Source organism: Chiloscyllium plagiosum, unplaced genomic scaffold (assembly GCF_037043375.1).
Source record: "Chiloscyllium plagiosum isolate Xiang-an unplaced genomic scaffold, Cpla_swu_hap1 HiC_scaffold_7, whole genome shotgun sequence".
In the NCBI taxonomy this organism is placed as follows: Eukaryota; Metazoa; Chordata; class Chondrichthyes; order Orectolobiformes; family Hemiscylliidae; genus Chiloscyllium; species Chiloscyllium plagiosum.
In genome coordinates, this window is record NW_028270145.1 from 109855027 (window position 1) to 110143384 (window position 288358).

General features: G+C 45.4%; 3 protein-coding genes across 4 annotated transcripts in view; 1 reads left to right on the top strand and 2 right to left on the bottom strand.

The window, feature by feature from the left end:
* Positions 1 to 10070: 10070 nt before the first annotated feature.
* Positions 10071 to 150532, top strand: slc23a3 (solute carrier family 23 member 3). The gene is made up of 13 exons (XM_087989351.1): positions 10071 to 10336; positions 13530 to 13690; positions 31103 to 31197; positions 38609 to 38694; positions 43336 to 43517; positions 63484 to 63607; positions 65042 to 65189; positions 69693 to 69946; positions 90075 to 90180; positions 95161 to 95328; positions 96846 to 96941; positions 113554 to 113786; positions 150164 to 150532. The coding sequence occupies exons 1-13, from the start codon at positions 10226 to 10228 to the stop codon at positions 150227 to 150229; spliced, it is 1830 nt and encodes a 609-aa protein (XP_087845477.1). The 5' UTR covers positions 10071 to 10225; the 3' UTR covers positions 150230 to 150532.
* Positions 119306 to 201173, bottom strand: LOC122551807 (indian hedgehog protein-like). The gene is made up of 3 exons (XM_043694286.2): positions 199611 to 201173; positions 132929 to 133190; positions 119306 to 124101 (listed from the first exon to the last, which is right to left on the bottom strand). The coding sequence occupies exons 1-3, from the start codon at positions 199917 to 199919 to the stop codon at positions 123440 to 123442; spliced, it is 1233 nt and encodes a 410-aa protein (XP_043550221.1). The 5' UTR covers positions 199920 to 201173; the 3' UTR covers positions 119306 to 123439.
* A 53319-nt stretch (positions 201174 to 254492) lies between these two features.
* The window catches only part of nhej1 (nonhomologous end-joining factor 1), a 300941-nt gene continuing 267075 nt past the window's right edge, over positions 254493 to 288358 (bottom strand). Inside the window, exons 6-8 of one of the 2 annotated variants that reach the window (XM_043694287.2) lie at positions 266985 to 267099; positions 259225 to 259346; positions 254493 to 256804 (exon numbers count right to left, since the gene is read on the bottom strand). In XM_043694287.2, coding sequence (XP_043550222.1) covers positions 256709 to 256804; positions 259225 to 259346; positions 266985 to 267099 — 333 coding nt within the window. In that variant the 3' untranslated portion in view covers positions 254493 to 256708. Of the gene's footprint in view, positions 256805 to 259224; positions 259347 to 266984; positions 267100 to 288358 lie in introns of those variants that run through there. The other variant, XM_087989352.1, reaches the window with a different exon arrangement.

Here is a 288358-nt window from a genome sequence, read left to right on the forward strand (position 1 = left end):
ATCCCTCTATTAATAAAGCCCAAGACACTGTATGCCTTCTTAACAACCCTGTCAATCTGGGTTGCAACATTCAGGGATCTGTGTACATGGACACCGAGATCTCTCTGCTCATCTGCACTCCCAAGAATCTTACCATTAGCCCAGTACTTTGCATTCCGATTACTCTGTCCAAAGTGTATCACCTCACACTTGTCCGCATTAAACTCCATTTGCCACCTCTCAGCCCAGCTCTGCATCCTATCTATGTCTCTCTGCAACCTACGACATCCTTTGTCACTATCCACAACTCCACCGACCTTCGTGTCATCCGCAAATTTACTAACCCACCCTTCTAAGCCCTCATCCAGGTCATTTATAAAAATGACGAACAGCAGTGGACTCAACACCGACCCTTGCGGTATGCCACTAGTATGGACACCAAGATGAACATGTTCCATCAACTACAACCCTCTGTTTTCTTTCAGCAAGCTAATTACTGATCCAAACTGCTATGTCTCCCACAATCCCATTCCTCCGCATTTTGTAGAATAGCCTACTGTGGGGAACCTTATTGAACATCTTGCTGAAATCCATATACACCACATCAACCAGCTTACTCTCATCTACCTGTTTGGTCACTTTGTCAAAAAACTCAGTAAGATTCGTTAGGCATCACCTACCCTTCACAAAACCGTGCTGACTGTCCCTGATCAGATTATTCTTTTCTAGATGGTTATAAATCCTATCTCTTATAACCTTTTTCAACACTTTACCAACAACTGAAGTGAGACTCACTGGTCTGTAACTACCATTTTTGAACAAGGGAACTACATTTGCTATCCTCCAGTCCTCAGGCACTATTCCTGTAGACAATGATGATTTGAAGATCAATGCCAAAGGCTCGGCAATCTCTTCCCTTGCTTCCCAGAGGATCCTAGGATAGATCCCATCTGGCCCAGGGGACTTGTCTATTTTCACACTCTGCAGTATTTCTAATATATCTTCCTTGTGAACCTCAATCTCTCCTAGTCTAGATGCAAGTATCTCTGTATCTTCCTCGCCAACATTTTCATTTTCTATAGTGAACACTGTCAAAAAATATTTATTTATTGCTTCCCCTATCTCCTCTGACTCCACACACAACTTCCCACTATTATCCTTGATTGGCCCTAATTTAACTCTCGTCATTCTTTTATTCCTGACATACCTATAGAAAGCCTTAGGGTTAACCCTGATCCTATCCGCCAACAACTTCTCATGTCTCCTCCTGGCTCTTTTGAGCTCTCTTTTTAGGTCTTTCCTGACTTCCTTGTAACCCTCAAGCGCCCTAACTGAGTTTTCACATTTTGTCCTCACATAAGCCGCCGCCTTCTTGACCAGGGGTTCCACTTCCTTAGTAAACCACGGCTCACGCGTTCTATATCTTCCTCCCTGCCTGACAGATACATACTTGTCTTGGACACACAGGAGCTTTTCCTTGAATAAGCTCCACATTTTTAATGTGCTCATCCCCTGCAGTTTCCTTCCCCATTCTACGCTTCCTAAATCTTTCCTAACTGCATCGTAATTTCCCTTCCCCCAGCTGTAACTCTTGCTCGGTGGAGTACACCTATCCCTTTCCATCACTAAACTAAACCTGACAGAATTGTGATCTCTGTCTCCAAAGTGCTCACCTACTTCCAAATCTAACACCTGGCCAGGCTCGTTACCCAGTACTAAATCTAAAGTGGCTTTGCCCCTTGTTGGCCTGTCTACATACTGTGTCAGGATGCCCTCCTGCACACACTGGACAAAAACTGACCCATCTATAGTACTCGTACTGTAGTGATCCCAGTCAATATTTGGATAGTTGAAGTCCCCCATGACAACTACCCTGCCACTCTCACCCCTATCGAGAATCATCTTTGCTATCCTTTCCTCGACATCTCTGGGACTATTTGGAGACCTATAGAAAACTCCCAGCATGGTGACTTCTCCTTTCCTGTTTCTAACCTCAGCCCATACTACCTCAGTTAATGAGTCCCCAAACATCCTTTCTACAACTGTAATATTGTCCCTGATCAACAATGCCACACCTCCTCCTCTTTTACCATCTTCTTTGTTCTTACTGAAACATCTGAATCCCAGAACCTGCAACAGCCATTCCTGTCCCTGCTCTATCCATGTCTCCTTAATGGCCACAACAATTAGGGGTATGGAGCACATTCTGCCTGTATTCCCAATGGCACAGTGGCTCATGGTTAGCCTCAGCATCTTGTATTCCAGCCCTCTTGAAACTATCATCAAACATACTACCAGGTGCCCGGGTTCAATTCTATCCTCAGGTGACTGTCAGTGTGGAGTTTGGACATTCTCCCCATGTCTGTGTGGGTTTCCTCCGGATGCTTCAGTTTCCTCCCACAGGTTAGGTGAACTGACTGTGCTAAATTGTCCAGAGTGTCCATGGATGTGTTGGCTAGGTGGGTTAGCCATGGGGAAGTGCAACGTTTAGGGGAAAGAGTGGGAGAGTATGTCTGGCTGGGATGCTCTTCGGAGAGTAAGTGCAGACACAATGGGCTGAATGCCCTGCACTCCATGGAATCTGTGAGTGTATTTTGAAATGCAGCAGCCAATTTTGCACACAGCAACAGCTTTGTTGATGGCGTTTGATGGACAGGTATTGATTGTGACACACCTCTCCTTTGCAATAGTGCGACGTTCATATTGACTGGGCAAGCAGGCTTGAAGGGCTCCTGCTGCATGTGCCCTTATTTCATATTTCTTGAGAAGGGAGATAGCATCTCTGAGAGTGAACGCAATCATGAATGAAGAGAGAGGCACACCAGGGATCCTTCAGCATCTCTTTGTGTCTGCAGTCAGGCTCCTGTAAGAGACAGTGGCTGAGTCAGCTTCTGCCTTTGGGAGATTTTGACTGAGGCCAGTGATCCATATGGCACACAGCCTGTGGAACAGATGTGCTGAGCAGTATCGCGGTGGTGGATTTTACAAGTTCAGCAGTGTTGCAAATTCCCCGTGTTTTTTGGCAGCTTATATTGAAAGATATTAATCTGCTTCACTCGACATCGGGGCTCTTGACCTCACTTAACCTTTTTTCCCTTTGACTGGCTACAGAAAGAGGCCATTCAGCCCCAACTGGTCCAGGCCAGTGGTAAGACATCACCGAGTGTCCAGCCTTTCATCCCTTAACCTTATTGACAGAACTGTCTAAGCTTTGCTCCCTCATGTGCACCTCCGTTCATTCCCTCAGTGTGAGTAGTTTCTGTCTGTTATTTCATGGGATGAGGGTATCACTGGCAAGGCCAGCATTTAGTGCCCATCCATAGAATCCCTACAGTGTGGAACCAGGCCGTTCGGCCCATCGCGTCCACACCAGTCCTGCAAAGAGTATCTGACCCAGACCCACACCCTACACCTGTAACCCTGCATTTCCCACGGCTAACCTACCTCTCTTGCACATCCTTGGACTCTACACTGCAATTTCCCATGGCCATTGCAGCTAACCTGCACAGTTTTGGACAGTGGGAGGAAACCGGAGCACCCAGAGGAAACCCATGCAGACACAGGGAGAATGTAAAGATCCCACACAGACAGTCGCCCAAGGTTGGAATTGAACCCAGGTCCCTGGAGCTGTGAGGCAACAACGCTAACCACTGAACCACCATCCATAATTGCCCTGAGGGCAGTTAAGAGTCAACCACATTGCTGTGGGTCTGAAGTCACATGTAGGCCAGACCAGGTAAGGTGTTTCCCTCCCTAAAGGATATCAGTGAATGAGATGGCTTTTTCCACGAATTGACAACAGACTCATTGTTATTACCAAACTCTTAATTCCTGATTCTTATTGAATTCAAATTCCAACAATAGGATTCAAACTCATGTACTCAGATCATTGCCTGGGTCTCTATAGATTAAGTCCAGCCATAATACTGGCTCTTCCGAGATGGCCGAGGGAGTCGGGCTCCTGACTGGAACTCATCCACTTTGACCATTTTTCCCTCTTCTTCTTCCACCTTTTCTCTTTTCTTTTTTGTTATTTCGCTTAGTCGTTTAGGTTCTTTTTACCTCCTCTACTCACCTTCTACATCTCGGAGAAGGTGAGGACTGCAGATGCTGGAGAACCAGAATCGAAAAGTGTGGTGCTGGAAAAGCACAGCTGGTCAGGCAGCATCCGAGGAGCAGGAGAGTCGACATTTTGAGCATAAGACCTTCATCAGGAATGTGGAGGGAGAAGGGAGATTAATAGGAGGGAGGTGGGACTGGGTGAAGATAGCTTGGAAGGCGATAGGTGGATGCAGTTGGGGTAATAGTGATAGGCAATTGTGCGGAGGGTGGAGTGGATAGTGGGAAGAAAGATGGACAGATAGGACAGGTCAAGAGGGTGGTGCCGAGTTGGAGGGTTGGATCTGGGATGAGGTGGGGAGAGGGGGGATGAGGAAACTAGTGAAGTCGATGTTGATGCTGTATGGGTGGAGGGTCCCAAGGCGGAAGATGAGGTTTTCTTCCTCCAGTTGGCAGTCACTCCCATTTATCTCTCATCCCCCTTCCCCCGCACCCCACTTTCCTAACAAAGGGCTTATGCCCAAAACGTCGATTTTACTGCTGCTGGGATGCTGCCTGACCTGCTGTGGTTTTCCAGCACCACACCTTGCAACTCACCCTCTGGATGTCCGGTATGGCACCAGAGTGGGGCTCTGCAGCTAACACAGCAACGGGGTGTGGCAGCGGCTGGGGCCCAGCGTGAGCCCGGACGACGGTCAGTGATGGAAGATAGCATCAGTGGCCATCGGGGCCATGGCCTGGCGTGCCCAATGGAAGTCAGCAGTGGTGGTCAGTGACGAAGGGGCCTGCTGAACACAGGTGGGTCTTACCTTAGCTCAGCACTGGGGGAGAGCGAGCCCTGGTGTGGAAAGCCCAGTTTAGATTGTCTGCAGGCCCATGGCTTCGTTTAAGTGGTTCACTTTGTTTTTTTATTTTTCCACTATCACACTGAGAAGACACGTGGTACTCAACTTTTTAACTTATTTCTTTAATTTTCGACTTCTTTACCTTAGTTTTGTACCTGGGTACTTTTTATCTAAGATGGTGCTGTGTGTGGCGACATTGTACACTTTTCACTGTGCTCTCGTACCCGTACAGGAGTACATGTGACAATAAACCCTAAATCTCACTGGGCCATCACCTTCTCTAAAGCAATTCTTATTTCATTCATTCACAGGATGAAGGCATCACTGGTTAGGCTAACATTTATTACCCAGAGGGCAGTTAAGAGTCAATCACATTGCTGTGGGTCTGGAGTCACATGTAGGCCAGACTAGGTAAGGATGGCAGTTTCTTTCTCTAAAGGACATTAGTGACCCAGAGGGGTTTTCCTCGACAACTAATTTATGGTCATCATTAGATTCTTAAGTCCAGATATTTATTGTATTCAAGTTCCACGAACTGCTATGGCAGGATTTGAACCCAGGCCCGCAGAACATTAGATGGGTCTTTGAATTAACAGTCCACTAGGCCATCATCTCACTATGGTAATAATGTCACTGGGGACAAATGATCTAGAGACCCTGGTTCGTGCCTTGGCGATGTGGCTGTAGATACAAATCCCACATTGGCTGCTGCTGGAATTTAATATTTTTTTCATATTCAGTCACAGGATGTGGGCATCGCTGGCCCAGCCAGCATTTATTGCCCATCCCTAATTACCCAGAGGGCAGTTAAGAGTCAACCAAGAGCCCAGGTGTCTCTGGAGAAGAAGCACGCAGTGTCCATGAACACCCTCGAGCTTTTCAGGGAGAGGTGGGCACCCCAGGGAGTGGAGTGTATTATTTCCCCCTCCAACTCTATTTTGATTTAATCCCTGCCCTTCCCTTCGTTGTTTGATCATGCAGCATTGCCCTTTGAGAAGGGCACTGCTTGTCACTGGCCACTTGGGTGTTTCCTTTCTTCCTGGTGGTGGAATATAAATAAAAATTTACACATTTGTTTCTCACTGTAAAAAACATTTGAAAAAAGAGTCAGCCATTTTGTTGTGGGTCTGGAGTAACGTGTAGGCCAGACCAGGTTTCAATTTCAAAACTGAAAGATAGTGATGGCCACCGTTGATTGTCAGAAAAACACATCAAGGTCACTAATGTCCTTTAGGGAAGGAACTGCCATCCTTACCTGGTCTGGCCGACATGGGACTTCAGACCCACAGCAATGTGGTTGAACTTTAACTGTTCTCTGGGATGCGTAATAAATGCTAACCTGGCCAGCAAGGGCCTAATCCTGTGAATGAATTAAGAAATACTTGCAAAAAGTTGGGATTAAGCTTTTTGTTCTTTATAACTCAATGTAAATGCAAAGGGCTGAATGGCGTCCTTCTATGTTGTTAATTCTTTGTAATTTTCCCAGATCCTGAAACTTGAGCTAATGTCAGTCGCAGTGGGGAATGAGGAGGTCAGTGTTCCGATATGGAAAGCTCACAATGGAAATACAGTAAGAGACATGCTTGCCGATGGTGTGAACATAAGGAATAGGGATGGCGTTTGATCTCATACTAAGGCCTGTATGGTGGCCGAATTAAAATCCCAAAATGTAGGGAACAACAAAAGGAACATCTTTCATCTATTATCAAAGTCTTGTAAGGCTCACGTCATGAACCATGATGAAAAAGCTCAACAAGAGTCAGTGAGTGTAGCGATGTTTCAGAATCACAACATCATCAAAGATAAAGCAACTATTTTAAGCTGTCCCACATAGTCCAGGCCTTTCACCACCCCATCTAGTTAGCTCAGTTAGCTGGACAGTTGGTTTGTGATTCATTCATATTTTATTCATTCAAGAGATTTGGGTGTTCTTGGCTAGGCCAGTTTTTATTGCCCATCCCTAGTTGCCCTGAGGGCAGTTAAGAGACAGCAACATTGCTGTGGGTGTGGAGTCACATGTAGGCGACCAGGTAAAGAGTTTCCCTCCCTAAAGAGCATTAGTGAACCAGATGGGTTTTTCTGACAATTGACAATGGATTCATGGTAAAGTCACCATAATCTTACCAGGCCATAGGACAGCTCTCTCACCAGAGATGACTGGAAGTAGTTTAATTCCAGATTTTTATTGAATTTAAATTCCACCATCTGCCACGATGGGATTGAAGTCCAGGTCCCCAGAACATTACCTGTGGTCTCTAGATTAACAGCCGAAGAGTGTGATGCAGGCAACATCTGAGGTGCAGGAGATTCGACATTTTGTGCATAAGCTCTTCATCAGGAATCTCTGGTTTAAGAGTCCAGTGATAATATCACTAGACCATCGGCTGTTGAGTGATACCAAAAGCATAGGTTCAAAACCCATATCAACTGAAGTCACCATGAACTTCTCTCTTTGTCTGTGGCATGGTGACCCTCAGATTAAATTATCATCTCTCTCTCTCTCTAATGAGAGAGCAGCCCTGTTGTCTGGGAAGACATTGTTACTGTGAATGCGGAAACTATATCCTATACAAGCCACTGCCATAACTCACCAAACCTTACCAATGCAGCCAACTAGAACAGAAAGACAGCACAATGTCCTTTTTTCAAAATCTATCCTTTCACAAAATCTAAGCGTCTCATTCCCCATCCCTTGAATTGAATGGCTTCAGAGACCACTTCTGAGGGAAATTAAGAGTCAATCATTTCGCTGCAGTGGTACAGTCACATCTATAAGGTGCACTGCAGCAAAGCTCCTCACAGAGCACTTTCCAAACCCACAGCCTCCAGCATCAAGAGGGACGAGGGCAGCAGATGCATGGGAACACCACCCCCTGCAAGTTCCCCTCCAAGCCACTCACCATCCTGACTTGGAAATATATCACCATTCCTTCAGTATTTCTGGGTCAAAAAGCTGAAATTCCCAGCCAATTCTTTGAATTGTTTTTTTTTAAATGTCGGTCAGTCCAGATAAGGATGGCAGATTTCCTTCCCTGAACCATATTAATGAACAAAATTATGTTTCAATAACACGTGATGTTAGCTACAACAGCTGTCAGTACTGAGACTAGTTTTACATTCCAGACTATCAAATTTAATTTAAATACCAGCCAGGATGATGGTGGGATCTGATCCCACATCCCCAGATTACTTAAATGGACAACCCTTTATTGGAAAGTGGGATAATGCTCTCCTTCAGCTAGCACAGGGAGAAGGATCTAACGGTCTCCTGTGCCATTGTTCCAAGTTTCAATGTTGTTTTTAATTACTCGTGGGACATGGGTGTTACTGACTGGGCAAGCATTTATTGCCCATCCCTAGTTGCCCCTTGAGAAGGTGGGGATGAGCTGCCTTCTTGAACTGCTGTGCTGTAGGTAGGAATGCCATTGGGAGGGAATTCCAGGATTTTAACCCAGCAACATTGAAGGAACATTGATAAATTTCCAAGTCAGGATGGTGAGTGGCTTGGAGTGGAACTTTGATATGGTAGTGTTCCCATGTATCTGTTGACCTTGTCCTTCGAGATAGAAATGGTCTTGGGTCTGGAAGGGGTCATCTGAGGATCTTTGGTGAATTTCTGCAGTGTTTCTTGTAGATAGTACACACTGCTGCTACTGAGTGTCAGTGGTGGAAGGAGTGGATATTTGTGGATGTGGTGCCAATCAAGCAGCTGCTTTGTCCTGGATGGTGTTGAGCTTCTTGAGTGTTGTTGGAGTTGACCCCATCCAGACAAGTGGGGAGTATTCCATCACACTCTTGACTTGTGCCTTATAGATAGTGGACAGGCTGTGGAGAGTCAGGAGGTGAGTTATTCACTGCAGGGTTCCTAACTTCTGATTTGCTCTTGTAGCCCCTGTATTTATATGGCAAGTTTAGTTTAGCTTCTTGGCAATGATAGCCTCCAAGATGTTGCTAGTGGGAGATTTAGTGATGGTAACACCATTAACTGTTAGGGGCAATGAATATATTATCTTTTATTGGAAATGGAAATTGCCTGGCATTTGTGTGGTGTGAATGTTCCTTGCCACTTGACAGCCCAAGCCTGGATATGTCTAGCTCTTGTTGCATTCAGATATGTCTTGCTTCAGTATCTGGGGAGTTATGAATGGTGCTGACATTTGTTACTCATTTCCCTTGGAGCTTCAGATGACCATGCAATGAAATGTTGTTACCCTCCCCCTTTCCCTCCCCCTCCACCACTGCCACCACACATCAGTAAGGCCCTCATTCCAAATCCATTATCAGCCAAGGAGGCTATATGGCCCCACCCAGTCAGTAGAAAGTGGCAGGAAAGTCACTCTGATCTCACCCAGTTCCAGTTTCAGTTTCCTAATTGCTCTTCTTGTTATTCAGCCCTCCCAGATCTCATATTCCACTTTGTTCAAAACCCATCGGCCTCACCTTTGTTACAACCAATGGCTCTGTATTCTTTGATTTCAAGCCTCTCCCTGGCCTCACCTCCTCAGCCTCTGCTCCCGCGCCTCTCTCTACCCCCAATAACCTTCTCCAAATCCTACATTTTAGAGATATCTAGCTTCCAGCCATCTTTGACTTACATCACTTCACCATTGGTGGCCATGTTTTCAATGGCGTCAATCCCAAACTCCAGCTTCCTCTTGGCCTCCCTCCCTCCTCTGCTTTAAGATGTTCCTTAAAGCATGCCTAATTGGACAAAAATTTCTCTGCCCTTTACAATACTTCCTCAGCCGTCTTGATTTCAAAATTGCTCTGGATACCTTTCTGTCTAGTACCTTTCTACCTTGTCAACAGGACAATGTAAATGGAAATCACTGTGTAGCTGAGAGGTCCAAAGCAGTGGCCAAAGTCTATAATCAGTTTACAGTTAAATGCTGTCCGATCCCCAAATTGCAGATAACTTTGGAAACTCTGATAAGGAAGATAGTTTGACAACAGAAGGCACAGTCATGGACAATGCCCTCTATTTGGTTGTAATTCTGATATAGTTAATCAGATAAAAAGTGCAAAGTAGGGATGCCTCTAATGACCATTAAAATAAGCAGAGGTTATCCAGTCGGATCACCTGGGTTAATATTAAATTTGTTCCTGACTGATCCTAACACTGAACAGTCAAAGGTCAAACAGACTTCATTAGGCTACTCTGGAGACCTGTCTCTCATTTCTGTCTGTCTCTCTCTCTCTCTCGCTCTCTGTCATTCTCTCTGCACCTCTCGTGCTCAGCCTCGTGTAGAACAGGAGCCAGCGATAAGCCCATGACCGTTGAACGAGCGATGTCAGGGTCCCACTGAGAAGTCAGGAGGTGGACGAATGTTTAGCCTGGACACATGGAAGACTATCGAAGCACAGAACAAGGCCCAAAGAAGGAGGCTGAGGTCGCAAGATTTCCCTTCCAGCGGCAACCTCCCTGGATCCTCAGCATTTTGTTTGCAGTGCAGGTAGGGAAGTGTGAACCCAGAACTGGCACGTGTACACCTCTGATTCCCGTCACTCCATCATTCGTTATTAAGTCTAGGGCTAAACTTTGTAAATTCCTCCCCCAAAACCTTGATGTCACCCTCCCTCTCTCATCCGCCCCTTCTGTCCATCCAAGCGTCACTTGCTGGACCTGCACGTGCTGCCCCATCCATAGCTGTCCCTGAGGAGGTGGTGATGAGCTGCTTTCATCAGCAGTTGGGATGTGTAGGGACAATTGCAGCACTGTTAGGGGGGACATTCCAAGACTTTGATCCAACAGCAGTGAAGGAATAGCGATATAGTTTCCAGTCGTGACTGTGAGGGAAACTGCAGGGCGGTGGTTGTTTTCCCAGTGGTCTGCTGCCCTTGGCCTATTGGATTGGGGGCGGCTGGAGGTTTGGAAGGTGTTTAAGAAGCCTTATGAATTTCTGCAGTTCATTTTGCAGATTTTACACACTGCTGCAACTGAATGTCACTGGTGGACAGTGTGATTGCTTATGTTAGTAGATGGGGTGTAACTTTAGGACCTTTCTTAAAATGCTCATTGCTCAATGCATGCAGAGTTTGGTCACCTGCCCTACTCCACAAATTGGCACATGACTTTGATTAGTAATACTGCTGTATTGTGTCTTGGGATGTTTTTGCATAGGCGCTATGCAAATACAAGTCATTGCAGTTGACTGTAAGGCTGTGGTTTCTTCTTTCATTGTCTTCATGGTGTATGTATTGCTCTGATGTTTTGTTTACTTACCAGGCTTGTAATAATTCACCCTGCGATTACTGAATGACATTAGACTTAATGCTTGGGTAGAGTTGCTCACATGACATTCCTGGGATCACTCCTGCGCAGCTGAAAAGATTTTATGAATGTTTAGGAGAAATTAGCTTCATGATCTTCAAGGTCAGCAGTCGTCAGGCCTGGAGCTTAGGTTGTGGGAAAATTCTGTGCACCCAAATAACGGTCAGGTTACCCATATCCTAAGAGTTTGTCCACTTAAATCACCTCACTCGCTGTGGAACATACAGATCAGGAACTGGAGAAGGCCATTCAGCCCTTTGAGCCTATTTTGCTGTTCAATACGATCACGGCAGGGCTGATTGTAAGGCTCAAAGTCATTCATACCACGTGGGCATTGTTAATTAGGTCAGCATTAATTGCCCTTGAGAAGGTGGTGGTGAGTTGCTTGTGTGAACGATTGGGCGTAGGAATACCACCCAGCCCAGTTCTGTTCGTGAGGGATTTCCAGGATTTTGTCCCAGTGACCCTGAATGAATGGCGATATATTTCCAAGTCAGTTGACATCTTTAGCAGTGGCAGTCAACCTGGTGTGGGTTGACCCACAATGCCCTTAGAGAGGGATTTCCAGGATTTTGACCCAGTGACACTGAAGGAACGGTGATATTTTCCAAGTTGAAGCTTTTCACTGTATTTAAGCTTGTCATTCATTGTAGAGTATAAGTGACAATAAATCATTCATTTAAGTCTGGATGGTGAGTGGCTTGGAGGGGAACTTACAGGGGCTGGTGTTCCTATGTACCTGCTCCCCTTGTCCTTCTAGATGGTAGTGATCATGAGTTTGGAAGATGCTGCTTGAGGAGCCCTAGTGAGTTGCTGCAGTATATCGTGTAGATTGTGTCAGAGTTCCCTCTAATTTTCTTTCACACTGCATGGGTTTCTGAGGTCCATGTGTGGCAGCGACATCCAGAATTGGAAGGTCAAGGCAGTGAGAGACGCACCAGCATTGATCGCCACCTGTGCATCCTTACAGCAGCAACGTGCACAGTTTAGATTGAGTTTCGATGGTACACACTGCTGCCACTGAGAATCAGTGATAGAGCTGAAATATTTGGACCCAGGACAGTATCCTGAGTAACTCCCACAGCTGAGATGATTAGCCTTTCTGCTAGGTCTGACTTCAAACAGCAGAGAGCTTTCCCCCTCTTATCCCCATTGTTTCCAGCTTTGCCTCTTTTATTCATTAATGGGATGAGGGTGTTTCTGGCTAGGCAACATTTATTGTCTGTCCGTAATTGCCCAGAGGGCAGTTAAGAGTTAACCACATTGATATAGGTCTGGAGTCACATGGTCGGCCAGACCAGGAAAAGACAGTGGTTAGCACTGCTGCCTCACAGCGCCAGAGACCCGGGTTCAATTCCCGCCTCAGGTGACTGACTGTCTGGAGTTTGCACATTCTCCCCGTGTCTGCGTGGGTTTTCTCCGGGTGCTCCGGTTTCCTCCCACAGTCCAAAAATGTGCAGGTCAGGTGAATTGGCCATGCTAAATTGCCCGTAGTGTTAGGTGCAGGGGTAAATGTAGGGGAATGGGTCTGGGTGGATTGCGCTTCGGCGGGTCGGTGTGGACTTGTTGGGCTGAAGGGCCTGTTTCCACACTGTAAAGTAATCAAATCTAATTTCTTTCCTGAAAGGATATTAGTGAACCAGATGGGTTTTTCTGACAATGGGTTCGTGGGCATTATTCAATTCTTAATTCCAGATACTTATTGAATTTAAATTATACCATCTACTTTGGCAGGTTTTGAACCCAGGTCCTCAGAACATTAGAATATTTTTAAAAATTAGAATTAGAATCCTTACAGCATAGAAACATGCCATTTGGCCCAACAAGTCAACACTGACCCTCTGAAGAATATCCCATTCTCCTACACCTATTACTCTACATTTGCCCCAAACCTACACATCCCTGAACACTATGAGCAATTCAGCATGGCCAATTCACCTGGCCTGCACATATTTGTGGGATTGTGGGAGGAAACCCACGCAGACACGGGGGAATGTGCAAACTCCACACAGACAGTCACCCAAAGCTGGAATCAAACCAGGGTCCCTGACGCTGTAAGGCAGCAGTGCTAACCACTGAGCCAGATCTGGGTCTCTGTAATAACAGTCCAGCAAAAATACCACTAGACCATTGCCTCGTGTTGTTAGGCTTGGATCATTAGGCTCATTGGAGAGAGCAGCATCTCCACGCCTGGAGGCTCTGTGTTTGTGACTGTTGTGTGACTCTATGACCTGCCCTAATGGTGCACAGCTGTGAGTCAACCTTTTTTCAAGTACATGGCTAAAACTGCCTTGGTGGGTTTTCCTGCATTAGAAGCTGCTATGAGGTGTTGGGCATTTTGTCTTAATAACTACCTTTTCTTTTTCTTTCCCCAGCATGTGTTGGTGCAGACGGCCCTCTTGCAGACTGTCCACTGCCTCCTCATCGATGCCCTCCCTTCGGATCAGACTGCTCGCCAACATGGCTACCAATTCATGGCCACCAGCCTCTTTGCCTCTGGCATCTCCACTTTGCTGCAAACCACGCTGGGCAGCAGGTAATTGAGTTTTCAAATGCTCATTGCTTCCATTTAGGAGCACCATGAGGTCCCACATTAGAGATTAGCAGGTAAAATTAATACATATGAAACTGGGGTAGTAGTCTACTGACATGGAGCAGCATTGTGGCTCAGTGGTTAGCACTGCTGCCTCACAGCCCAAGGGATTTGGTTTTGATTCTAACCTCGGGTGACTGCCTGAGTAGAGTTTGCATGTTCTCCCCATGTCTGATTGAGTTTCCTCTCAGATATGCAGACTGGGTGGATTAGCCATGGGAAATGAAGGGATAGGGTAGGGGATTGGGCCTGGGTTGGATAATCTTCATACAGTTGTTGCAGTCTCTTTCCGCACTGGAGGGATTCTATGATGGATAGAGAACTGGTTGTCAAACAGCCAACAAAGAGTAAGAATAAACAGAGACTGAAACAGAAGTTGCTGGAAAAGCTCAGCAGATCTGGTAGCATCTGTTGATAGAAATCAGAGTTAACGTTTTGGGTCGAGTGATCCTTCCTCAGCACTGATGGTAGCTAGGACAATGTTGGTTTATATGCAGAAGATAGGATATGGGGAGGGGGTAAGGAATCTACGATAGGTGGGGATAGAACCCAAAGAGAGAGAAGAGCAGTTGGACAGACAAAGGAGTGGGCAACGATCTGGCTGGGAGGGTGAATAGCTGTTAATGAGATTGTTAGTGGCTAACAATAGGTAGTGTGTAACGGCAAACTATGTGATAACAAGGCCTGGTGTGTAGGGTTGGGGGCTAGGACATGGGAGAGTTCAAACTCTAAAATTATTCAACTTGATATTGAGTCCTGAGGGCTGCAGGGTCCCCAAGCGGAATATGAGGTGCTGTTCTTCAAGCTTGCACTGAGCTTTGCTGGAGCACTACAGCAAACCTGAGACCGGGATGTTGGCCAGGGAACAGGGTGGGGTGTTAAAGTGACAGGCAACTGGAAGCTCACGGTCTCTGTTGCGAACAGAATGCAAGTGTTCTGTGAAATGGTCACCAAGTCTATGTTTCATTTCCCCAAGGCACAGGATCCACATTATAAGCAGCGAATGCTGTAGACTAGATTGAGTGAAGTGCAGGTAAAGTACTGCTGCACCTGGAAGGTGTGTTTGGGCCCTTGGATACTGAGGAGGGGGGAGGCAAATGGGCAGGTATTACACCATCAGCTGTTGCAGAGGAATGTGCCAAGGGGGGAGGGGGTGTTGGTGTGCTGGCAGTGTTGGAGGAGTGGACCAGGGTGTCCGAGACTGAATGGTCCCTGCGCAAGGCAGGCAAGGGAGGGAAGGGAAATTTGTGTCTGGTGGTGGCATCTCACTGGAGGTGGCGGAAATGGTGGCTGATGATCCTCTGGATGTGGATGCTGGTGGGATGACAGGTAAGGTCAAAGGGAACCGTATTGCTTTTGTAGGAGGGAAGTGAGGCGGTGAAAGCTGAAGTGTGGGAGATGGGTTTGTCTATACTGAGGGCTCTGTCAACAACGGTGCTGGGAAATCCTCAGTTGAGGAAGAAGACGGACACTTCTGAGGCTCCCTTGTTGAACTTGGCCTCATTGGAATAAATGCAACAGAGATGAAGGAACTGAGAGAATGGAATAGAGTCTTTACAGAAAGCAGGATGTGAGGGTGTGTAGTTCAGGTAGCTGTGGGAGTCAGTGGGTTTATAGTGGATATTAGTAGCCACTCTAACCCCAGAAATGTGAACAGAGATGTCAAGGAAGGAAAGAGTCAGAGATAGACCAGGTGAAAATGAGGGTAAGGTGGAATTTGGAAGCAAAATTAATAAAATTTTCCGATTCCAGACGAGAGAGGAAGGCAACACCAATGATATCATTGTTATACTGGAGTAAGAGTTGTGGGTGGTGGCTGGAATAGGAGCGGAACAAGGATTGTTCCATGTTCCCCACAAAGGGACAGGCATCACTGGGGCCCATGTGGGTAACCATGGCCACCCGTCTGAGCTGAAGAAAATGAGAGGAATTAAAGGAGATGTTGTTGAGGGTGAGGACAAGCTTGGCCAAATGGAGGAGGGTGGTGGGGGGTGGGGACGGTTCAGGCCTTGGCTCCAGGAAGAAGCGGAGAGCCCTGAGACCATCCTGGTGGGGGATGGGTGTGTAGAGGGATTGCACATCCATGGGAAAGAGGAGGCAGCTGGAATCTGCAAACTGGAAATTCCAAAACTGGTGTCAAGCCTCAGAGGAATAAATGCAGGGTGTTGCATTTTGGTCAAACAAACAAAGGCCGGACTTATACAATTAAGAGAGAGGCATTGGGTAGTGATGTAGAACAGAGGAACCTAGGGGTTAGAGTCAGAGATGTTTTCAGCACAGAAACAGGCCTTAACTCGTCCATACTGACCAGATATCCTAAATTAATCTAGTCCCATTTGCCAGCACCTGGCCAATGTCCCTCTAAACCCTTCCTATTCATATACCCATCCAGATGCCTTTTAAATGTTGTAATTGTACCAGCCTCCACCACATCCTCTGGCAGCTCTTTCCACAAACGTACCATCCTCTGTGTGAAAAGGTTGCCTTTTTAGGTCCCTTGCAAATCTCTCCCCTCACACCTTAAACCTTTGCCCTCTAGTTCTGGACTCACCCACCCCAGGGAAAAGACCTTATCTATTTACACTATCCATGCCCCTCGTGATTTTATAAATCTCTACAAGGTCACCCCTCAGCCTCCAATGGTCCAGGGAAAATACTCCCAGCCTATTCAGCCTCTCCCTATAGCTCAAACCCTTCAACCCTGGCAGCATCCTTGTAAATCTTTTCTGAACCCTTTCAAGTTTCACAACATCTTGAGGTGAGGGATGCCATCGACGTCCCTGCCGATTACACTTGCAGGAAGTGCACCCATCTCCAGCTCCTCCAAGACCGTGTTAGGGAACTGGAGCTGGAGTTGGATGAACTTCGGATCATTCGGGAGGCAGAGGGGGTCATAGATCAGAGTTATAGGGAAGTAGTAACTCCAAAGATGGCAGATAGATGGGTGACAGTGAGGGGGACTGGGAGGAAGCAGCCAGTGCAGGGACCCCCTGCGGCCATTCCCCTCAAGAACAAGTATACCGTTTTGGATACTTGTGGGGGGGATGACTTACCAGGGGTAAGTAACGGGGCTCAGGTCTCTGGCACGGAGCCTGTCCCCGTTACTCAGAAGGGAAGGGTGAAGAAGAGCAGAGCAGTAGTAATTGGGGACTCGATAGTTAGGGGCACAGATAGGCGGTTTTGTGGGAACGAGAGAGACTCACGATTGGTATGTTGCCTCCCAGGTGCAAGGGTACGTGATGTCTCTGATCGTGTTTTCCGGGTCCTGGAGGGGGAGGGGGAGCAGCCCGAAGTCGTGGTCCATATTGGCACCAACGACATAGGTAGGAGGAGTGCCGAGGATGTTAGACAGACTTTCAGGGAGCTAGGTTGGAAGCTCAGAGTTAGAACGAACAGAGTTGTTGTCTCTGGTTTGTTACCCGTGCCACGTGATAGAGATTCGAGGAATAGGGAAAGAGAACACTTAAATGTGTGGCTACAGGGATGGTGCAGGAGGGAGGGATTCCGGTTTTTGGATAACTGGGGTTCTTTCTGGGGACGGTGGGACCTCTATAAACAGGATGGTCTACACCTGAACCTGAGGGGCACCAGTATCCTTGGGGGGAGGTTTGCTAGTGCTCTTGGGGGGGGTTTAAACTAACTCTGCAGGGGCATGGGAACCCAGATTGTAGCTTCAGGGTGCAGGGCCTGGAGTGTAGGGAGGTTAGGAACATGGCATCAATTTCCAAGGAGGGTGTCTGTAAACAGGAAAGTGGCTTGAAGTGTGTATACTTCAATGCAAGAAGTATACGAAATAAGGTAGGTGAACTTGCAGCGTGGGTTGGTACCTGGGACTTCGATGTTGTGGCTATTACGGAGACATGGCTAGAACAGGGACAGGATTGGCTGTTGCAGGTTCCAGGATTTAAATGTTTTAGTAGGGTCAGAGGTGGGGGTAAAAGAGGGGGAGGTGTGGCATTGCTTGTCAAAGATAGTATTACAGTGGTGGAAAGGACGATGGATGAGGACTTGCCATCTGAGGTAGTTTGGGCTGAGGTTCGGAATAGGAAAGGTGAGGTCACCCTGTTAGGAGTCTTTTACAGGCCTCCCAATAGTCCTAGAAACGTAGAAGAAAGGATAGGGAAGGTGATTCAGGAGATGAGTGACAGTAATAGGGTGGTGGTTATGGGGGACTTTAACTTTCCTGATATTGATTGGGAAAGCTATAGCTCAAGTTCGTTAGATGGGTCAGTGTTTGTTCAATGTGTGCAGGAGAGTTTCCTGACACAATATGTAGACAGGCCAACAAGAGGTGAGGCCATACTGGATTTGGTTCTGGGTAACGAACCAGGCCAGGTGTTAGAATTAGAGGTAGGTGAGCACTTTGGGGATAGTGACCATAATTCGGTGATTTTTACTCTCGTGATGGAGAGGGATAAGTGTGTACTACAGGGCAAGAGTTATAGCTGGGGTCAGGGAAATTATGATGCGGTGAGGCATGACTTAGGATGTGTGGCTTGGAAAAGTAGACTCCAAGGCAAGAGTGTAAATGATATGTGGAGCTTGTTCAAGGAGCAACTATTGAGTGTCCTTGATAATTATGTACCTGCCAGGCAGGGAGGAAAGGGTCGTGCGAGGGAGCCGTGGTTTAATAAGGAATTGGAATCCCTTGTTAAATGGAAGAGGGCGGCCTATCTCAAGATGAGACGTGAAGGTTCAATTGGGGAGATTGAGAGTTATAGGGTAGCCAGGAAGGACCTGAAGAGAGAGCTAAGAGCAGCAAGGAGGGGACATGAAAGGTCCTTAGTCGGTAGGATTAGGGAAAACCCTAAGACTTTCCATAGGTATGTTAGGAATAAAAGAATGACTAGGGTAGGAATAGGTCCAGTCAAGGATAGTAGTGGGAAGTTGCGTGTGGAGGCGGAAGAGATTGGGGAGACACTGAATGAATACTTTTCTTCAGTATTTACTCATGAACAGGGCATTGTCGTCGATGTGAATACTGAGTCACAAATAAGTAGAATGGATGGCTTTGAGGTATGTAGAGAAGAGGTGTTGGAAATCCTGGAAAAGGTGAAAATAGATAAGTCCCCTGGGCCTGATGGTATTTATCCTAGGATTCTCTGGGAAGCAAGGGAGGAGATTGCAGAGCCATTGGCCTTGATTTTTATGTCCTCTTTGTCTACAGGAGTAGTGCCAGAAGACTGGAGGATAGCAAATGTGGTTCCCTTGTTCAAAAAGGGGAGTAGGGATAACCCTAGTAACTATAGGCCGGTGAGTCTCACTTCTGTTGTGGGCAAAGTCTTAGAGAGAATTGTAAGGGATAGGATTTATGCACATCTGGATAGGAATAATGTGATCAAGGATAGTCAGCATGGTTTTGTGAAGGGCAGGTCGTGCCTCACAAACCTTATTGAATTCTTTGAAAAGGTGACGAAGGAGGTTGATGAGGGGAAAGCGGTAGATGTGGTATATATGGATTTTAGTAAGGCGTTTGATAAGGTTCCCCATGGTAGGCTACTGCAGAAAATACGGAGATATGGCATTGAGGGTGAGTTGGAGGTTTGGATTAGGAATTGGCTGGATGGAAGAAGACAGAGGGTAGTAGTTGATGGCAAAGTTTCTTCATGGAGTGCCGTCACTAGCGGTGTTCCGCAAGGATCTGTTTTGGGACCATTGCTGTTTGTCATTTTTATAAATGACCTGGAAGAGGGGTTAGAAGGTTGGGTGAGCAAGTTTGCGGATGATACGAAAGTCGGAGGAGTTGTTGACAGTGAGGAAGGATGTGGCAGGTTACAGCAGGATATAGACAAGCTGCAGAGCTGGGCAGAAAGGTGGCAAATGGAATTCAATGTAGCTAAATGTGAGGTGATTCACTTTGGGAAGAATAACAAAAAGATGGGGTACTGGGCTAATGGTCGGATACTTGGTAGTGTGGATGAGCAGAGGGATCTTGGTGTCCATGTACACAGATCTCTGAAAGTTGCCACCCAGGTAAATAGTGCGGTGAGGAAGGCATATGGCGTACTGGCTTTTATTGGTAGAGGAATTGAGTTCCGGAGTCCTGAGGTCATGATGCAGTTGTATAAAACTCTGGTGCGGCCGCATCTGGAATATTGTGTGCAGTTTTGGTCGCCATACTATAGGAAGGATGTGGAGGCACTGGAACGGGTGCAGAGGAGGTTTACCAGGATGTTGCCTGGTATGGAAGGAAGATCGTATGAGGATAGACTGAGACACTTGGGGCTGTTTTCATTAGAGAAAAGAAGGTTTAGGGGTGACTTGATTGAGGTGTACAAGATGATTAGGGGGTTAGATAGGGTTGACAGTGTGAACCTTTTCCCGCGTATGGAGTCGGGTATTACAAGGGGGCATAGCTTTAAATTAAGGGGGGGTAGATATAGGACTGAAGTTAGGGGTAGGTTCTTCACTCAGCGAGTCGTAAGTTCATGGAATGCCCTGCCAGCAGCAGTGGTGGACTCTCCCTCTTTATGGGCATTTAAGCGGGCATTGGATAGGTATATGGAGGATAGTGGGTTAGTATAGGTTAGGTGGGCTTGGATCGGCGCAACATCGAGGGCCAAAGGGCCTGTACTGCGCTGTATTCTTCTATATTCTATATTCTATATTCTATATTCTATATTCTATCTATTCTATAATCATGTACATAATTCTTTGAAATTTGCATCACAGGTAGACAGGGTGGTTAAGATGGTGTTTAGCACACTTCACTTCATTGCTCAGGTTTTTGAGCGTAGGAGTTGGGATGTCATGTTGAGCTTGTACAGGATATTGGTGAGGCCTTTTCTGGAGTACTGTGTCCAGTTCTGGTCACCTCATTATAGGAAGGATATTATCAAGCTGCAGAGGAGTCATAAGAGATCTACCAGGATATTGCTGGGAGTGAAGGGTTTGAGTTATAAGGAGAGGGTGGGTAAGCCGGGGCTTTTTTGCACTGGAGCGTCGGAGGTTGAGGGTGGCCTTATATAGGTTTATAAAATTATGAGGGGTGTCGATAAGGTGAATGGCAGGAGTCTTTTCCCAAGGGTGGGGGAATTTCAAGACTGGGGGCATATTTTTAAGGTCAGAGGAGAAAGATTTCAAAAAGACATGGGGACAGCTTTTTTACAAAGAGAGTGGTTCATGTTTGGAATGAACTTCCAGAGGAAGTGGTGGATGTGGGCACAGTTGCAACATTTAAAAGACGTTTGTGTAAGTACATGAATAAGAAATGTTTGAGGCATGTGGGCCAAGCGCAGACAGGTGGGACTAGTTTAGTTTGGGATTATGGGTGGCACGGACTAGTTGGACCAAAGGGTCCATTTCCGCGCTGTGTGATTCTAATATTATGAAAGGGGGGGCAGATTCATAGAATCCCTACAATGAGGAATCAGGCCCTTCGGCCCAACAAGTCCACACTGGCCCTCCAAAGAGTAATCCACCCAGACCCATTCCCCTACTCTACCCTATATTAACCTCATGGCTAATGCACCTACACATCCCTGAACACTATGGGCGATTTAGTGTGGCCAATTCACCCTAACCTGCACCTCTTTGGACTGTGGGAGGAAACCAGAGCGCCCAGAGGAAACCCACGCAGACACGGGGAGAATGTGCAACTGAGACTGAAATCGAATCTGGGTCCCTGGTGCTGTGAGGCAGCAGTGCTAACCACTGAGCCACCGTGCTGCCTGCCCCCCCAGCGTGAGAATAGCGATTGCTCTGTTTCTGGATGGTCTCAAACCACCAACCTTTCTGTCAACAGCTGAACGCGCTGATCAATTGCACCACAGAGATTGGCAGTGGGAATAGAATTGGTGCAAGTACGATGGGCTGAATGGCCTCCTTATGGAGTATAACAATTCTGTGATTGTATGACACAGCGAGGGTGAGATCAGAATATCCTATTGGACAATAGCACAGCAAGGAAAGAAAGACCCAAAGAAAACACATTCAAAGAGGTTTGTCTGCAGCAAGTTCAGAAAGGGACTGATGGATGTCAATTAGATATGGCATCAGAACATCCCAAGATGATTCCCAAACAGCAGTTGTTTAGTGTTGTGGAGCTTTTTTTTGATGATGCAGTTAAAAAATTGCTGATTGTAACTGACCGCTCTCTTAGCCAATTGACTGAAGCTCCATGTCTGCACTGGAAACAGCAGGGGCTGCATTTACACTACCTGTTTGGCTTGCACACAAAGGGACTTTGGCTTCTCATCCGTGTCTGAAAGCGTAAATCAGTACTTCGGGTTAGAACGGACTCTGAATGGAAGCACTGACACTCTTTCCCCTCCTGCAGAGTCTCTCTGTTTCTCTTTGGTGCCAGTTTGGGCCCTTGTTCAACACGTTGGCTGCTTTTACACATTCACTGTTAGAAGTTATGATGTAAATGCACCTTGGATTTATTGCTGGTTGCGTTTTGATGTTCGCTGTACCGTGACAGTTTCTGGATTTTAATGTATCACACTGATTTCCACCTCCTGGGTACCTCACCAGCCAAATGCTATCACAGACTGTTCCGTGCCGAGATCCAATTCCTGCTCATTTTTAGGTCAAGCGCTGACAGTGAAATCACCGCACTAGCTGTTTCAGTGCTGAACGAGGCCATTCAGCCCATCGTACTCGTGCTCTCTTTGAAAGGGTTATTCAATTAGTCCTGCTTGTCACCATGGGGTGGTGGGGGGGTGGGGGAGCAGATTGGAATACCTTCCCTGTCATTTCCATCTCCCTTAACAGGAGCAAATGAATTTAAAGTTTGAAAATATGGAATCACCAATCTAGTGCGTTTGACAGTTTATGTCCTGGTTGTAAAGAGTCAGCCAGACAATTTACTCATGATTTTAACAAAGTGAGAGGTCACGTTTATTGTTACCATCCTGCAGAAAGATATTAAAAGGTTAGCAAGTTCCACAGAAATGCAATGCATTCACTGGAAATTCATGCACACTATTAGAAATTAAAAGTAGAGGGAAGGAAACTTGTAGGAGAAAGTGAGGACTGCAGATGCTGGAGATCAGAGCTGAAAATGTGTTGCTGGAAAAGCGCAGCAGGTCAGGCAGCATCCAAGGAGCAGGAGAATCAACATTTCGGGCATGAGCCCTTCTTCAGGAATGGCTTCTTCATTCTCTTGCTCCTTGGATGCTGCCTGACCTGCTGCGCTTTTCCAGCAACACATTTTCAACCCAGGATTAACCATGGGGAAATGCAGGCTTACAGAAAGGGGGTGAGATGCTCTTAGGAGGCATATTTCATACTCGATGGGTCGAATGCCTCTTTCTACAGTGATTCTGTACATTGGACAAAAGTAAGGCAAATCCACAGCAGTCAACACCGTTTATTACATAATAAGCTAAAAACGACAATCCATTATGTTGAGAGATATACCAGATTCTAATCTTGCTGTTACATTATTGAAAGTGTTATGATCCCATGGATGTTAGTACTGGACATGTCAGATCCAAGGATGATGGACCATGTTTTGGCCTTTTTTCTATTTAATGTGACAGTCTTTCACTGAAACTTAAGCACTTCAAGCCACAGATTTGGTTTAACAATAAAACGGAAGCTTACAATGCAAAATAAATAAGAACAAAATAAAAGAAACTACGCTATCTACATATAATATAATTTGAAAGATCTCAAACATGCAGTAAAATCCAATCTATTCCCCACACCCTCAGTTTCTATTCCCCACATGAACACCTTACAGTTGATCAAAATCCAGGGAAATTTTCCTTTCCTGTTCAGTCTACAGGTTTGATTTAGCTGACCTATGAGCTGTGACAAAAGCAATTGAGAGATTAGACTTTCTCAGCTTTGAATAAGCAGTGCAGATTTCTAGCCAAACATTCCTGGTATGGATGTTTTCTCAAACTGAAGGCTTACACTGAGGTAACTAATTACTAAAACAGATTGCTTTTTCTAAGAGTAACTATCCTTGTATCCAACTTTAGTCAGGTCTCTTCTGAACAGAATTTTTAAAAAACCCTTAGCTAATTAAAAAAAATTGTGCATCCTGGCTTCTGCTAAACTAATTGCTTATTTTTCTTTACTCCTGTCATAAACACCACAGTATAAACAAACTTCCAAAAATGTCCAGGAGGCCTTTAGTCATCTGCTCTCTGACACATTCTGATTTAAAATCATTGTTAGAAAAAGAGTGGTCTAGTTCATTATTAAATTCCCTTATACAAACAGACCAAACCCATATGCCACCAGCTTAAAATCCAAATCCTAGAAAATTATGTTAATATCTATACAATATAATATATCACAAAAGACTAATCCATACACATCAGCTCTTCATGTGTTTCTCTCTTCCTGTTTCTCTCCTAACTGCAGCTACACCATAAGACCATAAGATATAGGAGCATAATTAGGCCATTCAGCCCATCAAGTCTGCTTTGCTATTCGATAATGGCAGATATGTTTCTCAATGTCTCCCTGTAACCCTTGATCCCCTTACCATGCAAGAAGCTGTCTATCTCTGTCTTAAATACACTCAATGACTTGGCCTTCACAGTCTTCTGTAGCAATGAGTTCTATAGATTCACTACCCTCTGGCTGAGGAAATTCCTCCTCATCTCAGTTCTAAAGGATTGTTACTTCACTCCAAGGCTGTGCCCTTGGGGTCTAGTCTCTCCTTTAAGTGGAAATATTTTCTCCATGTCTAGTGTATCCAGGCCTCTCAGTGTTCTGTAAGTTTCAATCAGAACTCCCCTCATCTTTCTAATCTCCATTGAGTACAGACCCAAAGTCCTCAATCACTCCTCATATATAAGCCCTTCATCTCTGGGATCATTCTTGTAAATCTCCTCTGGCCGTCCCTCCAACACTAACACATCCTTCCTTAGGTATAGGGCCCAAAAGCTGCTCACAATATTCCAAATGCGATCTGACCAGAGTCTTATATAGCCTCAGCAATACATCTCTGCTCTCGTATTCTAGCCCTCTCGAAATGGACTGTAACATTCCATTTGCCTTCTTAACAGCCAACTGAACCAACTGAACCTGCATGTTAGCTTTAAGGGAATCCTGATCTAGGACTTCCAAATTCCTTTGTGCTTCAGATCTTCAAAATCTTTCCTCATTTCGAAAATAGGTTACGCCTCAATATATAGAATCCTTACAGTGTGGAAACCAGCATTTTGGCCCAACAAGTCCACACCGACCCTCCAAAGAGTAACCCATCCCCCTATCGTATAACTCTACATGTTACCCCTGACTAATGCACTTAACCTACACATCCCTGATCACTATGGGCAATTTAGCATGGCCAATTCACCTAACCTGCACATCTTTGGATTGTCGGAGGAAACTGGGACATCTGGAGGAAACCCACGCAGACATGGGGAGAACTTGCAAATTCCACTCAGACAGTCGCCCAAGGCTGGAATCAAACCCAGGTCTCTGGTGCTGTGAGGCAGCAGTGCTAACCACCCTCTCATCTTCTTCCATATTCTTCCTATCAAAGTGCATGACCTCACATTATCCACATTATTCTCCCTTTGCCACTTCTTTGCACACTCTCCCAGCCAGTCCAAGTCCTTTTGCAGTCTCCCTGCCTCCTCAGCACTACCTGTCCCTCCACTTATCTTTGTGTCATCCTCAAACTTAGCAACAATGTCCTCAGTCCAGATCATTAATGTATAATGTGAATAGTTGTGGTCCCAACACCGACCCCTGTAGAACTCCACTTGTCACTGGCTGCCAGCCTGAAAAAGACCCCTTTCGCCCCACTTTCTGTTTTTTGCCGGTCAGACAATCCTTTATCTCTGCCCGTATCTTGCCCCTAATGTCCCCTTGACAAGGCCGTGCTGACTCAGCCCTATTTTACCATGCACTTCCAAGTACACTACAAATTCAGCCTTAATAATGCACTCTAAAATCTTACCAATCTAACTAGCCTATAGTTTCCCATCTTCTGTCTTCCTCCCTTCTTAAATATGAATGTTACATTAGTCATTTTCCAGTCCTCCAAAACCCTTAAGCAATTCCTGAAAGATGACCATCAATGTCTCTATAATCTCCTCAGCTATCTCCTTCAGAACTCTGGAGTGTATATGGATTTAATCACCTTCAGACCTTTCAGCTTCCCCAACATCACCTCCTTACTGATGGACAAAGTTAAAAATCACACAACACCAGGTTACAGTCCAACAGGTTTAATTGGAAGCACTAGCTTTCGGAGCGCTGCTCCTTCGTCAGGTGATTGTGGAGGACACAATTCTAAGTCACAGAATTTATAGCAAAAATTTACAATGTGATGTAACTGAGATTATATATTGAAAAATACCTTGATTGTCTGTTGAGTCTTTCATCTGTTTGAATACCATGACAGTTTCACTTCTTCCATGTGTAAATCACAAAACCTTTTTTTTTAAAGTTACTGATGGATGCTACACTCACCTCTGCTCCTTGACTCTCCATTGGTACTGCTGAAACCTAATTTTCCAGCAGTCCAATGCCCACTCTTAGAGTCATAGAGATGTACACCACGGAAACAGACTCTTTGGTCCAACCCGTCCACGCCAACCAGATATCCTAACCTAATCTAGTCCCATTTGTCAGCACTTGGCCCATATCCCTCCAAACTCTTCCTATTCATCTACCTATTCAGAAGCCTGTTAAATGTTGCAATTGTACCAGCCTCCACCATTTCCTCTGGAAGCTCATTCCATATGCGTACCACCCTCTGTGTGGAAAAGTTGCCCCTTAAGTCTCTTTTATATCTTTCCCCTCTCACTCTAAACTTATGCCTTCTAGTTCTGGGCTCCCCAACCCCTGGGAAAATACCTTGTCTGTTTATCCTATCTCAGTTCCCCATGATTTTATAAACCTCAATAAAGTCACCCCTCAGCCTCTGATGCTCCAGGGAAAACAGCCCTAGCCTATTAAGCCTCTCCCTATAGCTCAATCCTTGCCTCTCTCTTGCCTTTTAGCCAGCTAAAAGCTCTTGCAATATTCTTTTATATTACTAGCTGGCTTACTCTCATTTTACATCTTCTCTTCCTCCCACCTTATTGCTTTTTCACTTATCCTCTGCTGGTTTTGAAAGGCTTCCCAGTCCTCTGGTTTCCCACTAATCTTCGCCACACTGTATGCTTTTTCTTATGTTTTCATGCTGTCGTTGATGAGTCAAATCAAAATTGGCTCATTCCCAGGATAATGCATGATGGGTAATTTTGCTAGTGGAAAGTGGTTTCCAATGGGGTTCCACAGGGCACAAATGGAGACCCTCTTGCTGTTTGTGGTATAGGTGAATGATTTATACTTGGATGATCAGGATATTAGCAGATGATACAAAAATTGCCCGTGTTGTTGATAGTGAGGAAGACGGCAGCTACAGGTTGCTCAGCAATAATGCGACAGTGGTGGTCCTCTGCAACCTCATGTTCTGGGAAACCACTACAGAAAATTACACGGTAGAAGGTCACTCATAGAAAATCGCTTTACCCATTCAGCAGAAAGTCCATGTTATCCAAACAGCATCCAGAATTCATCAATTGCATTATCACCAATTTGCGCTGACAAATTGTGTGTTTTAGCAGAACGACTTGTATTAACGGTTTGGTTGAGTGTTTGAAAAGGTGGTAAATTGAACTCAACCTGGAGAAGTACAAGGTCACAAGCTTATGTATCTGGGCAAGAAAGGAAAGGAATACCCAATAAACCAGAGGGTGTTGAGAGAGGTACAGGGAGTGAGAAACTTGGGAGTGCATGTCCATATGTCTCTGAAGGCAAAAGGACAGGTAGTTAAGGTGGTAAAGAAGATCAATGGGATGCTTGCCTTTAATTGATGAGGTACCAAATACAAGAGTCTTAACGTGGTGCTGGAAATATATAAAATGGCATTCAGACCAGAGCTGGAATTGTATACAGATCTTGATTACCACATTACAGGAAGGACATAAATACCCTAGAGACAGTCCAAGCACATAACCTCATCTTGAAAGTTGCAGTTAGGAGAAAAGTTTGGATAAGCTAAAGTTGTCATAAAACAGACGAGGCTAAAAGCTGGCTTAATTGAGATGTACAGAATAATGAAGTGTTTGGTTAGAGCAGGCAGGGAAGAACTGTCTCCCTGGTGGAGAGGTCAATTTCCTGGGACCACAGATTGAAAGTGGTTGGTAGAAGGATAAGAGGGGGCACAGGAAAGGTCGTATCACCAATCAGAAGGTGCTGAGTGTCGACAAGTTTCTACCTGGTTTGGTGGTGGAGACAGAAACCCTGTATTTATTTAAAAGATCTGCCCCTGAAGTTGTGGAACTTACAAAACAATGGACCAACTGCTGCGAGATGGATTAAATCAGATTCCCTACAGTGTAGAAATAGGCCATTTGGCCCAACAAATCCACACCGACCCTTTGAAGGGTAACCCACCCTGACCCATTTCCCTCTGACTAACGCACCTAACACTATGGGCAATTTCTCATGGCCAATTTACCTGACCTGCATATCTTTAGATTGTTGGAGGAAACCAGACCAAACCCACATAGACATGGGGAGAATATGCAAACTCCAAACAGACAGTCACCCGAGGTGGGAATCGAACCCAGGTCCCTGACACTGTGAGGCTAACCACTGAACCACCGTGCTGCCCTCATAGGACTCAAATGAATGGCTTTCTAAATGAATACCCTTTCTGTGCTATAGTGTTCTAGGTCTTACATTCCTGAAGAAGGGCTTATGCCCGGAACGTCGATTCTCCTGTTCCTTGGATGCTGCCTGACCTGCTGCGCTTTTCCAGCACCAGATTTTTTAGCTCTGATCTCCAGCATCTGCAGTCCTCACTTTCTCCTAGGTCTTACATATACCTATTTTCATATCATCATTAAATTAGATTACTTGTAGTGTGGAAACAGGTCCTTCAGCCCAACAACTCCACACCGACTGACCGAAGCGCAACCCACCCAAACCCACTCCACTACATTTACCCCATCACCTAACACTACAGGCAATTTAGCGTGGCCAGTTCACCTTTACTGCACAATTTTGGACTGTGGGAGGAAACCGGAGCACCCGGAGGAAACGCACACAGACACGGGGAGAATGTGCAAACTCCACACAGACAGTGGCCTGAGTCGGGAATTGAACCCAGGTCGCTGGTGCTGTGAGACAGCAGTGCTAACCACTGTGCCACTATGCTGCCCCAAATGCTAGCCAGCCAGTCTTCTATCCATGGCAATATTGCAGTCCCCTACAACTACAGCATTTATTTTCCACAACAACCTTTGATGTATCATCTTATCAAATATCTTGTGGAAGTTCAAATACACTTGGTCCACTGGTTCCCTTTTATCCACCGCACATGTCACTTCCTCAAAGAACTCCAATAACCGAATTAATTATGGTCAGAAGTCACACAATACCAGGAAATAGTCTAATGGGTTTATCTGATATTACAAGCTTTCAGACCACTGCGTCTTCGTCACTCTACTGAATGAATGGGGCATTGCTCCAAAAGCTCGTGATTTCGAATAAACCTGTGGGACTATAACCTGATGTCATGTGACTTCTGACTTTGGCCACCACAGTCCAACACCGGCACCTCCACATATCATTTTCCTTTCACAAAACCATGTTGACTCTGCCTGTTTGCCCTGAACTTTGCTAAAGTGCTCTGCTGAAATAGCTCTAACAGCTGTTTCTAATATGCTCTTATGACAAATGTAGGACATACTTGCCATTAGATATGCTTGTGAAATAAAGTTAATATTTTCCTTACCTCAGCAAACTTTGTAAATACTCTTCAGGTGACACAGTGAGACCAAGGCATCATGGTCTTCATGGGAACTTGCTGTACACAAATTGAGCTGCACCATTTCTGACATTACAATGGTGACCACACTTTAAAAGTATTTCAATAGTTGTAAATGCTTTGAGACATGAGGAAGTTATTTTGTTCACTTTGAAACATTGGGACCGTATAGACCAGACCAGACCCCTCAAAATAATTTAAGAAGGTAGCCTAGACCCTACCTTTTCCTTATTTTAAAGATAGATGTGAAGCGTGTTCCACACGTGATGTGATGTGACTGGTCAAACTACTTGATGTTAAGCAAAGCAATTTATTTAAATACTATAGTCAAAATATAAATAAACGAAAGAGGAATTTAGAATAACTCAACTATTGGAAAACTTAATCGAACAGTAGATACTGTAACCATGACTAATTAACTGTTGCAGAATAGTAATATCCCCTAAAGACATCCCTTGGCAAAAACACAAATTCAGACACACATTCTTACATGCAGTTCTCCAAACTAGAAGGAAGAAACATCAAAAGGAAGAAACATCAAGTGAAAATTCTGACAGAATAGCAGCCAAGAGATATTCACTGAAGCTTCCAACTCTTTTGAGGCACCTATAGCTTCTGATGTTATTGAAAGAAACCAAAACCCAGAAATGCTAATGGGTGTGGCCCAGAAGAGCTGGCCACACCCATTCAGGCTATTTCCATTGTTCCAACTTAAAAAAAACCAAGTCCTCACAAGTTGCTTATTTAAGCCGTCTTCAGTAGTCGGTTCAGTGCCCTTGCCTTACAATCTCTCTTCAAAAACATGGCTACATGGAGAGGAAAGGTTTAGAAGGATATGGGCCAAGTGCAGGGAAATGGGGTCAGCGGGGATGGACAATTTGGTTGGCATGGACCAGTTGGGCCAAAGGGCCTGTCTCCATGCTATAAGCCTCCATGACTCTCTCTAAACAAAAAAGGACAAAGTAACCTTTTAAAGTGACAGTATCGTCACACAACATCCAGTCATTCAAATTGGGAGACTATTCTAGCCTGCTCCAGCTTTCAAAAAGATTGTGTCTGATCTGATTGTGATCTAAACTCCACATTCCCCACTAACCCAATAACCCTCGACCCTCTTGTTAATCAAGAACGTATCTACCTCTGTCTTAAAAGTGATCAATGACCCGGCATCCCCTCCCAATCCCAGTGCCTCCTGAGGAAGGGAATCCCACAGAGTAACCTCCCTCTAGAGCGGACATTGTCCTAAGTAGAAGAGCCCCTTAGTAATAAATTGCAGCCCCTTCTTTCAGTATAGTGCGATAGGTAATTCTGCTATCACGAGTATTTCGTCAGCGCGAATTGGCTATAATGCAATTGACGAATTGTGGATGTTGCTTTGATAGCACAAACTTTCTACTGAATGATATAGTGATTTTTTCTTAGCAATTTTCTATAGCAGTTTCCCATCGTGCGATTTTCTATAGCATGATGTCACATTGTAGCAGAACCACCTGTGTCTGTTGGGAAGAGGGAAGCTCAGTGCAAACAATGAGAGTGTGGTGATGCATCAGTTAATTTTATCAACTGTTTTAATGAGAGTTCTTCCCTTCCCTTCATCTCTTTTATGTGCTGTCTAGATTACCACTGGTCCAAGCACCATCCTTCGAATATTTGATCCCTGCCATAACTCTCGTCTCATCACCCGCAGAGACCAATAGCAGCCATCATAACGGTATGGTGTTTCTCTCCTGTAACTCTTCATGTAAATCATACCTTTCAACAATATGGGATCTTTTCATAATCAGTAATGTTGGGATTGCCAGTTTGATTGGATGTATTTTCAGGACAGTTGGTCACGGGACTGGAGGCCTGTGACCAGTGGTGTGCCTCAAGAATCGGTGCTGGATTTATATAAATGATTTGGATGTGAACATAGTTAGTAAGTTTGCAGATGACACCAAAATTGGAGGCACTGCATTTTGGAAAGGCAAATCAGGACTTATACACTTATTGGTAAGGTCCTGGGGAGTGTTGCCAAACAAAGAAACCTTCACATGCAGGTTCACAGTTCCTTAAAAGTAGAGTCGCAGGCAGATAGGATAGTGAAGAAGACCTTTGGTATGCTTTCCTTTATTGGTCAGACCATTGAGTATAGGAGTTGGGAGGTCATTTTGTGGCTGTACAGGACATTGGTTAGGCCACTTTTGGAATAATCCATGCAATTCTGGTCTCCCTGCTGTAGAAAGGATGTTGTGAAAGGATTCAGAAAAGATTTACCAAGATATTGCCAGGTTGGAGGATTTGAGCTACAGGGAGAGGCTGAAAAGGATGTATGGAACAAGCTGCCAGAGGAAGTGATGGAAGCAGATAGCAATTACAACATTTAAAGGCATCTGGATGGGTTTATGAATAGGAAGGGTTTAGAAGGATATGGGCCAAATGCTGACAAATGGGACTGGGTCAGATTGGGATATCTGGTCAGCACAGAGGAGTTGTATCGAAGGGTTAGTTTCCGTGCTGTGTGACTCTGTTTGACCTCTGACCTCCAATTACCTGTCCACTCCCTGTAACCCCTCCTCCTTTGGTCACCTGACATGTCCATCCTCATGGCATTCCACCTTCCTGTGGCCAAGTGGATAGCGACAGACTTGCTGTTGACCAATTCGATATTCCGGATAGGCTGGAAATGTGTTGTTGGAAAAGCGCAGCAGGTCAGGCAGCATCCAGGGAACAGGAGAATCGACGTTTCGGGCATAAGCACTTCGGATACCTTTGTTCAATTCTAATCTACAGTGCCTCTGTAACTCTGTAACCATGGGCGGCACGGTGGCACAGTGGTTAGCACTGCTGCCTCACAGCGCCTGAGCCCCGGTTTCAATTCCTGCCTCAGGCGACTGACTGTGTGGAGTTTGCACATTCTCCCCGTGTCTGCGTGGGTTTCCTCCGGGTGCTCCGGTTTCCTCCCACAGTCCGAAGATGTGCAGGTCAGGTGAATTGGCCATGCTAAAATTGCCCGTAGTGTTAGGTAAGGGATAAATGTAGGGGCATGGGTGGGTTGCGCTTCGGCGGGTCGGTGTGGACTTGTTGGGCCGAAGGGCCTGTTTCCACGCTGTAATCTAATCTAAATCTAATCTAAAAAAGCAGAGACAGCAAATGAATAAAATTCAAGCTATTTAAAAGCCTGCAATTCTTTTCTTGTTGCATTGCTAGTAACAATGCTGTGTTGATTAACTGGTAATTCCTGATGATTCCGGAATACCGCTGGGGTCTTAATAATGCCATGTTGCGATGTCATGTGCATGCACCTTTAAGGGGACATAGCTCAACTTACTGTCAATCATTATCACCGAAGACAGGATATGGTATACCAGCTACATAGCTTGTTGTTAGTCTAGAAGCAGGAGTGGAGCTAAGACCATAGGAAATTGAACAGAAGTTGGCCATTCAGCCCTTTGAGCCTGTTCTGCCATTCAATAGGATCATGGCTGATCCAACGTTCCAACTAGATTATTATACTTAGACTTCAGTTCATTTGGTCATAATTTTATCTTCAAATAAAGAACCCAACTTATTATTTAACCAATCAACTTATTGTTTAACCAATCATTGGTACTTTTGCATCAAAGAGAAGATGACAACAGCACCCCATATGGGAGGATAAAGATTCAGCCCATCAGTTCTGTTTTACCATTCACCTGGATTCATAGGACTGCTACAGTGTGGAAACAGAACACTCAGCCCATGGAGTCCACACTGACTATCCAAAAAGCATCTTTCCAAGACCTAACCCCTACCCTATAACCCTGCATTTCCCCATGGGTAATTCCCCTTAGCCTACATATTCCTGCACACTATGAGCCATTTACCATGGCCAATCAACCCAAACCTGCACATCTTTGGACAATGGAAGGAAACTGGAGCACCCAGAGAAAACCCACACAGACTCAGTGAGAATGTGCTAACTCCACACAGGCAGTTACCTGAGGATGGAATTGAACCTGGGTCCCTGGCGCTGTGAGGCAGCACTGATGGTATCTTAACCCTATGTACTTGCCTTAGTACAGATACACATGCCAATATAAAAAATCCACTAATCTCAAAAATTTCAATTGATCCCTTTCCCAGCCTCAACAGTGTTTAGGGTGAGAGATTTCCAAATCTCCACACACTTTGTGTGAAAAACTGCTGACAGACATCACTCCTGAAAGCTCTCCGCCTCCATGTTCTGGACTCCCGCACCAGAGAGAGGTGTTTCTCTCTGTCAATTTACTTCTACTCAAAATCTATTTGGTCTCAATTCTCCCAACTCCTATCATTATCTTTAACACCTACATTTCAAACACTCCTTCGCCTCTGGACCCAAGGGAATTTCAGCCTAGCCTCGGCAACATGCCTCTTTATTGAACCCTTTCAGTTCCAGTGTTGGGAAGATAGGTTTTAGGGCCAATCAAGGATAGCAGTGGGAAGTTGTGCGTGGAGTCCGATGTGCTAAATGAATATCTTTTGTCAATATTCACACTGGAAAAAGACAATGTTGTCGGAGAGAATACTCAGACGCAGGCTACTAGACTAGATGGGATTGAGTTTCACAAGGATAGGATTTATCTGAGTATTCTCTGGGAAGCCAGAGAGGAGATTGCAGAGCCTTTGACTTTGATCTTTATATCGTCATTTACTACAGGAATAGTGCCAGAAGAGTGAAGGACGGCAAATGTTGTCTCCTTGTTCAAGAAGGGGAGTAGAGACAACCCTAGTAATTTTAGATTAGTGAGCCTTACTTTGGTTGTGAGTAAAGTGTTGGTAAAGCTTATAAGAGACAGGATTTATAATCATCTAGAGAAGAATAAGTTGATTAGGGATAGTCAACACAGTTTTATGAAGGATAGGCCATGCCTCACAAACCTTATTGAGTTTTTCGAGATAGTAACCAAACAGGTGGTTGGGGGTAAAGTGGTTGGTGTGGTGTATGTGGATTTCAGTAAGGCATTTCATAAGGTTCCCCACAAAGTTCAGAGGCATGGGATTGAGGGTGCAGTTTGATCAGAAATTGGCTAGTTGAAAGAAGGCAGAAGGCGGTGGTTGATGGGAAATGGTCATCCTGGAGTTCAGTTACCAGTGGTATACTGCAAGGATCTGTTTTGGGGCCACTGCTGTTTGTCATTTTTATAAATGAGCTAATTGTGGGTGTAGAAGGATGTGTTAGTAAATTTGCGGATGACACTAAGGTCAGTGGATTTGTTGATAGTGCTGAAGGATGTTGCAGGTTACAGAGGGACATAGATAAGCTGCAGAGCTGGGCTGAGGTGGCAAACGGAGTTTCATGCGGAAAAGTGTGAGATGATTCACTTTGGAAGGAACAACAGGAATAAAGAGAATTGGGCTAATGGTAAGAGTCTTGGTCATGTAGATGAGCAGAGACATCTCGGTGTCCATTTACATAGATCCCTGAAAGTTGCCACCCAGGTTGATAAGGTTGTTCAGATGCCATATGGTGTGTTAGCTTTTACTGATGGAAGGATTATGTTTCAGAGCCATGAAGTCATGCTGCAGCTGTTCAAAACTCTGGTGCGACCGCACTTGGAGTATTACATACAGTTCTGGTCACCGCATTATAGGAAGGATGTGGAAGCTTTGGAAAGGGTGCAAAGGAGATTTATCAGGATATTACCTGGTATGGAGGGAAGGTCTCATGAGGAAAGGCTGATTTCATTAAAGGGAAGACTTAGATTAGATTCCCTACAGTGTGGAAACAGGCCCTTTGGCCCAACCAGTCCACACTGACCCTCCAAAGAATAACCGACCCAGACCCATTTCTCTCTGACTAATGCACCTAACAGTATGGAAATTTAGCATGGTCAACTCACCTAACCTGCACATCTTTGGATTGTGGGAAGACACCAGTGCACCTGGAGGAAACCCATACAGACACAGGGAGAATGTGCAAACTCCACACCGACAGTCATCCGAGGCTGGAATCAAACCTGGGACCCTGGGGCTGTGAGGCAGCAGTGCTAACCACTGAGCCACTGTGCCACTCACTTAATTGTGACATTTAAGGTAATCAGAGGATTAGATAGGGTGGACAGGGAGAGCCTTTTTCCTCAAATGGTGATGGCTAGCATGAGGGGACATCACTTTAAATTGAGGGGTGATAGATATAGGACAGATGTCAGAGGTAGTTTCGTTACTCAGAGAGTAGTAGGGGCATGAAAGGCACTGCCTACAACAATAGTAGACTTGCCAACTTTAAGGGCATTTAAATGGTCATTGGATAAACATACGGATGAAATTGGAATAGTGTAGGTTAGATGGGCTTCAGATTGCTTCCACAGGTCGGCACCACATCGAGGGCTGAAGTGCCTGTACTGCGCTGTAATATTCTATGTTCTATGTTACTTGCTGTCTATGACTTTCCTACATGTTGAAACACCATAGAGCATAGACATGACAGAAAGAGAGAGAATGTTACAGCAAAGTCTCACTTTTTCAACCTTCTAACAAAGATCCCCACAAAACCTAATGAGAAGGGGGACCCTGACTTTCGGGAACTCTCACTGATCTCCCAATTGTAGATCAGTGTGCATCTGTCAGGTCAAAATCCTGTACCTTGCTTCCTAACAGCAAAGATACCTACAGCCTAAAGACTACAGCAGTTCAAGAAGGCAGCTCACCCCATCCTTCTCTGGGGCATCAGGGAATTGGCACAACACTCAAGAAGCTTGATACCATCCAGAACAAAGCACCCCAGTAGATTGATAGCACATCCACAAACATCCACTCCCTCTACCACCAACGCACAGTTGCGGCAGTGTGTACTAACTACAACATGCACTGCAGAAACTTGCCAAAGATCCAAATAGACAGCACCTTCCAAACTCATGACCACTTTCATCAAGAAGGACATGGGCAGTGGATACCTAGGAACACCATCAAGTTCCCCTCCAAGCAACGCACCATCCCAACTTGGAAATATATCGTCATTCCATCAGTGTCACTGGGTCAAAATCCTGGAATCCCCTCCCTAAGAGCAACCTACAGCACATGGACTGCACCAGTTCATGAAGGCAGCTCATCCCCATCTTCTCAAGGGGCAACTGAAGATGGGCAATAAATACTGGCCATAATCCATGAGCGAATATAAAACGCTGGCAGGTGCCATGACTAAATGAAATACGTTTGTGCACAATATGAGACCTAAGGGACTTGGGTAGAGTCAGTTGTATTCAGAATATGTATCAGCTTGACATATCATTCACTGACTCCGAGTTCTGGTACATTCTAAAAGCAGCTCATTTGTTCTACCAGCACAGGGGCCCTCAGATCACTAAAATATCGCCTGACTAACTGAAGAAAGTGTCATTCTGGAAATGGAAAAGTTGTCAGGCAATTTCTTAAAGTTCTCTGCTTTGTCTCTGAAAGGGGTTCGTGCAAGGCTTTGGTCTTCAAGATCGTTCAGCAGTCTGCCCTGTTCTTGACAGGCTGGTTTACTCTTAATTAAAATGCGGCTGAACTGCTTTTTGCACAGTTTTCTCACATTAATCTCTGTCCTCCCTGCTTCCTCTGTCTTCCATTTGGTGCCTGTTGTATCACGCGGGCCCCATTTGTCTCCCTGCCTTGGTTCCAGTCAGCTTGGATCATGGCCAAAGGGGCAGGAGCCTGAACACTAGCCTGAGTCAGAGCTCCTCTTGTTGGCTGTTCACTGCATCAGGAACTGAACCTCACACACCAGAAAGGAGCCACCTCCCATCCCTGGTCTCCGCTTCATGGGTAATCTCAGTTGAGTCAGGGAAACACCTTGGGTCAAGGACAATAGGCTCCAGGAGAGGAATACATGGGTGAGGCACAGAGCGGAGGGGAGTGCGGTTGATAAGTAGCGATTCTATCCCTCAGCACCATCGCCCTACTCGAAATGCAGACAAGACTAAATTAAACGCCTAGGCAATGCCTGCCACAGGTTACACTCGAAATAAAGCCACGTAGACGAAGAACAGAAGCAAATTTCAGAATCTTAAGGAGTAAAAGGGGTAAAACTAACTGTTCTGGAAAAGTTCCTTCATTCCGTCTTGACCGCCCCCCCACCCTTACAATGTGTGAGCTATAACTCAGAATTGACACTAGGTTAGGAGGTTGCTCTTCAGAACACATGGTTGTGGAGATCGGAAGTCAGTCATCACAGCTCCAGCACATCTCTGCAGGAGTTCCTCAGGGTAGTGTCCTAGGTTCAACCATCTTCAGCTGCTTCATCGATGGCCTTCCTTCCATCAGAAGATCAGAAGTGGGGATGTTCACTGGGCTGCTAGATTGGCATGTAACATTTGCCTCCCACAGTATCAGGCATTGATCCACCTCCAGTAAGAGGGAACCTAACCATCTCCTCCTGACACTTCAATGATATTGCCCTCACTGAATCCTCCACTATCAACATGATGAGGGTTACCATTGATCAGAAACTGAACTGGCCTAGCCATATAAATACAACAGCAGGTCAGCGGTTAGGAATCCTCCTGTGAGTAACTCACCTCCTGGCTCCCCAAAGCCAGTCGACCATCTACAAGCCACAAGTCAGGAATATTCCCCACTTGCCTGGATGGGTGCAGCCCCAACAACACTCAAGAAGTTTGGCACCATCCAAACAAAGCAGCCGGCTTCATTGGCAACCCATCAATTACTTTTAAGTTTCACCATCAATCTTATTTTGTCTATGCTAAGTCTCGGCCCTGCCCAATTCTCAATAGTAGAGAACAGACATTGAAACGGAAGTGGCACTTGTCCAAGGTAAGAAGGTAATTTACTGTCTGATAGCAAAAGGTACAGACTTCGTTATCAGTGAAGCATAACTACTAAGGACTCTAACATTATGTACAGAACGCATCTGTTCCCTTTGCATATTCATGTGGCCCTCAAAAGCTGTGTGACATGGTCAGGGTGGGTGGAACTCAGTAGTAGGTGAAACACACACTAACTGCTTGTGAACCATTACCTTATAAATGCATAACCATTTACCTTAGAAATTGCTTGCAGTGCTACAACAGTGATGACAATTCACATGCCTTTTGCTGGCTGGATTGGGCCATCTTGAGAAGGAGGAAGGTGTTAGAGAAATGCAAAACTCCTTCCATCTTTCTGTCGTTTGACCAATACAGGTTCGGATGTGGCCTTACTCTGTGAAGGAGCTCAGTGCCCAGAGACAGACCTCACACTGAGGAAGTGGAAAAGCACCTTGTGTGAAGTAAGATGTTTTCAAAATTGGCACATTGTAAGGTCTGGGGTCAGTCAAGGGGTACCACCTATCCTTCAACCTGCATGCTTCAGATGGAAGCTGCCCAGTGAGCATGCTCCATCAGGGTTGAATGGGATCCTCGGCTGAGGGTAATCTTAATGAAGTACTGGTTTGACTTTATTTGGAGTATGGCGCCTCCTCCTGGGCACTTTTGAAAGGATACAAAGGGATTGGAGAGGGTGCAGAGAAGATTCAGAAGGCTGGTCCCAGGGCTAAAGAGGGTGTGGAATCAGGAGCAGGCCATTAGCCCTTTAAAGAGGAGAAAGGGAGGACGGCAGATGCTGGAGATCAGAGTCGAAGGGTGTGGTGCTGGAACAGCACAGCAGGTCAGGCAGCATCCGAGGAGCAGGAGAATTGATGGTTCAGGCCTAAGACCTTCATCACACATTCTTGATGAAGGGCTTAGGCCTGAAACGTCAACTCGCCTGCTCCTCGGATTCTGCCTGACCTGCTGTGTTTTGCCAATGCCACACTTTTCAACATTAGGCTCTTTGAACCTCTTTCACAGTTCAGTAAGGTCATGGTTGATCTGGTATGGTCTCATCTCCACTTTCCCGTTTGTCCCCACGACCCTGTATTCTCTTATAAGATCATAAGATACAGGAACAGAATTAGGCCACTTGGCCCATCAAGTCTGTGTCACTATTTGATCATGGCTGATATTTTTTAACTCCATTCTTCTGCTTTCTCCCCATTACTTTTAATCTGCTTACTAATCAAGAATCTTTCTATCTCTGTCTTACATATACTCAGTGACGTGACCTCCACAGCCCTCTGTGGCCATGAGTTCCCACAGATTCACCACCCTCTGGCTGAAGAAATTCCTCCTTACCTCAGTTCTAAAGGTTACCCCTTCGCTCTGAGGTTGTGCCCTCAGGTCCTGGTCTCTCCTATTAGCGGAAACATCTTCTCCACATCCACTCTATCCAGGCCTCTCAGTATTCTGTAAGTTTCAAACGGACCCCGCCTCATCCTTCTGAACTCCATCGAGTAGAGACCCAGAGTTCTCAACCGCATCCAATGCCAGTACATCCTTAGGTACAAGGTCCAACACTGATCACAATATTCCAAATGTGGTCTGACCAGACCCTTATGCAGCCTCAGCAGTACATCTCTGCTTTTATAGAGTCACACAGACAGAAACAGACCCTTTAGTCCATGCTGACCATAATCCCAAACTAGTCTAGTCCCACCTGTCTGCATTTGGCCCACATCCTCCCAAACCTTTCCTATTCTGAACTTAACCAAATGTCTTTTAAATGTAGTATCCGGACCCACATCCACCACTTCCTCTGGAAGTTCATTCCACATCTGAATCACTCTCTGCGTAAACAAGTTCAAGTTTAAGAATAGCTTATTCCCTGCTTGTATTAGATTTCTGAATGAACCTCTCAAATTTCAAATCTAATGTCAATCTTGTTGTTTGCGCACCTTCTCTGCAGCCGTAACTTTATATTCCTCACTTTGCTCAATCACCTGATGATCGTTGGATGGCATGATCTGCCTGTCTCGCACACAAAACACAACGTTTCACTGTACTTAGGTACATGTGACAATAATAAATCAAATCAAATCAAAAGTTGCCCTACGTGTTCTTTTTAAAGCTTTCTCCTCTCACCTTAAAAATATGCCCCCTAGCCTTGAACCCCCACACCGTGGGGAAAAGACCTTTGCTATTCACCTTATCCATGCCCTTCATGATGTCACGATTTGGAGATGCCGGTGTTGGACTGGGGTGTACAAAGTTAAAAATCACACAGCACCAGGTTATATTAAACCTGGTGTTTTTTAACTTCATGATTTCATACACCTCAATAAAGTCACCCCTCAACTTCCTATGGTCCAGTGAAAAAAGTCGCAGCCTTTCCAGCCTATTTTTATAACTCAAACCCTCCATTCCCAGTAACATCCTGGTAAATCTTTTCTGAACCCTCTCCAATTTAATAATAAACTTCCTATAACAAGGTGACCAGAATTGCACATAATACTCCAGAAGAGGCCTCACCAACATCCTGTACAACCTCAACATGACATCCCAACTCCTGCACTCAATAGTCTGAGCAATGAAGGCAAGCAAGCTAAACACCTTCTTAACCACCCTATCTGTGATGCAAATTTCAAAGAATTATGTACCTGAACTCCTAGGTCTCTCTGTTCGACAACACTCCCCAGGGCCTGACCATTAATTGTATAGGTGCTGCTGTTGTTTGTTTTACTAAACTGCAAAATACCTTGCATTTATCCAAATTCAACTCCAACTGCCACTCTTCAGTCATCGACCTAATTGATTAAGATCTATTCTATCCCTTTTGAAATGAATGTTATCATTGCATTTGCCTTCCTAACTGCCACCTGAATCTACATGTTAATCTGAACTAGATCCTCAACTGTGACTCCTGAGTCTCTTTGTACTCAGATTTCTGAAGACTCTCCCTGTTTAGAAAATAGTCAATGCCTCTATTCTTCCTATCAAAGGGCATAACCTCACACTTTCCCACATTATATTCCATCTGCCACTTCTTTGTCCACTCTCTTAGCCTGCCCGAGTCTTTCTGCAGCCTTCCTGCTTGCTCAACACTACCTGTCCCTCCACCTATCTTTGTGTCATCTTAGCAAACTTAGCAACAATATCCTCAGTCCCTTTGTCCAGATCATTAATGAATCACGTGAATAGTTGTGGTCCCAACACTGACCCCTGTAGAGCTCCACCAGTCACTGGCTGCCATCCAGAAAAAGACCCCTTTATCCCCACTCTTTGCTTTCTGCCTGTCAGATAATCCTCTGTTCATGCCAGTACCTTGCCCCATAACACCATGGGCTCATCTTATTTAGCAGTTTCCTGTGCGGCATCTTGTCAAAGGCCTTCTGGAAATCCAAATAGATCACGTCCACTGGCTCTCCTTTGTCTAACTCACTCAAAGGATTCTAACAGATATGTCAGGTGTGACCTCCCCTTGACAAAGCCATGTTGACTGAGCCCTACATTACAAAGCATTTCCAAGTACTCCGCAATCTCCTCCTTAATAATGGACTTTAAAATCTTACAATGACTGAGGATACTCTAACTGGCCACTAGTTTCCTTTCTTCTGCCTCCTTCCCTTCTGAAACAGGGATGTTACATCAGCTATTTTCCAGTCCTCTGGGATCCTCCCTGTCTCCAGTGATTCCTGAAAGATCCCCACTAACACCTCCACAATCTCCTCAGCTATCTCTTTCTGAACTCTGGGGTGTGGTCCATCCAGTCCGGGTGATTTATCTAACTTCAGGCCATTCAGCTTTACCAGTACCTTCTCCTTAGTGGTAGCCCCTACACTCACCTCTGCCCCCAATTCTGTTGAAGTTCTGGTTTGCTGCCTTCCACTGTGAAAGTTGATGCAAAGTATCTATTCAGTACCTGCCTTATTTCTTTATTCCCCATTACTATTTCTCCAGACTTAGTTTCCACTGGCCCATTGTCCATTGTTTCCTCTTTCTTACCTTTTATAGATCTAAAAAAAGTCTCTGGCAATCTTCTCTTCTATTACTAGCTAGTTTACTTCATATTTCATCTTCTCCCCCTCTTATTGCTTTTAGATCCTCTGCTGGTTTTTAAAGACTTCCCAATCCTCTGGCTTCCCACTAATCTTCACCACATTGTATGCTTTTATTTTGCTTTCTGCTGTCCCTGGCTTCCCTTGCCAGCCACGGTTCCCTCATCCTCCCCTTAGTATGTTTCTTCTTCCTTGGGATGAATTTCTGCAGTGCTTTCCGGGTTACCCTCAGAAACTCCTGCCATTACTGCTCCACCATCTTCCCTGCTAGGCTCCCCTTCCAATCAGCCCTCACCAGCTCCTCCCTTATGTCTTTGTTGTTACCTTTACTCAATTGTAATACCGTTACATCTGATTCAATCTACTCCCTCTCAAACTGCAGGGTGTATTTGATCATATTATGGTCAATGCCCCTAGGGGTTCCTTCACCTTCAGCTCCCTAATCAAGCTCCCAAATCCAGAATTGCCTGTTTCCTACTGGACTCTATCACAAGCCGTTCCAACAAACCATCTTGGAGACATTCCACAAATACCTTTTCTTGGGATCCGCTACCAACCTGATTTTCCCAGTTTACTTGCACGTTGAAGTCTCCCATGTTTATTGTAAGAGTGCCTTGCTTACATTCCTTTCCTATCTCCTGACATACTTTCTGCCGCGCATCCTGACTACTGCTAGCAGGCCACTAGTTGCAGGGATAGGGTAGGGAAGTGGGTCTGGGTGGGAGACTCTTTGGAGTGCAATGGGCTGAATGGCCTGCTTCCACACTGTAGGGATTCTATGACTAGTAACATTTGTGAAGCAGATGGAGTTTCCCCCAACGGTTGACAATTGTTCCATCATTAGACTCCTATATCGAAATTTCTTTTAAAACATTTTAAAAATTGAATTCAAATCCCACCATTGTGGGATTCGATCCCAGGTCCCCAGAACATTACCTGCACCTCTGGATGAGTAGCCCAGTGACAATCCCACACGATTACACCCTTCCCTGGCTGGTGGGAAGAGACTAGGTGAGAGAGGGGGGAGCTAACAAATTCTTCTGTTTAACATGCTTCCAGGTACGTGGCGCCATCGTTGTTTCGGGAATTCTACAAGTGTTCCTGGGATTTTCGGGACTGCAGGGCCTGGTGTTCCGACATTGTGGTCCCATGGTGCTGGCTCCCATGCTGTCAATAATTGGCCTGTCCTGCTACAAAGAGGTGGCACATTTCAGCTCATTGCACTGGGGTGTGACTGCTCTGTGAGTACCACCCACTCAAATATATCAATGGATGTGACAAATATGAATTGCCTATCACACTGATTTATCGTTACAGACCAGACCCCCTCAAAATATTTCAAGAAAGTAGCCCAGACCCTCACTTTTCTCATTGTTTTAAGCGGGAGTAAAGTGGATATTCCAGAAGGGATGCAGCTGGCCCAACCACTCAGTTTTAAACAAATCAGAATTTATTTACACACCACCGAATGAAACACAAACCAAAGAGAGCAGAATATAGAATAACAATTATTTGAAAACCCGACTGACGCAATACTCTCCCCCCCCATGACACGAAGCTGTTCCAACTTCCTGCAGCATCCCATAAACACACCCCTTGGCCAAAAGGTAAATTCAAACCCAGGTTCTGACCAGGAGAGAGACATTGCAGAGAGGATCAGCCAGGGATCATTGGCTGAAACATGGAAGCTCTTCTTTTCCCAGCAGCTTCTCGGGATCCCCAGCTCAAACTAAACCAAACGAGAAAATTCCCTGGGAGAAAGTGAGGACTGCAGATGCTGGAGATCAGAGTCGAGAGTGCGGGTGCTGGAAAAACACAGCAGGTCAGGCAACGTCCGAGGAGCAGGAGAATCGATGCTTCGGTCATAGGTCCTTCATCAGGAATGAGGTTTGTGTGCCGGGGTGGGGGGGGGGGGGGGGGTGCTGAGAGATAAATGGGAGGGTGTGGGGCTGGGGGCAAGGTAGCTGAGAGTGTGATGGGTATGTAATTCCCAGCTACCTTCACCCCAGCCACACCCCCATCCCATTTATGTCTCAGCTCCACCAGGCCCATAAACCACATTCCTGATAAAGATCTTATGCCCAAAACATTGATTTCCCTGCTCCTTGGATGCTGCCTGACCTGCTGTACATTTCTAGCACCACACTCTCGAATAAAATCCCTCAACTGGGAGAACTGGCCACTCCCCTTTCTTTGTACAATTGTTTTAGAAAAACCTAAAAGCCCTTTTTCCTTGATTACTGCTTTGGACAGTATCTGTTAGCCATTAGCAAAGTGGCCCAAACCCAGACAAATCAGAACCTCTGCTTTTTACAACCCCTTTTGATTAAAAACAAGGACAACATGACCTTGTTAAAGGAGCAACATCAGCATGTTGGGATGCAAGGTACAGATTTGACCCTGTTTGTCCTCCACATTAATTGCCTCCCACCTCCTGTTCATCTCATCCCATCAAACTACCCTTTCCTTGTTTAATGAGGGCATCACTGGCCAGGCCAGCATTTATTGTCCACCCCTAATTGCCCAGAGGGCAAATTAAGTGTCAGCCACATTGCTGTGGGTCTGGAGTCACATGCAGGCTAGATTTCTTTCCAGTTATAGGAAGGAAATTATTAGGCTAGAGAAGGTTCAGAAGAGATTTACCAGGATATTGCTTCGTTCAGAAGGTCTGAGTTATAAAGAAAGACTGGGACTTTTTCACTGGAGCGTAGGAGGTTGATAGAAGTTTATAAAATAATGGGGGGTATAGATGGAGTTAATGGTAGTTGTCTTTGCCCTAGGATGAGGCATTTCAGGACTAGGTGTATATGTTTAAGGTGAGAGGAAAGAGATTTTTTAAAAAAACATGAGGGGCAATTTTTTTACACAGACAGTGTTTCGCGTTTGGGACCTGGGTTCAATTCCAACCTCAGGTGACTGTCTGTGTGGAGTTTGCACATTCTCTCCATGTCTGTGTGGGTTTCCTCCCACAATCCAATGATGTGCAGGTTAGGGCGAATTGGCCATGCTAAATTGCCCATAGTGTTCAGGGATGGATAGGTTCGGCAAGGGTAAATATAGGGTAGGGGAATGGGTCTGGGTGGGTTACTCTTTGGAGGGTTGGTGTGGACTTGTTGGGCCGAAGGGGCTGTTTCTACACTATAAGGATTCTATTCACACTTTGTGATTAATGAATGGACGTGCCTTTGCATAGCACCTTTTACAGTCTGATGTTCTTCAAGACTAACAAACAGCTCTTGTTCAATGCCCAGTCACTGGCACCCTGCCGTCCTACCCAGCAGGCAATCTGCACACAGCAAAGTCCTGCAAAGCGCAACATTATGCGACCAGTTTGATATCAGGTGAGAGTTGGCTGAGCTGGGAATATTTGGCCAGAGTACTTCTCGTGAGTTTTCTTGGCAATTGTCTTCCAAATGGAGCCCCCTCCGTGGCCCTTTGTTAGGCCTCCATTACCTCCAGGCACCCACCACTTTGATGTTCTCCTGTTCCCTTCCTGTTCTCCACAGTCAGTCCAGCTGTCACACGACCCCTCATTCCTGTTCCATACCAGGGCTAGATCACCCATCAGCCTTGTACCTGCTGGTCTTAGAGTGGCTCTTGATCCTCCTCCTGCTCTGGTTTAAATCCATCCAAGGACCCGATCCCTCTCTCTGTAAGCGACTCAAGTTCTTGAATCCTTCGACAGCTGTACAGCCCTCTTTGTTCATTCAGGTTTCCTCTCTTTGACTCTCATTGGCTGTGTTTTTCAGATCCACCTTTCCAAATCTCTCGTCACCAGCCTGCCTTTTTGAACACGTTTTATTTGTTATTTTTTATTTGTTCATGGGACATCAGTGTCACTGACAAGGCAAGCATTTATCACTGATCCCCACTCACCCTTGAACTGAGAGGATTGTGGAGACATTTTAACCAGCAGCTATGAGTCAACCACACTGCATAGGGTTTAGAGTAAGCCAGACCAGGTGAAAACGGCAGATTTCCTTCCTTAGAATAGAACCAGAGATTTTTTTTTAAAATAACAATGAATGATACTTTCTCGATGCTCCAATTAGCTTTCGATTCCACATTTTATTACATTTAAATGTCTCCCGATGGTGGAACTTAAACCTACACCCCTCCCAAACCATTTGATTGTTAAGCCCATTGGCATTATCATTATCTTTAGATCGGGCGTTTGTACCATTTCAGGGATGGGCAAAAAAATGCTGGGCCAGCCAGCAACACCCACGTGTGAATAAAAAAGTCACTATTTGACTGTGCGACCAATATTTTTCTTCAGCTAACTTCTCGAGATCCTGTGCGAGCAGGAAAGGAGTGGGAATAGTTCAGAGCAAGATAAGCCAAACTGCTTGGGAAGAACATAACACGTCTCTAACTCAGCAGCAGCTTCAGTGGTACCAAGGCTGGGTGCAGGTCACATGACCTGCAATTTCCACCTGTCAGGAGAAGTGTTTTGCTGAGCAAACTACTCAATGCCTTTTGATGTTTAAATGCCAATCCTAGAGGCTCAGTTACCTTACAGTATACAGTGTACCATCGTGTGTCCGTGTAACGGGCAGAGTACCAGGAAGAAAAATCACAAAACGGAGAAGAAATAATTAATCAAGAATCTAATCAATCTATTGCACTCATAGAATCCCTACAGTGTGGAAACAGGCCGTTCAGCCCATCAATGCCACACAAACTCTCTGAAGAGTTACCCATTCCCCCCTACCCTATTACTCTACATTTACCCCAGACTAATGCACCTAACCTACACATCCCTGAACACTATGAGCAATTTAGCATGGTCAATCCACCCTAACCTATACATCCCTGAACACTATGGGCAATTTTGCATGGCCAATCCACCCTAACCTACACATCCCTGAACACTATGGGCAATTTAGCACAGCCAATCCACCCTAACCTATACATCCCTGAACACTATGGGCAATTTAGCACGGCCAATCCACCCTAACCTACACATCCCTGAACACTATGGGCAATTTAGCATGGCCAATCCACCCTAACCTACACATCCCTGAACACTATGGGACAATTTAGCACAGCCAATCCACCCTAACCTACACATCCCTGAACACTATGGGCAATTTAGCACGGCCAATCCACCCTAACCTACACATCCCTGAACACTATGGGCAATTTAGCACGGCTAGTACACCCTAACCTACACATCCCTGAACACTATGGGACAATTTAGCACGGCCAGTTCATCCTAACCTACACATCCCTGAATACTATGGGCAATTTAGCATGGCCAGTTCACCTAGTCTGCACAACTTAAACAGGATGACCCAGAGGGAATCCACGCAGACACGGGGAGAATGTTCAAACTCCACATAGACAGTCACCCGAGGCTGGGATTGAACCCAGGTTCCTGGTGCTGTGAGGCAGTGGTGCTAACCACTGAGCCCCCATGCCACTCTTCATGCACAATCCCAAAGTGCCTACACCCAAAACATTATTTCCTCCAGATCTCTTGTGCTGCAGTGGTAATGTCTCTATTTTTGGAACAGGAGGGCTGGGTTCAAGTCTCACCTACTCCAATTGTGTGTAATGCCATCCCTGAGCAGGACACCCAGATGTAGCACAGTGGTAATGCTCCTAACCCTAAACTAGGTGATCCAAGGTTCAAATCGCCAGCTGTTCTAGAGGTTAGTAATAACATCTCCAAGTAGGTTGGATAGAAAATAGGTAAAAATGGCAAGTTTTTAAAAATGTTTATTAGTTGTTTCTTTTCAAATTTTTGAAAAGTGGGAAACAAAGCAACCATTTGGACATGGGAAAATGTTTGCTCCAATCCTGCTCAGGGTCAATGATCAATCCCCGCCCAACCTATTCCCCTCAAAAATACTTGGCATCAGCATTGATTAGAAACTGGACTGGGACAAGCCAAATAAACACTACCATAGGTAGAATTGCCCTGGCCAGTCATTAAAATATAAAGGTATTGAGTGTTATGTTCAGAGTCTTTGATTCTCTTTGTTTATCACTAATAAAACATACACAGTGACGACAAGAGCAGGTGAGAGGCTAGGAATACTGCAGTGAATAACTCACCCCCTGACTCCCCAAAGCCTGTCCACCATCTACAAGGCACAAGTCAGGAGTGTGATGGAAAGGCAAAAGTGCAGTGTAAGGAAAGGCAAAAGTGAGTATTGCAGATGCTGGAGATTAGCATCAAGAGTGTGGTGCTGGAAAAGCACAGCAGGTCAGGTAGCATCCGAGGAGCAGGAAAATCGATGTTTCAGGCAAAAGCCTTTCATCAGGAATGAGGCTGGGAGCCTCGGGGATGGAGACTCTCCATGGAATCATAGAGATGTACAGCATGGAAACAGACCCTTCGGTCCAACCCCTCCATGCCGACCAATATCCCAACCCAATCTAGTCACCTGCCAGCACGCAGCCCATATCCCCCCAAACCCTTTCTATTCATATACCCATCCAAGTGCCTTTTAAATGTTGCAATTGTATCAGCCTCGAGCACTTCCTCTGGCAGTTCATTCCATACATGTACCACCCTCTGCGTGAAAATGTTGCCCCGCTCACCCTAAACCTATGCCCTCTAGTTCTGGACTCCCCCACCCCAGGGAAAAGACTTTGCCTATTTATCCTAACCATGCCTCTCATAATTTTATAAACCTTTTTAAGGTCACCCCTCAGCCTATGACGCTCCAGGGAAAACAGACCCAGCCCGTTCAGCCTCTCCCTCTAGCTCAAATCCTCCAACCCTGGCAACATCCTTGTAAATCTTTTTGGAACCCTTTCAAGTTTCACAACATCTTTCCGGTAGGAAGGAGACCAGAATTACACACAATATTCCAACAGTGGCCTAACCAATGTCCTGTACAGCCGCAATATGACCTCCCAACTCCTGTACTCAATACTCTGACCAATAAAGGAAAGCATACCAAACGCCGTTTTCACTATCCTATCTACCTGCGGCTCCACTTTCAAGGAGCTATGAACCTGCACTCCAAGGTCTCTTTGTTCAGCAACACTCCCTAGGACCTTACCATTAAGTGTATAAGTCCTGCTAAGATTTGCTTTCCCAAAATGCACCAACTCGCACTTATCTGAATTAAACACCATCTGCCACTTCTCAGCCCATTGGCCATCTGGTCCAGATCCTGTTGTAATCTGAGGTAATCCTCTTTGCTCCAATTTTGTTGTCATCTGCAAACTTACTAACTGTACCTCTTGTGCTTGCATCCAAATCATTTATATAAATGATGAAAATTAGAGGACCCAGCACCGATCCTTGTGGCACTCCACTGGTCACAGGCCTCCAGACTAAAAAACAACCCTCCACCACCACTCTCTGTCTTCTACCTTGGAGCCAGTTCTGTATGGAAATGGCTGGTTCTCCCTGTGTTCCATGAGATCTAACCTTGCTAACCAGCCTCCCATGCCAAACGCCTTACTGTAATCCATATAGATCACATCTACTGCTCTTCCCTCATCAATCCTGTTTGTTACTTCTTCAGAAAACTCAATCAAGTTTGTGAGACATGATTTCTCACACACAAAGCCATGTTGACTATCCCTAATCAGTCCTGCCTTTCCAAATACATGTACATCCTGTCCCTCAGGACTCCCTTCAACAACTTGCCCACCACCAAGGTCAGGCTCACTGGTCTATAGTTCCCTGGCCAGTTCCCGAGTTCACCACATTAGCCAACCACCAGTCTTCCGGCACCTCACCTGTGGCTATCAATAATACAAATATCTCAGCAAGAGGACCAGCAATCACTTCTCTAGCTTCCTACAGAGTTCGAGGGTACACCTGATCAGGTTATGGGGATTTATGCACTTTTATGTGCTTCAAGACATCCAGTACTTCCTCCTCTGTAATATGGACATTTTTCAAGATATCACCATCTATTTCCCTACAGTCTATATCTTCCATATCCTTTTCTATGGTAAATACTGATGCAAAATACTCGTTTAGTATCTCCCCCATTTTCTGCGGCTCAACACAAAGGCCGCCTTGCTGATCTTTGAGCTGCCCTATTCTCTCCCTAGTTACCCTTTTGTCCTTAATATATTTGTAAAAACCCTTTGGATTCTCCTTAATTCTATTTGCCAAAGCTATCTCATGTCCCCTTTTTGCCCTCCTGATTTCCCTCTTAGGGAAGAATGGCCTCCTCCTGCTCCTATCTCCTATGTTTCTATGCCCCATCAAAAAGTAAAACAGAATACTGGCCAGTGTCAAAAGGGCGATCTCAATGGCCCTTCCTTGTGCTGTACTACACTGGGGAATAGCACCTCAGACTCACTGCTCATGTCTCTGCAGTGGGGACTCACGGGCTCCAAGGTGAGAACACTGCCAGCTGGAGCCAGGCTGACTCTGATTCCCAAACAACTAAAAGATCAAAAGGGGAAATGTAGATCTAGCTGAGGGTACAGCCCCGAAATGTGCTTCTGTGGAATGTTCCAATCCCTCTGACAAACACTATAGGTCAATCTGTGGAGCACACTGACACCTGGTGGTAAAATGGTGAAGTGGCAGAGCTCGGCCATTCTGGAAAGGGATGGTTGCAAAAAACAGTCAGAAATCTGGAACGAAATCTCACTGGAAACATCCAGCAAGAGTCATAGAGTCATAGAGATGAACAGCTTGGAAACAGACCTTTTTGGTCCAATTTGTCCATGCTGACCAGGTATCCTGAATTAATCCAATCCCATTTGCCAGCTTTTGGCCTGTATCTCTCAAAACCCTTCCTATTCAGGTACCCATCTAGATGCCTCTTAAATGTTGCAATTGTACCAGCCTCCACCACTTCCTCTGGCAGCTCATTCCATACACGTACCACCCTCTGCATGAAAAAGCTGTCTGTTAGGTCCCTTTTAAATCTTTCCCCTTTTATCTTAAACTTACACTCTCTAGTTTTGGACTCCCCTTACCCCAGGGAAAAGACAAAAAGAACAAAGAACAAAGAAAATTTACAGCCCAGGAACAGGCCCTTTGGCCCTTCAAGTCTGAACCGATCCAAATGTACTGTCTAAACCTGTAGGTCAATTCCTAAGCAGCTGTATCCCTCTGCTCCCACCTACTCATGCATCTGTCCAGATGCATCTTAAATGAATCTACCATGCCTACCTCTACCACCTCTGCTGGCAACACGTTCCAGACGCCCACCACCCTCTGTGTGAAGTACTTGCCGCATGTATCCCCCTTAAACTTTCCACCTCTCACCTTGAAAGCGTAACCTCTCATTATTGAATCCTTCACTTTGCCTATGTACCCTATCCATGCCCCTCATGATTTTGTAAACCTCTATAAGGTCACCCCTCAGCCTCCAATGCTCCAGAGAAAACAGCCCCAGGCTGTTTAGCCTCTCCCTATAGCTCAAACCCTCCAACCCTGGCAACATCCTTGTAAATCTTTTCTGAACCCTTTCAAGTTTCACTACATTTTTCTGATCAAAAGGAGACCAGAATTGCACGCAATATTCCCAAAGTGATCTGACCAATGTCCTGTACAGCCGGGACATGACCTCCCAACTCCTTTACTCAATACTCTGACCAATAAAGGAAAGCATACCAAATGCGTTTTTCATTACCCTGTCTACCTGGGACTCCACTTCAAGAACTATGAACCTGTACTCCAAGGTCTCGTTTTTGAGCAACACTCTCCAGGACCTTACCATTAAGTGTACCAGTCCTGCCCTGATTTGCCTTTCTAAAATGCAGCACCTCGCATTTATCTAAATTAAAACTCCATCTGCCACTTCTCAGCCCATTAGCCCAACTGGTCAGGATCTTATTGTGCTCTGAGGTAACCTTCTTCGCTGTCCACTAAAAATCCGACTTTGGTGTCATCTATAAACTTACTAACTATCCCTCCTATGTTCACATGGGAGGTATAGTTTTTATATAAATGATGAAAAGTAGTGGACCCAGCAAGACAGAAAGAAAGCACAGCCAAGCTCATTTCCATGTTCCCATTTTCTCTGCAGCTTCTCCTATCAGCCCTTCCTTTGACAATGATTTTTTTTAGATTAGTTTAGATTAGATTCCCTACAGTGTGGAAACAGGCCCTTCGATCCAACAAGTCCGCACCGACCCTCCGAAGAGTAACTCACCCAGACCTACTTCCCTCTGACCAATGCTCCCAACACTATGGGCAATTTAGCCAATTCACCTGACCTGCACATCTTTGGGTTGTGGGAGGAAACTGGAGCACCCGGAGGAATCCCACACATACACGGGGAGTGTTTTTGGAGGCACTGGTTCTCCAGCTGAAGATTTGGACTGTGTGAACAATTAAGGTCACTGTTACAAAGAGTAGCAAAGATATCTGCCTGAATTCCTGGCCCTTTCCAACATCTCTAGAAATCACACCACTGGTACTCGTCTGCTGTCCACCAAGTGACCGATGCAGTTTAACTACATTGCACTGAAAGCTTTTCAAAAATTCAGCTATAGTAATTCATTGGTTAGAAAGTGCTCTGGGAGGTTCTGAGGACCAGAGGGTTGCTATATAATTGCAAATTGTAACATTCTTGTGCCAGATTTGCATTAACACGGCACTTTTCATGACCACCATACATCTCAACAAAGTGTTTTACAACCAACAAAGTGCCTCCGAACATGTTTAGCCACTGGAGACAATGCAGCAGCCATTTTGTGCACGGAAAGATCCCAGAAGCAGCGAGGTAATAATGACCCTACACGGGGGTACAGTCCCTGGGTTGTGAATGGGTTCTGCTCTTGAGTCCGTTTATAAGTTGGTTTCCACACTGTAATGTAATCTAATCTAATTTTAAAGATCTCTGAACCTGAACACCCCCACCCCCCCCCCATCCCGTACCAGACATCCATTATATTTAATTTCATGCCGTCTAGAAAGTACCCTGATCTATCCTTTATTGGTCTAATATGGATAATCTCACACTTGCTTACATTGAAATCCACTTGTCACAATTTTACCCATTCACTCAGTCCATCAGTGTCCCTTTGAAATTTAATGCAATCGTTCACAGTGACCACAATGCCGGATAACTCTGCGTCTTCACAAATTTGAATTAATGACTTGCCAAGCCATTATCCAAGTCGTTAATAAATAATTTAAATAATTGAGTCTCTAACACAGATCCTTGTGGCACACCACTGGTCACATCTTACCCATATCTAAAAATGTGTGTTACTGGAAAAGCACAGCCAGTCAGGCAGCATCCGAGGAACAGGACCATCCATGTTTCCAGCATAAGGTCTTCATCAGGAATTCTGATATTCCCGAAACATTGACTCTCCTGTTCCTTGGATGCTGCCTGACCGGCTGTGCTTTTCCAGCACCACCCTTTTTGATGCTGATCCCCAGCATCTGCAGCCCTCACTTTCTCCTACTTACCCATTACAGAGGAACATCGACTATCCGAAGGACACAGGTGGTGAGTATGTCATTCGGTTAATTGAATACCGGATAATCGATGCCGGATAACATAGTTAGCCACGCATCGGGACCTTGCAATCTTGTTCGGATAATCTGAAATTCAGTTAATCGAATGCCGGATAATCGAGGTTCCTGTCTGTCAACTTCTCCCGGCTATGTCAGTAATTTGCCCACAATTCTATGAGTTTCTATCGTCATTAACTGCCCCTTGTGTGCTGTAATATCTCTGTGGTTCTGACTGTATACTATAGTCCAGCTGAGATCTCACAAGTTCAAACATCACCTCGCTGCTGTTGTAATCTCTGCTCCTATTCATAAAAGTAATTTCTGGTGCCATCTACTGTACAGTGTGAGACCTGCATGATCAATTCCTGCTTGAGGTCTCATTGTTAAACCGTAGAACCCCTGCAGTGTGAAAATCACACAACACCAGGTTATAGTCCAACAGGTTTAATTGGAAGCACTAGCTTTTGGAGCACTGCTCCTTTGTCACCTGTTGGACTGTAACCTGGTGTTGTGTGATTTTTAATTTTGTACACCCCAGTCCAACACTGGCATCTCCAAATCATGACGTGTGGAAACAGGCCATTTGGCCCAACAAGTCCACACTAACCCTCCAAAGAATATCCCACCCAGATCCATTCCCCCTACCCTATTATTCTACTAATGAGCCTAATCTACACATCACTGAGCACAACAGGCAATTTAGCATGGCCAATTCACCTAACCTGCACATCTTTGGACTGTGAGAGGAAACCAGAGCACCTGGAGGAGACCCACACAGACACGGGGAAAATGTGCAAACTCCACAGAGACAGTCACCTGAGGCTGGAATCGAACCCGGGTCCCTGGCCTGTGAGGCAGCAGTGCTAACCACTGAGCCACACCGACTCTCTGAGTATTTTAACTTAGTGTCAATCTCTTGCCTTTTCCCCCAACTTGGGCATCGGTATTATTCAACTGGTACCAACCTCTATAAGCAGTCCATTCCAAAACCTAACTGCTCTTATTTTGTTAACTCATTCAATGGGATGACTCTGAGTTAGAACGCTCAGTTTCAGGTCCCACTTCGGAACCGAGTTCTGTTCTGAAGTGAATTGAGACAATTTGTGGCCCACTGAAGCACATTGATTTGCCCTTTGACGTTTTGGGACATTCTGAGATCATTAGAGGTGCTACAGAAATGCAAGCCTTTGGACTGAACGTTTTCCATGTGCTGCAGGTAGAGAAAACTGTTTCTACTTGTGGGAAAACAAGGCAGGATGAAAATAACTGGAATTCTGAGGGTCGCTCAACCTGAAACATTAATCTCTGATTTCTCCCCACGGGTGCTGCCTGAACTGCTGAGCTTTTCCAGCAATTTCTGATTTTGTTTCTGATTTCCAGCGTCCGCAGTACTTTCAGTTTTTGTGGTCCAGTGAATTTGAAGAGACTTTCCTTAAATTGAGTATGGTGAGAATGGAAACCGTCACTGCCACAGGAATAATCTAACAAATTGATTTGTTTAGTTCAAGACTTGAACTAGTCTAGCCAGTGGTAACGGGGTTGGGGGGTGGTGGAGGGGAGGTTGGAAATTTGTGGGCTGGGGACGAAGAGAGTAGGAAGGTGGTGATGTGGGGACATTAACACTCTCCCAGAGCTGTCTCTATGCTGTAGGTTGTGTGGTGAGGATAGGTTAGCTCAGCTGGCTGGAATACTTGCTGATGCCAAAAATATGGGCTCAATTCCAGCATCAGCTGAACTTACCATGCACACCTGGAGTCATACAGCACAGAAACAGACCCTTCGGTCCAACCAGTCCACCCCGACCATAATCCCAACCATAGTCCCACCTGCCTGCTCCTGGCCCATATCCCTGCAAACCTTTCCTTTCATGTACCTATCCAAATGTATTTTAAACATAACTGTACCCATATCCATTACTTCCTCCAGAAGTTCATTCCACACACGAACCACTATCTGTGTAAAAATAATTGTCCCTCATGTCATAGAGTCATAGAGATGTACAGCACGGAAACAGACCCTTCAGTCCAACCCGTCCATGCCGACCAGATATGCCAACCCAATCTAGTCCCACCTGCCAGCACTCAGCCCATATCCCTCCAAGCCCTTCCTATTCATATACCCATCCAAATGCCTCTTAAATGTTGCAATTGTACCAGCCTCCACCACTTCCTCTGGCAGCTCATTCCACACACGTACCACCCTCTGCGTGAAAAGGTTGCCCCTTAAGTCTCTTTTATATCTTTCCCCTCTCACCCTAAACCTATGCCCTCTAGTCCTGGACCTTTTGAAATCTTTCTCCTCTCACCTTAAAAATATGATCCCTTGTCTTGAAATCCCCCACCCTAGGGAAAAGACACCTGCTATTCAACTTATCTCTATCCCTCATGATTTTATAAATCTCTGTAAGGTCACTCCTCAACCAGTGAAAGAAGTCTCAGCCTATCCTGCCTCTCCTTATAGCTCAAATTCTCCAGTCCCTGGTAAATCATTTCTGAATTCTCTCCAGCTTAATAATATCCTTCCTAAAACAGGGTCATCAGAACTTGTGACATGATTGAGGGATGTACAATCATGAAAGGTAAAGATAGAGTGGATAGGAGGAACCTGTTTCCCTTGGCAGACAGTTCAATCACCAAGGGTCATTGATGCAAGCCAAGTGGCAAAGGATTGGAGGGGGCATGAGGAAACATATTTTCACACAGAGGGTGGTGAGTGCCTGGAGTTCACTGCCTGAGCTAGTGGTGAATGCAGAAACCCTTAACTCTTTTCAAAAGTTAAAATCACACCATACCAGGTTATAATCCAACAGGTTTATTGAAAGTACAAGCTTTCACAGCGCTTTTGGAAGCTACCTGGCGAAGGAGCAGTGCTCCGATAGTTAGTGCTTCCAAATAAACCTGTTGGACTATAACCTGGTGTCATGTGATTTTTAACTTTGCCCACCCCAGTCCAACACCGGCTCCTCCTCATCTTTTACAAAGCACCTGGATCTGCATCTTAAGTGTTGTAGGCAGCAGGGTCATGGGGTGTGGTGACTGTCAGGTTAAACTGCCACCAACACTCAACCTCACTCTAAAGGAGAGTGTGGCAACTGTGTGTGAGAAAACAGTTCACCTGACGCCAAATCACCTGCCAACAGTTCCTCTGATTTCCACTAGGTGGGGCATTTGCCTCATTTTTGTTAATGGTAAATGCCTGGACTCCCTTGATAGCTTTTAACCACAGAAAATTGAATTGAATTTATTGTCACGTGTACCGAGGCACAGTGCGAGCAATACAGGCAGATCACAGAGTCAAGTAGCATAAATAAGTAAATAATAGGTATAAACAGCGACAAAAACAAAAACACAGGTACAGGTGAATGTTAAGAGTTTGTGAGTCCATTCAGTATTCTAACAACAGTAGGGTAGAAACTGTTTTGAAACCAGCTGGTGGGCGTGTTCAGGCTTCTGTACCTTCTCCCGGGTGGTAGAGGTTGTAGAAAAACATTGCCAGGGTGGGATGGATCTTTGAGAATGCTGGCGGCCTTTCCTTGACAGCGGGCCTGGTAGATGGATTCTATCGATGGGAGGTTGGCCTTTGTGATTGTCTGGGCCGAGTTCACCACTCTCTGTAACTGTCCCCGATCTGGAACGGTACAGGTGCCATACCAGGTACTGATACACCCAGACAGAATGCTCTCGATGGCGCACCTATAAAAGTTGGCAAGGGTATTTGCCATTATGCCAAATTTCCTCAGCTGCCCGAGGAAGAAGAGACGTTGTTGGGCCTTTGTAACCAGTGTGTCCACATGAAGAGTCCAAAAGCCATTCAGCCCATCATCAATTTGCCAGATCATTTAATAACGCAATTAGCCCCTCTCATCTTTCTCCACAACCCTTCACTATTTTCTGTCATGAATATAAACCATTCCCTTTTGAAAGTTCTGATTATATCCTTTCCCTATTGCATGTTTTACACAAAGTACTCCAGATCACTGCTTTTAAAAAAGAAACCTTATCTCCCCACCCTGATTCTTTTGCCAAGCAAGTTCAACCTGTGCACTTCAGTAACTGAATCTCTGGCCAGTGAGAACAGTATCTGCTTTCACAGACCCAATGTTGTGTATGGTGCCACTGAGTCAGAGGCTGTTTATAACACAAGCTCCAGTGTAGGGTCTTCTAATGGCACCCTGCTCAGGGCAGTACCGAGGGACTGGCATTAGGTGCGTTAAGCGAAGGCCCTGTCTAAGCAGTCATAGTCACACCATAGCCTAACAGGTTTAGACAATGCAACACAGCAAGGAAGTTCATAGAATCATAGAATCCCTACAGTGTGGAAACAGGCCATTCAGTCCAACAAGTCCACACTGATCCTCTGAAGAGTATTCCACCCAGACCCATTCCCCTACCCTATTACTCTACATCTCCCATGACTAATGCACCTAACCTACACACCCCTGAACACTATGGACAATTTAGTATGGCCAGTCCACCTAACCTGCACATCTTTGGACTGTGGGAGGAAACCAGAGCACCCGAAGGAAACCCACACAGACACGGGGAGAATATGCAAACTCCGCACAGACAGTCACCTGAGGTTGGAATCGAACCTGGGTCCCTGGTGCTGTGAGGCAGCAGTGCTAACCACTGAGCCACCGTGCTTCCCAAAGACTAGGGAGCCTTGAATCAGGAGATACAGTCCAACCATTGGACTGAGATCAGGAGAAGTGTCTTCAACAAGCGAGTGGGGAGGCTGTGGAAGTCTCTGCAGCTGAGGCCAAAGCATTGGATGTTTTCATGAAGGGATTAGGTATAGTTTTGGGGGTAAAAGGATCAAAAGGTAAGGGGAGAAAGCAGGAACAGGGTTAGATGATCAGCCATGATCATATTGAAGGGGGGAGCAGGCTTGTAGGACCGAATGGCCTACTCCTGCTCCTATTTTCAATTAAACCATATTCTCCACCTGTCCTGCCACCTTCATTAGAGTTAACAGTATGGAAACAGGCCCTTCTGCCCACTAGATCTATGCCGACCAACAAGGACCTAACTACACTTGATCTGTAGTCTACCATGTCCCGGTGTTTTGTGTCCTTATCCAGATGTTTCTTAAATGTTGTGAGAGGACCTGTCTCTGCCACCCTCTCAGGCGGTGCATTCCATATTTCCTCTGGATGATAAAGCTTTTTCCTCAGATCCCCTTGTTCCTCGCCCCTTAAACGTATACTCTCTGGTCTTCGACACGTCAGCCATGGGGAAACAATTCTCACAATCTACCCTGTCTGTGCCTTCCATAATGTTGTACACCTCAATCAGATCCCTCTCAGCCTTCTCGGCTCCAGGGAAAACACGCCCAGTCTATCCACTCCCTCCTCATAACCAAATCTTTTCACCCCAGGCAACATCCTGGTGAATCTCCTCTGCACCCTCTCCAGTGCGATCACATCCCTCCAATAGTGTGGCGCCTGGAACTGCACACAGTATTCCATTTGTGGCCTAACTAATGTTTTATAAAGTTGTAACAAGACTTCCTTGCTCCTATATTCTCGGGGTAAAAGTGAGGACTGCAGATACTGGAGATCAGAGTCTAGCTTAGAGTAGTGCTGGAAAAGCACAGCATCCGAGGAGCAGGAAAATCGATATTTCGGGCAAAAGCCCTGTATTCTATGCCCCGCCTAATGAAGGCAAGAATCCCTGAAGACTCCTTCACCATCCTACCTATCGGTGCTGACACCTTCAGGGACCTATGGACTGGTACACCAAGATCTCTGTTCCTCAGTGCTCCCTAGGGACCTGCCCTTCATTGTGTATATACTTCCCTTATTATACTTCCCAAAACGCATCACCACTCACTTATCAGGATTAAATTCCATCTGCCATTGCTCTGCAATCAATATCAGCCTGAGACCATCCTCCTTACTATCAACACAATTTTCATATCATCTGACAACTTGTAAACTAAACCTTCACATTCACATCCAAGTCACTAATGTGCATAACAAACAGCAAGGCTTCCAGTACTGATCCATGTAGTCTACCCCTGGGTCACAGGCTTCCAATCACAAAAACAACTCTCCAGCATCATCCTTCCCCTCCTACCTGGAAGCTAATTTTGGATCCAGTTTGCCAACTTGCCTTGGTTCCTACGGACTGTTACCTTTTGGACCAGCTCTCCGTGTGGGATCTTGTCAAAGGCCTGACTGAAGTCCATGTAAACCACAGCAACTGCACATGATGCCCACACACACACCTAAATGCACATATACACCCACATTACACACCCACATGCACATACACACCCAGATTACACACCCACATGCATGTATACACCCACATTACACACCCACATGCACATACACACTCACATTACACACCCACATGCACACACACCCAGATTACACACCCACATGCATGTATACACCCACATTACACACCCACATGCACATACACACTCACATTACACACCCACATGCACATACACACCCAGATTACACACCCACATGCATGTATACACCCACATTACACATCCACATGCACATACACACTCACATTACACACCCACATGCATGTATACACCCACATTACACACTCACATGCACATAAAAGTAATAAAAGAATGACTAGGGTAGGAATAGGTCCAGTCAAGGATAGTAGTGGGAAGTTGCGTGTGGAGGTTGAAGAGATTGGCCAGACACTGAATGAATACTTTTCGTCAGTATTCACTCAGGAACAGGACATTGTTGCCGATGTGAATACTGAGTCACAATTAAGTAGAATGAATGGCTTTGAGGTATGTAGGGAAGAGGTGTTGGAGATTCTGGAAAGGGTGAAAATAGATAAGTCCCCTGAGCCTGATGGCATTTATCCTAGGATTCTCTGGGAAGCAAGGGAGGAGATTGCAGAGCCATTGGCCTTGATTTTTATGTCCTAGTTGTCTACAGGAGTAGTGCCAGAAGACTGGAGGATAGCAAATGTGGTTCCCTTGTTCAAGAAGGGGAGTAGGGATAACCCTAGTAACTATAGGCTGGTGAGTCTCACTTCTGTTGTGGGCAAAGTCTTAGAGAGAATTGTAAGGGATGGGATTTATGAACATCTGGATAGGAATAATGTGATCAAGGATAGTCCGCATGGTTTTGTGAAGGACAGGTCGTGCCTCACAAACCTTATTGAATTCTTTGAGAAGGTGACTAAGGAGGTAGACGAGGGTAAAGCAGTAGATGTGGTGTATATGGATTTTAGTAAGGCATTTGATAAGGTTCCCCATGGTAGGCTACTGCAAAAAATACGGAGGTATGGCATTGAGGGTGAGTTGGAGGTTTGGATTAGGAATTGGCTGGCTGGAAGAAGACAGAGGGTAGTAGTTGATGGTAAAGGTTCACCTTGGAGTGCAGTTACTAGCGGTGTTCCGCAAGGATCTGTTTTGGGACCATTGCTGTTTGTCATTTTTATAAATGATCTGGACGAGGGGCTAGAAGGTTGGGTGAGCAAGTTTGCGGATGATACGAAAGTCGGTGGAGTTGTTGACAGTGAGGAAGGATGTGTCAGGTTACAGCAGGATATAGATAAGTTGCAGTGCTGGGCAAAAAGGTGGCAAATGGAGTTCAATGTAGGTAAGTGTGAGGTGATTCACTTTGGTAAGAGTAACAAAAAGACGGGGTACTGGGCTAATGGTCGGATACTTGGTAGTGTGGATGAGCAGAGGGATCTTGGTGTCCATGTACACAGATTTCTGAAAGTTGCCACCCAGGTAAATAGTGTGGTGAAGAAGGCATATGGCGTACTGGCTTTTATCGGTAGAGGAATTGAGTTCCGGAGCCCTGAGGTCATGTTGCAGTTGTATAAGACTCTGGTGCGGCCGCATCTGGAGTATTGTGTGCAGTTTTGGTCGCCATACTATAGGAAGGATGTGGAGGCACTGGAACGGGTGCAGGGGAGGTTTACCAGGATGTTGCCTGGTATGGTAGGAAGATCGTATGAGGAAAGGCTGAGGCACTTGGGGCTGTTTTCATTGGAGAAAAGAAGGTTTAGGGGTGACTTGATAGATGTGTACAATATGATTAGGGGTTTAGATAGGGTTGACCATGAGAACCTTTTTCCACGTATGGAGTCAGCTATTACGAGGGGGCATAGCTTTAAATTAAGGGGTGGTAGGTATAGGACAGATGTTAGGGGTAGATTCTTTTCTCAGCGAGTTGTGAGTTCATGGAATGCCCTGCCAGTAGCAGTGGTGGACTCTCCCTCTTTATGGGCATTTAAACGGGCATTGGATAGGCATATGGAGGATAGTGGGCTCGTGTAGGTTAGGTGGGCTTGGATCGGCGCAACATCGAGGGCCAAAGGGCCTGTACTGCGCTGTATTTTTCTATGTTCTATGTTCTATGTTCTATACACACCCACATTACACACCCACATGCATGTACACACCCACATTACACACCCACATGCACATACACACCCACATTACACACTCACATGCACATATACTCCCACAATACACACCAACATGCACATATACACCCACAATACACACCCAAATGCACATACACACCCACATTACACACCCACATGCACATACACACCCACATTACACACTCACATGCACATATACACCCACAATACACACCCAAATGCACATATACACCCACACTACACACCAACATGCACATATACACCCACAATACACACCCACATGCACTTATACACTCACATTACATACCCACATGCACATACACACCCACATTACACACCCACATGCACATATACAGCCACATTACCCACCCACATGCATGTATACACCCACAATACACACCCACATACACATATACATTCACGTTACACACCCACATGCATGTATACACCCACATGCACATATACACCCACATTACACACCCACATGCACATATACACCCACATTAACACTCACGTGCATGTATACACCCACATGCACATATACACTCACATTACACACCCACATGCATGTATACGCCCACATTACATACCCACATGCACATATACACTCACATTATACACCCACATGCACATATACACCCACATTACACACCCACATGCATGCATACACCCACATTACACACCCACATACATGTATACACCCACATGCACATACACACCCACATTACACACCCACATGCACATATACATCAACATCAAACACCAACATGCACATATACACCCACATTACACACTCACATGCACATATACACTCACATCACACACCCACATGCACATATACACCCACATTACACACCCACATGCACGTATACACAATTACACACCCACATGCACATATACACCCACATTACACATCCACATGCACATACACACCCATTACACACTCACATGCACATATCCATCCATTACACACTCACATGTACATCTACACCCATCACACGCCCATGTGCACGTATACATCCACATCACACATCCACATGCACATATACACCCACATTACACACCCACATGCACATATACACTCACATCACACACCCACATGCACATATACACCCTCAACTCAGTCCTAAACCTGCTCCCCATTATTTTGAGGCTATGCCCCCGGGTTCTAGTACTCTAGCGTGAGCCCCCGTTCCCTGGGTCCCACATCTACCCCACAACCAAGGCTTTGAAAAGGTTCACTTGCTTATTGTCATGGTGCTGTTAATGGGATCTTGCTGTGTGGCTGCTGCATCCACTATGACACTAAAACTGCAAGATGGAACGATTTAGCCGATGAGGGACTTGCTGAAGCTCTCTGGTCTTCCTGTGTCCATAATGATGACATTTATGTCTTATACCTTTCCTCTTTAGGCTGGTCCTCCAGGTGATGCTCCTGTCCCAACATCTATGCAGCTGCCACATTCCCATTTGCAGGTGGAAGAGATCCAAAGGCTTTGTTGTCGAGACCTACTTCCCGCTTTTCAGGATATTTTCGGTATGGATTGTGGATTTCCCTTCCGGGGCCATGGGTTTTAAAGGGGAAGGGTGTCCCCAACTATTACCAGGTGTCATGACTTTTCCGTATGGGAACAGACCTTGGAGACTCAAATCCTCAAACCTACTCCGCCATTCAATGAGATGCACGCGCTCTCCTCTCTTCATTATTTTCGGGATACGGGCATCACTGGCAAAGACCAGTATTTGTTGCCCATCCCTAATTGCCCCTCATCTGAGTCACTTCCTTGGCCATTTCAGAAGGGCAGTTAACCCTTATTGAATGGTCGGAATGGGTCAGGTGGCAGAATGGCCTCCTACTAGCCTTGATTCTAATGTTCATCAGAATGGTTTGGTCTTCCCAGGGGGGTTTAGAGGGGAGTTGAGGAAAATTCTTTCTCCCAGAGGGTGACCGGGGCTCTGGAATGCTCTGCCTGGGAAAGTAGTTAAGGCAGAAAACCTCAGAACCTTTAAAAAGTACTTGGGTGAACACTTAAAGTGTCATAATATTCAAGGCTAAGGGCTTCATGCTGGTAGTAGATCACACTTGGTAGTACTGACTTGACAGGCCAAAGGGCCTGTCCTACACTGTGTGATTCCATGATTGAGTTGGTCTTTGAATCATCCTTGGCTTTTGTTCTCCTACTTTCCTTTCACTCGTTCATGGGATGTGGGTGTCACAGGCTGGGTCAGCATTGATTACCCATCCCTTATTGTGGAGAGGACAGCCAAGAGTTAACCAAATTGCTGGGGGACTGGAGTCACATGTAGGCCAGACCCAGTAAGGATGGCAGTTTCCTTCCCTGAAGGACATTAGTGAATCAGATAGGGCTATTCCCAGCAACAGTGTCATAGTCATCATTCGACTATTAATTCCAGATAGTTAGAAATGAAATTCAAATTTCACCATCTGCTTTCATGTATCATATAACCCTACAGTGGGGAAGCAGGCCATTCAGCCCATCAAATCCACACCCACCCTCCAAAGAGTATCCCACCCAAACTCACCTCTGTAAAATCGCATTTCCCATGGATAACCCACCTAGCCTGCACACTATGGGCAATTTCCCATGGCCAATCCGCCTAGCTGGTACCTCATTGGTCTGTAGGAGGAAATTGGAGCACCAGAGGAAACCCACGCAGACATGGGGAGAATGTGCAAACTCCACACAGACAGTCACCTGAGGCTGGAATCGAACCCAGGTCACTGGCGCTGCGTGGCAGCAGTGCTAACCACTGATATTGATAATGCCACAAGGTCATCACATCCCAATGCCAGGAGACTTTTGGGGCACAAGAGTGATCGCGCGATATGGGGACTCAGCAGGAGGGGGCTAATGCATAGCATTGGCCATGATCTTATTAAACAAGACATACATGACCTCCTCCTGCTCCTGTTTCTGATGTGACTAAAGTCTTGCTTCTAATCCCCAAGCTCCTGCTGCCTATCTTAATCCTATGGACTTTGTGTGGGATCCTCCAGGAAGGAAATATCCTGAATCCCTACCCACCGGGAGGCTCTCGAGGGATTCTTCAAAGCAATGGCACAGGCCTGGTGCCCTGGTTCAATGTGCCAATCCCAGGTAAACAAAACAACCAATTGATAAAAGGGAAAGAACTGTGGATTCTCCAAATCAGAAACAAAAACAGAAGTTGCTGGAAAAGCTCAGCAGGTCTGGCAGCATCCATGGAGAGAAATCAGAGTTAACGTTCCGGGTCCGGTGACCCTTCCTCAGAACTGATGCTAGCGAGGAAAACATTGATTTTATACAGATGATAGGGTGAGGGGGGAGGATGGGTGGTGGGTGCAGGGATAAGGAGTAGACAATGGGTGGAGGTAGAGCCCAAAGAGAGAGAGAGAATAACACCGAGGGTGACTTATAGAGGTTGATAAAAGAAGGGCTTATGCCCGAAACGTCAATTCTCCTGTTCCTTGGATGCTGCCGGACCTGCTGCGCTTTTCCAGCAACACATTTTCAGAATGGATAACAGTCAGCCTAAGAGGGTGAGTAGCTGTTAGTGGGGACAGTTAGTGGCTAACAATGGGTTATATATAATTAGCAGACCATGTGATAACAAGGCCTGGTGTGTGGGGATAGGGGTGAGGACGTGGGAGAAGGTGTCTTAAGCCTTAAACAAACTTCAAACCGCATCGGGTCAGGCAGGGGAGGTGTGGGTTGGGGGTGGGGGGTGTCCTTTCTGCTATCTCCACTAGATTGACAAAACGTCATTCTCCAGGAAGGAAAGACAGTATAACTGAAGAGGTGGTGGCCGAGTGATCTATTAATCCAGAGATCCAGGTAATGTTCTGGTGGACCTGGGTTCAAATGCCATGACAGGAGATAGTGGAATTTGAGTTCAAACTCTGGAATAAAATGTCTAACAACCATGAATCCATTCCCAATTGTTGGGGGTTGGGAACCCATCTGGTTCACTAATGTCCTTTCAGAAAGGAAACTGCCTGGTCTTAGCTACATGTGACTGCAGACCCACAGCAATGTGGTTGACTCTTAACTGCCCTCTGGGCAATTAAGGATGGGCAATAAATGCGGGCCAAGCCAGTGATGCCCTCACCCTGTGAATGAATGAAATAAATGGTTTCTCTGTAGCTGTAACACTATATCCTGCACTCTGTTCTGTTACCCTGATGTAAGGTATGATTTGTTTAGTTAGTATGCAAACCAGTACTTTTCACTATGTCTTGGTAGGCGACAATAATAAATCAAATCATCAAAAAAAATCATCCACAAATATCTACTCCCTCTACCATCGACACTCAGTAGCAGCAATGTGTACTATCTACAAGATGTGTTGCAGAAATTCAGCAAAGATCTTTCAAACCCAGGACCACTTCCACGTAGAAGGACAAGGGCAGCAGATACATAGGAACACCACCCTCTTGCCAGTTCCTTTCCAAGCCACTCACCATTCTGACTTGGAAATATATCACCGTTCCTTCACTGTCGCTGGGTCAAAATCCTGGAATTCCCTCCCCAAGGGCATTGGGGGTCAACCCAAAGCACATGGACTGCAGCGGTTCAAGAAGGCAGCTCACCCCCACCTTCTCAAGGGGCAACTAGGGAGAGGTAATTAATGCTGGGCCCAGCCAGTGACACCCACATCCCCTGTACAAAATAAAGAAAAAAATTTAGATTTCCAACAGGTTCACCAGTTGTTTTATCTTAGTATCACAGCACATGAAATCTTTCCACATACACTGGGGCATTTTTTTGGAAGGACACTGCAATCTTAATTTGGTCCCCACAAGAGTTTTTTCACTGCATCTTGATCTGCACTGGAGACAGGAGAAAGTGAGAACTGCAGATGCTGGAGATCAGAGTCGAGATTGTGGTGCTGGCAAAGCACAGCAAGTCAGGCAGCTTCCGAGGAACAGGAGAATCGACGTTTCAGGCAAAAGCCCTTCATCAGGAATGAGGCTCATTCCTGATGATGGGCTTTTGCCCAAAACGCCGATTCTCCTGCTCCTCAGATGCTGCTTGACCTGCTGTGCTTTTCCAGCACCGCACTCTTGACTCTGCACTGGAGACACATCGACAGGGCCCTGATGTGGTCCAAACGTAGATTTCACTCGTGTCAGTTTCTGAATTCCATGCAGTGTGACCCCTGAACGACGAATGCGGATGGGATACTCTGTGTGTGAACCAAACAAACTGATATTCAGTTTTGGATCAGAGTGGTGCTGGAAAAGCACAGCAGGTCAGGCAGCATCCAAGGAGCAGGAAAATCAACGTTTCAGGCAAAAGCCCTTCATCTGGAATAGAGGCAGGGAGCCTGCAGGGTGGAGAGATAAATGAGGGGAGGGTGGGGGTGGGGAGAAAATAGCATAGAGTACAATAGGTGAGTGGGGGAGGGGATGGAGGTGATAGGTCAGGGAGGAGGTTGGAGTGGATAGGTGGAAAAGAAGATAGGAGTCATGGAGACAGTGCTGAGCTGGAAGGTTGGAACTGGGGTGAGATGGGGGGAGAGGAAATGAGGAAAGTGGTGAAATTCACATTGATGTTGATTTCTGTGGAGGGGGTTCTCCCGCCAGCAGAACTCGATTGTGATCATGTTGGAATATCACGTCATCGAATTTCCTTCTGCCTTCCCACTCAGGGAGTGCTGCTCGGTCAGGGTTGCAGTCTCTCAGATCGGAGCCACTTGGGTGAACATGGAAAGTCCCATGTTTCTGTTTGACGAAGGCCTGAGTAGAGGGGTGGGGGGGTGGGGGGGGGAAGGTCTCCTCATTGTCTGTGGGACATTAGCTATGCATGAGGCATACCCTAAACAAACAAAGTCAGATTGACTGGTCATTGTCACCTCTGGGACACCTGGACCAACCAGCCCAACCACCCCGTGGCTCAACACTTCAACTCCCCCTCCCACTCCACCAAGGACATGCAGGTCCTTGGACTCCTCCATCGCCAGACCATAGCAACACGACACTTGGAGGAAGAGCGCCTCATCTTCCGCCTAGGAACCCTCCAACCACAAGGGATGAACTCAGATTTCTCCAGTTTCCTCATTTCCTCTCCCCCCACCTTGTCTCAGTCAAATCCCTCGAACTCAGCACCGCCTTCCTAACCTGCAATCTTCTTCCTGACCTCTCCACCCCCACCCCCATTCCGGCCTATCACCCTCACCTTGACCTCTGTCCACTTCCATTTCCAACGCCCCTCCCCCAAGTCCCTCCTCCCTACCTTTTATCTTAGCCTGCTGGACACACTTTCCTCATTCCTGAAGAAGGGCTTATGCCCGAAACGTCGATTCTCCTGTTCCTTGGATGCTGCCTGACCTGCTGCGCTTTTCCAGCAACACATTTTCAGCTCTGATCTCCAGCATCTGCAGTCCTCACTTTCTCCTGATCATTGTCATAGACAGGATTTGGTATAAACAGCACTCTGCATGTCAGAAGAATGTGAAAAGACAAGAATTTGGAGCAGGAGTAGACCATCAGCCCTTTGAGCCTGCTCCACCATTCAATAGAGATTAAAAAAAAACACTGCAGATACTGGAATCCAAGATAGACAGACAGGAGGCTGGAAGAACACAGCATCAGGAGGTGGAGAAGTCAATGTTTCTGGTCTATTATACTTCTGCATCTCCTGATACAGCCTGGCTTGCTGTGTTCTTCCAGCCTCCTGTCTGTCCATTCTTCAATAAGCTCACCTCAGCTTCAAATCACTTTGCCGCTTGTCCTCTGTAACCCTTTAACTCAGTACTAACGTAAAGAAATCTATCTGGATCTAAATTACCATGGGGAGAAAGTGAGGTCTGCAGGTGCTGGAGATCAGAGCTGAAAATGTGTTGCTGGAAAAGCGCAGCAGGTCAGGCAGCATCCAGGGAACAGGAGAATCGACATTTCGGGCATAAGCCCTTCTTCAAGCCATTCCTGAAGAAGGACTTATGCCCGAAACGTCAATTCTCCTGTTCCCTGGATGCTGCCTGACCTGCTGCGCTTTTCCAGCAACACATTTTCAGCTCTAAATTACCGTGTCCCTGTGTCTCCTACACTATAAGGTAGAGGTTTAGATGGATAGGGGCCAAATGCAGGCAAATGGGACGAGTTCAGTTTAGGAAGCATTGTAGTGATTGTAATGGGGTCAGCCAGGGGGACCTCATAGCACATGAGTTCCCTGATTGGAGTTGTTAACCCACTCAATCAGGGAGCCCTCGCTGACAGATATAAACAGGTAAAAAAGAAAAAAAAGAAAAAAATAAATAAACAGGAGGGTTAGAGGTTCTGTTGTCTCTCAGAGCTGGCTCTGAGGGAGCTGGATCAGTGTCACGTACATGTAAATAAAGGGTGACTTGGTGATGGGATAGCGGCCTTTATTACTTCAACCTAATTAGTTTGGATGAGTCGGGCCAAAGTATCTGTTTTTGCGGTGTGTGACTCCATGGTTCCTTAAGAGGTATAATTTCTCCTCATCTCTCTCTTTTAAATCTGCTAGCCCTTATCCTGATCTCTGGTAACAGTGGCCACACCTCTAAGAAAGCCCTTTATTGGCTGTGGAGCAGATTAGGAGCTCTTGCCATTGTGAAAGCTGTTTTCAGGAAATGTTGACTTTCCGATTTTTCACCAGGCGAGTGGGGTGCCCCTACGATCAACGTCCGGTCAACCTACACCGGAGTCATCATGGCGCTGGGCACCAGTATCGGTTCGCTGGGGTGCTACGTGATGTGTGCGAAGGTAATGGGCTGTCTGCACCCCCCTCGAGATGCTGTTAACCGGGGGATTTTCCTGGAGGGACTGGGAAGCTGCGTTGGCGCATTCTTGGGAGGGATCACCGCAACGTCTTCCAGTGTGGCCAACGTCGGAGCGTTGGCACTCACCCAGGTAAGAGGGATGGCTGCATTTCTCTGTGAGACTGTAACCGTTGCCCCTCACGCACTACCCCACCCCTAAAGCCCTGTCATACTGCACAGGATTGACCCATCAATCCATTGAGTATGTGCTGATCCATTCACGCTAAACCCACTTTCCCAATGCTGGGATCGTGGGGGTAGGGTGGGGGATGTCCAGAATCGGGAATCACAGTCTAAGGTTATGGGGCAAATAGGTTGGGATGGAAATGAGGAGAAATTTCTTCACTCAGGGAGCGGTGAGTCTTTCGAGTTCGCTGTCTCCAAAATAGATGTATGATTTCAAGAAGGAGCTGGGGATAGTACTTGGGGCTAAAAGGATCAAAGGGTAGGGTGGAAAAGCAGGAATGGGGTTGTGATTGCACTGGAGGGGGGTCAGAGGAAATTCACCGCAATGTTACCTGGGATGGAGCATTGAAGAGACTGGATAAGCTCAGGTTGTTCTCTTTGGAGCAGAAAAGGTTCAGGGTGGGTGGTTCTTGACAGAAGGATATAAGGTCATCAGGGGAAAGGACAGGTGGATAGAAAGCCACTTTTCTCTTCAGGTGAAGGGTCAATAATGAGGAAGCGTAATTTTAAAGTCATGATTTGGAGGTGCCAGTGTCGGACTGGCGTGTACAACGTTAAAGATCACACAACACCAGGTTATAGTCCAACAGGTTTATTTGGAAGCACTAGCTTTTGGAGCGCTGCTCCTTCATCAGGTAGCTTTGGAAGAGGATCATAAGACACAGAATTTCTAGCAAAAAAGATTATAGTGTAATGCAACTGAAATTATATTTTGAACAATCCAGGTTCTATTGCTATAAATTCTGTGCCTTATTATACTGCTCCACAGCTACCTGATGAAGGCGCAGCACTCTGAAAGCTAGTGCTTCCAAATAAACTTGTTGGACAATAACCTGGTGTTGTGTAATTTTTAATTTTAAAGTGAAGGTTTATAGGGGATTTGAGGTAAAAGATAATCATCTGGAGGATGGGGATCTGGAATGCACCACCTGGGAGGGGGGGTTTGAGGCAGGAAACCTCACAAACCTTAAAACATAAGTGGATGAGCACTTGAAGTGCCATAACATTCAAGGCTTTGGGCCTAGTGCTGGAATGTGGGAATCGAATAGATTTAGTGTAGCTTTGACAGTACAGACTTGATGGGCCAAAGGGCCTCCACAGCACTGCATGATTCTATGACTCTCCTGAGATTCCATCATGCCACCCATCTTGCCCTCTTGCTTTCAGCTGTATGGTCCCTGACCTCTGACCTTCTGTCCTTAACCTCTCTATCTCTGCCACGGTGACTGTTGCTATTGGCTGAGGCAATGGGAAATGGGCGACAAGAGGATGTAAATACTTAGTTATTTTTTCCAAATTCATTCATGGGATGAGGGTGTGGCTGGCTGCACCATATTTATTGCCCAACCCTAATTGCGTAGTTAAGGGTTAGTCACATTGGTCTGGGTCTGGAATCACATGTAGGCCAGACCAGGTAAGGATGGCAGTTTTCTTCCCTAAAGGACATTAGTGAACCAGATGGGTTTATACAACAATCGACGTGGTCTCATTCGGACCAGCTTTTTTAATACCCCAGATTTTTAAACACCTTTTTTTAATTTGGGGAGGACAAAATGGATGTTAATTTTGGGAGGGTGTTGAGTTCCTTTCTTGTACCTTTGCGATCTTACTGAGGCCCTAAGCTGCGGAATTCTCTCCCTCAGCCGCTTCCCCATTCTCCATCCTTCTCACCCTCTTTAATACCTGCCTCTTCACCCTCTCTTCATGCCTCCTTAATGTTTAATCAGGGTCAAATTTTGTTCCACTACAGCCCTGTGCACAGCCTGAGTAGGTTTCTTGATGTGGTTTGGTTCAAGCCAGGTCAGTTGCTAAGGGGTAAACCCAATAAACACCTCAGAGAATTAATGCCACTGGTCACTGTCCTCCCCACACCAGCTGCAGGCCACTGTCCTCCCGTGCTCCAGTCACTGGTCACTGTCCTCCCGTGCTCCAGTCACTGGTCACTGTTCTCCCTGCTCCAGCCACTGGTCACTGTTCTCCCATGCTCCAGCCACTGGTCACTGTCCTCCCCACACCAGCCGCAGGCCACTGTCCTCCCGTGCTCCAGCCACTGGTCACTGTTCTTCCTGCTCTGGCCACTGGTCACTGTCCTCCCTGCTCCGGCCACTGGTCACTGTCCTCCCCACACCAGCCGCAGGCCACTGTCCTCCCGTGCTCCAGGCACTGGTCACTGTCCTCCCTGCTCCGGCCACTGGTCACTGTCCTCCCTGCCCCGGCCGCTGGTCACTGTCCTCCTGTTCTCCAGGCACTGGTCACTGTCCTCCTGTTCTCCAGGCACTGGTCACTGTCCTCCAATGCCTTGGCCACTGGTCACTGTCCTCCCTGCTCCGGCCACTGGTCACTGTCCTCCTGTGCTCCAGGCACTGGTCACTGTCCTCCCTGCTCCGGCCACTGGTCACTGTCCTCCAATGCCCCGGCCACTGGTCACTGTCTTCCCTGCCCCGGCCACTGGTCACTGTCCTCCAATGCCCCGGCCACTGGTCACTGTCCTCCTGTGCTCCAGGCACTGGTCACTGTCCTCCATGCTCCGGCCACTGGTCACTGTCCTCCCGTGCTCCAGCCACTGGTCACTGTCCTCCCGTGCTCCGGCCACTGGTCACTGTCCTCCCTGCTCCAGCCACTGGTCACTGTCCTCCCGTGCTCCGGCCACTGGTCACTGTCCTCCAATGCCTTGGCCACTGGTCACTGTCCTCCCTGCTCCGGCCACTGGTCACTGTCCTCCTGTGCTCCAGCCACTGGTCACTGTCCTCCCTGCTCCGGCCACTGGTCACTGTCCTCCAATGCCCCGGCCACTGGTCACTGTCCTCCCTGCCCCGGCCACTGGTCACTGTCCTCCAATGCCCCGGCCACTGGTCACTGTCCTCCTGTGCTCCAGGCACTGGTCACTGTCCTCCCTGCTCCGGCCACTGGTCACTGTCCTCCCTGCTCCAGCCACTGGTCACTGTCCTCCCGTGCTCCGGCCACTGGTCACTGTCCTCCCTGCTCCAGCCACTGGTCACTGTCCTCCCGTGCTCCGGCCACTGGTCACTGTCCTCCAATGCCCCGGCCACTGGTCACTGTCCTCCCGTGCTCCAGCCACTGGTCACTGTCCTCCAATGCCCCGGCCGCTGGTCACTGTCCTCCTGTTCTCCAGGCACTGGTCACTGTCCTCCCTGCTCCGGCCACTGGTCACTGTCCTCCAATGCTCCAGCCACTGGTCACTGTCCTCCCTGCTCTGGCAACTGGTCACTGTCCTCCTGTGCTCCAGGCACTGGTCACTGTCCTCCCTGCTCCGGCCACTGGTCACTGTCCTCCCCACACCAGCCGTAGGCCACTGTCCTCCCGTGCTCCAGCCACTGGTCACTGTCCTCCAATGCCTTGGCCACTGGTCACTGTCCGCCCTGCTCCGGCCACTGGTCACTGTCCTCCTGTGCTCCAGGCACTGGTCACTGTCCTCCAATGCCTTGGCCACTGGTCACTGTCCTCCCTGCTCCGGCCACTGGTCACTGTCCTCCCATGCTCCGGCCACTGGTCACTGTCCTCCCTGCCCCGGCCACTGGTCACTGTCCTCCAATGCTCCAGCCACTGGTCACTGTCCTCCCTGCTCCGGCAACTGGTCACTGTCCTCCTGTTCTCCAGGCACTGGTCACTGTCCTCCCTGCTCCGGCCACTGGTCACTGTCCTCCAATGCTCCAGCCACTGGTCACTGTCCTCCCTGCTCTGGCAACTGGTCACTGTCCTCCTGTGCTCCAGGCACTGGTCACTGTCCTCCCTGCTCCGGCCACTGGTCACTGTCCTCCCCACACCAGCCGTAGGCCACTGTCCTCCCGTGCTCCAGCCACTGGTCACTGTCCTCCAATGCCTTGGCCACTGGTCACTGTCCTCCCTGCTCCGGCCACTGGTCACTGTCCTCCTGTGCTCCAGGCACTGGTCACTGTCCTCCAATGCCTTGGCCACTGGTCACTGTCCTCCCTGCTCCGGCCACTGGTCACTGTCCTCCCATGCTCCGGCCACTGGTCACTGTCCTCCCTGCCCCGGCCACTGGTCACTGTCCTCCAATGCTCCAGCCACTGGTCACTGTCCTCCCTGCTCCGGCAACTGGTCACTGTCCTCCTGTGCTCCAGGCACTGGTCACTGTCCTCCCTGCTCTGGCCACTGGTCACTGTCCTCCCCACACCAGCCGCAGGCCACTGTCCTCCCGTGCTCCAGCCACTGGTCACTGTCCTCCAATGCCTTGGCCACTGGTCACTGTCCTTCCTGCTCCGGCCACTGGTCACTGTCCTCCCAGCCCCGGCCGCTGGTCACTGTCCTCCTGTGCTCCAGGCACTGGTCACTGTCCTCCAATGCTCCAGCCACTGGTCACTGTCCTCCCTGCTCCGGCCACTGGTCACTGTCCTCCCATGCTCCGGCCACTGGTCACTGTCCTCCCTGCCCTGGCCACTGGTCACTGTCCTCCAATGCCCCGGCCACTGGTCACTGTCCTCCCTGCTCCAGCCACTGGTCACTGTCCTCCAATGCCCCGGCCACTGGTCACTGTCCTCCTGTGCTCCGGCCACTGGTCACTGTCCTCCCGTGCTCCGGCCACTGGTCACTGTCCTCCAATGCCCCGGCCACTGGTCACTGTCCTCCTGTGCTCCAGGCACTGGTCACTGTCCTCCCTGCTCCGGCCACTGTTCACTGTCCTCCCTGCTCCAGCCACTGGTCACTGTCCTCCCGTGCTCCGGCCACTGGTCACAGTCCTCCCTGCTCCAGCCACTGGTCACTGTCCTCCCGTGCTCCGGCCACTGGTCACTGTCCTCCAATGCCCCGGCCACTGGTCACTGTCCTCCTGTGCTCCAGCCACTGGTCACTGTCCTCCTGTGCTCCAGCCACTGGTCACTGTCCTCCAATGCCCCGGCCGCTGGTCACTGTCCTCCTGTTCTCCAGGCACTGGTCACTGTCCTCCCTGCTCCGGCCACTGGTCACTGTCCTCCAATGCTCCAGCCACTGGTCACTGTCCTCCCTGCTCCGGCAACTGGTCACTGTCCTCCTGTGCTCCAGGCACTGGTCACTGTCCTCCCTGCTCCGGCCACTGGTCACTGTCCTCCAATGCTCCGGCCACTGGTCACTGTCCTCCCTGCTCCGGCAACTGGTCACTGTCCTCCTGTGCTCCAGGCACTGGTCACTGTCCTCCCTGCTCTGGCCACTGGTCACTGTCCTCCCCACACCAGCCGCAGGCCACTGTCCTCCCGTGCTCCAGCCACTGGTCACTGTCCTCCAATGCCTTGGCCACTGGTCACTGTCCTTCCTGCTCCGGCCACTGGTCACTGTCCTCCCAGCCCCGGCCGCTGGTCACTGTCCTCCTGTGCTCCAGGCACTGGTCACTGTCCTCCAATGCTCCAGCCACTGGTCACTGTCCTCCCTGCTCCGGCCACTGGTCACTGTCCTCCCATGCTCCGGCCACTGGTCACTGTCCTCCCTGCTCCGGCAACTGGTCACTGTCCTCCTGTGCTCCAGGCACTGGTCACTGTCCTCCCTGCTCTGGCCACTGGTCACTGTCCTCCCCACACCAGCCGCAGGCCACTGTCCTCCCGTGCTCCAGCCACTGGTCACTGTCCTCCAATGCCTTGGCCACTGGTCACTGTCCTTCCTGCTCCGGCCACTGGTCACTGTCCTCCCAGCCCCGGCCGCTGGTCACTGTCCTCCTGTGCTCCAGGCACTGGTCACTGTCCTCCAATGCTCCAGCCACTGGTCACTGTCCTCCCTGCTCCGGCCACTGGTCACTGTCCTCCCATGCTCCGGCCACTGGTCACTGTCCTCCCTGCCCTGGCCACTGGTCACTGTCCTCCAATGCCCCGGCCACTGGTCACTGTCCTCCCTGCTCCAGCCACTGGTCACTGTCCTCCAATGCCCCGGCCACTGGTCACTGTCCTCCTGTGCTCCGGCCACTGGTCACTGTCCTCCCGTGCTCCGGCCACTGGTCACTGTCCTCCAATGCCCCGGCCACTGGTCACTGTCCTCCTGTGCTCCAGGCACTGGTCACTGTCCTCCCTGCTCCGGCCACTGTTCACTGTCCTCCCTGCTCCAGCCACTGGTCACTGTCCTCCCGTGCTCCGGCCACTGGTCACAGTCCTCCCTGCTCCAGCCACTGGTCACTGTCCTCCCGTGCTCCGGCCACTGGTCACTGTCCTCCAATGCCCCGGCCACTGGTCACTGTCCTCCTGTGCTCCAGCCACTGGTCACTGTCCTCCAATGCCCCGGCCGCTGGTCACTGTCCTCCTGTTCTCCAGGCACTGGTCACTGTCCTCCCTGCTCCAGCCACTGGTCACTGTCCTCCAATGCTCCAGCCACTGGTCACTGTCCTCCCTGCTCCGGCAACTGGTCACTGTCCTCCTGTGCTCCAGGCACTGGTCACTGTCCTCCCTGCTCCGGCCACTGGTCACTGTCCTCCAATGCTCCGGCCACTGGTCACTGTCCTCCCTGCTCCAGCCACTGGTCACTGTCCTCCCGTGCTCCGGCCACTGGTCACTGTCCTCCCTGCTCCAGCCACTGGTCACTGTCCTCCCGTGCTCCGGCCACTGGTCACTGTCCTCCCTGCTCCAGCCACTGGTCACTGTCCTCCCATGCTCCGGCCACTGGTCACTATCCTCCCTGCTCCAGCCACTGGTCACTGTCCTCCCGTGATCCAGCCACTGGTCACTGTCCTCCCTGCCCCGGCCGCTGGTCACTGTCCTCCTGTTCCCCAGGCACTGGTCACTGTCCTCCCTGCTCCGGCCACTGGTCACTGTCCTCCTGTGCTCCAGCCACTGGTCACTGTCCTCCCTGCTCCGGCAACTGGTCACTGTCCTCCAATGCCCCGGCACTGGTCACTGTCCTCCTGTGCTCCAGCCACTGGTCACTGTCGTCACTGCTCTGGCCACTGGTCACTGTCTTCCCGTGCTCAGCCACTAGTCACTGTCCTCCCTGCTCTGGCCACTGGTCACTGTCTTCCCGTGCTCCAGCCACTAGTCACTGTCCTCCCTACTGCAGCCACTGGTCACTATCCTTCCTGCTCTGGCCACTGGTCACTGTCCTCCCGTGCCCCAGCCACTGGTCACTGTCCTCCCTGTTCTGGCCACTGGTCACTGTCCTTCCTGCTCTGGCCACTGGTCACTGTCCTCCCTGCTCTGGCCATTGGTCACTCTCCTCCCATGCTCCAGCCACTGGTCACTGTCCTCCCTGCTCTGGCCACTGGTCACTGTCGTCCCGTGCTCCAGCCACTGGTCACTGTCCTCCCTGCTCTGGCCACTGGTCACTGTCCTCCCTGCTCTGGCCACTGGTCACTGTCTTCCCGTGCTCCAGCCACTGGTCACTGTCCTCCCTGCTCTGGCCACTGGTCACTGTCTTCCCGTGCTCCGGCCACTGGTCCCTGTCCTCCCTGCTCCAGCCACTGGTCACTGTCCTCCCTGTTCTGGCCACTGGTCACTGTCTTTCCTGCTCTGGCCACTGGTCACTGTCCTCCCTGCACTGGCCACTGGTCACTCTCCTCCCATGCTCCAGCTACTGGTCACTGTCCTCCCTGTTCTGGCCACTGGTCATTGTCCTCCCTGTTCTGGCCACTGGTCACTGTCCTCCCTGCTCTGGCCACTGGTCACTCTCCTCCCATGATCCAGCCACTGGTCACTGTCCTCCCTGCTCCGGCCACTGGTCACTGTCCTCCAATGCTCCAGCCACTGGTCACTGTCCTCCCTGCTCCGGCAACTGGTCACTGTCCTCCTGTGCTCCAGGCACTGGTCACTGTCCTCCCTGCTCCGGCCACTGGTCACTGTCCTCCAATGCTCCGGCCACTGGTCACTGTCCTCCCTGCTCCGGCAACTGGTCACTGTCCTCCTGTGCTCCAGGCACTGGTCACTGTCCTCCCTGCTCTGGCCACTGGTCACTCTCCTCCCATGATCCAGCCACTGGTCACTGTCCTCCCTGCTCCGGCCACTGGTCACTGTCCTCCAATGCTCCAGCCACTGGTCACTGTCCTCCCTGCTCCGGCAACTGGTCACTGTCCTCCTGTGCTCCAGGCACTGGTCACTGTCCTCCCTGCTCCGGCCACTGGTCACTGTCCTCCAATGCTCCGGCCACTGGTCACTGTCCTCCCTGCTCCGGCAACTGGTCACTGTCCTCCTGTGCTCCAGGCACTGGTCACTGTCCTCCCTGCTCTGGCCACTGGTCACTGTCCTCCCCACACCAGCCGCAGGCCACTGTCCTCCCGTGCTCCAGCCACTGGTCACTGTCCTCCAATGCCTTGGCCACTGGTCACTGTCCTTCCTGCTCCGGCCACTGGTCACTGTCCTCCCAGCCCCGGCCGCTGGTCACTGTCCTCCTGTGCTCCAGGCACTGGTCACTGTCCTCCAATGCTCCAGCCACTGGTCACTGTCCTCCCTGCTCCGGCCACTGGTCACTGTCCTCCCATGCTCCGGCCACTGGTCACTGTCCTCCCTGCTCCGGCAACTGGTCACTGTCCTCCTGTGCTCCAGGCACTGGTCACTGTCCTCCCTGCTCTGGCCACTGGTCACTGTCCTCCCCACACCAGCCGCAGGCCACTGTCCTCCCGTGCTCCAGCCACTGGTCACTGTCCTCCAATGCCTTGGCCACTGGTCACTGTCCTTCCTGCTCCGGCCACTGGTCACTGTCCTCCCAGCCCCGGCCGCTGGTCACTGTCCTCCTGTGCTCCAGGCACTGGTCACTGTCCTCCAATGCTCCAGCCACTGGTCACTGTCCTCCCGTGCTCCGGCCACTGGTCACTGTCCTCCCATGCTCCGGCCACTGGTCACTGTCCTCCCTGCCCTGGCCACTGGTCACTGTCCTCCAATGCCCCGGCCACTGGTCACTGTCCTCCCTGCTCCAGCCACTGGTCACTGTCCTCCAATGCCCCGGCCACTGGTCACTGTCCTCCCGTGCTCCGGCCACTGGTCACTGTCCTCCCGTGCTCCGGCCACTGGTCACTGTCCTCCAATGCCCCGGCCACTGGTCACTGTCCTCCTGTGCTCCAGGCACTGGTCAATGTCCTCCCTGCTCCGGCCACTGTTCACTGTCCTCCCTGCTCCAGCCACTGGTCACTGTCCTCCCGTGCTCCGGCCACTGGTCACAGTCCTCCCTGCTCCAGCCACTGGTCACTGTCCTCCCGTGCTCCGGCCACTGGTCACTGTCCTCCAATGCCCCGGCCACTGGTCACTGTCCTCCTGTGCTCCAGCCACTGGTCACTGTCCTCCAATGCCCCGGCCGCTGGTCACTGTCCTCCTGTTCTCCAGGCACTGGTCACTGTCCTCCCTGCTCCAGCCACTGGTCACTGTCCTCCAATGCTCCAGCCACTGGTCACTGTCCTCCCTGCTCCGGCAACTGGTCACTGTCCTCCTGTGCTCCAGGCACTGGTCACTGTCCTCCCTGCTCCGGCCACTGGTCACTGTCCTCCAATGCTCCGGCCACTGGTCACTGTCCTCCCTGCTCCAGCCACTGGTCACTGTCCTCCCGTGCTCCGGCCACTGGTCACTGTCCTCCCTGCTCCAGCCACTGGTCACTGTCCTCCCGTGCTCCGGCCACTGGTCACTGTCCTCCCTGCTCCAGCCACTGGTCACTGTCCTCCCATGCTCCGGCCACTGGTCACTATCCTCCCTGCTCCAGCCACTGGTCACTGTCCTCCCGTGATCCAGCCACTGGTCACTGTCCTCCCTGCCCCGGCCGCTGGTCACTGTCCTCCTGTTCCCCAGGCACTGGTCACTGTCCTCCCTGCTCCGGCCACTGGTCACTGTCCTCCTGTACTCCAGCCACTGGTCACTGTCCTCCCTGCTCCGGCAACTGGTCACTGTCCTCCAATGCCCCGGCACTGGTCACTGTCCTCCTGTGCTCCAGCCACTGGTCACTGTCGTCACTGCTCTGGCCACTGGTCACTGTCCTCGCCTGCTCCAGCCACTGGTCACTGTCTTCCCGTGCTCAGCCACTAGTCACTGTCCTCCCTGCTCTGGCCACTGGTCACTGTCTTCCCGTGCTCCAGCCACTAGTCACTGTCCTCCCTACTGCAGCCACTGGTCACTATCCTTCCTGCTCTGGCCACTGGTCACTGTCCTCCCGTGCCCCAGCCACTGGTCACTGTCCTCCCTGTTCTGGCCACTGGTCACTGTCCTTCCTGCTCTGGCCACTGGTCACTGTCCTCCCTGCTCTGGCCATTGGTCACTCTCCTCCCATGCTCCAGCCACTGGTCACTGTCCTCCCTGCTCTGGCCACTGGTCACTGTCGTCCCGTGCTCCAGCCACTGGTCACTGTCCTCCCTGTTCTGGCCACTGGTCACTGTCCTCCCTGCTCTGGCCACTGGTCACTGTCTTCCCGTGCTCCAGCCACTGGTCACTGTCCTCCCTGCTCTGGCCACTGGTCACTGTCTTCCCGTGCTCCGGCCACTGGTCACTGTCCTCCCTGCTCCAGCCACTGGTCACTGTCCTCCCTGTTCTGGCCACTGGTCACTGTCTTTCCTGCTCTGGCCACTGGTCACTGTCCTCCCTGCACTGGCCACTGGTCACTCTCCTCCCATGCTCCAGCTACTGGTCACTGTCCTCCCTGTTCTGGCCACTGGTCATTGTCCTCCCTGTTCTGGCCACTGGTCACTGTCCTCCCTGCTCTGGCCACTGGTCACTCTCCTCCCATGATCCAGCCACTGGTCACTGTCCTCCCTGTTCTGGCCACTGGTCACTGTCCTCCCTGCTCCAGCCACTGGTCACTGTCCTCCCTGCTCCGGCCACTGGTCACTCTCCTCCCGTGCTCCAGTCACTGGTCACTGTCCTCCCTGCTCCGGCCACTGGTCACTGTCCTCCAATACTCGGGCCACTGGTCACTGTCCTCCCGTGCTCCGGCCACTGGTCACTGTCCTCCCGTGCTCCAGCCACTGGTCACTGTCCTCCCTGCTCCTGCCACTGGTCACTATCCTCCAATGCTCCGGCCACTGGTCACTGTCCTCCCGTGCTCCAGCCACTGGTCACTGTCCTCCAATGCCCCGGCCACTGGTCACTGTCCTCCCTGCTCCGGCCACTGGTCACTGTCCTCCCATGCTCCGGCCACTAGTCACTGTCCTCCAATGCCCCGGCCACTGGTCACAGTCCTCCTGTGCTCCAGGCACTGGTCATTGTCCTCCCTGCCCCGGCCGCTGGTCACTGTTCTCCCTGCTCCGGCCACTGGTCACTGTCCTCCTGTGCTCCGGCCACTGGTCACTGTCCTCCTGTGCTCCAGCCACTGGTCACTGTCCTCCCTACTCCGGCAACTGGTCACTGTCCTCCAATGCCCCGGCACTGGTCATTGTCCTCCTGTGCTCCAGCAACTGGTCACTGTCGTCCCTGCTCTGGCCACTGATCACTGTCCTCCTGCGCTCCAGACACTGGTCACTGTCCTCCCTGCTCTGGCCACTGGTCACTGTCCTCCCGTGCTCCAGCCACTGGTCACTGTCCTTCCTGCTCTGGCCACTGGTCACTGTCCTCCCGTGCTCCAGCCACTGGTCACTGTCCTCCTGCGCTCCAGCCACTGGTCACTGTCCTCCCATGCTCCAGCTACTGGTCACTGTCCTCCTGCGCTCCAGACACTGGTAACTGTCCTCCCTGCTCTGGCCACTGGTCACTGTCCTCCTGCGCTCCAGCCACTGGTCACTGTCCACCCTGCTCTGGCCACTGGTCACTCTCCTCCCGTGCTCCAGCCACTGGTCACTGTCCTCCCTGATCTGGCCACTGGTCACTGTCTTCCCATGCTCCAGCCACTGGTCACTGTCCTCCCGTGCTCCAGCCACTGGTCACGCTCCAGCTCCACAGCCTTGAAGCCCCTTGGCAATGTCACAACAATAAGGTAAGGGCCAGCCGCGGAAAAGCAGGACTAGTGCAGGTGGCAGTGTGTTTTTAGCATTACAGACTCAATGGGTTGAAGGGCGGATTCTGCACTGTATGATTTTATATGGGGTGGGGCTTAAGCAGGAGGTTTGATTGGAGGCGGGTGCAGATACAAAGAGGTGAGGTGGGGGCTGCTGGTTGCGGGGGTTGGGGTAAAGAATCGAGAGACATTAGAGGACAACTAGACAAAGCAGGAATGATATATTGGCAGAAGGCTGTTAGCGAAGGCGGAGGCATTGTTGCAATGTCACAGAATGACCAACCCAGAGTCCCCAGGCTAACGCTCTGGGGATCAATGGTCTGGTCCACTCCTGAAGAACAGTCAAAATAGTCACAAAAAACATTAACTCGATGTCTATCTTCACAATTGCTGCCAGACCTGCTGAGTTTCTCCAGCATCCCATTATTGCTCTGGAGGTATTGACTCATAAAATGGCAGATGGTGAAATCTGAATTCCACTGAGACAGAAAAAACTCAAATAGAAATCTAGCTTCATGGCAAACCATGTAACCATCTGTTCACTGATGTCCTTTAGGGAAGGAAATCTGCTGTTCTTACTCGGTCTGGCCTACATGTGACTCCAGACCCATAGCAATGGGGCTGACTCTGGGCACTTTCAGATGGGCAATAAATGCTGGCCCAATCAGAGACACCCGTGTCCTCCAAATGTGTAAAACAAAAACCTTGTGACACAAGAAGAATGGGAGGTTGGAAGCGGCAGGAGTGACTGTAATAACTTCCGGGGTTAAAATCAACTAGGTGAAAGTAAGGACTGCAGATGCTGGAGATCAGAGTCAAGATTAGCGTGGTGCTGGGAAAGCACGGCAGGTCAGGCAGCATCCAAGGAACAGGAAAATCAACGTTTCAGGATGAAGGGCTTTTCCCTGATACATCGATTTTCCTGCTCCTTGGATGCTGCCTGACCGGCTGTGCTTTTCCAGCATCACGCTAATCTTGACTCTGATCTCCAGCATCTGCAGTCCTTACTTTTGCCCTGTAGTAACTTCCATTCTGTAGCACCTACAGTGTGGCACTACAATGTCGCATGGCACTTTATAAGGAATGATCGACACTTAGAAACCGGGGCAAAAAGAAAAACGAAGACTTTAAGTGAGGCTTTTTCAAAGAGGTCAATTTTGAGGAGCTCCTGAGAGGCAGACAGACCAGGTGATTTAGGAATGAATATAGGAGGGAATGAGACAGCTGAAGTCACTACACACAGGGGTGAGAGAGAGGGAAGATATCAGAGTTAGAGAAATGCAGGGCAGGGTGATAGAGCTGGGGGAGATTAACAGAAATCGGGAAGATGAGGCAAGCAGGAATATTTATGTGATAGAACATAGAACATAGAACAATACAGCACAGAACAGGCCCTTCGGCCCACGATGTTGTGCCGAACATTTGTCCTAGCTTAAGCACCCATCCATGTACCTATCCAATTGCCGCTTAAAGGTCACTAATGATTCTGACTCTACCACTCCCACAGGCAACGCATTCCATGCCCCCACCACTCTCTGGGTAAAGAACCTACCCCTGACATCTCCCCTATACCTTCCACCCTTCACCTTAAATTTATGTCCCCTTGTAACACTCTGTTGCACCCGGGGAAAAAGTTTCTGACTGTCTACTCTATCTATTCCTCTGATCATCTTATAAACCTCTATCAAGTCACCCCTCATCCTTCGCCATTCCAACGAGAAAAGGCCTAGCACTCTCAACCTATCCTCGTACGACCTATTCTCCATTCCAGGCAACATCCTGGTAAATCTTCTCTGCACGCTCTCCAAAGCTTCCACATCTTTCCTAAAGTGAGGCGACCAGAACTGCACACAGTACTCCAAGTGTGGCCTAACCAAAGTCCTGTACAGCTGCAACATCACTTCACGACTCTTGAATTCAATCCCTCTGCTAATGAACGCTAATACACCATAGGCCTTCTTACAAGCTCTATCCACCTGAGTGGCAATTTTCAAAGATCTATGAACATAGACCCCAAGATCCCTCTGTTCTTCCACCTTACTAAGAACCCTACCGTTAACCCTGTATTCCACATTCTTATTTGTCTTTCCAAAATGGACAACCTCACACTTGGCAGGGTTGAACTCCATCTGCCACTCCTCAGCTCAGCTCTGCATCATATCTAAGTCCCTTTGCAGCCGACAACAGCCCTCCTCACTATCCACAACTCCACCAATCTTCGTCTCGTCTGCAAATTTACTGACCCACTCTTCGACTCCCTCATCCAAGTCATTAATAAAAATTACAAACAGCAGAGGACCCAGAACTGATCCCTGCGGAACTCCACTTGTAACTGGGCTCCAGGCTGAATATTTACCATCTACCACCACTCTCTGACTTCAACCGGTTAGCCAGTTTTCTATCCAATTGGCCAAATTTCCCTCTATCCCATGCCTCCTGACTTTCCGCATAAGCCTACCAGTGATAATGAGGCACTTCCGAAGAACTGAGTAGTATGAATAGATAATAACTTATTTTCACTAAATTATTAATTGAGAGACCCAGGAAATGCTCTGGGGACCTGGGTTCAACTCCCACCACAGTAGGTATTGGAATTTGAAGTTTTAAAAAAATCTGTAAAGAATAGTTTAATGATGACCATGAATCCATTGTCAATTGTTGCAAAAACCCATCTAGTTTACTAATGACCTTTAGGGAAGGAAATCTGCCATCCTTACCTGGCCTGGCCTACATGTGACTGAGTTGAGAGTGTGGTGCTGGAAAGGCACAGCAGGTCAGGCAGCATCCGAGGAGCAGGAGAGTCAATGTTTTGGGCAAGAGTCCTTCATCAGGAATGAGGCTGTGACTCCAGACATGTGACATAGGACTACATGTGACTCCAGACCCATAGCAATGTGGTTGACCCTTAACTGCTCTCTGGGCAATAGGGATGGGCATGGTCTAGCCAGTAATACCCAGATCCTATGAATTAATTTTAAAAAAAACTTCCATCTCACATCCTTATGACTACCACATGACAAGAGGTGGAAAACCAGGAGCGTGAGGCTAACATGAAGACAGGTATCAGGGAGCAGCTAAATAAGTAACAGACAGCCAAAATTAACTGCAAAGGGGAGACCGAAATCATGATAAAGGAATGGTCGAGAAAGAGCGACCATGTTTGCAGGAGTCACAAGACAACGAGAACCATATTGCTCAGAATCATTTACCTAATCTCGGGCCAATAATCTATCACACACTCAGGTAGTGAAGCCAAGTGTCAAAGGTGTGCGGAGTCAATTCCACACTGCCTCACTCAGGAATGTTAATTGACAGTAATAATTGTTTTCATTGGGACCTCGTCAAGTAATTGAGGAAAACCCGTGACAGTAAATTGACAAGAGCCTTGGAAGAAAGCCACAGGACACTGAGTACAATGACAATAGAAACTCTCAGGTATGTGTGCGGGCACATTATCACTGTATCTCACCTGGAGTCTCGCACAGGTTATGAAGATTTCAGGGCAGAATTCCACCTAGGCGGCTCTCTGGTGCCTATCTTTACTGTTCATGAATATTGAAATCTGCCATGGCAGGATTTGAATCCAGGTCCCCAGAATATTATCTGGGTCTCTGGATTAACAGTCCAGCGATAATATCACTGGGCCATCGCCTCCCCTCGAGTGTAATCTCAATAGGCCGAGTGACTTCTTTCCACGCTGTAACGTTCTGTGACATGCCGTCCTCTTGAGGAAAGGGGTCAGAAGGAAATTTTGCAGCAGTATTGGGTCACAGACATTAGTCCGTTTGGAAGAAATATAGTCACTGTTTTAATACTAGACACAAAATATCCAATCTGTGCTCAGCAAGCTCCCACAACAGCAATAAATGACTGGATTTGTGCCTCGTTTAGCAATTATTTGTTGAGTATAAATATTGCTCGGGAGCACTCACTTATTCATCTTCAAACCTTTTAAGAAAAGATATCATTTCATCTGAGGCAGTTCAGGGAAAGTTCACTCGGATGATTCTTGGTATGGAGGGACTGTCTCATGAGCAAAGGTTAAATAGGGTTGGGATCCTACTCACTGGAGTTTAGAAGATTGAGAGGTGATTTCATTGAAACATATTAGATTCTGAAGGGGCTTGACAGGGTAAAAGCTGAGAGGATGTTTCCCCTCATGAGAGAGTCTAGGACCAGAGGGCATAGTCTCAGAATAAAGGGGTGGCAATGAGATGAGGAGGAATTTCTTCTCTCAGAGAGTTGGGAGTCTTTGGAAGTCCTTGATCCAAACAGGTGTGGATGCTGAATCCTTGTGTATATTTAAGGCTGAGCTAAATAGATTCTTGATCAGTTGGGGAATCAAGAGTTGTGGAGAAAGGGCAGGAAAGTGAATGTGGGGAATGTCAAATCAGCCATGTTCCTGTTGAATGACAGAGTAGACCTGAGGGGCTGAATGGTCTACCCCTGTTTGTATTTCTTATGGTCTTATAGAGCCCAGGATCCTTTCCACTCACCTGTGGGAACGGTCAGGACCTCAGTTCAAGGCTTTATCTGGAAAATAGAATCTGTGACAGGATGAATGTTGAAAAAAGCTTACCCATCTCATATGACAACATGGGGACACCATTTATAAACAAGGTGTCTCCCATTTAGATAGAGAACGATTTCCTCTCAGAGGGTCAGGAGTGTATGGAGCTCTCTTTCCACAAAGAATGTAGAGGGTGGGAGAGTCATCAAATATTATTAAGATGGAGGTAGATGGATTCTTCAACAAAATCAGAAATTGTTGGAGAAACTCAGCAGGTCTGGCAGCACCTGTGGTTGAGCTGATGTTTCAATAAGGGCCACTGGACTCAAAATGTTAACCGTGCTTTCTCACCACAGATGCTGCCAGACTTGCTGAGTTTCTCCAGCAATTTCTGTTTCTGCTTCAGATTTCCAGCACCCAGAGTTCTTAGTTTTATTTTATTGTAGATGGATTATGACTGACAGGGGTATTTCAAAAGAGATTGAGGTCGACAGGAAGGTGGAGTTAAGGCCAATATCAAATTAGCTATGATCATATTAAATGGTGGGGCAGGCTGGAGGTGCAGAATGGCCTACTCATGCTGTTAAACCTTACATTTCTATGAGTATTCACACTCCCTTGGTGTTGCACTGTGAGTGTCAGGAATGGGACTTGATCCTAAACATTTCTGGATCAATGGGGTGGATGCTACTATACTTGGAATATTGCATACAGTTCTGGTCACCACACTACCAGAAGGATGTGGATGCGTTGTAGAGGGTACAGAGAAGGTTTACCAGGATGTTGCCTACTATTGGGGACTTTAGCAATGAAGAAAGATTGGATAGACTGGGTTTGTTTTCACTGGAACGCAGGAAGTTGACCTGATAGAGGTTTATAAGATAGTGAATGACGTGGATAGAGTGGACAATATGAGGCTTTTTCCTAGGGTGGAGGGGTCAATTACTCAGGGACACAGGTTCAAGGTGCAGGAGGGGGGATGTTTAAAAGAGATGTGCAAGGCAAGCTTTTCACACAAAGGGTGGTGAGTGCCTGGAACACACTGCCAGAGGAGGGGGTGGAAGCAGACACAGCATTCAAGAAACACCTGGACGGATATAGGGATAGGAAGGGAATAGAGGGATTCGGATCCTGTAAGAGAAGACAGGGCAAAATGTGTCAGTGCAGCTTGGAGGGCCGAAGGGCCTGTTCCTGAGCTGTATTGTTCTTTGATCTTTGCTACCTTGAACCATGACTGTGGCCTAACAAGGAAGGCAGGAGATTGTTCTTTGATAAAGAGGATCAGAAAGACAGTTTCAGAATGAAAGCAGGAAATTTACAGTGAAAACAGCAATACTTCCTGGACAAACTGCAGGAGCTATCTCTAAGCTGGGAAGACATAACAAGATGAGACTGAATGCATCTCTGCAACATTTTCCTTTGCAATTTTGCTACTGTTCCCTCTCTCCTGAAATCTGTCAGCTGTGGTTCAGCTGTAGTACTCCTCCTCTCTCGGGCTGAGTCTACATGTTATGAGTTCCCTTGTGAACATACTCTAGGCCAGTGATTCTCAGCTGGTTATACCCCCTTAGGAGGTCTTCTCAGGTTCCAGGGTCCCTCGTTCAAACATGGATAAGTACTCCACTGAATTCTGCCAAAGCCTTCTGTGTCAAGGAACTCATGGGTAGAATTATTTCTGAAAATAATCAAACAAATAATCATGAGGCACCTCTTACAAGGAAAATAATGAATAAATGAACTAGGATAAAGATGGCCTAGCGAGACACGTTGATCTTTGGATAATGAAGTATGGTGATAATGGAAGCGAGAATCCTTGATTGAATCCGTTGACCCAGTGCAGTCTGATTCGTGACTGACTCTGAATTGAGGCTGTATGGGAGGAGCTTAAGCAATTAAATTACCACGTGCGCCAAACTCTAACAGTGTGTTGGGAAGATATTATAAAATAGGAGGGAAACTATTGACACCAATGAAGATTGTCGCTTGGGTATTTCAGTGGTTCGGTTACCAGGGCCCCCCATAAACTCTTGGGGCTCTCCTTTTCACAGTTTTCAGTCTGTGGCCCCCATCAAATGTGCCAGGATCCCAAAGGGGGCCATATAGTACCCGTTGAGAATGGCTGCTCTAGGCTGACAGCTCCAATACAATGCTGGTGAAGTGCTACACTGTCACACATGCATGAAGCTTTAAATCAAGGCTGTCTCTAACTTCTAGACTGTGAAAGATCCCATGGCTCTATTCCAAGAAGGAGTAAAGGAGTTCTCTCTGATGTCCAACAGTCAACCCTCAACTAGCGCCACTGAAAACAATCAATATCTGCTCATGAAATGTAGAGTCACTATAATCCCAGAGAGCTGCTTTCTCATCAAGAGAAATGTGGTTGAAATTGAGGGTCACCACACCTCAAGTGCAAGAAGAGGTTGAGAAGGAGAGACCTTCATGGTAACCTCAGCCAGTGCAGGAATTGTACTTATGCTGTTGAATCACACTTCATCATAACCCAATGAGCTACCCAACTGAACTAACCAACATTTTATCCCAGTACCAGAAAATGTCTCTAGGTTTTTGATGCTCGCACTTACCAGCATTATCACAATTTCCATACCTCACTAAAAAAAAACTCATTGATTGTAAAGTGCTTTGGGATGTTCTGAGGTCATGAAATGTGCTATATAAATGTAAGTTCTTTCTCTCTCTATACACATGTATATAATCTAATACACTGTTTTCGAATCACATGAGCAAGTAGTTCAGTATGGGACAGCGCCCTGTGACAAATGAGGAATCATTTTACCCTAATTAACTGGGATTCTATTTCCAAAAAACAAATTCAACATCTACTCAAGTTGGTCTAGTCAGAGAGGTCTCCTAAGATTTTAAAATTCTCAATCATTATTTTCAACTCTCTCCATGCCTCTCTCTCCCTCTACCTCTGTCAAGACAGGTCCATGGTTGGGATAGATGTATATGGATACAGTCCAAACACTGGCAAACAGGACTAGTGTAATTGTGAAAACTGGGTGACGTGGACAAATTGGGCTGAAGAGCCTGTATATGGCACTATGACACTATGACCTTTTCTAGCCACACTAGTTCTGGTCTATTGCCCTACCACTGACAGCTATGCCTTCAGAGACCTGCGCCATGAGCTCTGGATCCTCTCATCCTCCTCTGGATGGTGGTCTCAACTTCTTACAGACCCTGCTGATGATATACCCACTTTTGGCCAAACCCGGGGTCAGTTACCCTCACATCTCTGAATGCGACTCAGTGTCAAACGGTGTCTGGGAAATGTTCCTCTCAAAATGCCTCAGGTTTTACCTCAAAGTTGTGGATAATTTCCAGAACCAGGAGTCAGACTCTAAGGATGCTGGGTAGGCCATCTAGGACAGAGATGAGGAGAAATGTCTTCACCCAGAGAGTGGGTGGAATTCTCTATTGCAGCCAGCTTTTGAGGCCAAAATATTAAATTTTCTCAAGAAGTATTTGGATATAGTTCTTATGGATAAAGGGATCAAAAGGTGTGGGGAGAAAGAGGGAACAAGGGATTGAGTTGGGTGATCAGCCATGACCATACTGAATGGCAGAGCAGGCTCAAAGGGCAGAGTGTATAATCCTGCTCCTATTTCTGATGTTTCTGAATTTTTGGGACCAGCACCCATGTTGACTCCGTTACCATTCCCTTCTCATTCTGCAGGCTGAATCCCGGCATTCTGTTCAGATTGCAGCCGTGCTCTGTATCCTGCTCGGAATGTCAGCCAAGTTGACATACGTTCTAACAACCATCCCAGCTGCCGTTCATGGTGAGTTCAGTTCTTGCCTTTCGGAGATAGCGTTGTGACTGGTGTTGGGCTGTGGGGCAATGGGACTGAGGGCTTGTACAGAACAAATACTTTCCAGTGTTGAGTTGCCAAAATTCCCATTGACCAGGCATTGAACCCCCTGGTGACGGTGATGAAACTATCAACAACTCCAGGAGGAGAAAGTGAGGACTGCAGGTGCTGGAGATCAGAGTCGAGAGTGTAGTGCTAGAAAAACACAGCAGGTCAGGCAGCATCCAAGGAGCAGCAGTGTCGACGTTTCAAGCATAAGCTCTTCATCATCTTCTGCCTTGGGATCCTCCAACCCCATGACATCAATGTTGATTACACCAGTTTCCTCATTTCCCCTCCCCCCACCTTATCCCACAACCAACCCTCTAACTTAGCACTGCCCTTTTGAACTGTCCTACCTGTCTATCTTCCTTCCCACCTATCTGCTCCAACCTCCCATCCGACCTATCACCATCACCCCCCACCTTTATCTACCTATCGCATTCCCAGCTACCTTCGCCCGGCCCTGCCCCCTCCCATTTATCTCTCTACCCCATTGGGTCCCACACCCCCACACCCCAACTGCCTCCATTCCTAATGAATAGCTTTTGCACAAAATGTTGATTCTCCTGCTCCTCAGATGCTTCCTGACTAGCTGTGCTCTTCCAGCACCACACTTTTTGACTAACAATAACACCAGCCAATGCTGACCAGTAACAATAAAGACACGGAAATCAGAAGTAATATCCAGTTAAGGGTGGGGTAATGTTTGTAATGGAGTGTGATGTGGAGGGGCATATTGAAGTGGTGTGTTATCCAGTGTCACAAAGTTGGTCTCTTTTTTTGTTTCTCAGAACTGTTCCTTTTCTCAAGGATACTGTGTTCTTGGTTTTTTCAGAGGGGTCATAAACAGCTACTGGTTCTGATTAGATGGGTTTGGTACAGAGATTAAAAGGCGTTCAAAGGCCTTTTTGTTTATATGTAAACAGATGAGACTTCAGGCCAAAGTGGTCATGCTTTAGAAGTGACCTGTATAATGAAAGGGAAGTGGTCAGCTCTCTAGATAAGCATGGAGAGATAAGCTAGAGGAGGGTGGGGGTGGGGAGAAAGTAGCATGGGTGAGTGTGGGGAGTGGATGAAGGTGATAGGTCAGGGAGGAGAGGGTGGAGTGGATAGGTGGAAAAGGAGATAGGCAGGTAGGACACGTCCAGACAAGTCATGGGGACAGTGCACAACCCACCCTCCCATCCTGGCACTTTCCCCTACCACCGCAGGAACTGTAAAACCTGCGCCCACACCTTCTCCCTCACCTCTATCCAAGGCCCTAAAGGAGCCTTCCACATCCATCAAAGTTTTACTTGCACATCCACTAATATCATTTATTGTATCCGTTGCTCCCGATGCGGTCTCCTCTACATTGGGGAGACTGGGCGCCTCCTAGCAGAGCAGTTTAGGGAACATCTCCGGGACACACGCACCAATCAACCACACCGCCCCGTGGCCCAACATTTCAACTCCACCTCCCACTCTGCCGAGGACATGGAGGTCCTGGGCCTCCTTCACCGCCGCTGCCTCACCACCAGACGCTTGGAGGAAGAACGCCTCATCTTCCACCTTGGAACGCTTCAACCCAAGGGCATCAATGTGGACTTCAACAGTTTCCTCATTTCCCCTTCCCCCACCTCATCCTAGTTCTAAACTTCCAGCTCAGCACTATCCCCATGACTTGTCTGGACTTGTCTTCCCTGCCTATCTCCTTTTCCACCTATCCACTCCACCCTCTCCTCCCTGACCTATCACCTTCATCCCCTCCCCCACTCACCCATTGTACTCTATGCTACTTTCTCCCCACCCCCACCCTCCTCTAGCTTATCTCTCCACGCTCCAGGCTCACTGCCTTTATTCCTGATGAAGGGCTTTTGCCCAAAACGTCGATTTCGAAGCTCCTTGGATGCTGCCTGAATTGCTGAGCTCTTCCAACACCACTCATCCAGAATCTGGTTTCCAGCATCTGCAGTCATTGTTTTTACCTTTTTATCTCTAGCTAAGCAGTTCAGTCCAGAACTAGTTGGGAGCTCAGCTGTGTGGAAACAGGTTGTGAAACTCTCTCTCTCCTTCAGCCCTTCTAACTTCAACCTGTAACCATTTGTTCCATCTGTACTGTTTTTTTTAAAGGGGTTTGCTTATTGGGACTGTTGTGATTATTCGGAACAGCATAATTAAGTCTAGTTTGGATAGACTGTGTTCTGCAGGGGCTCTTTTTCTTTTCTTTGTGTTTCATTATGTAATTTTCTAAATAAAGTTTTGTCTGTTTTAAAACCTGGTAGTCAGCCGAGCTGACTTACTCTGGGTAATTTTTCACTGTGCACTTACTGAAACAAATAGCAAAGATATGATCTGGGGCTGCCTGCTTAAGAATGTTTTGAGTGGTCTGGCCTAGTCCACAACACTAGGAGCAAATGTGTGATCTTGGGATATTGACTTAGGAGTGAGGATTTGGGGATATGTGACTTGGGAATTTATTTAATGTTCATTCATGGGACTTGGGCATCACTGGCTATACCAGTAATTATTGTCCATCTCTAATTGCCCGTTGAGAAGGTGCTGGCGAGCTACCTTCTTGAACCACTGCAGTCCATGTGCTGTAGATTGACCCATAACGATGTTAGAGAGACAGTTCTGGGATTTGATCCAGCGACAGTGAAGGAATGGCAGTATGTTTCCAAGTCAGGCTTAGAGGAGAACTTGCAGGTAGTGGTGTTCCCATTTTCCTGCTACCCTTGTCCTTCAAGTTTGAAGTGTTGGTGAGTTTTGGAAGGTGGTGTTGAAGGAGCCATAATGAATGTCTGCAGTGCATTTGTAGATAGCACACACTGCTGCTATTGAGCGTTGGTGATAGAGGGAATGGATGTTTGTGGATGTGGTGCCAATCAAGTGGATTGCTTTGTCCTGGATGGTGTCAATCGTTTTGGGTGTTGTTGGGATTGTACCCTTCCAGGCAAGTAGGGATTTTCCATCACACTCCTGACACCACACACCACCTTGTAGATGGTGGATAGGCTTTGACAATACAAGATTTCTAACCTCTGAATTGCTCTTTTAGCCACAGAGGTTATATGACTGGCCTAGTTCTGTTTCTGATCGATGGTAACCACCAGATTGTTGTCGTTGTTGTTTCAGCGATGGTAACACCATTGAATGTCAAGGAGCGTTGGTTACATTGTCACTTGTTGGTGGTGGTTATTAGACTGCCACTTAACAGCCCAGCCTGGATGTTGTCACGGTCTGGCTGTATATGAACACAGATTATTTCAGCATCTAAGGTGTTGTGAATTCTGCTGGACATTGTGTAATCATCAGCGAACATCCTCATCTCCAACCTTATGTTGGAGGGAAGGTCATTGATGAAGCAGCTGAAGATGGTTGAGCCTAGGACACTACCCTGAGGAACTCCTGCAGAGATGTCCTGGAACTGAGACGACTGACCTCCAACAACCACAACCATCTTCCGACATGTTAGGCATGATTACAAGCAGCAGAGAATTATCCCCCAAATTCCATTGGCTCCAGTTTTGCCAGGGCTCCTCAATGCCACATGCTGTGGTGAAGGACATCATAAAGGGCAATCAGTTCAATCTCATCTCTAGAGGTTAGCTTTTTTAGTTGTGTTTGGACCCAATGCTATGATGAGGTAGCAGCTGAGTGTCCCTGGATTAAAACCCAAATTGAAGGTGAATGGACTGTTTTTCATTCTTGCACTGGCAACTACTGGCATTTATTATTGTTTCCTAATTGCCCATGAACTGAATGGTCTGCCAGTTCATTTCACAGGACAGTTAAGAGTCAACCACTAGATTCTTACATAGGATGCCAGATGGGTTTTTACAACAATGTTTATAAGGTCATCATTTGACCAGATTTTAATTCTTTTCTTTATGTATTAAAACTGCATTATCTGCCGTGGTGGGATTTGAACCTATGTTTCTTGAACCTTAGCGCAGGACCTCTGGATTACCCATCCAGTGACATTGCCACAGTGACAACATCCCCCCCATTTTTAAGCAAATGCCTCTTGATAACACTGTTGACCACCTTTTCCATCACTTCAATGCTGCTCGAGTGTAGACTGATGGGACAGTAATTGGCCAGGGTGGACTTGATGTTATATCGGGGGAGATGTTATATTTGGGGGAGTGTTATATTGGGGGAGTGTTATTTTAGGGAAGTGTTATATCACGGGAGATGTTATATTTGGGGGAGTGTTATATTGGGGGAGTGTTATTTTAGGGAAGTGTTATATCACGGGAGATGTTATATTTGGGGGAGTGTTATATTGGGGGAGTGTTATATTGGGGTGTTATATTGGGGTGTACATGAAGGTGTACTGGTGTTGTATTAACAGTGTGCTGTTTGGAGGATGTTAAATTGGGGGTGTTATATTAACAGTTTGGGAGGAGTTATTTGTGGGCAGTGTGTTATATGACAATATGTTCTATTGGAAATGTGTTATATTGGGGAAGGTGTTATATTAGTCCTAATGAAGGGTTATGCCTTAAAGGTTGACTCTCCTGCTCCTCAGATGTTGCCTGACCTGCTGAGCTTTTCCATTGCCACATCTTATCAACTCTGACTCTCTACAGTCCTCACCATCTACAGTCCTCACCATCTCGAAGGTGTTATATTGGGAATGTGTTATCTTGGGGAAGGTGTTATGTTGGCAGTGTGTGGGTTTGGACAATACTGTGTAATGCAGTGTGTAATATTGAGGATGTTTTATATTAGGGTGTGTTATTGAGGGAGTGGTATATTGAGGGTGTTGCGCATGGGATGAGTTACGTAGAGGGGTCATGTTATACTGTGAGCCTGTTATATTGAATTGATGGTGTAATATTAAGTGGGATTTTATGGGACCCAGCCTGATTTGGAGCTGTGTTTGAATCCCTAAGTAAATAACCTGTTTACGTTCTACAGGTGGGGTCCTCAGTGTTACTTACACGATGGCGGTGTCTGTCGGAATCTCATATTTCCAGTACACAAACATCGACTCTGGTCGGAATATCTTCATCATTGGATTTACTATGTTCATGGCACTACTCACCCCTCACTGGTTCATCCGCAACCCAGATTACATTGTAACAGGTAAAAAAATGGCTTGTTAAAGTCATGTGTACACAATGTTGTGAGGTTAAACTGATATGGGCCTCATTATGCTCACAGTTAGAGTCACTCTCAAGGTCAAAGCTGCATTTACAAACTAACCAGGATTTCTGCTGGTGTTATTGTCATTGACTGAAATATTTCTCAACATCACAAAGCCTTCAATCCACTCATAAATACATTAAGTAAATGCTCAAAAACCCATTTCTGTCCTTGGGGTGTTTAATGGAACAGTGGAGAAGCAGCTTTACTCTGTATTTAACCCCATGTTGTCCCTGTTCTGAGAGGTCCTTGTTTGGGACAGTATCTTTACTTTCAGTTTAAAAGAGTATTTGAAACTTTACAGCCAGATGAAAGGGGAGAGAAGTTTTATGCTGTTTCTAAACCCATGCTGTACTCATTCTGGGAGTGGTTGATGGGAATGCTATCTTTACTTTTAGTTTTAAGCAGTAGAAAGAGTTTTACTTTGTATTTAACCTCACACTGTATATGTCCTCAGGATTTTTGATGAGTATAAAGTACAGAAAGCTATACTTCCATTTGAAAAGATCAGAGACGTCTTACTTTTCAGTTTATGCCAATAGAGGGATCTTTACTTTCAGTTAAAAAGAGGAAAGGGAATTGTTGCTTTGCGAACAGACCCTATGTTGTCCCTGTCCGGAATGTTTGATGGGGAACAGTATAGAGGAAGCTGTACACTGAATCCAACCCCGTGCTGTCCCTGCCCTGGGAGTGTTTGATGCGGGACAGTGTAAAAGAAGCTGTACTCTGTATCTAACCCCGTGCTGTCCCTGTCCCTGGGAGTGTTTGATGCGAGACAGTGTAAAAGAAGCTGTACTCTGTATCTAACCCCGTGCTGTCCCTGTCCTGGGAGTGTTTGATGGGGAACAGTGTCGAGGAAGCTGTACTCTGTATCTAACCCCGTGCTGTCCCTGTCCCTGGGAGTGTTTGATGGGGAACAGTGTAGAGGAAGCTGTACTCTGAATCTAACCCTGTGCTGTCCCTGCCCTGGGAGTGTTTGATGCGGGAGAGTGTAGAGGAAGCTGTACTCTGTATCTAACCCCATGCTGTCCCTGCCCTGGGAGTGTTTGATGCAGGACTGTGTAGAGGAAGCTTTACTCTGTATCTACCTCTGAACTGTGCCTGTCCTGGAAATGTTGCTTTTGAAAGAGTTTGAGGATTTCTGCCTGAACCACCAAAGTGAGCAGTGATTTCCAGACCGACAGCACTCTCCAGGGGGAAAGGAGTTGCCTTATGCTCCCTCCAACCTTTGTATCAATCATCTTCAGTCTGTGGCCTCCATGACCACTCTGCTAGAGGAACCGGGCCCTCCCAGCTCCTAAGCTACAACAGCGATTGCACTTCTAAATCAGTTCATCGGCTGTAAACCATTCTGGGATGTCCTGCGGTACTGAAGGTGATATATAAGCACATGCTCCTTATTCAATGTTAAGTCAGTGACAGATCTTCTTATTTTTCCCTGTACTGGATGTGTTTAGGTGTGGAGAGTGTGGACATTTTTCTGATGGCTGTGTTCATGATGCCCGTCATTCAAGGAGGGATTCTTGCCTTTCTCCTGGATAACACTGTTACAGGTGAACTTGCTAACATCAAAACGACCTGATAGAAGTTTATAAAATAGTGAGGGGTATACTTGGAGTTGATGGTAGTTGGCGTTTCCCTATGATGGGAAATTACAATACTATGTGGCACATTTTTAAGGTGACAGAAAAGAGATTTATGAATAGGAAAGGTTTGGGGGGATATGGGCCAGGAGCAGGCAGGTGGGCCTAGTTTAGTTTGGGATTATGTTTGACATGGACTGGTTGGATTCAAGGGTCTGTTTCCATGCTGTATGATTCTATGATTCTGTAACAGATACTACAGGAGGAAAGATCTTGAGATCAAAAACATTAGCAGCAGGAGAATGTTAGTTAGCCTGATCCACCATCACATCTAACTATGGCCCTAACCCCATTTTCATCCCTAGCCCCTATTACCAAGGGTGCTGACTGGCAAGTTGACTCTGATTGGCCACGGTGTTGCCATGAAAATAAACGAGGAATTATTGCTCCTGAGTACTTCTAAAAAGACATAAGGCTTGAACACCTTCCCTTTTGATGCAGAGACTGAGACTGAGGATGAATGAATTTCTTCTGGCGAGCTTAAGTGAGCCACATTAAGAGCTCATCTGGTGATCTTGAATTGGCTGTTAGTATAGCTACTGGCACATTTCAGATTATTCTGCAATGCTGCCTAACAGTGGAATCCCAGCTAGCAGCTGATGTTCTGTTTGCAGTTTTGCAAAGCAGGCTGGTTGAGTACAGGAACAGATTGTTTGATTCACTCTGCCAGTCTAGCTAGCATCAAGCCAGAACAGAAATTCGTAAGCTCATAGCGTGGTACATTCACACTCTCTAGAAAGGATGGGGATTCATGTGTAGGAACACATTCTCTGAAGACAAATGTGAAATAACTCTTTGGGGGCCGGTGTCCCATCACTACCTCACCCTTTACTTACACATGCACAGTACGTGGACTCTGACCAGGCAGCTCAGAACCAGGAGAAAGTGAAGACTGCAGATGCTGGAGATCAGAGTCAAGATATGGTGCTGGAAAAGCACAGCAGATCAGACAGCAACCTAGGAGCAGGAAAATCAATGTTTTGGGCCTAAGCACTTCATGAGGAGCCAGTCCCTAGAGTGAGGGGAATCTCAGATTCCTGTTTATGTCTGTCTGGACCAGGTTAACAGCCCCAATCAGGGAACTCATATTCTATGAGATCCACCTGGCCCTCATTCCAGTCACCACAAAAGGGACAAGTTTAAGCTTCACAACACTCTCAAATTAACAGGTGGCCCACGATACTCCATAGCTTTCTCCATGGCAATGCCTCAGCCAATGAGAGTCGACTTTCCAACTAAACAGCACTCTTTCCTCCTGGCCTATAAATTGCTGTGATTGTTTGAAATTTGGCACTCTTGCATTTGTCCTGATCAGGCCACGACAAAAATCTTCAACAGCAGGTCTCACTCTTCTGCAAACTCCCGATCATATAAGAAGGACAGGGGAGATGTGAGTGTGATGTTTTCTTTGTGTAGCAGTTGCTGGAATGAGTTAAATCTGTCTGCACGGCTGTCCATCTGCCTCAGCCAGGCTCAGGCAGGAAGGGACTTCCGCGCCCCTTTGACTGCGGCCACGGTGGGTGGGGCATGTTGGGAAACTCTGAAGTGCGTAAAGTTCACCGTGCCTCTTGGTTGCTCTCTCTGAGACTCCTGGCGCTTTAGCAGAATCGTTCCGATGCAATTAGGGCTCTTGGTTTTTATCGCTCCCTCACAAACCCCCAAGGCCCTGAACGATCATAATAAAAGAAAGGAGAAAGAGAAGTTGTTCCAGCTGATTGGGAATGTGTGTGTGTCTGCGAGACAGAGAGAGAGGGACCGTGTGTGTGTCTCCGAGACAGAGAGAGAGGGACCATGTGTGTGTGTGTGTGTGTGTGTGTGAGTGTGTGAGAGAGAGAGAGAGAGAGGGACCGTATGTGTGTGTGTGTGTGTCTACGAGACAGAGAGAGAGGGACTGTGTGTGTGTGTGAGAGAGAGAGAGAGAGACTGTGAATGTGTGTGTGTGAGTGAGTGAGTGTGTGTGTGTGTGTGAGAGAGAGAGAGAGACTGTGAATGTGTGTGTGTGAGTGTGTGTGTGTGAGTGAGTGAGTGAGAGAGAGAGAGAGACTGTGAATGTGTGTGTGAGTGAGTGTGTGTGTGTGTGTGTGAGAGAGAGAGAGAGAGACTGTGTAGTAAGATGCACACTCAGTTACAGGCTGACTAAATGCTGAGGGAAGGGTGCTGTAAAACCAAGGGCCCTGTGAACCAGAACAATCTTTTATGATTGCTGACAACCTCATGTTTGTGCAAGGTAATAAAAATTAACGTCCCTAATTGCATGAGAAAGATACTTGCCCAGCTGACAATTGACTGATCTGAGTCAGCAAGGAAGATTTGTGTGGGAACTGGAAAATGTGGGGAGGTTGTTCAGGGGAGAAGGGTGTGCTTGCTGGGTGAGTAGTGGGGTCTGAGTCTGGGTGCATTGAGGGGGTGCCATGAAAATCCTGAATAAGGCAACAGCAGTCATTTATCTTTTCACTGATGCTGGAAGTTCTACATTCTTGTACGGCAATATGCTGTGTACTCTCTGATCAATACTGGCCTTCCATCTGCCCATACCTTAGATTTCAATACTCTCATCCTTGCTTTCAGCAGCCCCCCCCCCCCCATAACCTGACCTCCTCCCCATCTCCGTAACTCTCCAGCCCTGGCAACCTCTTGAAATAAAAAATACCCAAAGAACTGTGGATGCTGGAATTCAGAAACTCAGCAAATCTGGCAGCATAGAGTCATAGAGATGTACAGCACAAAAACAGCCCCTTCAGTCTGACTCATACATGCCAACCAGATATCCTAAATTAATCTAATCCTATTTGCCAGCATATGGCCCATATCTCTCTAAACCCTTCCTATTCATACACCTATCCAGATGCCTTTTAAATGTTGTAATTGTACCAGCCTCCACCACTTCCTCAGGCAGCTCATTCCATTCACGTACCACCCTCTTTGCATGAAAAAGTTGTCCCTTAGGTCCCTTTTAAATCTTTCCCCTCTCACCTTAAACCTATGTTCTCTAGTTTTGGACTCCCCTACCCTGGGGAAAAGACCTTGTCTATTTACCCTATTCACCCCGCTCATGATTTTATAGACTTCTATAAGGTCACCCCTCAGCCTCCGACATTCCAGGGAAAACAACCCCAGCCTATTCAGCCTCTCCTTATAGCTCAAGCCCTCCAACCCTGGCAACATCCTTGTCATTCATCTGTGGAGTCAATAATCTGGGCCATAGAGTCCTAGAGGTCTACTGCACAGAAGAAAGCCCTTTGGTCTATTGAGTCTGTGCCAGTCAAAAACAATCAGCTAATCCCATTTCCCAGCACTTGGCCCGTAGCTTTGCATGTCTCCGCAGTTGTTAGCATGTGACAATGGCCATATCTCAGCAACCATCTCACCAAGGAGACCAAATAAGGTGAGGGCAGTCAATGGGTCATTTAACCTTGGCAACTTAAAGTGACCCTGCTTCAGAGCACCTCCCGAAATCTCTGCTCTCCTCTGAACTCTGGGCCTCTCGCACATCCTCAATTGTCTTGATTCCGCCCCGGTGGCTGTGCATCAGGTGGTCAGGCCGGGGTACTCTGCAGCAGCTCCCTCACTGAGGGAATGCCGCACTGTCTGTGGTGCCACCTTTTGGATGAGGTATTTTATCAACAGCTTCTCTGCCTTCTTTACTGAAATTCGATACAATTCCAAAAAGGAGCAAAGCTATTGTCCCAGGTGCATTTGTTTCTTGTCTACCGTGTCGAAAAACAGATGCTGTTTGGAGGGGATTGGTTTGTGCAAATTGACTGTCAGATCCTATTGTCAGGTCTGCAGTGCAGGAGTAGGCCATTAGGCCCAACTAGTCCCTGTCAGCATTTATTGTCAAGATTCGTCATCCATACCTAATTCTTAACCCCTAATTCTCTTCTCCTTAAAGAGTTTGTCCTTTCCCTTAAATGCTTTTACACTGAATTCACCTCAACCACCCTCTTGTGGGAGAGTGTTCCACATTCTGGTAACTAAACATTGACTGAATTCCTGGGCAATACATATCAACTGCACCAACAATGTCCTCTCAGAATCTCTGTTGAGTAGTAAATTTGTTGATTTCTTTTCGTGGGTTGTAGGCATTGTTTATTTATTGCCCATTCCTAGTTTGGTTTGAGAAGGTGATAGGCAGTTGCTTTCTTGAACCACTGATGTTCATTTGGTGTAGGGACACCCACACTGCTGTTAGGGAGGGAGTAAAATGGACTGAGTTCAAAGGAGTCACAGGTGAACAGGATAGTGAAGAAGGCGTTTAGTACACTTGCCTTCATTGGACAGTGCATTGAGTATAGGAGCTGGGAGGTCATGTTGCGGCCATACAGGACATTGGTTAGGCCACTTTTGGCATACTGTGTACAATTCTGGTATCCCCACTATAAGAAGGATGCTGTTAAACCTGAAAAGATGCAAATAAGATTTACAAGGATGTTGCCTGGTATGGAGAGTTTGAGCTATAGGGAGAGGCTGAGGGGTGAGCTTACAGAGGTTCATAAAATCATGAGGGGCATGGTTAGGGTAAATAGCCAAGGTCATTTTCCCTTTTAGACGAGTCCAGAACTATAAGGCATGGGTTTAAGGTGAGAGAGGAAAGATATAAAAATGCCCAAAGGGGCAACTTTTTCACTCAGAAGGTGGTGTGTGTATGAAATGAGGTGCCGGGGAAGTGGTGGAGGCTGGTACAACTACAATGTTTAAAAGGCATCTGGGTGGGTACATGAATAGGAAGGATGATAAGGATATGGGCCAAGTGCTGGTAAATGGGACTAGATTAAATTAGGATATCTGGTCAGTATGGACAAGTTAGACCTGTTTCTGTGTTGTCCATCTGTATGATTCTATGATGGACAATGACTAAGCTACAAATATCAAGCATTCAAAATTTGACAAGAATGAGATGATGCTGCAATATAAACACAGATAAGGTCACTTTGTATTAAATTCACAACAGGCAAGTAATCTGCACAAAGGCAGCATTTTCTTTCATTTGCAGGATGTGGGTGTTACTGCCTAAGGCATAATTTATTGCTCAGAACACAGTTAACAGTGAGTTACATTGCTGTGAGTCTGGAGTCACCTGTAATCCAAATCAGGGAAGGATACGGCAGATTTCCCTCAAAGGACAGGAGTGATCCAGGTGAATCTTTACAACAATCACCATCACCATTCGGCTAGCATTTAGAACATAGAACATAGAACATAGAAGAATACAGCGCAGTACAGGCCCTTTGGCACTCGATGTTGCGCCGATCCAAGCCCACCTAACCTACACTAGCCCACTACCCTCCATATGCCTATCCAATGCCCGCTTAAATGCCCATAAAGAGGGAGAGTCCACCACTGCTACTGACAGGGCATTCCATGAACTCACGACTCGCTGAATAAAGAACCTACCCCTAACATCTGTCCTATACCTACCCCCCCTTAATTTAAAGCTATGCCCCCTTGTAATAGCTGACTCCATACGTGGAAAAAGGTTCTCACGGTCAACCCTATCTAAACCCCTAATCATCTTGTACACCTCTATCAAGTCACCCCCAAACCTTCTTTTCTCCAATGAAAACAACCCCAAGTGCCTCAGCCTTTCCTCATACGATCTTCCTACCATACCAGTCAACATCCTGGTAAACCTCCCCTGCACCCGTTCCAGTGCCTCCACATCCTTCCTATAGTATGGCGACCAAAACTGCACACAATACTCCAGATGCGGCCGCAACATGATCTCAGGACTCCGGAACTCAATTCCTCTACCAATAAAAGCCAGTACGCCATATGCCTTCTTCATCGCACTATTTACCTGGGTGACAACTTTCAAAGATCTGTGTACATGGACACCAAGATCCCTCTGCTCATCCACACTAACAAGTATCCGACCATTAGCCCAGTACCCCATCTTTTTGTTACTCTTACCAAAGTGAATCACCTCACACTTAGCTACATTGAACTCCATTTGCCACCTTTCTGCCCAGTTCTGCAGCTTATCTATATCCTGCTGTAAACTGACACATCCTTCCTCACTGTCAACAACTCCACCGACTTTCGTATCATCCGCAAACTTGCTCACCCAACCTTCTAGCCTCTCCTCCAGGTCATTTATAAAAATGACAAACAGCAATGGTCCCAAAACAGATCCTTGCGGAACACCGCTAGTAACGGCACTCCAAGATGAACCTTTACCATCAACTACTACCCTCTGTCTTCTTCCAGCCAGCCAATTCCTAATCCAAACCTCCAACTCACCCTCAATGCAATACCTCCGTATTTTTTGAAGTAGCCTACCATAGGGAACCTTATCAAGCGCCTGACTAAAATCCATATACACCACATCTACCGCTTTCCCCTCGTCCACCTCCTTAGTCACCTTCTCAAAGAATTCAATAAGGTTTGTGAGGCACGACCTGCCCTTCACAAAATCATGCTGACTATCCTTGATCACATTATTCCTACCCAGATGTTCATAAATCCCATCCCTTACAATTCTCTCTAAGACTTTGCCCACAACAGAAGTGAGACTCACCAGCCTATAGTTACTAGGGTTATCCCTACTCCCCTTCTTGAACAAGGGAACCACATTTGCTATCCTCCAGTCTTCTGGCACTACTCCTGTAGACAACTAGGACATAAAAATCAAGGCCAATGGCTCTGCAATCTCCTCCCTTGCTTCCCAGAGAATCCTAGGATAAATGCCATCAGGCCCAGGGGACTTATCTATTTTCACCCTTTCCAGAATTTCCAACACCTCTTCCCTACATACCTCAAAGCCATTCATTCTACTTAATTGTGACTCAGTATTCACATCGGTAACAATGTCCTGTTCCTGAGTGAATACTGACGAAAAGTATTCATTCAGTGTCTCCCCAATCTCTTCAACCTCCACACGCAACTTCCCACTACTATCCTTGACTGGACATATTCCTACCCTAGTCATTCTTTTATTCCTGACATAGCTATAGAAAGCCTTAGGGTTTTCCCTAATCCTACCAACTAAGGACCTTTCATGTCTCCTCCTTGCTGCTCTTAGCTCTCTCTTCAGGTCCTTCCTGGCTACCTTATAACTCTCAATCGCCCCAATTGAACCTTCACGCCTCATCTTTACATAGGCCGCCCTCTTCCATTTAACAAGGGATTCCAATTACTTATTAAACCACGGCTCCCTCACACGACCATTTCCTCCCTGCCTGACAGGTACATACTTATCAAGGACACTCAATAGTTGCTCCTTGAACAAGCTCCACATATCAATTACGCCCTTGCCTTGAAGCCTACTTTTCCAAGCCATGCATCCTAAGTCATGCCTCACCACATCATAATTTCCCTGCCCCCAGCTATAACTCTTGCCCTGCAGTGCACACTTATCCCTCTCCATCACTAGAGTAAAACTCACCGAATTGTGGTCACTGTCCCCAAAGTGCTCACCTACCTCTAATTCTAACACCTGGCCTGGTTCGTTACCCAGAACCAAATCCAGTATGGCCTCACCTCTTGTTGGTCTATCTACATATCATGTCAGGAAACCCTCCTGCACACATTGGACAAACACTGACCCATCTAGCGAACTAGAGCTATAGCTTTCCCAATCAATATCAGGAAAGTTAAAGTCCCCCATAACAACCACCCTATTACTTTCACTCTTCTCCTGAATCATCCTCGCAATCCTTTCTTCTACATTTCTAGGACTATTAGGAGGCCTGCAAAAAACTCCTAACAAGGTGAGCTCACCTTTCCTATTCCTAACCTCAGCCCAAACTACCTCAGATGGCGAGTCTTCATCCATCGTCCTTTCCACAGCTGTAATACGATCTTTGACAAGCAATACCACACCTCCCCCTCTTTTACCCCCACCTCTGACTCTACTAAAACATTTAAACCCTGGAACCTGCAACAGCCAATCCTGTCCCTGTTCTACCCATGTCTCCGTAATAGCCACAACATCGAAGTCCCAGGTACCAACCCAAGCTGCAAGTTCACCTACCTTATTTCGTATACTTCTTGCATTGAAGTATACACACTTCAAGCTACTTTCCTGTTTATAGGCACCCTCCTTTGAGATTGATGTCATGTTCCTAACCTCCCTACACTCCAGGTCCTGCACCCTAAAGCTACAGTCTAGGTTCCCATGCCCCTGCAGAGTTAGTTTAAAACCCCCCCCCCAAGAGCACTAGCAAACCTCCCGCCAAGGATACTGGTGCCCCTCAGGTTCAGGTGCAGACCATCCTGTTTATAGAGGTCCCACCTTCCCCAGAAAGAACCCCAGTTATCCAAATACCGGAATCCCTCCCTCCTGCACCATCCCTGTAGCCACACATTTAACTGTTCTCTCTCCCTATTCCTCGATTCTCTATCACGTGGCACGGGTAACAAACCAGAGACAACAACTCTGTTCGTTCTAACTCTGAGCTTCCAACCTAGCTCCCTGAAAGCCTGCCTAACATTCTCAGCCTTCCTCCTATCTTTGTCATTGGTGCCAATGTGGACCACGACTTCGGGCTGCTCCCCCTCCCCCTTAAGGACCCGGAAAACACGATCAGAGACATCACGTACAATTGCACCTGGGAGGCAACATACCAAACGTGAGTCTCTCTCGCCCCCACAAAACCGACTATCTGTGCCCCGAACAATCGAGTCCCAAATTACTATTGCTCTGTTCTTCTCCACCCTTCCCTTCTGAGCAACGGGGACAGGCTCCGTGCCAGAGGCCTGAGCCCCATTACTTACCCCTGGTAAGTCGTCCCCCCCACAAGTATCCAAAACGGTATACTTGTTCTTGAGGGGAATGGCCGCAGGGGGTCCCTGCACTGGCTGCTTCCTCCCAGTCCCCCTCACTGTCACCCATCTGGATGCAATCTTTGGAGTTACTACTTCGCTAAAGCTCCGATCTATGACCCCCTCTGCCTCCCGAATGATCCTAAGTTCATCCAACTCCAGCTCCAGTTCCCTAACACGGTCTTGGAGGAGCTGGAGATGGGTGCACTTCCTGCAAGTGTAATCAGCAGGGATGACCATGGCGTCCCTCACCTCAAACATGTTGCAAGAGGAACATTGCACTGCCTTCACTGCCACCCTTCTAAAAGTAACCTTTTTTTAAAAAAAAACTGAGTCTAAAGAATAGAACAAGCAAAATGCAGCACTTACCTACTTACCACAACGTGTCTTATTGTTAGGTTAGAGGAGGAGGGCGGGTGGGAGGCACTACCTCTGTAGTGCCTCGGGTTCTTCTCCTGCGCGCTTTTATCGGGAAAAAACCTACCCGGCTGCCCCTCTGGTCTTCGTCACTTCCCCCTGCTGCACCCGCTCTTTCTGTGAAGAGAAAAAAAAAACACCGCTGCCCGCTACCGGTAAGAAATTTTAAAACAAACTGTCTCACCTTAGCTGTAGCCTTCCGGGTTCCTTTACACTCTGATGCTGCTCTCACTCAAAATCTCTTAATTTGAGATTTTTATTTGAATTTCACCATCTGCTCTGGCGGGATTTGAAACCACATCACGGACTGTGGATTTTGGATTTCTTCTTCAAATGACATGACCATGATGGTGCCACCTCAATTAACTGGAGTCAGTTCAAGGTGGTAAGCTACACCATTCCCTCAGTCCACATATTAGGGACCAAGTGTAAGAATGACGATGATGGGAAAAAAAACTTTAACATTACAAAGCTAAGAGTTAATTTAAGTTTGGCAAACACTTCTGTAAAGTGTCTTGGGACATTCTAACCATGTTAAAGCTGCATGATAAACACAAAACAAAAACAGAATTCACTGGAAAAGCTCAGCGGGTCTGGCAGCAACTGTGAAGAGAAATTAAAATTAACGTTTCAGGACTGGTGACCCTTGCTCAGCTGGTTTTACAGCACTCAGTGGCTGCGGAATCCATTTGTGTTCAGTTGATCCAAATCAGTATAAGACTGAGATTCCACTGTTCTAACCCCACTGGGCTCCAAAGAACACTCAAGCTTTCAGTTCCTTTCCCTTCCTTTATTCTCTCTCTTCCAAAATCCACATTTCTGATGATAAATTGCTAAATCTTCTAAGAGAGCTTATTGCGCATGATGGTAATGTGTCTGGATCTAGTAATTCTGTGGTCCAGGCTAGTATTCTCTGGACATGGGTTTCTATCCCACCATAGCAGATTAGCAATAAAAGCTGACCCAGTCAGCAATGCGCCACATGCTACAAATGAATTAAAAAGAAGTTACTCTACCATCAGGAGGCAGGCTGACCTGACACTTTAACCTTACCAGGGTAGGCTCTGTTAACTCTCTGCCAAAGCTGCCAGACCTACCTGGTTTTCCCAGCACTTTCTGGTTTTACTTCAGGTGTTTCATTTGCTCACACAAACGCACACTCTCACACACCTTTACGCTCTCACTCACACACACACATTTACACTCTCACACTCACACACAGTCATTCATACACACACATGCTCTTACACAGACTCTCTCATGCACACACACTCTCTCCCACACATATTTACATATTCACTTACAATATCACACATACAGGCTCTCTTACACACACTCTCATCAACACACCCTCTCATTCACACCCACTCTCTCTCACATATTTACATTCTCTCACACACACTCTCACTCACACATGCTCTCACTCACATTCTCTCACACACACTCTCACACACATTTGCGCACTCACTCACAGACACTCTTACGGGCAGATTAACTCCCTCACCCACACTCACAACACATATATGCACTCACTCAGACAGACAGATACACATACACACACAAACAAATGCACTACAGATTGTGAACTATCAGAAGAAATGCAATATCCCAGGGGTGTGTTTTATGGTTGTGAACCAGACCTCGGATACTGGATGCTGCTGGTCTCAGTGGATATGTGTTCGGAGGTTACATGCCTCACGGACCTCAGTTAGTTTTCAAGTGTTATGTGCAACTCTGGCCTCTAATCTCTCACTGGAACCATGTCCCTGTCAGACTCCAGTGTAAACAGGAGAGGCTCCGATCGTTATCAGCCTCAGCACCTGGAATGACCTCTGCTTGAGTCACTCTGGGCACTAATCTCTGTTGGAAACAACTTTTGAAAGTTAAAAGTTAATCCTCGCATGGCAACTCTAGGCAAAACCTTCCTCCAACTCACAGTGAGTGAATTCACAGCTACAATTCACATCCGACAACAAAATCTGGGTTGAGGATCATGGAGTGGGGTGAGGGATGGGGGGGGAGGTTTGTAAAGAAGCAAAAGCTAAGGATGGGACAAAAATGATAGCATTTATGAAACTGATATCTGGGAGCAAAGAGGGCTGAGGGATAACTTGTGATTGCAAACACAAGGAGAAATGCATTGAATTAATAAAAGTCAAGGAAGAACAATCTGCATTGACACAGCACCTATCAGGACTCCAGAATTTTTTTATTCATTTGTTGCCCGTCCCTAATTGCCCTTTATCTGAGTGGCTTTCTAGGCTCACTCCACCAGGGCCACTCAGCTCCTGACCTCATTACAACTTTGGTTCAAACATGGACAAGGGAACCCAACAGCCAATCTGCGCTGCAAGATCCCACATACAACTCCCCTCCCCATCTTCAAAGCTGACAAGAAAGCTGAATTCCAGAGGGGAGCTGAGAGTGACAGCCCTTGACATCAAGGCAGTATTTGACCAAGTGAGGCATCAAGGAGCCCGAGCAAAACTAATCTCAGTCGAAATCAGAGGCATTGCTCTCCATTGATTTGAGTCATACATGGTATGGTAGTGGTTGTTCAATGTTATCTCAGCTCCAGGACATCTCCATCAATGGAACAGAGGTGAAGAACATTAAGTTCCTCAGAGTGACGATAACCGGCAACCTGTCCTGGACTTCCCACGTAGAAGCAATGGTCAAGAAGGCACAGCGATCCCTCTTCTTCCTCAGGCAGCTCAAGAAATTCAGCATGTTCATAAGGATGCTTACCAACTTTTATTGATGCACCATTGAAAGCATACTGTCTGGGTGCATAGTGGCCTGGTACAGCAACTGCTCTGCCCAGGAATGTAAAAAACTACAGAAGGTGGTGTGCACAGCCCAGACCATTACGGAAGCCAACCTCCCATCCATGGAGTCCATTTTCATGGCTCACTGCCGCAGAAAGGCTGCCAACATCATCAAAGACCCCTCCCACCCTGATAATGATCTCCTACAGCCTCTTCCAATGGACAGAAGATACAGAAGCCTGAACACACACACCAGCAGGTTCAGGAACAGCTTCTTTCTTATTGTAATTAGACTGATGAATGGACTCTCTAACTTCAAAAAAATGCTGATCTTGCTAACCTTGAGCTTACCTAGCAAACGCCCTGTGCAATGTAACCTACATGCCTCTGCCTAATATTTTTGTACAGCCTCTGGTCTGTACATCCTTGATTACTATGATCTGCTTGGATTGCTCATAAACAAAGTCTTTTCGTCACACGTAGGTACACGTGACAATAAATCTATCAATGAATCAATCTCTGCAGGACTCCCTCAAGGCAGCACCCTTGGCCTCAACCATTTTCAGCTGCTTCATCAATGACCTTCACTCCATCATATGGTCAGAAGTAGGAATTTTTGCCAATAATTGCACAATGTTCAGCATCATTCACGACTCCTCAGAAACTACAGCAAATGCAGCAAGACCTGGACAATATCCAGTCTTGAGCTGACTAAAGGTGCGTAACATTTGCTCCCAACAGTGCCAGGCAATGATCAGTTCCAACAAAAGCAAACTTAACCATCATCCCTAGAAATAGGATCCTTACAGTGTGAAAACAGGCCATTTGGTCCAACAAGTCCACACCGACCCTCCGAACAGTATCCCACCCAGACCCACTCCTCTACCCTATTACTTTTTTACATGACTAATGCACCTAGCCTACACATCCCTGAACACTAGGGGCAATTTAGCATGGTTAATTCACCTAACCTGCACATCTTTGGACTTCAGGAGGAAAGTGGAGCACCCAGAGGAAACCCATACAGACACGGGGAGAATATGTAACTGTGCAAACACAGTCACCTGTGGGTGGAATCAAACCCAGGTCCCTGGTGTGTGAGGCAGCAATGCTAACCACTGAGCCACCGTGCCACCAATTCAATAGCATCGACATCATTGAAACCTCATTATTAACATCCTGGGGGTTACCATTGACCAGAAACTCAACTGAACGCACCATATAAATAATGGTGGATACAAAGACCAGGTCAGAGGCTAGGAATCCTGCAGAGAGTAACTCACCTCCTGACTCCCCAAAGCCTGTCAACCATCTACAAAGCACAGGTCCGGAGGGCGATGCAACATCTGCCCAGTTGCCTGGATGACTTCAGCTCCAACAAAACTCAAGAAGCTCAGCACTATCCTGGACAAAGCAGACAATTTGATTCCCGATGAAGGGCTTTTGCCTGAAACGTCGATTTTGCCTGTCCTCGGATGCTGCCTGAACTGCTGTGCTCTTCCAGCACCACTAATCCAGAATCTGGTTTCCAGCATCTGCAGTCATTGTTTTTACCAATTTGATTAGCACCACCTCCACAAACATCCATTCCCTCCACCAGAGACGCTCAGTAGCAGCAGTGTGTACCATCTAAAAGATGCACTGCAAAATTTCACTGTGGTTCATTAGACACATCTTCCAAACCACAACCACTTCCATCTAGAAGGACAAGGGTGGCAGATATATGGGAACACCACCCCCAGTAAGATCCACCCCAAGCCACACACCATCCCGACTTGGAAATATATCACTGTTCCTTCACTGCTGCTGGCTCAAAATCCTGGAAACTTCCTCCAGAATCTCTCTCTGCTCCTCCACAATTCTTGGCTTTTCACCAATTTGGTAATTTGGGCCAAAATCGAGGAATCACAGAATTATAATAGCACAGAAGGGCATCATTCAGCCCATCATGTCTGTACTGGCTCTCCGATTCACTTAGTGCCCTTCTCCTTCCTTCTTCTCATAACCCAGCATATTCTTCCTTTTCTATTAAAAGTCCAATTCTCTTTAGAATGTCTCAATTGAATATACCCTCACTGCAGCCTTTGGCAGTGCATTCCATCCAAACAGTGCACTGCATGAAAAACATCTTTCTCATAACACTCATACTTCTTTTGACAGTTACTTTAAATCTGCGCCTTTTCATTCCATTCTGAGGAAGGGTCATTCAGCCTGAATAGTTAACCCTAATTTCTCTCCACAGATGCTGCCAGACCGGCTGAGCTTTCCCAAACAATTTCCATATTTGTTACCGTTTCTCTCTATCCATTCTGTCCAACCTCCTCATGACTTTGAATATCTTTATGAGATCTCCCATTTGCCTTCTTACCTCCAAGAAGAACAGTCTTAACCTTCATAACTGAAGTTCTCCATCTCTGGATCCATCCTTGCTGCACTCTCTCCAATGCCTTCACATCCTTCGTAAAACTGGACACATTACCATAGCTCAGGCTGAATTGGTAGCCTCGCTGCTCTTGTAACCCATGCTTCTATTAATAGAACCAAGGCCATTTTTAATTAACTTGCTCAGACATAGTATGATATACCACTAGAGAAAGTAGGACTTGAAGTTTGATCTTCTTGCTCTGAGGTGAGGACATGACCACAATGCCACAATAGCCCTCAAGCATTCTGTCTCCTTTATTGCAAGTATAGCAGGCGGTGAAGAAGGCAACTGGTATGTTGGCCTTCATAACGAGAGGATTAAAAACAGGGATAGAGTTCTACAGCACAGAGACAGGCTCTTTGTCCCAAACTGGTATATGCTGACCAAAATGTCCACCACTGCTAACCCCACTTCCCTGCACTTGGCCCTAATCACTCTAAACATTTCCTATCCATGTATTCATCCAAATGCCTTTTAAATGTTGTTAATGTACCACCTCAACCACTTCTGCTGGCAGCTCATTCCATATACGTACCACCTTCCGGGTAAAAAAGTTGCTCTCCAGGTTTCCTTTTATTCTTTCCTCTCTAACCCTAAACTGATGCCCTCTAGTCCTTGATTCCCAACCCCAGGAGAAAAGACTGAGTGCATTCACCCTATCCATGCCTCTTACGATCTGATACACTCCTATAAGGTCCCTTGTCAGTCCCCTAAAGAAAACAGTCCTGGCTTGTCAAGCCTCTCCCTATAACTCAGTCCTTCGAGTCCTGGCAACATTCTTGCAAATGTCTTCTGCACTCTTTACAGTTTAATAGCGTCCTTTGCATAGCAAAGTGAGCAAAACTAAATGTCGTGCTGCAATTGTATAGGGCCTTAATGAGACCATACCCAGAATATTGTGTGTAGTTTTGGTCTCCATAACTGAGGAAGGATGTTCTGGCAATGGAGAGAGTGCACTGAAGGGTTACCAGACTGATCCCTGGGATGGCAGTACTGACGTATGAAGAGAAATTGGATCAGTCGTGACTTTAGTGGGCGGCACGGTGGCGCAGTGGTTAGCACTGCTGCCTCACAGCGCCAGAGACCCGGGTTCAATTCCCGCCTCAGGCGACCGACTGTGTGGAGTTTGCACATTCTCCCCGTGTCTGCGTGGGTTTCCTCCGGGTGCTCCGGTTTCCTCCCACAGTCCAAAAAATGTGCAGGTTAGGTGAATTGGCCATGCTAAATTGCCTGTAGTGTTAGGTGCAGGGGTAAATGAAGGGGAATGGGTCTGGGTGGGTGCGCTTCGGCGGGTCGGTGTGGACTTGTTGGGCCGAAGGGCCTGTTTCCACACTGTAAGTAATCTAATCTAATCTAATTTATTGACTGGAGTTCAGAAGAATGAGAGAATCCCAGAGAAGCCAATAAAATTCTAACAGGACAAGACAGGATAAACACAAGAAGAATGTTCCTGATGATGGGGTAATCCAGAACCAGGGGGTGACAGTCTAAGAATACTGGGTAGACCATTTAGAATTGAGATGAAGAGAAATGTCTTCACCCAGAGAGTGGGGAGCCTGTGGAATTCTCTGCCACAGAAAACGATTGAGGCCAAAACATTGAATGTTTTGAAGAAGGAGTTAAAGGGATCCAAGGAGGAAAGTGAGAACAGGGGACTGAGTTGAATGATCAGCCATGAGTCTATTGAATGATGGAGCAGGCTTGAAGGGCTGAATGGCCAATTGCAGCCCCCATCTTCTATGTTTCTATGTTATTAACCATATGTCCCACCTGTCCTGCCACTTTCAATGATGTACATTTACACCCGCACATGCAGCCGAATGCACACATCCATTGGATACTATCCAACCTCAGTTTTGGCTGCGTACTTCTTTATCAATGCCCCTTTGCAACCTTCAGAGATGTGGGTTTCTCTCACTCAATCCCAGAGAAAATGAGGTGGAGAGGGGCCTCAGGGAGATTCAGGCCTGAGCCTGGGGGTGATTCTGAGGAAAAACATTTCCTCGGTTCAGAAGAGCAGGAATTTAATCTTGTTGGGATGCATTCACTGTCTGTGTGTAGTCTAGGTGCTGAGTAAATACAGACAGGCCTTGTGGGTTGTTGGTGTTAATCAATGTGCTGAAAAAGTGTTGTGTGTGTTTTATTTCAGGAACCTTGGAGGAGCGGGGTTTGGTGACTTGCTTCCCTAGTTTCAAACCTAAGCCGAAAGATGTAATCAAGGTTTATCAGCTTCCGCCTGCCCTCCAGAGGTACCTGTGGGTGAAGTCCTTCCCCCTTTGCAACCTATGCCCCAGCTCAGAACCGACAGAGGAATGTGTGGCAGAGAGACAGGAGACTAAGAGCTTACTCCCAACTCCTGAGGTTCTCGCAAGCGGAGGGGAGGTAGGGGCTGTCGACTCCTCCAGGTTTGGGGTGGTCCTTTCAGAAACCGAAGACTGACACCGTTGGGAATAAAACCCCTGGAGAGAAACTAACCCATAGCATCATTAAAGCAAAACTTTTTTTTTAACTTTCATTTCTTTGCACACTTTTGTACATTAGTTATAAAACAAAACAATTGATCCACTGTTTCCTTTTAACGAAAGTCATCATAGTCATACCAGACCATAGATTGGTAAGCTGAAAATGTGTTGCTGGAAAAGCGCAGCAGGTCAGGCAGCATCCAAGGAACAGGAGAATCGACATTTCAGGCATAAGCCCTTCTTCATGCCCGAAACGTCGATTCTCCTGTTCCTTGGATGCTGCCTGACCTGCTGCGCTTTTCCAGCAACACATTTTCAGCTCTAATCTCCAGCATCTGCAGACCTCACTTTCTCCTCATAGATTAGTAAGGCCAGAACATTGTTTTAGAGAGAGACAGACAATTGATGGTGGTTTAACCTGAGGGTCACCATGCCTCAGGTGAGGTTGAGAAAGAGGGCTGTTCATGGTAACCACAGCTGGTGCGGGAATTGAACCCACGCTGTTACAAGTCAGCTGTCCAGCCAACTGAGCTAACCTGCCCCCAATTGTTTGCTTTATTAGTTCATGGGATGCGGGTGTCAGCAACATTTGTTGCTTGTCCCTAATTGCCCTTGAATTAAGTGGCTTGTTGGCCATTTTAGAATCAATCGCATTGCTGTGGGTCTGGAGTCACATGTTGGCCAGACCAAGTAAGGATGGCAGTTTCCTTCCCTAAAACAGGGCATTAGCAAAACAGATGGGCAATAGTGGGTTCAGGATCACCGAGATGAGACTAACTTTCAATACTTCTTTTGTCCTCTAACAAAAACCAGGTGCAATCAGGTATACAATCTATTGTTTTGCAATGAGCTAGTAGACATTTTCTATTCAACCTTCGAGAAGGTTGGACTTGAACCCAGATATACTGGCCAAGAGGTAGGGACATTACCACTGTGCCACAAGGGCCCTACAATTCCCCATTCATTAATTGTGTTTATTGGCGTTGTGTCTCCAAAGCATTGGCTTAGGTGTCAGGATTACTCTTCCAGCAATATTACCACAATGTGACATCTAACCTGTGGGGATGGGGCTATTTGACTGGGTGGGGTGGTGTAAAATGGGAGGTCAGGTAATATGCCGTCCAACAATGGTGCCAATCAGAGGCAATAATTTCAAAGTGATACAGGGGATGCCAACTCTCCAGGTCTGGCCCAACAATTGACAATTAATCCTCCTGGATACTGCTCCCACGGAAGAAAGAAATTTGTTTTCATTCAGCCTCTATTATTTACCTTCATGGGAATTGTTAGGTGAAAGGTGGATATGTTGACTTTTACGATTAAATGTCACTGAATCATGTTATCCAGGAAGCCATTTGCTGTGTATTCCACTGTGAGGAGACTGGGCTGGAAGCTTGGATGGTCAATGGCTGTGACAGTTAAGGTCAGTGGGGGATTGAATGGTCAGTGGCAGTGATGGTGTAGGTGAGTGGGGGATTGAATGGTCAGTGGCTGTGATGGTGAAGGTCAGTGGGGGATTGGATGGTCAGTGGCTGTGATGGTGAAGATCAGTGGGGGATTGGGTGGTCAGTGGCTGTGATGGGGAAGGTCAGTCAGAGATTGGATGGTCAGTGGCTATAAGAGTGCAGGTCAGTGGGAGATTGGACAGTTAATGGCTGTGATGGTGAGGGTCAGTGGGAGATTGGATGGTCAGTGTCTGTGATGATGAGGGTCAGTGGGAGATTGGATGGTCAGTGGCTATGATGGTGAAGGTCAGTTGGACATTGGATGGTCAATGTCTGTGAAGGTGAAGGTCAGTGGAAGGTTGGATGGTCAGTGACTGTGGTGGTGAAGGTCACTGGTGGATTGGATGGTCAGTGGCTGAGATAATGAAGGTCAGTGGGAAATTGGATGGCCAGTGGCTGTGATGGTGAAGGATAATGGGAGATTGAATGGTCAGTAGCTGTGATGGTGAAGGCCAGTGGGAGATTAGATGGTCAGTGATGGTGATGGTGAGGGTCAGTGGGAGATTGGATGGTCAGTGGCAGTGATGGTGAGGGTCAGTGGGAGATTGGATGGTTAGTGACTGTGATGGTGATGATCAGTGGGAGATTGCATGGTCAGTGGCTATGACAGTGATGGTCAGTAGGAGATTAGATGGTCAGTAGCTGTGATGGTGAAGGTCTGTGGGAGATTGGATGGTCAGTGATGGTGATGGTGAAGATCGGTGTGACATTGGATGATTAGTGACTGTGATGGTGAAGGTCTGTGGGAGATTGGATGGTCAGTGGCTGTGACAGTGATGGTCAGTGGGAGATTCGATGGTCAGTGGCTGTGACAGTGATGGTCAGTGGGCGATTGGATGGTCAATGGCTGTGACAATGATAGTCAGTGGGAGATTGGCAGTGACTGTGATGGTGATTTGCTGCGATGGTGATGCTCAGATGGAAGTAGTGGGAGGATACCCTGTGATGGCAGACACCTCCAGGATTATTCCCAACCAGAGATAGCAACCTTAATGGACATGGAATCCTTGGAACAGGATGAATTAGGATTGAACTGTGTGTAGGAGGTGGAACAGAGGAATCCAGACAGGCAGGACAAGTAAGATTTTGAATTGGTTATCAATAACACCCCCAACCCCGAACTGTGCTTCAGACATACTTCACTGGTCCAACTCTCCAGGTGGGGATCTTGAATGGGAAGAATTATCTTGCAGCTTTTCACATGGCCCGCACATGGCTAAGGGAATCAACGGAGTGGCAAAGAAATGGAGTTTAGTTCCAGCAACACAGGGAATAGGGAGAGGTGTGGGCCATTGAGCATCTCCAGCCCACTCCACCATCATGGTTGATCATCCAGGTTCGGATGGTGAAGGTCAGTGGCTATTGGATGGTCAGTGTCTGTGATGCCCTTCCCATGCCCTTCAATCCCATTATCCCTAAGAACTATGTCTCACTCCTTCTTGTAAACATTCAATGTTTTAGCCTCAACTGCTTTCTGTGGCAGAGAATTCCACTGGCTCCCAACTCTCTGGGTGAAGACATTTCTCTTCATTTCACTCCTAATTGGCCAACCCCACATCCTTAGACTGTAACCTCTAGTTCTAAAGTTGCTGTGACAAATTCTCCTTCTCAGCTCACACTATCCCCACACCCCCACTGCCTTCCACTCACCATCCAACCCACTGCATTGCATTCCGCAAGGAACGACCTTGATTAAACAAGCATTCCATGTCATAGAGTCATAGAGTCATAGAGATGTGCAGCATGGAAACTGACCCTTCGGTCCAACTCATCCATGCCAACCAGATATCCTATTCAAGTGTAGTCCCATTTGCCAGCATTTGGCTCATGTCCCTCGAAACCTTTCCTATTCATATACCCATCCTGCTGCCTTTTATATGCTATAATTGTACTAGCCTCCACTACTTCTTCTGGTAGCTCATTCCATACACGAACCACCCTCTGTGTGAAATCATTGTCCCTTAAGTCCCTTCTATATATTTCCGTCTCATCTTAAACCTATGCCCTCTAGTTCTGGACTCCCCCACCCCAGGGAAAATACCTTGTCTGTTTATCCCATCCATGCCCCTCATGATTTTATAAACCTCTATAAGATCACCCCTTAGCCTCCGATGCTCCAGGGAAAATAGCCCCAGCCTATTCAGCCTCTCCCTTTGGCTCAAATCCTCTAACCCTGGCAACATCCTTGTAAATCCTTTCTGAACCCTTTCAAGTTTCACAACATCCTTCCAATAGGAAGGAGACCAGAATTGCATGCAACATGTGTTGTTTTTTCTCTTATTCATTCACAGAATGTGAGCCTCTCTACATTTATCACAGCTCTCTAATAACCAGAACGGTATGCCATATCCCAAATGTGGTCTAACTAAAGTTCTGTACAGCTGCAACGTGACCTGCCAATTTTTATACTCCATGCCCTGGCCAATGAAACCAAACATGTCATGTACCTTCTTGACCACCTTACCCTCTTGTGTTGCCACTTTCAGGGAAACATGGGTTTGTGTGCCTAGATCCCTCTGCATGCTAATGCTTCTTAGGGTTCTGCCACTTACTTTATGTAATGGGCTGTTTGATCTGGGTTAGCATCACAGCCTGCTCTTGGACATGCTAGCTGATACAGAATTTGTGATCAGAACCCATTTCCTCACTGCCCCACATGCACACCCCACCTCCCCCTGATCACGCGGATGTGTTGTACAAGAGCAGGGAGGGGAGACAACATGAGAAGGTATGGCACAAGCCAAGCTGAGGGAGTGGGTGAGAGAAGAAGGAAGTGGTCAGTCTGGCATGAAGGAGAGCTGGAGGAGGTTCATGTAGAGCATAATCACCACACGGGCTCATTCAGGATAATCTGTATCTGCACTGAAACCTCAGAATAAGGACCATGTGGGGAACGCATCCCCCCATAGATTGGTCAGTCGCTGAAATAGGGCAGTGGATGGAGCAATCCTGGAGTCACTGGTGGGCTGGTTGGATGCTGCAATGAGGACACCACAGCAGGATGCATCAAAAGGCTACCCACCTTGCACCTTCCCTCCCCTTTTCTTCTAACATACAAAGGATTAGGAGCAGGAATGGACCATTTTCAGCCCATCGAGTCTACTCCATTATTCAATAAACTGGTCTGACTGTCCCACCCTCCTAACCCTGCCCTATCAATCACTATGCACCTCTGCATTATAAATATCCATGGTGTGGAAGTGCCAGTGTTGGACTGGGGTGCACAAAGTCTGAAGACCCACAAACAGAAGTCACACGACACCAGGTTATAGTCCGATAGGTTTATTTGAAATCATAGGAGCTGCACTCTGAAGGCTTGTGTGATTTCAAATAAACCTGTTGGACTATAACCTGGTGTCGTGTGACTTCTGAATTTAAAAATATTCAAAGGGCTCTTCATTCATCACTGTTCAAGAGAGTTCCAAAGACTCACCCTCTGGGAGAAAAATAATTCTCGTGATTCTCTGTCTTAAATGGGCAACGCTTCATTTTTAAACAGTGACCTCTAGTTGTACAATCTTCCATAAGACGTAACATCTTCTCCACATAAATCCTGTCAAGAACCCGCAGAATCTTAAAAGGTTTCAATCCAGTTGCCTCATAATCTTCTCAACTCCAAGCCTAGCCTGTCCAACTTTTTCTCATGGTCAAACCTACTCATTGCAAGGATTAATCTCTGAACTGCCTCTGATGCTTACATAACCTTTCTGAAACAAGGAGACCAATACTGTACACACAGTACTTCACATGTGGTCTCACCAGCTCCCTGTAAAACTAAAACATAACCTCTCTACTTTTGTATTCAATTCCCCTCACAAATGAAGAATGACATTCTGTTAGCTCATATAGTTCTGAAAAGACACCTCTGCATCTTAGGACTTCACAATCGTCGATCTTGATCCAGGTTTAAATTTTGAGAATGAGTCCAGTCATGTCACTGATCAATTATTAGTTTTAATTAATTAAATAGAACAAACAAAGTACAATGGGAAGATTAAGATAAAAGTCACAGGAGATTCCAGAATAACATTGCAGGATAAAAATATCTTTGTTCTTGAAAATCTTTTAAATTAAAACTTTACAGACTGATAGTAGTTCTATATATAATATAATAAAATTCATATCAACAGTCAACTTTTACAATTCTATATTACAATTCACAGGTACAAAAATAAATCTTATGAGTAACGCACAATGGCTGGTGTGTAAATTCACACACTAGATTCAACTATTGCAATCGAGGGAAATATATATTCTCTCTAAGATCAAATAAAATCATTAAGTCTTTGGGGAGCAATAGATTAGCTTTAGCATGGAAGAGGCATTAATCTGCAAATAGAGAATTATATATAGATTTAATTTTGATAAGGTGCATGAGGCGGCTGTGTCCTGCGTTCAGTTACGCATTCCGTCATGCGTGTAATCTTACCTTCAAACCTGCATTTGGTCACATGCTCAGTCTTGCGTTTAGTCATACCCTTAGGTCTGCATTCAGCCACACATTCAGTCCTGTGTTCAATGTCACATGCTCAGTCCCATATTTATCATATGTTCAGTCACATGTTTAGTCCTGCATTGAGTTACATGTTGAATCCTGCATTCAAGTCTTCCATTCAGTCACACATTCAGTCCCACGATCAGGCACATGCTCAGTCCCACACGGCAATCTTTCCCTTGAAGTTGGCAAAAGCGAATGGAAGCATCTCACTTGGTTGAGTGAGCACAGATGGGAGGGTGTATCAAGGTGTGACTTCATGTCGTTGGCTCAGAATGGCACTGCCAGTGGATGGGGAGAGGTACAGGGCAGAATCACGTATAGTCAATAGTCAGCGAGGAAACGAAATGGTGAAATTACCGTTTCTTAGCACCTTCCACTGTTCACTGAACTTGCCCAGTGATCTGTTCCACGACCCTCAGTGTCACAGAGAAAGACACCTGGGCGCTGTCTCCTTGTCACCATCTCCCATTTTGTTTCCTGCTGACTGGAGGCAGCCATGTGTGGTGCAACGTTTCCACCTGGACATCATAAAACTACTCACAATCTCCTGTTTTCCCTATCAGTGATGGAGAAATCTGACACAAAATAGGTGCTTCCAAGCAAGATTGTCCTGAAGCTTAACATAAGAAATAAGACTATATGATATAGGATCTGAATTAGACCATTCGGCCCATCGAGTCTGCTCCACCATTCAATCAGAGCGGATATGTTTCTCAATCACATTCTCCTGCCGTCTCCCTTTTACTCTTGGTCCCGTTATTAATCAAGAAAATATCTCTTACTTAAATACACTCAATGACTTGGCCTCTACAGTCCTCCGTGGCAATGAGTTCCATAGATTCACCATCCTCTGGCTGAAGAAATTCCTCCTCATCTCTGTTCTAAAGGGTCATCCTGAGGCTGTGTCCTCAGGTCTTAGGAGTTGGAGTTGGCCATTCAATCCCTCGGAACCTGCTCCCCACCAATCAACAAGATGGCAGCCAATTGTGTACTTCCCAAATAGCTGCGCATCCTGTCTCTAACTTGCTCATGATACTCGACAACTTATTGTCCATGATTCTCCAGTGTGGGGGTAAGTTTTAAAATCCACCATCTTTTGAGGTAGCACATTTTTCTTCATCTCTGTGCTAATTGGCCAATCTGTTATACTTAGACATTACTCATGGGCAAGGGTAGACACAGCTTCAGGTTTGAGGTATTTGCTACCTCTGCAGATACATATGATTAATCTGTGGACAACTGAGGACAAATTTTGAACAGTACTGTGGAAGGCTCAGCCCACTATAATTTCAGCAATGCCAGTCAAAAAATGGCACCTAATTTGGATAGTGCTGCACTCCCTAAGAAGGGCACTGAAACGTTAGTCTCTATGGTATCCTGGAGCGGGGATTAAATTTACATTTACTGACTCAGGCATCAGTACAGTGTTGGAAATCACTGCAATTTAACAGATAGGTCCAACCTGAGGATTATCTCCTGACCATTTGTAACTGATTGAGATTGTCATGCAGCCTGATCTACAGCCTGATGGCAGCACTTAAATATTTACCAGAACTAATAAATACCCCACCGATTGCAAGATACCCAGAAGGCCAAATGCAAAAGGTGGATGCTGGAAGCCTATAAAAATGACAATCTGAAAACGCACAGCAAATCTGGCAGTACATTTACAGAGAGAGACAGAAAAGCCAAGTTAATGTTTTATCAGGAACCTGAAGCGTCATTGATCTGACATATTAACACTGCTTCTCCCTCCATAGATGTTACCAGGCTATCTGAGTGTTTCTGGCACTTTCTGCTTTGATTTCAAAGCTCACTTACTCTGTTGAAAATCAATGCGCAACAAGATCCGACATTGGGATCATAGAATCACTACATTGTGGAAGCAGGTCATTCAGCCCGTCAAATCACACTGGCTGTCTGAACAGCATCCCATCCAGACTCACCCATCCCTGTAACCCTGTCTTTCCCCTGGCCAAACCACCCAGCCTGCACATCCCTGGATGCTACAGAGCAATTTAGCATGGCCAATCCACCTAACCTGCACATCTTTGAACTGGGGTGGGGGGAGGGGGGGAGGGGTGGATACCACAACACCTGGAGGAAACCCACGCAGACATGGGGAGAAAGTGCAAACTCCACACAGACAGTCGCCTGACTGTGGACCCAAACCCGGATCCCTGGCACTATGAGGTAGCAATGCTAACCGCTGAGCCACCATACCACTTCATAGTGCCATTTAAAATAAAATTATCACTTTTTTCTGAAAACTTTGATTTATTAGCTGTGAAAGAATTGGGTTGCGGTGTGGACCTATTAGAGACAGGGAAGTCACATGATAAAACCACAGGAAGTCACGTGAGAAGTTTTTTTCAGCCAGAGAATAGCGAGCCTGTGAATTCTATGCCAAAGAAAGTGGTTGAGCCAAAACATTGAATGTTTTCAAGAAAGAGTTAGATATAGTTCTTCGGGCTAAAGGGATCAAAAGCTTTGGGGAGAAAGAGGGAACAGTATTGATTTAAATGATTAGCCATGATTATATTGAAAGACAAAACAGACTCAAAGGGCTGAGTGGTCTGCTCCAAGTTTCTTTGTTTGTGAAATCTCTAGGAATAAACCCAACCAGAGTTAGCAACTTTTGATTTTGTTGCACTGGAGCTTTTATATCTGTGAAAAGAAACTCATAAGCTAAGCACTAGGCTTCTATCTGATTTGTTTAGTTCAGTATCTGATGATGCGGAGGCACTGATAAGGAAAATGTTAATTCACTTGTTTCAGCAGCAAAGTAAATATTAGGACTCAAGCCATGAACCTCTATCCACTTGGATTTGACAGTATGGTTAAAGCCTTCTCCCTGCGACAACAGTAATTTTCTGATATACATACATCTATATTATTAATTACATCTGCACACACATTTTTATCCAATTATAAATTCCCAGGTCCACACTATTAAGCAAAACTGCCTGTAGCACCACCAGTGGCCAGGGGATGCAACTGCAGTGTGACATGTTTACATAGGCAATTCTCATTCGAAATGGGGGATGTAGCGATTTGTAACAGAGATATGATAAAAATGATACATGAACATGGGCAGGATGCATGACTTTGAAACAGAGTCTGAGATTATGCCTGCACATCTTTATGCAATGATCTCTGGCTGTTTTGTACGTTGCGCGGTTGAAGCCAGCACTGAGGTTTCGAATCCTCTGGCTACGAAGCAAAGGAGGGTCCAGTGTAATTCAGTCAGAGGTGAGACAAGCAAGATTGGGGTTAGTGCCCATTGATGCAAATTCCAACACTCAACTGCTGTGCGTCCTGTTTTAAATGACGATTGGGGTAGGGGTGGGGGTGGCTCCACGGAGGTTAAGCGACATCCCGAAATCCCTCGTCCATTGTGATGATTTAGATCCTTGGGGCCATTGAAGCAGAGGACTCCCCAACCTTTCACCCGTGTGATTCACCCCTAGGCACCCATCACTGGTAGGGGATGGGGGAGGCACGACCAGCGTTAAGCTTGCACCCTCCCAAGTTTACTCTCCGTAAAGACTCAATTCCCCCGCCTGCCCCTCAGCTCTGTGCCATGCCCCACGGGTGAAAGTACTCAGCGCTGAGGAGGAGCCTGCCCAGTTGGTACAGGAGCCAGGAGTACCAGTGCACGCCCTCCTGCCGCGATGCGCCCCCACCGAAGATGGAGGTCAACTGGTAGCAGAGGCGTAGGGGGGCGAAGGCCAGATGCGCTAGTCCATGCCCATCAATGGCCGCGAAACAGGATGCCAATACACCGTTCACCACCAGGGTGCCATGCTGGGTCAAAGGGGCATAGGCGCCCTCGAGTTCGCGCATCGAGATGCCGGTCACCCTCGCCGGCCGATGGCCCGAATGGCCCACCACGTACAAGTACTGGCCGACCCTCACGTTGCTGGCGAAGGTGGCTCTGAACTTTCCCGGGTCCGATGTGAAGTTGTCGGCCACAAACACCAAGTGGGCAGCCGTCAGGAGCAGCCTGCGAGGTGGCTCCAGGGTCTCCAGCTGGTGAAACACCTTCACCGCCCTGGGGTCCCGGTCCAGGAAGGTCACGAAGCTGCTGAAAACAACATTCCCTCCGTGATCCACAGTCTGTACACGGTCTCCAGGCTGGAGGTCAGACACTCTCTTCCTCCTGCCATCTTCCATCAGGACGCTGGCGTTTCCAGGGAAGCAGCCACCAGTCTTTGCCGCCATGGAATGATCTGGAAAGAGATACGTCAGATGTTAGTCAATAAATATGTGCCATTTCTCAGTTTCGTGCTTGTAACCATGAGACAAAATGGAACACATTTGTAGAAAAGGAAGTCTGTATAATGAGGTACAGAGGCAAAGAGAAAGAAAGTGTAGGACAGCAGGAACACAAGGAAGAAACTGAATGAGAGGGGCAAAGAGGATGCAAGAGGGAAACAGATAAACAAGAACTACTCAGGAGGCATTGTGGAATCCTGCAGCAAGGAAGGAGGCCATTCCATCCTTCAGTCAAATCACCATCGTCTTTCTTCCCAGACCATAGGGCTGCTTCCTTATTAGAAAAGGACGATGAGTGATGCCTTAATGTGAGGGTCACTACACCTCAGGCAAGAGGAGAGGTTGAGAAGGAGAATCCTTCACAGTAATGGCGTCCAGTGCAGGAATTGAACATATGCTGTTAGCATCACACACCAACCATCCAGCCAAATGAGCTTCATTCCTGATGAGGAGCTCGGATGCTGCCTGATTGGCTGTTTGTTTCCAGCACCACACTATTTGACTCTGACTTCCAGCATCTGCAGTCCTTCCTTTCTCTTAAAACCAACCCCCATTCCACCCAGCAAACCAATCCTAACTTGAGGGAGCAAAAACATTATTGTTACCACTCTCACATTTGTTTTGCCCTGTAGCCTTCAAAACTTTCAATTGTCAAATACCTATCCAGTTTGAATTGAAAGTTATTACTGAATTTGCTTCTACCAGATGTTTGGGCAGCTCATTCTTCAAGAATGTATGAACTCGGAGCAGGAATTAGCAACTCAACCCCTTGGGCCTGCTCTCCCATCTAATACAACCATGGCTGATCTCATCTCGATCTCACCTACACCTTCCTGCCCATTCTCCAGATGAAGGGCTTTTGCCCGAAATGTCGATTTTCTTGCTCCTCGGATGCTGTCTGAATTGCTGTGCTTTTCCAGCACCACTCTAATCCATTCTCCAGAATCCTTCAACCCATTACTAATTAAAAAATCTATCTCGTCCAAATTTATTCAATGTCCCAGCATCCATTGCACTCTGGGGTAGTGAATTCCACAGATTCACGACCCTTTGAGAGAAGCAATTCCAGACATAAACTCGTGACTAACATTTTCTGCACCTTTCCTGATTCTATTGCCAATTCTTTTAAATCTCAGACCATTAATTACATAGTTTGCTGTCAGCTTTTCCCTGTCTGTTCTGTCAAAACCTTGTATGGTTTTTGAACACCTCAATTAAATTTCCCCTTAACCTTCTCTGCTCAAAGAAGAATGATTGGTGTCTGTAATTTCTCTACATTAATAAAGTTCCTCCTTCCTGGAATTATTCTGCTAAGTCTGCTCCTTGCCCTGACCAATGCTTTGACATGCTTCTGAAAATGTGCCCCGAATTGGAAGCAATATTCCAGGTGAGGTCAAATCACTGGTTCCAAAAGGTTTAGTTTCCATACACTATGATTCCAAACATATAAGGCCAAAGATCACACGTGTCATTTTAATAGACTTTGTAATTTCTTTAGCCATCTTCAAAAACTTGTAATAGATAGGAAAGTCTGAAAGAGTGAGACTGATTACAGATGGGGGAAGAGTTAATGAGAGATAGAGACAACAGTCCATAAGGTGAGAAAACACCTTCTCTCTGCCTCTTCCGTTTTAGTATTAGCTCAATTAATCACTCTCCATCACTGCCTCTCCAACCTTCCTCCCCTCATCCTTGTATCTCCTTCTTCTGTCTCTCATTTCATGCTGTTTATCTCTCGCCCACTCCAAATCTACACCTTTGCTTCTGTTGTTTGCAGTCTCTTTTCCTTCAGCTCACTATCTCTAACTTTCCCTTCTTATCTGCATCTGCTTTTTATTCTCTCATTCTCTGTCATTTTTCCTCATTGCGTCACACTCTTTCTGCTCCCTAAATCTCTACTCTCTATTTGCCTCTCTCTACTCTCTATTTCCCTCTCTTTCCTCTTCTCCTTCACTGTCTCACCATCCTCTCTACTTCTCTCGTGGTGTCTCTCACTATCTCTCCCCTCTATTTCCATCTCACTCTTCTGCTTCATTCATTCATTCTCCTCTCCCTTTCTCTTGCTCATTCTCCTATTTCTTTTCCTCACTGTATGTCTTTCTCTCTCTCTCTCTCTCCCCATCACTGTCTCTGCCTCTCTTTCCCTCACCATCTCTCGTGTTCTCCTTCCTTCAATGCCTGTCTCACATATTTCTTGCTATGTCTCAATTATTTTATTTATTACTCCTGAAGGAAATGTAAAAAAATTAAGTATTAAGTATTAAGAATGAATAATTCCCAGATATTCTGTTTGTTCAAGTTAAGTGCAAACAGCGAAACCATGACGACAGGTGATCCTATGGCCACTCCCAAACACAGCCCCAGTACATTCTGAATGGAAAGCAGCAAATCTGCAGCAACCTCTAGCAACAAGTCCAGGCCATTACCACCTCACTCCAATACATCCTTCATGTTGAGAATAGAAACTCCTGCGCCTGGGGCAGTACGGTGGCACAGTGGTTAGCACTGCTGCCTCACAGCGCCAGACACCGAGGTTCAATTCCCACCTCGGGCAACTGTCTGTGTGGAGTTTGCACATTCTCCCCATGTCTGCATGGGTTTCCTCCGGGTGCTCCGGTTTCCTCCCACAGTCCAAAGATGTGCAGGTCAGGTGAATTGGCCATGGCAAATTGCCTGTAGTGTTAGGTGAAGGGGTAAATGTAGGGGAATGGGTCTGGGTTGGTTGCTCTTCAAAGGGTCGGTGAGGACTTGTTGGGCTGAAGGGCCTGTTTCCACACTGTAGGGAATCTAAATCAAAACAAATGTTAAAGAGAACAGGAAACTAAATGTACACCATAAGGAATAGTGAACATTGTAGAAAGGAACAACTCCATCTGCACAATAAAAATCAGACCCAGTGTATTATTGAGAATAGCAGACCCTGTGCATGTAATAGAGAGTATCAGCTTCTGTATAAAGGAAAATGAGTAGCAACCCCCCTTTATTTCACAAGGAACAGAAGACACTGTGTAATTCCAGGGACTAGTGCCTTTGTGTATGGTATAGAGAATAACAATTCTTGTGTATATTATAAAGTGCTTCAGTGCAGTGAACGAAGTATTATAGAGAATAACAGTACCTGTGTATGTTGGAGAAAATGAGGACTGCAAATGCTGGAGATCGGAGTTGAGAGTGTGGTGCTTTTCCAGCACCACGCTCTCATACTTGTGTATGTTGTCAGGAATAGTGTCCTATTCTGTGTTATAAGGAATAGCAGCCGCTGCGTATATTATAGGGTCTAGTGTCCTACTGTGACTTATAGGGAATGATGTCCTGACATACTTTATAGAGAATAGTGCCCCAGTGTGAAGTAGAGGATAAAGGTCTTGTGCATATTATAGGGAACAGTGCCTTACTGTATGTATTTTTAGAGAAAATCAGCCCCTGTGTACACTGTAGGAATAATGCCCAGTCTACATTACAGGGAATAGCAGCCTGCTGGTTTGTTATACATAACAGCTGCCTCTGTATATTTTGAGAATAACAGCCCCTGTATACACTACGGAGAATAAAGTCTTAGTGCATATTAAAGGGAATAGCTGCTCCCCTCTTACCGAGAATAGCAGCTCTCAAGTATGTTGTAGGGAATGTGCCCATGTGTATCATACAGAGAATAGCAACCCCTATACCTTTGTAGTGAATAATAGCCCTGTGGATATTATAGAGAATAGCAGCCCTGTGCAATTTTAGAGAATAGTATGCTCTCTGCATGTTAAAGCGAACAACAGCCCCTGTGTACATTAGAGGTTCCAATGTTTCAGTGTATAGAGAGTAGCCCCGTGCATATTACAGAGAATAGCAGCCCTGTGTAGCATTAACTGATAATGACTCAGTATAAATATGTCCCAGTTAATGATCAATTGTTTTAAGCTGATACTTAGAACCGAAAGCACACTCCTTAAATCAATAAACGTAATCTTCCTACGCTGTTGTTTTTAATTCATATATGGCTTCTGGCTGAAACTTCCTCCAGATCCATTCATTCTTAGCTTTAGTACCTTAAGGCCCTAGGTTCTGAATGGATTTGGGAGAAGAGTTGACTTTTGTCCTCCATCCTACTCTCAGGCCCTGCTGTTCTGCAAGGTAGTTCAGTCAGGCTTGACAACATTTTCTAAGACTTCCTTCTGTGTCATTGGTGGGTCAGGCAAAACTAACCCATTGAAATGAACCAGCCAGGGAATGTGTAATACTGATCCTCATGGCAATGGCTGAAATTGGACATAAGGTCTCGATGATTTACATTCACAAACGGGAAAGTATCTTGAATTGAGCTTGCTTCTACCTGCCAGCTCATCAGAGAGGCTTATCTGCAATATGGGATGAAATACTTCACATTTGTCAAAGTCCTCCCTCCCTAACAGCATTGTGGGTGTCCACACACCAAATACACAGCGGCGGTTCAAAATGGCAGCTCCTGCCACCTTCTCAAGGGGCAACTAGGGACAGGCAACATCGCAGCCCATCATCACAGGGAGGCGATGGCCTAGTGATATTATTGCTGGGCTGTTAATCTAGAGATCCAGGTAATTTTCTGGGGACACAGGTTCGAAACTTGCCATGGCAGATGATGGAATTTGAATTCAATTTTAAAAATCTGGAATTAAGAGTCTGATGATGACCATGAATCCATTGTCAGAAAAACCCATCGGGTTCACGAATGTCCTTTAGGGAAGGAAACTGCCATCCTGGCCTACATGTGACTCCAGACCCACAGCAATGTGGTCGACTCTTAAATGCCTTCTGGGCAATTGGGGATGGGCAATAAATGCTGGCTCAGACAGCAACACCTACATCCCAGGAGTGAATGAAACAACAAACACAGACTGTCCAACACAGAAACAACTGATTCAACTCAAAGGATCCATGCTGCTGTTTATGCTCAATATGAGCCTCTTTGCAAACTATTCCATCAAGCCCCATCACTGGAAGGGTCACTGGATTGAAACCTTTATTTGTAAATGTAGCCAGACCTGCAGAGTTTTTCCAGCATTTTCTATTTTTATTTGTTTCCACAGTGGGCGGCACGGTGGCACAGTGGTTAGCACTGCTGCCTCGCAGCGCCAGAGACCCGGGTTCAATTCCCGACTCAGGCGACTGACTGTGTGGAGTTTGCATGTTCTCCCCGTGTCTGCGTGGGTTTCCTCCGGGTGCTCCGGTTTCCTCCCACAGTCCAAAGATGTGCAGGTTAGGTGAATTGGCAATACTAAATTGCCCGTAGTGTTAGGTAAGGGGTAAATGTAGGGGTATGGGTGGGTTTCGCTTCGGCGGGTCGGTGTGGACTTGTTGGGCCGAAGGGCCTGTTTCCACACTGTAATCTAATCTAATCTAATCTAGTTCTTTGTTCTACATGATCTGATCAATGGATTCATCAATTCCTTTTTTCCTCCCCGTCGTATCTTTATCCAGTTTATTTCCTTTCCCTTCTCCAGTGCTGCAACTTATAATATGGTATCCAGGATTTTTCAGACCTCCAAGTGTGATGTCCCCTGGCCTGCTCTCCCTTGTGTAACAGCAGCTGACAGGCATTGGTCTCCCCAGTTAGAAAGAATGTGTTTATTTTGCTCTTTTTACAATCCTAGGACATCCCTGAAATACTTCATAGAATTCCTATAGTATGGAAGCAGACCATTTGGCCCATCGAGTCCACACCAAACCATCAAAGAGCTTCCCACCCAGACCCAACCCCCTATCCTATCACCCTGCATTTCCCATTGCCAATTCACCTAGCCTGCACACTACAGGCAATTCAGCATGGCCACCTTCGGATTATATGAGGAAACTGGAGCACCTGGAGGAAACACACACAGACACATGGAGAAAATGCAAGTGCCACACAAACAGTTGCCTGAGGCTGGAATTGAACCTGGGTCTGTGAAGCAGCAGGGCTAACCACTGAGCCACCAGGCCATCCTCTCCTTTGAAGTCTAGTTTCTATAGAAATAAACAGCAGCAGCCAATTTCCAGACAGCAAGTCCCTCAAATAGCAACATGAGAATTAGCAGATAATCAGTATACTGTCTGAAGGATAAATATTCCGTCAGGTCATGGGATAACAGCATTGTTCCTTTTCCAATATTTCCATTTCTTCCCACCTGAGATTACAGAGTCTCAGGATCTAATGTATGACACCTCTGACAGCGTAGCACTGCCTCAGTTCTGCATTGTTGCTCAAATCTTTGAGGTTTCATCTTGATTGTCTGACTCAAGAAATAAGAATGCTACCAACTGAACCATGCTGGTTTGGACATACTTGAAATAGGTCAGAATGAAGTAACTTAGAGCTCCAACATTTCACAGGTCCCTCTGAATCCATCCTCTCCTGCACATTCTTGTGACTCCAGTATTATATTTAACCTGCCTCTTATCATGTCTTCACTATATCCTCTGATGCTGAACAGTCTGACCCAAGGAAAGGACTTTCTTTTATCACTTTATGCTCCAATCCCAATGAATTTCAGGCATGAAATTCTTCCTCTGTCATCTTCACCTCCATGTCCATTTCTTTGGAAAGGGGTCCTCTGTCCTTGCCACACAGATCCTTTCACCCATCTCCGATACTCCCTCTCGGCCTGGACTCCTCCCTCTGGCCTCTTATCTGTTTCTCATTGAGAAATGTTGATGTGACACCAGCCAGGTTAATTTCTCTAATTTGCTCACTCACTCTTACCTGTCTCCCTTGAAACCTGCTACATTCCGTTCTCTCAGGGCTAACCCTGGCTTTTTTGTAGCGGTCTGCCGGGAAGAGCGGGGTAGCTGTTGTTGTCAATGGTGGCCAATGTTGACCTTACAGGACCTTGCAACTCTCAAGATGCTTCCTCCTATCACCCTCTGGATCTTTTCCTCACCACTCAACACTTTAGGATCGTCACTGACTGCATCTCCAGAGCTTCCTACCTCATATTCTTCCAATCCTGCACAGCCCACTTATATGTCCTTTCCAAAATCCTCAAAGAGGACTGCCCTGATAGACCTGTCATTTCAGCTCCTGCTCCACCAAACTTACTTCTTCTGATTTTCTTTCTAAGAGGATTTAGAAGAATGTGTGGGACCATCCCATAGCAAAGTCTTGATGGGGCTGGACAAGCTAGATGAGGGAAGGATGTTCCCGATGTTGGGGAAGTCCCGAACTAGGGGTCACAGTCTAAGAATAAGGAGTAAGCCATTCAGGACTGAAGTGAGGAAGAATGTCTCTCCCACAGGAAGCTGTTGGGGCCAGTTTATTACATATATTCAAGAGAGAGCTGGACGGGGCCCTTGGGATCAAGGCGTATGAAGGAAAAGCAGGAATGGGAAACTGAGATTGCATGATCAGCCAAGATCATATTGAATGGTGGTGCAGACTCGAAGGGCCAAATGGCCTACTCCTAATCCTATTTTCTCTGTTTCTATCTTGACTCTATATGTCTCTTCCAACTTACATTTATGATTCTTCTGATGTTTTACATCAATTCCATAGTCTCCTAGTTTTCTTGCTTTAGCTACCTTCTCTTCCCAGTGGATGGACAATCCTTCTGCACCTCCATTCCCCATCAGGATCTTCTGAGAGCTCTCCCATTCTTCTTGGAAAGAGGCCTGAACCATCCCCCATTCACCACCACTCTACTCCGCTTGACTGAGCTCATCACTTTCAACAATTTCTCCTTTCACAAAGTCAGAAATCACTGGAAAAACTCAGTAGGTCTAGCAGCATCTGTGGAGAGAAAGCAGGGTTAACATTTAGAGGACCGGTGACTCCTTCAGAACATTCTGAAGAACAATCCTGAAGAAGAGTCACTGGACCTGAAACGTTAATTCTGCTTTTTCTCCACGGATGTTGCCAGACCTGTTGGGTGTTTCCAGCAATTTCTGGCTTGGTTTCTGATTTCTAGCATCCGCAGTTGTTTTTTTTTTAAGTTTCTTCTTTAACCTGTCTCACTGTCTCCAAGTCAAAGGTGTGACTCAAGAGTTCTGAACAAGAATCACATCGGACTCAGAGCGTTAACTCTGTTTCTCTCCCCACAGATGCTATGAGACCAGTTGGATTTGGAATCCCGACAGTCATAGAATCCCTAAAGTGTGGAAACAGGCCCTTCGGCCCAACAATTCCACACCAACCTTGCAAAGGGTTACCCACCCAGACTCATTTCCCTACCCTGTTACTCCACATTTGCCCTTGTCTAATGCACCTAACCTACACGTCCCTGAACATTACAGGCAATTTAACATGGCCAATTCACCTTAACCTGCACATCTTTGGACTGTGGGAGGAAACCCCCGCAGACACAGAGAGAATGTGCAAATTCCACACTGATAATCACCCGAGGCTGGCATCGAACCCGGGTCCCTGGAGCTGTCAGGCAGCAGTGCTAAAAACTGAGCCACCATGCTTCCCCCAAGTTTTGCTATGGGTTTGGAGTCACATGTAGACCAGACCAGGTAAGGATGGCAGTTTCCTTCCCTAAGGAGCATTGATGAACCTGATGGGTGTTGCCCCCAAGAATGGATTCATGGTCATCATTAGACCCTTAATTCCAGATCTTAATCGGATTCAAATTCCACCATCTGCTGTGATGGGACTTGAACCCAGGTCCCCAGAACACGACCTGAGTCCCTGGATTACTAGTCTAGCGATAGTACCACAAAGCTATTGCCTCGCCTCATATGCCAGGCTATTTGAAGTATTGTAACTCTGAGTGAAATTATCGGCTGTGATCTTTAAAAGCCTGATGACAATAGGTACAAAATTGTTGCAAAAGCCTTTACCTGATTTGACAGAACAGTGGATATGAGCCTTGGATTCATAATAGACCCAGTCAAATCCTGCTTCCACTGCCAGACGGGCCAACATCCCGTACTTGGAGCGATCTCGATCCGAGGTGGTGATATCCACAGCTCGACCCTCGTAATGCAAGGATTCCACAGAGTGGTGACCGTCTTCATCCCAGCCTTCTGTTACTCTCAGCCTCACCCCTGGCCACTGGTTCATGACAGAGATCGCCAGAGCATTCAGCTTATCTTTACACCGCTGCAAAGGGCAAAGGCGAGAGTTATTAATGCATGGTCCGATATAGCTTATATCTAACCACCACATCCCCTGCCCCGCCCAACTACCCATCCTCCCATCTGTATCCACTCAGTCTGGGCAGGCTGCTCAGTAGTGAACACGTAGTTGTTTTAGGGAGACACACACACACATCAGAGACACAATGGGCAGGTCCCAGTGACATGATCACTAACAGGTGACAAATTCACAGTGACGCCAAAACACAAAGATTGCAGCTCGCTGTATTAAATACCTGGTTTGATATTCTCCATAACAAAATCGGGGCCAATATACACAAGAACTGTTCTTCTCTGTGGTGTCCATAGGGGCTATCAATCTTAAACATTTACACAGAGGTTGCTATTCTCTGTAGTATCCACTGGGGCTACCAACCTCTGAAATATATATAGGGTCTATTATTCTGTAAAATATATACAGGGACTGCTGTTCTCTATAATATATACAGGAACTGCTATTCACCACAATATACACAGGGCCTGCTGTTCTCTATAATATACATAGGGGTTGCTATTCCCTGTAATATACACAGGGTCTGTTATTCTCTATACTATACACAGGGACTACTATTCTCTCTAATCTACACAGGGACTGATATTCTCCATAATATACCCAGAGACTGCTTTTCTCTGTAAGATACAGAGGGTCTGCTATTTTCTGTAATATACACAGGGATTGCTATTCTCTGTAATATACGCAGGGACTGCCATTCTCTATAATATACACAGGGACTGATATTCTCTGTAATATACACCCAGGGACTGCTACTCTATATAATATACCCAGGGACTGCTTTTCTCTGTAATATACAGAGGGTCTGCTATTCTCTATAATATACACAGGGATTGCTATTCTCTGTAATATACGCAGGGGCTGCCATTCTCTATAATATACACAGGGACTGATATTCTCTGTAATATACACCCAGGGACTGCTATTCTATATAATATACACAGGGACTGATATTCTCTGTAATATACAGAGGGTCTGCTATTCTCTGTAATATACACAGGGATTGCTATTCTCTATACTTTACACAGGGACAGCAATTTTCTATAACATACGCAAGGACTGCTATTCATATAATATACACAGAGTTTGCTATTCTCTATAATATACACAGGGATGGCAATGTTAATAATATATACAGGGACTGGCATGCTACACACAAGGGTCTGCTATTCCCTATAATACACAGAGGGTCTGCTATTCCACAAATTACACACATGGACAGCAATTATTTTACATAATATACACAAAGACTGCTATTTTCACTTCAGATAAAAGTGGCTACAGTTCTCAGATATCCATATAAATGTCGACAGATATATCAATAGGCAGGGAATAGAGGGGTATGGAGCACGTTAGAGTTTAGTTTAGGATGGCATCGTGTGTCAACTCAGCGTTGGTGGGCCGAAGGGCCTGTTCCTGTGCTGTACTGCTCTTTGTTCTTTGTGTTTCACAACCATGGAGTATCTCAAAGTGAATTTCTGAAGTGTCAGCAACTGTCGAAATGTGAAGAGCCAATGCACACACAGCAAGATCCCACAAGCAGACAATATTGGTAGATAAATATTAAGCAGGATAGCAGGAAGAAGTGTTAGGCTTGTCTTCAAAGTAGTGCCATACGACCTATAGGTTACAGCTTAATGTTTTATCTGAATGTCAGCCCCACTGATGGTAGCAGCACTGTCACGGTCCACAGAGAAGCCTTTTGTGATTTAGTCTGGGCAGAAGTTCACTTCAGCCAGTACCTGACCGGACAGTGTAATGTGTAACGATATTGGGGCCGAACAAAGACTGGATCTCCTAGGGCGTCTAGGGGCTGGATCCTAAAGAATGGTGTTTGGGTGAGGAACCAGGTGGAACCACAATGACAGGGAAGGGATGGGAAGAGAGGGGAGCGGTTAATGCAGACACGCCCTGGCGCACACGCGTGAATCATGCCAGGGACACGGTTTTCCTGACAAGGTCACATTGTGCCTGGAAAGCAGCAATTAAACAAAAGCGCCAATTAGCAGGAAAAGGGGTCTTGCATTCCCTTACTCACCCATAGCCTGTCTTTCCGATCGTACTGCCAAATGGGTTATTTAATTGTGCAGTAATGAACAAGCTGTGCCAATTCCCAGATAAAGCCGCATACCTTTTCAGTTTACCATTGCTAATAGGTCACCAGAGCAGTTACATTTTGAAGAGCAAATATGTGCTTATGATCTGAGCACCGCATTTAGCCAGCTAGGCCCATCCCACCTGAATACCCTCAATCTAATTTTCCACATAAGATTGTTCTGATAATTCCAGTTCTCACAGATTAGCTGATCAAAGGGCCGCAGAGAACAGAAACTTGGCTTGTAGACTGTATTCGTCTATTCTTCTGATGTGTCACCCATCCTTGTATATACTCTCACGCCTTTTCTTTATTTTTGATACCATCTCTGACTTTTTTCATTAACCACAAACCGTGGATCCTCCATTTGGGATTTTTCTTCCTTATAGGAATGCATCTATTCTGCGCATTCTGAAATAATTTACTCCAAGGCACTCAATGGCTGGCTGTTCACTAAGATTTGGGTGCTGTGTTTATTTCATAGGATCCTTGCAGTGTGGAAGCAGGCCATTTGGCCCATTGAGTCCACATCACACCTCCAAAAATCATCCCACCCCATGGCTAACCCCCCTAGCCTGCACATCCCTGGACACTATAGGCAATTTAGCATGGCCAATCCACCCTAACCTGCACATCTTTGGACTGTGGGAGTAAACCCAGATCTCGCGGAGGACACCCACATAGACACGGGGAGAATGTGCAAACTCCACACAGACAGTCGCCCAAGGCTGGAATCGAACCCGGGTCTCTGGCGCTAACCACTGAGTCACCGTTCCACCCGTGGCCTGATGTTGTTATACACAGGGTAAGGGATAGCAGAAATGCCTCAGGGAGGTTGATGACAACCACTGAGTCCATCCTGTGTTACAAATAAATCTGATTGAGGATTCAAAAGGAATATCTTTACCCAGAGAGGGATTAGAACATAGAACTCACAACTGCAAGGAATTGTTGAGTCAGGGAAGCATGTGAAAGTGAAAGGATTTATTAATGAGTGAATTGGAGTAGATGGCAGTAAGTTTGTGTGGATCACCAGCATTGACTAATGGGGCTGATGGTCTGTTCTGTGCTGTGGGTTTGATAAATGATTGCATCAAATTGGATCAAATGGAAATGACACAATACCAAAGTCATTTAACACTTTGAAAGAAATGCTAAATGTAAAGCTAAATGCCTCGACAGATCAGAGATGGAAGGACGAAGAAACTAAACATGAACACATAGAAAATAGGAACAGGCAAAGGCCATTCAGCCCTTCAATGCATGTTCCACCATTCAGTATGATCATGACTAATCATCCAATCAGTACCCTCTGCCTATTTTCTCCAAAGGACTATAAAACCGTAAGATATGGGAGCAGAATTGGATCATTCTAGGCCATTTTTAGCGCATAATTGTCTCCAATCAATAGGAGCACCTGTCCTGTGTTTACACTGTCCAGTCATGTCAGAATTATAGAGGTTTCTATGAGATCCCACCTCATTCATCTAAACTCCAATGAATATAATCCTAACCAATCCAGCCCTGCCATCCCAGGGATCAATCTGGTAAACCTTTGGTGCATTTCCTCCATCGCCAGAACATCCCACCTCAGATAAGGAGACCAAATCTGCACGCAATACTCCAGCTGTGGTCTCACTAAGGCCTTGTACAATTGTAGAAAGACACCCCTGCTCCTGTACTCGAATCCTCTCGCTATGAAGGCCAACATACCATTTGCCTTCTTCACTGTCTGCTGCACCTTTTACGCTTATTGTCAGTAACTGGTGTACAAGGACACCCAGGTCAAATTGCATCTCCCCTTTCCCAACCTATTGCCATTCAGATTATAATCTCCCTTCCTGCGTTTCCGATCAAAGTGGATTGCCCATTCACTCAACTTGTTCAAATCACATTGAAGCTTCCCTGTTCTCTTCTCATAGCTCATTATCCCATCCAGATTGATGGCGTCTACAAAGTTGGAGATACTACGTTGAGTTCCATCTTCTGGAACATAGAACATAGAACATAGAAAAGCACAGCACAGAACAGGCCCTTAAGCCCATGATGTTGTGCCAAGACTTAATCCTAATGTAAAATACAGTAACTTAACCTACGCACCCCTCAACTCACTGCTATCCATGTGTATGTCCAGCAGTCGCTTAAATTTCCCTAATGACTTTGCTGCCACCACCTCAACTGGCAACGCATTCCATGCATTCACCACTCTCTGTGTAAAGAACCTACCTCTGATGTCTCCTTTATACCTTCCTCCTAATAACTTCAAACTATGACTTCTCGTACCAGTCAATCCTGCCCTGGGGAAAAGTCGCTGGCTATTGACTCTATCTGTTCCTCTCATTATTTTGTACACCTCTATCAGGTCTCCCCTCTTCCTCCTTCTCTCCAGAGAGAAAAGTCCGAGCTTATTCAACCTTTCTTCATAAGGCAAGCCTTCCAGTCCAGGCAGCATCCTGGTAAACCCTCTTTGCACCCTCTCCAAAGCCTCTGTACCTTTCCTTCTAAATCACTAAAATATATATCGTGAATCGTTGGGGTTCAAGCACTGATTACTGTGGTACCAGACTAATCTTTGACTGCCAGGAGGAAGTGAGAACTGCAGATGCTAGAGATCGGAGTTGAAAAGTGTGGTGCTGGAAAAGCACAGCCGGTCAGGCAGCATCTGAGGAGCAGGAGAGTCGACATTTCGGGCATAAGCTCCTCATTTCTGATGAAGGGCTTATGCTCGAAATGTCAACTTTCCTATTGCTCGGATGCTACCTGATCGGCTGTGCTTAATCACTGGCTGCCACTCAGTAAGAGACCTGACGAGGATCAGGGTCAATGCTGGGATATAGGTCTCTTCAATAGGTAACCTATGGGAGACCCACAGGATGGGAGCAAAGCGAGGGGAGAGAAACCTCCGGCCATCCTGCACATACACTGCGGGTGCTGGAAATCACAAATAAAAATGGAAACTGTTGGAAATGGTCAGTGGGTTGAGCAGCACTGGCAGGGAGATAGAAACAGAGTTAACATTTCAGGTCAGGAACCTTTGATTATAGCAAGAATGTCTGAGATGTAACACTGATGTGGAGGTCCCCGTGTTGGACTGGGAATGACAAAGTCTGAAATCACACGACACTAGGTTGTAGTCCAACAGGTTTATTTTAAACCACAAGCGTCGTGATTTTTGATTTTGAAATATAACACAAATTTGAAACAAGGATTTGCAGGGTGGGAGGAGGTGAGGAAATATCAAAAGTTCAGGTCCTGGATTGAGCAGAGTTCTTGAGGCATTTGACTGCAGAAAAATCGCAGTGCAGAAAGAGACCATTCAGCCCATCGTGTTTGTGCCGGCCGAGATAAAAGAAATCTAGCCGCCATTCCAATCCCACATTCCAGTTTTGCAGGTAACCATGTTTCGGACACAAGGATTGTTTTGAATAATTGAGGGTTTCTCCATTGCCAAACCAGGCACCAACACTCTCTGGGTGAAAAAGACTGTCCTCAAGTGCCCTCTACCCCTTCTACCAATCACCTTAAATCTGTGCCACCCCTCCTTGTAATCGACCCCTCTGCTAGAAGAAACTAGTAACCCCCACCCCCCAACATCCACTCTCTCTTGGCCCCTCATTGTTTTGTCCATCTCAATTAAGTCAACCGTTAGCCTCCTGTGTTCTAAGAAAAACAACTTGAGCCTATCCAATCTTTCTTCATAGTTGCAGTTTCTGAGCCCTGGCAACAGTCTTGTAAATCTGTACAGCATTCGCTGCTCACAATGTGGTCTCCTCTACACTGGGGAAACAAAGGTTAGGCCGGGGGAACACCTCGCAGAGCACCTACGTTCTGCCCACCACAAAGACCCTGAGCTTCCATTTGCCTGTCACTTTAACACCCCACCCTGTTCCCTGGCCAACATCTCGGTCTCAGCGAAGCTCAGTACAGGCTGGAAGAACAGCACCTCATTTTCCGCTTGGGAACCCGACAGCCTTCTGGACTCAATATTGAGTTCAAAAACTTTAGGTGCCGTCTCGCACACACCAGGCCTTGTTATCACTGTCTGTTATTACACACAAACCATTGTTAGCCACTAACAGTCCCCATGAATAGCTATCCAACCTCCAAGCCAGATCATTATCCACTCCTTTGTCTAACTGTTCTTTTCTCTCCCTTTGGGCTCTATCGTTTATTCCTTACCCCTCTCCCCACCCTATCTCCTGCATACAAACCATATAATCCTACCTACCATCAATTCTGAGAAAGGGCCACTTGACCCGAAATGCTCACTCTAATTTCTCTCCACAGACACTGCCAGACCTGCTGAGGTTTTCCAGCAATTTCTGTTTTTGTGTCTTGTAAATCTCCCTTGGACTTTCTTCACAGCACTTTTATCCTTCCTATAATAAGGTGTCCAGAGTGGAGTCAGTAACTCAATTCCAAAGAAGTGCCATATCAGACTTGAAAAGTTAACTTTATTTCTCTCTCCACAGATGTTACCAGACCAGGTTCCAAAGGGAGTGGAGTATATAAATGGCAAGGCTTTGCTCAAATTATATAGGACACCAGTCAGACTACAGCTGGAATACTGCGAACAGTTTTGGGTCCCATATCTAAGGAATGATAGACTAGCTCTGGAGACATTTCAGAGAATGTTCACTCGGTTGACCCCTGTACAGAGAGATTTTTTTATGAGTAGGGGATTGCGTAACTTGAGCTTGTACTCATTAAAGTTTCAAAGAAGGAGAGGTGACCATACTGAAACATATCAGATTCTAATGGGGTTTGACAGGGTAAGTACAAGTGGGGTTGTTGTGGGACAGTTTAGGACCAGGGAACATCACCTCAGAATAAAGGATCACCCAGTTAGAACAGAGTTGGAGAGCATATTTTTGACTCAGAAGGTAGTGAATCCATAGAATTCTTTATAACAGAGGGCTCTTGAAGCTATTAAGTATATTCAAGACTGAGAGATTTTTAATCAGTCAGGAAAATCAAGGGTTATAAGGAAAAGGCAGGGAAGTGGAGTTGAGGATAATCAGATCAGCCACCATCTCATTGAAAGGGAAAGCAGACGTGATGGGCTGAATGGCCTTTGTCTGTTCCTACATGTTGTGGTTTTATGGCTTTATTGACCTGCTAAGTTTCTCCAACACTTTCTGCTTTAATTTCAGATGTCCAACATGTGCAGTACTTTTGTTTCATTTTCTATTTCTTAAAAAAGTTATCCAATCCTTCATTTCAAATGCTACTATGGTTTTACCTCTGGCAATCTCTGTCATCCCCTTGAGCTCTACAATGTTATGAGATCTCTGTACTTGCCTAACTCAGGCCTCAAATATTCCTGAGTTTATTTGCTTCAACATTCATGGCTGTATTATCAGCCTGACTTTAAAATCTAGAATTCCCTCCTTAAATCTCTACCTCTCTACTTTTCTTCCTAAATAATTACAACTCAATACAGCACAGGAACAGGCCTTCGGCCTACCAAGCCTGTGCTTATTCCTAGTCCTTATTTAGACCTGCTACTTATTGCCCATACGCAGTTTATATCCCTCTGTACACCTTCCAAATATGTGTCTATCAAGATAAGCCTTAAGCATTGCTAATGTGAGTGCTTCCACCACCTCCACTGGCAGTGTGTTCCAGGGAACCACCTCCCTCTGTGTGAAACACTTTCCCCACACTTCTCCCCCTCCCCCACCTTGAACTTGTGTCCTCTTGTCATAGAATCCCTACAGTGTGGAAACAGATCCTTCAGCCAACAAGTTCACACCAATCCTCCGAAGAGTAACTCACCCAGACCTATTCCCCTACATTTACCCCTGACTAACGTACATAGCCTACACATCCCTGAACACTATGGACAATTTAGCGTGACCAAGTCACCTGACCTGCACATCTTTGCATTGTGGAAGGAAACCAAAGCACCTGGAGAAAACCCACACAGACACAGAGAGAATGTGCAGACTCCATACAGACAGTCGCCCGAGGCTGGAATTGAACCCGGGTCCCTGGTGCTGTGATGCGGCAGTGCTAACCACTGAGCCACCATGCTGCCCATTGTAGTTAACCTTTCTACCCTGGGAAAAAGCCTCTGACTATCCACCCAATCTATGCCTGTCATAATTTTTGGGGCGAAAAGAGAAAATGAGGTCTGCAGATGCTGGAGATCAGAGATGGAAATGTGTTGCTGGAGAAGCGCAGCAGGTCAGGCAGCATCTAGGGAACAGGAGAATCGACGTTTCGGGCATTAGCCCTTCTTCAGGAATAATTTTTGGGGCCTCTACCTGAGCCCCTTTCTTTCCTTTATAATGTCCTAGAGAACCAATTTCATTTTCCAACCTGGTGGTCACCTGACCTAATATCTCCTCTGTTGCTCAGTGTCATACTTACTTCCTTTTATTGATTATCAGTTGATTCTGAAAGTATCTATTGTACAATGGAACATATTTCTCCAGTGAAATGCCTTGGGATATTTCATTATGTTAAAAGTTATTTAGAAATTGTGGTTGTGCTTCTCGAGTGTTATTGGAGTTGCACTTGTCCAGACAAGTGGAGAATTTGTCATCACATTCCTGATCTTTGATATCTTTCCCCTCTTCCAATTCTGACCAAATGTCACTAAGCTGAAACCGTAACAATTGCATCTCTCTCCACCAACACTGCCAGATCTGATGACAGCAGCCAACGTTTCCATTCTGCTGAACAGTCATATTAGTCCTGCAGGGAGTGTGATAGGGGCAATACGATGGAAGGTATAAACCTACTGAGCTTTCTTCCATTTCAAAGATGATGCAACATTCTAAAAATGTACGAATGTGTACAATGGAATGCAGTCACTGATGTGATAGAAGGAACAGTGCTCTTGATTTCCCTACTGTGCTTATCTTTGCCAGTGTGATACTGAATTGGATAAGGATGTAAGCGAGTGACAATGCACTTTGTGACTGCTGTCAAGCAATTAGCAGATTTATCCGTCTGTGTCATGTAAACGTTTCCCAACTTTGCGAGCCCACTTGAACACCTGCATCCATTATCACCTTAATTCCACATAACACAAACGTAATAAACGTTGTAAAAATATGTTCCACAATATATTACACTTCCATTAAACCTTGAACAATATAGACTGAGTCACTGACACCTTATTGAACTCAATAGCCTCGTGTTTACCACCTAAAATGTGAACCATCACACTTCAGTTTTATTGCTGTCACCTTGTGATTTAATATGAGATCACACCTCAGTCAGGTAACACCTAAATATTACAGTCTGTCTTTGAAACTCCACAAGCCAAGCGTCTGTGCTAACAGGAAGGAGGTCATATCTACCCAACGCATTTGGGAATGGAATGTGGGTTGACAGTGTCCAAAGAAGTCAGTCAGACTTTGACAGTGTACCATCGATGCTGACAGAGCAGGGGGTGGAAAGGGATGTGAATCATATCAACGCCTTCACCTCTGTGTTAATGTCTGACCGCTCTGTGGGTTACTACTATGACATGATAGAGAGGCTTGTGGAACTAGCAGCATCAAGAGAGCCTCACTCCTGCTAGGATTTCCCAACACAGAGGGCACAAGGGGTTGAGCCCTCCAAGTCCCTTAATGGCAGAGCAAAACACTTGGCACATAAGGATGGGAATCCTGACAATTTGAAAAGAGGCCATTCAGTCAGCACCACCCCTCCAAAGAGCATCCGACCTAGACCCACAGTCCACTCTATCCCCACATTTTATCCATAGACCCTGCATATTCCGAGACACTACACACAATTTAGCATGACCAAAGCACCTGACCTGCACACCTTTGGACTGTGGGAGGAAACCAGAGCACCCGGAGGAAACCCATGCAGGCACAAGGAAGAACGTACACACTCCATACAGAGTTACCCAAATGCAGGAATTGCACCCAGGTTCCTGGCATTGTAAGGCACTGGTGCTAACCACTGAGCCACACCAACTCTGAGTATTTTCACTTACTGACAAACTCTTGCCTTTTCCCCCTAACTTGGACATTGTTATTATTCAGAGTGCCAATCTCTATCAGCAGTCCATTACAGAACCTAACTGCTATATTTTTGTTAATTTATTCAATTGGATGTGGCATCATCCTTACTTTCCACACAGAACTGTGGGTCTGGAGTCACATGTCAGCCAGACTAGGCAAAGAGAGCAGTTTCCTTCCCTAATGGGCATTAGTGAACCAGCTGGGTTTTTACAACAACAATGGTCGCATTCAATTCTAAAGTCCAGATTTTTAAAAAATTGAATTCAAATTGGGATTTGAAGCTAGGATTGCAAAACCTTACATGGGTCACTAGATTAACAAGCTAATGCTAACGCCAACAAGTCATCAACTCCCCACTCTTCATTTACTGTGTGAAAAAGGTTTCTTTTTCACTTTGTGTTTGCTTGTTTTGCAAAACAGTTTCAAACTGTGCCCTCTAGTTCTCAATCTGTGTCGAAATGGAGACAGTTTCTCCCTAACCATGTTGTCCAGCCATCTTATGATTCTGGAAATTTCTGTCCAATCTCCTAATGGCCTTCATGACACCACAATGACCCCATGTTAAGCAAAATCATGTGGCAGGCAATGCCTAATTGTATGATCACTAGGTGTTAATCCAGAGACCCAGGTAACTCGGGTTGAAATTCAGTCATGGTAGATGGTGGAATTTGAATTCAATAAATGAGAGTCTAATGATGACCACGAACCATTGTCAATGACTGCGGGGAACCCATCTGGTGCACTAATGTCCTTTAGGGAAGGAAATTGCCACCCTTACCTGATCAGACCTATAAATGACTCCAGATCCACAGCAATGTGGTTGACTCATAACTTCCCTCTGGCCAATTAAAGATGGGCAATAAATGCTGCCTGGCCAGTGGTGCCCTCATCCTGTCAATACATTAAATAAAAAGGCTTTTACCAGGTCCACATAGCAGAGATCCTGACGCTGAGATGTCATTCTCAAGTCAAGCCACTGTCAGCAGGACAACAAAAATTTGACCTTTCCCCCTACCAACGCTGTATCAACAACAGCATGCATTTATATAGAGCCTTTTGCATGATAAAACATCCCAATACACTTCACAGGAGCATTGTCAAACACAATTTGATGCTGGGCTGCATTTTGGCAGAAGGAATGGAGGAGCTGGGTATTATTTAAATGCATTAAAGATGCAGAGAGCTACAAAACAGTGGGATTTGGCAGCGGAGGGGGGGGGTGCTCACCCATGAATCCCAACATCCTTTGGACCTCTTTACTGCAGAGGGCTGTAGGAATACAGAGGAAGACAGATATTGAATCAGAAAGGTATTCAAGGGAAAGGCAGGTGTTGAGAATTATCAGATTGTCCATGACCTTATTGAATGGGCTTGATGGGCTGAATGGCCAACATCTCCTCCTACATCTTACGGTCTTATGGGTGACCATTTATTTAGTGTCCTTTAAGGACATTCTTAACGGACACGAGACAGAGGGCGATACAGAGAAGGAAGAAAATGCTGGAGGGGACAAGGCTGAAGGCATAGCTAGTAATCTGAAGATTGTAGCAGGTTCCTGAGAGAGAGTGAGAGAGAGAGAGAGAGACAGAGAGAGAAAAAAAGAGAGAAAGAGAGAGTGAGAGTGCAAGAGAGAGGTGAGGTGTAACTCAGTACAGAGCCTAACACTTATCACTCACTGCCATCCCCTAGACTCATCCTTTAACTGACCAACCTCTCTAAACTCCAACTTTTCTTTCCACCCCAATTGTCTCTTTCCCTCTCTTTCTTCAATATTATTATGGCTGTTGCTTTACCTGTTGCATCTAACCTTACATTTTTAATATATGATGGGAATGTGATAATGGAAGAACACCTTATTCTTTTATTGTATGTGCATGAACAAAGAGATAAAGCTTCAGTTTAAAGCATAACTCAATCAATACCACTCATGACAGTGCAGCACTTCTTCTTTACGGCGCCCAAGTTTCAGTTTGAATCTATGTGCAAAGTCCTAAAGAATGGCTTGAATCCAGAATTTTCTGGCTGACTGGCAGAAAACTGGTCCACTAGCCGCTCTTTTTTCTCTTCACATTGTGCTCGGGTCAAGATTCTTGTATTCAAGTTCTTTCTTAACCAATATCTCCAAACCTGGGTCTTCTGTTCTGCTACTACTTTTCCAATCAATAAGAGTTTGAAAACACAAATCTCCATCTGTAACCTCTCATATTTCTGGTCATAATCTTCTCCATTCTGATGATAACCTCAACAAACGAAACTCACAGAGGTTTTGCACGAAAAAATATAAACACAACCGCAGTCTCCACACTCTCAAAGTTGTGGCGTCTGTCTTCAGTGATTCATGGTCATTGGTATTTTTGAAAGATTGACTTGATGAAGGATTTGAATGTACCATGCTTCCTGATGTCTATTAATAGCAAGTCAAATTCAATTTGTAGCTCTCAATGTAGCAATCTAAAGGATCATTTAATGAATTTTCATAAATAAAGTATCATAATACTTGCGTCAGCTGCTATCTAGAAGATAGCAATCTCATTTCTGTATCAAAAGAATATGCATTCCAAGTACACTCTAGAGGCTTCAGCACAGAAATAAAGGGAAACTCTGTGGTGGGAATACTTCATTCTCAGATGTGGCATCTTTCAGGTGGAAGTAAACAGTCCTGTGGCGCTATTTAGATGGACAGCCAAGAGAGATTATCCTGATGTATGGAGTCATACAGCACAGAAACTGACCCTTCGGTCCAACCATTCCATGCCGACCACATTCCCAGACTAAACTAATCCCACCTGCCAGTGCTCGGCCCATTTCCCTCCAAACTTTCCTAGTCATAAACATAATGTCTTTTAAACATTGTAATTGTACCTTGCCCACCACTTCCTCTGACAGTTCATTCCACACACTAACCATGCTCTGTGTAAAAATGTTGGCTCTCGTGTACTTTTAAATCTTTCTGCTGTCACCTTAAAGATACTCCCCCTAGTTTTGAACTCCTCCAACCTAGGGAAAAGACCCTTGCCATTAACCTTATCTAAGCCCCTCATGATTTTATAAAGCTGTATAAGCCACAGCCTTTCCAGTGTACTTTTATATCACAAACCCTCCATTCCTGGCAACATCCTGGTAAATCCTTTCTGAGCCCTCTCCAGTTTAATAATATCCCTCCTATAACTGGGCAACCGGAACTGCGCACTGTATTCCAGAAGACGCCTCAACAAACGTCCTATACAATCTCAACATGACATCCCAACTCCTCTAATCAAAGGACTGAGCAATGAAGGCAAGAGCGCTAAACACCTTAAACACCCTGTTTACTTGTGATGCAAATTTCAAAGAATTATGTACCTGAACACCTAGGTCTCTCTGTTCTACAACACTACCCAGGGCCATACCATGAATTGAACAAGTCTTTTCATCCTTCAATCAACATCACTAAATTAGAAATTCAGATGGGAGTCTTGATTTAACAATTCATTCAAGAATTACAGATTCATTCTGGTGTAGAAGGAAGCCATTTAGCCCACTGTATTTGTGCCAGTTCATTAAATAAGTACAATTGCACAGTGCCAAATCTCCAGGTTTTCCTTCATACCCTTGAACATTATTTTTATCCAGATAACCGCCCATAGCCCTCTTGAATGCCTCAATTGAACCTGACTCCTCAACAATCCCAGGCAGTACATTCCATACTCTATCTGCCCACTGAGTGAAAAAGATTCTCCTTCATTTCACCCTTGTTTCTTTTCTGACCAGTATAAATCCATGCCCCTCTTGTTCTTGTTCCTAAATGAGCAGGAACACTTTCTCCCTATTTAGTGTGATGATGCTGCTCCTTTAACAAAGTTATGTTGCCCTTGGTATTTTTTTCAGAGGGTTCATAAACCCAGAGACTCCGGGAGGTCTAGGCTTGAAGGGTCTTAGGGCCAATTTGAATATAGCTAACAGGTACTGCCTCAGAAAAAAAAGGCTTTCAAGTTTAAAAAAAACACTTGTACAATGAAAGGGGAGTGGCCAGTTCTCCCAGCTCAGCTTTTCCTCTGGTTTGGTTTGGTTTTAGCAGTAGTGTTGAAAAAGTTGCTGGAGCCAAAGAAGCAGATCCATGCTGATCCTCCCTTTCCCTGACCTCTCTCTTGTAAGACCCTGTATTTGATTTTACCTTTTGTACCAAGGGGTGTTCATGGGGATTGTTGCAAGTATTGGGTACAGCACCATTAAAGTTGGGATAATCTGTTGGATTTTTGGATAGGTTAAGTATTCTGTTCTCTTTTGTTGGTGTTTCATTTGGTAATCTTGTAAATAAATTCTGTTTTGATTAAAACTGAGTGGTTAGGCCAGTTGCATCAATCCCGGAATATCCACTCTGCACCTTCTTAAAACAACCAGCAAACTTAGGGCCCGGGCTACTTTCTTGAAATGTTTTGAGGGGGTCTGGCCTGGTCCTTAACACAACTCTATCTATCCTGTTCATGAAATTCTTCCACCAGATCTCTGCGTGGGTCTCTTATTTCTAAGTGTGACACATCTGATGCTGCTGCAATCTCTCTGTAATGCCCATCACCAACATGTGGCTCTTCTTGTGGGACCACACTGTGAGCAAATTGGCTATATTACAAAAGTGGCAACATTTCAAAAATTGCTTTCATTGGGTGCAAACCATTTTGGGATGTCCTATGGAATGAGCTGTAAAAAGGCAAGACTTTATTGTCATTAGGGGAGGAAAGGAGTCAATTAAATTCCAAATCCAAGTACAGGATGTCAAAAAGCCAGGTCTTACACCATAAATGGTCCCTCAATTCTACCCCAGCGGTGTGCCTTACCCAGCCTCAGGACATGACCCCCTTCCCACATCAGAGTAACATCTTTCCAATTTATGCAACCCAGGAAAGTTGTGTCATCTCTCAGGGTTACAGTAAATTAGTGATAAGTCATGGGCAGTTTCCACTTTGGCTTGTCTCCCAGATGACAGTTTTGAGACTCATTACACATGGACCATTTGAGACCAAATATATACGAATAATACAGAGAGAACTTATTTTTAGTGAGCAAAGGGGCTACAATGACAAGACATGCATCTCAAGATATTGGTGAAAGAATCTGAGGCAACATAGGGTAAAGCACTTACATGCACTTTCACACAAGGACGTAATACGTTTGGTATGCTTTCCTTTATTGGTCAGAGTATTGAGTACAGGAGTTGGGAGGTCACGTTGTGGCGGTACAGGACATGGGTTAGGCCACTGTTGGAATATTGCATGCAATTCTGGTCTCCTTCCTATCGGAAGGATGTTGTGAAACTTGAAAGGGTTCAGAAAAGATTTACAAGGATGTTGCCAGGGTTGGAGGATTTGAGCTATAAGGAGAGGCTGAACAGGCTGGGGCTATTTTTCCCTGGAGTGTCGGAGGCTGAGGGGTGACTTTATAGAGGTTTACAAAATTATGAGGGGCATGGATAGGATAGGTCTTTTTGCTTGGGTTGGGGAGTCCAGAGCTAGAGGGCATAGGTTTAGGGTGAGTGGAGAAAGATATAAAAGAGACCTAAGGGGCAACTTTTTCACACAGATGGTGGTACGTGTATGGAATGAACTGCCAGAAGAAGTGGTGGAGGCTGGTACAATATCAACATTTAAGAGGCATTTGGATGGGTATATGAATGAGAAGGGTTTGGAAGGATATGGGCCGGGTGCTGGCAGGTGGGACTAGATTGGGTTGGGATATCTGGTTGGCATGGACGGGTTGGACCGAAGGGTCTGTTTCCATGCTGTACATCTCTATGTCTCTATGACTCTAAGTCTGCTCTGCCATTTAATACGATCATGGCTGATCTCACCATCTCAGCCTCAACTCCACTTTTCTGCCTGCTCCCTAAAACTCTTTAACTCATTACTATTTAAAATTCTGTTTATCTCCTCCTTAAATTTATTCAGTACCCTGGCATCTACCTCACTTTGGGGCAGTGAATTCAACAGATTCACAACGCTTTGAGAGGAGTAATTCCTCCTCAGTCCAGTTTTAAAGCTGCTACCACTTATCCTAAAACCATGACTGGGTCATAGAGATGTACAGCACGGAAACAGACCCTTCGGTCCAACTTGTCCATGCTGACCAGATATCCTAAATTAATCTAGTCCCATTTCTCAGCAATTGGCCCATATCCCTCTAAGCCCTTCCTAGTCATATAGCCATCCAGATGCCTTTGAAATGCTGTAATTGTACCAGCCTCCACCACTTCCTCTAGCAGCTTACTCCATACATGCACCACCCTCTGCGTGAAAAAGTTGTCCCTTAGATCCCTTTCAAATCTTTCCCTTCTCAACCTAACCTATGCCCTCTAATTCTGGACTTTCCCACCCCAGGGAAAAGACTTTGTCTATTTATCCTATCCGTGTGATTCATGATTTTATCCTAGACTACCCCACAGGGGAAACATCCTTTCCGTATTTACCTTTAGGATTTAGAATGTATTGCCTGATAGAATAGTGGGTGCTGACAGCCAGAAGTATCAATGCAGAAACTCAGAGCACCAAATAACAATGTTACAATTTTAATGAAAGAGGACACAGGTCATTCTGCTGTAACGCGTGTTTTATCAATGTGAATTCACTATAACATGATTGACGAATTGGGGACACTGTTTCTAAAGCATGATCTATTAACTTGTCTGTTGGCTGTAACACAATTACATCGCCAACACTTAAAGTGCTGTTTCTAAGGTGTGCTTTTTTCTACAATGTGGAGTTGTACAAGAACTCAACCATCACGTTACTGAAGAACTGACTGTATGTCTTTAGAGAAATAAGTGTTAAACAAAGTAGAACTTTATTGAAAATTGATTTTATGTTAAGCAGGCTTTGACAGGAATCATCAAGGAACATGCATACAGCATCAAGGAGCAATCACTGTTGGCAAGTTAGCTTCACCAAACAAATCATATTCAATGGAGAAAACCCTTCGAGAGCATGGAGACGCGGCTGGGGATTAAGACCAGCTGAATTTTTTCTCAGAAGAGTTGGGGAGTTATGAGAGACTTCAGAACAGCATTAGGCCATTCAACTCTTCAAGCAGTTTGACCATTCAGTAAATTCATGGCTGGTCTGGGTGGTGTTTCATCTCAACTCTTTTCCTCTGCTCACCTTGGTGGCTTTGTTTACTGAAAATCAATCCAACTCAGCCTTGAATTAAGGAGCAGCGCAACGAAAGCTTGTGATTCCAAATAAACCTGTTGGACCATAACCTGGTGTCGTGTGATTTCTGACCTTGTCCACCCCAGTCCGAAACTGGCGCCTCCACATCTTGAATTAATTCAATGGCCCAGCGCTCACTACTTTCTGCGGAAGTGAACAGTCTGACAACTCGCTGAGGATCAAAATTTCAAACGTTTCTGTCATAAAATGGATAGCCCTTCTTTTTAAATTGTGACCCCTCCCCCAGCACTAATCGTACCCATTGGAGGAAGCATCCTCCCAGTGTTCACCCTAAATAAAATCTCCTTGGGGTCTTACACATTTCAATAATGTTGTCTCTCATTCTTCTAAACTCCAGTGGGGGCAGGCTCAACCTTCATAGATAACACCCTCACCCAAGGAATGAGACAAGTGAGCAATGGAATGAATAGCCACCTGTTGTTGTGTATTAATTAAGATTTGTATGAGATTAATACCATTCATCAGATCTGGATTTTACTAAACGTCCTTTTCTGAATTTACCACATCATTCTCATTATAGCTGAAAGAAACAGCCATACCTTGAAACCATCGTATTATTAACTAACATCAATAACGACTTCCATTTGTAAACATTTAGAATCAACACATATTAGCCTGGTACAGGTAAGCTTGAACACAGACTTTCTGACCCAGAGGTAGGGACAGTACTACAACAGCCCTAGATTTGTATTTATATATAGCCTTTCACAACTTCAAAGAGTATTACAGTCAATTGCTGTTGAAATATCATAGAATCTCTACAGTGTGGAAGCAGGCCATTCAGCCCATCACGTCCACACCAAACTTCTGAAGAGAATCCCACCAACACCCACTCTCCTACCCTATACTCTTGCATTACCCATGGTTAACCCAGTTAGTCTGCACATCCCTCGACATTATGGGGCAATTCAGCATAGCCAATCCTCCCTAATCTTTAGAGTGTGGGAGGAAACCCAAGCAGATCGAGGAGAATGTGTAAACTCCACACATGCAGTCGCCTGAGGCTGGAATTGAACTTGGGTCCCTGGCACTGTGAGGCAGTGGTGCTAACCACTGAGCCACCATGCCAGCCCATATAAGGGAGTCATGCACCCAATTTGGAGACAGCAAGCTTCCGCAGACACACCAATATGATGATGACAACCAGATAATTGTCTTTTTTATTCATTCAAGTGGATGTCACTGGCTAGGCCAGAGTGTGGATAAGAGTTACCCACATTACTGTGGGTCTGGAGTCACATGTAGACCTGACTGGGGAAGGATGGCAGTTTCCTTCCCTAAAAGGCAACTTTCAGCTTTATTTCTTTATTTTCTGTTTATACTAAGAACAATGTTAATGCTTATTTTTAATATTGTTTCTCTATCTTACTACTTTGCATTTACGTTTCGTACCTAGGTACCTTTGTACCTAAAATGGCGCCATACGTGACAGGACATTGTACAGGTTCCACTGTACTCTTGTACTTGAGTACTCATGACAATAAAGCTTAAATCAAATCAAAATGTCTTCTTCTCTCCCCATGGCAACTGGCAATGGTTTTATTATCATTAGACTCTTTATTGAATTCAATATTCACCATTTGCTGTAGCAGGATTGGAACCCAGGTCCCCAGACCATTATCTAAGTCCAAAACAAAAGCAGAAATTGCTGGAAAAGCTCAGCGGGTCCCTGGATTACCGGTCTAGCAATAATAAATCTAAGCCATTGCCTCCTCATAATTTTCAATGACGTTGGTTGGAAAAGACATGATGGTAGGACACTGGAAGTAACTCCACTTTGGGACGGAAAAGGGGCAATTTTTAAAGACATATTCAGTCCATTATGAGTCTTAGGTTGAGGGAAGAGCCTAGCCAACGAGCTAAGAATCAGCTAGCATATATTGACAGCTCCTCATCGGTTAGTATCTGTAGTCATAGAGTCATAGAGATGTACAGCACGGAAACAGACCCTTCGGTCCAACTCGTCCATGCTGACCAGATGTCCCAGCCTAATCTAATCCCATTTTCCCTCCTTCTTTAACGCTGCTGAGAATTTAAATACAGACACAATCTGGTAGAAACCAATGGAAGCTGGTCAGGGTTTAGAGAAAAACCCATTACAGTTTGCAACATCCACAGCAGGACTTGTGCTGACCTGTAATTTACTGTTCTTATAAAATATGTATAATGTTATAAATATTTGATTTGAAAAGTACAAGATGTTTTCTGCCGGATGACTTCATGTTGCATTTCTGGAACAAAATTAGTTTCATAGAATGAAAGATGCTGTAATCCAGAATTTTTTGTGTGGAAGGGTACCCTGGAATGTTCCCCTGACATCCTGTTGGTCCTGTTTGAACAAAGGTGTCACTGCCCAGGAGAAGGAATACCACAGGAAGAGGTTGCATTTACATAACACCATACACAACCTTAGGAGGTCCCCAGCATCACAGCTATCAGTTTTTCAGCCAATTCAAATCACTCCACGTGATATCCTGAGAAATAGTTGGCGACACGGATTTGCAACCAGCCACAGGTCTTGACAGCATTCTGACAAAAGAGCTGAAGACTCGTGCTCCAGAACCTGATGCTCCCCCAACCAAGTTACAACACTGACATCTACCCGACAATGTGGAAAATTGACTAGGTATGTCCTGTCCACAGAAAAACAGGACAAATACAACTCAGCCAGTTACCGCCCAATCAGACAGCTCTCGATCATCAGTAAAGTGGTGGAAGGTGTCATCAACAGCGTTATCAAGCAGCACCTGCTCAGCAATAATCAGCTCAGTGACACCCAGTTTGGGTTCCACCAGGGCCACTCAGCTCCTGACTTCATTAAAATCTTGGTTGACATATGGACAAAAGAGCTGAATTCTAGAGGTGAGGTGAGTGTGACAGCCCTTGACATCAAGGCTGCCTTTGAATGAGTGTGGCATCAGGAGGCCCTGGCAATACTGGAATCAATGGGTATAAGGAGGAAAACTCTCCAGTGGTTGGGTCATACCTGGCACATTGGAAGATGGTTGTGGTTTCTGAAGGACAGTCTTCTCAGCTCCAGGACATCTCTGCAGGAGCTCCTCAGGGTAGTGTCCTAGGCCCAACCACCTTCAGCTGCTTTATCAATGACCTTCCCTCCAGCATAAGGGCAGAAGTGGGGGTGTTTGCTGATGGTTGCACAATGTTCAGCATCATTCATAACTCCTCAAACATGGAAGCAGTTCATGTCTAAATGTAACAAGGCAGGCTTGGGCAAAAATGTGGTAAGTAACATTTGCCTACTAGAGGTTACCATTGATCAGAAACTGAACTGGATTTACCATATAAATACTGTGGTTATGTGAACAGGTCAAAGACTGGGAATACTGTAGCAACTAACTTTTCTCCTGACTGGCCAGTTCCTGACCACCATCCACAAGGCACAAGTCAGGAGTGTGATGGAATACTCCCCACTTGCCTGGATGGGTGCAGCTCCAACAACACTCAAGAAAGTTAACACTATTCAGGACAAAGCAGCCCACTTGATTGGCACCCCATCCACTCACTCCATCACTGATGCTGAGTGACAGCAGTGTGTACCATCCACAAGATGCACTACAGTATCCCCCCAATCCTGTTTCAAATCCACATTCATTTCCATCCAGAAGGACAAGAGCAGCAGATATATGGGAACACCACCGACTGCATTTTTACTCCAAGCCACTCACCATCCTGACTTGGAAATATATCGCCATTCCTTCACTATCTCTGAGTCAAGATCCTGCAAGTCTCTCCCAAATAACATGATGAGTTTACCCACAGAACACAGACTGCAGTGGTTCAAGAAGGCAGCTGACCACCTACTTCTCAATGGCAACAAATAGTTGCCCAGCCAGCAACATCCAATTGTAAGTAATGGTGTTCCCATACGTCTGCTGCCCTTGTCCTTCTAAGCATGGAGCCTAGGTTGCAGTTGTATAAGACTCTGGTGCGGCCGAATCTGGAATATTGTGTGCAGTTTTGGTCGCCATACTATAGGAAGGATGTGGAGGCACTGGAACGGGTGCAGAGGAGGTTTACCAGGATGTTGCCTGGTATGGAAGGAAGATCGTATGAGGAAAGACTGAGACACTTGGGGCTGTTTTCATTAGAGAAAAGAAGGTTTAGGGGTGACTTGATTGAGGTGTACAAGATGATTAGGGGGTTAGATAGGGTTGACAGTGTGAACCTTTTCCCGCGTATGGAGTCGGGTATTACAAGGGGGCATAGCTTTAAATTAAGGGGGGGTAGATATAGGACTGAAGTTAGGGGTAGGTTCTTCACTCAGCGAGTCGTAAGTTCATGGAATGCCCTGCCAGTAGCAGTGGTGGACTCTCCCTCTTTATGGGCATTTAAGCGGGCATTGGATAGGTATATGGAGGATAGTGGGTTAGTATAGGTTAGGTGGGCTTGGATCGGTGCAACATCGAGGGCCAAAGGGCCTGTACTGCGCTGTATTCTTCTATGTTCTATGTTCTATGTTCTATGTTCTCTGTTCCATCACTTGTTGCTTAACTTTCCTTTCTCTCTCTTTTTGCTCTGTTTCTGAATCCTAGCTCTCTCCACCTATTAATTTCACTTTCTACTCTTGATTTGATGTTTGCCTTCACCCACTGCAACCTGGCTTCCATTTCTGAACTCCCTCACCCTCTTTCTCAATCCTTTGATTTCACTATTTAAGGAGCCATACCTATTGCCCCATTTGCATTCTGCTGTCTCAGATACGCCCTTACCTCTCGCTGTGCTGTTATTAACTCACACTCGCAGCCTGATTCAAGATGGCACTGACACTGGGCGACTCTTAGCAAGCTCTCTACAGCAGATCTTATTCCCACATTTCTTACAACCTCTCCACACTTTTAAACCTTAATTCTAAGTCTGTAAAAATTGACTTTGTATGCCTCACTCTGTCAAAGCACCCTATGATCCCTATGATCTTTTTTGCTATGATCTGCCTGCACTGCTCGCAAAACAAAACTTTTCACTATACTTAGGTACATGTGACTACAATATATCAAATCAAATCAATGTAGGTAATAAAACCAAACTGCACAAGATGTCAGCTTATCTGTTAGTTAGAGGAAGATTCATGCTGAATGAAAGATTTAGCTGAATGCAGTGATGATATCCCAATTTTGCCTTTGCTGCCGACTGCCATTTATTAGGATTACAGTGGGACTTGGAACAATCAATCTGGAATTTGACCCGAAGATTGGCCGGCAGAGGAAAGCACTTGAACCATTTTGACAAAGATCAACTCTTATTCAAAGGAAAAACTTGTTCAGAATCAATATCTTCAGAATATACGCATGTGTCCGATTGGACAAAACGAATTAAATTCTAGTATAGAAAAAACCCTACAGAGGGATACTAATTAAGATTAAGATGATGACCATAAAATAGAGGAACAAATGTAGGAACAGATGTAAGCCATTCAGCCCGTTGAATCTGCTCCACCATTCAATGAGATTGTAGTTGATCTGATAATCCTCAACTCCACCTTCCTGCCTTTAACCCGTAACCCTCGGTACCCTTACCCACAATGTTCATGGGCACTTCACTGAAGAATTAGGAACCAATGCACTTATTGAGTTTTCTTTCAAATGCAACTATCATAGTCTAGAGCTAATGATGAGGGGTCAGATTGTGTGTTCAGTTTGTCTTGCTGAGGGCAGAGCCCAAAGTCTCTTATGGTTTCCTTTGCCCTGAACAAATTGTGGCTAGTGTTATACAATTGTTTAGAATTTACCATGCACGATGTTGTGATTGGAATGAGGTCAGCCGGGTGGACCGCCGGGAATATGAGTTCCCTAATTGGGACTGTTAATCTAGTCCAATCATGGAGCCCTGGCTGACAGATATAAACAGGAGCGTAGGTGTATCAGGGTAGCCCACTGGCCGGATGGGGCATTGGGTTGGGTGAGAGCCCAATGGTACGTAGGGGCAGACTGAGAGCAGGAAGGCGGTAGCTGTCCTCAGCGCTGTCATCCTGGGCGGGTACCGGGGTGGGCTGTCCTAGAGGTGGTCGAAAGGTGTGTCAGGGCGGACCGAGAACTGGAAGGGGCATGGGGTGGACCGAGAGCCGGAAGGTGCGTAGGGGCAGGCTGCCTTAGAGTGGCCGGAAGGTGGGAGGGACGGGGGCTTGCTGGGTCTGTATTGTCTGCAACATTTGTATGTAACAGGATTGTCTCATGTACAAATGTCATTGTCGCTGTCCTTATTTGAAACTGGGATTTGAGGTTGTCCTCATTTTCCTGTAAACTGGTTGAACAGTAGGGTTTGGGGCATGGCTTTGTTGCTCCTCTCCCTTGTAAAATTGCTATCTCTTGTGTACAGCTGTAAATGTTAAATTTTTTTTGTAAACTGTTTTGTAATTTTTTATAATAATATAAACAGGAGCGTCAGGGGTTCTGTTCAGTCTAGGAGCAGGCTCTGAGCTAGCTGGGTCAGTGTTTTGCACCATGCATTTGTAAATAAAGAGGGTGACCTGGTGATGGGATACCAGCCTCTGTGGAGTTATTTCACAAACTATTCATCAAGAAAACCAGTCCAGGCCAGGAATCACGCTGAGTTTGAGTCTCTTCCCATTCTTTCTCATTTCAGCCTCAATTCCTATCTCTCTTTCTTTCATGTGTATCCAATTTCCCCTTAAATGTGTCTGTACTGTTTACCTCAACCACCCTCTGTTAGAGCAAGTTCTACATTTTCACCACTCTCTGGTAAAGTTTCATCTGAATTCTCTATTGGATTCTTTGGGGAACCATTTAATATTGGTCGCCTCTCTTTCTGGTCTTACCCATGAAAGGCAAAGGTAAAGCGGGCTATAGTTTACTTAGCGTAAAATTCACACCCTCGTTTTCAAATGCCATCAGTGGCTTTTGGCCCTTTCTATCTCTGCAGTGCTCTGAGATCTCTGAACACCTTTAATTGGAGGTGCTTAGAGTTAGTGAGTCATAGAGATCTACAGCATGGAAACAATCCAATTTGTCCATGCCAACCAGATATCCTAAATAAGTCTAGTCCCAGCCTCAACATGACCCCCCCACCAACTCCTATACTCAGTGCACTGACCAATAAAGGCAAGCATACCAAACACCTTCTTCACTACAATGTCCACCTGCGATTCCACTTTCAAGAAACTGTGAACCTGCACTCCAAATTCTCTTTGTTCGGCAACATTCCCAAAACCTATCATTAAGTATTTAAGTGTTGCCTTGATCTGTCCTACTGAAATGTAATACCTCACATTTATCTAAATTAAACTCCATTTGCCATTCCTCGGTCTATTGGCCCATCTGATCAAGGTACCATTTTACTTCTTTGCTGTTCACCACATCTCCAATTTAGGTGTCATCTGCAAATTTACTAACCATATCTCCTATATTCACATCCAAATCATTTATATAAATGATGAAAAGCAGTGGACCCAGCACCAATCCTTGCGGCACACTGCTGGTCACAGGCCTCCAGTCTGAAAAGTAACCCTCTCCCACCACCCTCTGCTCCTAGCCTTGAGCCAATTTTGTATCCAAATGGCTAGTTCTCCCTATATTCCATGTGAACTATATCGCTTGTAAATCCCAGAGTTCCTTCTTTCCATCATTAGTAGTTGTGCCTTCATTGGTAGGAGCTTTGGTAATATCTTTGAAAATATTCACATCCTGATTCCTGATGAAGGGCTTTTGCCCGAAACATCGATTTTCCTGCTCCTCGGATGCTGTCTGACCTCATAGAGTCATAGAGTCATAGAGATGTACAGCACGGAAACAGACCCTTCAGCCCAACTCGTTCTTGCCGACCAGATATCCCAACCCAATCTAGTCCTACCTGCCAGCACCCAGCCCATATCCCTCCAAACCCTTCCTAGTCATATACCCATCCAGACGTCTTTTAATGCTGTAATTGTACCAGCCTCCACCACCTCCTCTGGCAGCTCATCCCATACACGTACCACCCTCTGCATGAAAAGTTGCCCCTTAGGTCCCTTTTATATATTTCCCTTCTCACCCTAAACCATCCTGGGGAAAAGACCTTGCTTATTTATCCTATCCATGCCCTCATGATTTTATAAACTTTTATAAGGTCACCCCTCAGCCTCCAAGACTCCAGGAAAAACAGCCCCAGCCTGTTCAGTCTCTCCCTATTGCTCAAATCCTCCAACCCTGGCAACATACTTGTAAATCTTTTCCAAACCCTTTCAAGTTTCACAACATCCTTCCAATAGGAAGGAGACCAGAATTGCACGCAATATTCCAAACATGGCCTAACCATGCCCTGTACAGCCGCAACGTGACCTCCCAACTCCTGTACTCAATACTCTGACCAATAATGTTTCCTAAGGATAAGTTCCATACATCTAAAATGAAACTGACTGACAGATCTGTAGTTTCCTGAATTCTCCCTCCTTCCTTCCTGTGTTAAATGATGGATTGGCATTTTCAGTCCAGAGGTTTATTTTTTGATTATAAGAAACCCTTGAATGTTGCATCTGTAATTTATTTTGTTTTTGATTCCTGAGGGTGACAACCATTGGATGTGAAGATTTCAGTCTGTGTTGTATCCCATTATGTTCTCCATTAAATTCAGTAAATTCCTCAGCTTCAGTTATTTTCAGATTCCCTTGCAGGTTTAAATGTCTTTTTCTCTATTGTGCTGTGCTTTTCCAACACCACACTCTTGACTCTAATCTCCAGCATCTGCATTATGCCTTATCTTTAAAAATGCTCTGCTTCATTATCTCTCTAATTCTCCTCCTTTAAGCCACTTCTTAAAACTACCTCTTTTACCAGGTTTCTCATCATCTGCCTTAAAACCTTCTTTCATGCCTCAGCGTTGAATTGATAATTACTCCCATGAAGCACATTGAGACATCTTATTGTGTTAATGGTGCTATTTAAATGCAAGCCCTTGACATATAGAGAGTTTTTTTTCCATTTGTTCATGGGACATGGAGCCTCTGGCTAGGCCAGCATTGATTGCCCATCCCTAGTTGGCCCTTGAGCACTGCCTTCTTGAACCGTTGCAGTCCACATGTTGGGTATCTTCAAAGGGTGGAACTTGTGATCCTATCATCATCATTGAATCCCTACAGCGTGGAAACAGGCCATTTGGGCCCAACAAGTCCACACCGACCTCTGGCTAATGCACCTAACCTACACAACCCTGAACACTATGAACAATTTAGCATGGCCAATTCACCCAATCTGCACATCTTTGGATTGTGGGAGGAAACCGGAGCAAACCCACACAGACAGGGGGAGAATGTGTAAACTCCACACAGACGGTTGCCCGAGATTGGAATCGAACCTGGGTCCCTGGTGCTGTGAGGAATCAGTGCTAACCACTGAACCACTGTGTCACCCCAAATCTATAAAGGCTTATAAAGACCTCAGTTTTTTTTTCAAATACTGCTTAGCAAATGTTTCCTGTCTCTGGTATAAATCATGTTGCAGCACATTGTAACTAACTTGTTTATTGCGAAGAAAATGATGAGTGGGTGCCCCCAAGCATTCCTCACCAAACAATGGAACTTTTTTCTTCAAATCTTTCCTGATATTTACAGCATTTGAAATGACCTTTCAGTAGACCGGTGGTGCTTAGTTGGATAGTGCTTTGATGGAATGCTCATAGCTAAGTTGCTTCCTACTGCAGATTGTTGTCCTATTTATTGATATTTTCCATGAGTCTATTCAGAGTCAAATGCTGCCCCGTCAGTTTGAAGTCAGTACTAGTCTTCCCATTCCAGAGACTTAACCCAGGGCTAGCATTCCTCCAGCAGCATTGAGGGAGTGCTGGATTGTTGAAGGTGCTGTCTCTCAGATAGAATAGTATACCAAGGCCCTCTGAGAGAGAAATGAATGTTCCCACTGTAATATTTTGAAATCTGAAGTCACACGACACCAGGTACAGTCTAAGAGGTTTCTTTAAAATCACAAGCTTTCGGAGCGCTGCTCCTTCATCAGGTGAAGAGGAGAGAGGCGCACGGGCACACAATAAAAAGGCAGAGAGATAATGGCAAGATAATTCCACGTAATTAAGTGTGTCAACAGATAGGTACAAATAGTGTGAGTTTTACTGCATTCTGTGCCTGTGCACCTCCCTGCACTTCACCCGATGATGAGGCAGCACTCCAAAAGCTTGTGATTTTAAATAAACCTGTTGGGCTATAACCTGGCATTGTGCGACTTCTGACTCTGTCAACTCCAGTCCAATTTACCTCACTCTCCAACTTCCTCCTGAAGCACGGAGCTTTCTTCCTTTACAGATAATAATCAATTTCCTCCTAAATGTCTCAATTAACTTTTCCATATTCTCAGGCGAGGCATTCCCAATCCTAACCTCTTGTTTCATAGTGGCATTTCCGTTGGACTAGTAATCGAGAAGACCAGCTAATGTCTAGGGGCACAGCCACATCATAATATTTTGAAGAAGGAAGGGGTGGTTTTCTTTTGGGCCCTGGACAATATTTTGATCCTATAACTAAAATAACTGGTCAAAACATGTGCTGGTATTTGTGGGATCTTGCTGTGCACACACTGACTGCCTTGTTGCAGCGATCATCGTTAACACTGGCTCAGAAGTGACTTGGAATAAGCTGAGGTTGTGAAAATGGAATAACTACATGCTATTTCTCTCTTTCTAGGAACATCTGATACAAAGACAGATTAATGTTCCAAACTGAGATTCCTCATCAGAACTGAGTTCAGATTAATGGTCTATGCACAAACTGTTGACGTACCCTTTCTGTAGTAGCTGCTGAGTCATCGATTGTGTATTTCCAAAGTTTTATGTTTCATTTCACAATGTAGTTTTGTTGGACAAGCTATTGATTTGGATCACCGTGATAAGAGATAAGGCAGCTTCAACTCAGGGAAGGTAAAGTGAAGATATTGTGAGGAAGTCACAGACTGGCAATCGTTACTCAATGCCGCTCCTCCTGTTGTTCATAGAATGACAAAACTGTTCCAGCACAGAAGGAGACCATTCAGCCCATCATGCCCATGCTGACTTTCTGTAGGAACAATTTACCTCACTTTCCAATTCCTCCTGAAGCACGGAGCTTTCTTCCTTTACAGATAATAATCCAATTTCCTCCTAAGTGTCTCAATTAACTTTTGCACATTCTCAGGCGATGCATTCCTGATCCTAACCTTTCATTTCATAGCGGTATTTCCGCTGGACTAGTAATCGAGAAGACCAGCTAATGTCTGGAGTCAGGGTTCGATGCCTACTATGGTATCTGATGGAACTTAAATGTAAATTTAAATCGATGAATAAAGTGATATTAAGAGTGTGACTATCACGTTACCACTGCCTGTTGTAAAAACTCGTCTGGTTCACTAGTGTCTTTTAGGGAAGGAAATCTGCTGTCCTTGCCATGTCTACATGTGACTCCAGACCCACAGCAATGTTTGCATTCTCATCCATTCACAGGACGCAGATGTCACTTGCTAGACCAGTACCCATCCCTAACTGCACAAAGAACTATAATGTGGAGGTTCCAGAAGTCACCTGGTGAAGGGGCAGCGCTCAAAAAGTGTGTGATTTCAAATAAATCTATTGAATTCTAACCTGGTGTCGTGTGACTTCTAACTTAGATAAATAGTCTGACAATGATTTGGAGATGCCGGTGTTGGACTGGGGTGTACAAAGCTAAAAATCACACAACACCAGGTTATAGTCCAACAGGTTTAATTGGAAGCACTAGCTTTCGGAGCGACGCTCCTTCATCACAACCACCTGATGAAGGAGCAGCGCTTGGAAAGCTAGTGCTTCCAATTAAACCTGTTGGACTAAAACCTGGTGTTGTGTGATTTTTAGTCTGACAATAATATCATAGGCCATCACCTCCCCAACACAGTCACTGCTTAACCACTCTCTGAAATGGCCCAGCAAGCACTCAGTTCAGGAACAATTAGGGATCAGCAACAAATTCTAGTTTTGCCAGTGACACACACATCTCATGGAGTAATAAAACCAATTATTTTAGCTCTGTGCTCTCTTGTTGTCAATGCTTTAGATTTAGATTTGATTTTATTGTCACATGTACTCTAGTACAGAAGTACAGGAGTACAGCGAAAAGTGTCTACAGTGCCATTTTAGGTACAAAGGTACCCAGGTACAAAAACCTTAGGTACAAAGTAGCAAAAGAAGCAAAGTTAAAAAGTTAAGCATTACAGACCTTCATAGAATAAGTACAAAAATAAAGAAATAAGGTAATAGCTAACATTAAAGTCCTTATTGATATAAGCTAGAAAAATAAAGAAATAAAGTTAAAGGTTCTACAATCTTTGATGAGTACTTGCTCAGGCCTCAAGCTCACTCTCCAGGACATCTCAGCTGCCTGTTCTCAACGCCCTGCGCAGATACCGGGAGGAGGTCCTTCACTGCTCGCTCTTCCTGAGTTGGGCCCTGATGCCATCATTGCTGCTGGCGTTGCCACCTCCAATCTCCTCCTGCTGCCTCTAGAACATTCCCTGGCAGCACCCACGCGCAGTCTTCAATCGCAGTCTCCCATGCTTCCCATCCCTGGAAACAATCTTGTTTACCTACTCTACCCAGAGCCCTCCATGATTTTGAACATCTTATTGCCTCCTGTCAACCTTCTCCAGTCAGAGTCATAAAGTCACAGAGATGTATGGCACAGAAACAGATCCTTTGGTCCACTTGCCCATGCTGACTAGATATCCTGAATTAATCCAGTCCCATTTGCCAGCATTTATCCCTCTAAACCCTTCTGCTCCTGCGCCCAACCAGATGCCTTTTAAATGTTGTAATTGTATCAGCCTCTAACCACTTCCTCTGATAGCTCATTCCATACAGTGCATCATGAAAACCAGCCTTCCTTCCATTGACTACGGTTACACTTCCCACTTCCTTGGGAAAGCAGCCAACTTCATCGAAGACCCCTCCCACACCAGTTATACTCTCCTCCAACCTCTTCCATCGGGCAGAAGATACAATAGTTTGAAAACATGTCCCAACAGATTCAAGAACAGCTTCTTCCCCGCTGTTATCAGACTTATGAATGGATCTCTCATATATTAGAGTTGATCTTTCTCTGCACCTTCTCTGTAGCTGTGACACTGTATGCTGCATTCTTTTCTATTATCCTGATGTACCTTTCTAAGGTATGATTTTCCTGTATAGCATGCAAAACAATACTTTTCACTGTATCTCAGTACATGTGGCAATAATAAATCAAATCAAATGGAATACGTGGTAAACAATGTGTATGAGCAGAGGCAACCATAAAAAATATGACGTGGTTGCAAGAGGGTTAACAAAGTCTGCAATCGTCATAATATAACCTTTCTGATTAGAAGTGTTAAAAATATACCTTGATGGTGTCACTGATAGTGAAGTCATTTACACTTGGCTTTTTGATGTATGTGCCAGCACAAACCTATTTAAGGGAGGGACCGATAAAGGCTGTGAATGGCTATTCTGTCTCTTGTACTTTAGCCAGGACTGACGTGGAGTGCATTCCAACAACATTGATTGAGGAACAAAATCCATTCAGGTCAAAGCTTTTCACAAGATCTTTCAAGGTGAGCTATATAAATCCTTTGCTACCTCAGGTACCACATACTCCATCTACACGCGTACTGTAATCTGTGCACTTAGGCTCCATGTACCCTACTGAACAGCTGGGTTACAATATGGAGTAACACTAATGATATGGGGCCAATTCTAGCACTGGCTGAGATTACCGTGAAGGTCTCTCCTTCTCACCTTCTCCCCTCGCCCAAGGCATGGTAACCTTCAGGTAAAACTACAACCAGCTATTTCTAATGCACAAAAAGCCCTATGGTCTGGTAAGACAATGGTGACTTTATCTTTGCTAGAGGCTTTTTTGATCTGATACTTCCTGTTCAATGTGCTGTTTCAAGAATTTGCTCCAATGCAAATTTCTAACTTCTAAAAGCTATGCTTAGACATATACCCCTCTCAATCAACACAAAATGATCATTACTGTCTCGGGAGTCTGGCTTCCTACAACATTAAAATTATACTTCAAAATTACTTAATTGCCTGGAAAGGGAATGATCTGAGGTTGTGAAAGGTGTTATATAAATGTAGTTTCTAATACAGTGTGTGCCCTGTTAATGCACTTGAATAGCAAGCCAGTGTCATTGACATCAACAGCCCTGGGACCGAATGTTGTAACTAATTGTGACCCAGATATCTGTTGATGATTGCACAATGTTCAGCACCTTTCATGACACCTCAGATACTGAAGCAGTCCATGTTCAAAGACAACAAGATCTAGACAATATCCAGGTTCAGGTTGACAAGTGGCAAGTAATATTCGCACCAGACAAATACCAGGCAATGACCATCACCAGTAAGAGACAATCTAACCACCCACCCTTGACATTCCATGGTGTTACCATTATTGAGTCCCCCACTATCAACATCCTGGAAATTAGCATCAACCAAAAACTCAATGGGACATGTCACATAAATAACAATAGCTACGAAAACAAGACAGAAGCTAGAAATATTGCAGTGAGGGTAAAGTATCCCTATAGCCTGTCACCATTGACAAGGAACAAGTTAGGAGTGTGATAGAAGTGTCATGAGTGGGAAGCTAGAGAAATGATTGCTGGGCCTCTTATTGAGATATTTGTACCATCAATAGCCACAGGTGAGGTGCCAGAAGACTGCAGGTTGGCTAACGTGGTGCCACTGTTTAAGAGAGGTGGTAAAGACAAGCCAGGGAACTATAGACCAGTGAGCCTGACCTCGGTGGTGGGCAAGTTGTTGGAGGGAATCCTGAGGGACAGGATGTACATGTGTTTGGAAAGGCAAGGACTGATTAGGGATAGTCAACATGGTTTTGTGCATGAGAAATCATGTCTCACAAACTTGATTGAGTTTTTTGAGGAAGTAACAAAGAGGATTGATGAGGGCAGAGCAGTCGATGTGATCTATATGGACTTCAGTAAGGCGTTCGACAAGGTTTCCAATGGGAGACTGATTAGCAAGGTTAGATCTCACGGAATACAGGGAGAACTAGCCATTTGGATACAGAACTGGCTCAAAGGTAGAAGACAGAGGCTGGTGGTGAAGGGTTGTTTTTCAGACTGGAGGCCCGTGACCAGTGGAGTGCCACAAGGATCGGTGCTGGATCCTCTACTTTTTGTCATTTACATAAATGATTTGGATGCAAGCACAAGAGGTACAGTTAGTAAGTTTGCAGATGACACCAAAATTTGAGGTGTAGTGGACAGCGAAGAGGGTTACCTCGATGACAACAGGATCGTGACCAGATGGGCCATTGGGCTGAGAAGTGGCAGATGGAGTTTAATTCAGATAAATGTGAGGTGCTGCATTTTGGGAAAGCAAACCTTAGTACGACTTATACACTTAATGGTAAGGTCCTAGAGAGTGTTGCTGAACAAAGAGACCTTGGAGTGCAGGTTCATAGCTCCTTGAAAGTGGAATCGCAGGTAGATAGGTTTTGGTATGCTTCCCTTTATTGGTCAGAGTATTGAGTACAGGAATTGAGAGGTCAATTCCGGTCCCCTTCCTGTTGGAAAGATGTTGTGAAACGTGAAAGGGCTCAGAAAAGATTTACAAGGATGTTGCCAGGGTTGGACGATTTGAGCTATAGGGAGAGGCTGAACAGGCTGGGGCTGTTTTCCCTCGCGCGTCGGAGGCTGAGGGGTGACCTTATAGAGGTTTATAAAATCATGAGGGGCATGGATAGGATAAATAGGCAAAGTCTTTTCCCTGGGGTCGGGGAGTCCAGAACTAGAGGGCATAGGTTTAGGCTGAGAGGGGAAAGATATAAAAGAGACCTACGGGGCAACGCTTTCACACAGAGGGTGGTACGGGTATGGAATGAACTGCCAGAGGAATTGATGGAGGCTGGTACAATTGCAACATTTAAGAGGCATTTTGATGGGTATATGAATAGAAAGGGTTTGGAGGGATATGGGCCGGGTGCTGGCAGGTGGGACTAGATTGGGTTGGCATATCTGGTCGGCTTGGACAGGTTGGACCGAAGGGTCTGTTTCCATGCTGTACACCTCTATGACTCTATGACTCTATGAGTGCAGCCCCAACAACACTCAGGAAACTTGCAACCATCCAGGACAAAGCAGCTCGTTTGATTGGCAGCACACCCACAAGCATCCACTCCTTCCACCACTGACACTCAGTAGCAACAGCACACATTATTTGCAAGATGCACTGCAGAAATTCACCAAAGGTCCTTAGACAGCACCTTCCAAACCCATCTGGACGGACAAGCACTACAGATACATGGGAACACCCCCACCTTCAAGTTTCCCTCCAACCATCCTGACTTGGAAATATATCCCTGTTCCTTCAGTGTCACTGGGTCAAAAACCTGGAAATCCCTCCCTAAGGGCATTGTGAGTCTACCCACAGCAGGTGGACTGCAGCGGTTCAAGAAGGCAGCTCACCTCCATCTTCTCCAACTAGGGACGGGCAATAAATGGTGGCCCAGCCAGCGACACCCACATCCCACAAAATGAATCAAAAGCACACTGAGCCCTGTAGCACACCTCTAGTTACAGGTTGCCATCCCGAAAATTCCCCCTTATCCCAACTCTGTCCTCTGTTTGTTGGTCAGTCTGGTGCAGGAGCAAAGATTGATTGGGTTAGTCAGTTCTTTAAACTCAGGCCTTGTGACAGTCTGAACAGCGGTACAACTTTGCAGTCAAACAGCACCTTCATCAGAGTGAAACATTCAACAGAGCAGCAAAGGAATGATATCAGAGACTTGTTTCTGACGGAGGGTTCACTCAGTTGTGAGGAGATTGTCCTTAATGAGGAGATTGCCTTCTTTTTATAGAACAAGCCTAAATTCCCTGGGGTTTAGAAAGATGAGTGGAGATTGACTTGAAACACATAAATAAACATGAAATATAGAATAATGGGCCCTCTGTGGTACAGTGGTAATGTCTTTTGCCCTGAACCAGGAGACTGTGGGTTCAAACCACACCTTCTCCAGAGGTGTGTAACAATATCTCTGAACAGGTTGATTAGGAAAAATAGGTTAATTTAGAAAATATAGAAAATAGGAGTAGGCCATACAGCCCTTCAGATCTGTTCTACCATCCTGTATAATCATGGCTGATCATCCTTTAGGGAAGGAATCTGCCATCTTTACCCAATCCAACTACATGTGACTCCAGAGCCACAGCAATGCGGCTGACTCTCTGGGCAATTAGGGACGGGCAATAATTGCTGGCTTGGCCAGCAATGCCCTCATCCCGTGAATCAGCAAAAAAAAAACCTACTCAGTCGCCTGCTCCCCATTTCTTCCCATATCCTTTGACCTTTTAGCTGAAAAAGGTGGATTTTTAATCAGGAAGGAAATCAAGGGGAAAAGGCAGGAAAGTGGAGTTGAGGATTATCAGGTCCACCATGAACTTATTGAATGGCAGCTCCTACAGTTTCGGCTCTCGTGCTTAACTATTTGCCATAATGTGGAGGCGCTGGTGTTGGACTGGGGCAGACAAGGTCAGAAGTCACACGACACCAGGTTATAGTCCAACAGGTTATTTGAAATCACAAGCTTTCGGAACCTGGTGTCGTGTGCCTTCTGACCTAAATTCTTGTGACACACATTGCTACTTCAATTGCACTAGCTGTTCTATCTCCTGACCCACCAGATTGTTATTTTCTATTACTCATCTTGACTCCTTACCTTTGTACCTGACTTATGACAAAAAAAATGTTTTCAAGCTCTTTAATTGCCTTTCTCCTTCCATGATCATGTTACAGGTACCATAACATTCTAAAATAAAGTAGGGGTTTAACTGGTTAAAATTAGCCCCCAAGACTTGCTTTGCCCCCATTTAAAATATAAGAACGTGTATTCAGCAACTAGGACTGGCAGTAAATGCTAGTAATGCACATGTCCCACAAGTGGATAACATAAAACAAAATCACTTGCTTCCAAAAGAGGGAAGCTCCCCTTCAGTTCTGAAGCAGAGCCATATCGGATTCAAAATCTGTTTCTGTCTCACAGATGCTGCCAAAGTTTCTCCAGCTAGGAGAAAGTGAGGACTGCAGATGCTGGAGATCAGATCTGAGAAATGTGTTGCTGGAAAAGCGCAACAAGCCAGGCAGCATCCAAGGAGCAGGAGAATCGACGTTTCGGGCATAAGCCCCAAAGAAGGGCTTATGCCCGAAACGTCGATTCTCCTGCTCCTTGGATGCTGCCTGACCTGCTGCGTTTTTCCAGTAATACATTTTTCAGCTAAAGTTTCTCCAGCACCTTCAGTTTTTTCACCTCCACCAAGTGGACTGCAGTGGTTCATGAAAACAGCAATCACAAGCTTCTAAAGGGCAGCTAGGGATGGGCAATAAATGCTGGCCCAACCATTGATGCCTGTGAATGTATAATTAAAAAGTAAAGATTCCAGCATCTACAATATCTTGCTTTTATTACAGTCCAGGCTGGCCAGGAAAGGAACTAGAGACTTGGATCAGTAAATGAGCCTGTGGCACCTTAATGGTTAACATCCCTCTCACCAATGTCTCCTTGGGACATCAGTATTGTCTCCGAGTCTAATCGCTTGCAACATTAAATGCATGTCTTTGCTAAAATATGCCGCATTTGTTTTTGTTTAGGCTGAGGTGACGAAATTGATGATTAAACAGAACAGCAGCACAAAGGTTTTTTTTTTACAAACTGACTCTCTTTAATTCGGGTTCCTAACACAGGTGGTATGTTTCTTGCAAATGTGTGTTGGAATTCAGGAGCACCAGGACAGGATGTCTTGCCAACATTGAAATCAAATTAAGGTGCCTCTTTCTCAATGAGCAGGCGACTGCTGCAGTGTTTTGTTCACCCAGAATGCTACTTTGCTGGTTGCTTTACTCTATGGCACGTTCAGTCAATGCATCGTTGGCTGTTGCTACTCCAGGCTCTTCCTCCGAGATGTCACTTTCTAGTTGTCAACCATGGCTCAGATGGCAGAATTCTTGCCACTGGGTCTGAAACATGCAACCCAGGCTGACACTACTGAGTAGCACCGAGATACTCAGAACAAGTCAATGTTGCTCCGTCAGTGTAAAGGGCATTTGAGAGGGCAGTAGGTGGTCATTTGTGCAGAGATTTGGGTAAAAGGCAGGAGATCAGCACTGGGTAATAGACCTGGTGTGGCCTCCACCTGTACCGTAATAATCCTGGGATTCTGTGACTTACAGCAACTGGTTTGAGGTCCCTTTGTTCAAACTCTGAATCTTTGGGCAACATTTCCGTATTTCTCTCTCTGCCTCCTGTCTAGTTTGTCTGCTGTGCCGTGTAACAACTGCCCTCACCACCTTCCCCACCGACACACAATCCCCTATTGCCCTACCTACCTCTTGCCCCACCAACCATCACCTCCACCCCACCCAGTGCTCTTTGGCAATGTTATTCTGCAGATCCGTGGTAAAATCTTATCAATTTCACTGGGGCCTTTGCGCAGATTGCCCGCAGCCACTGCAAAAGAAAGCCAGACTTGCATTTGTATAGCACTTTTCACATCCCCAAGCAGGGCCGAGGGACCTATGGGGGTCACAACATTGTTCGACAGCACACCTTTAGCCTGATTTTGTGTGAGGAAATGAGCAAGGTGGAAATCGCCAGGCACAAAACTATGGGGATGGAAATCTGAGAGCAAAACATGAGCAAAACACAACGTCAAATGTATCCTACTGAACCGTGCACCACAGAGACCATCAGAAGCCATCAATTAGATTCCTGCCTGTAATTCACTCACAGGTATCCGTTATTCTATAAATAAAACAGATGGACACCTCGATTAGATTCCAGGCTGTAGCTCATACTTAGCCCAAACCCTTCGCTTAGACTACAGCCTGTAATCAACTCCCAGCCAGTGTAAGTACTTTCAAGATAAGGGGAAGAAGCTTTAGAGGGGACATGGGGAAAGCTTTCCAACCCAGAGGGCAGTGGAAATCTGGACTTCACTGCCTTCGAACATTTAAGGAGTATTTAGATGTGCATTTGCGATGCCAAGGAATTTAAGGCTACAGGCCAAATGCTGGGAAATGGGATTAGAATAGTTAAGAGTCATTTAGAGTTTACAGCTCAGAAACAGGCCCTTCAGCCCATCTTGCCCATGCCATGCAGTTTTCACAATTTCAACTGGTCCCTGCATTTGGTCCATAGCCTGCATTTGGTCCATAGCACTCCATGCCTATCCGATCCATGTACCCGTCCAAATGTTTCTTAAATGACAAAATTATACTCACTTCCACCATTACCTCTGGCAGCCAGACACTCACCACCCTCTGTGTGAAAACATTGCCCTCTGGACACTTTTGTATCTCTCCCTTCTCACTTTATTCCCTCTAATTTTAGACTCCCCTACCATGGGAAAGAGCTGTCTGCTATCTACCTCACCTATGCCTCTCATGATTTTATAAACCTCTGTAAGGGCACTCCTCAGTCTCCAATATCTCCTTACAACACAAACCTTCCAGTCCAGTATCATCCTGGTAAATCTTTTCTGCACTCCTTCGAGTTTATTAATATCCTTTCTATGGTAAGGTGACCAGAACTGCATGCAGTAGTTAGGTAGTTTATTTTTAACCAGCACAGACTCAATGGGCTGAAGGTTTTTTTTTCTCTGCAGTGGACCTCTCTAATACTGTGACTATTTTTCGAACATTTAATTATCATTCCTTTGGGCTGTAACATTTCCTTCATCCACACTCTCCTGTCAGTCTGTGGTCCCTTGTGAATTCACTGCCAATCACGCCTGATCTCCATCTCACTCTAAAGCAGGACGCGGCCACAACTCTGCAAACGGGTCAGACAGCATCACAGAAATGTGTGAGCTGCTATCTCTCTGTCCGTTGCATCTCACAAGGGTGTGAATGCTTTAGCAAAGGGATTCAAAAATCCCGAGAAGAATGGTGGCAGGGATGTTATTTTACGAAGATAGCTTGGAGAATATGGGGCTGATCTCCATAAGATCATAAGAAATAGGAACAGGAGTAGGCCATTCGGCCCCTCGAGCCTTCTCCAGCATTCATTAGGATTATGGCTGATCCGACACTCCACACGTCCACATTCCTGCCGTTACCTTGTAGCCCTTGATGTCCTGACTGATCAAGAATCTATCTATCTCAGTCTTAAATATACATGAGGACTGCGTCCCCACAGCTCTTTGTGGCAAGGAATTCCAAAGACACATGCCCTTGGATAAAAGAAAGTCCTCCTCATCAAATTGACACCCTTTAATTCTGATATTAAGCCCTCTGGTCCTAGACTCTCCCAATGAGGAGGAAACATCCTTTCAGTATTTTCTCTGTCTACTCCAATCAGAATCCTATTATGTTTGAATGCGAACACCTGTCTTTATTCAAAATTCTAGTGAGCAGAGTCTTAACTTGTTTAATCATTGCCCATATGACAGTCCCTCCATACCGGGGATCATCCTCCTGAATCTTTTCTAAACTGGCTGTAATGAAATGTTATTCGTCTTTAAATAAGGTCACCAAAACTGCCCACAGTAGTCTGGATCTCCTCGGCAAAATTAACATTCAGGGGAGATTTGATGGCGTGGTCTGGATACAGTAGAGAGAGAAAGCAAGCAAGAGACAGATTGCTCCCCAAACTAAATGAACAAGAGTGTGATGACACGGATTTTAGGGTGATTGGCAAAACAGCCAATGAGAGAAAAAGAAGTTTTTTTTAACACAGTGGTTGGTCAGATTGTGGAATGCACTATCTGAGAGGGAGGAAGATTCACCATAGCTTTTGTAAAAGAGTAAGAAACCAGATGGGGGAATCACATTTCAGGGCTAATGGAAAAAGCCTGGGTTGAGGTGTGGCAGGGTGGAGCAGGTTAGTAGAATTGCTCTAGTAGAAGGCAATCATAAACATGGCTGTCGTCCATGTCTGACCATTCACTGATTCTGAGGGGTTCCTTTCTGGTGCTTTGAATCATAAGCACATAAGAACTAGGAGCAGGAGTAGGTCATTTGGCCCTTTGAGTCCGCTCCGCCATTCAATAATTCGTGGCCTCAGCTCCACTTACCCACCTTCTCACCATCACCCTTAATTCCTTTATTGTCAAAAAAAATCTATGTTAGCTTTAAGAACATTTACTGAAGTAGCATCAACTACTTCACTGGATAGGGATTAACAACCCACTGGGTGAAAAAGCTCCGTCTCAATTCAGTTCTAGGTCTGCTCTTATCTGATCTCTCTTCCGACACTGGCTCACAATTGGGGAATCTGATTTTCTTTCCCAACTTTAGTTTCTATGAGGTTACTGAAGAATTTCCATCCATTGCTCCACTCTGTGTGCTACCAGCACTCCCTATCCGCCAGACTCATCAGAACAGTCGCTTAGTGAGAGAGCAGAGACCTGCCAGCAACTACTCTTCTACGTGAGAGCCCTGAGGCTGTACTAACATGACATAGTACTTGAATCCTGTTTCCCTCCATTACAGACACTTACACCATACGCTGCATCCGAAAGGCTAAGAGCATTGTGAAAGACACCACATACCCCTCATTCAAACTCTTCTCCCTCCTACCATCTGGCAGAAGATAATGGAGCATTCGGTCCCTCAAGGCCAGACTGTGCAACAGTTTCTCCCCCTGAGCTACCAGGCTCCTTATCACAGTATGATCAGACTCTATTCCATCTGAAACTCTTTGCACGGCTTTGAATTGCTGTTAGAAAAATGTTTTATTAATTATCATTCTTTTATTACACTATAATTTGTCCACCACTGTGCCTATTGTCTTGATGTGTCAGGAATTACTGCGCTGTCTTGTGTGTTTTGCACTTCATATGCACTTTCTGCCGCTCTGTGTACGATTGTGTAGTTTGTGCTGTCCATGTAGCACCCTCGGTCCTAGAGGAACACTGTCTCGTTTTTACTATATCAGTTTTATATGGTAGAAATGACAAATAAAGCTACTTTTGACTCTTGACATTGCTGGAGCTTTCCTCTTGCACTCGTCAGGACAAATGCAAGAATGACAAATTCCAAATGATCGCAACAACGTATACTACAAGAGAAAAGGGTGCTGATTGGTTGGTTTAGTAGGCTGATTGGCTGAAGTGTTACAATGAAGAAAGCAATGGGGTTTATAAGATCATGAGGGACATGGACAGGGTAAATAGAGTGTCCAAAACTAGAGGGCATAGGTTTAAAGTGAGATGGGAAAGATATAAAAGGATGTAAGGGCAACTTCTCAACACAGAGGGTGGTGATTGTATGGAATGAGCTGCCAGAAGTGATGGAGGCTCTTCCAATTACAACATCTAAAAGTGGGTATATGAGCAGGAAGGGTTTAGAGGGATGTGGGCCAAATGCTGGCAAATGGGACTGCATTAATTTAGGATATCTGGTCAGCATGCTCGAGTTGGCCCAAAGGGTTTGTTTCCGTGCCGTACAGCTCTACGACTCGACGACTCTAACCAAATGCTCCCCAAGCTCCTGGGTAATTCAAAAAAACAAACATATGAGACTTGAAGATCAGATTGTGGCTGATCTGATTATTCCACATTCCCACCTATCCCCTGATAACCTTTTACTCACTTGCTTAATAAAAATCCATCAGCCTCTGCCTTAAAAATGATTCGAAGACTCTGTTGCCAACACCTTTTAAGGAGCCGGTTCCCAAAGTTAAAAATAACACAACACCAGGTTATAGTCCAACAGGTTTAATTGGAAGCACTAGCTTTCAGAGCACTGCCCCTTCAGCACAACCACCTGATGAAGGAGTGTCGCTCCGAAAGCTAGTACTTCCAATTAAACCTGTTGGACTATAACCTGGTGTTGTGTGATCTTTAACTTTGTACACCTCAGACCAACACCGGCATCTCCAATTCTAGCTTCGAAAGGCTCACTAATCTGTAAAAGGCCCTTCGGCCCAACAAGTCCATACGGACCCTCCGAAGAGTAACCCACCCAGACACATTCCCCTACCCTAAATTTACCCTAATAACCTACACTATGGGCAATTTAGCAGAGCCAATTCACCTAACCTGCCCATCTTTGGATTGTGGGATGAAACCGGAGCATCCGGAGGAAACCTACACAGACATGGGGAGAATGTGCAAAATCCACACAGACAGTCGCCCAAGGCTGGAATTGCAGCTGGGTCCCTGGTGCTGTGAGGCAGCAGTGCTAACCACTGAGCCACCATTCTGCCCCAATATGGTACACAGCACGGTATTGTGAAACCTGGCAACGAACATTTATGCAGCAAACAACAATACAACCAATCATCTGTTTTTATGTTACCTGAAAAGAGAAAAGACTTCCTTTTTTTTAGAATTAGAATCCCTACAGTAAGGAAACAGGCCCTTTGGCCCAACAAGTCGATACCGGCCTTCCGAAGAGCAACCCACCCAGACCCATTCCCCTACCCTATCTTTACCCCTGACTAATGACCTACACTATGGGCAATTTAGCATAGCCAATTCACCTAACCTACACATCTTTGGATTTATATAGTATGTTTTAAAATTATTTCTCGGGATGTGGTCATCACTGACTGGGGCAGTATCTTGAAAGGTGCCACAGTTGACACAAGGATAAATACCAGTCAATTCATTCACAAGAACTTCCCTCCACTTCATCACAACCGTGGCATGGATTATTTTTATTCACTCATAGGAGGAGGGCATTGCTGGACCAGGCCAACATTTATTGCCCAGAGGACAGTTGAGAATCGACCAAATTGCTATGGGTCTGGAGTCACATGTAGGCCAGACCAGGTAAGGATGGCAGCTTTCTTTCCAAAAGGACATTAGTGACCATATTTTTTCCTGGCAATCAGCAATGATTACATCATCTTCATCAGAGTTTTAATTCCAGGTTTTCATTGAACTGAAACTGCACTATCTGCTGTGGTGGGATTTGAACAAAGTCCCTAGATGATGATTTGGGTCTCTAGATTAATCGTCTAGCAAAAATACCAGTAGGCCATCACCTCCCAGTACTGATTTAAATGGTGACCTCAGAGGAATGACAGAGTCCATTTTTTAGCATCTTATCAAACAATATTGCTTTAGACAGGGCAACGTTCCTTCCAATTACAAACAAAAACCACAGTGGACTTGAAACATTAATTTTTCTTTCTCTCCACAGATGCTGCTTGACCTGCTGAGATTCCCCAGCAACTCCTGCTTTTGTTTCAATCCCTTTGGCAATGGAAGCATGAGCTGAGGGATTTGAACCTACAGCATCCAAACTGAAAGGTGGTAGGCAAAATAATGGTAAGGGTACTGAGGGATAGGATTTATGAGTATCTGGAAAGACACTGCTTGATTAGGGACAGCCAGCACGGATTTGTTAAAGGTAGGTCTTGCCTTACAAGTCTTATTGAATTTTTTGAGGAGGTGACCAAGCATGTGGATGAGGGTAGAGCAGTGGATGTAGTATACATGGATTTTAGTAAGGTATTTGATAAGGTTCCCCATGGTAGGCTTATGCGGAAAGTCAGGAGGCATGGGATAGAGGGAAATTTGGTCAATTGGATAGAGAACTGGCTAACCGGTCGAAGTCAGAGAGTGGTGGTAGATGGCAAATATTCAGCCTGGAGCCCAGTTACAAGTGGAGTTCCGCAGGGATCAGTTCTGGGTCCTCTGCCTTTTGTAATTTTTATTAATGACTTGGATGAGGGAGTCGAAGGGTGGGTCAGTAAATTTGCAGATGATACGAAGATTGGTGGAGTTGTGGATAGTGAGGAGGGCTGTTGTCGGCTGCAAAGGGACTTAGATATGATGCAGAACTGGGCTGAGGAGTGGCAGATGGAGTTCAACCCTGCCAAGTGTGAGGTTGTCCATTTTGGAAAGACAAATAAGAATGCGGAATACAGGGTTAACAGTAGGGTTCTTAGTGAGGTGGAGGAACAGAGGGATCTTGGGGTCTATGTTCATAGATCTTTGAAAGTTGCCACTCAGGTAGATAGAGCTTGTAAGAAGGCCTATGGTGTATTAGCGTTCATTAGCAGAGGGATTGAATTCAAGAGTCATGAAGTGATGTTGCAACTGTACAGGACTTTGGTTAGGCCACATTTGGAGTACTGTGTGCAGTTCTGGTCGCCTCACTTTAGGAAAGATGTGGAAGCTTTGGAGAGGGTGCAGAGAAGATTTACCAGGATGTTGCCTGGAATGGAGAATAGGTCGTACGAGGATAGGTTGAGAGTGCTAGGCCTTTTCTCGTTGGAATGGCGAAGGATGAGGGGTGACTTGATAGAGGTTTATAAGATGATCAGAGGAATAGATAGAGTAGACAGTCAGAAACTTTTTCCCCGGGTGCGACAGAGTATTACAAGGGGACATAAATTTAAGGTGAAGGGTGGAAGGTATAGGGGAGATGTCAGGGGTGGGTTCTTTACCCAGAGAGTGGTGGGGGCATGGAATGCCCTGCCTGTGGGAGTGGTAGAGTCAGAATCATTGGTGACCTTTAAGCGGCAATTGGATAGGTACATGGATGGGTGCTTAAGCTAGGACAAACGTTCGGCACAACACCGTGGGCCGAAGGGCCTGTTCTGTGCTGTATTGTTCTATGTTCTATATTCTATGATACTTTCTAATTAACCTACCCAGTGATTTTATTGCACATCTCTGGAGTAGGTGAGCCTTGAACCCAAGTCGTCCAACTCTGAGGTAGGGACACTACCACTGCATGCCAGCAGCCCTCAGACTCATGAGTGTTAACCACTAAAACACAGTTGACACCTGATTAATGAAAAATGATTGAATGATATTTAGCATCTTGCATTTTAAAAAACTATCTATTTACGTATGCTACACCTTTGGTATTGCTAACTCTCAGTATAATTTTTGTGGGAGGCTATATTTCCAAAAATAAATCTATATACATTTGGAGTATTGTGTTCAGTTCTGGGCACCTTATTTAAGGAAGATGTTAAAGTCCTGGAGAGAGTGCAAAGGAAGTTTACCAGAATGGTGCCAGGAATTAGGGATTTTGCATACAAGGTAAGTATAGAAAGATTGGGTCTATTCCCCATCGAGCAGAGAAAATTAAGAGGTGATATTATTGAGATGTTCAAAATTATGAACAATTTTGAAAAGGACATTTTGTTTCCACTAATCAGTTTGTCAGTGACTAAGGGTCACAATTTCAAGATTGTCAGCAAGAGAGCTAGGAGTAAGAGGAAGAAAAATTGTCTTTACTCAGAGAGTTGTTCTGATTTAGAATGTGCTGCCTGGGAAAGCGGTGGAGGTGGATTCTATGGGAGGTTTCAAAAGAGAGCTGGAGATATATTTGAAAAGGATGAACTTAGATGTCAACTGAAGAGTGGGACTGGATGGGTAGCTCTTTCAGGAGCCAGTACAGATATGACGGATCAAATGGCCACTTTCTGGACTGTAAAATTGTATGATTCTATGACTCTGCAAAGCATTCTATCAAAAATAATAAATATCTGCCAGCGAGCCCAGGCTGGTAATTGGATCTTGATGGCCCTGCTGATGTTTGAAAGCCGGTTGTGAGCTTAGTTTTTGTGGTGCATGAAGTCATTAGGACTCCCGCTGAAATTACTAGCTTGTAGCTTCCACCAACCATCTCCCATTCTATATATAAATTCGCACAGAAAGCTTTTCATCAACACAACATCCTCTTGCACTTCCTTCAACCTTTTCTTTGTAAACAGCACGAGATTTCCAATGAGGTCTGAGAAAGCAGATATTCGACCCCTCCCCCCAACAGTGCCTTCTGCGATATTCTTGACGGTTCACCTCGAGACCCTCTCCCTCTCTCACACACTCCCGGGGTGCACACCAGCAAAGGGCCTGTCACCCTACAAGACATCCTCCTCTCACCCTTGGCCTGTAATATAGTCCCCGCGATAAGGCAGCCTAGCCTTCCTCCCTTGATCTGAATCAGAATTGATTGTTATTTGAACTTCCCTCTCCTGCTTAAACTGCAAAAACACCACCCATCACAAGCTTCCCACCACCCTCCCCCCTCTCATCAACCCCCCCTTGCTGCTCTCTATTCTGTCGAAATTGTAACTCTTTGCTTAATCTGCTACCCTTAACCCACTTGTTTTCACAATGCCAGCACAGTGGAATCCCTTATCTCCTGCAGTCTACAAGGACTTCTGAAACTAAACCCAATCTCACCTTTCCACTATTTCCTGACTTATATTGCCCTCTCTCCTCCTCCATTCAGCCTTGGGGCTATGGACCTTGACCCCCTTCCCCCAGAAAATTGTTCAAATTTGTGCCCCCACACCAGGATCCAGAGCACTGTAAGTGCTGGAGATCTGAAATAAAAGCAGAAATTTATAGAAAACCCCAGCAGCTTCTGTAAAAAAGAAGCAGAGGAAATATTTTGGGTTATTTTGGAACTTCTGGAACTTCATATTGGATTCAGAATTGTAGTGCTGTTCCTCTCTCGTAAGTCTGCTCCACCATTCAGTAATGGCTGATATGCCCCTCACCCCCATTTTCCTGCCTTCTCTCCATAACCCTTCAACCCATTGCCAATTAAAAACTGTTTAATTCCTCTCCACAGATGCTGCTAGAATTTCTGAGTTTCTCCAGTACTTTCTGTTTTAATACTAGAGTCTGTCACACTTAGAATAGACCCCAATCAATAATCTGAGATAATCTGAAGTCATGGAGGGAAACTAATTTACAATTCACTACTTTCAGAATATGTCCAGACAAGGTGCATTTACATAGCAACCTTTGTGAACCATCCCAAGCTGTTTCACAGGTACATAATCAGACAAAGATTGCCACAGAAACAAAGAAAGAGATGGACTTTAGTAAAGCCGTTGACAAGGTTCTGCATGGTAGACTGATTATTAAGTTGGATCACATGGGATTCAGGGGAGCTTTTCAATTGATTTGATGGTAGGAGACAGAGGGTGGTGGTGGAAGGTTGTTTTTCAGACTGGGGATCTGTGAACAGTGCTGGGTCCACTCTTGAATATAATTTATACAAACGATTCGGATGAGAATCTAGGAGGCAAGGCTAGTAGTCTGCAGATGACACCAGAATTAGTGGTATAGTCGATAGTGAAGAAGGTTATCTAAGATTACAAAGGGATCTTGATCAATTGGGCTAAGGGGCTGAAGAGTGGCAGATGGATTTTAATTTGGATAAATACAAAGTATTGCACTTTGATAATGCAAACAAGGGCAGGACTTATATAGGTAATGGTAGCTCCCTGGGTAGTGTTGTCAGACAGAGAGATTTACAGGTTCAGGACATAATTCTTTGAAAGTTGCATCAGAGGTAGACAGGATGGTTAAGAAGGCATTTCATGCGCTTCCCTTCATTGTTCAAACCATGGGGCGTCATATTGAGGTTGTCCAGGGCATTTGTGAGGCATCTTCTGGAGTACCATGCACAGTTCTGGTCGCCCTACTATAGAAAAGATATTATTACATTGGAGAGGGCTCGGAAACGATTTACCAGGATGTTACCGGGCATGGAATGTTTGAATTATAGGGAGAGGCTGGATAGGCTGGGACATTTTTCACTGAAGTGGAGGAGGTTGAGGGGTGACCTTATAGAGGTTTATAAAATCACGAGGGGCATAGATAAGGTGAATAGCAAACACCTTAGCAAATTCAAAACTAAGGGCGTATTTTTAAGGTTAGGGGAGAAAGAATTAAAAGGGGCAACTTTTTCACACAAAGGATGGTTCATATGTGGAATGAACAGCCAGAGGAAGATGCAGGTACAGTTATAACATTGAAAAGACCAAGAGGCCAAAGTGATAGGAAGACAGAATCCTCAGTCTGGAGCCATTGGTAGTGAGGCATGAAGCCCTCAAACATGAGGATGAGAATTTTAAGATGAAGACATTCAAATTCACTAACCACCTGTCAATGTCCTGTGGACAAGGGTCAATGTTATTTATCTCTGTGGAATTTTTAACCATGCCAAATGGAAACCACAGGAACAATGGTTCTATTGTGCAGTTCTGTTTCAATAAGGCCTCCCTAAATCTCCTTATCTCTCTACCACACTTTCTCATGGTTTAAGATACACCATAAAACCAATATCATTGGCCAAATTTTCAGCCACTTGAACTTGTTTCTTTTTATGTGCTTGTGGTCAAATTTAATACAGCTCAGAATGTTTTGCTATGTTAAAAAGGCAAAATTAAAAAGTGAATTCTCGTTTATTTCTGGTAATTCTGCCACCTGATAGCATTCGTACACAGCGTCCTACAGGGGAACAAGCAATGATATAAAACAGAATCTACTTTAGTGAATCTTCCACAAGCAAGAGGTGTGTGGAAAATGTACTGAGTTTCAAAAGAGAATGTAGGGTTTCCTGAAGTAGATGTAAAGGAATAATTTAACACATTGCTTCAGCAGAACATGAGTTCATTAAATAGAAGCAGACTGGTACACAATGTCACTCTCATTAAGAACCTGTCCACTGTCTTTGTCAACTTGTAGGAAATCTGTCTGAGTTAGACAATTGTGGATTTCAGTTCCTTTCCGGTACTTCAATGTTACATCTCAGGTTGACACTCCCATTGCATAAGTCAGGGGTGTGATGGAATATTCCCCACTTGCCCTAGATGGGGGCAGCTCCAACAACACTCAAGAAGCTTGACACCATCCAGGACAGTGTAACCTAATTGATTGGCACTGCATCCACACAAATATACTTCCCTCACCATCGACGCTTAGTAGCAGCAGTGCATACCATCTTCAAGATGCACTGTAGAAATTCACCAAGGCTTCTTAGACCGCACCTTCCAAACCCATGACTATTCCCACTTAGAAGGATAAGGGCAACAGATACATGGGAACACCACTCCCTCCAAGTTCCCCTCCAAGCAACTCACCATCCTCACTTGGAAATATATCATTGTTCTTTCACTGTCACTGGGTCAATATCCTGAAACAACATTGTGGGTCTACTCAGAGGACATGGGCCGCAGTGGCTCAAAAAGGAAGCATACCACCACCTTCTCAAGGGCAACCAGCGATGAGCAGTAAATGCTGACCCAGCCAGCGATGCCCACATACCATGAGTGAATAAAAAATATGCAAGTGCAACATTGACAAAGGTGCCAAACTTGCTGCTCTCTCAATGTCTGAAGCCACGTTACGTCAGGTTATAGTCAACAGTTTTATTTGAAATCACAGCTTATAAAATCTTGAGGGGCATGGATAGGGTAAACAGACAAGGTCTTTTCCCTGGGATGGGTGAGTCCAGAACTAGAGGACATAGGTTTAGGGTGAGAGGGAAAAGATATAAAAGGGACTTACAGGGCAGAGGATGGTGCGTGTGTGGAATAGGCTGCCAAAGGAAATGGTGGAGGCTAGTATAATTACAACATTTAAAAGGCATTTGGATGGGTATATGAATAGGAAGGGTTTGGAGGGAAATGGGCCGGGTGCTGGCAGATGGGACTAGATTGGGTTGGGATATCTGGTCGGCATGGATGAGTTGGACCAAAGGGTTTGTTTCCATGCTGTACATCTCTATGACTCTATGAGTCTATGACAAACTTTCAGAGTGCTGCTCCTTTACCTGATGAAGGGGCAACGCTCCGAAAACTCGTAATTTCAAATAAACCTGTTAGACTATAACCTGGTGTCGTGTGACTTCTGACTCTGTCCACCCCAATCCAACACTGATACCTCTACATCACGCCGCTCTCTCAGGTGGATGTAGAAGATTCCATGCAACTATTTCAAAGTAGAGCAGTGAACCTCGTCCCGGTGTCCTGGCCAATACTTAACCTCAAACCAGAATCACTCATACAATTATCTAGTCATTGTTGTTCATGGACCATACTGTCAACAGATTGGCTGCTGAATTATCTACAAGACAGCAGTGATTAAACTTCCAAAAGTATTTCATTAACTGTAAAGTGCTTTGGATGTTCTGCATTAGTGAAACACAAGAACAGGGGAATCTGGAGGCGGTTGTTCTGTTACAGAATCATAGTGTCATACAGCACGTAAACAGACCCTTCAGTCTGACCAGTCCGTGCTGACCAGGTTTCTCAAACTGAACTAGTCCCATTTGCCTATATTTGGCCCATATCCCTCTAAATCTTTCCTATCCATGTACCCGTCCAAATACCTGTTAAATGTTGTAACTGTACCTGCACCTATCCCTTCCTCTGACAGTTCATTCCATATATAAACCACCCTCTGTATGAAAATGTTGCCCTCAGGTCCCTTTTAAACCTTTCTCCTCTCAACTTAAAGTTATGTCCTCAAGTTTTGACCTCCCCAACCCAAGGGAAAAGATCTTTGCTCTTCACCTTATCTATGTCCCTCACAATTTTATAAATCTCAATAAGGTCACCACTCAACCTCTTATGCTCCAGTGAGAAATGTCCAAGCCTTTCCACAGAACCCCTACAATGTGGAAATAGGCCATTCAGCCCAACAGGTCCGCACCAATCCACCGAAAAGCATCCCACCCAGAACCACCCATCCCATCCCCGCAACCCTGCACTTCCCATGGCTAACGTGCCTAACCTGGTGAAAGTGAGGACTGCAGTTGCTGGAGATTAAAGTCGAGAGTGTGGTGCTGGAAAAGCCCAGCAGGTCAGGCAGCATCTGAGGAGCAGAAAAATCGATGTTCCCAATGAACGGCTCTTGCCCAAAACGTCGATTTCCCGGCTCCTCGGATACTGCCTGGTCTGTTGTGCTTTACCAGAACCACAGTCTCGATTGTAATGTGCCTAACCTGCATATCCTTGAACACTCTGGGTAATGTAGCATGGCCAATCCACATAGTTTATCCAGCTTCTCCTTATAACTCAGACCCTCCAGTCCTGGTAACATCCTTGCAAATCTTTTCTGCAACCTTTTCAATTTAATCATATCCTTCTTATAGTAGGGCGACAAGAACTGTACACAGGACTCCAAAAGTGGCCTCATCAACATCCTGTACAATTGCAACATGACATCTCAACTCCTATACTTGATGTCGAGAGTGTGGTGCTGGAAAAGGCAACATCCAGAGGCAGCAGAATCGACTTTTCGGGCATAAGCCCTTCATCAGGAATGATAAGATCATGGACCATTTGATTGTAATCTGAACCCCCATTTCCTACCAGCCCACCAAAACATTTAAATCCTCTGTTGACCAACAAAAAAAAGTTGCTATTGAAATGCAAACACTTCTCCTTTTCTTTTCAATGATTCAGAATCTAGTCTGAAGAGATGGCAATGTCCCATCTGATTCAACAATGTCCCTGAAGGAAATGGTTTCCTCCAGGTGCTCCAGTTTCCTCCCACAGTCCAAAGATGTGCAGGTTAGGTGAAATGGCCATGCTAAATTGCCCGTAGTGTTAGGTGCATTAGTCAGAGGAAGGTGGGTGTGGGTGGGTTGCTCTTCGGAGGGTCGGTATGGACTTGTTGGGCCGAAGGGCCTGTTTCCACACTGTAGGGAATCTAATATAATCTAAAGACATGTTATAATCTTTTGGACCTTGCACTCTGGCTGTTTGGACAGATTCACTGCCATCAATCCTTGCTGGTTTTAGACTGGGCTGCTAATATTATGTGGCCACACAATGTCTTAGATTGAAAGTTAGCTCAGTCTTGGTACACAGTAAATGGGTTTGTCCAACTTACTACGTAACTAATTACGTTAACCATGAGATATGTATTTGTCTCTTGTGAGACTATCAGGCTCAGAATAAATACAGTTTTACTTTAGCTACATGCTATTGATATTAGGAATGGTTACTGCCAGACTATACATAAAATGTTGAGCACAAGAGGACTTGTAGCACATTTTCTTAAGAACTTAAGAACAACCAACACTCCCAGTTCCTACCAAGGACAATCCTTTATATCCTGACAGGCAGCAGTTATTTTATTTTATTATTAGAATTCATCTTGTCATGTCAGTTAACTCTTAACCCTTTCAGGTACTACATCCTTTATATAACAGGAAGCAAATCTGCCATCCTTCCCTGGTCTGTGATTCCAGACTCACAGCAATGTGGTTGACTTTTAACTATCCTCTGGATGAGCCAAGCAAGGCGATCAGTTCAAGGACAATGAGGGATGGACAGCAAGTACGAGTCCTGCCAGCAACACTCACATCCCGTGAAAAAAGAAGTATTTTGAAATCCCAAACTGAGATCCCCTCCAATTACCCCTCACAGGAAGGTAAGAGTTCTGAGTCATACATACATGTAGCTTCTCATTGGAGTGTCATCATGTTACCACCATACGACACATGCACCATGTTATTTTTTTTAAAGACGCAGTTGCCCAAGCATAACTAATGGTCAATGGTAGCCCTGCAAATATGATGATGAAGACAGAGGAGGGAACCAGATCAACACCATATGATTATCAACAGTGAGTCCCAGCATAGAATCCTTACAGTGTGGAAGCATGCCATTCAGTCCATCAAGTCTACACTGACCCTCGAAAGATAGTCCCTGTAACCCTGCATTTCCCATGGCTAATCCGACTAGCTTGCACATCCCTGGACACTACGGGCAATTTAGCATGGTCAATCCACTCTAACCTGCACATCTTTGGGTGTCGGAGCAAACCAGAGCACCCAGAGGAAATCCACGCAGACACGGACAGAATGTGCTAACTCCACACAGTCCCCCAAGTGTGGAATCTAACCCAGGGTCCCTGGCACTATGAGACAACAGCTCTAACTACTGAGCCACTGTGCTGCATCAGATGCACCTGTCATTGTCCCTGCCTGATTTGAAAGAGGGTGTTTCTCCTTTAAACTGAGCGACTCACCTTAAAACATCTCGTCAGCTAGATCCCAACCACAACCCCCCAACCTCTCTGAGAAGGAGTCAGGCTAACGCAGTCTTTGTAGGACGGGAGTTTCATTATGGAGATCTTATAAATAGAATATTAGGAGATTGTTTTGTAAATATGTAGCAGAAATCTGGAATTGCTTCCTGTCAGAAGCTGCTGCAGGTGAAACTCCATTAAAAATATCAAAATTCAACAGCCCATTACTGAAAAAAGAAAATGGATGGGCTGAAAAAGCGGGTTCTGGATTAGTGGTGCTGGAAGAGCACAGCAGTTCAGGCAGCATCCAAGGAGCTTTGAAATCGACGTTTCAGGCAAAAGCCCTTCATCAGGAATAAAGGCAGAGAGCCTGAAGCGTGGAGAGATAAGCTAGAGGAGGGTGGGGGTGGGGAGAAAGTAGCATAGAGTACAATGGGTGAGTGGGGGAGGGGATGAAGGTGATAGGTCAGGGAGGAGAGGGAGGAGTGGATAGGTGGAAAAGGAGATAGGCAGGTAGGACAAGTCCGGACAAGTCATGGGGACAGTGCTGAGCTGGAAGTTTAGAACTAGGGTGAGGTGGGGGAAAGGGGAAATGAGGAAACTGTTGAAGTCCACATTGATGCCCTGGGGTTGAAGTGGTCCGAGGCGGAAGATGAGGCATTCTTCCTCCAAGCGTCTGGTGGTGAGGGAGCGGCAGTGAAGGAGGCCCAGGACTTCCATATCCTCGGCAGAGTGGGAGGGGGAGTTGAAATGTTGGGCCATGGGGCGGTGTGGTTGATTGGTGCGGGTGTCCCGGAGATGTTCCCTAAAGCGCTCTGCTAGGAGGCGCCCAGTCTCCCCAGTGTAGAGGAGACCGCATCAGGAGCAATGGATACAATAAATGATATTAGTGGATGTGCAAGTAAAACTTTGATGGATGTGGAGGGCTCCTTTAGGGCCTTGGATAGAGGTGAGGGAGGAGGTGTGGGCGCAGGTTTTACGGTTCCTGCGGTGGCAGGGGAAAGTGCCAGGATGGGACGGTGGGTTGTAGGGGGGCGTGGACCTGACCAGGTAGTCACGGAGGGAACGGTCTTTCCGGAAGGTGGGGAGGGAAATATATCCCTGGTGGTGGGGTCTGTTTGGAGGTGGCGGAAATGTCGGCAGATGATTTAGTTTATGCGAAGGTTGGTAGGGTGGAAGGTGAGCACCAGGGGCGTTCTGTCCTTGTTACAGTTGGAAGGGTGGGGTCTGAGGGCAGAGGTGCGGGATGTAGACGAGATGCGTTGGAGGGCATCTTGAACCACGTGGGAAGGGAAATTGCAGTCTCTAAAGAAGGAGACCATCTGGTGTGTTCTGTGGTGGAACTGGTCCTCCTGGGAGCAGATATGGCGGAGGCGGAGGAATTGGCAATACGCCGATGGCATTTTTGCAAGAGGTAGGGTGGGAAGAGGTGTAATCCAGGTAGCTGTGGGAGTCAGGGGGTTTGTAAAAAATATCAGTGTGAAGTTGGTCGTCATTAATGGAGATGGAGAAGTCCAGGAAGGGGAGGGAGGTGTCAGAGATGGTCCAGGTAAATTTAAGGTCAGGGTGGAATGTGTTGGTGAAGTTGATGAATTGCTCAACCTCCTCACGGGAGCACGAGGTGGCGCCAATGCAGTCATCAATGTAGCGGAGGAAGAGGTGGGGAGTGGTGCCAGTGTAACTACGGAAGATGGACTGTTCCAAGTCGCCAACAAAGAGACAGGCATTGCTGGGGCCCATACGTGTGCCCATGGCTACTCCTTTGGTCTGGAGGAAGTGGGAGGGTTCAAAGGAGAAATTGTTAAGGGTGAGGACCAGTTCGGCCAAACGAATGAGAGTGTCAGTGGAGGGGTACTGTTGGGGACGTCTGGAGAGGAAAAAACGGAGGGCTTGGAGGCCCTGGTCATGGCAGATGGAGGTGTAGAGGGATTGGATATCCATGGTAAAGATGAGGCGTTGGGGGCCGGGGAAACGGAAGTCTTGGAGGAGGTGGAGGGCGTGGGTGGTGTCTCGAACGTATGTGGGGAGTTCCTGTGGCCATTTCATAATCCATGGAACTGTCAATTTCACCAGGAAAGTGGCCCTCACCACTTCTACAGATGCACCATTGAAAGCATATGGTCTGGGTGCATAACGGCCTGGAATAGCAACTACTCTGCCCAGGACCATAAGAAATTACAGAAGATGGTGGACACAGCCAAACCATCATGGAAACCAACCTGCCATCCACAGACTCCATTTACATGGCTCACGGCCGCAGAAAGGCTGTCAATATCATCAAAGAACCATCACACCCGGTAATGCTCCCCTACAACCTCTTCCTTTAGGCAGAAGATACAGAAGCTTGAACACGCACGTATACACACACACACACACACACACACACAAACAAACACACACACACAGATTCAGGAACAGCTTCTTCTCAGATGTTATTAGATTGATGAATGGACTCTCTACCCTCAAATAATGCTGATCTTGCTAAGACTGATCTTGCCCAGCACACACCCTATGCAATATAATCTGTAGGCCTCTGTCTAAAATTTTTGATCTGTATACCCTTGCTTACTATGATCTGCCTGTACTGCTCATAAACAAAGCTTTTCACTGTACTTCAGTACAAGTGACAATAAATTAGTCAATCAATCAATCACTCTCATGTTGGTGGATGTGGGTTTGGGAGTGGGCATGTCTCAGAATGATACCTCCCAATTCATCTTCAAATGGTCAGCTTAGGGGGAAGAGTCAATATGACTGATTGGGAGCTGTAGACCCTCAAGTAAGGTTCATCTGTTCAAAGTAGAGAGAGCTTCACATTGCAACACTTGGGAGTTGGGAATTCTGGCAAAAAGATACCATCCCATTGAGGCTGGAAGAGCACAGATTCCATGGGGGGATGGGGACCAGAACGTTGCAAGTCTGACCTGATGAAAAGTGTGTGCAAATTAACCCACACCCGCAATCTATTCATCTGAATCAGATTCAGAAGTTCGCTAACCTCTCATTTGCCAATTCCCTCTCAATGATATAACCAATTTCCAGTGACTTAGACCGCTTATCAAGGGTGTTATGAGTTTGCCAGACCAAACAAAGACTACTTCCAAAGCTCTGCTATCCAAACAAGAATTTCACAATAAGGTTCAAACAAAAACATTATTACTTCTATTGATCTAACAATTCAAATAAAGCAAGTGAAATGAGAAACAGCCCTGTCATCCGAAAACTCAACACGGTGGAGATCCAGTGTTGAATTACGCAATTCCTTTATCTATTGATAATTCCACTATTGATCACTGCAATACTCCAGTGAAAAACGAGTCCAAATGTGTGGCCTTGAAGGGGTGACTTCGAGAACAACTTAACAGCTGAAGAACATTGATTGTTTCTGTTTCCTATCAAGTGATACAAAACATGTTCTTTGGAACGTGGAGGGGTCTGATTATAGAAATTGCAAGCAAGGGAGGGTGGCTGTTGGAATGGCTTGACATCTCTCTCTGACGCTGCTCGGATCAACAGTGAAAGAAAACTGCAACAAAAATCAGCAGGAAAAGTAGAAAGTTCAAGATAATAATTTTGTTATTTTGTTTTTTTCTAAAGGAAGGCCTTTTCTGAGACGGGAATAAACAGGGAGATTTTCTGCATTGCTGTCATGTAGTACGTCAACAGCACTAGCTGTTTTTTTGTAAATTGTCCCTTCCATTTCATAAACTCAAGGTCCACATAAAACATTTGAATATTACAGCATAGAAAGAAGCCATTCAACCCATTGTGCCTGTGCAGTGTCATTGGAAGATCAATCCAGAAGCGTGGGAACAGGAGTAGGCTATTCAGCCCCTTGCGCCTGTTCCACTATTCCATGAGATCAGGGCTGATCTGTGGCCTAACTCCGTGTGCCTCCCTTTGGCCCGTATCCTTTAGTACCTTTCCTTGACAAAAATGTATTTATCTCTGATCTGAAATTAACAACTGATACAGCATCCATTATCATTTGTAGAAGAGAGTCCCAAATGTCTACCACCACTGCGTGTAGAAATGCTTCCCAACATCCTTCTTGAATGGTCTAGCCATAAATTTTAGACCAATCTCAAACCAGTGGAAATAGTTTATTTTTATCTATGCTGTCTTTTCCTGTTAATATCCTGAAGTGTTTGATCAGATATTCCTTAACTTTCTAAATTCTAGAGAAAGCAGGCCTAATTTGTATAATTTCCCTTCATAACTGAGCCCCCAATCTCCAGGTATCATTCTTGTAAACCTACATTGTACTCCCTCCAAGGCCCATATCTGCTCGCAGAGTTCCAAATGGGCTATAACCAGGGATCTAATCAGGCCCAGTTACTCCCAATCCTATTCTATCCCCATAGCCCTGTATGACTTGCCTCTTCCAAGTATTTATCCCTTCTGAATTTTACGACTGAAATTTTCAGGCAGTACATCCCAGCCAATAACAATTGGCTGTTACAGCAAACTTCTCCTACCTCTGATTTTTTTTTAATCAATTACTTTATATCCATGAACATTGTTGCCAGTGAGTATAATTTCTACCATTTACTGTTAAAAAACGTCTCATAATTTTTAGCAGCTCTGAAATGTCCTTTCAAACCTTTTCTACTTGACTCACAATCTTACAATTTGACTGAAATTATGGTCGATGTCCTCTCCACAAGAATGTGCTCAAACGTCATGATTTACAAGTACATAAAATTTAAGCAAACTCTCTAGTGTAGGACTGAGGGTGGGCTGCACCGTTGAAGGTTCCACTGGTAACTGGGATATCCTATGGTTTGTTTCAAAGCTAGCCACTTCCATCTAGAAGGACAAGGGTAGCAGATACATGGGAACACCACCCCCCCAAAAGATCCTCTCCATCCTGACTTGGAAATATATCATAGTTCCTTCACTGTGATTGGGCCAAAATTCATAAACTCCCTTCTTAACACCATGTGGACTACAATGATACAAGGAAACAGCTCACCACCAGTGTCTCCAGAATGATTAGAGAATGCTTGCCTATCGAGCAAAGCGCCTATCCTACGAACAAAGACTAAGAAAGGTATAAAAACTGAAAGAACTGGGGATGCTGTAAATCAGAAGCAGAAACAGAAATTGCTGAAAAGGCTCAGCAGGTCTGGGAGCAACTGTGAAGGGTTCTGAGGAAGGGTCACTGGACCCAAAATGTTAACTCTGATTTCTCCTCACTGATGCTGCCAGATCTACTGAGCTTTTCTAAAGAATGTTGAGTTCTACCCACTGTCCTAGCCACTATTTATCTCGCTTTGCCACTGGCGACATTTTATTTTTCTCCCAGTGGTCGAACGCTCATACTATTTCTGCTGAGACTAGTATCTCCAGTCGAACTCATGGACTGAAACTGATCAAACACAGAGAAAGCTGGAGAAACTCAGCAGGTCTGACAACATCTGTAGAGAGAGAAATAGAGTCAATGTTTCCAGTCTATTGCAACTCTCCTTCTGAGCTACCCTTCTCCAGTAATCTCTGTGATTTTTTTCACATTTCAAGTATCCGTGATATTTCACTTTGATGGAGATGGGGACAATTATCTGCACAGTAGAGGTCCATGCAATATATGTACAAACTGAGCGATTGAGAAGCGTGTGTTTTCAGCCTATCAGGCTCCATATTTTGTACTACAATTCATAGATATCAAACCAGCACATGTTAAAACTATCATACAGAAAATAGGAGCAGGAATAGACCATTCAGCCCTTCAAGCCTGCTCTACCATTCAATATGACAGTGGCTGATCATCCGATTCAGTCCCCTGTAACTGCTTTCTTCTCAAATCCTTTGATACCTCTAGCCCTATGGACTATATCTAACTCTTCCTTAAATACATTCAATGCTTTGTCCTCAAGCAATCTGCGTGGCAGAGAATTCCACAGGATCACCTGCAGAGCTTAGGAAAATAAGTGAAGCAACAGCAGAGAAGCAATGCCAATCCCGGCTCAGCAGCCAGCTCTCTGGTCGAGAGTGAGGACTTCAGATGCTGGAGCTCAGAGTCTCAATTAGAGTGGTGCTGGAAAAGCACAGCAGGTCAGGCAGCCTGAAGGGCTTTTGCCCAAAACGTTGATTCTCCTGCTCCTCAGATGCTGCCTGACCTGCTGTGCTTTTCCAGCACCACTCTAACCCAGTCAGCCCTCTGGTCTCTATCAGAAACTTATCTCTTAAGCACAGAAATTAAGCTGATTCTTGTGCTGCGCTGTCAGAAAGACTGCCTTTCAGATGAGGTGATAAAGCACAACAATCTCTCTACTTCCTCGAGGGACTAAGGAAATTTAGCATGTCCGTAAAGATTAGATTAGATTCCCTACAGTGTGGACTCTTACCAATTTTTATAGATAGAAAATATTCTATCCAGATGCATCACGGCTTGGTACGGCAACTGCTCTGCCCAGGACCATAAGAAACTACAGAGAGCTGTGAACCCAAGCGTCGTCCATCACACAACCCAACCTTCCGTCCATTGACTCCATCTATTCACCTCACTGCTTTGGGAAGGCAGTCAACCTCATCAAAGATCGCCCCACACCCCGGCTATAATCTCTTCCAACCTCGGGTGGAAGATACTTCTTTTAGATTAGATTAGATTCCCTACAGTGTGGAAACAGTCCCTTTGGTCCAACAAGTCCACACCGACTCTCTGAAGAGAAACCCACCCAGACCCATTTCCCTCCGACTAATGCAGCTAACACTAAGGGCAATTTAGCATGGCCTATTCACCTGACCTGCACATCGTTGGACTGTGGGAGGAAACACATGTACCAACAAATTCAAGAACACGTCTTCCCAATGTTATCAGACTTCTGAATGGATCTCACAAATTTTAAATTTAATGTTGATTTTGCTCTTTGTGCACCTTCTCTGCAGCTGTAACACTGTATTCCTCACCCTGTTCTATTGCCCTAGTGCACTTTGTATGGTATGATCTGTCTGTACTGCACGCAAAACAAAACTTTTCACATTACTTAGATACAATAATAAATCAAAATAAACTTGCCCTTCTCACATGGCACCAATTTCAGCAAGAAGAAGGGAGATCTCCCTTGTGTCCACAGCAACAGTGTTTATAGATTATCTGACAATTGTCACATTGCTATTTGGGAGACCTTCATCTGAACTAAATAAAATGGGAAATGGTTGTGTCGAGGTAATGTCACCAGGCTAGCAATTTGACAGGCCCAGGTTGATGCTCTGACAAAATGTGCTCAAATCCCATCAGAAAGACTGATGGAATTATAAAAAGGATATTGTCAAATTGGAAAGGGTTCAAAAAAGATTTACCAGGATGCTGTCTGGACTGGACTGGATGATTATGAGTTGTAAGGAGAGGTCTGGGCCATCGGAGGTTGAGGGGTGACCATATGGAGGTTTATAAAATCATGGAGGGCATAGATAAGGTGAATGGGAAAGGTCTTTTCCCCAGGGTAGAAGAGTTCAAAACTAGAAGGAATATTTTCAAGGTGCGAGGAGAAGGATTTAAAAGGGACCAGAAGGGCAACTTTACCAGACCCATCAGTCCAACTCATTCGCGCTGACAAGACATCCCAGTCTGACCTAATCCCACTTGCCAGCATTGGTCATCACTCTCTGTGTGAAAATGTTACCCCTCAGGTCTTTTTAAAATCTTTCTCCTCTCACCTTAAATCTTTGCCCTCTAGAGTCATAGAGACGTACATCACAGCGACAGACCCTTCGATCCAACTTGTCCATGCCGATCAGAAATCCTAAACTAATCTTGTCCCATTTGCCAGCATTTGGCCCATGTCCCTCTAACTCTTCCCCTCCGTATACCCATCCAGATGCCTTTTAAATGTTGTAATTATACCAGCCTCCAACACTTCCTCTGGCAGCTCATTCTACACACTCACTACCCTCTGCATGAATAAGTTGCCCCTTATGTCCCTTTTATATCTTTTCCCTCTCACCCTAAACCTAAACTTCCCCACCCCAGGGAAAAGACATTGTCTACTTACCCTATCCACACCCCTAATGATTTTATAAACCTCTATAAGGTCACCCCTCAGCCTCCGACGCTCCAGGGAAAATAGCCCCAGCCTATTCAGCCTCTCCCTATAGTTTAAACCCTCCAGCTCTGGCAACATCCTTGTAAGTCTTTTCTGAACCCTTTCAGGTTTCACATGATCTATGGATAAAGGGGAAACCAGTGTATGCATTGTATTTAGATTTTCAGTTGGCATTTGATAAGGTGCCACATCAAAGGTTACTGGGAGAAATAAAGACTTGTGGTGTGTGGAGTCACATAATGGCCGGGATAGAAACTTGGCTAGGAACAGGAAGCAGACAGTAGGCACAAACTGGTCATTTTCTGGCTGGCAAGATGCAATGAGTGGTGTGCCAAAGGGGACAGTGCTGGGATATCAATAATTTATACAAATGATTTGGATCAGGGAACAAAAGGCACAATTGCTAAATTTGTTAATGACACCAAGATGAACACAAAAGTAATGTGTGAAGGGGACATTAGGAGGTTACAAAGCTTTAGTTAAAAGAGCAAAGAACAAAGAATAGTACTGCACAGGAATAGGCCCTTCAAGACTACACCGACACAGAACATCTTTCTAAACTAAAAGTCAAAACAAAATTGAGTGAGCAAAATTATCTAAATTTTCAAATCTAATGTTAGAAGTAACACAACACCAGTTTATAGTCCAACAGGTTTATTTGAAATCACAAGCTTTCAGAGAACTGCTCATTCATCACCTGACAAAGGGCCAGCGCTCCGAAAGCTTGTGATTGCAAATAAACCTGTTGGACTATAACCTGGTGTTGTGTGACTTCTGACACTCTCCAGCCCAGTCCAACACTGACACCTCCACATCATAAATATATGTAAGACAGAGGTAGATAGATATCTCATTAGTGAGAGAGTTGATTTCATGGTGGGTAGGCAGGAGTATGGAATAGTCAAATCAGTGACAATCTTACTGAATAGTGGAGCAGGTTCAAGGGGGTCAATGGCCTATTTCTTTTCGTAATTTCCTCATGGGCAATTTTGCTTACTTTGACGCATTTCTCCTTGCATTTCAAATGTCCACGTATATTTGTTTTTAATTTGGTTGCCACATTTCCTGAGTGCATCAATTTTGCTTCAACAAAACATTTCATTGGCTCCAACATGTTTTGGGGATATTGTGAATGGTGCTATATAAATACAACTGCATTGTTGCTTTTAAGTCTTTACGTTTCCATTGCTAAAGAGAAGCGAAAGGTGATTCAGTCGATTGATCCTGCTGCAGATCTCCACATCTGGGCCGATGGGGAGTGGCAGAGGAGAAATAACATTTGCAAAAATAAACAAACATGCTAGAGTCATAATCAAGTTTTAAAGCAAACCGATGATTTAGGCCAGGCTGAGGTCCTGGCAAGGACAGTTCCATCATGCTTACTGCCATTTACACTGCCTCAGAAATTCCAGCAAATTATACTGTGCAATATCATTGGCGGATGCACCCTCATATCTCCCAGTTCCAAACTCTGGAATTCCCTCCTTAAACCTCTTTGAGTCTCCATGTCCCTCTCCTTAAACCTCTTTGAGTCTCCATGTCCCTCTCCTTAAATCTTACCATTTGGTCACTGGGTGTTTATGCGTCCAATAGCGCAGAGGGTTTTGAGAATATATTTTACTGTGGTGGGATGCTATATAAGTGCACATTGCCATCTGAATTTTAAATAGAATACCACCCGACTGTATCTGAACTAATGGCTTGTGTATAAATGGACTGCTGTCTTTTCTACATTAAAACTGGCTTTGAATTCAACGATCTGATAATTGTTTGGAGCTGTTAATCCATTAAATTAATCCGAATGGGCACCTCATCCTAATGAGAAAAGAATTGTATGTATGCAGTAACTTTCACAAACTCCCCCCTCAAAGTGCTTTACAGTTAATTGGATACTTTTAAAGTGTAGCTTCTGTTGTAATGTGGAAATTGTATCCATCAATCCCAGCACAGAAAGACTGAACAAACAGTGGGTGTGATGAAGTCATTGTCTGAGGAATAGATATTGGCCCTGGATAACTCCCTCACTCACAGAATCCTTTGTGTCCACCTGAGAGGTCAGACATGGTCCTGGCTAAACACTGTACAAAAGACAGTATGTCCAGCAGGACCCCAGTACTGCATTGGGAGCATCATCTTAGAAATGTGAAGTGGTGCAGGAAAGATTTACAAGGATGTTGCTGGGTTTGGAGAATTTGAACTATAGGGAGAGGCTAAATAGGCTGGGTCTGTTTTCCCTGGAATGTCGGAGGCTGAGGGGTGACCTTACAGAGGTTTATAAAAACATCAGGGGCATGGATAGGATGAATAGCCAAGGTCTTTTTCCCAGGGTGGGGGAGTCCAAAACTAGAGGGCATAGGTTTACAGTGAGCTAAGGGGCAGCTTTTTCACGCAGAGAGTGGTGTGTGCATGGAATGAGGAAGTGGTGGAGGCTGGTACAATTACAACATTTAAAAGCTCGTTCGAAATGTCTAATGTTAGGGGCCATGTATTTACGATGAGAGAGTAAGCTCAAAGGAGATGTGAGGGGCAAGTCTTTTTACACTGAAAGTGGTAGATGTGTGGAACGAACTGTCAGCAGTGGTGGTGGAGGCAGATACGATAGGGGTGTTTAAGAGACTTTTAGATAAGCACATGAATATGCAAGGTACAGAGGGATATGGACCAAGGGCAGGCAGAAGGGATTAGTTTAATTTGCCATTATGTTTGGCATAACACCATGGACTGAAGGGTCTGGTCCTGTGCTGAACTGTTCTATGCGGTATATGTTCTATATTCTGTGCATTAAGGCATCTGGATGGGTACACAAATAGGAAGGGTTCAGAGGGATTTGTGACAAATGCTGGCAAATGGGAGTAGGTTAATTAGGATGCCTGGTCAGCATGGATGAGTTGGACTGAAGGATCTGTTTCTATGTTGTATATCTCTATGACTCTATGACTCTAAGTCTGTGGAATGGGAATTCTGACTGACTGAAATCTGACTGAATGATGTTGAGAATAGGGATAGACAAGTACTCAATGTCAGAATGATAGTACTTCATCAGTTTAAAATGTTGCTTTGAGGGGTATGGGTGGGTATCTGGAATCAATGAACATACATTTCCTTTAGTAGTTACAATCAGTGAGTTGAGGGGGTATAGGCAGATATTATTATACCTAATGATATCAATTAGTTAGCACAATGTCAACTCAGATTTACAAAACCTCCAGCTGTCCTGCATAAGATTTAAGCAACACCCACAATCCATAAGTGTATGCTTCAGTATTATTCACCTACTCCTTCCAGTGCTGTTGTTATATATACTGCAGCTACTCACCAAGAAAACTTTTAATGGAGGGTCAAAACCTTGAAATGCAACACTTAGAAAGAAAAGGACAGCAGGTGATTAGGAACACCACCACCTGCAGGTTCCCCTCCAAGCCACACATCATCCTGACTTGGAAATATATTACTGTTCCTTCACTGTCATTGGGTTAAAATCCTGGAACTCCCTCCCTCCCTGTTCAAGAAGGCAGCTCACCATCCCCTTCTCCAGGGCAATTAGGAATAAGCAATAAATATTGGCCCAGCCAGTACCCTCATATTCAGAGAATTCTCTTTTTTAATCACCAGTGAGTGTGCCTTGGATTGTTCAGGGTGAACTGGAGGGTGCAAGATTGGATTGAAAGCTACAGAGTGTAATTGATAATAGCACTCTGAAGTGTAACTGAAATCTTGAAATGAACACTAACCTTGCATGAAATCGGAGCCAGTAATGATTTCTATTGAAGGACAATCTTATGCAGTGTACACCAATATTTCCTACAGTGTACACCAATATTTCCTACATGAAAAACAACTACTCACACAGATTCAGAGGTAACAATCAAACTCAGTACTAATAGACAGGGACACTCGTACAAACAGGACACCAACTGACACACACACACTAACAGACACACACTGATAGACACACACTAACAGAGACACACTAACAGAGACACACTAATAAGACAAATACACTAACAGACACACACACTAATAGACACACACACTAACAGATACACTGACAGACACACACAAATAGACACAGACTCTAACAGATACACTGATAGACACACACACTAACAGACACACACTGATGGACACACACTAACAGACACACATACTAACAGACACACACTGATAGACACACACACTAACAGATACACTAACAGACACACACACTAACAGACACACACTGATAGACACACACTAACAGTGACACACTAATAAGACAAATACACTAACAGACACACACTAATAGACACACACACTAACAGATACACTGATAGACACACACACTAACAGACACACTGATAGACACATACACTAACAGATACACTAATAGACACACACTAACAGACACACAAACTAATACACACACTAACAGAGACACACTAATAAGACAAATACACTAACAGACACACATTAATAGACACACACATGAATGCACATATAAACATTTACACACAGAGAGATATGGCACTAAGACGTTCACACAGCGACAGGACATTTACACATACATGCACACAATCAGGGACTAATGTACACATGCACTCGCACACAGATATAACTTTAACATGCACTCACAAAAACAGTACATTAATACATATGCACACACTCACAGGACACGAGCTCACAGAAACAGGACTAATGCACACACACAAACATTAATGCACCTATGCACTCACACAATTTCCGGACACTAATAGACACATACACACACATATTTACAGACACATGCACAAATATTTCCCTGAACACATACACACAGACACGCATATTTACATATTTAACTTTCAAGCTTAGTTAAGTCTGAATTTTTTGAGAGAAAACCGAACCCCTTCTTTGCCCCTCCCCGCCTTTTTAAAATGTGATGCTCCGGCCCAAGGAGGGACCTCCAGCCTTGGCGCCCCCAGCCTTGATCCTGCCCTGAACTGAAACTCTTAACCCTGAACTCCGGCCCGATTGCCCGACAACAGGCTCCTGGTTCATTGTACAAAGGTTATTGTCGATTTATCAGAGTGAGGAGTGGAAATAAACCCTGCCTTTAAAAACAGCACACAGACCCAACGTTTCCGCTTCACTTCAGGGAAAATAAAATAAAGACAGCGCGTTCTTGTTTTGGAATAACCCAAAGCACGCTTAAACAAATCTCCTGTTATATAAATAATATTTTTTCTTAAAAAAATACACACCGCTCTGGAGTGGAAATATTGAATAATTGGGATCATTTTTACTGGCCTGCTTTAGGAGACTCTGAAAGCAATTGGATTTATATATAACTGAGATCTTTCTTAATTCAAACGCAAAGGCAGGGGAACTTTAGCTTATCACTAAATATTCACCTAGTTCAGAGAGATAGACAAAGAGCAAAGGACAAACGCTATTTGTAAGGAATAAGGTAAACAAACCAGCTGCCCCTTAAAACAATGACCCCGAGGAGAACTGATTGGTGCTTTCCATATATTAAAAAAAACAATTTTGTTATTTATTAAAAAAAACTGAAAACAAAATAAACAGTTTCTTTACACCCGGAACTTACAATAGATGTGGCCAGAGGTGTAAGTTCTTTGAAGGCTGAGTTGGAGGGGCGAGGGACAGAGGTATGGAGGGCCAGAGGGGCAAGTATTGAACACGATGGGCCGAATTGTTCGGCATCTCCGCAGTTCAATTGGAAGGAGGCGGTGGAAAAGTGCGAACCCGTTTTGTGTTTTTGCTCACGGACGGCTCCAGAGAAAACCTCGCCACCTCGGGCATGGCTCTGTCAAACGTTCAGCTCGATTTTATTCTGCTGGGCTGGAAGCGAGGGGGATTGGGAGACGCACATTGTGGATCTGAGGGAGGTGGGGCTGGGAACACATTCAGTAATAGATTTCAGAAATGGGGGAAACTGCGAGGACAAAAAGAGGGGGTGGGGGGGGGGGATTGTAGAGAGATCTGAAGGGCCAGCACGAGGCTGGGGTTGGAGGGGCCCAATGGCATGTTCTGATTCTATAAAGTCGCACAAGCAGAGCCAGGCATTCAGCCCAACGAGTGCCTCCTCAACAAATCATGGCTGATCTAATAATCCTCAATTCTACTTTCCCTTAGATCCCCTTATTGGTCAGGAATGTCTACCTCATCCTTGACTATATTTATTCGCCCAGCCGTCTGTGATGAACAATCCCACACTACCGTCCGAGAGGAGGAATTCTCCTCATCTCTGCTTCAAATGTGTCAACCCTTATTCTGAGATGATGTCCCATCCTGAGAATGCAGCCCCTCCGATATTGACCTCTCTCTCTCTCTCTCTCTGTTTCCGTGTTTTACCTGAGTCATCAGTCTGTCGGCACCGGATTTCTCCTCGTCTTTGAAGATGATGTCCGGGTTGTAGTTGGGAATTAGCTCCTTGAAACGGGACGCATTCCTGGTGATCTTGCTCTCGGACTTGCCGCTGGCTCCCAGCGTTTTCTCGGGCACGCTCGGGATGAATTGTTTGTAGGAGAGCGGCGTGAGTTTGCGGTTCTGTCTCCTCCTGCTCCCGTAACCCCGACCCGGCCCGCAAGACATCACGGCGGGCCAGAGCAGCAGAGAGCAGCCGCTAACCAGGACTAAGGACACGCTCCAGTGAACTCTCATGGTACACGGGTCTCTCCCTCTCTCTCTCTGTCAGATCAGCACTATCAGTTACAATCCTCCTCCTTCTAACTCCCCTACCCCTTGATCCAGGGGGGGATATTGGCAACACCTCCTAAAACCAACGCAAGGGGACCTCAGTTAACCCCCTGCAGCAGGAGCCCCGACTCTGCCCCATTCAGGGGAGCCGTGTTGCCCAGGGAGCGCAGCGGGTCCAGCCGCCTCCTCTGTCTCTCTCTCTCTGGCTCTGTCACCGCATAAAGGTGGGGTGGGGGAAACCCCGCAGAGGGGCAAGGGAGGGATTTACCCTCGTGGTTGGAGCTGGAAACACAGGCAAAAGCAATAAGACAGCGGGAATATTCCGAGTGGCAAGGAAGGAAGAGTTACAAGGAAGGGCCGGGTGTGCAGGATGGAGAGATAGGGACACAGAGAGAAACAGAGGGGGGTTTTGGCGCAGAGGGTGAGAGAGAGAGAGGGATATTAGAGAGGTGGAAAAGAGAACGGTAATACAGAGGGGTGGAAAGGGGGATAACAGAGGGATAGAAAGAGAAAGGGATGGTATAGAGGGATAGAAAAGAGAGTGATATTAAAAGGATAGAAAGAGAGTGATGTTAGAGGAGCGGTGGTGAGAGAGGAAGATTAATAAAGAGGATATGGAGAGGGAACAAGAATAGAGAGGTGAAGAGATGGGGAGAGGCTTCAAGAGGAAAGAGAGGGTCACAGAAACAGGGGAGAGCGAGGGAGAACCAGGGGAGGTGAAAATTGAGCGGGTGGAATGGCTCAGGAACATGCACTGGTGGTTGGAGAAGGGAGAGCCCTGACAAAGGCAGAGACTGACAGAGAGTTAATCTGTCTGCTCACTCACCAACACAGCAAGTGACAGATCCACAGAGAGAGAGAGAGAGAATCTCAGAGCAGGTGAGAGAGTGACAGAGAAGCAGAAAGGGACAAGAAAGTGACTGTAATTGGAAAAGGAACAAGTGAGGCAGGAAGGTGACAAGAGAGAGAGGGATCAGTGAGGGATCAATGAGAGATAGAGTCCCTCTGGGACAGCGCTCTATGGCTGATCAGTCTTCCCACCCTCCCCTGAGCTCCGGGCGGAGAGAGAGAGAGAGAGAGTCGGAGTGGGACCTCCGGTCTGAACCTCTTGAATGGCTCCGGCAGTCAGTCACAGTCGCTGAGAGTTCCCTCAGATCCGACTCTGCAGAGACCGCACCCTCTGCCAACCGCGCCCCTGACCACTCACTCCCCCCGTGTACACACACACAGACACACTCACACAGGGGAGAGGACACTAGACCTCTCTCTCACACACATCCATCCCACAACACCCAAACATTCCCACTCCCTCCTCCTCCCAGCTAAAACCACACCTGCCCCCCCGCGCTGTCCCAGATCCAGCCCCTTCGGGAGCCTTGTGTCACAGGTGGAGAGAGAGAGAGAGAGAGACAGAGTCAGTCACTCCTTGCATCGGACTCCTTACAATTCAAATCACCACCAGCTTTTCAGATCAGTCCTGGGTTTCCTACACCTCATGTCCAGTTTGTTTATCTCCCCGCAAGAATCCTGCCGGGCTCTGTTCCTCTGCTTTGATTCGTCAGTGTCCACATATATTTTCCAGGGAAAGTGAACACGCTTCGAATCAAATAGTTTTTGTTTTCAGACAGGGCTGTGGCTTCCAGCCTCTTTATTCCGGAGACAGTCTGACCGGTGCTGAACTGTCAGTCATTTCTGTCCTCCGTCTGTCCAGTACTGAGGTGAGAACTTGCAATTCTGTACTGTCAGATATTGTCCAGTACTGGGGGGAGAGAGAGAGAGAAAGACCGACAGAGGCACTGCGTGTTGGCACTGTACGGAACTGGAGTGTCAGACAGAGCGCCTCAGACTGGGGACTGTACAGTACTGGTCTGTCAGATATTGTCCCCGGGGATTGTACAGTACTGGGGCTATGAGGTAGGGTCCCTCAGACTGGGGATTACTGAATGTATCACGCAGGGTGCCAAAGAATGCGGACTGTATGATAGTAGGCTATCAGATACAGTCCCTCAGTCTGGGAACTGTACAGTACTGGGCTATCAGACACAGTCCCTCAGTCTGGGAACTGTACAGTACTGGGCTATCAGACACAGTCCCTGAGTCTGGGAACTGTACAGTACTGGGCTATCAGACACAGTCCCTGAGTCTGGGATCTGTACAGTACTGGGCTATCAGACACATTCCCTCAGTCTGGGAACTGTACAGTACTGGACTATCAGACACAATCCCTCAGTCTCTGAACTGTATCATACTGAGCTATCAGACACAGTCCCTGCGTCTGGCAACTGGACCGTATTAAGCTATCAGACACAGTCCATAGTCTGGGAACTGTACAGTAGTGGGCTATCAGGCACAGTCCCTCAGTTTGGGAACTGTACAGTACTGGACTATCAGACACAATCCCTCAGTCTCTGAACTGTACCATACTGGGCTATTAGACACAGTCCCTGCGTCTGGCAACTGGACCGTATTAAGCTATCAGACACAGTCCTTCAGTCTGGGAACTGTACAGTACTGGGCTATCAGACACAGTTCCTGAGTTTGGGAACTGTACAGTACTTGGCTATCAGATACAATCCCTGAGTCTGGGAACCGTACAGTACTGGGCTATCAGACACGGTCTCTGAGTCTGGGAACTGTACCGTACTGGGCTATCAGACACAATCCCTGAGTCTGGGAACTATACAGTACTGGGCTATCAGACACGGTCTCTGAGTCTGGGAACTGTATCGTACTGGGCTATCAGACACAATCCCTGAGTCTGGGAACTGTGCAGTACTGGGCTATCAGACACGGTCTCTGAGTCTGGGAACTGTACCGTACTGGGCTATCAGACACAATCCCTGAGTCTGGGAACTGTACAGTACTGGGCTATCAGACACGGTCTCTGAGCCTGGGAACTGTACTGTACTGGGCTATCAGACACAGTCCCTGAGTCTGGAAACTGTACAATACTGGCCTATCAGACACATTCCCTCAGTGTGGGAACTGTACAGTACTGGGCTATCAGGCACAGTCCCTCAGTCTGGGAACTCTACAGTACTGGGCTATCAGACACAGTCCCTCAGTCTGGGAACTCTACAGTACTGGGCTATCAGACACAGTCCCTGAGTCTGGGAACTGTACAGTACTGGACTATCAGGCACAGTCCCTCAGTCTGGGAACTGTACCGTACTGGGCTATCAGACACAGTCCCTCAGTCTCGGAACTCTACAGTACTGGGCTATCAGACACAGTCCCTGAGTCTGGGAACTGTACAGTACTGGACTATCAGACACAGTCCCTCAGTCTGGGAACTGTACCGTACTGGCCTATCAGACACATTCCCTCAGTCTGGGGTCTGTACAGTACTGGCCTATCTGACACATTCCCTCAGTCTGGGAACTGTACAGTACTGGGCTATCAGACACAGTCCCTCAGTCTGGGAACTGTACAGTATTTGACTATCAGACACAGTCCCTCAGTCTGGGAACTGTACAGTATTTGACTATCAGACACAGTCCCTCAGTCTGGGAACTGTACAGTACTGGGCTATCAGGCACAGTCCACCAGTGTGGGCACCACAGTACTGGGTATCAGAAAAAACCCTCAGTTTGGGGACCAGGATTATGCCCAATGGTTGATGCATCTCCCACCTTGGGAGGTGGACAGGTCCACATTCTTTGAAATTATAGCTGTTTCATCGATTGCTTTCAAGCGATAAACCAAATTACCTTCCAAATAGGCGGAATGGCATCTTTCAGCGCTGTAATGAAGGTCTGTTCCGATTTAGCTGATTTATCACTTTGATGAATTCGAAAACTGTCCTAATTCACTATGTTTTAGAGCGAGCATCGACAGCAGAGCTGACTTTTACAAACACAAGGTCTATTCCAGATATGTATACTGTCTAAAGTAGGTCGTCTGCGGAGTGTATTGCAAAATCCTTAGCATACCCTTACTGATTTGTCTAAATATCCCAATATCCTAATTCTCTGTTTGAGACTCATACAGAGTGACAGCACAACTCTTAATATTCTGCACTTGGGGTATTATTGTAGGAGGTTTATGTTTGGCTGAGGGCGACTGGACGAATTGCTGATTGGTTGGGCCCGATTTGGAGACCTCTCTGATTAGTTGGACGGTTACAGATCGAGCTATCTGATTGGTTGGATCTAACATAAAGTCTCTCTAATTGGTTGGGTGCTGGGACACCATTAAATTTGGAGGATAATCTCCAAAAGCAAATGGTCAGAAGATGCTCATTTCCCCAAATAGTTCTTTTCAGATTTGTGGAAACTTTAAACGCAGATGGGAATCATTCACTCTGTCTTGCCTGAGTTGCCTTTTGTTAAAATTCATACGTGGGATGTGCAGGTAGCTATTAGTCCAGCATTCATTGTGTATCACTTGTTGCCCTGGAGAAAGTGATGGGCTGCAGCACTCTTGAACTGTTGCAATTCTTGTTTCAGCACAATGCTGTTAGAGAGGGAGTCCCTGAGCAGTGACATTGAAGAAACAATATTTCCCAGTCAGCAAGGTACCTGCATCTTCTGCAAGTGCCATCTAATTAGTCCCATTCACTTACTCTCTCTCCTGCAGCCCTGCACTTTTTCCCCTTTTCAAACATTTAATCTGAATAAATTAGCTTCCAAGAGTGCATTCCAGATCATAAAACCTCATTACCCCAGATAAACCTTTTCCTGAACTCACCTCTGGTTCTATTGCCAAATTTCTTGAATCTTTGTCCTCTGCTTAACAGCTCATCTGTCAATGGAAATAGTTTCTCCTTATTCAATCTAACAAATCCTTCAGAATTTTGAAATGCCCCTATTAATTTTCCCTTTAATTGTCCAGGTTCTCTGGTTTCTAGAACATAAGAACTAGCAGCAAGAGTGGACCATTCAGCTCCTCTGCATGTTCCACCATTCCTGGCTGATCTCATTGTGTCCTCAACTCCACGTTCCGCTCGCTCTCTATAAACCTTCGACCCATTACTAATTAAAAACCTGTCTATCTCTTCCTTAAATTTACTCAATATCCCAGTATCCATCGCACTCTGGGGTAGTGAATTCAAAAAATCCTTTGAGAGAAGTAATTTCTCCTCATCATTGTTTTAAATTTTCCAATCCTCATCCTAAAACCATGACCTCTTGTTCTAGATTTCACCACAAGAGGAAACATCTGTTCCACATCTACTTTATCAATCCTCTTTAAGCATTATATAGACCTCAATTAGGTCTCCTCTCGAATATCTAGAAGCTGGGGACACAGTCTCTGAGTAAGGGGCAGCCAGTTTAGGACTGAAATGAAGAGGGATTTCTTCAATCAGAAGCTGGTGCATCTTTGGAACTCTACTGCAGAGGAAGTCAGTCTTTGAGTAGGTCGCAGTTAGGAGAGGTGATGGCCTTGTGGTATTATTGTTGGACTGTTAATACGGAGACCTAGGTGATGACCTGGGGACCCCAGGTTCATAATCCTACCATGGCAGGTGATGGAATTTGAATTCAGTGTAAATATGGAATTAAGAGTCTAATGAATCCATTGTTGAATATTGGAAAACCCATCTGCCTCACTAATGCCCCCGAGGGAATGAAACTGCTATCTTTATTCGGTCTGGCTGACATGTGATTCCAGACCTACAGCAATGTTGGGATGGGCAATACATGCTTGGCTTGGCCTGTGACACCCTCATCCTGTGAATGAATTTTTAAAAAATGCTTGGAGACTAATGACATGAAGGGATTGTGGAGATAATATGGTAAAGTGCTGTTGAAGGAGATGATCAGCTTTCAGCTGCCTAAGCCCTCAACTCTAGATTTTGCTTGCTAAATCATTCCATCTCTCTCTCTCTCTCTCTCTCTCTCTCACACACACACACACCTCCTTATACTGTATCCCATTGACTAAGCCTATGGTTTCCTATCCCCATATATCCTTCTGTGGCTTAATGTCAGCCTATTTTTTTGTATTTATTTTTACATGGGATGTGGGTGTTTGTTGCCTATGTCTAATTGCCCTTGAACTGAATGTTTCAACCAGCCATTTCAGAGGGATTATTACTGTGGGTCTGGAGTCACATGTAGGAAAGACAGATTTCCTTTCCTACAGGTAATTTGTAAACAAGGTAGGTTTTTAACAGCAATCCATAGCAGTTTCATGATGATCATCACAGATGACCACTATATTCCAGATTTGGCAACATCTGCAGAGAGTGAAAAACAGTTAATATTTTGAGTCCAGTATGATTTTTCAGAATTCCCCCGAAGAAGGGTCGTATTGGACTTGAAATGGTAACTCTTTCTCTCTGCACAGATGCAGCCAGACCTGCTGAGTTTCCCCAGCGCTCTCTGCAATTTTCAGCTCGCATATTCCAGATTTCTTAATTGGAATTAAATTATACTGTGGCAAGATATCCTCAACAAAGCATTAGCCTGAGCCTTTGAGTTACCAAGCTACTGACATTGCTACTACTTCAATACCTCCTGTGAGGTACCCTGTGATGTTTAATTGGGATAAAACGGTGGCTGTATATTACCAACCTCTGGGGTTCCGACAAAGCAACCCCTTGTAGAAACCAAAGCTACACCTTCCTCTGTGTGAGTCTTGGCCCCTCTTCAAACTAGTTAGTTGAATTACAAAACTCAAGTTATTATTTAATGCTTCATTTCTTCATTTAACGTCCTTCATTTCTTATTATGCCTCAATGAGGTATGGATCTTGCCGATGATTAAGGAACTGTTTTGGTAATAAATGCAAAAGGTGAGGCAAGAGTGACTGCCCTTGACATCAAAGCCACGTTCAACCATGTGTGGCATCAAGAAACCCTGGCAAAACTGAAATCAATGAGTATGAGGTGGCAATCTCTCTGCTTGGTGGAGTTATACCCACTACATTGGAAGATGGTTGTAGTTGTTGGAGGTCAGCCATCTCAGGTCTGCAGGAGTTCTTCAGGGCTGTGTCCTAGGACCAACAGTTGCTTCATCAATGACCTTCCCTCCATCATAAGGTCAGAAGTGGGGATGATCACTGATGATTGCACAATGTTCAGCACCATTCGTGACTCCTCAGATACTGAAGCAGTCCATGTTCAAATGCAACAAGATCTGGATAATATCCAGGCTTGGCTGACAAGTGGCAAGTAACGTTTACCCCACACAAATGCCAAGCAATGACCGTCACCAATGAGCGACATTCTAATCACCACACCTTGACATTCATTGATATTACCATCATGGAGTTTGCCATTATCAACATCCTTGGGGTTACCATTGACCAGAAACTCAACTGGACTCATAAACACAGTGGATAGAAATATTGTGATGAATAACTCACCTCCTGATTCCTGACTTGTCCACCAGCTACAAGTCAGGAGTGTGATGAAATACTCCCCACCTGCTCCAACAACACTCAAGAAGCCTCTCATCATGACAAAGCAGCCTTCGTGATTGGCACCACATCCACAAACATCCACTCCCTCCACCACCGCCGCTTAGTGACAGAGTGTGTACCATCTACAAGATGCACTGCAGAAATTCACTTAAGATCCTCAGTCAGCACTTTCTAAACCCACTACCACTTCCATTTAGAGGGACAAGGGCAGCAGGTACATGGAGAAACCATCGCCAGAAATTTCCCCTCCAAGTCACGCACCATCTTTAATTGGAAATATATCGTTGTTCCTTCACTGTTGCTAAGTCAAAATCCAGGAATACCCTCCCTAAGAGCATTGTGGGTCAAACCACAGCAAATGGACTGTAGCAGTTCAAGAAGACAACTCACCCACTACCTTCTCAAGGGGCAACTAGGGATCAACAAGGAATGCTGATCCAGCCAGTTATGTCCACATCCCATTAAAACAAAAACAAAAATTTCCAGATCCTCATTTATTTTAACAGGAGGAGGAGGAGACCATATTAAACCTAATCGTGCATGCACTGTCCCTGGAGAGCCGTGGTGGTTCATTTCTTTTTCACACTCTCGCCATCAGTTCTACTAAGTACCTGGGCAGACATACACTTTTAATAGGTGAGGATTAAACAGCATCGATTGACAGTCACCCAGTTTATAGCTGCCCACCTCAATTGGCTAGAAGGCTGTGGGTCCCTGCCTCAGGCCAGTAGAGGTGCAGATAAATTAGGCAGTTGCTTTTCATTTTTGCATGGTATGTGGGAATCAATGACAAGGACATCATTAATTACCTTTAGGTAGATTAGAGAATATTTCACTAAGGCATTAGTTATAGCTTATATGGCTAAAAGGTGTGGGGAGAAAGTGTGAAAAGGGGACTGAATTGAATGATCAGTTTTGATCATATTGAATGGTGGAGCAGGCTCAAAGGGCTGAATGGCCTACTCCTGTTTTCTATCTTGCTTACAAGGCCATTTCAGAGGGTAATTAAGAGTCAATCACATTGCTGTTTATTTAGATTCACATGCAGGCCTAAGGAGGGCAGGCTTTCTTTCACTGAAGTACATTAGCCAACCAGATAGACAGTAGTCACCAGCTTTCAATTCAATGCTTTATTGATTTCAAGTTTTGGAATTCAAATCTTTGTCAACAGAACCTCTGCCTGGGCCTCTGGATTACTAGAAAAGCACTGATTTGGTGCCATTGACTCACCCAATTCTCCACTAAGCAGACCAATTTCCATGTCCATTCTCAGGATGTCAAGGTAATTGGTAAGGTCAGCACTGATTGGCCAGCCCCCAGTTGCCCTTCTTGAAACAGCTGAGCAGTTTACCAGGTTTCTTCAGAAGTGTCAATCATCCTGTTATGGGAATATAGTCACCTATAGGCCAAAGACTCGACTCCTATCTAGGCCAAAGACTTGAGTCATTTTTGGGCCAAGAACTAGAACCACGTATAGGTCAAAGACTAGATTCCCGAAAGGCCAAAGACTAGAGTTACATATAGGCCAAAGACTAGAATCACTAAACCCAGCAAGACTAAGAGCTTCACTAAAGGGACAGTTTTATTTTGAACCTGACAGCTTCATACGTATTTTTCTTGAGACCATTATTTTTAGATCAGGATTTCTTTTGGCTGAATTCAATGGGCACCCCAGGGTTTGGGTAGTTTCAGCTCCCCCATTATCTCCACTTCACATCTGATCACTCCCTTGTTTTCTTTTTGTTTTTGTGTCTCTAGTAGTCAGTCATTGCAGTTTTATTAATTCGGCACGATAATAAAAAAAAAACTGAGATCTTGGCTGATTTGTTGGTCTAGGGATATGATCCTCACTTTAGATTATTTAATGAATGAGCGTGTGAGAGGTTTCCGGTTTAATTCCCGGATGAGTCCTTGTGTGTTGTCACTTGTGCAAGTTGCTGGATGATCAGGGCTTCTGCAGTGGTGCGGTAATGTCCACACCTCTGGGCCATGTGGTCCTGGTTCAAGTCACACCTACTCCAGGGGGATATTTTAACATGTCCACACTTGTCCCCATTGTTAGCTGAGTTTGACCCCAGTGGACCTTTGGTTTCTAGACTGCGAAGAGGGTACAAAGCTATAGATTTACAATGAAACTTTTGTAAATCTCTAAAAACCTTTCACTTCTTAATTCACCAAATGGTGATCAGTATTTAACACAATAGAATCATTAAGGTCTTTGAATGAGTGATGATCACTTGCTTGCATTTCACCATCCAGTTAGGAACAACACCTTATCCTCACTGACCTGCTTTGAGGGCCCTGTCACATCACCTGATCCAGCCCGTCTGGAAATATTTTTAAAGAGAGCAAGTCACAGTGGTGCACTCCCCAGATCCCATACTGGGACTGCTTTACTCTGTCCATCACATGATTACAATTCTGTGTCCACACCTTTAACAAGCAACAGCTAGTGACATGGATACTTGGACTAGAAATCTAGAGACCCAGGTAATGTTCTGGGGACCCTGGTTCAAATCCTGCCATGACAGATGATAGAATTCATATTCAATTTACAGTCTAATGGTCACCATGAAATGGTTGCTGGGGAAAAACATATCCTGGTTTGGCCTACATGTGACTCCAGACCCACAGCAATGTGGTTGACTCTTCACGGCCCTCTGGGTAATTAGGGATGGGCAATAAACACTGGTGCACACTCGACCTGAGAATGAACGAAAGGAATCCATATTGCAGAGACAGAATGAGGCTGTATTTAAAGGGTAAAGTTTATTTTACCAGAGAAATTAGAATTTAAACTAGCAACACTTTACAAAATTCAGAGTGAGTTTCATTGGGCTTGTGTGTCTCTCCTGTCTATCACTTTCTATCCTTCACTTTCTCTTCAATCTTTCCTTTCCCATCCTTTACTTTACTCTTCATTTCCCCGTTGTTTTTACTCTGGTTTCGTAATTCTCAGTTTCTTTTTCCCTTCCCTACCCCTTCCCTCTCTCTCTAATTTGTCTCACTCTCTTTTAGTCCCACCTTCTCTGTTGCCACTGGCTCTGTCCTTCAGAAGCTGTCCTGTGTTCCTCTATCTACGGGTGGGAGTTTTTCACAGTTTGAGATAGTGCTGCTGTGGTTAACCTTTGCCATCCATCCCATAAAATGTGTGGGGAGAGTATCACAAAGAGGCATCATTCCAAAATTAACACTGAGAACTATCAACACTACACAGCAGAGAAGTCTCCGGTGCAGGCCCCTTATGGCACAAGTCTCTCGCTGGGTGAAAAGGAAGGACGGAACTTATATAACTTCACTTCATTATTATGTTCCAAAGTACTGTTCAGTGAATTGAATTGCATTCTGTTCTCTAGCCCTTGCTCTAATATAGGGCATAGAAACAGCCAATTCACATACCGAGCAATCTCCACAAACATCAATACAATGTTCTCGAGAGACTCTTTGGATCCAGCAGCATCTGTGGAGAAAAAACCAGAGTTAACGATTCCAGTCCAATGTACAACTTCCTTCCAGCTTTGAAGAAGAGTTGCATTGAGCTGTGAGGAGGAAGCAGGGATGCTTCAATATGATTTGAACAAGTTGAGTGAGGGGGCCAACGTATGGCAGACAAAGGATAATGTGAGGTTATCCACTTTGGTGGTAAAACAGGAAGGCAGATTATTATCTGAATGGTGATAGAGTGGGAAAGGGGGAGGTGCACTGAGACCTGAGTGTCCTTGTACACCAGTCACTGAGGGTAAACGTGTAGGTGCAGCAGGCGGTGAAGAAGGCAAATGGTATGTTGGCCATCATAGTGAGGGGCTTCGAGTACAGGAGCAGGGATGTCTTGCTGCAATTGTGCAGGACCTTGGTGAGGCCACATCTGGAGTATTATCTGGAGTTTTGGTCTCCTTTTCTGAGGAAGGATGTTCTGGCGATGGAGGGAGTACAACATAGATTTACCAGACTGATCCCTGGGATGACAGGGCTGACGTCTGAAAAGAGGCTGGTTTGGGTAGTGCTATATTCACAGGAGTTTCAAAGAATGAGGAGGATCTCATAGAAACCTAGAAAAATCTGACAGGACGAGACAGGGGTAAATGCAGGAAGGATGTTCCCGATGAGCCAAGAGTTCTGAATCAGGGGGTCACAGTCAAAGGGTGCAGAGTAGGCCATTTAAGGCTGAGATAAGGAGAAATGTCTTCACCCAGAGAGTGGGGAGTCTGTGGAACTCACTACTACAGATAGTGGCTGAAGCTGAAACACTGAATATTTTCAAGAAGGAGTTAGATATAGTTCTTAGGGGTAAAGGGATCAAAGGGCTTGGGGAGAAAGCAGGAACAAGGTACAGGGTTGGATGATCAGCCATGATCATATTCACTGTCTGAGCAGGCTTGAAGGGCTGAGTGGCCTACTCCTGTTCTGATTTTCTATGTTTCTATAACTTGATATGGTCATCGCTCATTGGGCCCCGCATTTATTGCCCATCCCTACTTGCCCCTTGAGAAAGTGGGGGTGAGCTGCCTTCTTGAACCGCTGCAGTCCATGTGCTGTAGGTTGACCCACAATGCAGTTAGGGAGGGAATTCCAGGATTTTGACACTGAAGGAACGGCGGTATATTTCCAAGTCTGCATAGTGAGTGGCGTAGAGAGGAACTTGCAGGCGGTGGGTCCCATGTCTCTGCTGCCCTTGTCTTTCTAGGCCGCTGAAGCTTGGGGCTGGAAGGTGCTTTCAATGGCTCCTTGATGAGCTGCTCCATCTTATTGATGGTACACACTGGGTCAATGGTGAATGGAGTAAACTTTGAAGGTGCTGGAAGAAGTATGTGCCAAGACTTCCTGGTTGTATTGATTATCTTCAATGGACAGCTCTAAAAGAGTCAATATTCCTGATGAAGGGCTTTTGCCTGAAAAGTCAATTTTCCTGCTCCTCGGATGCTGCCTGACCTGCTGTGCTTTTCCAGCACCACTCTAAACTTGACTCTAATCTCCAGCATCTGTAGTACCCACCTCCGCCTAGTTGATCTATAAAAGAAGTCACTTCTTTAAATAAAAATCTATAAATATTACTTTGGGTTCCTATTATATGACAAAGTTTTTGCCCAATCATGGAAAGATTTATGTTTTTCAAATGTTGAAGTAAGTTGCGAAGGGAAAGACCGAGCTGGAAAGATAAAAAAAGGTAGGCATTGCACAATGTGCTTTTTATAACATTCTAGAAACCAGGGAGCTGGGGTGATCTGAAAAACTTTGCCAGTAGGAATAGCAGAAGAACAGTCAAAGGAAATTTTAGAAAGGAATTTGTTGCCTGCATGAAAAGATTCAGAGGGCAATGCTGGGTTCAGGGAAAAATATTAGTGGGAGACTGGGACTGAATGGATAGGGTTTTCAAAAGGCACATGGGCCTAATAGCCTCTGTCAGAAATAATATCAGTGTATTAGGGGGCAGCACGGAGGCTCAGTGGTTAGCACTGCTGCCTCACAGCACCAGGGTCCCAGGTTCGATTCCAGCCTTGGACAACTGTCTGTGTGAAGTTTGCACGTTCTCCGTGTCTGCGTGGGTTTCCTCCAGGTGCTCTGGTTTCCTCCCACATTCCAAAGATGTGCAGGTCAGGGTGGATTGGCCAAGCTAAATTGTCCACAGTATTAGGCGCATTAGTCAGAGGGGGGTTAGTGTGGACTTGTGGGGCCGAAGGGCCTGTTTCCACGATGTAGGGAATCTAATCTAAAAACATTAAAGAAAATCTGAGAGCTTCTCATTGCCAAAAATCAATTCTACTTTCCCAATGGTTGGGATCAGTCAGATGCACTGTGTCAGCAAACAGAGAATGCTGGAGAAACTCAGCAGGTCTGGCAGCATCTGTGGACAGAGAGAAAAAGAGTGAACATTTTGAGTCCAGTCTGACTGCTCTTCAGAACTGAAGAAGAAAATAGATCTAATGAAGAGTCATACTGGGCCCGAAACGTTAACTCTGTTTTTCTCTCTCCAGTATTACTGCCAGACCTGCTGAGTTTCTCCTGCATTCTCTGTTTGTTTCAGATTTTCAGCATCTGCAGTGATTTGCTTTCACTCCAGAGGCTCTGTTACTGCAGAGCTTCAATTCAAAGTGGAGTGATTGATAGCTGAAGCATTTGAATTTTAACACAGTCTTCCCTACAGCAACAGTAATTCATAATCAATGTTTAACTCTGTACTTTTGGTCCAAATAAAGTTGATTCATGTTTTGTATTTTGGAATTTTGTAGGCATGAAGATAAAAAGTACAGTGTCGTAGTTTCTTTGACATATCATTTTTATATAGCAGCCAATATGGAAATCATCTTCAGGATAATTCATATGGTTACTGGTATCTGTAATCTACACTCAAGTCATTGAAACTTGCTGTGTTTCCTATATTACAGCAGTAACTATTCTTTGTGAGTATGTGCTTAGCTGTAAAACACTCTGAGGCACCTGATGGTCATGAAAAACCTTCCATAAATGCATGGCCTTCAAAAAATCAAGATCTGTGCAGAATCTCTATGAACCAATCCAAGTACTGGCAGGCACCAATTGCTGAATATCTGCCTTCCCTTTTTCATTTTGAGATGGACACCAGAAACGTGAGCACAGAATGTCAGTCCTGAGGGAGTGCTGCACTGACAGAAAAGCCATCTTTCAGATGAGGTGACTGGTAAAGCTGCAGTCTGACCTCTCAGGTGGATGTTAAAGCAGCTCTGTACTCCACTTAGGTGTCCCAAGCATTGAAGAGCACTGAATTATCTGTCACCATAGTTATTTGTGGGATCTTGCTGTGTACAAGTTGGGTACTGTGTTTCCTGTGTTGCAGAGCTGACTCCACTTCAGAAAGTATTTCGTTAACTCGGAAGTACCTTTGGGAATGTCCTAAGGTCATGAAGGACGCTATGTAAATGCAAGTCTTTTCTTTCTTCAGAAGGAGGAGACTATAAGCCAGAGGACTTGACGTAGGCCATTCAGCCCAATGAATCTGCTCCATCATTCAATGCGATTGCAGCTGATCTAATAATCCTCAACTCCAGTTTGCTGCCTTTTTCCCATAATCTTTGATTCTCTCATTGATTAAAAAATCTGTCTGTCTCAGACTTGAATACACTGAATGATCCAGCCTCAATAGCCCTCTGTAGTAAAGAATTCCACAGATTCACAACCCTCTGAAAGAAGAAATTCCTCCTCATCTCTGTCCTAACTGGGAAATTCCTTATTCTGAGATTATGCCCTCAGGTCCTAGACTCACCCTCATAGGGACATAGCCTTCCCGCATCTACATTGTTGATGAGGAAAGAACATTTTTTCATTGGTGGGGGGAGGTGGTGTGGTGGTTTCACGGCAGAATCCATTGGAAATAACAGCACCTTCATTTCCGAATGAGATAAATGTTTGTGCGAGAGGAGGTGCCTGGAATCAATCAGCACAGACCATGGAGTGGTCATCGCTAATCCTTGTCAAATTCGCTATACTGAAGTGTGTCAGTAGGTGGCACTAAATCTTTCTCCAGGTCAAACGGTCCATTTTCTTTCAAGGTGTAGGAATGAAGACTCCCTGCAGTGTCCTGCTCTCTCCTATTAAAGGACAGACCCAAGTCTTTAAATAACTTTCATTTAATGCACAGAACACCCCAGTATAAGCTAGGAGTGTAATTTTTACTGAGTTAACTGCAGTTATATGCTTCCAAAATAAATAGAATAAATCTTTTGGGGTCAATGCGGTTAACAAGGGTGAGCTGCAGGCTCCAAGAAGCTTGCATTTAATATGCTCAAAATAATCTCAACTGATGTTTAGTGCTCAGCAAGGCTATTATTTTGCCTATGTATGAAAAGGCAGAGCTGGGTCACAGTGTACAGTCCAGTCCTCTAATGGACATTCACCCCTGCTCATTACCAAACCTCACTGCAGCCATTCATCCCTGCGCTGGTAACCAAGCCTTCTGTCTCAACACTTCTGGTGGCTTCCCCTGAAACCACTTCGCCGTTCGCTCCAGAAAGCTTTTAGTCCAGGGAGCACTCCCAACCCCAAGCCTAACGGCTGGGTGGTCACAGCTCAATCCAGAGATTTGAACGTGCTTCCTTCAGCTGAGAGAGGCTGTGAAAGAACCCAAGGAGCAAGCTGAAGTTAGCTGGTCACTGGCTACCAATCTTAAACGGAGCGAGCGAACAAGAAGCATGGTGAGATATTCCAGGATGGCATCCAATGATTGAGTCCTTAGGCTTCGGGGTGGAGGCTTTAAACCTTTTACTTACCCAGCACCGGGACACCGAACCCCACTTTGACTTAGATCAGCTGACACCAAGCCTTGGACCACCCTGAGTAATTCCAACATTAAGGACAATATCACTCCATTTAGGACAATATCACACCATTTTGGATATTATCACTCAATTTAGGGCACTATTACTCCATTTAGGACAATATCACACCATTTGGAATACTATTACTCTATTTGGAACAACATCACTTCATTTGGGACAATATTACGCCAAGTGATTAGATTACTTACAGTGTGGAAACAGGCCCTTCGGCCCAACAAGTCCACACCAACCCGCCGAAGCGTAACCCACCCATACCCCTACATTTACCCCTTTAGCTAACACTACAGGCAATTTAGCATGGCCAATTCACCTGACTTGCACATCTTTGGAGTGTGGGAGGAAACCGGAGCACCCGGAGGAAACCCACGCAGACACGGGGAGAACGTGCAAACTCCACACAGTCAGTCGCCAAGTGGAACAATGTCACTCCATTTGGGACAATATCATTTCATTTGGGATAATATTACTTCATTTGGGATAATATTACGTCAATTGGAGCAATGTCACTCCACTTGGGACAATATCATTTCATTTGAGACAATATTATGCCATTTGGGGCAACATCATAACCATGTGGACCTATTTTTAATGATTAATTCATGAGATATGGGTGTCACTGGCTAGGCTAGCATTTATTGCCCATCCCTAATTGCCTTGAGGGCAGTTAAGAATCAACCACATTGCTGAGGGTCTAGAGACACATTGAAGGCAAGAACATGTAAATTTTGTCATTAAATGCTGTTTGAAGAAACACTGTATGCTCTGGCTTGAATTTATGAGAATATTTGCAAACACACTAAAAACAAAAGTGGATTGATGAATATAAAAAAAGACCAAGTATGATCTGATTGATAAAAGGTTTGAGAGGCTGAAATGGTCACTTCCAATATAAAACTTTATTGGTAAACCCTTCTGCAGCAGGAAATCTTAATGACATTGGCCATGTGACTTGCCCATGCAGATTCAAGTGTTTCCATAATTCCGTGGCGTGTTGCTGCGTTGATCATGTTGCTGCAAACGAAATGTCAACCTGAGTAAGCAGGCAAGTAACCGGGCATCCTCTTAACCAACCGCATCGAAGAAACAGAATTGGAAATGAAGGAGTAACTGCAGGAAATGTACATTCACATGGATGAATGCAGTGCCAAACCAGAACCAGAAGAAGAAATAAGAAGAGAGGAAGTTCAAATTGAGAGAGAGAAAAACAGAAAGAAAATGTAAAGATTTAAACTTTCAAACAATATCCAAAAGAATACTTCTACAAAGTGTTTATTGTTTACTTCAGTGGCAGAGGGCTTAATTGGAAGTAGTTAACATGTAAGATGATTGAAAAGGGGTCTTAGAATTATTTAAGGGACAATACTTAGTTTCTGTGATTAGCTTAATTCTCATCTATCAGATCAATACAGCAACTTCCAGCCACTTAACAAGAAGTTGAACTTTATTTCTTTAATTTTTTTTCTCCTTTATGTTTCATGTTTTGGTTTATTTTCCTGTGTTTTAAGGTGGCACTGGAGATTTTCAGTGTAGTAACAAAATACATGTTACAATAAATAAATAAACCAATCAAATCAATCGATTTGGTGAGATGCTAGAGTGGTAATATCACTGATCTAGTAACCCAGGATAACACTTTAGTGAGGGGAATTTGACTTCAATTACTTAATAAAGCTGGAATTGCAAAGTCAGACCGAGCAATGGTAACCATGACAACTATCATCAATTGCCATTAATAGTGACCTGGTTCAAGAAATCTTTTAAGGAAGGAAATCTGCCATCTTTACCCAGTCTGGCCGACATAAGATTTCAGACCCACAGCAAGGTGGTTGAAAGTTACCTGCCAATAAGAGATGGGCAGTAAATGCTGACCTTGCCAGAGACACCAACTTCACAGAATCACAGAATTATTATAGTGCTGAAAGAGGCCATTCAGCCTATTGCACCGGCACCAGTTCTTTATCCAATCCAGCTCTATTACGCAGTCTCCTGTCTTTCCCACCCCCTCCCCATCTCTGCACATCATTTCTATTCCAATAACTATCCAATGCCCCTCTTGAATGCCTGCCTCCACCACTTTTCCAAGCAGTGTATTCCAGAACCTAACCACTCGCTGCATGAAAACTGTTTGTCTCAAATCACCTTGGCTTTGTTTGTCTGTGCCCTCTCATTCTTGTTTCTTATAAAAACAGAAACAGCTTCTCCCTGTCTGCTCTGTCCAGCTTGCTCAGGATTTTGAAAACCTCAGCTGACTGCCTCCTCTGGAGGGTGAACCACAGTGGCTCAGTGGTTAGCACTGCTACCTCACAGTACAAGGGACCCACCTCAGGTGACTATCTGTGTGGAGCTTGCATGGATAGGATAAATAGACAAAGTCTTTTCCCTGGGGTCGGGGAGTCCAGAACTAGAAGGCATAGGTTTAGGGTGAGAGGGGAAAGATATAAAAGAGACCTAAGGGGCAACTTTTCACGCAGAGGGTGGTACGTGTATGGAATGAGCTGTCAGAGGAAGTGGTGGAGGCTGGTACAATTGCAACATTTAAGAGGCATTTGGATGGGTATACGAATAGGAAGGGTTTGGAGAGATATGGGCTGGGTGCTGACAGGTGGGACTAGATTGGGTTGGGATATCTGGTCGGCATGGATGGTTTGGACCGAAGGGTCTGTTTCCATCCTGTACATCTCTATGACTCTACCTGTGCTGGTTTCATCCCACAGTTCAAAGATGTGCAGGTTAGCGTGGATTGGCCATGGTAAATTGCCCATGGTGTCCAGAGGTGTGTAGGTTGGGAGGGTTAGCCATGGGAAATGCATGGTTGTAGGGACAGGGTTTGGGGGTGGGTCTGGGTGGGATACCCTTTGGATGGTCGGTGTGGGCTGAATGCCCTACTTTCACACTGTAGGGGATTCTATGAAGGGAAAGAATTAAATAATGTAACTGAAAGGCAGATTGTTCCTGCAAAATGTAATGGAATGATAAAAATATGATAAATGCTGGGAATGTTCAGACTCATATGTGAAGGATAAAGAAAAGTAAACGTTTTAGCTTGACGGCATTCCATCAGAACTGGAGAATGTGAGAGATGGAAAGTAACTGTGATTAAAGGGACAATGATAAGTATTACTTCTCATGAACACATGACATTCTACATGAACTAACATCCAATCAACTCCTTTCTGCCACACTGTCATTATTGTAACACAGGAAAAATGTTAGTCAGTGTGGTGATGGTCAGGATACCTGCTTCAGTGACATTATTGATGCATTATTATTGGCCAGGGGGGCACCTGTTTAATTTCAATATAGTGCAATGGGATCTAATCCATCCATCAGAGAGAGCAGATCGACCCATACTTACCAACTCTCCCATAAGAAAGCTCCCAGCCGAGCCTTCGTTTTGGGTGGCATGGTGGCTCAGTGGCTAGCACTGCTGCCTCACAGCGCCAGGGACCCAGGTTCAATTCCACCCTTGGGTGATTGTCTGTGTGGAGTTTGCACCTTCTCCCCGTGACTGTGTGGGTTTCATCCAGCTACTCCGGTTTCCTCCCACAATTCAAAGATGTGCAGGTCAGTTGAATTGGCCATGCTAAATTGTCCATACTATTCGGGGATGTGTAGGTTATGTGCGTTAGTCAGGGGAAAATGCAGGGTAATGAGTCTTGGTGGGATACTCTTCAGAGGGTTGTTGTGGAGTTGGTGGGCCAAAGAGCTTGTTTCCACGCTGTAGGGATTCTAATTCTAATTTTGTAAAGCACCTCTGTCAGTGCAGCACTCCCACAGCACTCTGTGACGTACCAGCCTAGATGGTGCACTCAATTCTCGAAGGTGAGATTTGAGCATTTGCAAAAAAAACTGCAGCTTAGGCATTTAAATTTGGCTAAATTTGGAATTATGATGGGACTTACCTAAGGAACTGATTCAAAAGGATAGCAGTTATGCTAAAACATTATAAATCACCTCCATGCGATCCCACACACTCAGGAGGGCAATAAGTGGGGAAAGAGATGATACAACAGAGTGTGGAGGCAGGTGTGTGATGGAATACTCCCCACTTGCCTGGATGGGTGCTGCTCCAACAACACTCAAGAAGCTTGACACCATCCAAAGCAGCCTGTTTGATTGTCATCCCATCCACTACATTGAACAATTAGACCTTTCTCCACTGATATATAGTCGCAGCAGTGTGTACCATCTGTCGGATGCATTGCAACAACACACCAACGCTCCTTCAACATGGCCTTCCAAGTCTGTGGCTTCTACCATCTGAAAGGTGCAGCAGATACATGGGGTCACCCATCACCTGCAGGTCCATCTCCAAGACACACACCAACCCAACTTGGAAATATATTGCTGGTACTTCACTGTCGCTGAGTCACTGTCCTGAAACTCCTCCCTAAAAGTATTTCAGGTGAGTCTCCACCCCAATGACTACTGCAGTTTAACATGGCAACTCAGAACCACCTTCTCCAGACACAGGCAATAAAAGTTGACCTAACTAGCAACACTTACACCCCATGAATGATTTAAAATTAACATGAGCTCTTGAAAGACACACGTCAAGTTGTTAAAAAAAAACTGACTTAATTAAGAGGGGATTGGAAGGACAAACAGGGAAGTTAAGCCAATCTCTGTAATATCTTGGTCAGGCTCAGCTTTTCTGGGAACTGGATTTTAGGAAGCCCTTGCAAGAAGTAGGAGCAGGATAGACCATTCAGCCCATCAAGGAGGACTGCAGATGCTGGAGATCAGAGTCAAGAGGGGGTCCTGGAAAAGCACAGCAGGTCAGGCAGCATCCGAGGAGCAGGAAAAGTGATGTTTCAGGCAAGACCCCTTTCCTGATTAAGGGCTTATGCCCAAAACGTCGATTCTCCTGTTCCTTGGATGCTGCCTGACCTGCTGTGCTTTTCCAGCACCCAAAGCTCAGCCCACATTCATCCCATCCAGCCTACTCTATCTTTCAATATGCTGATGGCTGATTTTGTGCCTCAACTCCACCCTACTGCCCATTCCCCATATCCTCTGATTCCCTGAGACAAACAATCTTTCTGTGCCATGCATTCAATGGTGGAGCATCCTCAATCCTCCCCGGAGAAGAGGATTCCAAATGCTGCTGAGCTGTAGATTCACTGACCAGGGCTCTCCATCTCTCAGTATCTATGCAAACAAATCTACTCCGAATCTGATAGGCTTCAGCGAAATCACCAGACCTTCTTCAACAGTCCAGAGATAACTTACTCTGCCTCTTGTCACAATACAGCATGTTATCCCAGACAGCAACCTAATGAAGCAAATGCAGAGAAACTCAGCAGGTCTGGCAGAAACTGAGCAGAAAGAAACAAAGTGAATGTTTTGAGCCCAGTGAATCTTCTTTAGAGTTGTTTATCTCCTGCCCCAGTTCAGATTCTTGATGATTTAGTGTTTTTGGAATGTAAAGTGTTAGCGACAGTGAAGTCTGAGGTGTGCTATTCAATTACTCTGCCATTTTCTTCCTCTCCAGCCTCATTCTCAAAGGGCTTTTGTTCAAATGGATTTTTCTCTTTTTAGTCATATAATTAAAGAAGCTCTTACCATCCATTGCTAGCTTGCCTTCATTGTTTATAGAATCCCTACACTGTGGAAGCAGGCCATTCAACCCATTAAGTCCACATCGACCCTCTGAGAAGCATCCCACCCAGACCCACCACCCTTCCCTGACCTTAGTAAACCTCCGTTTCCCATGGCTAATCTATCAAGCCTACACATCTCTGAATATTATGGGCAATTTCCCATGGCCAATTCACCTAACCTGAAAATCTTTGGATTGTGGGAGGAAACCAGAGCACCTGGAGGAAACTCAGACAGATACAGGGAGAATGTGTAAATTTGCGTTTGAGTTGAACTTGAGTCCCTGGCATTATGAGGCGGCAATGCTAATCACTGAGCCACTATGCCACCCTCTCCCTCAGTTTTTGTTTTGACCATCTTTTGTTCACTTTTAAAGTGTTCCCAATCCTATGCCTTGCCACTAATCTTACCACTTACCCATATTGTATATTTTCAGTTTCATTTTGACACTATCCTTATCTTCTATGGTTTGATTATCTCCTTCCGAGAATCCGCCTTGATCACTGGGATATATCTTTGTTGTGAGCTATTAATGATATTTTTAAATGTCTACTGATGTTCTTTAACCATTCAGGAGTGACCATTGACCGAAAACTGAACCAAACAAGCCACATTAGTACAGTGGCTACAAGAGCAGGTCAGAATCTGAGAATCTTGCAATGAGTAATTCACCTCCTGGCTACCCAATGCCTGACTATCATCTATAGGGCACACACTGGGAGTTCCCACTTTCCTGAATGGGTGTGGCTCCAACAACACTCAAGAAGCTTGACAAAGCAGCCCCTGCTTGATTGGCACCACATCCACAAACATCCACTCCCCCCCACCCCACCCCCCAACACTGATGCTCAATACCAACACTGTGTACAAGATGCACTGCAGAAATTCACCAAAGCTGCTTAGACAGCACCTTCCAAACCCATAACCCCTTCCATCTTGAAGGACAAGAGCAGCAGATACATGGGAACACCACCACCTTCAAGTTCCCCTCCAAGTCACTGACCGTCCTGACTTGGAAATATATTGCTGTTGCTTCACTGTCACTGGGTCAAAATTCTGGAATTCCCTCCATTAGGGCATTACACATCTACCTATAGCACATGGATTGCAGTGGTTCAAGAAGGCAGCTAACTATCTTCTCAAGGGGCAACTAGGGGAGGGCAACAAAAATTGTTTGCTGCCTTCAATGACACCCATATCCCATGAATGAATGCATTTTAAAAAAAAATTATAAAGACCTAACAATGTAATAAGATATTCCAGAGTGCCTTAGAAGAAATTTATGAATCAAATGATCAAATGGGCTATAATCTCAATCACAGAAGCTATGAAATGATTTCAGTATGACTGTTGAAGACAATGAGGGTTTTGATAGAATGCATAGGAAGATGTTGCTTTAATTAAAGTGAGCAATGGAAGCCAGACGAGACACATTTCTGTTGGGAAAAGGACCAAACCAGCCATCAGTTTTACACAACAAGTTATTATGTGCTGGAACCCCCGAGCACCTTGAGATGTTTTACTCAATGAACAACATCTTATAAATGCAAGGTCTGAGCTGGGAAAATACAAGCTTTTCCATCGGGACCATCGAGTAACACAAGCTCTGACATTGTACAGTTAGCTGCAGAATCAATCTTCCTCAACATTGTAGTGGTAGTGTATTTCAACCTCATAACAGTCATTAATCCCTATCAATTGCAGGTCCAGTCTACATTTCACAGAAACAGCAATCGATACCATGATCATTGCTGAGAGCAAAGTACAATTTGATCTGGAATGGGAACGAGACTGAACTGGTAGGGAGTGAAAAACTGGGAATGTCAGAGGAAAAAGGGCACCACGTTGGGTTTAATCCTTGGCATTGAAAGGGCACTTGAATGGCAAGAAAGTGGATAATTCACTTTACCCCATCATTAGGTGGTCGAGCCTGTCTTATTCCCTCCTCAATGTTTTTAACTTACTCTCCACCTTTAAGATACTCCTTTAAAATCTTCCTCTTTGACCAAACTTTAGTTACCTGATCTAATTCCTCTCCTTTTTAAATATATTCTGTATCTGTACCGACGTATCTTTGTACCTAAGATGATGCTGCAATACATTTGACTGTAAAACCAAGTCACTTCAATTCAATGTATTCCTTAATGGGATGTGGATGCCACTGGCTAGGCCAGAATCCCTAATTGCCTGTCAAAAGTTGGTGGTAAGCCTCAAGTTTGAACGACTACCATTCAACTGGTGTGAGTGTGCCCCCGCTGCTGATAGGAAGGCCGTTCTACAATTTCATTCCTGCCACAGTGAGAAAAAGACAATTATAATTCCAAGTCAAGAAGCTACATTACTTGGTATCAAGTTTTGTTTAGTAGTGGCTCTTGTGGAACACCTTGGGATGTTCCAACATGCGAAAGGTGCTATACAAATTCAGGTTGGTGTTGTTGCTGAGAGGAAGTGGAAACAGTTTTGAAGCAGGAAGCGAGGAGCTGTGTGAGGAATGACTTGAATTTGATACATCTTTTCCTCAGCTTTATTCTGGTTCATCCAAAGATGCTTGCTGTTGGCTTTCTCTTCCCCAATTTTTCTTGGGATGTTTTCAAATTCCAGCTTTAATCATTGACTAAATGGTTCTTTCTTTATTCATTCAGGGTATGAGAGTGTTGCTGGCTAGGCAACATTTATTGCCCATCCCTAATTGCCCAGAGGGCAGTTAAGAGTCAAGCACATTGCTGTGGGTCTGGAGTCACATGGAGGCCAGACCAGTTTCCTTTCCTAAAGGACATTAATGAACCAGATAGGTTTTCCCAACAATTGACAATGGATTCATAGTCATTGTTAGACTCTTAATTCCCACTTTTATTGAATTCTAATTCTGCTACCTGCTGTGTAAAATGTAAAATCCTCTTCTAATTGTCACATTATTGAAACTAATGGATCAGTAATTCTAACAGCAATTCTCTTTTAGACTAGTTCTGGTTTTAATCACTATAATCACAAATGTTGACAATCTAGAAAGATTGCTGATGAAACAACTTCTCCAGGAGACTATATTCTTCCATTTAATCTTTCCCTCACCATTATATGATTGATACTTGCTATAAAGGCATTGGTGAATACTTCTAGAACATTGTTAAAGGTATCTGTCTCTTCTCTAACATGCTGTTGTTTTAAAACATGATCTGTTATTAGACCTATGGAATAACCAAAATGCTCATTTGTTTTAGGTATTTTCCTGCAATCCTGAAACAGTTCTGTCTCATTAAAGCTATTGGGGCCAGTTCATTAGATTTATTCAAGAGGGAGCTGGACATGGTCCTTGTGGCTAAAGGGACCAAGGGGTATGTGGAGAGGGCAGGACTGGGATACTGAGATTGCATGATCAGCTGTTATTGTACTGAATGGTGGAGCAGGCTTGATGGGCCAAATGTTTCTGTGTTTCTATATACATTGGCTTTTCTGTATTGTCCTGGTTAGGACATAAGGGCAGAAGAAACAGGAGCAGCAGGAGGTCCTTCAGCCCCTCAACTGCCCACCCCATCATTCCTTCGGATCAAGGTTGATCTGCCTCAGGCCTCAACTTCTCTTTCATGTCAGCTCCTCATAGTCCTCAACTCTTCAAACTTCAAAATCCTAACTACCTAGTGGCTTAGACCTGACAAGTCTCTCGGGTAGAGAATTTCAGCCATTTCCTAGCCTCTGAGAGAAGAAATTCATTTGCATCTCAATCATTAATGATGTCATCTTATTCTGTATTCATGTTCCCCGGCTTCGAGATTCCCACACTAGTAGAAACCTCTTCTCAACACCTCACCTACTAAGCGCTGTTTCAAATAGATCATCCTTTTTCCTTCGAAACTCTAATGAATTAAACCCAAACTTTTTAAGTGGTTTTCGATAAATTAACCCTTCATCTCAGGAATCAGGGTAGATTTGTTTTGGACTGCTGCCAATGCATTCGAAATATATTTTTGCTTTTAAAATACATTTCTCCCTGTCTGATGTATTTGTGATTTTAAATCTGCATTGAGTATAACACCTTTCTCCACTGCATTGCATTTGAAATTGTTGTTCTTTTTACTTAGTTAAATGATTTACTTAAAAGCTGTTGCTGGAATTTTCTCATCGTATGTAGATGGAGTTGGCTTTACTATTTGTTGTCTTAAAGAGAGCTTCTGAAGAAGGGCTTATGCCCGAAACGTCGATTCTCCTGTTCCTTGGATGCTGCCTGACCTGCTGCGCTTTTCCAGCAACACATTTTCAGCAGTATTTGTTGTCTTAAATTGTACATTGAGTACAAGAGTCAGGGTGCCATGTTGCAGCTTTATAAGATTTTGGTTAGGTCACACTTAGAGTTCTGAGGAAGGGTCACCGGACCTGAAATGTTAACTCTGATTTCTCTGCAGAGATGCTGCAGACCTACTGAGCTTTTCCAGCAATTTCTGTTTTTGTTTCTTAGAGTAGTGTGTTCAATTCTGGTCGCCACATTACAGAAAGGATGTGGAAGCTTTGGAGAGGGTGCAGAGGAGGTTTACCAGGACGTTGCCTAGATTGGAGGATATGAGCTATAAAGACAGGCTAGAAAATCTTCGGTTGGTTTCTCTGGAATGGTGGAGGCTGAGGGGAGACTTGATAGAAGTCTATAAAATTATAAGATGCATAGATAGGTTTGACGGTCAGAATCTTTTTCCCAGAGTTGAAATGTCTAAAACTAAGGGACATGCATTTAAGGTGAGGGGGGAACGTTTAAAGGAGACGTGGTAGCTGTCTGGAACATGCTGATGGGATAGTAGTGGAAGCAGATATGTTAGGGGCATATCAGGGACTTTAGGATAACCGCATGAATATGCAAGGAATGGAGGAATATAGACCAAGGGTAGGCAGAAGGCATTAATTTATTTTGGTGTCATGTTCTACACAACATCGTTCCTGTGCTAAACAGTTCCATGTTTTATTCCTTTCAATAATACTAAACATTTGTTTCTTACAGAAAATGTTTCTACTTAGAGTCATAGAGTCATAGAAGGCTACAGCACAGAAACAGGCCCTTCAGCCCAAACCGCTCCATGTCGACTAAAATATCCATCCATTTTAACCCCATTTCCCTACACTTTGCCCATTTCCTTCTAATCCTTTCCATCCATGCATTTGTCCAAATGTCTTTTAAATGTTGTGAATGTGCCCGCCTCAACCACTTCCGCTGGCAGCTCAATCCATATACATACCACCCTCTGGGTATAAAAGTAGCCCCTCAGGTTCCCTTTTATTATTTCCCCTGTAACCTTAAATTGATGCCCGCTAGCCCTCAATTTCCCCAACCCTGTTAAAAAGACTGAGTGCATTCACCCTATCCATGCCTCTCATGATCTTATACACAACCATAAAATCCCCCCTTAGTCTCCTACACTCTAAAGAAAACATCCCAGCTTGTCCAACCTCTCCCTATAACTCAGTTCCTTGAGACCTGACAACATCCTTGTAAATTTCGTCTGCACTCTTTCCAGTTTAATAACATCCTTCCTATAGCATGGTGATCAAAACTGAACACAATACTCCACATGTGCAGCCTCACCAACATCCCATATAACTACAAAATAACTTGCCAACCTCCAAACTCAATGCCCTGACTGATGAAAGCCAGTGTGCCATTAACTTTCTTCACTGCCCTGTCTACCTGTGACTCCATTTTCAGAGAACCGTGCACCTGAACTCCAAAATCCCTCTGTTCCACTACACTCCTTAAGGCCGTACCATTCACCATGAAATTCCTACCTTGATTTGACTTTCCAAAATGCAACAACTCACATTTATCTATATTAAACTCCATTTGCCATTTCTCAGCCCATTTACCCAGCTGAGCAAGGTCCCATTCCAATTTGATAACCTTGTTCACTGTCCACAATATCGCCTATTTTAGTGTCATCTGCAAACTTACTTATCATGTCTTGTACATTCTCATCCAAATCATTGGTATAGATAACAAACAGCAATGGGCAGAGCACCAACCCCTGAGGCACTGCACTAGTCACAAGCCTCCAATCCGACAAGCATCCTTCCACTATTACTCTCTGCTTCCAACCACCAAACTAGTTGTGTATCCAATTTGCCAGCTTCCTTTAGATTCCAATAATAATTGTGATTATTTCTTTAATTCTAGGACAATGAAAATGAATAACCAGTAAAATTTCACCAATAAGAACCATTATTGTTTTGATGAAGATTTTTCACTTTTTTCTAAAACCTAATTTTCTATTCATTAAAATTTCGAATCCTCTAAATATTTCAGATATACATTCCCATTTGTACTGAATAAAATATCTTCTATCAGTGATGCTCCGGCTATTTCCTTGTTCAAAGCTGTGCAGGTTAGTTGGATTGGCCGTGCTAAATTGCCCATAGTGTCCAGGGATGTGTAAGTTAGCTGGATTAGCCATGGGATATGCAAAGTTACTGATATAGTAGTGGGGATCGGTGTGGGTGAGATGCTTTTCGGAGGGTCAGTGTGGGCTTGTTGGGCCGAATGGCCTGTTTTCACACTCCAGGGATTCTATGAAAATCTATGAAATGAAATCTTTTAAATGTTTTAGAAAAACAAGTACTGTTCATTATGTTTTCCAAGATGATGGAGAAAGATTATTGATTTTTGTCAATTTCTCCTTCTTCTTCGTGATTTTATGCCCTTTTCAACAAAAATGGATAATTCGTGCCCTTTCTGCTTCTTCTGTGTTTAATTTGTGTTGCTTTTGATTTAAAGAAACAGCATGGCTCTGTTAACATAGGATATAGAAGAGTACAGCACAGGAACTGGCCCTTCAGCCCATCATGGCATCACTGACCATGATGCTATTCTAAACTAATTCCATCTGCCTGCACATGGTCTCTATATCTCTCTTTCCTGCCTGTTCATGTGTCTGTCTAAATGCCTCTTAAATATTGTGATTGTATCTGTTTCTACCCCCTCTGCTGGCACCTCCAGGCACCTACCACCCTCTGTGTAAAAAACTTGCCTCACACATCTCCTTTAAACTTTCCCCCTCATTTTAAATCTTTGCTCCCTAGTATTTGACATTTTCACCCTGGGCAAAAGACTTTGACTGCCCATCCTGTCCATGCCTCTCATAATTTTATAAACTTCTATCAAGTTGCCCTTCAATCTCTGACACTCTAATGAAAACAATCCAGTCAAAAGGTGTGGTGCTGGAAAAGCACAGCAGGTCAAGTAGCATCTGAGGAGCAGGAGAGTCGACATTTCAGGCATAAGCCCTTCATCAGGCATGTGAAAACAACTTAAGTTTGTCCAACCTCTCCTTATGGGACATGTTAAATTGCCTATAGTGTTAGGTGCATTAGTCAGAGGGGAATGGGTTCTGGGTGGGTTACTCTTCGGAGGGTCAGTATGGACTTGTTTGGCCAAAGGGCCTGATTCACTGTAAAGAATCTAATCTAATCTAATCTTATAGCTAATACACTTGTTATGGAACTGGCCATACCCCCTCAAAACATTTCAAGAAAGTAACCCAGACCCTAACTTTGCTAGTTGTTTTAAGCAGGTGTACAGTGGATATTCTGGGAGTGATGCAGCTGGCCCAAGCACTTAGTATTAAACAAAACAGAATTTATTTTCAAGATTACCAAATGAAACACAAACGAAAGAGAACAGAGTACAGAATAATGTAAGCTATCTGAAAACTCAACAGATTATTCCAATTTAATGATGCTGTTCCAAATACTTGCACCAATCCCCATAAACATCCCTTTCCAAAAAAAGGTAAAATCAAACACAGGGTCTTACAGGAGAGATGTCAGAGGGAGGGAGGATCAGCCTGGACTTGCTTCTTTAAGTCCAGCAGCTTCGCAACTGACTGATTGCTTTCGGTGAACAGCCAGACCAAACTAAACTAAATCAGAGGAAGCTGAGCTGGGAGAACAGGCCACGTTCCTTTCATTATACAAGTGTTTTTTTTAAAACTTGAAAGCCTTTTTTCCTGAGGCAATATCTGTTGGCTATAATCAAACTGGCTCTAAAACCCTTCAAACATTCTGGAATCACTGCTTTTACAACCTCTCTGAAAAAAAAAGCCAAGTTAAATAACAGCATGATCACACAGTCCAATCCCAGGCAACATCCTGATGAACCACTTCTGCACCCTCGCCACATCCTTCCTGTGGCGTGGCGATCAGAGCTGCACACAATACTCCAAAAGTGACCTCAATAAAGTTTTATGCAGCTAAAGGTGCTTTTGCATCTTAATGAAAATTTAGCAATTGCATATCCAAGTTTATTTTATCATTCAAAATGATGCTGTTTAATAAACCCATCCTCCATCTTTTTATTTATGACTCTAATCATTTGAATTATACTGCCATTATAACGATTTCCTTATTAGGTGTCCCTTACTCAAAGTTTTTTCATAGAATTTCCTGGTGATTTTAAACAACTGTAAGTATTCTCATTGGCCAAACATGTGATTCAAGCCTCTTTCAGCTTTCCAGCCTACAACTTCTCTTTAAATGGTTACCCTTCCTCTGTGGGACTTAACATACCAACTATGAATGAGTTTATGATTTGGACTGTCTTCCTTGTGGCGTCATTGAGATGCTGGGTGGTCATTTTCAGAATTTCCAAGGAGTGACGATCACCAACAGTCTGTCCTGCACCACCCATGTTGATGTGACAGTCAAGAGGCACAGCAATGCATCTTCTTCCTCAGGAGGCTAAGGAAATTCAGCATGTCCATAAGGACCCTCACTAACTTTTATAGGTGCACCATAGGAAGCATTCTATCTGGATGCATAAGGGTTTGGCATGGCAACTGCTCTATCCTGGACTGTAAGAGAGCTGTGAACACTGTCCAGTCCATCATGCACACCAACCTTCCATGCATTGACTCTATCAGAAGGATGTTGTGACACTTGAAAGGATTCAGAAAAGATATACAAAGATGTTGCCAGGGTTGGTGGATTTCAGCTACAGGGAGAGGCTGAATAGGCTGGGGTTGTTTTCCTGAGTCTGAGGGGTGGCCTTATAGAGGTTTACAAAATCATGAGGGGCATGGGTAGGGTAAATAGACAATGTCTTTGCCTTGAGATGGGGGAGTCCAGTACTAGAGGATATAAGTTTAGGGTGAGAGGGGAAATATTTAAAAGGGATTTAGGGGGCAACTTTTTCACGCAGAGAGTTGTGCGTGTCTGGAATGAGCTGCCAGAGGAAATGGTGGAGGTTGGTAAATTTCAACATTTTAAAGGCATCTGGTTAGGTATATGAGCAGAAAGAGTTTAGAGGGATACGGGCCAATGAGTAGGATATCTGGTCGGCATGGAATGGTTGGACCTATGGGTGTGTTTCCATGCTGTATATCTCTATGACTCTATGACTCTATGACCCCATCTACACTTCCCATTGCCATGGAAAGGTTGTCAACATCATCAAAGATCCTTCCCAACCTGGTTATAATCTCTTGCAACCTCTTTCGTAAGATGGAAGGTACAAAAGCTTAAGCACACATGTTTGAGTTGAGAGTGTGTTGCTGGAAAAGCACAGCAGGTCAGGCAGCATCCGATGAGCAGGAGAATCGACGTTTCGGGCTGTAGCCCTTCATTAGAACTGATGCTGCCTGACCTGTTGTGCTTTTCCAGCAACACACTCTCAACTCTGATCTCCAGCATCTGCAGACCTCACTGTCTCCTAGTTGGCTTAAACACACATGCCAACAGATTCAAGAACAGCTTCTTCCCTGCTCTTATTAGACTTCTGAGTGGACCTCTTTAATTCCAAACCTAATGTTGACCTTGCCCTTTGTGCACCTTCTTCACTGTACCTCGGCGCATGTGACAATAATAACTCAAATCAAATCACTTTTAACTGGAATCTAGCCATCTTATCTGAGGATTGAAAGCCAAATTAAACAGTGTTTCATTTCATCAAGATTTGGGAAGCACGAGCGTGTCAGTAACACTCGAGGAAAGCAATTGAAACATGTGCCTCTGTATAAAGAGAAAAGGCAAATTGAAAATACCTGGAAATTTGCTGGAAATCTGAAATAAAAAAAGGAACTGCTGGAAATACTTAGTTAATCAAACAACATCTGAAACAGGGATCATGTTTCAGATCAATGACCTTATATTAGAACAGGAACATGTCAACATTGTAATAGGACTTAGACCTATTGAGACCCATACAGCATCAGGGCACACTGGGGTGGGGATAAAGTGTAAAACTATGACAGGGTGGAAAGCAGGAGTGATTCACTGATATGAAGAAATGACAGTGCAAGATAGACCCTTTATCCTGAGATCATGTCCCCATGTTCTAGAATCCCAAACAATGCTGTCTGTGTGTCTGAAAGGGTTAATGCTAAAAGCTATCATCAGCACAATTCACTATTAAGACTTATGGGCGGAGCAGCATGGGATATCAAAGGAATCAGGCCCAAAATTACCCCTCCCCGTAGACTCTGTAGCAAAATATAACATGGAATCCCTACAGTGCGGGAGCAGTACATTCACCCATCAAGTCTGCACCAACCCTCCAAATCCAACCCCCTACCCTATCCCTGTACCCCTGAATTTCCCATGGCTAATCCATTTAGCCTGCATATCCCTGGATACTACGGGCAATTTAACATGGCCAATCCACCCTAACCTGCACATCTTTGGACTGTGAGAGGAAACTAGAACACCTGGAGGAAACCCATGCAGACATGGAGAGAACGTACAAACTCCACCCGAAGCTGGAATTGAACACAGATCCTTGGCACTTTGGGGCAGCAGTGCAAACTAAGCCTCAGGTAACCTGTACAATGGACTGAAGGTAGCTCACCACCACCTTCTCAAGGATAGCTAGGGATGGGCAATAAATGATAGCCAGCCAGCAGCATCCACAAAGAATAAAAAAAACAAACTAGTTCCTTCTATTCACGGGACTATATCTTTGCTAAACATAGGATCATGGAATTATACAGTACAGAAGAGGCCCTTCGGCCCATCAAGCCTGCTCCAATGAAAAAGCTACTCTAAATCCACACTAGTCCCATTTTCCAACACCTGGCCCATAGTCTGAAAACTTATGACGTTTCAAATGCTCATCCAAAAAGGTTAAAGTTTAACCCTCCTCAGGCAGCACCATCACCTTCTGCATGAGTCTCCTTGTCCTCAAACTACAAGGAACTTTTCTAGTTTGACCAGGAAGTAGTATTCCTCTACTACAGTCATCCAAGCAGATCCTGTAGTTTCCTCAGAGAATGGTGGCAGAACTTACACTGGGAGAAGCCGTTTGCACAGGATAGTCACTCGGAATGTTTATTCAACACAGTTGCAGCGGTGCAGATTCGATTTGACCGTCTGTACAACACGGTGAGCGGTGATGGGCAATCTTCAGACTCAGCCTGAAGTTACCTCCTCAAACAACGGAGCAGGAAAAGCTGAAGACTTGAGAACCCTTGTAACAATCCTTAGCATGAAGAATACCATAGTGAATGGTAAAAGCATTTCACACCTGGTGAGTGAAACACTACAACAGCAGAGTGTTGGAAACTCTCTGCAGAAGGAGAACTAGTAACTCCACAAGAGACGCTTACCACATCACAAAATGAGGGACTGTCAGACTTGCAGCAGTGAATGAACAGATACCAGTGGCTCCGTGACTAAAGATTAACTTCTCTGTGAGCTAGGGAGACATTTAAACCAGGAGAAAGTGAGGACTGCAGATGCTGGAGATCAGAGTCAAAAAGTGTAGTGCTGGAAAAGCACAGCAGGTCAGGCAGCATCCGAGATGCAGGAGAATCGACATTTTGAGCATAACCTTTTCATCAGGAATGAGAGTTCCCAAGGGGGCTGAGAGATTTTCAGATCCCTTGGGCCACAAGTTACATTCTTGATGAAGGGCTTATGCTTGAAACGTCGATTCACCTGCATCTTGGATGCTGCCTGACCAGCTGTGCTTTTCCAGTACCACAGATGTTTAAAACAGTGTGGTAACCCAAGCTGGAAAGAGTGAGAGGTTAGGTATTAGTTCCAGCTCAGTCACTGACAGAGTGAGGAGGCATCATGAGGCACAGCTGCAGAAACAGATGTGAGGTACCCCAAATTAAACATTGAACAGGATCTTATAAAGGCTTCACTGATGTGGACTATGGTGACAAAGGTTGTGGCAAATTAAACTAATCCCTTCTGCCTGCCCTTGGTCAATATCCCTCCATTCCTTGCATATTTATGTGCTTATCTAAAAACCATTCTGTACTGGGTCCTCACACTTCAATTTCTGCTTGTAAGATGGCAGGAGGAGCACAGCGTTCTGATCTGATTTTCCAAAATGCGGATGATGAATTGAGCAGTGGGCACTTTTGATGGTTGTATAGCAATGGTCAAAGATGTTCAGACATTAGATTAGATTAGATTAGATTACTTACAGTGTGGAAACAGGCCCTTCGGCCCAACAAGTCCACACCGCCCTGCCGAAGCGCAACCCACCCATACCCCGACATTTACCCCTTACCTAACACTACGGGCAATTTAGCATGGCCAATTCACCTGACCTGCACATCTTTGGACTGTGGGAGGAAACCGGAGCACCCGGAGGAAACCCATGCAGACACGGGGAGAACATGCAAACTCCACACAGTCAGTCGCCTGAGGCGGGAATTGAACCCGGGTCTCTGACGCTGTGAGGCAGCAGTGCTAACCACTGTGCCACCGTGCCACCCACTAGTGACACCCACATCTGGTAGGATAGGAGACATGTCGGTGGTACTTTGGTAGCTCATTCCTAAAGTTGGCATGCTTGAAGTCACTGGCTGGAATGAATAAGGCCTTAGGATATTCCGTCTCAAAACTGTTTGTAGTGTTGTATATTACATCAAGTGCACTCTTCACGTCTGCCTGGATGTAGACGCTGTCAGGATAGTGGAGATGAACCTGCACGGCAGGTAGTAGGAACGGCACTTTGTAAAAAATCATACTAACTCAAAGATCTAATGTCAGATATAGGAGAAACAGAATGCAGGATTTACATCTTGTAGAAAATAATTCTTAGAATACAGAATTACTTCAAAATTAAACCTCAAGCTGAACAAGTAAATACACTTTGTATTCACTGGTACATACACCTGATGATGTTATAATTGTCAAAATATGAAAGAGGGCACAGGTAGTTTTGAAGAAGTTTGAACAACTTTTGATAATTACTTCAATATTAGAACAAATAAAATTACTAAAAAAGCACAATTTAACAGCATCTGGGGAATCCATAAACAATTTCAATAACGACCTCATACAGTTTAAAGGAAAATTGTAATGACGGAGTTTGTCAGAATTATTTGAGTCCAAGGAAGATGTAACTTTGGAGAAAACAATTTTGATTGTGCTGGATGTAGAAACCAGGAAGCCTCACAGGCAAAACCTGAGAGAAGGACAACCTTATCACAGGAAAGCAGTAGAAGCCATCCACTTTATAGCATATAAGCGATTTACAGTTACACATAACAAGCCAACACAAGGGGTTTGCCAAACTGCAGAAACCATGAACCAGTGTCCGAACTGAGGAGCAACAAAGCCTCTTGAGAACAGGCAGCACCCAGCGCAAGCAAAAGAATGATACATCTTGAAAATCTGTGTGTAACTTGCTGAAGATGTGCGGAAATAGGACATAGTTTTACAGCAGCAGAAAGTGAAATACTTCCTCATACAAAGTTGTTAACGTGTTGGAACCTCTACAGAGGAAAACATTGAGACACTCTGAGGAGAAATTGTTGACTCCATCTGACCAGGCCAAATTAGGGGCGGAACGGTGGCACAGTGGTTAGCACTGTTGCCTCACAGCACCAGACACCCGGGTTCATTTCCCGCCTCAGGCGACTCTCTGTGTGGAGTTTGCACATTCTCCCTGTGTCTGCATGGGTTTCCTCCAGTTTCCAATTTCCTCCCACAATCCAAAAATGTGCATCTTAGGTGAATTGGCTATGTTAAATTGTCCGTAGTGTTAGGTGAAGGGGTAAATGTAGGGGAATGGGTCTGGGTGGGTTGCGCTTCGGTGGGTCGGTGTGGACTTGTTGGGCCAAAGGGCCTGTTTCCATGCTGTAAGTAATCTAAAACCTGTCAATGGACTTCTAACCTGCTCCTGCTTTTATTTTTTGCTATTTTGAATCCAAACTCAAACTGATTATACATCGTGATCTTCTGAACCAAGATCATTTCTCATTATTGTAATGATTGCATCATTGACTAGGCATCAGGTGGCTCAGTGGTTAGCACTGCTATCTCACACTGCTAGGGACATGGGTTCAATCCCAGCCTGTGCTCACTTTGCATGTTGTCTGTGTGGGTTTTCTGCAGGTGCTCTGGTTTCTTCCCACAATACAAAGATATGCAGGTTTGGTGGATTGGCCAAGCTTAAAAAACCCCCTGTGGACTTACTGGGATTCGTTTTGGTGGGATGTTCTTTAGAGCGTTGGTGCAGATTCAATCAGCTGAATGGCCTCTTTCTGCACTGCAGGGATTCTATAATTAACAGAGATAGCCCACCACCCTTTTCTGTCCTCCTGGACCTTCTGAAATGACCACTATATTTTCTGATCCCTGGTTTGGGATTCTCCCACAAATGGAATCTTCTCTAAGTCAGCCTTATCGAGCCCCTTCCTCATATTTAGAGACCTCTATCAGGTCATCCCTCAACAAAGTGCTGCAGATTATCTCAACTTTCCCTGTTTGTTACGTCTCGGTGTGAGTAGCCAGTTTTGAGTGGAGAGAGGACACGGTGACAGAGAATGTAATAAGTAAAGCTAAAATAAAGGGAAGAAATAGGAGTGGGTGCACAATTTGAAGGTGTTGAACTCAATATTAAGCCCAGAAGGCTGTAACGTGCCCAGTCAGAAGATGTGATCTTGTTCCTCCAATTTGTGCTGTGATTCACTGGAACACTGCAGAGTGCTGAGGGACAGACACATGGGGCATGCAAGCAGAATGTTGTGTCAAAATGACTGGCTACGGGAAGGTTGGGGTCATTTTAGGATATCCATGGCGAAAGTTGATACTGCAGGCACTGGAGATTAGGGTCAAGATTAGAGTAGCACTGTAAAAGCACAGCAGGTCAGGCAGCATCCAAGGAACAGGAGAATCGACTTTTCGGGCATGATGAATCCATCTTAAGATATCCATCATCCCTCATGCAAGCTTGGGTGGGATGAGGACAGAGAGGGAAATGCTAGGGAGTAGTGGCGGGGTGTGAGACAGATCTGTCAGTGTGGGGTCTGCGATTGGACAGGGTGTGGAATACAGTAATGAGGTAAAGCTGGATATTTACCCTGGCATGGGTTGGGGGGTGTCAGGCCTGAAGGCTGAGCTGACAGTTCGAAAACAATGAGGGTTTCAAGCGGCCTCTTGGCTGTTTCTTTAATCGGAGTTTGGTGGCAGCCATTACTGTCCCAGGCTGTACTGGCCCAAGAGTGTGGCTTATGACCCCTAGGAAATCCTGGACTACAGAGATGATACGCCATGGAAACAGGTAACCCGACTTGGCTATATTCATGAATGCGCTCCAACAAGTGCCAATGAAGGCAGGAAAGCAGTTTGAAAAGCACCTTGCCCTGTTCCTATTGTGAGTCAAAACACTTCCGGCTCATGAAATCTTCCCACCAAAGAATGCTGCTGCTCACCTTTACAAAACAATCTCCAGGCGTACTTGCCCATTAAGTCCACACTAACCCTCCAAAGCGCATCACACCCCCTCACCCTATAACATTAAAGATTATCGAACTACACAAGAATGCTTCATCATAGGACTCTACTTACACATAGAAACATAAAACCATAGAAAATAGGAGGAGGAGTAGGTCATTCGGCCCTTCGATCCTGTTCTACCATTCAATATGATCATGGCTGACCATCCAACTCAGTCCCCCATTCCAGGTCGCTCCCCGTACCCTTTGATCCATTTAGCCCTAAATGCTGTTTCTAACTCCTTCTTAGATGTGGCCTGAATTATTTTCTCAGGCAGAGAATTCCACGGCTCCCCAGTCTCTGGGTGAAGACAATTCTGCTCATAAATAGCCCAAACCTATATCCTTCGACTGTGATCCATGATTTCGGATTCCCTGATCATCAAGAGCGTCCTTGCTGTATTTCTCTTCTCTAATCCCGTTAAAATTTTATAGGTTTCTATGAGAATCCCCCCGATTCGTCTAAACTCCAGTCTCTCCGCATTCATCAGTCCTGCCATCCGAGGAATCTGTATGGTGAACCTCGATTGCACTCCGTCCATTGACAGAACATCTGTCCTCAGAAAAAGGGACCAGACTCCTCACATCTCTGCTGTTCATCTTTGATCTGTGATTTTCCAGGTGCTATGTAGACACCAAGCGGCACAGCAGCCACTATTTATTTAATCATCTCTATCTACACTCACCTCAAAGAGGGTTAGCCATACCTGAAACATGGCTGTACTGTACAGGACGTTGGTTGGGCCACTTTTGGAATATTGTGTGCAATTCTAGTTTCCTCGCTATAGGAAGGATGTTGTGAAACTTGAAAGGGTTCAGAAAGGATTTACAAGGATATTGCCAGGGTTGGAGGATTTGAGCTATAGAGAGCGGCTGAACAGGCTGGGGCTGTTTTCCCTGGAGCGTCGGAGGCTGAGGAGTGACCTTATAGAGGTCTATAAAATCATGAGGGGCATGGATAGGGTAAATAGGGTCTTTTCTCCAGAACTAGAGGGCATAGGTTGGGTGAGGGGGAAAGATTTAAAAGGGACATAAGGGGCAACTTTTTCACACAGTGGGTGGTTTATGCATGGAATGAGGCTGGTACAATTCGAACATTTAAAAGGCATCTGGAAGGGTATATGATTAGGAAGAGTTTGGAGGGATATGGGCCAAGGGCTGGAAAATGGAACTAGATTAGTTTCGGATGTCTGGTCGGTTGGATGGCAAGGTCTGTTTCTGTGCTGTATATCTCTATCACTCTATGAGTCTATGTGCATAACTGCAAAGTACTTGCTATTATAGAGCGCACATAGTGTCAAAAACAATCTCTTCACAGAGAAAGCCACAAAGTGATGGAATGGTCAGAAATTTGGTAAAATGTTTTTTTAGAATGTCTTTAAAAATGAAAAAAAGATGCACTTAGATAGCATCTTTAATGATCTCATGGATGTTCTAAAATTCTTAACAGCCAGTTACACACTTGTTGATGGGCGGTCGCTCCAGTAATGTCAACAAATTCAATGTGCCAATGTGCACACAGTAAGATCCCACAGAAGCAATGTGGGAATGACTGGATGGCCAATGTTTTGTTTTAAGTTGAGGGGTAAATATTGGACTGGACACTAGGGTTGATCAGATGGGCCAGGAGGAGTGGACTGAGAAGTGGCAGATGGAGTTTAATTCAGATAAATGTGAGGTGCTGCATTTTGGGAAAGCAAATCCTAGCTGAACTTATGCACTTGATGGTAAGGTCTGCGGGAGTGTTGCTGAACAAAGAGACCTTGGAATGCAGGTTCATAGCTCCTTGAAAGTGGAGTTGCAGGTAGCTAGGATAGTGAAGAAGGCATTTGGTATGCTTTCCTTTATTGGTCAGAGTATTGAGTACAGGAGTTGGGAGGTCATGTTGTGGATGTACAGGACATTGGTTAGGCCACTGCAGGAATATTGCGTGCAATTCTGGTCTCCTTCCTATTGGAAGGATGTTGTGAAACTTGAAAGGATTCAAAAAAGATTTGCAAGGATGTTGCCAAGGTTGGAGGATTTGAGCTATAGGGAGAGGTTGAATAGGCTGGGACTGTTTTCCCTGGAGCATCAGAGGCTGTGGGGTGATCTTATAGAGGTTTATAAAATCATGGAGGGCATGGATTAGGCCACTGCAGGAATATTGCGTGCAATTCTGGTCTCCTTCCTATTGGAAGGATGTTGTGAAACTTGAAAGGATTCAAAAAAGATTTGCAAGGATGTTGCCAAGGTTGGAGGATTTGAGCGATAGGGAGAGGTTGAATAGGCTGGGACTGTTTTCCCTGGAGCATCAGAGGCTGTGGGGTGATCTTATAGAGGTTTATAAAATCATGGAGGGCATGGAGGGCATGGACAAAGTCTTTTCCCTGGGGTGGGGGAGTCCAGAACTGAAGGGCCTAGGTTTAGGATGAGAGGGAAAAGATATAAAATGGACGTAAGGGGCAATGTTTTCATGCAGAGGATGTTATGTGTATCGAATGAGCTACCAGACGAAGTGGTGGAGGCTGGTACAATTGCAACATTTAAAAGGCATCTGGGTGGGTATATGAATAGGAAGGGTTTGGAGGGATATGGGCTGGGTGCTGATAGGTGAGACTAGATTGGGGTGGGATATCTGGTCGCATGGACGGGTTGGACCGAAGAGTCTGTTTCAGTGCTGTACATCTCTATGACTCTACCTGTGACTCTATGAATGGCCTTCTCCTCATGGAAATAATGGCTGTGAGATCTTTTACGACCACATGAGGTTGTTGTCTCGCAAGGGGAGAGCAGTGCATTTACGAGGTCAAAGTCAAAAGACCAAAGAGGGTCAGAAGGAATACAAGGCTGCTGGATGTTGTGGATGTGGAGTAGGATTTGACAATGACAAGCAGAGGGTAAAATTGAATACAAGGATTGATTAATAATTAGTGCAAAGCTTAATGTAAGGATTCATGAATAATTAGTGTAAAACTGGGCAGCTTGGCGGCCCAGTGGCCAGCACTGCTGCCTGACAGCGCCAGGGATCCAGGTTCGATTCCACTCTCAGGTGACTATCTGTGTGGAGTTTGCACATTCTCCCAATGTCCAACAATGCGCAGGCTGGGTGAATTGGCCCTGGGGAATGCAGGGTTACAGGGATGGAGGAGTGGGGAGGTGGGATGCTCTTCAGAGGTTTGGTCTGGACTTGATGGGCTGAATGGCCTGTTTCCACACGGTAGGGATTCTATAAATACAAGGATTGATGAATGGATTATGATAAAACTGAATACGAGGATGAATGAATTGGCACAAAATTGATGAATAAATTAGTGGAGAATACTCGAATTTTGGGAGATGAGATCTATTGGAGAGTCCAAGACCAGCAGGATGTAGTTGAACTTAAAGGTATCAAGGGAATAGGTTAGTGTTTTAGCAACAGTGGAGATGAAAGTTGGTGATATGGAGGTGGAAATAAATGGTTTTGTTGGTGGATTGGATGTTGGTTAAGCAAACTGCTAACATTCAGGAAACTCAACTTTGTAGGTGGGACAAGGACGAGGTCAGTGACAGAGGAATATCATGGATAATGGAAAAAGATGGAAAACAATGGGATAATCAAATTGCTTAAGAGCCGCTCTGTCTTTGTAAGCTTCAGCTTCAGCCTTCCTGATGTTCAGCTGGAGGAAATGAGAACTCTTGTCCACAATTTGGTGTGGGGTGGACAGCCAGGGGAAGTGGTGGATTGATGGACTTTGAAGTGAATGAATACAATCTGATGGCTGTTGCATTTTGGCCAGAGGGCGACAAGGATTGGACTCTGAATATTGAGGATATATGAAGCTAGGCAAAGGCAGAGGAAAACATGAGGACTGCAGATGCTGGAGATCACAGTCTGGAGTGTGTCGCTGGAAAAGTACATCAGGTCAGGCATCCGAGGAGCAGGAGAGTTGACATTTCGGGCATAAGTCCTTCATCAGGAATGTGGGTGGGGAGTTGGCAAGGGGGCTGAGAGATAAATGGGAGGGAGTGGGGCTGGGGGGGAAGGTAGCGAGGAAATTGATAGTTGAAGGTGGGGTGGGTGATAGTGATAGGTCAGAGCGGAGGGTGGAGGTGAGAGGAGAAAAATTTTAATAGGACATGAAAGGCAGCCTTTTAATGCAGAGGTTGGTGCGTGTGTGGAATGAGCCACCAGAGGAAGTGATGGATGCCAGTACATTTACATTTAAAAGACATTTGGATAAGTACATGAGTAGGAAAGGTTTAGATTAGATTCCCTACAGTGTGGAAACAGGCCCTTCAGCCCAACAAGTCCACTCCAACTGTCCGAAGAGGAAAGCACCCACCCCCAGACTAATGCACCTAACCTATGAACAATGTAGCGTGGCCAATCCACCTGACCTGCACATCTTTGGAATGTGGAAGGAAACCGGAGCACCCGGAGGAAACCCATGCAGACACGGAGAGAATGTGCAAACTCAACACAGACAGTTGCTCGAGGCTGGAATCAAACCTGCATCCCTGGTGCTGTGAGGCAGCGGTGCTAACCACTGAGCCACCATGCCAGTTTGGAGGGAGATGTGCCAAGTGCAGGCAGGTAGGGCTAGTTTAGTTTAGGATTACGGTCGGCATGGACTGGTTGGACCGATGGGTTTGTTTCCGTGCTGTGTGACTCTGTTATCAAATTTAAGGAAACAGCATATAGTTGCATAAAGGTGGGTGGCGGGTCAGATGATTGGCAAGAATATGAAGAGAATGACTGAAATATAAACCAGGATCAATAAATTAAAACGTGAACGAAAACTGGCTAGAAATGCAAAAACAGATAGCAAGAGATTCTATTGATACCTAAAAAGGGAAATTGTATGCAAGTGTTGGTTCTCTAGGTGATGAGAATGGGTAGTTAATAATAGATAAAGAAGAAATAGTGATGTAATGAATAAATAATTTAGATTCTGGCTTCCTGGGGAGGATACAAAACACATCCCAGGTATACCTGTAAATCAGATGTTTGAAGGAAGAGATAAACTGAGTGAAATTGTTATCATTAAGGAAGCAGTGCTGATCAAATGTGTGGAAAGGTCCCATCTAGAAAGTGCCAAATATGCAAACGAGGAGGGAGGCAGGAAACGATAGGTCAGTGAGCTTGACATCTGTTGTGGGCAGTATGCTCAAATCAATCATTAAGGAGGTCACAACTGGGCAGCTGGAAAACCTCAAGGCAATTGTGAAGAGTCAGTATGGATTCGTTAAAAGGAAATCATATTTAACCAAATATATTGGAATTATATGAATGATTACCATGTGCTGTGGATAAAGGGGAGCCCATTGATGTACTGTACTTTGAGATGGCGCAGTAGCTCAGTGGTTAGCACTGTTGCCTCAATCCCACACTTGGGTCGACTGTCTGTGTTGAATTAGCACATTCTCCCTGCATTTGTGTGGATTTCCTCTGGCTGCTCTGAATTCCTCCTATGGTCCAAAGATGTGCAGGATAGATAGATTAGCCATAGGAAATGTAGGGATAGAGTAGGGTGCAGATGGGATGTAGTTTGGAAGGTGAGTGTGGACTTGATGGGCAGTGCTTCCACACTGTAAAGATTCGATAATTCGAGAATTGCAGAAGACATTTGACATGATGCAAAGAAAAGGTTTAGTCCAAAGTCCAAAGTTAGGAGGTTGAGAATAGTGAGATAATAAATAATGTTTCAAGGTTGCAAGAGTGTACCGGCAAGCAGGAAATTGGTTTGAATTATGTCTACTGCAACACCAGGAGCATCTGGAATAAGGTGGGTGAACTTGCAGCATGAGTTGGTACCTGAGACTTCGATGTTGTGGCCATTTCGAAGACATGGATAGAGCAGGGACAGGAATGGTTGTTTGCAGGTTCCAAGGTTTAGATGTTGCAGTAAGAACAGGGAAGGTGGTAAAAAAGCATGAGGTGTGACATTGTTAGTCAAGGACAGTATTACAGTGTCAGAAAGGATGTTTGATGAGGACTTGTCGACTGAGGTAGTATGGGCTGAGATTAGAAATAGGAAATGTGAGGTGACCCTGTTGGGACTTCTCTATAGGCCTCTGAATAGTTAGAGATGTAGATGGAAAGGATGGCAAAGATGATTTGGGATAGGAGCAAAAGTAACAGGGGTCTTTAACTTACCAAATATTGACTGAAAATGCTATAGTTTGAGTACTTTAGATAGAGTCATGGAGTCATAGAGATGTATAGCACAGAAGCAGACCCTTCAGTCCAACTCATCCATGCCGACCAGATATCCCAACCCAATCTAGTCCCATTTGCCAGCACCCAGCCTATATCCTTCCAAACCCTATCCCTATCCAGATGCCCTTTAAATGTTACAATTGTACCTGCCTCCACCACTTCCTCTGGCAGCTCATTCCATACATGTATCAGCCTCTGTGTGAAAAGGTTGCCCCTTAGTTCTTTTTTTCTATCTTTCTCCTCTCACCCTAAACCTATGCCCTCTAATTCTGGACTCCCCGACCCCAGGGAAGTGACTTTGTCTATTTATCCCATCCATGCCCCTCATGATTTTATAAACCTCTACAAGGTCACCCCTCAGCCTCCGACGCTCCAGGGAAAACTGCCCCAGCCTATTCAACCTCTCCCTGTAGCTCAAATCCTCCAACCTTGGCAACATCCTTGTAAATCTTTTCTGAACCTTTTCAAGTTTCACAACATCCTTCCAATAGGAAGGAAACCAGAATTGCACGCAATATTCCAACAGTGGCCTAACCAATGTCCTGTACAACCGCATTATGACCTCCCAACTAGGGCTTATGCCCGAAACGTCAATTCTCCTGTTCCCTGGATGCTGCCTGACCTGCTGCGCTGTTCCAGCAACACATTTCAACTCCTGTACTCAATACTCTGACCAATAATGGAAAGCATACCAAACACCTTCTTCTCTATCCTATCTACCTGTGACTCTACTTTCAAGGAGCTATGAACGTGCACTCCAAGGTCTCTTTGTCAGCAACACTCCCTAGGACCTTACCATTAAGTGTATAAGTCCTGCAAAGATTTTTAGTTTTTGTCCAATGTGTTCAGGAGGGTTTCCTGACACAGTAGGTAGACAGGCCAACAAGAGGCTGGGCCACATTGGATTAGGTACTGGGTAATGAACCTGACCAGGTGTTAGATTTGGAGGTAGATGAGCACTTTAGTGATAGTCGGTAAAAACAATGACTGCAGATGCTGGAAACCAGATTCAGCATCATACATGACATCACTTCCGCCCCTCACATCATCGTTGATGTCACACGCTCAATGACTTCCGCCACCCCTACTGCCGTGTCTGCCACCACTTCCACCCCCACCAACGCCACTCACCTGCATTCTGCTGACACGCCCCCCACAGATCCCACTGTCACCATTCCCGGCCCCCAGAATCCTGAGGGGAACACCACCCCTGCTCATGACTCCACCCCCATTCCCCCCACCATCACACCCACTCCAGTTACAGGCTCCGCCCTCATTTCCAGCTCCACACCCACACCAGATCACAGCTCCCAGCCCTGCCGAGTTTTCACCATCCCCCCAGACCTCCCCCTCACCGAGGACAAATGATCAGTCCTCAGCAAAGGACTCACCTTCATCCCCCTCCGTCCACGCATCAATGAATTTAACACACGCCGTGATGGCGAACACTTCTTCTGCCGCCTACGCCTCCGAGCTTACTTTCACAATCAGGATTCCCGCCCACCTTCCGAGGACCCCTTCACCCACCTCCAACACACTCCATCCACCTGGACATCCCGCGCTGGCCTATTACCTGCCTTCGACAACTTCAATTCCAACTGCCGCGGGGACATTAACCACCTCAACCTGTCTACCCCCCTCCCCCACTCCAACCTCTCACGCTCACAACGCAGCCCTCCAATCCCTCTGCTCCAATCCCGACCTCACCATCAAGCCAGCAGATAAAGGAGACGCAGTGGTAGCCTGGCGCACTGACCTCTACACCGCTGAAGCCAAACGCCAACTCGAGGACACCTCTTCCTACCACCCCCTCGACCATGACCCCACCCCCCATCACCAAACCATCATCTCCCAGACCATACAGAACCTCATCACCTCAGGAGATCTCCCACCCACAGCTTCCAACCTCATAGTCTGGGAACCCTGCACTGCCCGGTTCTACCTCCTTCCCAAGATCCACAAGCCTGACCACCCTGGCCGACCCATTGGCTCAGCATGCTCCTGCCCCACTGAACTCATTTCTACCTACCTCGACACTGTCCTATCCCCCCTAGTCCAGGAACTCCCCACATACTTTCGAGACACCACCCACGCCCTCCACCTCCTCCAAGACTTCAGTTTCCCCAGCCCCCAATGCCTCATCTTTACCATGGATATCCAATCCCTCTACACCTCCATCCGCCATGACCAGGGCCTCCAAGTCCTCCGTTTTTTCCTCTCCCGACGTCCCCAACAGTACCCTTACACCAACACTCTCATTTGTTTGGCCGAACTGGTCCTCACCCTTAGCAATTTCTCCTTCGAATCCTCCCACTTCCTCCAGACCAAAGGGGTAGCCATGGGCACACGTACGGGCCCCAGCTATGCCTGTCTCTTTGTTGGCTACGTAGAACAGACGATCTTCTGTAATTACACCGGCACCACTCCCCACCTCTTCCTCCGCTACATTGATGACTGCATTGGCGCCATCTCGTGCTCCCGCGAGGAGGTTGAGCAATTCATCAACTTCACCAACACATTCCACCCTAACCTTAAATTTACCTGGACCATCTCTGACACCTCTCTCCCCTTCCTGGACTTTTCCATCTTCATTAATGACGACCGACTTGACACTGACATTTTTTACAGACCCACCCACTCCCACAGCTACCTGGATTACACCTCTTCCCACCTACCTCCTGCAAAAATGCCATCCCATATTCCCAATTCCTCCGCCTCCGCCGTATCTGCTCCCAGGAGGACCAGTTCCACCACAGAACACCCCAGATGGCCTCCTTCTTTAGAGACCGCAATTTCCCTTCCCACGTGGTTAAAGATGCCCTCCAATGTATCTCGTCCACATCCTGCACCTCCGGCCTCAGACCCCACCCCTCCAACCGTAACAAGGACAGAACGCACCAGTACTCACCTTCCACCCTACCAACCTTCGCATAAACCAAATCATCCACCAACATTTCCGCCACCTCCAAAAAGACCCCACCACCAGGGATATATTTGCGTCCCCACCTCTTTCCGCCTTCCGCAAAGACCGTTCCCTCCGTGACTACCTGGTCAGGTCCACGTCCCCCTACAACCCACCGTCCCATCCTGGCACCTTCCCCAGCCACCGCAGGAATTGCAAAACCTGTGCCTACACCTCCTCCCTCACCTCCATCCTAGGCCCTAAAGGAGCCTTCCACATCCATCAAAGTTTTACCTGCACATCCACCAATATCATTTATTGTATCCGTTGCTCCCGATGTGGTCTCCTCTACATTGGGGAGACTGGGGTGCCTCCGAGCAGAGCGCTTTAAGGAACATCTCCGGGACACCCGCACCAATCAACCACACTGCCCTGTGGCCCAACGTTTCAACTCCCCCTCCCACTCTGCCGAGGACATGGAGGTCCTGGGCCTTCTTCACCGCCGTTCCCTCAGTTTGGAACTAGAGTGAGGTGGGGGAAGGGGAAATGAGGAAACTGTTGAAGTCCACATTGATGCCCTGGGATTGAAATGTTCCGAGGTGGAAGATGAGGCGTTCTTCCTCCAGGCATCTGGTGGTGAGGGAGCAGCAGTGAAGGAGGCCCAGGACCTCCATGTCCTCGGCAGAGTGAGAGGGGGAGTTGAAATGTTGGGCCACGGGGCGGTGTGGTTGGCCCAGCAAGCTACACAGTTGTACTAAACCATCACACAGGGTCCTAAAGGATATAGTTATTAGCCTCATACTTAACCTCATCCTTACTGTAGATGGATTTGTCCACAATAGTGTCGGTAAGATAACCACTGCACAGCCCTTGCTGGGATAATGCCCAGACTTCACATTGAGAATAACCTCCATCATGTTATGTGGCACTATCCCTGTGCTAAATGGGACAGACTTCAAGCCAATCTAGCAGCTCAAGACTGGGCATCCATGAGTCAATGTGGGTCACCAGCAACAGCAGAATCAAATGCAACCTATAACCTCATGGCCTGGTATAACTCCCACTCCATCATTACCATGAAGCCATGAAGCCAGGGATCAACCTTGGTTCAATGTAGAGGGCAGGAGGGGCATGCCAGGAGCAGCACCAGGCATACCTGAAAGTGAGGTGTCAACCTGGTGAGGTTACAACACAGGGCTACTTGCGTGTCACACAGTGTAACTGGCAAATGATTCACCATCAAATTCCAGCAATTTTGTAGGAAGACCTCAAATGAACAGTTCCCTGTAAATCAAGCTCGCTCATAGGATGAATCCTCATATATTTCCAGATATTAATAGAACCAAGATAGTGTGGCTTATTCACCAGATTGAAAAAGTAGAATATCATTTCACTGTAGGCCTTTGATGCAATGCTTTTTATGGCTACACCCCTAATACAGAAGCCATATACAACAAGTTCTCTCCACTCTCTTTTTTTGCATGAAAAGGCAGTGTTATGTAGAGGCTCCACAGTTTCAGGTTTCTTATGAAAAGGTTACTGTTATTTTGCTTCAGACATTAAGTCGTCTACTTTGATTTTGCTTTTTCACTTCGAGTGGGGAGTAGGGCATTGCTGGAGATGGAATTTTGCTCGATTCGGACTCTTTTCAGCTGATCACCCCACTGGAGGGGCACTGATCCCTCACTGGAGGGCTCCTGACTGAGTTGCAGCTAGATGCACCCAAGCCTAGAGATACCAAAGGGTTGACATTTGCGTTCGATCTGAGAACCTGGCATATCAGTTGGCTGTCAAACACACACTGTCCAATTCTCCGTTCCAGCTCACCTCAATGGAAATCAAACAGGGTGTAAAACCACACTGCTGATACACAGCTGCTAGTCTTGTAGGGACAAGAGGAGGCCATTCAACCCCTTGAACCTGTTCTGCCATTCACTGAGTGATCTGTTTCTTAATTCCATCCACCCAATTTAGTTGTGTGACAGTTAATAAAATGGTGATAGGTCTCAGGTTTGTCTGATATCACTTAATGTTAAAACTAAAAGGCCTTTTCCATTCTCACTTCTGAATGAAAATCTTACCATCTCAGTCCTGAATCCTTCAATCGCAATCGCATTTTGTGAGGTGGAGATGGTAGAGGGGGACAGGGAAGAGTCCCACTGATCTCATAATGTAGCCCTCCCCAGGTTCTCTTGTCATTTTGCTGCACTCTGCAGTTCCCATCCCCTACCCCACCCGAACAATCAGAAAGACTATGATAGCACAAGGTAGGATAGCCAACATCATTGCTAAGCTCAGCAGATATCAGAGATGGGGCATTCCCAATGGGTAATGGCGTCACTATAATCAGGAGGGAGAGATGCGGCAGGATTATTGCTGATATTAATGCCATTGAGGGTCAGGGAGCAATGGTTAGATTCTCTTTTGTTGGAAATGGTCATTACGTGGTATGTGTGTGGCATGAATGTTACTTAGAGTCATAGAGGTGCACAGCACAAAAACAGACCCTTCTAACTCGCCCATGCTGACCAGATATTCTAAATTTATCTAATTCCATTTGCCTGCATTTGGCTATATCCCTCCAAACCCTTCATATTCATATACCCATCCAGATGCTTTTTAAATGCAGTAATTGTACCAGTCTCCATTTCCTCTGTCAGCTAATTCCATGCATGCACCACCCTCTGTGTGAAAAGGTTGACCCTTTGAGTCCATTCTAAATCTTTCTCCTCTCACCTTAAACCTATGCCCTCTAGTTTTAGTCTCCCGTACCCTGGGAAATAGACCTTGGCCAGTCACCCTCTCCACGCCCCTTGTGATTTTATAAACCTCTCTAAGGTCGTCCCTTAGGAATTTGGATATCTTCCACATTTTGTTCTACTTGAACAATGAATACTTCATGGTCTTCTGCTATTTTTAACTGACAAATAATCACCATTCAGGGCCAGTGCGAAAATGTGACTGCTTTTCTTTAAATAGAGCTATGGGGTATTTTATTCGAATTGACAAGAGTCTTATGTTTAATGTCTTGTCCCAAAGCTGATCCAGCTTTCTAGTAACGGAGCACTCCCTCAGCAGTGCATCTACATAAGCTGCTCAAATGAAAACATTGCTGGGCCACCTAACCTTTTTCCCTGAAGGTGGGAGTACCACAATCAAAGTTGCCACTCCCACTCAGTACAGTGCAGGGCTTTTGCATTCTCTCCCTTAGTGTCAATTCAGTGATATTCATATCAGAGTTAATGTTGGGTATTCTCAGCAGGACCAAACACTAGCTGCTGCAGTGATGATCTGAGTCAAATTAATAAATTAATGCCGCTTTCCTAATGCTTGACCTCAGAATTGGAAGTGTTACCAAAGTCAAGGAAAAAACATTGACTCTTTGCTTTCTAAAGGTAGAGAATGGACAAGCAGCCATCAATAACCTTGGAGTAATGATTTATTTCTGTTTATCTTGCAAGTTAACGATTAAAATACAGGAATGGTGAAGGATTCTTTGCTGAATTTTTTTTGCTGTTAAACAAAGTCCTATCATATTGAAATACCTATTCCCTTTGACCATCACTGAGTCTCCGAAAGTTCTGAGATTTATCACAATCTCATGAGAAATCACTGATAAATTTGCAGACAGTGATTCTCCTTTTGAGCTGGGGTTTGCATTGGATGAAGTCAGAGATAGTGCAGTCTATCTCGGCTCCAGGGAGTCCTAGACGTGCGCTACTCTGGGTGCAGTAGAGTGGGATTCAACGATGGGTCAAACCTTTCTGTTGGCAAGTCTAATTGAAAAGAGCATGACAACTCTGTTACAATCAGTTCGACATAACAGAAAGTTCTTAAAAATCGATAACGGAAAGTCTCGCAAGCAGTGTCTTTGATGATCTCGGCTGATGGTGTGGGGCCAGATTACGACTAAAACACTTTGCAAGTGCAGGAGGGATATTTGAAGTGTGCTCACTGTTGTATGGGAAACATTTCAATTTGTGCACAGCATGATTCTATAAAAAGCAACGAGGTAGCAATCAGATCATTTGCTTCAGAAATGTTGATTGATACATAAATACTGACCAGGAGAACTCCCAGACTTCATTTTGAAATGGTACAAAGGGATCTTTATGTCATAGAGTCATACAGCATGGAAACAGACTCTTTGGTCTGATCAGTCCATGCCATACATAATCTCATAAACTAGCCCTACTTGCCTGCTCGTGGCCCATGTCCCTCCAAACCATTCCTATTCATGTGTTTGAACCAAATGTCTTTGCAATGTTATAATTGTGCTCACATCCACCACTTCCTCAGAAATTTAAACTACTTAAGAGATGAGGTCTGAGTTATTATCTGAAAGATGGCACATCTAACAATATAGCATTCTATCAGCACAGCACTGGAGCATGAGGCCAGATTATAAGCAGAAATCTCTGCAGTGGGGTTTAAACACAGGAATAGGTTGTTCATCCCCTCACTCCTGCTTCACCATTCAATTAGACAATTGTTGATTTGGATCTTAACTCTACCCTTGGTCCTGTAATCCTCAATACCCTTGCCCACGTACAGCTTGTCATCCATTGGATTAAATTGTGTCCATGCACAGGTTAGTAGACTCAACAACTTTAAGGGCATTTAAATGGTCACTGGAGAAACATGTGGATGAAAATGGAATAGCGTAGGATAGCTCGACATCGCGGGCTGAAGGGCCTGTACTGCCCTGTAATATTCTATGTTCTGAGGGAGGGTCACTGGACCTGAAATGTTAACTCTGATTTCTCTCCACAAATGCTGCCAGACCTGCTGAACTTTTCCAGTAATTTCTGTTTTTGTTTCGGATTTACAGTTCATTAGCCTTTTACTGAACAGTTAGTTCCTTGGTTGGATAGCGGCAGTCAGAGGCTACCATGAGGCTGCTAATCAGTCAGCAAAGACAAGAGGCTCTGCTCTGAAAAGATGCAGTTGCACCAGGCTCTGAACATGAGGATTCAGGAGCAGTCTGGGATCTTGGAAGTGTAGCAAAGTGTTGAGGTTAGGCCTCAGGAGAAAACCCCGAGATGTGCAGGGGCTTGCTAGAAGCTATGAGTCATTAATAGCTCAGTGTGGTGAGAGTGAAAAATCCCACAGCCAGCAGAAGTAAAATGCAGAAGTTGTGCCTGAGAGAAGATGCTGAAGGGCTGTTTCCAGAATCCAACGGAATGAGTCCCAACCGGGAGAGTGAATGACCAAAACAATCATTCGAGACAAACCGTCATGGAATGACTTTTGAGACAATTCTGAAACAAGGGTTTCAGTGGTGAAGAGTTGGAATCCCTCATATAGTTTAACAATACTTGATAACCCACAGTGTCACTGGTGTCAGGGCAAGGTACAGGGCCAGTTGCTGAGGAATCTGTGGGATCTGTCTTTAAGCATGCTCGCTATTTGATGAAGTTAAAAATCATACAGAACCAGGTTTTGGCCCAGCATGTTTATGTGGAAGCACTAGCTTTTGGAGCATTGTTCCTTCATCAGGGGGTTATCACCTGATGAACCACCTGATGAAGGAGCAGTGCTCCAGAAGCTAGTGCTTCCAAATAAACCTGTTGGACTATAACCTGGTGTTGTGTGATTTTTAATTTTGTCCACCCCAGTCCAACACCGGCTCCTCCAAATCATTGTTTGTCTGTATTTACATCCATTTAATTCTAATTGTAATGTTAGAATATATATCTGCTGTAATTCATATACATACAGCCTGTGTTACTGTTCTACATTTGTAAAGCAAAATTTATTGCTTTGTTCAAAACAATGGAACATTGTGGTTTTATTCTCTCAGCAATTAATGCTTGGGGTCTCTAGCCAGATGGTAACATAAATTTGGTGGTTTGGTCCGTGATTATGAAAGTCTTCAAATCTCCCTGCTACCCACAGCGTTTGTGAATGGTTTAGGGCTAGTACAGAAGGAGTACGTGGAACAGGTCATGTTATCCTTGGTGTAAGAAAAATGCTCCTGAAATCTCCTCCACCTGACTTGCTGATCAGAGGAAATAATTTCTCTGCATCCAAACCCCTCAAATCCTTTTATTGTTTTAAACACCACTCAACCTTCTAAACTCAAGGGACTTATTACACTTATGCAACCTGTCCACATGATTCAAGCCTTTTTTGCCTGATACCATTCTAATGAATCTCCAAGGCCACGGCTGCAGGGGCACAACTCATTGCAGTATTCCCATTAAGGACTTTGACCAAAGCTTGCCAACTGTGCTTCATTCTTGTTTTTGAATCAGATGGGTGTGGGTTCGAAACCAGCACTGAGCAAATAACCTAGGGTGACACTTCAGTACGGTCGCGTTACACTTTTGAAGTTGTTGCCTTTCGTATGAGACATTAAACTGATGCCCTGTCTGCTCTCTCAGGCAGAACGTAAAAGATCTCTTGATTACTATTTCAAAGAAAGGCTTTCCTCCGGTGTCCTGGCCGATATTAATCACGCAAATATTTCAGCTTAAACAGATAATTTTATTGCTGTTTGAGGGAGCCTTCTAATCTTAAATTGGTTGCTGCATTTCCACTTTACGACAATGACTAGACTTGAAAAATTAATGTTGTGTCAACCTACCATCGTGAAAGATGACGTAAAAAAGCAGTTTCTTTCTACGAATAGCTCGATTGCAGGTGCTTATGGTTATTATTTTGATCTGCTCATGGCACCTTCTGGCACCACAGGTCTTTGGTACTGATTAAGAGTGGGAACTCTGGCTGACTTTTTATTTCTTTCTCTCTTCATCCAAATTCACTTTGCTGGAACAAATTCAAGCACTCCCACCACTGACTAAGCACGGGCATTGTAGGTGAGATCTTCAGAATGCATATGGCCAAGTATCCTACTGCATACAGCCACTGGGAAGAGTCCAAAACTAACAATGATAACACAGCTCATCTGTTAGAACAGAAGTAACAGGCTGCCGCATTCACAGAAATGAAAGTTTCCCTGGAGGATGGAATGGAACAGCGTGTTAACACCTCTGGGACTGAATCCAATTTAGACAACATGGAGTGGGGATGTCCATCTCCGCCCTTTGACAGCTGAAGTCCTCAATGTGCATGGTCTCCAACTCCCAGTGGAATGCCCCTGGCTTCTTGCAGTAATTGGTACTAATTGGGCAAATGCCTGTTGGCTAAACCACAGAATTTATACCAAGCTGTTGTGGTAGGGTGGATGGTTTTCTTCTGAGTGCTGATGCTTGGAGTCCAGGCAGAAGGACAACTCTGACCTGCGACCTAAGGTACCCAATCTCCTGTTCCCTATCCTTTGGCAGTGTCAGGAATTGGGGAGCAAAACCCACACCCCCGTCGCCTATTTTGACTAACTGACTGAGAACCCTTTCCCAGGAAATATCATTGGATTAACTTGCTGTAAAGCATGTCACCTTATTATATGTGATTGGTCTTTCTTGTAATTAAGGCTGTGTAATTTTCAATTGTAATTAGATTAGATTAGATTTGATTCCCTACAGTGTGGAAACAGGCCCTTTGGCCCAACAAGTCCACACCGACCCGCCAAAGAGCAACCCACCCAGACCCATTCCACTACATTCACCCCTGACTAATGCACCTAAGACTACGGGCAATTTAGCATGGCCAATTCACCTAACCTGCACATCTTTGGACTGTGGGACGAAACCGGAGCACCCGGAGGAAACCCACGCAGACACGGGGAGAACGTGCAAACTCCACACAGACAGTTGCCCGAGGCCCGGGTCTCTGGCGTTGTGAGGCAGCAATGGTAACCACTGAGCCACTTCACCACGGAACACAGAAGCTTCAATCTCTGTGTTGCTGGACAGAATTGCGTCAAGGCACGGGCGGCATGGTGGTACAGTGGTTAGCACTGCTGCCTCACAGCGCCTGAGACCCGGGTTCAATTCCCGACTCAGGCGACTGACTGTGTGGAGTTTGCACGTTCTCCCCGTGTCTGCGTGGGTTTCCTCCGGGTGCTCCGGTTTCCTCCCACAGTCCAAAGATGTGCAGGTCAGGTGAATTGGCCATGCTAAATTGCCCGTAGTGTTAGGTAATGGGTAAATGTAGGGGTATGGGTGGGTTGCGCTTCGGCGGGGCGGTGTGGACTTGTTGGGCTGAAGGGCCTGTTTCCACGCTGTAAGTAATCTAATCTAATCACCTTAATTCAATAAACTAATGACCCTTGCTTTTTGAATGGACTGCATTTGTCAATTCTTTTGACCGATCTCAAACCAAGTGCCCCCTCGAGGGGTCTTAGATCTTCGTTTTGCTCTCCTCTTCCTATGTATGCTGCTTAATCCGAGCTGGATAGCTGACGGCCAACAGCACAGTACTAGGAATGAGGATACTGGCTAAATTTAGTGGGAGAGAGCATGATATTTGGTGGCTGATGTAGAAGCATTCTGAAAAAAATTGGAAACATATTAACTCCAAGGGTTTTTGCTTGGTGTAGGAAACAAAAAGGACCAGCAATTTGTGAATTTTAAAAAATATCTTTATTTTAACGTTCAGTTTTTTTTAAAAAGAAAGTAAAAGCAAGATTTGTAAAAGCAACATTTGTTTAGTTTAAGGAGGTATTTACACAATGTTATGGCAGCAGGACTTTTCACACTTTACCAATCTTTAAAATGGAAAATGGACATCAAAGGCAGAGAGCTCAAGAAATTCACACATCATTCAATTGTGATAGCAGCCAGTTTAAGGAAAAGGGAAAAAGGGGAAGAGGGAAAATCCTGATGTAAAAACTAGAGGCAATTTATTGTGCATGGAGCAATAGTTAAGTCATTTAAAAAGCAAAGGATACTGAAGCCAAATTCCAGGTAAGATTTTTGTCATCACGATCAGTTTTCAGTGTTTCCTTTGAAACATAAAATGAGCCCTTTGTAAAATGAAGTAGATAGCAGTTACTTGCCAAATTCATACCATCTGTTGCCCCCAAGTTGGCAATCTTGAAGAGCCTTTAATTAATTAGACAGAGTAATTACTCTTGCTGGCATAGTGGTAATTTACAACTATTTAATTTAAATTTGGAATGATGAATGCGAACCTATAAATCTTGCCGTCTAAACCAGGTTAGGGTGGGTGTGGGAAACCGGAAAAAATTGCTAATGAAGAAATAGTGATTAGCGGGTTCTGAAATTAAAAAGTGCCTGCAACATCCAAACCAAGTGGGAGTTTAATAAAAGTTCATTATCTTTTAAAACATATTATAGAGTCCTTGCATCAGTCTGACTGACAAGTTCTAAAGGAAGTCTTGCCAGTCTGATTATTACCAGAGTTGTCGACATGACAAAATATATACAGTTTAATAAAAGTTCTGTAGCCAGCACTCTTTAAAAATTTGGTTGCATTAAATGGTTATAGTACATCTGGGTAAGGGAGGAGAGATGCACTGGAGAGGATGAAGGAGTGACAGACAGTGAGGGGGAGGGAGAGAGAGAGAGAGAGACAGACAGTCAGAAAAAGGGCAGCAAAGGAGAGTTGCAGAAGAACAAAATAGGTTTGACAACAAGAAGTGAGAGAGGATGAAAATGAGCCAGCGTGGTGGAGATGTGAGACTGACAAAAAAGCCAAAAAGTGGAAAGGGAGGAAGGAAAGAGAGTGAATGGACAGCAGTGGAGAGAAACGAGAGACAATAGGAAATATAAACAGACAAATGAATTAGAAGGGAATGACAAGAGAAAAATAAATAACATGAAGTAAAAATTAAACAGAGAGATGAAAAATCAAATAGCAAAGCCAAGAATATAAGAGGAAAACGAATAAAACGGAATGGAGAAATGAAGAGAAAGAGAAGAGAATGAGAAATGAGCGAGATGAAGACACAGAGGTTAGGAGATGGATGAAGGAGAGGAGTGGGGAAAGATGAGCAAAATTAAAGGTTAAATAGAGATAAGGGCAGACATGTAGTTAGACCGATCCTCTGATACCAAGGTTATTCTGAATAAAATTACAGGCACTTAAATTGCATGTAAATTACTGGGAACGGTAAGATGACCTGCTCGCTAGAGTTTCACCTTAAGTAGGGCACTGAAAGGGAAAACGGAGTCAGTTAGCAAGTCTGTCTCAGGCATAGTTTACAGGGAGATGGAAACAAGGCATGCAGCTTCCTGCTCCTCTAATTCTCCTATATGTTGTATTGCAATTTTGCACCTTGGAATTTAAAGTTAATTCCGATTCTCCTGGTGGGATTATTATAGTAAACTGAAAATTAACTCAACCAGCCTCCACAGTCGTCCTTTGGAAACAATTACCACAGCAATCATCATCATGCAAATGAACCCCTTCAGTCAATGGAACAGACAAGTCTAATAAATTCGACACAGTTCTTGACTGCACACTTAAAGGGGATCTTTTGCAGAGACTCACTTCCTGGGACTACAGAAAGTAGGACTTCCCTGGGGACTTTATTAAGTTGCTGTTAAATCTTGGGAACCTCATTTGGTAAAGTTTGAGCCGAAATGTGAAATGTTGCTATAGTTCTCAATCACTCGCAAGATGACTGTGAACAAACTTCAATGTAGGGAAGAGGACGGAAGCTTCATAAATTGAATGAAAATGCTGCTGACACCATCCGCTGTGTGACTGTCATGGCCTCTGCCTGTGAGATATGGGGCTGGAGTGCGAAAGTGGCAGAGCAGAGGGGAGGGGAATACGGAAGACGTTCTCCTTAAAATACAATGCCATTGGCTTTAAAATCAACTAAAAATTCCTTTGCTTTTCTTTTTCTTCTGCTTTGCAGTGGAAAGAACAGAATTTCTTGCAGCTGCCGAAGTGCGAAGACTGTTGGGTGCCTGAAATATAACAGGGAGAAGAGATTAGCACAAAAATGAACAATCATAGTTTTACATGCAACATAAGATCATAAGAACTAGGAGCAGGAGTAGGCCATCTGGCCCCTCCAGCCTGCTCCCCTATTCAATAAGGTCATAGCTGATCTTTTCATGGACTCAGCTCCACTTACCTGCCTGCTCACCATAGTTCTTTCATTGTTCAAAAAAAATCTATCTTAGCTTTAAAAATGTTTATTGAAGTAGCGTCAACTACTTCCCTGGGCAGGGAATTTCACAGATTCACAACCTTCTGGGTGAAGAAGTTCCTTCTCAATTCAGTCCTAAACCTGCTTCTTCTAATCTTGAGGCTGTGCCCTCTTGTCTTAGCTTCATCCACCAGTGGAAACATCCTCTCTACTTCTCTTATCTATTCTCTTCGTAATTTTACATGTTTCTTCATAGAATTCTAGTAGATTAGCTAAGCATGACCTGCCCTTCATAAACCCATGCTTTGTCTGCCCAATGGGACAATTTCTATCCAGATGTCTCCCGACTTCTTCCTTGATCACAGATTCAAGCTACAGAGGTTAAGCAAACCAGTCTATAATTCTTCATCTTGTGTCTACCTCTCTTCTTAAACAGTGGCATCACATTTGCTGTTTTCCAATCTGCTGGGACTGTGCCAGAGTCCAGTGAATTTTGGAAAATCACCATCAGTGCACTTGCTATTTCTCCTGCTATCTGTTTTAGTACCCTGGGATGGATTCCATCAGGGCCAGAAGATTTGTCTATCCTTAGCTCCATTAGCTTGTCCAACACTAAATCGTTAGTAATAATGATTATTTCCAGCTCCTCCCTTACCTTTGTCTTTGTCAATGATTGGCATGTTATTAGTGTCCTCATTGTGAAGACCGAAACAAAGTACCTGTTCAATGCCTCGGCCATTTCATCATATCCCATAACTGAATGCCCCTTCTCATCCTCCAAAGGACCAATGTTTACATTAGCCACTCTTTTTCATTTTATATTTATAGAAACTTTTGCGATCTGTCTTTATGTTCTGTGCTAGTTTTTTCTCATGTTCTATCTTACTTTTGTTTATTGCTCTTTTTGTGACCTTTTCTTATGACTTTTTCTTATGACCTTCCTTCATTCTCATTTCTCATGCCAAATCCTGTCCCTATTTTGTGACACTCAAACAGGAGAAGGCAATTTAACCCACTTGGTTTGGCTAACCTTGACCCATTATCCTACTATATTCAAACACCGATTTATTCTTTCTCACTTATTGAATGAAGAATTACTGCTATTTGCCAAGGGGTGAAATTGGCTGGATGATTAATGATTAAATGCTAGTTTTTCTTACTGGATCTCAACTTATCAATGGTTGGGTTTTGATTTCCACAAATCAGCACCATCCTTGTTGAAATCCTCTGCAAAGATTTGAAGACATGGTAGATTGCCCAAAACTTCTCATAGCATGCTTTGCCATATCTCACACAAAGTCAACCTTGCTGTAAAGTTCTGAAAAAAGGTCACTGGACCTGAAATGTTAACTCTGCTTTCTCTCCACTAAGTTACAAATCACATAACACCAGGTTATAGTCCAACAGGTTTAATTGGAAGCACTAGCTTTTGGAGCTCTGCTCCTTCATCAGGTGGTTATGGCTCATCTGGTGGATAAATGGCCCTGGACAGGTGGACAACCACCTGATGAAGGAGCGTCGCTCCGAAAGCTAGTGCTTCCAATTAAACCTGTTGGACTATAACCCGGTGTTGTGTGATTTGTAACTTTGTACACCCCAGTCCAACACCGGCATCTCCAAATCATGACTTCTCTTCACTAACGCTGCCACACCTGCTGAGTTTTTCCAGCAATTTCTGTTTTTGTTGCAAAATGTACTGGGCGATGTATTTTAGAATTCATTCTTGAGCTACTTACATTGTTGCAAGGCCAGCATTTATTGCATATTCCTAGGGGCCTTTGAGATGATGGTGGTGACATACCTTATAGAGTGGTACAGCATGGAAACAGACCCTTTGGTCCAACTCATTCATGCTGAACAGATATCTTAAATTAATCCAGGTCTGTTTGTCAGCATTTGGCCTATATTCCTCTCAACCCTTCCTATTCATATTTCCATCCAGATGCCTTTTAAATGTTGTAATTGTACCAGCCTCCACTACTTCCTCTGGCAGCTCATTCCATACACCCACCATCCTCGGCGTGAAAAAGTTGCCCCTTAGGTCCGTTTTAAGTTCTTCTCCTCTCACCCTAAACATATGTCTTCTTGAATCGCTGCAATTCATGTAGTGTCAGGACTCCCACAGTACTCTTAGAAAGGGATTTCCAAGATTTCCAACCCCCATGGTGTTGTTTAATGAATAAGTAAGATGACAGGTAGGCGGGCAGTCAAACAGCTCCCAAAATGTTCATCTACCTGGTTCTTGACTTTTGAAGTCCCTTCAGGAGTTAGAGTGACATCATCTTCTTTCGTTTCAGCTGAAGTTACATTCTGTTCGTCTCCAAGACTAGATTGAGGATTCCCATCATCCTGCTCTCCTGCAAAGATGAAGAAATGCTGCAATTGAATGGGGGTAACCACAAGAACAACATATAGCCAGCTCCTCATGCATTCAGAAAATAAACCACAGAACTTATCCAAGTGTCCGTGCTTTGTCCATGTATGTTTTACAGTAAGGTTTGAGATTTTTGTGCTGTGATTATTAGTGACAGATTAGGGATATGAGGCATTGTATGTGTCTCTGTGTCTGACTGCTTGTACCTGTGTAGCTATAACCATAAGACTGTAAGAGGGTGTAGCAGACATTGGCCAATCAGCCAACTCAGTCTGCTCCATCATTCAATAAGATCATGGCTCATCTGATAATTCTCAACCCCATATAAACTGAAAGAACTGCAGATGCTGTAAATCAGAAACTGCTGGAAAGCTCTGCATGTCTGGCAGCATCATGAAGAGAAATCAGAGTTAACGTTTCAGGTCCGATGACCCTTCCTCAGAACTGATGTAGCTAGGAAAATGTTGGCTACAACAGGAGATCGGTGTGGGGAGGGATGAGGAGTAAGCAATAGGTAGGGATAGAGCCCAAAGAGAGAGTGAAGAATAGTTGGATAGACAAAGGAGTGGATAGTGAGCTGTCTGGAAGAGTGAATAGCTGATAATGGAGACTGTTTTGTGGACAATAATAGGTAGTGTGTAAATACAGACTATGTGATAACAAGGCCTAGTGTGTGGGGTTGGGGGCTAGGACATGGGAGAATTCAGGCCCTAAAACACCACCAACCCAACTGCCCCATGGCTGAACATTTTAACTCCCCCTCCCACTCCGCCAAGGACATGCAGGTCCTTGGCCTCCTCCATTGCCAGACCATAGCTACACGAAGCCTGGAGGAAGAGCGCCTCATCTTCCGCCTAGGAATCCTCCAACCACAAGGGATGAATGCAGATTTCTCCAGCTTTCTCATTTCCCCTCCCCCCACCTTTTCTCAGTCCCAACCCTCAGACTCAACACCGCCTTCTTGACCTGCAATCTGTTGTGGAGGACAAGAGAAGGTGAGGATGAAGGTGCCTAGATGGGTCAGACCAGACTGAGGACCCTATTGATAACAGTGCTGGGGAATCCTCAGTTGAGCAAGAAGGTGGACATTTCGGAGGCTCCCTTTTCGAAGTTGACATTGTCAGAACAAATGCAACGGAGATAGAAAAACTGGGAGAATGGAATGGAGTCTCTACAGGAAGCAGGCTGCGAGGGTGTATAGTCCAGGTAGCTGTGGGAGTCAGTGGGTTTATAGTGGATATTAGTGGCTAGTTTATCCCTAGAAATGGAAACAAATGTCAAGAAAGGGAGGACTCAGAGATAGACCAGGTGAAATTGAGGGTGGGGTGGAAATTGGAAGCAAAATTGATTAATTTTTCCAATTCCGGCTAAGTGGGGGAAGCAGCACCAATGATATTATTGCTATACCAGAGAAAGAGTTGTGGGTGGTGGCTGGATTGTTCCATGTTCCCCACAAAGGGACAGGCATCACTGGGGCCCATGTGGGTAACCATGGCCACCCGTGTGAGCTGAAGAAAATGAGAGGAGTTAAAGGAGAAGTTGTTGAGGGTGAGGACAAGCTCGGCCAAACGGAGGGGGGTGGTGGGGGGTGGGGACGGTTCAGGCCTTTGCTCCAGGAAGACGCGGAGAGCCCTGAGACCATCCTGGTGGGGGATGGGTGTGTAGAGGGATTGCACGTCCATGGGAAAGAGGAGGCAGCTGGAACCTGCAAACTGGAAATTCCAAAACTGGTGTAAAGCCTCAGAGGAATCACAGAGGTAAGTGGGAGGGGACTGGACCAGGGGAGAAAAGCCTGAATCAGAATAGGAAGAGATGAGTGCTGTGGGGCAGGAGCAGGCAGAAACAGTGGGTCTGCCCGAGCAGACAGTCCTGTTTGTGAATTTTCGGAAGGAGGTAAACGTGAGCTGTTTGGGGCTGAGGGGCAATCAGCTTGGACACAGTGGGGAAGGGGTATCACCAGATGAAATGGCATCAAAGATGGGTGACTGCTTCGCAGAACATCTATGTTCTGCCCACAAGAAAAACTGTGAGCTTCCAGTTGCCTGCCATTTTAACAACCCACCCTGTTCCTGGCCAACACCTGTGTCTCAGGCTTGTTGCAGTGCTCCAGCAAAGCTCGGCACAAGCTGGAAGAACAGCACCTCATTTTCCATTTGAGGACCCTGCAGCCCACTGGACTCAATATTGAGTTCAATGATTTTAGAGCTTAAAATGTGTTGCTGGAAAAGCGCAGCAGGTCAGGCGGCATCAAAGGAGCAGGAGAATCGACGTTTTGGGCATAAGCCCTTCTTTAGGAATGAGGAGGATGTGCCAAGCTAAGACAAAAGGTAGGGAGGAGGGGATTGGGGGAGGGGCTTTGGGAATATGATAGGTGGAAGGAGGTTAAGGTGAGGGTGATAGGCCGGAGAGGGGGTTGGGGCGGAGAGGTCGTGAAGAAGATTGCAGGTCAAGAAGGCGGTGCTGAGTCTGAGGGTTGGACTGAGAAAAGGTGGGGGGAAGGGAAATGAGAAAGCTGGAGAAATCTGCATTCATCCCTTGTGGTTGGAGGGTTCCTAGGCGCAAGATGAGGCGCTCTTCCTCCAGCCGTCGTGTAGCTATGGTCTGGCGATGGAGGAGGCCAAGGACCTTATTGAATGATGGAGCAGACTGAGTTGGCTGATTGGCCAATGTCTGCTACACCCTCTTACAGTTCCCCTTGTCTTTACCTCTCATCCTACCAGCATCACATCCCGAGAATCATCAGCTGTCATTTCTGCCACCTCCAGTGAGTTGCCACCACAGACACATATTCCCCTCCCCTCCCTTGTCTGCCTGCTGCAGGGACCATTCCCTCTGGGACTCCCAGTCCATTCTTCCTTCACTCCCAATATCACCCCCCACCTCCGATAGCTCCACGGCACCTTCCCCTGCAACTGCTGAAGGTGTAACACCTGCCCGTTTCCCTCCTCCCTCCTCAGTATCCAAGGGGCCAAACATACCTTCCAGGTGAAGCAGCACTTTACCTGCACTTCACTCAATCGAGTGTATAGAATTCGCTGCTCACAATGTGGAATCCTCTACATTAGAGAAACAAAGCACAGACTGGGAGATCCCTTCGCAGAACATCTACGTTCAGCCCATCATGCCTGTGCTGGCCCATAATAAAACAAATCTAGCTGCCATTCCAATCCCACATTCCAGTTTTGCAAGTAACCATTTTTCGGACACAGGGATCGTTTTGAATAATTGAGGGTTTCTCCATTGCCAAACCAGACACCAACACTCTCTGGGTGAAAAAGACTGTCCTCAAGTGCCCTCTACCCCTTCTGCCAATCACATTAAATCTGTGCCTCCCCTCCCCCCTTGTGATCAACCCCTCTGCTAAAAGAAACTAGTACCCCCCTCCACCATCCACTCCCTCTTGGCCCCTCATTGTTTTGTCCATTGCAATTATGTCAACCGTTAGCCTCCTGTATTCTAAGAAAAACTCGAACCTATCCAATCTTTCCACATGGCTGCAGTTTCTAAGCCCTGGCAACAGTCTTGTAAAGGAGCAGAAGAATCAACGTTTCGGGCATAAGCCCTTCTTCAGGAAGGCTTATGCCCGAAACGTCGATTCTACTGCTCCTTTGATGCTGCCTGACCTGCTGCGCTTTTCCAGCAACACATTTTTCAGCTCTGATCTCCAGCATCTGCAGTCCTCACTTTCTCCTAACAGTCTTGTAAATCTCTACAGCATTCGCTGCTCACAATGTGGTCTCCTCTACACTGGGGAAACAAGGGGTAGGCCGGGGGAACACCTCGCAGAACACCTACGTTCTGCCCACCACAAAGACCCTGAGCTTCCAGTTGCCTGTCACTTTAACACCCCACCCTGTTCCCTGGCCAACATCCCGGTCTCAGGTTTGCTGCAGTGCTCCAGCAAAGCTCAGCACAAGCTGGAAGAACAGCACCTCATTTTTTGGTTGGGGACCCTACAGCCCTCCAGATTGAATATCAAGCTGATCCTCAGTATTGTATTGGAGTGGGAGTAAAGGGCATAAATATAAACTAGAGAAAATAAATTCTGATCAAATACCAAGAATAGCATCATTACACAGAGGCTGATAGTCAGCTGGAATGTGGAGTTTAGGGACTTTACTGTCAGGAGAGTTTGTAGCAAGAAATGGATAGGCTTGGGCACTTGAATAGCCTTACTTCTGTTTTCTGCCTGGCTTAGCTGGTGACATTCTTAATAAAGGTTGAAAGAGCTGCGGATGCTGTAAATCAGAAATAAACACAGAAATGGCTGGAAAGGCTCAGCAGATCTGAAGGGTCACTGGACCCGAAACGTTAACTCTGATTTCTCTTCTGTTTTAATTCTCAACTCCACTTTCCTGCCTTTCCCCCATAATCCTTGTTCCCTTCCTGATTAAAAATCTGTCTGTGTCAGCCTTGAATATGTCTAATGGCCCAGCCTCGACAGCCCTCTTTGGTGACGAATTCCACAGATTCAATATTCTCTGACAGAAGAAATTCCTTCTCATCTCTGTCTTAAATAGGTGACCCCTTATTCTGAAATGATGCCTTCTGGCCCCAGACTCTCCAACAAGGGGAAACAACCTTTTTGCTGCTACCCACGAAGAATCTTGTATATTTTAATAAGGTCACCTCCCATTCTTCTAAATTGAAATGAGTACAGACCCAACTTACTCAACCTCTCCTCATAAGACTAGTGAACCTTCCTTGAAATGTCTCTACTGCCAATTTATCTTTGTTTAGATAAAACACCTAAAATGCTCACACAATTTCAATATGGTTTGAGACTAGTGCCTTGTAGTGTTTTAGCAATTTTATACTCCATTTCCCAATCAAAGTAAAATTGGAGAAAGATGTAAAACAGGTTACTGATTAATGAAAAAGAGTAACTAAAGTGGACATTGGATGAGCCTGAGGAATTAATAACAGGAAAGAAAACAACAGAGAGCTTTCTTCCTTGCTCCTTTCAGTGGAGCAGGGCCAGCATTCATCACCCATCCTTAATTGCCCCTGAACTGAGTGGCTTGTTGAGGGCATTTCACACAACAGTCAAGAATCAACATGGCTGTGGGTCTGGAGTCATATGTAGGCCGAGGGGAGAGAATTCTCAAAGATTCACAATTATCCCAGTAATGACAATATTGCATTTATGATCTTTCACAACTAACCCTTCCACAATTTGGAAGGCCTCATCAGATGCTTCAGCCTTCTCTTTCCTAGAGAATGATGTCTCCGTCAGTTCCAGAATTTTCTGATCAATACAATCTCTCTGTTCCGGCATCAACAATGCAGATTTTCTTTGCACATTTATTAGGGGCTTCATGTTCCTCTGCTGCTATTAACTGTCCTGTGTACATGTGAAAGGGTGTCTTACACTGCATTTACTCCAGTGCTGAGGCTGGTTCCTTTAACCTTCTCAACAAAATCCTGAAGAGCCAAAAGTCACCACCTGAGTTTTTGAACATTGATATCAAGCCTCACCCTTTGGCCTTAATGGAGATATAGTGGTAATATCAATGGTCTAGTTATCCACAGGCCCACATCCAATGCTCTCAACACAGGTTCAATTCCCACCATGGCTGCTGATGGAATTTAAATTCAATTAGGAAAACAGACCGAGTCTCTACAGCCTCTCCCTATAGCTCAAATCCTCCAACCCTAGCAACATCCTTGTAAGTCTTTTCTGAACCCTTTCAAGTTTCACAACATCCTTACAGCACAGAAACAGGCTCTTCGGGCCAATTCGTCCATGCTGACCAGATAACCTAACCTAATCTAGTCCCATTTGCCAGCACTTGGCCCATATTCCTCTAAACCGTTCCTATTCATATACCCACCCAAATGCCTATTAAATGTTGCAATTGTACCAGCCTCCACCACTTCCTCTGGCAGCTCATTCCATACACACACCACTCCTGTGTGAAAAGGTTGCCCCTTAGGTCCCTTTTATATCTTTCTCCTCTCACCCTAAACCTATACCATCTAGTTCTGGACTCCCCCACCCCAGGGAAAATATTTTGTCTATTTACCCTATCCACGCCACTCATGATTTTATAAACCTCTATAAGGTTTTATAAACCTCAGCCTCTGACGCTCCAGGGAAAACATCTCAATGACTCTAAGCAGTCTGTAGTATAAAACTACAAAAATGATCTGATTCACTTAGGGAAGGAAATGTGCCGTCATTATGATCTGACACTAAATGCAAAGCAATATGGGAGGTGATGGCACCGGACTAGTAATCTGGAACCCCAGGCTAATATTCCAGGTCATGGGGCTGAATCCTAATAGCAGATGGTCATGGACTGCTGGTTTGTGATGCAGAGTGATGTCAACTCTCAAACCAGCAAGGAGACTCCTTCTCAATCGCTTCCCTTGCCTGAGGCATGATTGCCTCTCTCTATAGAGGGAGTGGGTCTATGATGACTTTACGTCAGATGATATAATTTGAATTCAATAAGGAAACTAAAAAGCTAGTCCAATGATGACCACGTAACCACTGTTGATTGTTGTATAGGCCTACCTGGTACATTAAGGCCCTTTAGAGAAGAAAATCTGCCAACCTAACTTATTTTTACCTGATCTGGCTCACAGGTGACTCCAGACCTACAGCAACATAGTTGACGCTTCTGAAAGAGCCTAGCATGCCACTGGTCAATGGCAATTAGGGATGAGCAACAAATGCTGGCTTTCAGAGTGACACCGAAATCCCAGGAAAGAATAAAGCCCACATGATAATACTCTTCCTGGGCACTGATTCACAATTCTCAACAACTGTCATCCTCTGCTCCCTTATCTTTTCATTTCATACATCCTCCAACATAACTGGAACTGACTTCCATAGAAAGCATGGTGTTAATTGTTTCATTTGAAGTAAGAAACAAATCAAATTGAGAAAGAATAAGAGAGAAATGAAAGAAAAACATGAAGAGCAAAGGAAGCGATGGGAGGAACAGAGGACCCGGACCCAAAGAAAGAAGGGAATTCTCAGTCTCTGTCTTGCCCAGAAACTTGCTCCTCAAAAATGAGATCTTCAGCTAAGTATCTGACCACCTGTCTTTGTTAAGTCTTTTGAAGTCAAAAAGTGTGATGCTGGAAAAGCTCAACAGGTCAGGCAGCATCCGAGGAGCAGAAGCGTCGATATTTCGGGCATAAGCCCTTCATCACACATTCCTGATGAAGAGCATATGCTCGAAATGTCGACTCTCCTGCTCCTCGGATGCTGCCTGACCGGCTGTGCTTTTCCTGCCCCACACTTTTTGACTCTGATCTCCCGCATCTGCAATTCTCACTTTATCATTAACTCTTTTGTAGCTTGGCAGTAAGTTTGGATTGGCAACATCCCTCAGACGTATTCTGCAATTCTTTATTACAGCAAAGTGGTTTACAGATGAAAATTGTTGTGCACACCACTGGAATGAGACATAGCTGAGAGGTGTGAGCAAAAATATATGTGCTGTTCTTCATATTAATTCGTGTTGCGATAAGGGGAGAAATTCAGTGTCATGTGCCATTGGATTAACTGCCCATCCCTGCCAGTTCCTCCAATCCTGATCATTGGTCCTTTGTGTCAGTTTAGCAGGACGTGGTTTCGAATCATGATATATTTGTTGCAGACACCTACCTGAGTCCTGCCCTCTTTTTCGCTTCCCTTTGGCTGCTGCTATCATTGTGTAGAGATTCTGGAGCTCAGAGTTAAACACTCTCCCATCTTGTGTGCTAATGGCCTCAGATAGACACTGCAAAAAAACAGATCACAAGGCGACAGGTTAGAGTGGAATGTCATTCCACGTTTTCCAAACTTTTGATTGGGGACTTGCAGGTTCCCCTCATGTTACTTTTTATTTGCTCATAGGAGGTGGGCATCCTTTGCTAGGCCTATATTTATCGCCCATCTCTACCTGAGCAGGTAGTGGGAAGCTGCCCTATTGAACCGATGCAGTCCTAGTGGAGTTAGTACATCCACAGTGCTGCTGAGAAGCACGTTCCAGGAGTTCGAGCCTGTGACAATGAATGAACAGTCACATAGTCTCAAGTCAGGGCAGTGTGCGCCTTTGAGGGGAACCTGTAGTTGGTGAGATGGTGCTGTGCAAGTGATTCCAAGCAGAGACCAGTCTGCTTTTAACAATGCAGTGATGTTATAGAGGCTTACTAAATTATGAGGGGCATGGATAGGGTAAATAGGCAAAGTCTTTTCCCTGGGTTTGGGGTGTCCAGAACTAGAGGGCATAGGTTTAGGGGAAGATATAAAAGAGACCTAAGGGGCAACTTTTTCGCGCCGAGGGTGGTACGTGTATGGAATGAGCTGCCAGAGGAAGTGGTGGAGGCTGGTACAATTGCAACATTTAAGAGGCATTTGGATGGGTATATGAATGGGAAGGGTTTGGAGGGATATGGGCCAGGTGCTGGCAGGTGGGACTAGATCAGGTTGGGATATCTGGTCGGCATGGACGGTTTGGACCGAAGAGTCTGTTTCCTTGCTGTACATCTCTATGACTCTAATTGCAGTAGATTTCAGAGAGGGTCCAGAGAATTAATTCAAATTCTACCAATTCTAAAAAGTGGACATACAATGTTGGGTGAGTCCAGAAGTAGAGACTTTACTTTAAAATTAGGATTTGCCCTTCTAGGACATGGACAAGGGATAATTTTTTCTCTCAGATGGTTGTGCGACTTTAGAACTCCGGCTGAGAATATAGGAGAAGTGAAGTCACAGAATATTTTTAAGAAGGGGGTAGACAGAGTATCATTACAGTTATTGGGGGTGGGAGTGAGTGTGGAATTCAGAACACAAATGAGATTAACCCTGACCTTACTGAATGACAGAGCAAGCCTGTAAGGTTGAACAAGGAGAAAGTGAGGACTGCAGATGCTGGAGATCAGAGCTGAAAATGTGTTGCTGGAAAAGCGCAGCAGGTCAGGCAGCATCCAAGGAGCAGGAGAATCGACGTTTCGGGCATGAGTCCTTCTTCTGGAATGAGAAAAGTGTGTCCTCGATCGCCAGAGCAGGTCCTTGGACTCCTCCATCCCCAGAGCAGGTCCTAGGACTCCTCCATCGCCAGACCATAGCAACACGACGGTTGGAGGAAGAGCGCCTCATCTTCCGCTTAGGAACCCTCCAACCACAAGGGATGAACTCAGATTTCTCCAGTTTCCTCATTTCCCCTCCCCCCACCTTGTCTCAGTCAAATCCCTCGAACTCAGCACCGCTCTCCTAACCTGCAATCTTCTTCCTGACCTCTCCGCCCCCACCCCCACTCCGGCCTATCACCCTCACCTTGACCTCCTTCCACCTATCGCACTTGCAACGCCCCTCCCCCAAGTCCCTCCTCCCTACCTTTTATCTTAGCCTGCTGGACACACTTTCCTCATTCCTGAAGAAGGGCTCATGCCCGAAATGTCAATTCTCCGGCTCCTTGGATGCTGCCTGACCTGCTGCGCTTTTCCCGCAACACATTTTCAGCTATAAGGTTGAACAGTCTATTCCTAACTCATATACTTGTAAGTTACCAAACCAATGCAACCACTTGGGAAACAGGATGCCTCCACACAACATTTTAGAAATACTTATTCATAGGATGTGAGTATGAGTGGAAAGCTCAGCAGTTATTCCCATCCCCTCAAAGCAGTGATGCTGAGCCTACATCTTGAATCCAAACTGATCAGCTCGGTAAAATAAAACAAACAGCTGAGGATGCTGGAGATCTGAAACCAAACAGAAAGAGCTGGAGAAACTCAGTATGACTGACAGCATCTGTACAGAAAAAAAGAGTTAACGTTTCATGTCCAGTGACCCAGCTTCAGTTCTGATGAAGGGTGACTAGACTCGAAATGTTAACTTGATTTTTCTCTCCACAGATGTTGCAAGACCTGTTGCGTTTCTCTTGCACTTTCTGTCTTTGGGACAGGGACTTGCTGGGCCACTTCAGAGGATAATTAAGACTGTCCCACTCTTCAGTGGATATGGAATCAAATGTAAATCAGACGAAGATAAGAATGACAATTTCTTTTTTTAATAGAATCTCTACAGTGTGGAAACAGGCCCTTCAGCCCAACAAGTCCACACTGACCCTCCAAAGAGCAACCCACCCAGACTCATTCCCCTATATTTACCCCTGGCTAATGCACCTAACCTAGGCATCCCTGAATACTATGGGTAATTTAGCATGGCCAATTCACCTAACCTGCACATCTTTGGACTGTGGGAGGAAACTGGAGTACTTGGAGGAATCCCATGCAGACACAGGGAGAACGTGCAAACTCCCCACAGTCAGCCAAGGATGGAATCAAACCTGGGTCCCTGGTGCTGTGAGGCAGCAGTGCTAACCACTGAGCCACCATGCCACCTCCAAAATGGAATTAGTGAACAAGATGGGTTGTTGGATGCTATCATTATTGTTATACAATAATCACTGCCATGGTTTTTTTAAAATCTCATTCACGCGATGAGGGAGTTGCTTGCCAGGCCAGCATTTTATTGCCCATCCCTAATTGCCAGAGGGCAATATTGCTGTGGGTCTGGAGTCACACGTAGGCCACACCAGGTAAGGATGGCAGTTTCCTTCCCTAATGAGAAGAAAAGAACCATCAGTGAACCAGATGGTTCTTTTCTGGCAGTCGACAATGGATTCATGGTCATGATTAGACTCTTAATTCTAAAAATTTCTTTGAATTCACAATCTGCTGTGGCAGGAACGCGGGTCCCCAGAACATTACCTGGGTCTTTGGACTAACAGCCCACATAATGTCATTCTGCGAAGTGAAAGCTCATGGTGTAGGGGATAACATCCAAACATGGATAAAAGATTGGCTGGCTGGCAGAAAACAGTCAGCATGTATAAATGTCCATGTGATAATTTTAATGGGCTCTGATTCACAATTCTTTACAGTCTTCCTCGTTCCCTTTCATTTCATACATTCCCCAATCAGAACTGGAACTGACTTCAGTGGTGGAAAGCATGGCATTAATTGTTTCACTTGAACAAAAACCTTGTTTGATTTGATGAGTGAAGCAGGGGTCAGTGCTGGGGGCCTCAGCTAATTTCACATTTTGACTATTTACAACAATTACCTCGATGAGGGGAACAAAGGTATGGTGCTGATAATACAAAGACTGGTTGGAAATGGTGTGCAGACGACATGAGGAGGTTGCAGATGCGTATGTATAAAGGGCATAGAATGAATAGGCAGCATCTGGCAGATCCAGTGCAATGTTGGTAAATGTGATGTTCTTCAGTTTGGCAGAAAGAAAAAGAAAGCAGAGTGCTATTTAAACAGAGACTGATTGCAGAATTCCAAGGTGCAGAAGGATCCAAGTGTGACAGTCATAAAACGTTAGTATGCAGGTACAGCAAATGATTAAGAAGATTAATGGAATGCTACCCTTTATTTCAAGAGGAACTAAACAGAAAAGTAACTTTGAACAACTTTTCATTTAACCCTTTCTTCAGGTCAAAGGGATGGCCTGTGGGTATGGCCCATGGGCCCAGTTATGCCTCTCTCTTTGTGGGATATGTGGAACATTCCTTGTTCCAGTCCTACCCAGGTTCCCATCCGCAACTCTTTCTCCAATACATCAATGGCATCATTGGTGCAGCTTCCCTTTCTCACCCGGAATTGGAAAAAATTATCAAATTTGCTTCCAAATTTCTACCTTGCCCTCACCTTCAACTGGTCCATCTCCAAGTCCTCCCTTCCCTTCCTGACATCCCTGTTTCCATTTCTGGGGATAGGCTGACCATCAATATCCACTCCAAAACCACGGATTCCCACAGTTACCTTGATTATACGCCATCATACTCTGCTTCCTGTAAACACTCCATCTCATTCTCTCAGTTTCTCCACCTGTGTTATATCTGTTCTGACAATGTCACCTTCTGCAGGGGCCCTCAGAAATATCACCTTTCTCCCCACTACCACAGTCAACAGGGTCCTTAGCCATGCCCGGCCCTTCTTCTGCACTTTGACCCTCATCCCCTCTCTTCCCTCCCACAACAATGATAGGGGTCCTCACTTACCACCCCATCAGCCTCTGCATTCAAAGCCACCATTTGCATTATCTCCAACCGAATGCCACAAATAGACACCTACTCCCCACCCCTACCCCTTTGTCAACATTCCACAGGGACCATTCCCTCTGGGATACTCTGGTCCACGCCTCCTTCATTCCCAACATTCTCCCATACCCAAAGACACTTTCCCATGCAATTTCAGAAGAGGTAAAACCTGTCATTTACTTCCTCCCTCTTCACTACCTAAGGCCCCAGACATACCTTCCAGGTAAAGCAGCGATTAACCTGTATTTCCTTCAATCAAGTCTACTGTATTTGCTGTTCATGGTGTGGGCTCTCTCTGCACTCGGGCAACTAAACGCTGGTTGGGAGACTACTTTGCTGAATACCTATGTTCTGTATGTAAAAATGACCCTGAACTTCCAGTTGCCTGCCACATCAACACACCGACATGTTCCCAAGCCAAGATTACTGTCGCTGGTCTGCTGCAATGCTCCAGTGAGCCACAACATAAGCTCAAAGAACCTCATCCCATTTTTCACTTGGGGTCCCTACAGCCTCCAGGACTCACATCAACTTCAATAACTTTAGAGCCTATACTTCACACAGCCACACCCAGTCTTGTTATGACCCAGGTTGTTTTAGCATAACCAACCCCTTGTCACCCACTCTCAGATCTATTATCACACTTCATGGTTTTCTTTCAGCACAGACTGCCTATTCCGTACTATCCTCAGCTCTTATTATCACTTCTTCAGCTTCTCTTCTGTCCTGACCAGCTATCCATAAACCCTTTGTTTATCTATCCCTTCCATTTATACAGTCATAGAACTATACAGCATGGAAACAGACCCTTCAGTCCAAGTCGTCCATGCCGACCAGATATCCTAACCTAATCTAGTCCCATTGGCCCATATCCCTCTAAACCCTTCCTATTCACATACCCATCTAGATGCCTTTTAAATACTGCAACTGTACCAGCCTTCATTATTTCCTCTGGCAGCTCATCCCATACACACACCTCTGCGTGAAAAAGTTCCCCCTTAGGTCCCTTTTAAATCTTCTGCTCTCATTTTAAACCCTATGCCCTCTAGATTTAGAATCCCCTATCTCAGGGAAAAGAACTTGGCTATTCACCCTATCCATGCCCCTCATGATTTTATAAACCTCTATAAGGTCACCCCTTGGCCTCTGACACTCCAGGGAAAATAGCCCCAGCCAATTCAACTCAAACCCTCCAACCCTGGCAACATTCTTGTAAACCTTTCTGAATTTTCTGAATCCTTTCAAGTTTCATAATACCCTTCCTATAGCAGAGGGTCAAGAACTGAACAAAGTATTCCAGGAGTGGCCTGTACAGCCACAACATGACCTCTGAACTCCTACACTCAATGCACTGACTAATAAAGGCAAGCATACCAAACGCGTTCTTCATTACCCTGTCTCCCTGTGACGCTATCTTCAAGGAATTTACCTCAATCTCTCTCTCTCTCTGGGCTCCCTCTTCACCTAACTGCTCACCCCTCTCTTCCTCTCCACTCCCCTCTCCCACTTCGTCTTCACCATAAACATCACTTTTTTCCCCAACTTACTATCTGTTCTGATGAAGAGGCATTGGATTTGAAATTTTAACTCTGCTTTCTTCCCACAGATGCTGCCAGACCTGCTGAGGTACTCCAGAAATCTTTGTCCTTGTTTTATAAAAGTAAGGATGCTACCTTTCAGTTTCACAGCACTGGTGAGACCATGTCTGGAATACTGTGTGCAGTTTTGGCCTCCCCATTTAAAGAACAGTGCAAACGTATTGGAGGAAGTTCAAAGGAGGTTTACCAGATTCATATCTGGAATGTGAGGGTTGTCTTAAGAGGAAAGATCGGACAGGCTGGGTTTGTTACCACTGAAGTTCAGAAGAGTGAGGGGTGATTTGCCTGAGGTACATAAGATACTGAATGGTCTTGACAAGGTGGATGTGGAAATGATGTTTCTTCGTGTGGGATCGAGAGTGTGATGCTGGAAAAGCACAGCAGGTCAGGCAGCATCCGAGGAGCAGGACAATCAACGTTTCGGGCAAAAATTCTTCATCAGAACTCTAAACTCCAGCATCTGCAGTCCTCACTTTCGCCCAGTTTCTTCGAGTGGGTCAGCCCAGGTTTAGGGGGCATTGTTTTGATATTAATGGTTGCTTTTTCAGAAAAGAGATGAGAATTTCTTTCTCTCAGAGAGCTGTGTAACTTTGAAGGCAGGGTAACTGAATATTTTTGTTAGGTGGGAAATGAAACATAACCGGATGTCCGCAGAAATGTGGAATTGTCAATGCAAACAGGTGAGCTGGAGAAATTGAGCTATAAAGAGACACTAGATAGGCTTGGATTGTTTTCTTTAGAGTAGAGAAGACTGAGGGGAGGACATGATTGAGGTGGATAACATTATGAAGGGTATGGATAGAGTGAATAGGGAGCAGCTGTTCCCCTGGGTTGAGGGGTCAATCATGAGGGGACATGGTTTTAGGAGAAGGGGAGATCTGGGGAAAAACGTTTTCACTCAGCGGGTGGTGGGAATCTGGAATGCACTGTCTGGGAAGGCAGAGGAGGCTGGAAATCTTACAACCTTTAAAAGAAATCTGTATGAGCATTCAAACATCATGACAGTCAAGGATACGGGACAAGTGTAGGAAATTGGGATTAGGGCACTTTAAGTGGCAGTTATATCATGCAGACTCGATAGGCTGAAGGGCCATAATATCTGTGTTATTGAACAATGGAGAAGGCCCGTGAGGCTGAAAGGCCTATTTCCTATCCTAATTTGTATGTTTGTATTACTGATTCAAGAATTTATTCCACATTTTTATTCTATTATTTTAACAAAACTTAAATTTCCCAGCTGTCATGGCAGGATGTGGGCTAATTTCTTTGGATTATTGTTCCAATAACAACAAACAATGTGCTACTGTCCCCTATCCAACCTGTGAATTAATGTTGGAGTACCACTATGCTGTCTTTTGGGTCAAGTGAAATGACAGAGAGATCAGCTGACTGGGTCATTGGGATACACAAGGGAAACAGACATGATGTTGATGGGTGGAATGTTTGAGTGATCATGCATACATGAGGAATGCAGGCGCTAAGGAACAGTAGTAATGATCATCAAACAGAGGAAGAAGCAAGGAAAGCTGAGATGGACCAAAATCATCCAGCACGATTGGAAAAAAAAACTAATTGTTACTCCAGGGTCAGTCCTAAAAAGATCACACACCCCTAATGCTTTGTCAGGCATGGCAAAGTGTAGAACACTTGAGGCAGCAGTGGATTCACATCCCACCCCAGAGACTAAATCACAAAAGAAAAATTGAGGCTGATATGTAATAGAGGGAGTGCTGCACTATTGGAGGTGCTGCCTGTGTCATATTTGTCCTCTCAGGTGGATGTAAAAATTCCACTGGCAATAGATTGAAGAAGATCAAGGTTATTCCCTCTAGTGTTCTGGTCCAATATTTATGGAACATACAACATCAGTAAGAAAAAAACCTTTCTGCTGTCACAATGATATTGCTGTGTGCAAAATCGGTTGTCATGCTCCCTACAGTACAATAGTGACTTCACTTTCAAAAAACAAAATGGGGACTGGGACATCTTGAGGCCATGAAATAGCAATCTTTCCTTCCTTCATTCTGTTTAACTTTCCAATGGATTTTCTTTGTGAGCCTTTCATCCTGGGTTGAGAGTATCCATCTCCAGCAACTCCAGTCGCAGTCGTTCCCTGGCATTCACCAGTCACTACCAGGAACTATTTGATCTACACAAGCAAAATGTTTTGGATGTTGGAAAAAATGTGGGAACCACTGTTTTTATTCCGAACTCTCAAAATTTGCAGTACTTGTTTTTGTTTGGGTGTTTCATTCAGTTTCTTTATTCTTTCTTGGTCATGGGCAAGATCAGTATTTGTTGCTTAATGAGTAGCTTGCTTGACCATTTCACAGTAAACCTCATTGATGTGGATCTGGGGATATATGTCGGCCAGATTAGCTGAGGATGGCAGATTTCCTTCCCTAAAGGACATTAGTGATCCACTGTTTTTTGAGGATCACCCTATCTTGAAACAATTCCGTGTTCTCCAATGGAATTTAGTTTCATCTGTTACCTCAGTAATTCTTTTCTAACCTGATAGTCTGAAACATTCACCCCATTTCTCTCTCCACAGCTGCAGCCTGATCTGCTGACCATTTTCAGCTGCTTCTGTTGTGCTTCGAAGTTTGGTTAATAAAATGTCTATTAAGCTTTCCTCAAGTGAGCAGTGGTCTGTGACCACAAAATAGATAAAGAAAAAAAAGAGTGGGAGAAGAGAAGGAATGAGAATAAGTGAAAAAGTGAAATTACCTACTTTGATAATGAAAATAAAAAAGAAGAATATTATTGAAATGGTGAGGGATTGCAGAGCTCTGAGATGCAGAGGGACCTGGGTGTCCCAGTGTATGAATCACAGAAGGTTAGTTTGCAAATAATTAGGCAAGTCAATAGAATATTAGCAGATATTGCAAGAGGAATTGAATACAAAAGTATAGACATTATGCTTCATTAATACAGGGCACTTGCAAGATCACATCCGGAATACTGTGCACAGGATCGGTCTTGAACTGTCCTACCTGTCCATCATCTTTCCCATCTATCCGGTCCACCCTCCTCTCCGACCTATCACCATCACCCCTCACCTGCATTCCCAGCTACCTTGCCTGCTACCCGCCCCCCAGTCTCACCCCCTCCCATTTTATCTCTCAGCCCCCTTGGGCCTCCACACATTCCTGATGTTGAGCTTATGCTCGAAAGGTCGACTCTCCTGCTCCTGCTTAAATAAGGAAGGATGTAAATGCATTGAGGGCAGTTCAGAAGATGCTTACTCGACTAGTATCTGGAATAGGCAGGTTGTCTAATTAGGAAAGGTTGGTCAGGCTGGGCTAGTATCTGCTGGAGTGTAGAAGATTAACAGATGATTTGATGGAAACATATAGGATCCTGTCGGGTCTTCACAGGGTGGGTCTGGAGTTAGTTATGGGCAAATCTAGAAGTAGGGGCCCTACTGTTTAAAAATTAGGGGCTGACCATCTGAAATGGAGATTAGGCAATTTTGTCTCTCTCAGAGTTGTCTTTTGAACTCTCTTCCTGAAAAAGATGGTGGAAGAAGTGTCCTTGAACTTTTAAGGCAGAGATAGATTCTTGTTAAACAGGAGGGCGAAAGCTTATTAGGGGTGGGTGAGAACATAGATTTGAGGTTACAGCTATGATCTTACTCAATAATGGAGTAGGGCTCAAGGGCATGAACACGCTGCTCCAGAATCATATATTTACAGTAAGAGGAAGGAGTAGGAACAGAAGGACCCAAACCGTTTATACATCCTCCACTACCTGTAGGAGTGTACATAATTAATCCCAGGGCATGATGTGAAGAGCAGTAGGGAAGCTAAAAGCAATCAACATTTATCTCCCAAGCAATACCATTAACACAATAGGCAGTCATTCACTTCAAATACTGCTGTTGAGATCTTGCTCTGCATAAGTTGGCTATCACATTTCCTTGGAGAAAGCTGAGGCAAAAAGTGCGGTGCTGGAAAAGCATAGCCAGTCAGCAGCAGCCGAGGAGCAGGAGAGTTGACGTTTCGAGCATAAGCTCAACATCAGGAATGTGTGGAGGCCCAAGGGGGCTGAGAGATAAAATGGGAGGGGGTGAGACTGGGGGGCGGGGGGTAGCAGGCAAGGTAGCTGGGAATGCAGGTGGGGGGGTGATGGTGATAGGTCGGAGGGGAGGGTGGACCGGATAGATGGGAAAGATGATGGACAGGTAGGACAGTTCAAGACGGTGGTGTCGAGTTGAAGGGCTGGATCTGGGATAAGCTGGGAGGAGGGGAGATGAGGCTGTGGTAGCGAGTCAGCTTCAGGATGTGACTGAAGAGCTTCAGGGCAGAGGAGATGACCTGGGGGGTGCAGTGAGAGACAGACTCACTGACATCCTTGTCATATTTCCTTACTGTTCTTTGAAAATAATTAATGGGTTATCATACTCTGGGAACCCCTGTTATCAGGCAAGGCCAGGTAAGGATGTAAGTTGGCTCATTATTTTCTTCAAACATTATGATGCTTCTTAGGGAATGGAATGAGTTAACTTATAGGCAACAAAACTTTCAGCCACCTGTATGAACAGTAAAGAAATAAAATAATCAATATAACCCACTGGTAAACAACAAGAATTTTAAAAATTGCAGATAAGGTGGCAAAGGTTCTCCTTAGAATAGCTCTAATGCTCACTCTCGCACCTTCAGCACAACGGTCAAAGGGTAACAGATAGTTTCAGCCTTTTGTACACTCAGCACCCTCCCCTTGCGGAACACCTGAACACGAAACTGCTCAATCAAGTTGGGCTTTCGACTCAGTATCATTTTCCCGTAGGGAGGTCCTGCTGGAGAAAGGAGCTGTTAAGTTTAAGTGGAAGGTGATTTCCAGACCCAGGAATGTTGGCAGTCATCCATAGATAAGAGATACCACACAGTGATATCGGTGAAGTGATTTCACCTTGAGGTTCTGGTGATGGTCATAAAGCGTTCAAGTTTTGTCCTCATGATTTATGAAACCATCTGCATCTCTTGATTAGATTCCAGCCTGTAACACTTTTAGATATGTGTTATTCTATATATAAACCATCAACATTCCTTGATTAGATTTCTCGCTTCTGAATAATCATTGTTCTCAGTATAGATTGTTTAAATATTTTGATTAGATTCCAACCTGTAACTCATTCCTGAGTATCAATTGCTCTGCATCTAAATCCCTTAGCTGAAATTCCAGCCTGCAACTCATTCCTGGGTATCTATTATCCTTTACATAAATCCCTGGGTTTAGATTTCAGTCTGTGACTCATTCCTGGGTACCTATTATCCTGTACATAATTTCCTGGGTTTAGATTTCAGTCTGTAACTCATTCTTGGATATCTATTATTCTGCATTTAAATCTCTGGGTTTAGATTCTAGCCTGTAACTCATCCCTGGGTATCTATTATCCTGTATATAAATCCCTGAGTTTATATTCTAGCCTGTAACTCATTCCCAGGTATCTATTATTCTGTCTGTAATTCCCTGGGTTTAGATTTCAGCCTGGAGTTCATGCCTGGATAGCCACCATTCTGCATATAAATCCCTGAGCTTAGATTCCACGCTGGGCCAGCATTTATGGCCCAATCCCAGTTATCCTTGAGAAGGTACTAGTGAGAAGCCTTCTTGAACCAGTGCAGTCTATTTTGTGTAGGACACCCACATGCAGTTAAGGAGGGAATTCCAGGATCTTGACACTGAAAGAATAGTGATACATTCCCATGATAGTGTGTGGCTTGGTCAGTGATGGTATTCTAATATATAGTCTGCCCTTGTCTTTCTGGATGGTAGTGGTCATGAGTTGCAAAGGTGCTGTCGAACAAGCCTTGGTGAGTTAAAGTCATGGAATCATAGAGATGTACAGCATGGACACAGACCTTTTGGTCTAACCTATATAGATATCCTATATAGATCTAGTCCCATTTGACAGCATTTGGTCCATATCCTTCTAAACTCTTCTTATTCATAGACCCATCCAGGTGCCTTTTAAATCTTGTAATTGTACCTGCCTCCAGCACTTCCTCTGACAGCTCATTCCATACAAGCACCACCCTCTGCATGAAATAGTTGCTCCTCAGGTCTCTTTTATATCTTTCCCCTCTGACACTAAATCTATGCCCTCTAGTTTTGGACTCCACCATCCCAGGGGGAATACCTTGTCTATTTACCCTATCCATGCCCCTCATGGCTTTATAAACCTCTACAAGGTCACCCCTCAGCCTCCAACGCTCCAGGGAAAAGAGCACCAGCTTATTCAGCCTCTCCTTGTAGCTCCAACCGTGGCAAAATCCTCGTAAATCTTTTCGGAAGCATTTCATGTCTCAAAATATCCTTCCTACAGGAGGGGGACTAGAATTGCACACAATACTCCAAAAATGGCCTAATCAATGTCTTGTACAGTCGCAACATGACCTCTCAACTCCTATAGTCAATACACTGACCAATAAAGGCAAGCATAGCAAATGCCTTACTGACGATCCTATCTACCTGAATGGTGTCATTTCAGGTCTGTACTGAGAGGCCATAAGAATGTGATGAAATGTTAACTGTGTTACTCTATCCACTCGAGTACATCGTATGGATCAGTTTTTGTTCAATGTGTGCAGGAGGGTTTCCTGACACAGTATGTCGAAGAGCCGACAAGATGGAAGGCCACACTGGATCTGGCATTTGGCACTGAACCAGGTCAGGTGCTTGATTTGGTGATAGTAAGCACTTTGGAGAGGGTGACCATAATTCGGTTACATTTAGTTTAGCGATGGAAAGGGATAGGTACATGCCACAGGGCAAGAGTTATAGATGGGGGGAGGGCAATTGTAATGCGATTAGGCAAGACTTAGGATGCATAGAATGGGGCAGCAAAATGCAGGGGATGGGGACAATCAAAATGTGGAGTTGGTTAAGGAACAGATATTGCGTGTCTTTGATAGGTATTCCCCTGTCAGGCAGGGAACTGTGGTTCACTAAAGAAATTGTATCTCTTGTTAAGCGGAAGAGGGAGGCTTATGTGACGTTGAGGTGAAATGGTTCAGATGAGGCCATGGAGAGTTACAGAGTAGCTAGGAGTTAAGTAGGGCAAGGAAGGGACATGAGCAATCTTCAGCAGGTAGAATAAAGGAGAACCCTAAAGATTTTTATACATATGTGAGGAATAAAAGGATGACTGGGTTAAGAATAGAGCCTGTTAAAGACAGAAGTGGGAAGTTGTGTGTGGACCCTCTGGAGATCGGTGAGGTGCTAAACGAATATTTCTCATCTGTTTTCACACAGGAAAAGGAGAATATTGTAGAGGAGAAGACTGACATACGGGCTATTAGACTTGACAGGATTGAGGTTAATAAGGAGGAGGGGTTATCAATTCTAGAAGATGTGAAAGTAAACCAGTCCCCTGGGCCTGATGAGATTTTTCCGAGAATTCCCTGGGAAGCGAGGGACGAGATGGCCAAGCCTTTGGCCTGGACCTTTCAGTTGTCATTGTCTACAGGTTTAGTACCATCTCTATGACTCTATGACTGGAGGATTGCAAATGCTGTGCCCTTGTTCATGAGGGGAGCCTTACGTCTGTTGTAGGAAAAGTTTTGGAAAGGATTATAAGAGATGGGATTTATAATTATTTAGCAAGCAACAATTTGATTGGAAATAGTCAAAACATGGATTCGTCAAGGGCAGGTCATGTCTCACAAACCTCATTGAGTTTTTTGAGAAGGTGACCAAGCATGTGGATGAGGGTAGAGCAGTTGATGTGGTGTACATGGACTTCAGTACAGCCTTTGATAAGGTTCCACATGGTAGGCTATTGGAGAAAATGCAGAGGCATAGGATTGAAGGAAATTTAGCAGTTTGGATTAGAAACTGACTTTCTGTAAGGAGGCAGCGAGTGATGGTTGATGGAAAATATTCAGTCTGGAGTCCGGTTACTAATGGTGTGCCACAAGGATCTGTTTTGGGACCATTGCTGTTTGTAATTTTTATAAATGACTTGGACACAGGCATAGGTGGAAGGGTTAGTAAGTTTGAAGATGATACTAAAATCAGTGGAGTGGTGGACAGTGTGGAAGAATGTTACAGATTGCAGGGAGACTTGGATAAACTACAGAATTGGGCTGAGAGGTGGCAAATGGAGAACAACAGTAAGGCAGAGTACTGGGTCAGTGGAAAGATTCTTGGTGTCCATGTATATAGATCCCTGAAAGTTGCCACTCAGGTTGATGGTGCTGTTAAGAAGGCAAATGGTGTGTTAGGTTTTATTGGGAGAGGGATTGAGTTTTGGAGCCGTAATGTCATGCTGCAAATGTACAAAACATTAGTGCGGCCTCACTTGGGATATTGTGTGCAGTCTGGTCACCCCATTATAGGAAGGGTGTGGAAGCATTGGAAAAGGTACAGAGGAGATTTACCAGAATGTTGCTTGGTCTGGAGGGAAGGTCTTATCAGGAAAGGCTGAGGGACTTGGGTCTGTTCTCATTGGAGAGAAGAAGACTAGGAGGGGATTTAATAGAGACATACAAGATGATCACAGGATTAGATAGGGTGGACAGTAAAAGTCATTTAGGTAAAAACAATGACTGCAGATGCTGGAAACCAGATTCTGGATTAGTGGTGTTGGAAGAGCACAGCAGTTCAGGCAGCATCCAAGGAGCGGTCTTTTTCCTAGGATAATGACATCTGCTTGTACAAGGAGGCATAGCTGTAAATTGAGGGGTGATAGATTTAAGACAGATGTCAGATGCAGGTTCTTTACCCAGAGAGTGGTAAGGGTGTGGAATGCCCTGCCTGCCAATGTAGTTAACTCAGCCACATTAGGGGCATTTAAACAGTCCTTGGATAAGCACATGGATGATGATAGGCTTAGATTAGTTCACAGGTCAGCGCAACATCAAGGGCCTGTTCTGTGCTATCTTGTTCTATGTTCTCTGTTCTTACGTCAAAATATGATACCTACAAAGTATAATGCAAAGCTGTCTATGCCTATTAAATCATTCCTCCTCTTAGAATCCTGCATACTGTATATTCAAACCCATTCTCTACAAGAAACACATCGCTCTGCAACTCAGCTGCTTTCTGGTTCTAAGTTTGAAAGCTTACTCAGTAATGATGAAGAACTGGGAAGCAAAGAGGGGATAGAGTGAAGGCTCTATGGATCCAAAGGGGTCATTAAGACCATCTTTTTGAATGTCTGCATGATCGCATTGTTATTGAGAAGAGTAGGGAGGGATGTTCTCCCGTGTGTCCTAGTCAAAATCAAGCTCTTAACCAACATGACCAAACATGGCTTTAAGAAATCACATTTATTTGCTGTTGGTGGGACTTGGGGCTGTGCACAAATTGGCTACAATGCCTCCCACAGTATATCGGAACAACATTGCAAATAAGGTGTTTGAGTAGATGTGAGGTGCTACGTAAATGCAGATTCCTTCTATCCTTCATCTACACAGAGAATTCTGTCCATTGTCACTGTAAAGCACTCAGATGCTAACTGGGGTGTGTCGCTGCACTCGGCAGTTTGCTGTTACTGCACGACCTGGGCAGCATTCATGTATGCCTGGCTGGGCTTATGCAATGTGCCGCTGGACAATCTTATCTGCGGGGACATCAGGAAAAATTCCACTCCTCCCTCCCTGCGGCAATCCGGTGTGCTTCACCAGGTTTTGTGCAGGGAAGTTTATTGCTGGGCGGGAGGGAGATATACTCACCCACTGACTCCCCACTGGATTCTCAGATTGATTAATGGCACAGAAACAGGCCATTCAGCCCAACTCACCGATACTGGAGTTTATACTCAACGTGAGGCTTCTCTCACCCTATCAACACATCCATCCAATTACATCAGTTAAAATGCATCTGGATGGGTATATGAATAGGAAGGGTTTAGAGAGATATGGGCCAAGTGCTGGCAAATGGGATTAGATTAGGTTAGGATATCTGGTCCGTATGGACGAGTTGGACCAAAGGATCTGTTTCTGTGTTGTACATCACTATGACTCTATGATCTGTTCCTTACTCAAGCAGGAAAGGATCTGCTGGTTGAGTCTGACCTACAGACTAGCTGGCTTCACATTCCTACCTAATGGCATTGTCTGTCTACCTCCACCACTGCATGGACTGCAGCGGTTCAAGAAGGCAGCACAGCACCAACTTCTCAAGGGCAGCGACGGAGGGGTAATAAATGCTGGCTCAGGCAGCAACATCATGCCCTACAAGCAAATAAAAGAAAAAATTCCCTCCCGGGTGGCTCTAGCTTCCCCTAAAGGGCATCCGTTCTATTTGCTCCCACCCTTTGGCAGCGAGTTCCACATTCATACCAATCTTGCACATAAAATGCTTGCTGGGTTTTCTATCTCCAGTTCTGAACTTTCCTGCCAGTGGAACAATCTTCAGTGGATTCCACCAATCAGAACTCTTTCCTAATGTTTGAAATCCTCAGTCAGCTCACTCCGCTGGCTTCTCTGATTTAGAGAAAACAGCCTTGAGCCGCACAAACCTCCTTGAATGGTTCTCTCACACAGTTCTGATATCATTCCAGTTAATCTCCTTGCTCTTTTGTCAATGCCTGGATACCTATTTTTTTTAACAACTTGAAGGCTCAACAGAATATTCCAAACGTGATCTAACCTTTAAAGTCACAAGTCTCTTTTACAATTCTCTCTCCAGCCTCTGAGTTGCAGTTTCTTGTTTGTTCGTGGATTTGCAAGTCTGTGTTGCTACTTTTAATGATATGTGTAATGTTAGCTGATCTTGGATAAGATAATGAGCAGTCTTCCTATAAGTTCTCTCCTACACTGAGTTAAGTGGGGTGGGGGGTGCGGGGGTGGGGGGCGCGAAGGGAGGGAATAAAATCCAAGCAGGGCTCCAGCTAGGAAATGTAAGTTTGCAATACAATCAGACGCAATTCCAGATCCCTTCCTGGTCAAATAGTCTGCCAACACTTGTTATCCAGGCTCACACAATAGTGTTCATCACAGCCTGTGGAGCTGTAACCCACCCCGAATCAGAACCTTTTAAGAAGGAAGAGATTTGATTTTCTTTTCCAAAAAAATGAAACTCAAAAGGATTAGCTGACATGAAACCAGAGATGAAGCCACATTACACAGACAACGAATGCTGCCTTGCTTTGAGACAATTAGCTCCCGACTGGCCTTGACCCCATCTCCCTGTGATATATGGCAAGTTTCAACGTCCATGCACTAATCCGGGGAAGGATGATTTCCGAGAGCGTTTCATGGCCCAGGCACTCGTCACACCTCATCGATCAGATCAAAATAATAACCCTGAGGGCCCCAGTTCACTCAACTTCACAGGCTGACAAGAACTGCTGACACCCGCCATATCCTGTAACCCGGTTTAAACAGAGACAAAATAGAAATCTGTCTTGAATATACTAGTGGGGATACCTACAGCAAGTGACTGACAACAATAATAGCTCGCATCTACATAGTTCTTTCGGCATATTAGGTTCCAAATCAAATCACAGGAAAGTTATCAGACTAAGTCTAACATTGGGCAAAAGTGAGGACTGCAGATGCTGGAAACCAGAGTTTAGATCAGAGTGGTGCTGGAAAAGCACAGCAGGTCAGGCAGCATCCGAGGAACAGGAAAATTGACGTTTTGGGCAAAAGCCCTTCATCAGGAACAGACATTGGGCCATCGAGGGAGATATTAGAATGGGTGAGCAAATATTTGGTTCATGCGACAGATCTTATAAGAACCCAAGGAATTACAGACCCTTGGATTTGCTGCACCATTCAATAAGATAAGACTGATCTTACCATGACTGTAATTTTCTTTTCTATCTGATTTGCTATCACTACCTCCCTCAAGTCCCTTGTCAATTGAAAATCTGCATTTTTAAAATTCATTCACAGGATACCCATTTATTGCCCATCCCTAATTGCCCAGAGGGAAGTTAAGAGTCAACCACATTGCTGTGGGTCTGGAGTCACATGTAGGCCAGACCAGGTAAGGATGGCAGTTTCCTTCCCTCAAGGACATTAGTGAACCAGATGGGGTTTTCCCAACAATCGCCATCATTTGAATCTTAATTTCAGATTCTTATTGAATTCAATTTCATCATCTGCTGGGTTCAAAGCCAGATTCCCAGAACATTGCCTGAGTCTCTGGATTCAACACTTAGTCCGTCACCTCCCCAATTCAGCCTTGATTCTCTTTGATGTCCAGGCTCCTCTGCTTGGTGGGGGAGAGACATCCAAACATAAATGGCTTTCAGAGAAGAAATTTCTCACCATTCCATCTTATTTGGGAGAACTCTTATTTAAGAAGGAGATAAACAGATTTTTAGTTAGTAATGGGTTGAGGGGTTATGAGTGCTGGGCAGGAAAGTGGAGTCGAGGTGAGATGAGATCAGCCATGATCGTACCAAATGGTGGAGCAGGCTTGAGGGGCTGAATAGCCTACGCCTGCTCCAAGTTCTTATGTTCTTTATTTGAAGACATCTTGCCTGGAATTTTTCCAGCTGGCTTCCCTCAAATACTAAAACCTGGTTCTAGCTTCTCCAGGAAGGAAACATTCTCTCAGAAGCCACCTTGTGGAGTTCTCAGGAGATGATATGTTTCACTTGGATCCCGTCTCATTCTTCTAAACTCTAAGGAATATGGGTCCAAGTTGCTCAACCTTTCCTCATATGTTAAATCCTTCATTGCAAAAAAACACCTGAGTTAACTGCTCTGAACCCCCAGTGTTGCTCCTTCAGTAAGGTGACCAAAATTGCTCCTAAGTCTTAAACCATGAAAGGAGTGGAGAAGTGTAGTGAAGGAATTATAGATGTCAGGGCCCAGGCAACTGAAGGGTCAGCCTAAAGGAGTGATGAACATAGCAAGAAATCAGAAAGATCTTGGAGGGTTATAGGGCCAGAGGAGATTACAGTGTTAGGGATGGTTGAGGCCTTGTGAGCAATGATAAATATTGGTGCAGAACTGGGAGGCAATACATATCATCTAGGGCAGGGATGAGACACAGGGGTTGTGCTTGTTAACACATTACTAACTAAAAATCTGTCTGTCTGTCTATCTCCTCCTCAAATTTGTGTAATGTCCCGGATCCACCACACTCTGGGTAGTGAATTCCACAGATTTTTGAGAGAAATAATCCCTCCTCATCTCTAGTTTGAAATCTGCTACCCCATTTTAAAATTATGATCAAAAGAAACACTACATAAGAATATAATATAAATGCAAGACTAAAAGTGAGGAGGTGTTTACTTGGGCTGAAAGAATATTAATGGGGAAAAGGCGACTGGTTAAAAAGTTAATCAGTCTAACATGAGCCTGTGATGCTAGCGTATTTGCCATCAATGCTTTCTCATCTCTCTAAGAATCTCTCTCGCTCTGATCCACAAAGGGGAGTCAAGTTCAAGATCACAGAGTGGAATGGCATCAGACGTGGCAGAACCATTTCATGGCTCATTGCTTCCAGAAGACTATTTCTGACTCAAAAAGGCCAGGCAACATGACCCTGGCAATTAGGTGCCTGTGAACTCGAGCACTGTGCATGATGTTCAACTGCAGATAGAACCGTACAGGACAGAAGTAGGCCATTCAGTCCAGTGAGCCTGTTCTGGTTGTTACAGTAATTCAATTTCTTCTAAAGGATTTCATGGGCTCTGCCTCTACTCCACCCAGTGTAAAGTATTCTGTGTCCAAACAGACCTCTTGGTGAAAGGAAAAATCTACATTTCTCCCTTACTCCCGTAGTGACAACTTTAAATAGATCATTTTATTGTCGCTGACTCCCAACTGAAGGGAATAAGTATTCCCTCTAAAACATCTCCAAAATACTTCAGATGCAAAGAATCTCAAGTGCAGAGACCACAGGAGCAGTTTCTGTGCTGTGGAATGAGATTTACGGCAAATGAACCTGTTTTAGCTAAAGGGAGGACTGCTCGCTGAGATCCCCTGCTGAAATACCATCTTATTCAAATAGATTTTTAATAAAAAAACATGACCAGGGCATCAGAGAGTGCTTAAGGTTAACATTTCATCTTAAAAGGTTTCCTATCCAACTGTGCAATTTCCCTCAGCACTATATTAAGATGCCAACCTGGATTATATGCCCATGTTCCTAAAGAGAAATTTGAACCCACAACAACTTGCATTTATATAGGGCCTTTTACATTGTTAAGAAGTTCCAAGGCACTCAACCAGTGCACTATCAATTAAAATATGACACCAAGGAATATTAGGATGGGTGACCAAAAGCTTGGTCAAACAGGAGTTTTAAGGAGTGCCCTGCAGGAGGACAAAGTGTTAGAGAGCTAATTCTGGAGCTATGAACTTAGGTAGCTGAAGACATGGCTGCCAATTGTGGAGTGATAAAAATCATGAGTGTGCAAGAGTTCAGAATTGAAGGAGCACAGAGATCCTGGCCAGTTAGAAAGATAAGAGGGATTTGAAAACAAATGAGAACTTTAGAACCCAGAATTTGCTGGTCTGGGAGGCACATTGGTTAATAAATACAGGAATAATTGACATGGACAGGGGAGGTGATAGCCTAGTGGTATTATTGCTGGACTGTTCAGTCCAGAGACTCAGGTAATGCTCTGGGGATCTAGGTTTGAATCCCATCACAGCAGATGATGGAATTTGAATTTAGTGTCAATCTGGATTGAAGAGTCTAATGATGATCTGTTACTTAACTCTGTGATCTGCCTGTATTGCTCGCAAGACAAAGCATTTCGCTGTGCCTCAATACACGTGACAATAAATTCAATTCAATTCAATTCATGTCAATTATTGGAAAACCCCATCTGGTTCACTAATGTCCTTCAGGGAAGGAAACTACCATCCTTACTTGGTCTGGCCTACATGTGACTCCAAACCCACTACAATGTGGTTGACACTTAATTGGTCTCTACGCGATTAGGGATGGGCAATAAATGCTTGCCCAGTCAGTGATGTCCTCATCTGATGAGTGAATAAAAAAGAACAAGACTTCGGGTGAATAAGGATAATGGCACCAGTGTGTCTGACTCCTCTCCAGCCTGTTAGTAAGTGAACCACCTGTCTCTGAATACAAAATATATTGAATTTTCAAATGCCACTAATCTATAACACATTTAGAAAGTATATTTATTGATTTCTGAGTTAAAAGCTGAACACTTGATGTACAGAATTGAAAGTGATTTGGCTTACATTCGATGGAAATTAAGTTTTCTGATGAATAAGTTGGAACCAAAGGAAGGCAATATGCCTCCTGGCGCTCTCTATGATCAACATGTCCAAATTTCCACTACAGAGGTCAATACCAGAAATGTGTACTTCATCCATTCTTTACAATCCTCAATCTAAATCTCCTGGACTACTGCCAACCATATGCAAACAGCAAAGAGCTATTCCAATAAA

Coding starts and splice junctions, on each gene's coding strand:
- slc23a3 (XM_087989351.1), top strand. CDS start 10,226: ATGGAAGACTATCGAAGCACAGAACAAGGCCCAAAGAAGGAGGCTGAG. Junction 10,337..13,529: donor GCATTTTGTTTGCAGTGCAG/GTAGGGAAGTGT, acceptor TTCTTTCCCCAG/CATGTGTTGGTGCAGACGGC. Junction 43,518..63,483: donor CACTGGGGTGTGACTGCTCT/GTGAGTACCACC, acceptor TTTCCTCTTTAG/GCTGGTCCTCCAGGTGATGC.
- LOC122551807 (XM_043694286.2), bottom strand. CDS start 199,919: ATGAGAGTTCACTGGAGCGTGTCCTTAGTCCTGGTTAGCGGCTGCTCT. Junction 133,191..199,610: donor CCGACAGACTGATGACTCAG/GTAAAACACGGA, acceptor TGCCCTTTGCAG/CGGTGTAAAGATAAGCTGAA. Junction 124,102..132,928: donor CCACTGTTCTGTCAAATCAG/GTAAAGGCTTTT, acceptor ATCTCTTTCCAG/ATCATTCCATGGCGGCAAAG.